General features: G+C 46.9%; 1 protein-coding gene across 13 annotated transcripts; it reads left to right on the plus strand.

Annotated features, from left to right (window-relative positions):
• The first annotated feature begins 14,889 nt into the window (after positions 1-14,889).
• ZBTB21 (zinc finger and BTB domain containing 21) lies at positions 14,890-242,007 on the plus strand. Of its 13 annotated transcripts, none has more exons than XM_069636023.1 (6): positions 14,890-14,972; positions 15,078-15,152; positions 15,281-15,327; positions 118,513-118,565; positions 235,716-235,890; positions 236,576-242,007. In XM_069636023.1, the coding sequence occupies exon 6, from the start codon at positions 236,580-236,582 to the stop codon at positions 239,829-239,831; it is 3,252 nt and encodes a 1,083-aa protein (XP_069492124.1). In that variant the 5' UTR covers positions 14,890-14,972; positions 15,078-15,152; positions 15,281-15,327; positions 118,513-118,565; positions 235,716-235,890; positions 236,576-236,579; the 3' UTR covers positions 239,832-242,007. The 13 variants fall into 13 exon arrangements, 9 of the variants coding, with proteins under 9 accessions (XP_069492124.1, XP_069492125.1, XP_069492121.1 ...); XM_069636024.1 differs by having other exon boundaries at positions 235,719-235,890; XR_011283438.1 differs by lacking the exons at positions 118,513-118,565; positions 235,716-235,890; positions 236,576-242,007 and adding exons at positions 57,311-57,412; positions 57,531-58,023.
• Positions 242,008-288,358: the final 46,351 nt, after the last annotated feature.

Consider the following 288,358-nt stretch of genomic DNA (forward strand, 5'->3'; position numbering starts at 1 on the left):
TCCTGAACCATGGAAGAGGTCCTCATTGCCTTCGGATTTTGGTACATTGCGCGATAGTGGTCTACTCCTCCGCAGGCACCACACGTCTGGCCGATGGCACGATCCGTCGTGAGGAAGGACGTATCCACATCGAAAACTTTGGGCCTCATTACGAGTATGGAGGTAGCCATGCCGCTTTTAGCGGCATGGCTACCCCTATTCCGGTACCGGTCCGGGTTCCTGAAATAGGGAATTACCGGGCTATTCCAACCTTGGAGGGCCCGGTAATTCCCTCTCCTGGAACCCAGACCCAGTACATCCCCATTTCCATTTGAGCCCACATAGGGCTCAATGGGAATGGGGAGGATGCTAACAACGGGCCTGTTAATGACGGGTCCATTGTTAGCATCCTGGTCTGCTAGCGGGTCCAGCTAAGGACGCCTGGTTTTACCAGACGTCCTTAGCGGGACCCGCAAGCAGACATCGTAATGAGGCGGTGGAGGGATAACGGCGCCGGCAGCTCTACCGGCGCCGTTAACCATCTACCGCCTTCCTCGTAATGAGGCCCATTGTCTTTTTTCTTGTCTAACGTGATGAGGCGTTGTCCCTTGTGATGTTATTTTATTGATTGCCTCTTCATTAATGACGGGCGCTGTGATGTGTGTCTTGATTATTGTGGAGCTTTGTAGGTCCAGGGCTGATGACGTTCTCGCCAAAACAAGTATTTCCGCCTTTTTTTAAATATGCGACTCGCAGCCTGTGATCACTTGGATTTTATAGCCTCATCATTGTTGTACAAATGGAATTCGGAATTCCATTTGTACAACAATACGTACTGTCTTACTCAGGCTCTTAATTTGGTGACGTATTTGTCCATGCTCTCCGCTTTTAGTTGTGAGGAATTATGAAAAATGTGTCGTTAATAGGCCACGTTGCGGTGTGTGGCAAAATGTTCTTTTAGTATCTTTTTATGGTTGTCATATTTGCACTCCGCATCTTCAGGTAAATCAAAAATGATGTCACGCACCTCTGGGCCTGCCGTCATGGTGAGTAGGCCAATGATCCGCTTGTCCTCATACTGGCCTACTGCATCCAGGTAAGTGTCAAACTCCTTCATCCACCTTTTGACACGGTAAACACTACCAGCCTGGGTCCACGAAGGACTACTTCGTGGACCCTGGCTGGTAGTGTTTACCATGTCGAAAGGCAGGATTGATGGGACAGGGAATGCACCCCCCACCCTTTTTGTTCCTGTGCGCGAGCAAGCGTGCCTGCATTCTGGTCCTGGTCTGACATCGCACCTTTTTCTTGGCCTGCGTCACTTTGCTAGTGGGCCTATGTAGCAATGGCCCTTCTATGGTGCTGGCAAGCTGATGCACCTTCCAGTGGCAGCTGTGCCTGTAATGCACTGGTGCTCCCTTGCTTAGATGCCCCTCACTGTCACTCTGGGGCAATTGAGGGAGATTCAGCCCTCGTGGGGTTCTCCTGCACTCGCCCATGGGCCTTGCAATCTTGCTGGTCCTTTCCTTCCCTTTCTTGCTTTATACGGCGTTGATTTGGAATTTTGGGGAATACCGCATGTGGACCACTCCTCATATGCGGTCCCGGTTAATTTCCTCGTCGCCAGTATGAGGTCTTATGGAAAGGCAGGGGTGCGCAGGGCTTAGCACGGCAGCAGCGCAGCAATAATCACCCGGACACCAGGCTAGTCTGGAACGTACTCAACTTTATTTGCCCGCACTGCGCGGGTAGCATTTCCTGGTCCATGACCCTTCCTTTACATTGGGCCGTCCGGATGACAGCAGCATCTTGCGATGCTACAGGCACCAGAAAACCTCAGGCTTACCTAATTATTTAGAGCCAAATGGCTCCGAAGTGGGCAACGCAGGGCCTGGATCCTCACTGTAGCAAGGATAGTTACTAGCATACATGCCAACATTCTCGACCACCTAGGAGGGAGATTGCATTGCGTTTTTTAAATTATTTCAGGCGGGAGTAAGAAAATAATTGCCATCTTTTTCATCTAAAATTCGGGACGGTTGGCATGTATGGTTTCTACGGCCAATCATAGGAGGTGGGAGGGATGGGTGGTGGGAGGAAGCGCTGAAGCAGGAAGCGGGCGGGAGGGGAGCGTGGAAAACAGATTCAACACCCACAGGCACTCAATGAAATTCAAACATCAAAATGAAGCAAAAGGAAAGCAATGAGGTCTGGGCACCAGTAAACCTAAGGCTTACCTCAAGATTCAGAGCCATCGTGTCTCAGAAGCTTTTCTCTTTCAATTATCGGAGGCGTGGGCAGACCCACGCAGGCGCTTCCCCATCATAAAGGATGATGTGCACCAGACCCACCAATCATTACTTAGCTTACATAAACTCACAACTCCTCCCACCGCCCCGTCTGCCTCACAAAATCCAACATCACACTGCTCCTCTTCCTGCCTCTCACCCCGTCACCTCCCAGCAAAGTCCTCCCACTCAGCTCAGCCACACCTAGCGCAGTCAACCGAACCCTCATCAATTCTCTCTCTTCAACATGTCTCTCACACCTAAGCAAAAAATGTCCCACAGTCTCAGGCACCCCACACACCGCACAGTCCCTCGACTCACCCTTCCCCACTCGAAACAGACAATCATTCAGCCCCACATGCCCTATCCGCAACCGATTCAGCATCACCTCCTCCCCCCTCCTCCATTCCAGGCTCCCCGCATCCACCTTCACCGACACTTTTCCACGAACACCAAACATCCACCTGCCCTTCACCCCACTCACCCACCTCTCCTGCCACTCATCCATGACCCGTCTCACCATCACAGCCTTCACCTCATCCACGCTCAAAGGCAACCTCACATCAACCGCTCCCCTCCTCATACCCTCACCCGCCGCCAGATCCACCAACTCATTACCCAAAATGCCACTGTGACTGGGGACCCACGCCAACTCCAAATCCATTCCCCCACGCACACACAGATCAATCTTCCTCCTGATGTCCAAAATCACATCCTTCCTATCACCATCCCCTGCCACAATCGCCTGAAACCCACTCAATGAATCCGAGAACACCACCACCTTCTCATACCCCAACTCGCACACCCTATCAATCGCCAATATAATCGCCACCAACTCAGCCGTACAAATAGACACATCATTCGTCAGTCGCCCCACTTTATACTCCCCAGTGTTTTCCAAATAATACTCCATACCCACTCTCCCAGACACAGGATCTTTCGAACCGTCCGTGAACACCTTGCATCCTTCCTTCCCTGCCACATACGCCTGACCCAAAGCCTTGATCTCACCTCGCAAACCTCGCTTCTTCGACACCACACTCGCCAACTCTAAACACACCTTTGGAGACCCCATCATCCACATCGGCCATCTCACCAAATCCATACCCGTCACAGCCAACAACTCGCCTACACCCCACTTCACCCCTTTCTCCCACATATGAAATCCCAAAGTGCCCCCCTTCCTCCTCCACCGGTCCCTATAATAGTCAAACCTCCAATTATACTTCAAACATTCACGCACCGGATGAGCCACACTCTTCGCACTGCACTTCACCCACCACCTCATATTCAACGCATCCCTCCTCAACCCCAACGGCATCTCCCCCACAAGCACCTGCACCGCATTCACTTGTGAGGACCTCATCACACCCGAACACACCCTCAATGCCCTCGCCTGCACCCTATCCAACCGCAACTTCTGACTCGCTGTGAAACCCACTGCCACCTGACATCCAAAATCCATCACACTCAAAATCAACCCCTTATACAACATTCGTAAACACTTCTGCTGCGCACCCCACTCTTTCCCAGACACCGCCCGCAACAAATTCAACCTACGTTTACACTTATCCACCACACCATCCACCTGCAAATTCCAGTTCAACTTCCTATCCAGAATCACCCCCAAGTACCGAAACTCTTCTACGCTCTTCACCCTCACACCTATCAAAACCAATTCTAACTCCTGCTGCACCCTTTTCCTCGAGAAAACCATACTTACACTTTTATCCACAGACACCGAAAAGCCCCATTTCCCACAGCACTCCTCCATACGCACTATAGAAGCGAACAGCGGAGGGTCTGGATCCTTGCTGAAGCAAGGCTCATTACAAGGGCCAATCACAGGAGGTGGGCGGGATAAGAGGCGGGAGGAAGGCCTGAATCAGGAATGCTGTCCTTTAGGAACTCGCACTTTTCATGGTGTCGGGTGAGTCCAAAGTTTTGATTCCTTTCTAGAGTCTTTTTGAGGCAAACCATGTGTTGGGCTTCTGACGTGGCACAGACCAGGATGTCGTTGCTTAGATTTATGACTCCTTCAAGACCAGCTAAAGCCCCCCAGATGACATTTTGAAAGACTTCAGCTGCAGAGGAGACTCTGAAGCTTAGACGTTTGTACTGGTACAACCCTTGGTGGGTCATGAAGGTAGTGATGCAGTGAGAGTCTGGGTGTAGTTCCAGCTGATGGTACATGCACTGCAGGTCCCGTTTTAAAAATACTGTTGCCCCTTGCAGATCTCCCACCACGTCACCCAGAGTAGGTGGGATGTGTTTCTCGCTCTTGATTGCAAGATTGGGAAGCCTCATATCAACACAGATCCGGACAGATCTGGGTTGCTTCGGCTTGATAGCCACAACAATGGGAGACACCCATGGGGTGGGAACCTCCACCCTGTCTATGATGTAAATGTTCACCAGATTTTGTAATTCACTCTCCACCTGTTGTCTGAGATGAAACGGTATTCGATGATGCTTTAGTGCCGTTGGGCTTATAGTCTCATCTATATGCAGTTTGACGGGCTCGCCCTTTAGTTTACAGACACCTTGAAATACTGTTGCGAACCTCTCAAGAACCTCATTTGTATCCTCTGCATATACGGTGAGGGCAAAGTGTACAATGCTGAGGGCCGCTGCTGCTGTGCAGCTCAATAGGGAGTGCTTGCTGATGTCAGTGACAAAGAATTTCGCTTACATTTCTTTTCCCTCATGGGCAACTTTGGTCACAAACGCAAGTAACAGTTGAGTCCCCCCAAACGAAAATAATTTGACTCATGCATTCACTAGTGTTGGGAGCCCTGGTAATGCCTTATAGTGCGGTTTGCCAGCACGCATACTGATGCTCTGGTATCCACAAGTACAGTTGTCATTGTTCCACTTATGGCCACTGTGCACATTGGGCTGCATCCTCTTCTTTTTGAGAGAGACAATATTCAGACAAAGAATATCTCTTCCTCCTCTTTCTCCTCCTCTGCCAGGTACCTATTCGGCATATCTTGCTCTACAATCGCTACTTGTTTCTGCCGCTGCGGTGTGTCACTGGGAGTTCTGCTGGGCCTACTGAGAATGATGATTGGTGTGGGGGCTCTGCACATCCTTGCAAAATGTCCAGCTGCTTCACAGTGCCCGCATACTCTCCCTTTCGCTGGTCATTCCCCTGCGTGTGGAAGGTCGTAGCCCCATTTGGATCTCCTTGGGGGCCATCTTGGCCTTGACGGGCCAGCATTTTGCGGTCGCCCTATCGCACGTGCGTCCTCCACTTTTACTGATCGGATCTCGGCGTCCATTTTGGTGGCTCAGCTGCCTGCCAGTTCATATGACCTCCCCATTTCTAGAATTCGGGCCAGCGACAACCCAGGCTCACATAGAACCTGTCGGTGCAGTTTTCCTGAGCTGCACCCTTGTATTAACTGGTTTCTTACCATACCGTATTCATTCTCCCAATCACATGTACTTGCCAGGTGACGAAGCCTGTCGTAGAACTGGTCAAGGGATTCCTCCTCTCTCTGTTTCCCACTGCACATGACAAACCTCTCAAAGTCCTGGTTTGCTAGTGGCATGAAATGTTCTTTGAGGCTGTCCTTGGCAGCCTGGTAGGAGTTGTTGAAGGAAGCAAGGGACTTCAATATCCTGTGAACCTCCGACCCAGCCGAGTATATGAGGGTTGCAACTTTGGCTTCGTCATCCATTTTGCCAGTTGCTTTAAAATACATGCCTAGCTTCTCGATCTAGAGCAGCCATTTCGGCCCCAGCTTCGTGGGATTGCCTGAGGTGTTGAATTCTGGCATCGGGCCTGTGTACCTTGTTGGTGTGGGGCCTTTCTTGCTTGTGGGGCTTCTGCTAAATATTGGCCGGCATGCTGTGGGTCTCCTGCTTCACTCATGGCGGCAAACTGCACAGGCACCTTCTACGTGATCGAAGGCCGCAGTCCGGTTCCACTGGCGCACTTTGGTGGTAGCAAAACCGCACAGGCACCCTCTTTGTGGTTGAAGGCAGTGGTGTGTACCCATAGGTGCACATCTTGAACCCCCTGCGTGTGTACCGATTGGTACGTCGGCCCTTCCAGACAACCTCACAACGGTGGATGAAGTGTCAGGTGTGGGCACAGTATGCGGTGCGATGGAGCAAGAGAAGAAAATGTTTCCAATGAAAAATAAATTGACTTTTGTATTGAGAGGGCCCCTCTGGCACCGTTGCGGCCCCTGTGGCCCTCCTGATTTGTTTTAGCCCTTGCGTGCTCCAAAGATTGCCCTCACAGCACACAAATACTCAATGTGTGGAGCCGCTACCATTGGGACCCGAAATGGCAGTGGTTGTTTTCCCCGCGAGAGTTAATGCCTCTGGCAGGCGTCAGATCGAGCTACCGAAGCAATCTGTTGCATCAGAGCATCTTCCCCCTGCCCAGCTGCAGGGGGAAGATGCTCTGATGCCAATGTGATGTTTGGATAAGCCCTGTGACCCCTGTGAAAAGTCCTTGCCCCCAATACCTGAAAGGAGGAACACAGACACAGGACTCTCCGTCTCTGGCTCCCGGCACGAACGGCCGTGTCGCGGGACTGCCCCCTTTATTTCAATACATGCACGAAGGCCAAAGGTTGCTGTTACGCCACATGACATTATCACACTATCAGAGCCTGAGTGAGGAGCTAAGGATGCTTTATCAGTTATTGTGGATCAGTCTACTTCTTGCAAAGCCTTGATTGGCTTGTGTATGCAGGTGGACTTCAGATTAGGGGAAAGAAAGGCTGAACGTAGAAGGGGTACGGTGGAGTTTAGGAAAGGTTTTTGGGGAGAGAGGCCAAGAGTAGAATTTGGAACCCGGGATCCCAGAAGTAAAGGTCCAGAGCAGAGTGGGAAGGTCAGGGGCCTGTTGCCATCCACTGCACCTTTAAGGCAAAAGCCCGCCAATTGCAGTGGGTGTAGTTGGTGATGGCAGGCAGATGGAGGGGAGAGAGAGCCCGCCAGTTACTACCTATAATGTTACCAATAAAGAAAGTCCTGTTATACGTTTCTCTGGCTCTGTGTCCATGCTTGTGTGCAAGCGGCTGATCCCGGCCAACATCTGGCGACGAGGATGTCTCCACTCGGGAGCCAGAGTCCTCCTCTGCCGGTGACACCCACTGCGCGTCCTCCAGCGATCTGCAGCCGGTGATCCCACCGGGCCGCCATCCTCCTCCAGACACACTTCACATCCAGATCCCAGCACCCCTGCCAGCCAGCACGACTGCAACGAGGGCCCACCCCGCCTGCGAATCACCTCCGGTGCCCAGCTGCATTCGAGAAGAAGTACCTGACACCGCTCTGACCGGTAAGATTTATCCCCTGGGGCAGATCTGTCACACCATACGAGCAGGCAGCCGCTCGAGGAATGCACAGGCCTGCTTGCCGTAGCTCCGTCACACAGCCCTGAAGCAGCGGGACCGCCAACTTCGCACAAGCCCACCACAACCTCTACACCCCACCGGGGCAGTGCTCGTGACAACGGAGGCCATATTTCCTTGGTCTGGGCACAAGGGGCATGCCGGGAACAGTTACTCCTGCATGTGTGGCTCAGGCCCTTGCCACAATACATATGCCTTGGTAATTTAGCCTTCACACGTCTGGAGCACCACCTCTTCATGTGTGGTTCGAGACCTTTGCCACACACAACGTGGGCTCTAGAACATTAACCCCTTGTGTGGAGGGAACACACACCCGCATCCTGGAACTGTCTACTCTGCTCCTCTGGTGACTCCTGAGACCCAACACTAGCAAGTGGCCCAGACCCCAACTAACCCCATCAGCATACAACACTGCCTACCAGAGTTTGCCTCATCACCAACACATCCACCGGCAACCATGAGCAACCCACCATCCCCACCGCCAGCCCGCAGCATAAAATCTATCCAGCTGCATATGCCCCTCCTGTTCTCCATGACGCCGCAGGCTTACAAGGGACCCCGGTGGACCGAATGGATGGAAGACTTCTAATATTTCATCAGAGGCTCGGGGGTTGGTGACTCGCCCCACCTGGGTGATGTCTTCTTCAATTTAGGTGGGGGGGGGGTGAAAACAATTGCCAAAACCATCCCAACGGCTGACCAACCTGATTCCGCCTCCCTAATCGCTGCACTGGACAGGTTGCTCATCGTGAGCCCAAACGAGACTATGAGAGACACCTTTTCAATCAGTGCACGCAGAAGCCACAGGAGACTGTAGATGAATATATAACCCACCTGAGAGTCAAGGGAGCCCACTGTCAGTTTGATGCTTTCTCCCTGGACGAGGCCATTCGATTACATGTCATTGATGGCTGTCTGTCACCCACGCTCAAGAAGCAATTGCTAAAAAAGCCCCTCACGATCCCAGAAGTAAGTGAACCTGCCAGATTTTTTGAAAGAGTCGGCGCACAGGTAGCTTCGGTGGCAGGCATGCCTACAGCAAAGCAGGACACCAACAAGCTCCTTGCTGCAGTTCAACAACCCACCTCACGACCAACAAGTGCTGAGACAACAGAGACAATGCTACCGATGTGGCATAGCATTTCCGCACTCAGGGCCGTGTCGGAAAGGTGCACCAACTGCGGGAGAGAGGGTCACTTCCAGTCTGTCTGCAGGGAAGGCAAGCCGTGGCCTACCATGAGGCCCCAGATGCCTGCCAGAATTCTTTATCGCCCACCGCAACCTCAACACTTCCACAGAGATTCTACCAGCCCAGCCCACGAAGATATGTCCGGGCTGTTGATGAATACCACTATCAAGACTACCCCCGGGGCTATTCATACCACAAACAAGCACCTCAACTGACCGACGAATACGATGAACCCCCCGAGGGGTACCAGGAAGATGAGACCCTCTATGCTCCCATGCCCACCACAGGCGCTGCTTACTACGACCTGTCAACGCATGACGAATACATCAACCTTATCCAAGACAGCACAGAGGCCAAGGAAGCCCCAATGATACAGGTCAAGATGGGCAACTGCCTTTTCCACTTTCTAGGACACTCGGGCGCCACGGTGGACATCATGGGGTAGCAGGAGTACCTGAAGATTCCAGATAAACCGACACTCGAATGATCCTACTCGAGGATCTTTCAATGGGGTGCAGCCAAGCCCCCTACAGGCCATCTGCCATTTCAGACGCCGCCTCCTCCTCAAAGGGCGGCAGACCGACATGACGATCCACGTCATCCGGTGCCCCACAAAAGGCCGGTGCCTCCTCAGCTACTACACATCCACATGCCTGGGACTCATAGACATCCACATCAGGGCCAACAACGTGATCACATCCGCCGCAGTCGACCAGTGGCACCAAGACGCCATACGGGCCATCAACACTGAGAGCACCCAAGCCATCATCTCCAAACGTGACATCATCGCGAAATTCCCACAACTGTGCACAGGCTTAGGAAGACTGAGAGGCTCCCCCTTCAAGCTGCACATCGACCCCTCGGTGAGACCTGTCCCACAGCATCCCAGAAGAGTCAGATTCCACCTCCAAGAAGCAGTCTCCAGAGACCACGACCAACTGCTCTCCGATGGCATCATCGAGCCAGCATCCGGGCCCATTCCCCGGGTCTCACCCCTAGTCGTTGTGCAGAAAGAAGGGGTGAGGCTGCGGCTGTGCATCGACATGAGGGTGGCCAACACCGCCATCCAGAGGGAGTGACACCCGGGGGCGTGCATCGATGACATGACTGTGCAACTTAACAATGCACGCATGTTCTCCAAGCTTGACCTAGTCCAAGGATACCAGCAACTGGAACTGCACCCCGACTCCAGAGGGATAACGACGTTCGCCACCCATGATGGACTATTCCGATACCGGAGGTTAAACTTTGGTATCTCCTCAGCAGCAGAGATTTTTCAAGAAGCTGTGAGGCAGATCATCCGACCCATCAATGGCGCTCTAAATTACAGCAACGACATCCTCGTCTTGGCGAGTCTAAAGATGCTTACGACACAGTGCTCCTCGCCACCTCCGAGGTAGTTCAGGCCAGGTTCAGTAAATCTAAACTAAAGTTCTTTGGGCACATATTCCCAGGTGAGGGGATGATGCCTGACCCGGAAAAATTGGACACCATCACCAATCTCAAAGAACCCCAGCAGGTAGCAGATGTACGATCCTTCCTGGGAATGGCAGGATACTGCGCCAGATACATCCCGCACTATGCTTCAATCACCAAACCGCTCAGGAAGCTTCTACAGAAAGACGCTGCTTTCAATGGTCCCCCGCATGTCAGCTGGCCTTTGAGTCCATCAAGAAAGCCCTAACGGAAGCTCATCGCCTCGCATATTTCAACTCATCCTGGCACACGGAAATAACGGTGGACGCCAGCCCTGTAGGCCTGGGCACCATTCTTGCACAGACAAAAGTGGCGGACATCAACCCCAGACACATCGTGGCATACGCCAGCAGGGCTCTATCTGCACCAGAGTCTGCCTACTCCCAGGCCGAGAAGGAGAGCTTGGCTGAGGTGTGGGCCTGTGAGCATTTCCACAACATTGTTATCGGACAGAAATTCACACTAATTACCGACCCCCAGGCACTCCTGTCGTTATTCGACAATCCATGGACGAAGATGCCCCCGAGGACTGAGCGATGGGGTATCAGACTGCAGGAGTATGACTATGACATTGTACACCGGCCTGGGGGTGACCTGAACCCGGCAGACTACCTTTCCGCCACCCTGCAGGCCCTACTGTTACACGAGTCAGTGATGTTGCCTACATCGACTACGTGGCTGCCAACTCTCTGCCGCCCGCTCTTTCCTTGGACACGGTTGCAGCTGCGTCTGCCGCTGACCCTACCACCTCCCTCGCCATCAGCCTGACAACCTCCAATAAGTGGAAGGACTACCGCCGGGCAATGCTGGCCGACCCGGGGGTGTGCAAAGAGGAGATAGACTGGCAAGGGTACACTCACACCATACTCCTAAGAGATTGCCGAATTGTTATCCCTTCCGCCCTTCGAGCCGAGGTCGTCCGGACGGTCTACGAGGGACACGTGGAGCTGGAAATACAAAAAGGCAACTACGCTGCCACGTCTGGTTCCCGTTCCTAGATCAAGAGTGGATCAAGAACTGCTTGGCCTGCTAATGCACCATGCCAGCCAAGCCCCTGGTACCCATGTAACCCACACAAATCCCGGAAAGGCCATGTGAGAGAGTGTCTGTTGACTTTTACGGGCCACTGGAGTCAGGGGATTATTTCCTCCTCCTCATTGATGAATACTCCCGATTCCCTATCGTCAAGAGACTTGCCACCACAGCATTTCCCCAAGTAGCAGATACCCTGGACGAGTTGCTCAGCGAATGGGGCATCCCAAGAGTGATTAAGTCCGACAACGGTCCGCCGTTCAACGGTCACGAGTTCGAGGCACTAGCGAAGCACCTGGGGTTCAAACACCTGAAAATAACACCCCGGTGGCCACAGGCGAATGGCATGGCAGAACGTTTCATGTCCTTGATAAAGAAGACGCTACAAAGGGCTCGCATCGAGGCCACAAATCCCCATCAGGCCCTCTGCCGGCTACTGCGAGACTATCGAAACACCCTGCACGAGGCCACCAACAGGACCCCCGCAGAACTGATGGTCTGGTATGATGTACACATACGGATCGTGAGAGAGTCCTCGAACCCTGACGGCGTGGATGCTGAAGTGGCTCAGAAGGATGCAGCGACGAAAGGAAAAGCGAGGCAGGAGTCGGACACAAGGCGCCGAGCGAAGCCCAAAGACTTCCAGATCGGAGATGAAGTCCTCGTACAACAGCCTATGGTGAAGAAGACAGATTCCCGGTTTGACACGAGCCCCATGTGCGTCACAGCCGTCAAAGGGACGATGGTCACAGCCCGGAACAATGCCAAAGCAATCACAAGGAACAGCTCAAGAGAGAGGAGAGAGAGTGAGTCTCCCCCAACGGAACCGGACCCGGTGTCCAGGGAGCCACGGGATGACCTCTGGATCTCGCCGGGAAGGGATGCGGGTCAAGGAGAAGCCTGGTGTGATGTCGGGCGGCTGCGACACAGGCAGCCCGACCGTTAGGATGGGACCTTGATGGGCCACAAGTAGCGCGCAGCGCAGCAGGGTCGCGGGCACAGAATAGACACGACCACTGGGTTGGATGCATAAACCCGGACTGGCATTCTAACGCCAGTTCCGGTGATACCTTTATTTCCGGCGTGTCACGTGATCCGGAACTAACTGGGCACGTGACACCACAACGGGGTCGATCGCCCAGGAGACGGAGAGACCGGCGATCGCCTGGCCAGACCCTGGAGAATAATGAAGAAGCCGTTACTCTGGGTCGAAGAATGTTGACCCGGAAGTTTGAACATTTTGTCCGGGGGTGGTGTTGCTGTCCACTGCACCTTTAAGGCAAAAGCCCGCTAAGTGCAGTGGGCTTAGTTAGTGACGGCGGGCAGAGGGAGGGGAGAGAGAGCCTGTCAGATAGTTCCTGTAACGTTACCAATAAAGAAAGTCCTGTTATACGTTCCTCCGGCTCTGTGTCCATGCTTGTGTGCAAGCAGCCGATCCCGGCCAACAGGTCCCTCACTCTAAAGAGCGGAAGGATAGATTTGGCAATTACTATTTAAACGTTCAACAGATAAAGCACTTTGGATCTCATAGTCCAACCATTGTCCAATGTGAGGACCTGTGATCATTCGGAGTGAACGACTTTTTTAGAGCCGATAAAGAACAAAAAAAGAAAAAAAGTACATCTTTGGTGCCGTGATGGGAAATTCGGCTTCCGTGAGTTGTAAGAGGCCGTGTGAGCTACACAGTGGGGGTGGGGGTCATACAATTTTGGTGGTATCCCATACTTGCCAACCCTACAGATTTAGGCAGTAGGCTACTGCTTTTGAAGCAGCCCTACCGCCTACAGATTTCAGTGACAGATCCTACTGCTTTTTACAGTGTCAAGTAATTTATGTGATTCTAAGGCAGGCTCCAGGACTGAGCATGCAACACATTAATTAGGCTGTCTATACAGTGGACTGGTAGGTGCATAGCTCTCAACCATTTGTGTCGCAAAGGCGGGTGAAATCACCCGATTTTGTTTTTGGCGGGTGAGACACCCATTGGAATGAATGGGCGTGCAGGAGGCTTGGCGGGTGAGTCTGCCCTTTACGAGGGGGGTGACACCCGCCAAAAGCGTGTGAGTTGAGAGCTATGGGTAGGTGATTACTTTGCACTCAGACCAAACCACTGACCTGACAGCTGCGTGACTCTGACCTGCACTCTTGCCGGGACAACCCTTAGGCGAAGCACCAGTGAAAGCAAGTGGCAGAGTGAAACACCATCACATAGCATCTGCCGACAATTTGGTGTTAGCATTTAGAATTATACATGTTTTACATTTCAACATCTTTCCATGTTGTGCTGTTTGAATGTTTTATATTTTCCTGTGACGTCATTGTTATGGGAATTATTATTTTTCAAACTTGAAAAATCCTACATCCTTTTGGTCACAGAAAGTTGGCAAGTATGGTATCCCGCCGGTAAATCCGGTGGGATGCCACCAAAACGGTAAAACTGTTTCCGCCACTTGATATTCCAAGTAGTGGAAATGCCAGTAAATCCCCATTACCCATAGCTCTCAACCTTTCATGGCCCTTTGGGCGGGTGAAAACACCCGATTTTGCATTTGGCTGGTGAAAGACAATTGATTCTTCTGGGCGTGTGAGGGGGGTTGGCTGGTGAGAGAGCTGCCTAAGAGGCGGTTCACACCCGCCAAAAGCGTGTGAGTTGAGAGGTATGCATTACATGGAGGGGATTGCCGAAATTACCAGCAAGGAATTTAGTGGAGGTAAATCACTGTCCCCTCCGGCAAACTTGTGTTTTGCAGGTGCAGTAAAAGTGCCGGAATTACTAGCAGTTTTACCGCACTGGCAAAACTGTAATGAGGCCCACTGTGTCTCATAGTTGCCAGATCCATTCAGTCTGTAGGTGCTTATCCAGTCCTGGATTTTTCTCACCATTCTGTGAGTTGTAGTCTGATTTTTATAATGGTCAGACCTACAAGTCCCAGAATGCAAAGAAAAAACCAAGACTGGATAAGTACCTAAAGATTTGAAGGGATCATGTTGGCAACTATTCTTCAAGGGCATAAAATCATTCATTGTCATAGGAGTCTAACGAAATACTTCAAAGGCGCCTTCAGCTGTCAATAGCCAGGATGAGTGATGTATCTTATTCTGCGGCTGCTCAGCAATTCCTTTTTCTTTATTTTTTTATTTTTTAAATAAACTAAGAAGGGATGGAGAGAATACAAAATATCCCAAGTATGTATGCGAAGTTTGCACACATATTGTGATGCGCCAAAATCTCATTAACAAATGACGCACGGTGTTACATTTAAATGTATCACTCAGTCACCATTTATATATGAGCAACGTTTAAAACAATGGACACGGTAACGTTGTTGCTAAAACACGCAGTGGCGATAGTATTGAGACTACGGTGCGATGTAAGTCTTATCAGCAGGGAACTGTAGGGCAAAATTGTATTCCACTGTTGCTTAGTTACCATGCACATGCATACAACACCGCTAACATTACGACTTCCGTGCGTGAACACGTGACAGAGTACGCTTTTCCATGATGGGCGCAAGCACGAGCCCAATACGTACGAGCACGTGATTTATGTCCACACCTCTGCCGACGGACGCGAGGAGTTGTATCAGGAAGCAGACAGCCTCGTTTGTTTACAGAACCGAGAGGGCAAGGGTGAGTTATCCTTTTCCTCGTGTGGCAAATTTGGATGCCGTTTTGATGTCAATTTGTCAGATACAGGAGGAGTCTATTTACAGTGACATTGGCGTGTTTTTGCAGGCATTGTGTGACCCTACGCCACTACATTGGAACCGATGTTATGTGCAAGGTGACTGGATGCCAGATACACGTTCTGTGAGTGTGTTTTAAACACATTTTGTGTACACGTTGTTGTCATTTTACACGTGCATTAATTTTACTGCAGTGTAAGTGCAATATACCATGAATAGGGTAGTAATTGTATATATCTAATTCTATTGCAGGGAACCTGTATGTTATACAGCGATCTGTTTCTGCATTTACTAAGAAGGTGAGATCACCTCTAATAACATGATGCCATATGAGTGAAACATTGTTATGGATTGGACAGTTCTTAGTAAATTCATGAGTAAGTCTATGTTGTTAAGACCGTCCTGAAGAAGGCAACCTTTAAAAACTATTAGCTGCTGAACCCGATTGCCGTATGGATTGATGGCATGTTATTTTTTTTTTTGCCACACTCCACAAAAGGCCAGACATTTGAGGCAATTCTTTTTCATCCTCGTTTTTGTTCTGGCGGGTCTACATTAAAATGTTCTTTTTGACTCCTGATATTGGCCAATAACGTGTTTATTGCCTAATCTAAGTTACCGCTGGGTACCTACACTTTTTTTTAAAGTGGTTACTTTCTTGATTTTCCAACTGTCAAATATCACCCTTGAAGGGTGATGACATAGGATGTCCACACAGCCAAATATATCTACAAAAACTGCTGAGTTTTTTCTTTTCACTTTTAGATAGGCGGCCCACCACTGTCCGCTAGGAAAAGTAGTGGAGATGCTGGGATAGTTGGTGTTTTTTTCTTCCTGTCCTCTTTTCTGTTTTTAATAAGTTATGGTATGACATGTGGGCAGTTTTTGGGACTCGATGGCATGAACAATATATGACTATTGCACGTAATTTGACAGTGTGGGGAGTCTGCCCATGTGGTGTCAAAAATGCATGGGTCCCACTAGCAAATTTGAGAACCTGGCACCAATGCTAGTAAGTAATTGAGACATTACCCCCCACGCTCCCTTACTCATTTATGAATACCAATTGCAATCCTGGATGAGACCCCAACACCACAAAACGTATTGCCCTACAAAGTAGGGAACAATCGCAGCACCCTCCTCCCGCATGACAGTCCAAAAGGGTTAACTAACTGACAGCAGGTACTAAAACCCAGACTGGTTGGGATGGTGGTGAAATGCTGCAAGCAACCAGACAAGACTGTACTCCTTGCTTTATTTTATTTTTTGCGTTTGTAGAGCGCACTACAACCCAAAGGCATTGAGGCGCTATAGCAAGTGATTCTAAGTAGGCTTGGTTCACAGTTACATTGAGGGCAGCCCAGCATCAAAGTTTCTTAGTTTATTACAGATACATACTTGGGTGCTTAAAATTTGACGTGTAGTACATGTACATGAATGAAACATTGCCGCTAGTGTCAACATCTGACCACATACAGCGGGATGTATGACAGTAGTGAATAGTGACTAAGTCAGACAAATAACATGGTTTTGATTGCTTTGCGTAAGGCAATTTGCGAGTTGATCCTCCTAATGTGAGTGGGAAGAGTGTTCCACTGTGATGTGGCCATAGAGGGGAAGTTAGTACCTCCAGCACGCACTCTCCTGGTTTTAGGAATGAAAATCCTGTTGGTGTAGGCTCGTCTGGTGGGCCTGTCTGAGGTTGGCCTATCTATTCTCTGGACCTAGTAGGAGGGTGCCTGATCATGGACTCATTTATGCGTGAGTGCGAGGGTTTTAAAGATGATCCACTCTTTAACGGGGAGCCAGTGAACCTGTCTCCTGACCTCAGATGTGGTCCTTTTTAGAAATACCAGTGGCGGTCCTAAGGGCATTATTTTGAACCATCTGGAGTTTGGAAATATTTTTGCTCTAAGTCCCTACAAAGAGGGTATTGCAATAGTCCAATCTTGAACCAATTATTGCTCTTGCAATGGTGAGGCAGTTCTGTTGAGATAGGAAGGGTCTGGCTGTATTTAACAGTTTGGAGAGGTATGCTGAGGAGGAGGAAATTGTGCCGACCTGTCTGTTCATAGTCAGGTTAGAGTCCAGGTAGACACCCAATGTTTTAACAGTTTGGGAAACTGTGATGGGTATGTTGTCAATAGTAAAAGAGCTGTATTGTTTATTCAGTTTGCCCAAGGTGGCTGGGGATCCAATTAACGGAAGCTCATTTTTTCCACCGTTTAGGCACAACCAGTTTTCTGCCATCCAGGTTTCGATCGTTGAGTAAAGGGAGTTGAGGGTGTTCCTGTCAGACTTGTAATCGCCCGACAGGGGGATAATTACCTGGGTGTCATCAGCATAGTTTGTGTATGAGATTCCCAGTGAGTCTAATAGATTGAACAGTGGCCTGGTGAATAGGTTGTAAAGGGTAGGCGAAATGCACGAGCCCTGTGGGACTCTGCATTTAATGTGACATGGATGGGCACAGGCTTAGTCAGAAAAGACTTTCATAACCCTTTCCTGAAGAAACAAGGTGATCCAAGCACAAACCTTTGGGAGAAGTTTGCCTCAGAGGAGAGATGGTGACAGAGTATCTTGTGGTCCACCAGGTCAAATGATGCAGATAAATCAAGGACCAGCAGGGGCGCTGGTTTGGCTATGTCTCTTAGGTCATCCAGTTGATTTTAGTTTTAACAATGGAGTATCATGCCGTGACCTGGACGGGAGCCAGAATGCCGGAGTCCTGAAAGACGGTTATCTTCAAGGAATTTTTGGACTTGCAGGAAGGCTGCTTGTCCAGGATTTTAAGTAAAAAAGGTACCGTTGTGATGGGTCTTTAGTTTCCTGGGACCGTTGTGTCAAGGGAGGGTCTCTTAAGGAGCAGGCGTACCCAAACTTCATTAAGGCCAGTCGGGACATGGCCAGACTGGAAGGATGCATTAATGAAGGCTGTGAGAAAAGGGACAAGCGTGGGGGGCACAGTCTTTGATGAGCTGAGCAGGGCATGCATCCCCTTTGCAGTAAGTAGTTTTCATGGATTTGAGGATTCACTCATATCTTTGAAATCAAATTGTGTGGATTCACCAGACTTGGTAATAGTGGACATGTTGCTTTGAAGGTCAGCTATCTGGTGGGAAAGAGCCTGCAGATGAGCTAGGATTTTGGCTTGCAGAGTGTTTAGTTTATCTAGCATAGCGGATTGAATGTTGTTACACCAGTTTTCATCCTTCAAGACTGTTGGAGGCGGGGTGGACGGGTTTTCCAACTCTAAAAAATTGCAAAAATGGCTTTCGTCCCCGATTTTGCATTGGCGATCCTAGTGTTGAAGGAAGCGGCTTTGGCCTTGATTTATACCAGCTTTGTATTCTTTAGCGATGGTCTTAAAGGCTGCCTTAGAGACGTCATTAGGGTTAGCTTTTCAGGTAGCGAGCACAGCTCTCTTTTTGGTGCACAGTTTCAGAGGCTCCTGAGAAAACCAGGCATTGGAATGCTTAGATCGCTTGTCTTTCTTTAGGGTGAGTGGAGCAATGGTCTCGACTGCTTGGGTGATGACCGAGTTGAAGGCATTTGTGAGAGTTTCTGGGTCCCTGGAGAAGTGGGCTGGAGGGCCGGAACCATGAGGTAGGGCGTGAGTTCTTCCTTTGTCATCTGACGAGAGAGAGCTTCTAGTGAGTGCAGCAGGGAGTGGGGGTCGATGGACTATATGGAGAGTAATGGTAAAGTTGGGGGAGAGACTGATTTTAAGAAGGAGGTAGTCACATTTACCACCAAGTTCTCCTTCTATCCTTGGGATTGCAATAGTTTATCTGGCAATGAGAGCTACTCCTCGGAACACTCTTTTCTAAAGATGGTATAGCCTACTGGGATAGTGAGGTGAGGGTTGGACCAGACGCTTCATTCAACCAAGTTTCGCTATCTATTAGTAAGTCGATATTGTCGCTGGTGATCAGGTCGTGAATTTCTACAGCATGGGCTGGGAGGGAGCGGGCATTGACTAGGGCACAATTAAGGGGGGGCAACCAGTGAGGGTCTGTGGGTGGAGGGTGGGGGAGGTAAGGACAACAGTGAGCCCTTGTTCTGTGCCATGGCATTAGTGGGCGGATGCGCCGTAGGGAATAGGCACAGATAGCAGGCGTGCTTTAGCAGTGGCATTTATACATGGGCACACCTCATGTGTAACGGGCACAGATATCAGGGATGCTTTAGCAGTGGCATTCATACATGGGTGCACCTCATGGGCAACAGGCACAGATATCAGCTGTGCTTTAGCAGTGGCATTTATACATGGGCGCACAACATGGGTAACGGGCACAGATGTCAGCTCTGCTTTAGCAGTGGCATTTACACGGTTCATAGATATCATTTCGAATGCAAAATATTCGAAAGTCAAAAAGTCAAAAAAAAAATGTCGAAAAAAAAATGTCGAATTTTTTTTTAATGACGTTTTTTTTTCGAAATGGGGGGGTTCCCTCCCAAGCCCCCTTTTTTTTATTTTTACCTATTTTTTTCACAGAAACTAGAGCCAAAAAAAAAATATGGAAAAAAAAACCAATTCAACATTTTTTTTTCGACATTTTTGATTCGACTTTTTTTACTTTCGAAATTATTTTTTCGAAATTATGACTGGACACCCATTTACACATAGGTGCATATCTCTCCGCCTATTCTCACCAAGCTCAGTGCCCACCCTGTACCTCTAATCTGAAACCGAAACTCAACCAAGACAAAAGTAAGTTTGTCTCAGCCGCCTAGCTCACATACTAATTGATTTTTACCTTTTCACATCCAAACATCTTTCATTCTGTTTTTCAATGCCTCCCATTGCTACATTTGTTTTCTGTTAATTACAGACAGAACTAGTCGACCTAGTTTCCAGATGACTGTCTTCCGCTTAAGAATAACTGCAGACATCTAGATGTTGGCTGGAAGAAATTATGTAAAGAATGACCAAATATTGGCTAGAGAAGGTTTAATTGGCTCTAAACAAGCTATTTTTTCCAGCTAAGGCAGCTTTTTGATACAAGCCTGTATCACTATTAAAAAGAAAAACATGAAAGTGATCTTTATTAACTACACATGGTTTCTTAACTACCTCTTGTGCAAATAGCCCTTGTGGCCTCCAAGGAACAATGACAAGCTTAACTCCTCCTTCCTTCCAACAAGCAGAAACATTCGGAGGAGCTTGTGAGCCAGCTAAAGATGGTCTCCTTAGAGCCCCGGCACATCCTCATGTGGGCAGCCGATGGGTATGGTAAATTAACCATTTTCTGAACCCTGGTAGTTAGAAAATCCAGCGTCGGCAGGTGGCATGAGATAGTAGCCAGAGTGACTTTTGGTGGCAGCCGACTCACAGTTGAGCAGACATCTTAAAGCCACGGCACCTAAACTCAGCACAAAGCCACTGTCGTATCTTCACATGCAGGCAAGCTGACATCAGTACCCTTTGCCAGTGGAACGTTAATGAAGAATACTATGGGGGGGCAAGAAAAAGGTGTTCAGCCGAGATCCAGTGTGCATCATCAAAGCATACGTCCCCTTTGGGCAAATGCGTGCATGCTTGTACTGAACTCTGAAGGCGATGCAGTACGTGGTGGGGAGGCGTAGTAGGTCGCCATTGCATGATCTCGGAACTTGCATGATGTGTAGGTCATCCAGTAGAAAGTGGTTAAATTGCAACCTCCTACGTTTTCACAGGATTCTGACCACTTTTAGGGAGTTGCTTGCCTCCCTATAAGACATAGGACGGCAACATGCACATTACGTGGTGTGCTTAGATGGCCTTGTTCAGGGACCACATCATTCCGTTTGAAGCCAGAAAGAAAACGCCCCGCCGCCACTTGACATTAACAAGTTTGAAGATCTCAAGGGACACAAGCAGGCTTACTGTTCAACTCCCACTGATGAAAATTAATGTGCATTACTCAGGTCCAGGTTAGAAATCAACAAAACATCAAATGATGAAGGTTTGAACATTCTTCTCTCAATGCAGGGTAAATATCGCGGTGGGGTCAAGGCTTGTACATGATTTGCCACTGATCTGAAGAATCTTCAGGGGAGGAAATGGGTAGCCTACATCAAACGGGGGTCGCAGTAACTGAATGATTCAAGCAAAATTACGAGCCAGAAGGTTTTATGGCATTCCCCTAGCCAATCATTTGAGATTAGACTGCATCCGTAAATGACTCTTCTCTGTTCCCAACACCAGGCATATAAAGTATTGGCACAATTTTTTGTAGATCTATCCAACACAGCTTTGGCTTCATCTTTTATTTCCTACCAATTATTGGAATATTCTTAGCTTCCATCTTTAGCAAATCATCTGACCCAGTGCTCTTTCCCTTAACATCAGATATCAAACTTGAGATTTCCTCTAACATTACTTCTCAGCAAAATGGTTTGCACTTAAATGCATTGCATTAGTCTTAACTACGTTTAGGTCTAGCACATTTCGCACAGCAAATTGCATTTGGTGATCTTTGCCAGCCAATTGGTACAGGAAATAGTCAGCATAAGCCACAGTGCCTAACCTTGACGTATAGTTAATTCCATCAGCAAACACTTCCTGTCTATCAGACACATACAAGTTTAACAGTTCCAGTGCTAGTAGGCATTCCTCTTTTACCCCCGTTCTGTTGAGATGTCTCCAGAGGATTCATATTGGGTCTCGCTCCAATCACAGTTGCCGAGTGCAATAATAACTATTATTGTAATGGGCTTTACTCAAATCCCCATTTGTGTAACTTTGCCCAAAACATTTCAGTCAACAGTCAAAGGCAGAGGTAAGATCGACATATGCAGAATACAAAACTATGGCGCGCCTGTACCAGGTTCAAAACCAACCCATTACTATTTGTTCCCATACCTCTGTTGAATTCTTACTGGAACTTAGTCTTCCAGACTCCACTGCTCAATTACCCAAATGACCCAAAAACATTTTAGCCAACCCCCTAATGATATAAAGCGATAACGTGACAGTTATTCAGATTATCCCTTGACCCTTTTTTTTAAAGTATTTTTTATTGGCATTTTACAAATGTAATACAAACATTAACATTGCCCTCCCCCTACCCCATGGCAACAGTATTCTTCCTAGTTCCTCTCACCCTCTTCTCTTCCCCAGTTGTCTTCATGGTATCACACAAAGTCCAATATCCACAAGTTATGCAGGCCCCATTATTACACATAGTTTCTTTTTAAATACTCCATTAACATTTCCCAGTCCCATCGAAATGTCCCCTTGCACCCGATATGTGACCCACTCCATTGCAAGAAGCCCCCAGAGTGGCGGTGAGTGGCAGTCTTGTCTGCTACCCCAATTCCAGTGTTTCCAGTGTTTCTTCAGTGTCTACCTTTGCTGGGAGGAGTGTCTCCAGTCAACCCTTCAAAACCTCATTGACTCCGCAGAGCGGACGCGGAGTGGCGGTGAGTGGCAGTCTTGCAGTCATGCCAGGCAAACTGGCAATGACGGCTAAAATGGTCACTCTACCGGCCGGTCACGTCGACCAGGAAGAAGAAATAGGCCGTTGTCTAAGAAGTTCAAGAAAGAACTCTGCATCAGAAAACACAAACACCTCTTCTGAACACAATCTACTCCCCGGTCTCTTCAATCCTGTGACCACGCCGCACCGACCAACAAAGGGTGCAGCGCTTACTGCTCCACCCTTGCTCGACCGCGAAAAGAGAAAACCCAGACCACCCAGCAACCTTCATCCGCATCATATCCCCCAACTTCCCCATGGAGCTGAATCTCCTACCTTGGACGGTCCCTGCGATGTCCCTCGATTGTTCTCCGCGGCTCCCGTGGTTCCCGCCTGCTCGCATGCTCCTCCAGCCAGAACCGAAGCTCCGCCGCCCCCTGGAGGGGGGAGGGCGTTGAGTCCTCCGGTCGGGCTGCCTGGCGCGTGTGTCGGTGCGCCGGAACTCGGCAGAGCCGCATCCCCGAGGGGGATGGAAGTCGCGCCTGCCCTGTCGGCGAGGGCGGGCCCCAATGAGGAGGAAGTGGGCTGCCAGATCGCCCCAAGGGCCCGGGGGATGCAAGAGGCAGCGCATACACCAGAGACAGTGGAGAGTGAAACCACTCCAGCCGCGCCTATAGCCTCACCCCCTACCGTAACAACGGTAGCTGCACAGATCCATCAAAGTGCTAAACGCAACGTCAGCTCAGTGGACGAGCTACAGTCCCCAACCGACGTTGATTTCTCGACTCAACCACCTAACGTCCTAGAAGTGAATCTTACTTTGACAAACCTGAGAAAAAGATCACGGACTGCAGGAGACTTTCCTAATAAACAAAAAAAAACCCACGTAAAAAAAGACCAAACGAAGACACCAAACCCACTGCCAAAACGAGGAGAAAACGTAAACCAGGGCAAAGCGAACAAGAAAACCTGCGTGGGTTTAAAAAACTCAAAAAGGGCGATAAAGAAACCACAACCGCCTTTGAAGTTACTATCAGACTTCTTCCGCAAACATTCCAAGGAAATTCAAGATAAATGCCAAGAATTAACAGATGCGGAAATGTTGGAAGCTGTAAACGAAAACACCCCCCCTCGAAAATAGCGTAGGCTGGCGCCTCCGCTAAGAAACCTCTCCCCGCCCCCACTAAGAAGGGCGGACCAACTTTCCCATAACATAAACAAGACATTTGGCAATTCGCAGGCAAACCTGCACCATCAATCTCTTCGCGAAAACCTGCCTCACAGCCTAGGGAACAAGCTCCCGTCCAAGATGAAGCCGTCATCACTCTTGCAGCCTCTTTGCCGACAAGGATCACAGCAGTCACGACAGAAGCGCCGGCTTCAGCCCAGGAGAACCCAGAAATCTCGACCGTGAAAGAGCACGAACTGGTGTCGCGGGATCTGACTCAGTCAGACAACGACCTTCAAACGAGGACACCGAGCGCCTCTATGAAAAGCCAAATTTCAGCCTGTATAGGTAGAAGCCCGTTAACTAGACCAAATTCTCCTCAAGAGGCGATACCAATGCACGCTCAAAACATCCTAACAGACGCCTATGTCAGCGAAAAAGATTTAGTGGCAACGCCTCCTTTCGTGGGGTTCGACGAGCCAAAATCAGCAAACAAACACGTCTCAGGAAGCAACCGGAGCAACAAGTTACCCTCAATGCCCAAACCAAACCCACAGCTCGAGAGAACCCTGGATTCCTTTTACTCAAACCTCAATAACTATAACAACCAAAGAAGGCATTCGTTAGATCACCTCTGTAGAACGCCCACCATGGGGCATACCTCAACTCGCCTATCGCCCCCCCCCCACGAAATAGACTTTCTTCTCAAAGCTCAACAACCCCAAAAGACCATCCACCAAAAAAACTAGACATGTGCACCCTGATGTCAGCTTTAACAATCGCCCTCGCTCCATTCACCAAACTCTACGAAACAATCGGTGACACCTTAAAAGACCAGATCTCAATTCAAGCATCCATGTCAACCAAATTGACCTTCCTAGAAGGACACATAATGGCCCTTGATATGAAACAAGAACACACTGAATGTCTTCGGCTTCAGCAACCTGTTCCATCTGACACAACTGCAAACTGTGCAGAGAGTGTGGCTTCCTCGTGGCAAGCAGAGACACCACACAAATCTAAGAGGACCCAAACAACACCATTCATTGATTTAACAACATTGGTGCCTACACGAACAACAACAGAAAAGATCACAAAAGAGCCATTAGAGGCCATCTCAAAACCCAGAACAATCACAACCGTCGCATCAATATTTCAACATCAAGCCGCCCCAAAGGGCAAACTCCCGCCACTTCTAAAAACTCCAGCAACCCATCCTACCCAATTGTCTGCAGCAAAAGAAAAGCAAAGAGTAATATCGGAAGAAAGTGACCCTATTAACCTTTCGCCAAGAGGGGTCGAGGCCTTCCTAAATAACAAGGATTTGATGAACATTTTACAGCATTTAACGGATTCGACAACACCTCAGTCACTGAACGACAAACTCATGCCAGAAACAGCCAAGTCATTAGCTCAACTACAAACAGGATCCAATGTTGAAGATTCAGGGCCTGAGTCTCCATTCCTCACCCTTGAAAATCGTAGCAGGAGAGCCACCAGGAACCATGAGGACTCGCGGAAACCCGAACCTCATCGATCGAACCACAATTCAAAGAAAAGACCAACCCACCAAACACACGGAGTAAGAACGCGAGAAAACCGTTCTTACAATTCGAAAGGGCGCTACGAAGAAATTCAACGCCCCAGATCTGACGTCCGACGATCAAGTGACCGCTTGCAAAGAACTACTAATAGATCCACTGCAAGCCGAAAAACCCTCTTAGACTGCCTCTATAAAAAACCTCAAATTAGATGGACCCTGAAACTAGAACAAATTTCAGGCAACCGGGATAATGTAACTTTAAACAGAGGAACAGTTCTTGACCTGTTTAGTTACATCCCGAAACTGTGCGCGGTGAAGTCCACTGACCTTCAGACAGTTGACCCAAGCCATATCAATCTTAAGGCGATTTCTCACCTCTACATCTCATCCTCAACTACAAACAAAATATTAAGATCAGCTGCAGAAGACTTGTTAACGATGGGCTACAACCTAACTGAATCTTCAAGGAAAATAAAAACACTCAAACCCTCGGACTCAGAAGAGTGCTCTAACCCTTCAAAGGGAATTACGTATCGGATACAAGCCCCTCAAAAATAACACTGCTCCACAAAGAGATCCCGAGTTAATCAAACGCGGAAAGAGCCCGAAAACCCTATTCACAAGAAAGTCCACCTGACGTCATCTATAAAACCATCTGATCAACAGTTATTATCTCGTGATCGCCCCCAAAACATTTCACCCTCTTCACCACCTCAAAGAGATAAGCAGGAACAACGCCAAACGAAAGGCCCACAGAAAATGCAAAGGATGGTTCAAAACGAGACTTAGTCCAACGTGGTAAAATCAGTTTCAGTGTCCACACTTGAGACAATGTGGGCATGGCTGCCAAAGGCTCTGAAGCCTAAACGCCAAAAATAGCCACTCAAGCACAAGACCTACAGCAATGAAGATCAACAAATCTCGAAGCACGACCAAATAAAGATTTGCTCATGGAACACCAGAGGCTTCTGCCACCTAACTTCCTCGGGCTCAATAAATTGGAACAAATACGATATTATTTGTCTCCAAGAGACCTGGCTTCTCCAACCTCCTATCATCGATGGCTACGAGACAAACATAGTCGCAGCCAAAAAAGGCTCAACAGGAAGGCCGACCGCCGGCCTACTCGAAGTGGCCGTGGCTTAACAAACATCAAAAAATTAAGAGACCCACTACATGTTAATGATGAAGCTAAATTGGTCACCTGCTACGGAGACTAACACACTCCAGACAAAGTCAATGATTATCATCACCATATACTGGAACCCGGCCACAATAAATACCCAAAAATTCATCAAGGAAATGGAACGAGAAATTGACTGGATTCATCTAAACCAGCAAGTAGACCACATACTCATATGTGGGGATCTCAACATCAGCTGTCAAAATCTCGCTGACCCTTCTACTTTAAAATCTAAAGGTCCACCAACAGATGAGAGGGTATCCAAATGGTCGAACTTAATGGACTCCAGAGCATTCTCCAACCTTGACCACGTCTTTTACGACCCAAAAAGATGTCCAACCTGGGAGAGATCAAACTCTAAATCAACAATCGACTACATCTTCGTCTCCCAGCCATTACTAAACCTAGTAACATCATTCAAAGTCATAAGAACAGAAGAGCGTGACCACAACCTCTTAGAAACCACCTGGTCTTTGGCCCCACCTAAAAATATCTCGATGCCAACCAATATAGAACCAACAACCCAAGGCACAAGACTGAGAATGAATGAAAGAGCAATAAGCACCTTGACGGCAACTTATAAAGACCTAACTATACGTGAACAGCCTTTGTCGGTCGACTATACTCCATTGCTGACCTCATTTAGACTCCCAAGTGGAAAGAATAGCCACACTCGACCCCAACAGAAGCACACTTTCTATAAACTAATCTCAGAAAAGAAGAGGGAGCTAAGAAGAGCAAAAATACAAGCATGGAAAGTTAATCCCCAATCAGCACAAACCGTCATTGCAACAGCAGTCAAAGCCTACAAAAATTGGCTGATAGGCCATCGCCATAACCTCTATCAACAGGATGCAGAAAACATTCTCACGGCGATAAACGACAACCATGCGAGAGACTTCTGGACTCTCATCCACTCAGTTACACCTGGAGCCCTCCCTTGCCAACTTAACGGAATCGCCGCTGCAGTTTGGGAGACCTACTTTGAAACCCTATTCCAACAACCAGCCACCACTCAGGATCTAGCGAGCGGCTCTGACCCCCCCCCCCCATGGATCAAGTTAGAGGACCCTGAAGACATCCAAATGCAAATAAGAAAACTAAAAACTCTTGCGCCCCTGGACCGGATGGAATAACAAACTTTGATCTACAATCACATCCGGAAGCGTGGTCCTCACTCCTGAGCATTATCTTCAGCCGCAGCTCGGCTTCCAAATCTATTCCATCATCATGGACCTGCGCGAACATTGTCCCGATTTATAAAAAAGGAAACGGGGCTGATCCAGCAAACTTTCGCCCCATAGCCCTTCTGGATTCAATAGGTAAACTTTTTGGTTCCCTTCTCTTGCAACACTTCACCAGGTGGGCAAACAACGCCCCTTGTCAAGACAACCTTCAAACCGGCTTCAAGAAGAACTTGGGCACGAACGCCAACATCTTGATACTGAATACACTGAAAAATAAGATCCTGGAAGGCAAACCCAGCCTATACATCCCGTTCGTCGACCTAACCCAGGCGTTTGACAAAGTGGACCGTGCACGATTATGGCAGAAACTAACTCAATGGGAATGCCCTCCCGAGCTCTTGAACCCAATCAAGGCATTATACTCCAATACGTCAATGAGAGTCCGGTTAAACCAACAAGGGACCCTATCTGGGGTGATAAAAACAGCTAGAGGGGTAAAACAAGGCTGCCCGCTGGCACCCGCCCTATTTTGGACCTACCTAGGTGATTTTCAAGACTCAGAAAAACGAATCGTTCATTTCCACCAAAGTTAGGAGCACAGATCAGTCGCCTGCTGTACGCAAACGATCTGATCCTATTGGATCACACCCCAATAGGTCTCCAACGACAACTGAATAACCTGCAAAGGTACATGGCCGAAAACAACTTGGAAATCAACGAGTCAAAAACAAAAACGATGGTGCTCCAAAAAACATCTAAACCGAAGGAAAAGATTCACCTTCACTAGGGACCGGCCCAAATCGAAATTGTGACTAACTTTAAGTACTTGGGTGTCACGTTAGACAGCTCCTTGAAAGAAAAAGCTATGCAAGAGGTTCTTATCGCGAAAGCTAAGAAGCTATCCATACAGGGGAAGGCTATAGACATCAAATTCGGACGTTACTCGCTAATCCCAGTGAGAGACTTTTATAAGAAAAAGGTAATACCATCGCTAACTTACGGGACGGACGCTATGCCAAACCTTCCACCAGAGCTTTGGCCTAAACTGTGTGATGCTGGAAATGCATCTGAGGGACAGGGCCTCTGAATCCTTGTCCTTTTTCTGTTTTTACCGTGTGTTCTGTTATGTTTTCTGCCCCGGAGTCCATGTGGGACTCCTGGCAGTGCAGCTCTCTCTTTTGGTTTGGTGAACAGACCCATGGGATACCCCTATGGCACCCATGGGTAGGGGTACAACCCTGTGCCCCTAGTGTATGTTTTTGGGCACCTGTGGGTGGCCCCAGAGCAGGGTATGGGCTGGTGGCAGCTCCATGCTGAAATTGACAGGTGCTCTGGGTGTCCTCCATTTTGGGACACCCTGGCCCTGCCATTGGGATCTGTTGATTCCTGATAGGAAACAAGATGGCCCCTGTGGCCTCTTGCTTTCTATGGCCTGTTATCTTGTTTTTCCCAAAGTCCTGGGAAGCCCTGTCTCTGTCCCTTCCCCCTGACTGGCTGTTGGGTGGAAGTTCCATGTATGGTATTGTTGTGAAGGCCCAGCTAGACTGACTGGAGCCTTCCCAGTGACTGTATGTTGTGGGTACCTCCTGTGGGTGGGACCTGGGTGAATGGAGTGTGTGACCAATATACACTTCTTGTTGTGGTTGTCTGGTTTCTGGCATGAGAGACAAAGACTGAGACAGCCCTGCCCGAAACTGGCCTGAATGCAGTGTGTAGTGTTGAATGGCTGGGTACTTGTCCCAATCCACATTCCCTGTTGTGAGTGTCTGGAAGGGAGGAGTGTGGCCTGAATGCACTGTGTGCCTGATTGGCTGACTGACTGCATGAATGCCCTGCAGTATGATTGGCTGCTGAGTGTGTGCCAGCAGCGTGGATGAGAGAGAGGATAGTATATCTGGGGACCTCTCACCACTGGCAAGGTGTTCAGAAGGGACCCTTGGTTGAGAAGCGACCATTGTGCTCCTAAAGCAGCCAGGGAGCTGAGTCTCCACTCTACGAGTAACTGGAACTGCTGATCCTCGACGTCCAGCTGGAAGAAGAAGACTTGCTGTGGCATTTGCTTCGACCGATCCGAAGGCTGTCGAATTCGTCGAGGGCTGACCCGAGAGAGGACCTGGTAAGGCGCCCTCTTCCCGTGCTCCGAGGGACCATCGAGCACCGCTCCATCTTCGCCAAAGCGCCCTGGAAGACAGACCCTCGAAAGGCTGTCGACCCGAGACGGGACCGCCGAGGAGATCGAAGTGAAGCACCCGGACATCGACGCCGTCGAAGTCCATTGCCGTCGACCAGGGTTTGCAGGTTTGTGGAACCGCTGGAGGCCCGTCGAAGTTGTGTTGCCCAGCCGTGGGAACCACTTGACGCCGTGCCGCCGACGACCGGAGCCGTCCGCTCCGTTGCCTAAGAACATTCAATCGAAGGACTCTCTCGACCGCATCGTCGACCGCTTATCCTGCCGGAGAAAGTCGAGGACGACCAATGCGCCGAGGAGAAACCTGCCGGTGGGTTTCCCGCCACCCGACGACCTCAAAGACTCGGACGACTCAACGCCCTTGCTAGGCTCCCGTCTCTACAATCTTTGCGGTCCAGAACTATTGTCATCGAGGTGCCCCGCACACCTGCGCCTTGCAGGACGCCGACGCCCCGACGCCGACGAGCACCGCTCGGACGAAGCTGCCGCCTCTTCGACATCGTTCTACCTCGTTTGTCGACGGACGTTCGACGCCCCGTGCCTCCCGCTTGAAAGGGAAGGCATTCAAGAAGGGCAGTCGATTCCCCGTCGCCGAACAGCGAGTCCCTCGACGTTTGTCGACGCCTTTTCGAGGAACTCGACTCCACCAGGTACATTGGGGGGGTAAAAACATTATAGGAGAGAATAAGACTTGCAGAGCAATATATGGACTGGGCTTGTGCTATATCTTTCTTTACAGGTTGCCCAGGTGGGGGGATCCCCACACAGAACTGTGCCTAGTGGTAGGGGTCAGTATTCTGCTTATTGCTCAACCCTCTTATTTTCTCTCCTCTCTCTATTGCTGGTTTCTCTCTATTGGTCTGTGTGGCATTGTACAGTATTGTTCATGCACTTCAATGAGATCTAGGGTGGTACCACTTTAGGATTGTAAATATTTGCCATTGTAGATTTTGCCGGAGTACAAAGTGAGTTATTATGATAAATGTACATAACCTTAACTATTGATTATATAAAGACTGTGTTCTAACCAATACAGAGTGTGGATATTCCTTTGTGGGGGCTTGGGGATACACTGTACTTAAGAACCAGCCTGCATCACCTCCTGAGAAGCTAGGCCTTGATTGCTCGACCATTGCTACCGAATAGAGAATCTTGGCTGGGGTCTCCTGTGCCTCCCCTCCACCATATAGGGAGCGGAAGTACAGACACCCCCCACCGGTCGTTGAGGCCCGTTCTCTCACAAACTGGAAGCCTCGTTCTGGAGAAGAATTCTTGGCCTCCCAACATCGACCCTGATCGCCTCGATCAGGAGAGAACTTGGCTTATTATCCTTGGGAACCACAGTAGCGCTAAACAGCATCCTATTATATAGGAAATGTATCCTGCCAGGTTCCCCGTACTCCTACCGTCTGATAAACCAAGAACTTGAACTGAAATCATGCAAAACACTCCAGAAGTGGGAATCCAAGATGCTCAACCTTTTATACTCAGTGGATAGCTGCAAGGAAGAACTGATAACCAACCCAGTTAAAACCTCTAAAAAAAATCAAAGAGTGGGATTGGATAAAAACTCTAGAAACAGCAAATAAATACAAACTGACTAGCTACCTTCCACCATTCTTCAACAAACTGGGCACGTTGCAAACATACCTCAAACTTTTCCCAAGTAGATCAGCTCGACTCTACTTTTTGAAAATTTGACTGAACCTCTTGGGGACTAATGAAATCCTGGCTATTAGAGGCTTAACGCCAACAAACGTATGTCGCTGCGGCAAATCCACCACAGAAAGAGAAACCATTCGCCATCTCCTCCTGAACTACCCCGAGACACGCGACATCCGCCTCACTTACTTGAAGAACACCATCTCTGACTTTTCTTCACTAGATGAGGAAAATTGCTGGAATAAGCTGGCGACAAACCAGGCTGGGCCCTGGCGACTGTAAACATCATGAAACATATCATCAACGTGAAGCTTCCACTTTACATTCCGAACATTCTCCCCATCACGACCAACTAACCTAAAAGGGACTCACGAGATATACATAACTTGACCCTTCATGTCCCTGACGGGTTTGTTTGGCTCTTGTTTCCACTCACCTGTCTTCGTTTTGGTTTTGGTTTTGGTTTTGGATTTGAATTGATGCTCTACTTTCTCGCTCTCTTGTACAAGAAGAAGAAAACCTGTTAACCCGTTATCCTTTCTGTTTTGGCTTTCGGACTAGAAGTAAATTCAATCCACTGCTTTGTTAAAAAATCCGAAGTGATTAAATAAACAAAAAAAAAAAAAAAACCCATAATTTTCGCAGCCAGTCCATACCTGTTGGTGGATGGCTGTGTTTCCATTGCTTCGCTAAGACCTCTTTTTAGACAATGGGATGACCCCTATTTTTTGTTGTCGGGGAGCCTCACTCAGACATGGTGCCTATATAGCTCCAAACAGGCGAGTGCCCAGCTAGCCCCTCCTTCTTTTGTGCAGGTGAGTTTGCTTGTCTCTGGAAAAAAATGCAGTTTGTGGAGACGGATACTGTACGTGACCTCCAATTTAGCAGTCCGCTTATTCAGAACACATTTCATTAAAAAAAGATTACTAATACATGTGGCCTTTCCACAAACACAGAATGCACTTTTTAGTTAAAAGGTTGCCACACAGTTCAGATTTCAGACATAAGACATCATGTAACAAATAACAGCATAATCTCTACAAAACTATTTTTCTTACTCCTTTATAGTACAACAATACCATAATTATACATATACAATGCATACAAGTTTTCTAGGGGTTAGTGCAAAGTATATGTGGAATGCAACAACCATATTTGGAAACGTGTTCTATTCTTGTAGGTGGGAACTGAACATGGGGATTAGCCTATTTTATTTGGACCTACGATTTGATGGTACTTTAATTGGTATTCAGTTATTATATTGGCTTCTGCAAGTTCACATTTTCCTGCTGTTTTTTGAATTTTTTTTTTATATTCCGCAATGGGGAAGGAAGGATGTTGTACACAGTATCTGGTCGACAGTTTATACCTGGGCTTTCATCAGGACATATTGAATTGGAAAGCAGTGTACGAATCGTACAGCTACCCCTTCATCTTGTCTTTTGAAACTGTGGGGGTATAAATGTAAACATCGAATTACTCAGTATGGTTAAATCTGGTGCAAAAATTGCCTCTAATTCTTTTTCCAGATTAGGCTACTGACCTGATTTACACACAGGGATGGTGAACATTTACTTTTCTTGGGAAGCTAATTAGATCTGTGTGCGTCACTCACGGTTTCTTAAGCTGGCGGACGTGAGATGCTACTGTCACACCTACAACAGATACATGGTGATCTCATTAGGATCACATATGTAGGTTCATGTTTCATATATTATGTGGAGCAGACTAGTACACCCTCTTTTTATGACATCTTATACTGAAATTATTGCTGAAATGGTCAGCGCAGTGTCTTTGAATATCCGGCTGTTCTGCACCGTGGGCTCATTTGTGTCCCATGTGTATGTGCAACCTAATCACATGTAGCAACAACAAAGGGAAATTGAATTAATGAAATGGACCATGCTTCCACTCAATTATAGCATGAATGAAATGGTTATTACTGAAATTCAGTTTATCATTATGCTGCAAAGTCTTAGAGTTCGTGCTGGGGCATTTTGAATCAGTGTTCCCAAGAGCATAAGTGTATCAACTTGAAAGGCAGGGGGGCTATTGCTACAGCAGACAAAGGCTACCTCGTCTCGCACCCTTATAGCGTGTTTGTATCGGGACCAATACTGTACTTTAGAAAGAATCTTAAGCAGTCACTCAGTCAAGTGGCAGGACCAAGTTCCCATTTTTTTTTTTTTTTTACACGCCACACTCCATCTGCTCTGTGGCAGCATAGATGGAGCAGTGTCGTTCCCGATGCCATACAATCAATGGTAACTCGCTTCTTCTTGAAGCTCGTTCAGACACATTCACTTCACATGGCCCACGCTCAAAACCCATTGGGACGATGGCACTCTGCGTGTGACTCTTGTAAAAAGGTGGATATTACTAGTCCCCTTTTTTTTGATAAAACATTTTTTATTATCATTTGATTACAAAATAAACCAACCTAAACCAAAAAAGGAGGAACAAGAAAGAGAAAAGGCAGTTACATCCACTGGGCTGGGCTGGGCCGGCCCGCCTTACAATAGTAATTTGTCTTGCATCACCATTTTCGTGGAGTACGGTCACAGTTCACCTTATAAGTGTTCAGGGTAATGTCCCGGAGTCCATATACTTCAGGGCCCTCCCTCCTCCCATGCTGCCCATATTTTGGAGGCTTTGTTGGGACAGCCTCTTGCGGTATAGATCCTTCTTTCAATCATAGCACATGTGTCCATGTCCAATGCCCATTGCTCCAGTGTCGGAGAGTCCGGGGCTCCCCATTTCTGTGCAATATTGCGCTTGATTAGGGCGGCTGCCGTATGCAATAGCAATTGTTCCCATTTGTTCAGTTCGTGCTCTCCCGGTGCTCCCAGGATTAGGACCTTTGTGTCCATGTCTATAGTTTTGGAGAGTATCCGGGCCAGTTCCCGACAGCAGGCCCCCCAGAATGCACGGATCCGGGGACAGGACCACAGGATGTGGAAGGTCCCCTCCTCATCCCCGCACCTGAGGCAGTTCGGGTTCGTTGCTTGCTTTCCCCCACCCAAACAGAGCAGTTCTAGAATAATACACTCTATGCAGTATTTTCAGTTGCACCAGTCTAAGTCTCGAGGAAATGGCGGCTTCCCGTGGGTGCATTAGTACCCGGATCCATTTCTCAGGGTCGATCTCCCCTACATCTATTTCCCACTTGGCCTTTAGATTGGTCAACTCAGGAGTTGCGAAGGAAGTGATAGCGTTATAGAGAATGGATATGCATTTGGAGGGTATATATTCGGGTAGAATGTTGCGTTCTAGAGGTCAGCATTCCGGGATATTGTCCTCTGTCGATATATGCACTCTCAAGGCATGAGACATTTGCATGTGATGGTATCTCTCATTGTCTGGGAGCTGGAACCTGCATTGTAGGTCCGCAAACGGGGCAAGATTCCCATCCTTCAAGACATCCCCCCACCCCTAGGATGGTAAGCCTTTGTTCCCTTAGGCCCAGGATCAGAAGCAGAAGACACGATGAGCGTTCTGCTGCAGAGAATGCAGAATAACGCAAAGCAAGATTCATCCATCGGGTGTGGTTTAAATAGCCTTCTGTAGTGCTTAGGTGTCTCCTTCCACAGCCACGCCTAGGTAAGAAAAGAGTTCCTGCTTTCCAGAAGAGTTCCAGTGTTCTGAACCTAGGGAGTGGCTCCTGCCCCACCCAACAGGAAAAGTAGTCCCAAACAGAAGAGGATCAGGGGTTCAACTGGCAGGTAAGTAAGCAGCATGGTCTGCTGCAGGTAAATCCACCCAAGCATTATGAGCCCGGCGCTTCCAGCGCTGGGACTGGGCATCTTTATGAGCCTGGTGCCACTGGCGCCAGGACAGGGTCCAAAAGGTCCCAATTGGGACTGGCTGGCACTCGGAACCGGGGTTATGGGTCTGCTTCCAAGGGAGTCGGGCAAGTCCTGATCTTTTGGAAGCAGAGATCATGACAAGGATCCTCCCCTGTTGCTCTTCTAATTCCTTACTCCTCCAAAGGGCGCCATGTTTCCCCCTCTTAACTTCCCATGTTATGATGATGGCAGCCTTTTGCCAGGCCCTGCTCTGTGAATGCAAGGCCTGTACCTCACAGCACATGGCCCCGGTCCTTTCTCTACTTCAGCGCCTTCTTTCTCGGGCAGTGGCCTGTGTCTTGGGTGACCTGCCACTTCCTCTTTTGGGCTATCCCAGGGCCTCCCCACTAGATATCCTTCCGGGGACCCTGGGTGTCGGATCGCTGTTCCTCTCATTCCTCAGAGCGCACAGGCTCTGCTTCCCGCCTTATCAGGCCTTCCGGGGCACACCCCCTTGCTCCCCGGGCCCGCTCTCAGCTGTGTACCTGTTTTTCATAGTCTGAACTGGTTCGCAGGGAGAGGGGAGCGCCCATCTCCAGTCCGAAGGGACCGCCCACCTCTAGTCTCTTCTCCCGCAGCATCTTGCCGTGAGCCAGCCCCTCTCCTCCGCACCTCTCCTACACATTAACTGCGGGATCGCCCACCAAGAGTGATTCTGTCGCTGGGGTGCAACCTGGCTACTTGGTTGCTCTTCTCCAGCGCTCATCGCGGGTGTTCCACACAGTCTGCCGGCTCCGGCCTCTCGCTGCCTGTGCTCCCAGTGGAGGGGTGAGGGGCCGGGGGCACTCGGCACCCTCTCTGATGCTGGTGTACTGGACCCTGCTATCTTGAGAGACTGTAGTTGTCTGTTCACCATTGGGCACAGTGCTATTTATTTAGGCCCTGGACGGGGCACAGAGCTGCATGTCCTCACACACCGGTGGCAATCTTGGAACTCCCCCTTGACCATTTTTATAGAATAGGATGGTATGTGCTGTTTGTCATGAACTAGGACATGAACTTTCTTATATAATCTCACTTACAAATATATACAACATTTCTTTCCAAGCATCCACATTCCCTTTATCTACCACATTGGCCAACCCCTCAAGCCCCTGAGTTTAGACCAATGTAAAGTTTGAATAATTTCTCATCTCTCGCCTTTATTTATATAAAATCAACCTTTCAAATTTCACAGCACAAACAAACAGCACAATCAAAACAATACAGTGCATTTTTTTACATTTAAATTTCAGAATTGACATTACTTAAGCAACCGGATCATAAAATAAAGAAAAAGACGAAATCGAAATAATAACTTAACACTATGCCATTGCAACAGACACATTCCAACCTCAAGGCTAACTGCATATATGTGATAGGCAAGGAACTGATTCAACAATATGCACCCAAAATTACCACTGGTGTAACACTTCAGACTATGAGAAAGAAAATGAATGGGACTAATCAGGAAATGTCATCCAGAAACTGTGCAATGGCTATCTTAATTGATGGCGAAGTTGACGAAAAGATGCAGTGCCACATATTCTTTTGTATATGCGCATTTTGGTTTTCAAATATTTTTTGAAGTACTTCTTTCCAATGCTGGTCAATTAGGGACAATAAACCAAACAATGTTCCAATTTTTCTTTTTGAACAGAAATCTGATTTTCAACTTTCGGAATTAGGTTTCTGCGAGCCAAGACATCTAAGGTCGGTCAAAGATTCAGACGGAAGCGAAGAAGCTTCTGTCGAAGCTTTGGACAAGGAAATTTGACCAAATAGTCGGCCATAACTCTACAACGTTTATGACCAAACAAATTTCGATCAAAGTCCTTGTAGATTAAGCATTTGTTTTGGGTTACACAACAGTCATGCTGATGGATTTTCAGTTTTGCACGACCTTCATTAGTTAAAAGCTCCAATTCAACAGAAGCGTCAGACAGTGCATTCATAGTAAATTCACACCAGTTCCGAGAGAATGTCTGGTTTTGGTTGAGTAAGTGAGCGGCCACCTTTCCCAAGATGTCTGAACCATCCATTGACCAGAGACATTTACGAAAGAAGGCACAGTATTTCCAGGTAACATATGAGAACATTGATAAGGGTCCCAGTGCAAAGCAAATTAAAGGTAGAGGGGTACTCATTGGTAAATGTAGGACTTGCTTCCAAAATGATGATTCTAATTTGTCCCACCATGCTGCGATTTTGGGAGTTAATGCTTCAGACCCATAAGTCAGGATTGGGAGCACCTTCTGAAGATAGAATGTTAGCAGATGTTTGATTGTGAATTTACCGAATTTGCCCATTAGTACTCTTCCTTGGGCAACTAAGAACCGTAATTTGCCGGTGAGCTCCAAGTTATACCCTGAATGTGCTAAAGTGTCTGCAATTAATATGCCCAAATACTTAGAAACCTTTTCAAGCGTAACATTGTGTAATCTCCACTTGAAAGGTTTAACTTTGCAACCTGAGTGCCATTTGCAGACCATAGTTTGTGTTTTATTGGTATTGATTTTCATCCAAGAGTTTCTGTAACCCAATATGGGTTTTAGAGATGCGAATTAAATCATCTGCATAAAAGAGGTAGGGAATACTGTGTGTGGCCAAAGTAGGAGGGTCGCTCAAAATGTCACTTGGGGTAACTCCCAGATCGTATATAAAGAAGTTGAAAATTGATGAAGCCAGGATACACCCTTGCTTCAACCCTCTATACGAGGAAAATTTCGAAGTCCTGTCGCCACTCAAAGCAAGTCTAACCTGCATGGATGTATTGGAATATAACAGTACTATTAGGGCTACCAGAGGCCGGACAATTGTGTTTGACCAATTTGTGGTAAAGGAGGGTTTGATCAATTGAGTCAAACGCAACCTTAAAATCAACAAAGGCCAAGAACAAAGTCTGTTTGCGTGCAGCGTGGTCAGAAAGAAGCATGTGCAACGTGATATTAGGAATAGTGCACAACCCTGCCACAAAACCCGACTGGAAAGGATCATTAAGCTGGGCCTGCATGGTCCACTTATGGAGATCTCTCAGAATTAAACGGGAGAAGATCTTTCCAGGAGCGTCTAATAACGCTATTGGTCTGTAACTGGACGGCTCTTTCCTGTCCCCCTTTTTAAAAATGGGAACAATGATTGAATGAGTCCAGGTAGATGGAAGTGTTTGTGTCTTCATAATCAGGGTAAAAATGTGAAACAAAATTTGCGCCCAGATTTCAGGGTGGGCTTTTTAACATATTATTGGACAGGCCGTCCGGGCCACAAGCTCCAGACCGACTGGCCTTGTTAATGAAGAAAAGAATGTCATCCAAGTCAAAGTTTATATGAAAGTTCGACGAGAGGCAGATGGAATCTAAGGAGGCTCCACCCTCTGGCACTTTGTAGAGATCAGAGAAATACTCTATCCAAGCGGATTCAGAACCTTCATTAGCTTGTATAACCGCTTGAGGACTGACTGTAGCTTGGCTAAGAAAAGACTAGATTTTAGCAATGTTTTTACTTTGTACAGCAGCCAAAAGCAACTGGCTATCGGTGTGGTATAATTTGGCACGCCTTGCTTTAACCCAATTTATATTTAGTTCTGATGTTTATAAGATATTTATATCGGATGTTGACTGGTAGCTTCAATGCTTCCCTTTTCTGTTGTCTAAACAAACGCTTACGATCTCTGATTTCCATATCGAAAACATGTAATGTGGGGGTGCGATATGCGGATTTTGACAAGGAACCAGACACTGGAGACCAAAAGGATTGGATCATTTCAAAATAGCAGACATTGGAAGAGCTGATGTCCGCATATGAATTTGTGACTTTATAGGTCAAGCGTGCGTGAAAGGAATCCAGAGCCTTTTCCATTCATCAGAGCTTGTTGCCCGCATTGTTAACATTAAACTGGCCTTGAACAATTTTGTCTCTTTCTAAGCTGGGATCAATGTGATACTGCCAATTGGCAGTTAATCGGTTATGCTCACTCAGATCTGAGTTCACAATTTCAAAGTCCATGACATCAGAAAAAAGACTAGCATTCATATACATTTAATCGATAGTGGACGAAGAGGCACCCCTTTGCCATGTCGAACCCGGGGGGGGATATCAGATATGAATGCTACATTAAGCCTAATAAGATTGTGATGTTTCACAAATTGTATCAATTTTTTGGTACGAGTTAAATTATTTTTATTGTTAGTGGAGATACAATCAAGATTGAAGTCGCCTGCAATCAGAAAGTTTATGTACAGAGCCATCCAGAAGGATTATATTCAACATATCACTTGGGGCTTTTAGGAAGCATTCATCTGTGATCCCCACCGGATTCCAATATATGTTTATGATGGCATACGTTGTTATAACCAATTTCAACCGGGTCATTTGAATGAATGCATTAGGGGAGGCCCAGGGGGTAATGCTGATATTGTTATCGGTTTGAATTGCAGTTAGTAAGCCACCAAAAGGTCTTTCACAAGATCCCTTACCAGCTGCAATTGTAAGCACATCATGAACATCCCAAATAGGGTCAGAGGTTAGCCAAGGTTCTTGGAGCAAGATTAACTTATATTTACCTAAAGAACTGAAGTCATTATTCAGTAACTTGGAGTAACCCCTGGTATTCCAGTTTATTACAGGGAATTTGCTTGCTTTCACTACTTGGACTAGTTAATGCTGAGAATGTGTCTCAGATGGAAATCTCGGCCCTTTCTGCCCGTAGGTGAGACTTTCGTAAATGGCATGATGAGATGGAATGGAAGAATTGCTGCTGCTGTGAAATCTGAGCATTATCATTTGTTTCCAGAGAAATCTCAAAACCTAAATCACACAATTGTCTTCTTGCAGACCATACAGCATTCTGGGTGACTCGAGATTGCATCCAAATTCTAACTACATGCATATAATAATTGTCGAAAAAGTCCACCAAGGTTAAATCATGTGAACTAATGTGTTCTAATGCTGGTACATCGGCAAAAATGCTCAGGATGGAATTGCGATTTAATACATATTGAGGACACGGAGGCGGCCTACTTTTAAGCAATAGGCAGAAGTTTGCCGGCCGTTTTTGTGATGGCCGAGAGGCAACGGGCCCTTTACCGGGCACCAAAGGCACAGATAAATTGGAATGTAATGATTTAGACTCTTTTTGGAAAGCTACTTGCAATAGTTCAAATAGTTCAGGAGCGATTTCCGCCAAAAGAGATCGTTTAGATGCATTGGGAGGGGAAGCGGGTGGATAAAGAAAATCAATACTTTGCTTGTTGGGCAATGCAGTTGGACGGGCGGATTCAGCTGTGACGGGGACAACTGCCGGAGACGCCAGTTCAACTATAGGCGGCAAGTCCTTATGTTGGGGTAATTGAGAGGGAGAGAAAGGTTTTTGAGCTCAGACACTGTGACCAGACATATAAGTGTCAACCGCACGGCGGATCTCTTGCCGATGGAACTCTGAAGGCAAGCTCGTGCCCGGATTACTTATAGGGCAAGGACCTGTAAAAGGAACTTTGGATGACACCGGCTGGGCAACGTTAGAAGAATCCACACCAGCTACCGCTTCCACCGAGGCATCAAGCGGAGCATAGGGTGGAATGGTGGGTAAGCCCAGCGGGTTGAGAGCTGGTGTATGCGCTATGGCCACTTGGTGGTATTTTTTCGATACCGCCGATGAGGCAATGAGACCGCTTTTTTTCGGGACATGAATGTGACGAAGGAAACTTTTCGTTTTTGACAAATTGTCCTTCTTAGCGGCTACTTGGTTTTTTAATTTTTTTTGCACAGTTTTTGAGGAGCTTTTGGAGCCTTCACTATTTGCTTTGGAAGTAAAAATTGTGTAGGGGACACTCACCGACGGAGTTGCTCCAACACATGACAGCGGAGTGCGGAAGCAATTGGTGGGGGTAAACCAGAGGGGTCTGTTATTCGTAATAATTCCTTCAGTGAACGGCACTGCCAATGTTTGAGGGGTCTTTGCCAAGGCAGACTGAGCGCTATTGAGGCGTGCAGGTACCTGCATCAAATGAGGTTTGGATGCCTAGTGAGGCTGTTGGGGCCAAAGGGCGATCACTTATAAAAAAAAAATGCACCTGTATCCTGTCCCATTGATGTAACACAAAGGTGGCATTATCTTGGCAAGCCAGAATCTTGTCCAATTTTTGAGAACGATCGCACAAGTTATTAATCACAGAGTCAAAAATTTAAGTTTGCAGCAATACTTGCATAGCAGATAGGGTAAGGTTAACCATATTGTTGTTCTCCACTTCAGTATCTACTTTACCAGACAGCACAGAGGGCCCTGCACCGCGGCGTGGAGTAGGGGCAAGATGCAATTCTTCAATGGCCAAGCAATTGAGTTCAATGTCAGAGAACATGATGGGGGGGATTGTGACAAATTGAGGGGCGAGCCTCTGGGAAGTAGCTGTTGTGAGAACTCTGATTCATTCAAATCCAAGTTAATGACAGCAACATCAGAGGGTACACAAGCAGCTGGGTCAACTTCAGCAAGTACTGGGGCTGACGGCGGCAAATTGTGTAGCATTACGTTGTCCGATACAGAGATATAAGACACTGAGCTACCACGGATAGGGGAGGCGATATGGGCAGTTGCCTTACTGCTGCCATAGCAATCTTTGTAGGTAGAGGGAGGGAAAGGTCTATCTGTAGGATGGAAGCTGGGCATACAATTATGCTGCAAAGGCTTATCCGAGAATTCAGCTTGGGAAGCTGGAATAGCTCTCGAAAAGTCGGACATGGTGGCCTTGGGAGCTTCCTTGTAGAAATGCCGGATATCTGGCAATGGCGGCCCTTTAAAACATACTTTAGTACCATTGCGACTTCGACTCGAGACCGGAGTAGAGCACAAAGTTAGTGCTGGTTTCTTCTGAGCAGTCAATAGGAGAGAGTTTCGAGGAAATTAAGTCCGCACAGGTTGTATGGATAAAGGCATCCCCGTTTTTAACGAGGGCAGTCTCGACTGCATATTGACTCGTGACACACTGAAATAAATATCATACAAAAAAGAAAAACAAAAAAAAAAGTTTTAAAAAAAATACCTGTCACTACGCACGTTAGTATAACTGAGCCCAGCAATGACGCCTCGCTGTTCACTAGACACCAAACACTTGTCCAAAGCACTTTCACAAATGCGCGCGCCTTTAGAAACCTCGCCTTTGCAACTCCTTCGGTTCACAACCTTTTTTTTCTTTTTTTTTAACACTTTGTTTTATTAGTGGTCCAAGAGATATACACAACACACTCATAGTTGCATTTTACAGATAGAGATAGCCTTGACAAAATCGGCATATACAACATACATCCTATCGAGGTGGTAAGTTTACATAGCTTCATCATCATCGGAGATCATATCACACAAAAACATCCTGAAGGGCCCCCAATTATCTTTAGGTCTGCTCGCCGCTGGGCGGGTGAGGACAAACTGTTCTTCAGCCTCATTTACATATGTCAGTTCCCGAAGGAATTGCTTCACAGTAGGTGGCGAAGCATTCTTCCACTGTTGTAGAATGCATTTCTTGGCAACTGCGCATGAAACATTAAACAGTCTTCTGATCTTTTCAGAGCACTTGCCTATATCCCGGAATAAGTATTTCTGCGGGGTTAATGTCTGGGGAATTTGTGTAATTTCTTCAAGGATATCTGCTTCTTCCCCCCCCCCCAGGACCCAGCCACCATCGGACAACTCCAGTACATGTGGAACAAACCGGCCCAATCTGCCTTGCATTTGGGACAGTTACCTGGGCTATCTGGGGCAAACTTGGCTATTTTGTCCGGGGTGTAATGTAATCTGTTTATAATTTTAAACTATTAGCCTTAGTCCAGCGTTGAGGGAAACCCTTTTGGTAAGGGAACAGTACCTTTCCCAGGTCTTGTCATCTATAGGGGTTTGAAGATCCTTTTCCCATTTATCTTTGACCAGGTTAGTCGTAGGTGTGTGTGCTTGTATTGCGGTGTACAGACCAGACTGGACACTCCCAAACGGTCGCCAGCCGTTATCATCTGCACGCAGGGACGGGCAGGGGGTTCATCGGGGAAAGATGCCCAGCATTTCTGGAAGGCTGATCTCATGCGATAATATTGCAGTATTCGAAGTGGGCCATTGCCAAACGTCCGCGTGATCGCTTGAAGGGTCTCAAACTTCCCATCAACAAACATATCTCCCAGTTTCATCTCTCCATTGGGATCCCAGGCCTCACGCAGGCTGGGGTCATGTGTTTGTGGCATGTCAGGGTAATTCCAAAGGGAAACCTCGGGATTATAGGGGGCCAGTATTCCTAGTCTCTTGAATATAGCTTTCCATGCACTTATCGTACAGCTCACCGGGTTGAAGTCGCATGTGTCCCTGTAGTGTGTCGAAGATTACAGACAGTATATTTGTGGGGGAAGTGGAGAGCTCCTCTAGCTCCACATGGGGGGGACCCTCGTCTTGGGAATACCATTATTTCGAAAATTGGGCTTGGGAGACATAGTAATATAGTTCAAAGTTAGGCGCAGCTAAGCCGCCCGAGGAGTATGGTTCAGTCAGTTTTTCCCACCCCATTCTCGGAGTCTTCCCATTCCAAAGAAAATTCGTCGCCATTGACCTGAGTTTATGGAAGAAGGGTCTTCCCGGCCATATTCGGAGAGTCACGAACAGATATAATAGCTTGGGCAGGACTACCATTTTGAGGACTGCTATTCTACCATGTAATGATATTGGCAGACGGTCCCATAACAGCAATTTAGCCTGTAAGGCCTGTAGTGTGGCGTCGTAATTGTCAGTGTATAGCGTATGTTTCCCACCGGAGACCAGTATCCCCAGATAACGGACGGATTCCTCAGACCACTTCAGACCACATAGGGAGTCGGGGCAGCCAGCTGCCGGTGTGAGGGGGAAAACCTCCGACTTGTCCCTGTTTATGGAGTACCCAGAGTGTACAGTGAATTCTTGGATCTCCGCCATAACAGGTGCTAGGTTGTTTTCTGGTTCACGGATATATAAGAGCGTGTCATCCGCATACAAAGAGATTAGCTGAGTAGCCCCTTTAAGGTTGATACCCCTGTTGGAGTGTCGCAGTCGGACCGATATAGCCATCGGCTCTATTGTCAAGGCAAATAGTATGGGCGAGAATGGGCAGCCTTGCCTCGTGCCCCTTCCCAATAGAAACAGATCTGAGATTGAACGGTTGGTCAATACCCGCGCCCCAGGCTCCGTGTAGAGCAGTTCCACGTATCTTATGAAGTTCGAGCCTATACCAAATGCTTCCAGCACTGCTACCAAGTAGGCCCACGACACAGAATTGAAGGCCTTCTCAGCGTCTAATGATATGGCTACCGCGTTTCTACCCGGGTCTATTTGAGCCATAATACCAAAGAGCCTACGAAGATTAAGGGCCGTAGATCTGGTGGGAATAAACCCATTCTGGTCAGGATGAACGAGTGTAGGGACTGCCGGTAGAAGCCTATTGGCCAGTACTTTGGCAAATATTTTAGCATCAGTGTTAATTAGAGATAGTGGCCTATAGGACGACATGTCCTGGGGTGGGCGGCGCGCCTTGGGGAGAACAGTTATCAGGGCTTCTCTCATGGGCGGGGTTAGTATCTTACATTGGAGGGATTCGTCCCAGACCTGCAGTAGCAATGGGACGAGTTCCGCACTGAACTCCTTGTAAAACTCCACACCCAGGCCGTCCAGTCCCGGGGCTTTATTGGATGCCAAGTCCTTGATCGCCTCAGCAAGCTCGTCGGCAGTGAGAGGTTGGTCTAGTGCTAGGCGGGTCTCCTCAGGGAGTTTTGGCATTGTCAGCGCCTCCAGATAAGCCCTGGTTTCCCCAATCGTCTTATTGTGTCTATTGCTATACAGCTGTTGATAAAACTTAGCAAACTCGGCATTGATCTCACTCTCGTTCAGTAAAACATCACCAGCAGAGGTTGCTATGCTAGTAATTCGAATAGGGTGTCTGTCTTGTTTCAGTAGATTAGAAAGTGTCCTTCCCGCTTTGTTGCCCTCACCATATTTACGGGCTTGGATCGGGGCAGCAATGTACTGCACTTCCCTAGCAGATAACCTGTTAAATTCCTGAAGATGTTGTTGTATCCCAGCCAGTATACCTTATCATGTGTACGAGCGTAATCGTCCTCCATTTTTCTCAGTTCATTCTCAGTTTGGGACAGTTCAGCTCTAACTCTCTTTAGGAGACCAACGGATTTGGATAGCAGTGTCCCCCTAACCCATACCTTAAAGGATTCCCATACCGTGGAGAATCTACCCACCAGGCCCATGTTAATTTCAAGGAACTCTGCGATTTCAGTGTGCAGCCCTTCCACCAATCCAGGATCCCTCAGCAACCCCCCGGGCATCCTCCATCTCCTGGGAGATCTAGGGTAGTTGTGGAATGTAACCTCAAGCGTTATCGGGGAGTGGTCAGATAGTGTACGGGGCAGCATCTCACATGACTTCGTTACAGAAGGCACAGTAGGGGAGACAAACCAATAATCGATTCTGGAATCGTGAACGGAAGAATAGTACGTGTAGGCCCTTCCATTTGGGTGCATTACTCGCCAGGCATCTTCGAGGGAGAGCTGAGAAAGGATATGTCGCATTGTAATATCAGCAACCGTGCTGGATCTATCCAGTTTAGGGTCCATAGCAATGTTAAAGTCCCCACCCCAGATTATGGTAGCAATATCAATGGCTGCCAGCAATTGGTACACATTTGTATAAAATACAGGGTCATCAATGTTCGGGCCATATGTGTTGACCAGTAGCACCCGCTGTCCTGCAATCAAGCCCCAAACCAGGGCATATCTACCAAGGGGATCTAATTTGTGGCCATCGAGCTGGAAGCCCAGATTTGGGTGTATGAGTGTGGCCACACCCCTGGACTGAGGAGAGTAGTTCGTACAGAACCTGGATTTGCCCCAACTGGGCAGTATGCCCTCAGTATTAGTATCAACAGTGTGCGTCTCCTGCAACATCACAATTTGAGCACCATGTCTGACAATGTAATTTCCAACATTCTTAGTCTTTAGCCGATTATTCAGTCCCCTTGCATTCCATGACCGTAGTTTAACCATCAATGCGTGGATCAAGTCTTACATAATGATGCTCGAGTAGCACTTCTAACCTCATGGATGTATCTATCAAATATCATGAATCGTGTCAGAATCTCATAGACCACTTGTTTAAACAATAACCCATAACCAATTCCCCCGGTAACTTCATCAGGACAATGTGCCACAAGGTGGGGGGCCTTTCCCATTTCAAACCGTGGGATATCACATAGATAACAACCAAATCCAGTTCCCCTGTCCCGCCCACCACCCTCATCGTCACCCCCAACTCGACGATGGCCGTCCCTCAACTTGTGGAGTATTCCCGGGGTAGTCATGTTGCCTCACATGACCGCCATCCCCAGTTCCCAGCAACCACCAAACACAGAAAATGGCCATCTGTAGTTTCAGTTCACCAAGGACCCCGGAGTAAGGCCCATAACCGCTGCAACCAGGTCAGTAGAGCACGCACATCTTAGTCTGCTGGTCTGGGTCTATTGTTCGGCGCAGGTCGTTCTCCTCTTGGAGGGAGGGGTATAGAGGACTCCATATAAGATAGGGCTTCAGATGGGTTCAAAAAAGTGCACCCTCCCTGCATGTTGGATCCTCATTTTGGCAGGGAACATCAAGGCGTAAGTGATCTGTCGTGCTCTGAAGAGTTTCTTAACCCGTTCATAGGAGCGTCTGCTCGCCTGGACAGAGGCGGAGAAATCTGGGTATATATGTATGCGTTTGCCTCCGTATTGCAATGTGCCGGCCTCTCTCGCCAAGCGAAGGACCGTGTCCTGTCTCTATAATTCAGGAGGCGAGCAATAATTGTACTTGGCAGGGCTCCTGGTTTGGGTATCGGTGCTGGAGTACAATGCGCCCTTTCCACAAGAAAATGCTCCGAGAGCGATTCGGGCCCGAATAAGGAATTGAAAAGTTCTTCTATGTGTTTCTCCATTTGGCCCTTGCCGAAGGATTCCGCCACTCCGACCACGCGGACATTGTTCCTTCTTGACCTGGATTCGAGGTCCTTACATTTACTCTGTAATTTGCTCATCGTGTCTTTGATGTAGGATATATCTCGACCGTGGTGGGTAATAGTGTCTTCATTCACACTTATCCTGCTCTCGGTCTCCGTGACACGTGCACTTTCTTTATCTATTCTGGCTCTCAAGGAGCCGATTCGTCCAGTTTAGTGTTCACTGCCAGGAACCCGCTCTGAACCAGCGCGGCCAATCTATCCTCTCTGTCTGTCCCCTCTTGTCTGCCCTGGGCGCCCTCATCCGAATTCGTGTCCATCGCTACAGCGTGGCTAGCCGCATTGGTAAACGTGTCCATAGGACCCTTCTTGCCACCGGGGGTTTTGGATGCCCTGTTGGACTTGTTTGGCTCCCCCATGTTTACACAGCACTTGTGTGCGTATTGGACTCGTCACAGGAGTTATGTAAGGACTGGGCACCACATCCTAGGCAAGGGCTTGTGGGATCAACAGTCCAAAGTAGCAGGCCACCAACGCGGGGTCAGAAAACTCGAGTGAACTGTATCCTCCCAATTATATAGTATCAAGCACATCCAGGCTCACTAATGTGTCCCGCTGTGCCTCCCGGCCTCTGGTGTGAAAATTCCGGTGGACTGTGCCCTCCCACGTAGTGCTCCAAAGGTAATAAATAGTATGGCCCTGGGGAGCGTCTCAGGATTTGCAGTATACAGAGTAGGAAAAACCATCTGGAAGGGTCTTCCGCCTGCCCCGACTCTGTTTTTAATGTTGTGTCCTGGGCAGTAACCTGCCCCGATTGAGACAAAGAAGGATCATGGTCAAGTGTGTATCCCGGGGAAGCCCTGTACAGGCAGCACCGCACCCGCAGTCTAGGTTGGTGGGGCCACGTTGTGAGTCAGCCGAGGTATCCACCTCTCCCTCTCCCCCCCCCCCCCATCCACATCATGTACCTCTTTCTCCTGGCGTATGTTGGTCGGGTGTGGGCCAAGGATCAAGCTGCACACAGCAGCACAGGACCAGCACAGTCTGCGCCCAAGTGCGCACCAATGTTTGCCGCTTCGGGCCCGAGGTCCACCGGCAGGAGATCGTGGGGTCGCGGGCGTCCGGCCCAGCACGCGACGCCTCCACAGCGGCTCCGGTGCTCACGGGCGTCGTTCAGATCGAGCCTCGTTGACTTGTTGCAGGTCGGGTGGCTTCTCACCAGCCGTCGCAGTTCTCTCGTCACAGGCGAGCAGCGGGACGTGTCTCTGAACCTCCCGGAGACGGCGCACGAAGCGGGATCGGTGCACCGTGCCTCCGAGCGCCGTAAGGGACACGTGGCCTCGGGATCAGCCGCAACACTATGGCACATAAGCCACCTCTCCTCCACGGCAGAGGCACCAGACAGAGCCCCACACCCAGCCCTAGGGCATGTGTTGCGCACGCAGGCCCCGCCTTCTCCCGGCCTTGCGCCAGACCGCAGCCGCGGGCTGAAGTCGAACTCCCACGGAGCCCCTAAGCGAATCGCGTCCCCATCAGGGGCTGGCGAACCTCCAGGTCATCCGAACTTTGGCGTTTTCCAACGCAGCACCGCAGGATTTGCAGGAAACGGGGACAAGTCCTCCGTGCACCCGTGACTCGGTTCTTGTGCCTTGTATTGGCCCAGAAAAGGATTTAAAGGCACAGGATTTTGAGGCGTTGCGGGAGCCCGAGTATTAGGCGGCCATCTTTGCAGTGCGCAACAGCGCCCCCCCACAACCTTTTTTTTTCTTAACTTCTGGATCTGCAGCAGCATAACTATTTGCTTGAGCATACACCTCCCCCTCACTAATTGGACTTGCCTGCAATTTTGGCCAGGAACCCACTCCTCTTTCCAATAATTGCCATTAACATTTTTGAGTCGTGAAGGTTCATCACCATCAACATTTCCTTGCACTTGTCCATCAAATGTCCCATCTCGTGGCATTTTAACCATTTTAAACTTACTTTGATAATATTTGTTATAAGTAGAAATCCCTTTCCAATTTTATAACCCTCCGCTCTTTTCTGAACTATTTTCTTATACCTAATCAAAAGGATCCAACATTGACATACACCCAATGCCAACAAAAAGATATTGTACCTTTGCTTGGCAGCCCACATTTTCCAACCAACATTTCACCTTCATGATGATATTTTGGATATTAAGCCAAGGAATTTTAAAATGATTAAATACATACGCAGCTAATCAAGGATGACCTACAGTCCACATTTTTCCCAGACCATAAAATCCTTTTTTTCCTTGTAATTTATACTGAATGATTAATGTGCTTGAAATATTTTTCTCTTTTCCATTTTATAACCATCAGGGATACTTCAAGAAAAACATTTTTGCTCAGTTACGACTAGATAACTAGCAAATCGTCTGCAGACACAATTATATCGGATATTAAATACTCCATCTATGATGGAGTGACGAGACCCATTAGACCGTGTATCCTAGTATCTCCTTTTTAGTTCCCTTGTCAAAATAAATCCATGATCTACGCCCAACATTGTCCTCCCATGTTTTTCCTAGAGATGAATATTGAATATTGCCTTCGGAATGTCCCTGCCACCAGAATCTATAAGGTTATTCTCCTCCAAGCACTTCACATCAATCTCTGTATAATCTTCTAACCAAGTTTGTGCCATATAGTAACATAACAGAGTTTTCACAGGTGAGAAAAAGAAATTCTGCTGGTGATATAAATTGCTGATTAGCCAGTGAGCTTTTCTTCTACACCATCCCTCCCTACATCAATTGCAAGGATGTTTTGATTTTGAGGATTTCTAAACGCGCTACAGGCAGACTGAACTGCATTCGAGCGCAGATGATTACTAAGTTTGTATCGATCAGAGTGACCAGAACAATCGGGATGTTCAGACTGTTCAGAATGCCGCAGCTGGCGTATAGATTTCTTAGGTTTACTTAAAGAGGAAGGTTTTTAATGCCTTTCTAAAGCTTTCCAGCGATGGGCATGAACGAATGGTAAGTGGTAGATGATTCCATACCTTTGGTCCAAAGGCCGAAAACCTCCTGTCTCCCTTTGAGACCTGCTTAGTCCGAGGTATGGACATTAGCATTTTATCTCCCGATCTAAGGTCTCCTGATGGCTCAAGGTGGTGAATTTTAGCACTAAGATATTTTGGTGCCTTGTCATAGTAGCACTTGTGCATCAGACAGGCTATCTTAAACTTGACCTGATCCTCCACCATCAACCAGTGAAGGGATCTCCGTGAGGACGTCACATGGTCTCTTTTTCCCAAATGGGATATCAGCCTAACTGCTGCGTTCTGTGCCCTTTGCAATCTCATCTGTTTAATCGGAATCTCTGTCAACAGACTGTTTCAGTAATCGAGATGGGAGTTAGTTGAGGCCCCCACGACCACTGCACGGTCTTCCGCTGCCACGTACGGAAGCACATTCCTAAGCATGCGTAGTGAATAATATACATCCTTCACTTTAGCACCTACATGGGCTTCACTGCCCAGGTTTTCCTGCCATATACATCCCAGATTCTCTACTTTCTTAGAGAACTGGATATCTTCACCTAGGACTCGTGGGGTAATCTCTTGTTTTTGCGCCCTCACCTTATTTCCTGCACTAAATAGGATTACCTCTGTTTTGGCCGCATTAAGCTGCAGCTGATTGCATGCCATCCATTTTTTTATTTCCTGCATGTTCTCTGTTTCCACGTAAATCTGGGTGTCGTCGGCATACGAATGAAATCTCAATCCATACTTCCGTAAGATGTCAAATAGTGGCCGGATGTATAGATTGAAGATCAATGGTGACAGTGCTGACCCCTGTGGGACTCCACATTTTAGCCACAACAGTTCTGATAGAAACCCTCCCAGTGTTACCCGCTGGGTCCTGTCCTTCAGAAATGAACTGAACCATTTTACCACTACTTCTGAAGCGCTTCCCACCATCCCAATCCGCTGGAGGATGATTTTGTGATTGATTGTATCGAACGCCGCGGATAGATCCAGCATTAACAAGATTGTCGATCTACCTCTATCCGCGGCTTCCAGTAAATCGTCCTAACCGTCTAGCTCCTATATAAAAAAACCGAATGCTTTTTTTATAGTAGAAAGCAGGCCGGCACTAAGTTGGCCCTTTCAAGGTTTTTTAAAAGAAATGGAATAAAAAAAAAAGTTTACAGAAAAAAGTACATGCAGTCTAAATAGCCATATTTCCTAAAATAAAATGCCAAAAGATGTCAACTTATTCAAAAAACTTTCTGGATCCATGAGAATTCTAAGACAGGACTTTTACAGCACCTTTTCCCAATTCAGAAGCAAGTACCTTTCTTTATTTGGCATGTTTCATGGGGGACAGGATCCTCGGCAATCGTCCTCCTGTTACTATTCCATCCTTTTTTCCAACGCCATTCTACCCTCCCAATTCCCCATGCAATTTCTCTCTGTTTTTCAATACAAAGTGATCCGGCTTCCCACTATTTGTAAATTGAGCGTCTAAAGATGTGTTGTAACTTTCCTACTCTTTGTCCATGGTAGTGCATCATATCCCATAGCTATAAACGACTACTTCTTGCAACAACATATTTCAAATAACCAGAGATTTTTAATTAGTTTTTGCCATCCTAATGTTAATATGATTTGATCATTCGAAGGGTAATTTCCTGTGAAGTAACAACCCAGAGCTAAGGAGGTATATCTTCAGAAATTTGCAGCAGGCACTCCCTATGTAATGTCAGCTGAGGTTTGTCCTCAAAGATGGCGTCCACTCCAATTATTTTATTTTAGAAAACCTTTTAACATTCTGATTAACAAACTCCGGAGCAATCTTCCCATTAATGGCGTTCATTAGCGACCTGGTGCGACCTCGTCATCCGACGGGGCATCAAACCAATGGTTGAAGTCGCCCATCGCTAATGCAGGAGATTGCAGCTTTGTGAGGTTGTTTAGGAGATTTAGAAACTGCTCTTCAAATAAAGGCAAAACCCTTGGGGGTCTGTAAAGGACAATTATCGTAAGTGAGGTGTTTTCAGTCAGCTTGAGTTTGACCACCAGGCTATAACAGTCAGCAGGGGATTCATGGGCCAATATATGAAACTGTAGAGCTATTTTAAAAATGGGGCAACTACCCCCACCCTCCCCCCTGCCGACAACTTGGTCCACTCTGAGAGTAGCACAAAGAGATGGCAAGAAGTGCTTTTGAGGGGGTGGCTTGATCCAGCCAGGATTCAGTCAGAGCGAGAATATCTCTACTGGAGGATTCCAGAAGATCAAGTATCTCAGCGTCATGCTGGCGCAGGGAACGCGTGTTTAAAAGTCCTGCACGCAGGACCGAAAGAACGTTACTAGCATCCACTGGCGACAAAGGCGCACTAGTTAAATGCAGGGACATTTTGACATCAACTGGTATGTTGGGCTCCTGCCTGTGGGAATTGCTAAGTTAGGAAATTTCATTATTATAGGTAGCACGGAGATGGGAACTGCAGCAGGAAGCTGAAGACCATCTAAAGACACCTGGGAGACGCTAATCTCAACACAGGGGTTATGTCACTCCATGGAGGCCGGTGGCCGAGTATTGGGTGCAACAGGGTCCTCCTTGTGGTTAGCCGCCAGCCTCCCCTGTCTGTTTCGTTGTATAGACCTAAGATCTGTGCTTGGCAAAGAGGTTTTAAGAACATCCATATTTAAAAGCAGGCGTAAGGAGGGCTTACCATATGATCAAGCTGCAATAGCCTGTGCACAGCTAAACGCACCGGCAAAAAAACAGAACTAACAGTGCAGTCGCGCTGGTGCACCTGGAGGCAGACTTTCGCTGAGCACAGAAAAGAATCAGCAAGTGTGGTCCCTCAAGCGTGCAGTGTGAAGACGCTGATTCAATTCGCTTTAGGGACTTGTCACTTCAAGATACTATGAACTATGGCAGATACGAGCTGGCAAAGTAGTGAAGGTAATTAAAACGGCGGAATAAATTGCACAAAGTAGTATGAGCTAAAATGAATAAAATGCACAATCAAGCTAGGCACAAGAACAATAAAACATGGCAACACACACAGTAAAAGCAGTAATGTTTCGCAGCCCGTGATGGACAAATAGAGAGGAAGGATTTTGCTAGGAGGTCAACACCACCTCGGATGGCGTGAGTGCGATCTGCCCTGAAGATGGTGTACTCTGAGGTGGGAATGCAAGGGTGAGCTGGGGGTCAGAGGCGCTATGTATACAGGATTCTGTGATGGCAAGCAGGTTGAGGTCGTGGTCTAGAATGAGTTCCTGGATTTCAATAGCAGGAGCTCCCAATGAACTGGCATTGATGAGTGCACACTTGAGTGAGGCAGTCTGCTCAGTAGGTGCATGGGGTAATGTGCTGGATGAGGGAGTATTGGAGGAAGTGGTGGGAGGGGCAGAGGCGATGTGGTGCGAGCGGCCAGTCTGTCTTCTTGAATCGCCTGCAGTCGGGTGGCAGAAGCCTAGCAGTGTAGAGGTAAGTGCTAGTTCTGGAACATAGTTTGTGGATGCTTTGTGCGCCGCTTTGTGGGCGAGAGAGGTATGTTAAGTGATGTAGGTGCGGTTTACCATTAGCGGTGAGGTAGCATCCATAGTTTGAGTATACAGCTGTCTGTTCTGGCAGCTATTCACAATATTACTGTCTGAAGCATGAATATGAACTGTAGGTGGGCCAAACCGAAGGTGCATGGAGCAGCTGGGTTTGGGGTAGCTCAGGCTTGAGAGTGAGTAATGTGGCAGGTTCAGCGTGAGAGTGCTGTGCGTGCAGGTGCTTGTGTGCCATGCTAAAATTAGCTCTGTAGCACTGGGGGCAGGAAGGGAGTGGGTTTAGGTAGATCGCAGGGCAGAGAGCGTAGTGGGGCGGGGCAGAGGGTCATTTTAGCGAGCTGTCTCGCTGGTGCCTGTGTGCTAGCGGAGGAAGGCCTGAAGTTGCCAGAAGGGAGTGCCATATTGAGCCCTAGTGAGAGTGAGGAGGAAGGCAGAAATAAGACGGGAGGAATGCGTGCAGCGTTATCCCTACTAGTGGGGTAACGAGTACTGGTAGTGGGTGATGAAGCAAGGCGGCATAGGGCTCCGGAGGCACGGAAAGGATGTTGATAGCATGGTTCGAAATTGAGGTGAGCTGGGTGCTTGGTTAGCCTGACATCAACAGCAGCCAGGACCCACCTTTGTCTCTCCATCCGAACTGATGCCGAAGAAACGTACCTACGTGGTGACAACTCTTTGTGTTTGGGACAATCTATAAATAACCATTAGGACACATCTATATGGCATACAAAGCATAAGGGGGTCATCAATAATGGACAGAAGGGTAAATTAGCATATTATGTGGAAGTTATGTTTGCAGAACGCTATGTACTAGCCACTGCTTCTCCAGCGGTGGGGCCTGCTCACTGGTTAATGCTGGATACCCAGGATCTGCTTTTTAGCTCCTGTTCGTCCAATCTTAATTTTGATCCCTGCAATAGGTCATGAGTATGCAGGGTGCTGACCAGTGCAGCATTGTATGGTTTACCTTGCACATATGCGTGAGAGAGTTCTTTGGACGCTGGGCACAATGGGCGTCGGATGCCGATGTTCTGCGCTTCTAGGCAGCATGGTGGCCATTGAAGGGGAGAGTGCAAAGAGCAACGATCATGCTCTGTTTTTTTATGTTAGAGGTCACTCTGATTTACAATAATTCCAATCCTTTCAAATCTTATATTACACAATGGCTGAAATACATGGACGTTATTTCGATTATTTGATCAGGATTGATGGCCTCTGCCCAGGAATTTGTAGAATGAATAAACTGCAAAACAAGAGGTGATGGCTGGAAGGCTTGGAATTGATGCTAAGCTCTGGGCAACCCTCCAGACCATCATTATTTGCCTGCCAAGCAATTACAAAAGGGGAAAGACCACCTGCAAATCGAGCGTGGTTCCACCCCAAAAGGGGCAGTCTAGCCCAAACTGCTTGGTCACATCCCTGCTGCACGAGACCACAAGCATCCCCCAAACGCAGGTCGGCATTGTTGGGCCTCATCAGTGAGGTGTAGCTTGGGTCTCTAGACACAGCAGGCACGGGACCCACGATTGGGCATACCTGTCCCACATGGGGTGACTTGCACAAAACAAGAGAGGTGATGGTCTTCCCCCTTCTTTAATAGCTTTGCAGGCGAAGAACCATGGTATGGTCTGGAGGGTGCCCAGAGCAATGCCTGAGGTTAAGATTAATATAAACCTTCCAGCAATCACCTCTTTTGTTTTGAAGGGATAAACCTCCAGAATAGTTTTGTGAAATGTAAACATACTATGAAAACAGAAGAGGTACATTTTCTAGATATTCATATCTACAGTATTGACGACAATTTGCTAGTGAATCCATTCCATAAGGTACCTTTATAAAAAATGCTTTATTGCATCATCAAAGCCATCACGCCAGACCTATATAGACCAACCTTCCTTTTTGGACAATTTTTAAGGCTGAGAAGTAGATGAGAGGTGGTGCAGTAGATGTTCTTTTCAAACGCATATTTATGGGGCAGCATGACCGTGTGGAATGGAACAATATGTATACGCCTGGAGATTGTAAAAGTGTACTTTGTTACAGCTACAGTCTGGGTACATCTTATGTTTCCTGGTTTATCGTGGAAACTGCAACATGATCTAAATTAATGTACACGGCTAAACTGCCATAATTCACACCCCAGGTAAAAACCTGCAGGCCTGATGCAATTGAAACCGAGCTGGCAAATTCAGTTTTAATTGCACAAAGCAATGTTATTGTCTCTTATGAGAAATATCGTTTTTTTTTTTTGTTTTTTTTTAAATGGAAGACCAACCACTATTAGTCAAATATAAAGCTTTTAAAAAATAAAAGAAAATAGGGGTTGAGGGGGTCAGAGAGGGGACAGAAAGCACATGCATATATCAAAGGAATAACGGGGAAGTCAAACGTGTATAAAATATGAAAACACATTTCTTAATACATTTAGATTAGCAACACATTATTTTGGTTGCTGAAATGTAATGCAATCAACTTCTCCGAGCTAGATAACTTCAGCAATTTCTTTGCATTATTCATACTGTGAATGGGCCAGTTCTGTTATGTTCTGTTAAAATTGCATCAGTCCTGCAAGTTTTTACCAGGGTGTGAATTATGGTAGTTTAGATGTCTGTCTACTATCACGTCTTCACACCACAGTAAATAGAACAATTCCTGAGCTCCTCCATTTGTATTTTGTGTATTTAAAATGCACGGGCCATGAGAATGCTAATATATTTTTTTTTTGACTGTTTGAAATGAGTATTGTTGCAGTAGATGCTCTCTCCAAATGAATACTCTTATTTATAATTGCTTGATGGACAGAGATGGCGCTTGACGGGTCGATCTCGTGGGCCGTCAGTACTAATTCCTTATAAGATGGCGGGCTGTTACAACTATTGAACCTATGCTGAGTTTTCTTTTCTCTCGTTTCGGGTCATGTGACTGTGCCGGAATCCACATTAAGTTGTTGTTGCTTGTGCAATTCTTGTCATTAAGAACAGCAGTTATAGCCGCAGCTGGCCTGGAATATATTTATAATTCATGGAGTCTGATCCGCACATGGATAATTGGTTAGTTGTGTACCTTTTGATCACGCGGACTAACTGCATTTACGGTTGCGTCTCTTAGTCATCGGTTGTATGTGTTTGTATATCCTTTGTACAGATAACAGTAGTAAGACTTGCATGCAGAGAAATCTTCTTAAGCAGTAAAATGATGGAGATTGGAGACCATCATTGGGGTTATGCCGAGTGTATATACAGATGAGGTTTGGAGGTGGATATTTTATGTTGGCCCATTTCTGAGTGACTTTGGATCCGATTAGAATTGAGAGAGGGACCCGAGGCTGTGAATCTGGCAAAATGTGTGATGCACATTAGGGTGTGGTGTGGGCACTGTTTGTATATCTTTCATTGCACGCCCTTCTTTATTGATGGCATGACTTACTTAGAATGGCATTTTATGTTCTATGTACGAAACTTGGTCTGATCTTTTCTTGATTGAGAATACTCTTTTCGGTTGTATGTTGATACCCTCAGTATAGTGCTGCTGTAATATAGGCATAATGAGATGTGCATATTTTGGTTGTATTTCACAGCATGTTGATGGTGACCATGGACGTTTTTGTGAATTGGTACATTTTATGTACTTGTGAACTGAGATCGGGAGATACCTGTACCGAAAGGATAGACATCCACAGGTATTTCAAGGAGGTGTTTATTAAGTTGTGTGGCAAGGACTGTTGATTGGACTTAGTTGCGGTATTTGGTTGCATTTTAATATTTTTTTTTTCATTTGTTTGTATTTTGTTTCTTTAGGATTCGTGGTCATTCATTTTAACTTGGGTTTGGATTCTCGTGGTTTTGAAGAAGGTCTTGAATGGAAATAACTTATCGCAACAGCTATCTGGAGGATCATACATTTTCTGTACCTTCTGTTTCGGATTGAATGTGCATGAAGACTTATGCATTTCAAACATGGGTACCCCTGAGGAATGTCCAACATTGATAGGTGTCAGGACAGAAACATGCTGGGTCATGGCATTGAATTAGATTGATGTGCTTATGTAATAATTATTTTTCAAAGTACATACATACTAGATAGCCATTATGCACATGCATGTACTATGCCTAGCAGTGTTATATCAAGTGCTGTTGGCATATTTCCCTGCGTTGTGTTTGGGCACTTCTTCCTTTTTTTGATGTTTAATGTTTAATACATTTTTATGGGATGTCATGTATAATTATGCACTTTTAAATAAGAATGTGTCTAAATAAAAGTTAATGTTTGTAAATAGTTGCAAAAAAACAATTAGTTTTTAGTTGGCCTTTTCCTTTTGAAAGAATCAATACTTGTGTTAACATCCAGGCAAACGAGCAAGTTCAAATGTCATCTGTATAGAAAGACTCAGTTGTACAGGGTTCCAGAAGCCCCATTCTTTATTATTAGTTTTTGTTTGGTTCTTGCAATGTTGCCATTTAAAACCCAACTTCTTGAATTGGGGTATAAAACTACCATGTCCTCAGGTCCAAGTAAATTGTCTTCCAAAACCATGCCTTGCAGCTGGTTGAATTCTGATATCTGAGATAGACCTGCTCAGGCTCCATTACTCACTAGACAGCCACAGAAACATAATATGAATACAATGTCATTTTGAATGTCATTTTGCTTTTCAAATTGTAACCACTGTTAATCTGTGTTCTTTTCAAATTATGTTAATGGCATATGCTTGCAGAGACAGGCCATAATACAGTTTCCCAAACCAGACTTTAATCAATCTTGGGGCAGCAAGCCTGCTTTTGTACGATAAGCTAAAATTACCACACAATGGTGATATAAAGGAACGCTCCCCAACAAGTACTGAACACAATCGCAGAGTGAGGGATATTTTAGTAGGGAATTACAAATATTCAAAGAATAGAAACGGTTGCCTTAAAAAAAGAGAATTTTTAAAAAAGTGAAACTCTCTCAAAAACTGGGTTTGGCATCTTAAAAACACCATGCCAAATAAATCTTCCGCAAATGTCAGCAAACTGTCACATGTGGTGTGGACTACAGGGGATTTGCATGAATCCAGCCATGGGTGAACATTTTCCAGATTGAGGTTCTAAGGTACTCAAAAGGCCTGTTCCCAGACAATGTGATTGCTTCTCTTGGCACCCTTCTCTCACTTTCTACAACAAGGTGACAAACAATAGGAAATACAAAACCAGGAGGGCATGGTAAATGGCCTTAAGCTACTTGTGCAGATCCAACATCCAGAAAAAGGGTGGGTGCACAAACCAGCCTTTAAGGAAGTAGAGCGGCTAGACCCGAGGCCCAGGGAGTGATGGGTAGTAAGGCAGGCCACGTGCCGTGGTGATGGCATGACTTACTTAGAAGACACTGGTTTGTGCTAAACAGGGAATGGCACTGCGCTTAAGAACACAAGCACAAAATAACATATTGTGCAGGGCTTTTAGGTTAGTTGGTAACGTTGGGTAATGGGTAGATAGGGGAGCAGTGTCATAATGTAGCATGAGCTATTAAACATATTGCTATAGGTTGCGACAGCGGCCATGTTTAAGCAGGCCCAAGCCAAACTAGAGAAAGGATGCAGGCTTTATTTAAAGTGCTGTTTATTTCTGCTGCTAAGCAGAAACGCACAAATCACGAAGGCCAAGAGGAAAAGGGGTGCTGAACAAGCCCCAATTATTATTTGCAAAGGAGGACTCTCAGGGGCCATAAGATAAAGTCAAGACGCAGGTGTGTTCCCACCAGAAGATAGTTATGAATACACAATGGTTGCAAAGAACACTGCGCCGGGGTGCGCAGTCCAGAGCAGTGCTAAAATTGAGACCTGGTTTGGAGCAACTGTGCCCCCTGCACCCCACACTTCGACCCCCCCACAACCCGATCACCACAGACCAGCTCGCCTGGTAATAAGTGTTGTATAGCAGGACGATTAATTAGCTGAAATCTTATGTTTAGCTGTAGGGTATTTTGAATGTTTTTTCCAAACCAAATTGGCAGTATAGCATGAGAAGGGAGGTGTGGGCTGAGCAGGTGCAAAGGTGTGAGGGACCACATCTGGGGTTTTATCAAAACATACCATGAGTTGTGCCAACCAATCATGGGGTATGCATTTTTTGTCGGTCAGCAAAATGTCATTGAGAGGGTGGTATGTTGTAAAGCAGCTAATGGGATGTCTTAATGTAAAGTGTTCTTTAGGGTGTTACTGAGGTGTAGCCAATCAACCCGTTTGAATTATCCTAAAATTATTGCAATGGGGAGATTATGTAAATGTGTTTCCCACTTTTAAATATTGTAGCCTGGAAGTGGCAGATGTTTTGCTGCTTGTCTTCCTCCCGGCTGTTGCACCTGTGTACACTTCATTTGTTAGAGTATCTTGGATTTTTGCTGGACCATGTGTGGGAGCGCACCTTTTACACACTCAAACACAAAATGCTTCATTATTTTACTTCATCCAAAGCTTTACGAACAAATCCTCTGAATATAGCTATATCACTGATAATGCATTGATCACCTGCATCACTCGTTACAGGCATCCATGGAAAGAACCTAACTTTATTCAGGATGGACAGACTTTCAATCCTTTACCCTAGACTCTGTACAATGATATATTGGCGTAATTCCCCACTAGGAGTAATATGAGTCATCCTTTGGATATCCTGACGGACTCTTAACACCTGTACCAGTGTTACAAACTAGACATCCCAATACCTTGATCAACCTATCCTAGCAGCCTGCCCTCACTGGCTTAAAGGGGTGACCAATAGAGCTCCATTGACCCCCACCCGTCTTGGACATATGGAGTCAATATAGTAACTTTCACCTTACTTTTGATCTCTTCAATTAACAGAGGGGATTATATCCAGACCAATTTGTGTACTGAATGGAGTTAGTAATTGCCAGCTGATTGTCCTACGTACACTAATAAGACTGGTCTGATGAAGGTCTGAGCATACAAAAAACGAGAACCTAGCGACGAAAGCAAGGTGGTCAAAATTTGACGTACTATTTAAAATTCCATGAAGAGGCTACCACTCGCTATCGAAGGAAAACGTACAACCAAAACATAGTGGCCTCGGCACTCAACTGTCATACTGACGTTTTTAAATTTTCATCCAACCTAATCCACCCCATCATCTAACTTAAAATAATCTAGTGGATAAAATGGCAGGTCTTTAGAGACACCACCAACACGTTCTACCTCCCCTTAAAGTTGCAGTCCCTTACCAAGCAACGTTACAGTTCCAATAATCTTCTGCAGGGGGCATAATTAAAGCAATGAAGGCACCAAACATTCTAGCATCATTGACCAAGTACAGCATCCATACCCCTCTCATAGCAGGAATCTTTAATGTATATTTTACCAACAGTCCAATTTCTTGGACTTTTAAGCAAGATTGAGTAACATACCTAAGGAAGGCAATGGATTTCCCATGGACCATTGAAAAATATCACCCCCATTTCCAACATCCACTTCATTACGAAAAAGCTTAGAAACATGTGTCAATGTGTCAACCTTCAGCCTACAATAAATCCCACGACCTGTTTGATGAAAACTATTGTACCCAAACTGCAATACCTGTTGAGAGGAGATATCTTGACATTGCAGGTTTATACTTCTCTACCTGTGCAACTTACGATACTGTGGATCACACAAACAAAGGGAGGGGTCCTGGAAAGTGTAGATCACTGCGCTTTTCCGCGGTGTTCACTGTTGCGTCCTGCAGCAGGCGAGTAGTTCACACAAAGACTGGCCCCTAACGTCTTAATTTGAGCTCAAATTGGGTTGGGTGGGGGAACTGAACTCTTACCATGTGCTGGAACTTGAGGAGTCTGGGCTTGTATCTTAAATTGGAGTCTTGCGTAGAAGTTAAATTACGTGCTTTTATTAGCCAATTGTGCCGACAGTGTTTCGACCCAACAGGGGTCTTTTTCAAAGCATGTATCAATTTGGCAATGATAATGCGCTCAATAGTGTGAGAAACCAGAAGGTGTCTTACCCAATAGTCTCAGGGGACCTGTCATCCAGGTGGGCAGGACATGGCCATCGCTTTTGGATCCAGTTCCTGGAAAGGACCCATTTGGGAGGATCACCTGGCTTGGTCTTCGGGGAGTGCGAAACTGGATGGTGATACGCGGTATCCCCTTCCCTGGAACACTTTTATCCTATCCTACCATGTAGGATATTTAGGAACTCTATCACCCCCCGCTCCCCTTTTTTACAACACTAACACTTTCTCATGGACAGCCCGCTATGAGAGAAAACAGACTAACTCCCGAGCAGTATACATGACCTGTCCCAATACATTGACTCTCTGGCCAATTTATCACAGTGCACTCCTTTTATTCCTAAAAATTTGATAAAGTATAAATTTAGTAGCGGGGTGCCGGGGAGAAAACCAACCCTGACACTAGGTTGTATAAACTATACTATAGACAACAGATAACCACACACTTGTGGATTTCTCCCGTCCCCTGCACACCCAAATGATATTGTAAATACAACCAATTCGTGAATGATTTCTATATGTTCAATTCTGTAATTCAAAAATAACACTTTGCTTATAACTCTTGTCTTTTAAAAAAATTCTTTACTCAAAGAAATGTATATATACACACTTATGTCACAATACATAGGTCAGGCGAGGTCGGGCAATTACTGACCATCATACACCCCTGGCTTCCATTAAGCTTCCCCACAAAGATAAAAGGCGGAGCACAAGAGCACACGCTGAGTGAGGCAAAGCACACTAGGAAACAGCAGTTTCGAGACGGCAGCTGAACCAGAGAGGAAATACGGCAAAACAGAAGGGGATCGCAAGGATGCAAATTCCCATAACCTTTTTGACAAAGGCCCATTATTTTCCTGAACCCTCGTATAGAAAGCGTAAAACCAGGAGTCCTGCATTGTGTGTCGGAGATACCTGTGGCCCTTGCGCATCAATCAAGGTGGGGAGAATCGCCAGCCGCCCTGGTACCGTCCTTGGCTCCAAGAACAAAGCAGCATCGGTGAAATCAACTGTAAGCGATTTCAAATCGTCCGGCACACACCCAAGTCCACGCCTAGCGTGTAATGCACAATTGAAATCCTTATTAATTTTGTGTCTAAAAGTTCTTTATTCTGAACGATATACCACTCATATCACGCCCCTCTCCTGGAACCCCCCAGGTCACACTGAACCAGGAATCGGGCTGGTTTGCAAAGTTACAATATTTATGTATTCACAATTTAATCACACTCTGTTTTAATTGGTAAACAATAATCACCAATGGGGTGATGTAACACAGAATAATCTCTTTAATACACCAGGAGTAATATTGAGAAAAACAATTCAACACAGAAATGATACTTTTGTGTGTGTGTTCAAATTAGATGGCACTGTGGTTACTAGTTCCCTCTGCACACCCCTTAACCCCCAATAGACAATGCAAAGAGGTAGGAGGAGAGAACAGGTATTCAGGAGTTGCAAAAATTCCAACAGAATATCAATCCCACTCCCCACCCCCCCAGCAAACACAAGAGAGAACGGTATTGACTGGCAAGCTGTCAGAATGGTTTTTTAAAGTTATCTTAGAATGGAATGGGCAAAACACTAAATATGGTCTAAATTGCTGAAATTATTATAAATTCTAATGGGAGCCGCTTTGGATAGTTGCACATAAACACAAGGAATGATTCAATACCAAGAAAACATTTGAAATCTTAAAATTAAGGTCGGGATCAATCAAAAGCTGTTTTACACGTGTCAGAATTTCCCAAAACGGAAATTCGCAGCACACTTTTCACTCTATGGGAGAACTATATGGATTTGGAATGCGAAAAATTGCAGACGTTGAAATTTTGTTTCTAGCACAAAAACTGAGGAAGTTATGAACGTTTTAGTGGAGGTTGTTTTTTCGAGATGGGCACAAAAATGGAAAACAGGAATGCACTTTGAAAAGGCAAATGGAATTTCTTACACTAGATTGACTATAGAAAAAGAGAATGCCACACATGAATCTCCACAGTTCCTGGCCAGGGAACCCTTCACGTGGTGGATACTCCATTTATTTCTGGGATTCCCTTTAGTTACTCACAACATTAATGACTTATGATTTTAGAAAACAAATGAGAGAAATTCAGTGCAAGAAAAGTTCTGACAATGCTATGATTATGAATTGATATTGGGATGACACTTTGCAAAGTACATATGCTATGTGACACTTATATCTATAGATACTCACTAGATATGTTTTTAAACAGTACCGTCAGGATTCTGGTCCGTCAAAATTCTGGTCAGGGAAGGGAATCTGGTTCTGGGACAGACAGCTGGGCACCTCGGACTGGGTCTGCAATCAGCAAGGCGTTCTGGTCACCGCACTGCAGGACTGGACTGGATCTGCAATGCACTCTGGTCACAGCACGGCTGAGGATTGGATTGACCCGCCCTTCTTGGTTCTGAAGATAATTATTTTAGCAGGCAAGCAGTACAGCGCAGCCCGGCAGTATATGATTCTCCCCTTAGGTGGTGGGATTCTGGTTCTGGAATTTAAGGCCTAGATGAAAAGGGGTCTTTCTGCTTTGCCAAGTTTCTGGAGTCTGGAGCAAGGAAGATGGATAGTTCTGCAGCAGGGTGCTCTGCCAGAATTCGGATAGTGGGTGAATCTGTCAGTCTTTTTTTGAGTGCTGAGCTGTCCCTATTTATGCTTATGATAAAGGGGTGTGTGTGCCGGTTTACCCTAAGCTCGCCCCTTTGGCAGGCGATCGGCCAGAGTCTGCTCTCTGCCTTGATAGGAGGAGAAAAACAGTGTGTCACCTGCATGGTGTGGGGTTATGAGGATTGGAGTACACCCCTTGCCCCTTGAACACAAAATCTACTTGTGGCACAATTAATATTTACACAGGTGCAACCTCTATAACGATCACCTATACAGATTACATATTTGGTGTAGCAGCTACTCCTCAAAACCCTGTGGCGGTGAGATCTTGTGTCTGCTTTTCACAGAATTTTGCCCTTTTCATCAGGAACACAATGTTCAATTTATCAGCAAATTTCTACTGGGGTGCGCGTATTACATGGGCATAAGTGTATAAAGTTTCATACTTCTAGCAAAAATGCATTTGGTGTAAAATCACATTTTCTGCCATTTCCTTCCAGAATGTCACACGATTTTGCTTCCTCTTAAAATGTCCAGCCAAAATTTAGATTCACAAATGTTTTTTGTATTTTTAAAAATTTTAAGTGGCAAGTTAGATGTATTTAAACATGTTCTTTGGGAATGTTTAGCCACAGACGGCTGTTGGGGTCCGCCTCTTTCTGTCTCCCTGCAGTTCAAAAGCAGTCTCCTCCCTGTTGTTCCTGGCAGAGGAAATTTACGACCCTTCACACTTAGCATTTCCTTTAGCTGGTAGGATGTCGATTGTTTACTTCCCCACTGCAGCCTAGATTCTTCTCCCACCCTATTATCGCGTGGGTGTGATTTCCTGGTGGAGGGGGAGGCCTTGCCTCTGTGGGGAAAGCTGTTATTCTAGTCTGGTAGCTTTGAGCCAAGCTTGCTTTTAACTCTCATTCAATATTTAAACCATGGGATAAAAACAGTTACAAGATGGGTTACTACTGGGAAAGGGCATTGTAAACATTTGATTTCAGTTTATGCAAGATTAAAGTTTTTAATCAAGCAGGCTTCTGACATCTGTCATTCAGGCGGCCCCGGGTACTGCACCCAGATTTTTGACAGATTCCACAGGCAGGCAATTTTTGCTGTGAACATCTTTTTATGCCTTGATATATGTATGATATGGCATTTATAACGCGCCTATACAGAAGTGTTTCAGCTTTCCAGGACCTGACAAGTTCACAATTATTTTTTTTAACTAAGTGAATTGTAGCACCCAGTAAGAATTTTGGATGTTTGGGGGCGTTTTGTACCGGCATTCTGCAGTTTCAGCAACAAAAAAGATTTAAAGCAAGATTTTGGGTTGTCCTTTAGCAAAGCACTGCTTTTTCCTTCTGTGCTTCATTTTCACTTGTTGTGGAGCCCGGTGATATGTTTCAGGAGTGAGATCTCTGTTCCACCACTGACCACATGCGTGGTAGATTGGGCCACCATCTTTTTGTGCTTTGCAGAGCGTGAATTTCAGAGGTTTTGGCACACATAGGGGTTTTGTGGCCTTTTTACTATTTTTGGCACCATCCACAGTGATGCCGCATGGCAGAACATAAGTGGGTTAAAACATCCCACACAGCTAGTGCATTGGGGAGACCGATACAAGACTGGTCTGTGTTTGAAACCAAGGTTGCAAGCAGCAACATTGTATGGCGAGCGCTGGAACGAACATTGTTAAAACGTATGTGATGAGAGTGAAGTTTAAAACCAAGATACAATACCTTTTACAGTGGCCCGGCACTGTGTGGTGCTCAATTCAAGGTCTCTAAGGTATCCAGCTGAGGGTAGCGAAAGTGAAAGTAAGAAAAAGCCATATCAAGAAGAGAACGAGTAATTGTAAATCGAAGTGGTCCTGCGACCGGTAAAGTCAAAGCCTGCGCACAGTTGACAGTGTTCGATTTTGATGAGGTAGAGACATTTGTTCTGAGCCCGGCGGAGGGAGACCAATTGAAGGTTTTGTGTTAAAGTGGGTCTGAGCCTGGCAGAGGAGGGCCGGTGGTGGGGGGGGCAGTAAATCACCCGAGAAGTTGTATATGTGAAATCCTACGAAGAAAGGAACTTTTCATGTTTTTCGTTTTGCTTCAGGCCCTCTGAAATAAGAGACTTTGACACACAAGGCCGTGATGTTGAAGTTCGGAACTGCATCCTCGTGCTAGAGAAGCCAGAGAGTGTGCTAAGCTGCAGTGTGCCGCCTTGTCCCATGCTGAAAACGTGGGGAGGGGAAGGGAAGCCAACGGCTTGAATATCCTGACATATCATTTCTTGAAACCCTTTTTCTTTTTGCATAACCTTTTCTCACACTATTTGTATTTAGAAGTAAGGATTGGCAATAGGTTTATTAGAAAAGGCCCCTTTATTTTGATATACCTACGACTGCGTTATTATTTAATGGTTGTAGCCTGCTCCCATCTTTAGATTGAGGTTTAGATGGGCGTTTTTCAAACCCAATTGAAGTTCAATAAACACCCTTGACCTGTGATCACTTGTCCCTTACTATTTGATACCATGCCTTCCTTAGAATAGTCGGGACTCAGCAGTTTTACCTTCTAGGCCATGGGGGCCACTGGAGCAAGATGGCCGTTCACTGCGATCTCTTTAACGATCGCAGTCCGCCCATCCTGCTCCACTGGCCCTGTTTATTGAGCTCATTATTACTTTCACTGCCAAATTGACACGCCTTCACAAAGACCTCAGTTGGGACGAAACACGTGTCTCCACAATTGGATAATAAAAGCTTAACTTCTACGCAAGACTCGGCTCTAAGTTGTGATATGAGCCCAGACTCGTCAAGATCCAGTGCATGGCTTGAGTTCAGTGCCCCCGCCCAATCTGAGCTGGGTGAATCATCGACCCTCCGAATCTCGGTTGCCCAAGATTCACACCAAGAGGAATCTCCTGACGCCACACAAAATTATCCACACAGGGTAGAACATTCACGGTTCATGCCAGCAGAAGCTAGAATGATCTCCCAAATCCATTGAGACCGGAAGCGACCTTGGCAAGGTTGAAGTGTCATCCCTCAAAAAAATGTTTCCCGAGCACACCTTGCTAGCCTTTCACAGCCCAACTCTGCTGAATCTTGGTAATACCCCATGACCGGCAAGAGTCCTAAAATCAAAATTCCACCTAGTTGCACATAACAAGCTATCATAATGACAGGTTCTGGGTTCCATAGATGCAGGAGAACGGTGGAGACTGGGACAAAGGGTTGCTGGAAGGTAGTCTCAAAGAGCCCTTTGATATAGAACTAAGTCTTCTATCCTACTTTTATATTTGAAGTACTTTACTTCAGCTGGTAGTATCCTTGATGTGTTATTCATTTGATTAACTAGGAGTTCAGAGCCTTTGGTATACTAGGAGACCCTCCCAGGAGTCCTGTAGCCACCCCTATATGTTCATCTATATGCGCTGGGAACTACTTATTTGTATGCTTGATGAAATATCATTGAGAGCAACACCCAGCCGTGAGACGGCAATCCATGCCCCATTAAATCCAGTTTTATTCAAATGGGTGGTTCTGGCATGCGAAACGACCCATCTGTCATGCAAAATGCATGTTGAGCACTGTCCAAAAGGGGGAAAATGCTGGGCCACCTTAAAATCCTACAGACCGTAAGCAAAATTGGGTGTTAATACGGTTCCTGCTTTGAACATCATATAACACAACATCCATGTAATAGAATTATAAGAATGTAAAAAGAAGGTAGTTTGTCATGACATCGGTTTTGCAAATTTACAATGAGTAATACAGGGGTACAGAAATGAAATAATCAGGCCAACTAAACACTTTGGCTTAGGACACACAACGAGAACAACTATTACCAGGGGTAATATAGATTGGGGTTTAATGTAAAAATTACAATTAAAAAGAACCCCTGACCCCCATTATACCAGGGTATCTGTTTGGAATATTACCTAGAGCAACAGAAAATATTAGCCCATATCTTATTTAAAAATTGAATAATTTCATATAAAAATATAGTAGGAGGGATGTTGAAGATAGCTTGGGCAAAAGATTGGAAGCTTACCATCCGCAGTAACTATAGTTAACCACATTGGAGAAGAAACAATTGAGTAGGTATGAAATTTTATTAAACACCGCAGAAGTATAATTTTGTATGGAATTAAAGAGTGTGAAGAACCTTCAGGCTATAATTCGATTAGGCAACTCGGAACAGTCCAGGGTCCCTGCATAATTTGTTCGGACAGAAATATAGTTGAGTTTTAGATGTGATTTGATTTCATAAAGATACCCAAATTGTTGCATGAAGGCTTCATTACTGCCATTTCTAAAAAGGAAAATCGAGATGCTCCATCAAAACGCAGACACATCCATTTCTCTGATACATTTAGTAAAATTGTTGCCACTTTTATCTTGAGAAAGCTTAAAAGATGGGCAGCTGTTAAAGATGTTCCCTGCCTAAATCGGTTTTATAGGGTTTTTCTGTTTCTAATCTGCTAATACCTCTACTGTGAAAACTTTGCACCAAGGATCTGTTTTTATGGATTCTGATTTACTTTGGCATATAAGGATGTACCGCAACTACCTGTGCAGCAAATTGACTCCACCCTGCTAAATTTAGTCGTGCATCTACATTGTTTCTGTATGTAGCTGTATACATTTCAAGTTAAAAGCTACTATCCAGGCATTAACTAACTTGCCCCCTCCGTCTCCACATAGACACAAGAATACATTTCTTAACTGCCAAAAGCCAATTATCACTCGTCAATTTTCGAGGCCTTCCGTATGGATGAGAAAATTATCTATCTAAATAGATAAGAGCAAAGCCTCAAACAAAGATGTATCTTGACTCCTTTTTATATCTGATTTACAACATGTTATTTCACAAAGTAAGGTTTTCCAACTATGATTATTCTGGGTGGATGGTTTATGCTGATTATGTTCTCATCGAGGGTAATACAAAGATAGGTCTGTTCGGAGTTTACCAGCAGTAGAGGCTTACCCTCCAAATAAATACGTAAAATAAAACAATTATATGAAGTTAAAAAAATTATGAATATCTCTAGAAGAGAAACAAAGCAACATATTTTATTTTGGTTAATTTGGAACACACATACTTGAAATCGAGCACATTCTGTTATTTGGGTATGGAAATTTACTCGCAGTACAGAGAAGATCGAACGAACCTGGAAAAAAAATTACCATTTTACCAGAGTTGACCACAAAATAAAGGGTTCACCTTAAGCCCTACTTACAAACAGAAACTGGACCCATTGATTCACGGATTAGAGGCCAAGAAGCCTTGTCTTTTCATTGTGTCGCCGAACCCCTGCCAGACACCACTTTCCTTAGAGATGCAGGCATCCTTACCCCTTCATCTCTAATGCAAGGGGTGCCTGGCAGGGGGTGCCGGCGACACAATGAAAGGCCAAGGTTTTTTTTTTTTTTTTTTGTAATGCCTGAAGCTCGCGCTTACAGACAAGAGCTTCAGGATTTTAGAAAAAATCCTTGGCTTTTAGCAGCCGGTTGGGGTGGGGCTTAGCAGGTGACTTTAGAGAGCACCGTCCGGGCCCTGTCTCAGACACAACTTTCAGAGCCTGCTTGGGCTCTACCCTGGCCTGCTTAAAGCCCTTCCCACACAGCAGCCACCCTCATGCACTCAAGCTTAGTCCTCAACTGCCACACCCAAAACATTCTCCTGAATGGTAAGTCACGCATGCATGAACATTCTGTCACCACTTATATATTGCCAACTGGACAGGTCGGGTTCACGGTTTACCAATTAATCCGCCACCAGATTGAATATGCAACAAATTTAGAGAGCATCAAAGTGTGTTCTGTTTTTCATGAGCTTCCTTTGCTATTCTAGATTCAGCAAAAGGAACATTTTGATCATTTGTAATGTATTGTGCCACCCAACAGCAGTGCCCAAGGTGAAAATGCCCAGTTCCATGACACAATCCCACAACAATGGTTGCACCAGCTCACGCCGCAACCTTACCTCTTAGCCCCCCCCCCCCCTCCCCCCACAGGTAACCACTGCATACGCACCATCCCCATTTACCTGGTAGATATATAGATGGAGATCTACCTATCTATCTCTCACAACACCCCTCCTCTTCATGACCTATACCCTCATCAACGTACGTTCCCTAACGGCGCATGCTCTAGAAATAAGTTCGACATCCAGTGGTCACCGCAGAGTATTGCATCTTATCTTTCGAGAATCGAAAGGGGACGTCAACATGGGCGTGCCTGTAACACTATCCCTACGTGACGTGTATTGTACCCAAAATCCCTCACGCGTCGAGGTCCCTCAGATTCTTTTTTTCCGCCCAGCATACTGGTCGCCTTAAGCAGAGCTCGTCAGACATTGCCAATTGTCCCTTCGACCTTTGGTCGAATAGTTTATATAAATACTTGAGATCACCCTAACCGTCCTTCATTTCGACGGCTGTTTCAGATCTCCGCCGAAACCTCCAACAGACTTGCGGCAGACAGTGATCAAGTCGGCACTGCCGACCTCGTGGCCGGCCCTTCCAGCTGGCCTACACAGTAGGGAGAGCGGGGTCGGGGTTGACATTTCTATACAATCTGAGAATGCCTTTCCCTTTCCTCCCTCTTTCACCTTTGGTCTTCGTCACTTTACCTATCCTCAGCTATGGAGAGGACTCCATTTAGGTTTTACCCCGTTTGCAAAGGCAAATTTCCTTGGAGAGATTAGCGTCGATGGTGTAACCGTTGCTTGCCCCTCGATCACAGCGAAGACTGTTGTGCGGCTTGCAAGCTCCTCCGTCCTAAAACATTGAAGGAGCACTGCGTCAAGGGTTGGGCGGCCTATGGGATGTCATAGGCCGAGTCATCTCCCACTGCCGCAACCACTGAATGTGACAATGGCAATTGTGACAAACATACCTCCGAACCGGAGGTTGTTGACCTTTCGACGGAGTGCTCCCGCTCCGCATCGTCTGTCCCCGGCTCCGCCAGGCATGGCTCGGGCACTGCTATGGGGAATGTACACCCCGGCAACAATGACGAACATTTGCAAATCACTAAGCACACAACCCCCAGTCAGTCTTGGACGAAGTCGAAGACGACCTCAGCGCCAACAGGTACACCAGTAATTCCGGCCGTACCCGCTGACCGCTGCAATCGGCAGCCCTCACCGCAGCCTCATATGCACCTAGCGCCCAGGCCCTCGAAGAAAAAGGGAGCTACTTCTAATATTTCTGTGGAGGACGTGGCTGAAAGCATAGCGAGAATTGTTTCAGCCGACACTCAAAGGTGGCAGTCACGGGATTCGCTGAGGCCTATGGAAAAGGCCAAGGATCTGTCGAAACCCAAAGATAGCCCAAGGGAAATACTAGAACCCTCCGCCAAGCCAAGGGAGAAGCACAGGGACACGTCACCCGGGAGGAGTTTTTCGGAGGGCGAGGAAGGTATTTCTTCGATGTTGAGAAACAAATCTCGACGTTTGGCAGCAGATAATCTTTTACAGGAGCCCTTTCCACTGCTAGACCACTCTAGGTCTTCTGTTTGGACTAGGGAAAAGTTTGAGAATTGTATGCAGAGGCTTGACCGGTTTGTTGCACGCTCGCAGCAACCCACCCCAAGGAGACAACGGGAAGAGAGCCATCTGAGACCTGTGGCTAAATTTCCAAGACTCTTTGACCCCTCTCGGGAAGAGGATGTGTACACTTATGACTTCACTGAGGAAGAGATTCCTGATCATTTCATCAATCCTGAGGACATGCATGATCCCATAGAGGGGTGGGAGGAAAACCCTGATATGGGTGACCCTCAACCGTGGCAGTCTCCAGATCCTGATGCCCTGTGTTTGGATTCCCCCTAGACCACTCCCACTAGACGGCCCTCGCCAGTGGACAATCAAATGACGTTTGACGCCATGTTACGCAAAGCAGCAGAACATTTCAAAATCGCCACCGATGAAGCTGTCCCTGAAGCTGACTTTGTGGAGGATATTCTTAAAGAGAAGCCACCAGCCAGCCAGGCTATTCCTCTCCTCAATTAAGAAGCGTCTGGCTCCCTCGTTGTTAACACCTGCACTCATGAGCTGTTCATCCGAGGATGGAAAAGCTTTTTCGGTGTCCCCCCCCACTCCCCCCCCCCCCCCTCACCCTCTGATCCCCTTTCATATCAGAGGTCTACTATCGGTCTATTATATCAGATTGTATCTGCTTTATATCCGAGGTCACTCCACCCCAGACTCCCTGGTGGTGATCACAACAAGGAAAAGGGCAGGGGTTCCTCCGTCAACCGGCGAGGCACCCCGTGACAAAGAAGGTTGAAGGCTTTACGACCTTGGAAGGAGGGTCTCCGCCGCAGCCGCTTTTTCTACACTGCTAACAATACCACGCGGACGCTCAGTGAGCCTTGATACAAGAAGGCCTACAGGAGGTTCGCGAACCACTATGGACTAGTCTCCTGGCCACGGTAACCGAATGCAGACAAGTAAACCAGAGTATACTTAAGAACACATTAGATTCCGCTGAAACAGCGGGGTCGATCCTTGGCTCAGGGTACACTACTAAAGAGACCTGCGTGGCTAAGAAACTCTGGGTTCAAGACAGAGACGCAAGCATCACTTATTAATAAACCCTTGGAAGAATCCAACTTGTTTGGAAGAGTGGTCCACGAAGCCCTCAACACCGCAAAAAAGGAGCACGATACCCTGAAAACGTTAGACCAAATTAGAGACCCTCCACAAGACGAGGATCTGGGTCCAGATGCCTTTTTCATAGCCAACACTTCCCTCAACGACAGTACACCTCGGGGAAACAATTGGTCCTCTCCACAGGGAACCAGCGGATACACCACCCCATATCTCCAGAGGGGTCCGCGTGGTGGGAAAGGAAGAGGCTGGAACCCTACCCACCGAGGCTCCCCGGCCTCCGGTCCAAAATGACCCAAAGATTCGGGACCCCTCCCATGCCTCCCCGGTCGGGCCGGTTAACATCATTCCTTCAGGCATGGGAGGGTATAACTACGGACCAGTGGGTGCTAAAAACCGTGGCCCATGGGTACTGTATAGAGTTCAGCTGGTCCCCAACGTTCAGACCTCCACGCGCAAGACGACTGACACCAGACCATCTGCGCAAGACGACTGACACCAGACAATCTGCGTATCCTTCTTCAGTGGGTCGAGACACTACAAGAAAAAGGAGCCATAGAAGTCGTACCTCTGTCACAGGTAAACTAAGGTATTTATTCACTGTATTTCCTTGTACCCCAAAAGGATCTCGCCATGCGCCCTGTATTAGATCTGCGCACAGAAAACAAATTTGTAAAGCCACAAAAGTTCCACATGGTCACTCTGCAGGAAGTGATTCCCCTGCTCTCACAGGGGGATTACAAGGCAACACTGGACATGAAAGATGCAGACTTTCATATTTCAATGTTGCTGGCGCACAGAAAATACCTCAGATTTATGATACAAGACGAGCACTATCAATTCAAGGTACTGCCCTTCGGCATAGCATCTGCACCAAGGGTGTTTACTAAGGTACTAGCGGTGGCAGCAGCACACCTGCACAGGGACTCCATCCTGGTCTATCCTTACCTCGACGACTGGCTCATAACAGGGGACTCTTACGAAACCTGTCTGTCAAATACCCAAAGAACGATGGATCTTTTATTCAGTCTGGTTTTCTCTATCAACGAGAAAAAATCCAGTCTAGACCCCAGTCAGGTTATGCAGTTCCTAGGGGCTCTAATTCGAACAAAGGACGGCCTTGTCTTCCCCTCCAATGAGAGGGTCCAAAACATGCTGTTTCAAATCCCTCAATATGTAGCCAGTCGAGAGGTGATGGTACGCAAAGCTATGCGACTGTTAGGAATGATGGCGTCTTGTATTTACTTGGTCCCTCACGCGCGCTTGCGTCCAATGCAGGAGTGGCTCAACAGCCAGTGGTGTCAGGCCAGCGGACAATGGGACGATCTAGTGGTCGTCTAGCCAGCCCTCGTTCTCTCGCTGTGGTGGTGGTCGAGGGACAACCTCTTCAACGGGAAATCCTTCACCACCTCCGCAGTTGAGGCCACTCTAACTACAGACGCATCTTTCACAGGGTGGGGAGCTCACCTGCTACAATTTTTGGTCATCAGACATAGTTCCAACAGGTTTATGTGGTTGGATGCTATTAGCAGTGTTCAAAGCACTAAAAGCCTTCCAGACACAACTGCAGGGAAAGACGGTACCGATCCTCAGACAGTACCACGGCCATATACTATCTAAGCAAACAAGGAGGCACTCACTCTCCAGGGCTATCCAACTGTCCCAGAACATTTAGAAGTGAGCTCTCAAACACAGCATGTTCCTATTGTCGCAACATGTTCCAGGGGAACTCCATCTACTGGCCGATGTACTCAGCAGAGATTTCCCACTACCAGTGGAGTACTAATGGCGATTACACGAAGACATCGTCTCCAATGTTTTCGCAGAATGGGGCTTCCCAGAGATCAACTTGTTCGCAACTCTGGAGAATGCTCAATCCCAAGATTACGCCTCCAGGTACCACCAGACATGGTTAGGGAAATGTGTTTACACTTTTCCCCCCCAACTCCCCTATTCAACAAGATAGTGCACAAGATGCACCAGGAACCAGTCATGATAATACTGGGGGCCCCAATGTGGGCCTTCCAACCTTAGCTCGCTCATCCGATGGAGATGTCTCTATCTCCTCCAATAAAACTGCCCTTCCCATACTACATGTTGTTGCAAGATAAAGGGGCGACTCTTCACCCATGCCCGCAGACATTGAATTTAGCGGCCTGGCTCCTGAAGTCATAGAGTTTGGGAACCTGCAGCTACCTCAACGATGTATGGACATACTCTGGGAGGCAAGAAAACCTAACACTCGATATTGCTATTCCAGTAAGTGGAGACGGTTTGTCATCTTGTGCAACTCGAAGAGCATCAACCCTATTGACTGCTCTCCCACACACATTATTTTGTACCCGACTCATTTACATGACTAAGGCCTGGTCTTTAACTCTCTAAAGGTTCACTTAGCGGCGCTTTCAGCCTACACTCCTTCACAACAAAAAGTGTTGTGGAAAATACCAGTTATTAAGGCTTTCATGGAGGGAGTGAAAGAATTAACCCCCCCCCCCCTTTCTAACCCAGCTCCCCGATGGGACCTAAACGTGGTGTTGACTAGACTTATGGGGACTCCTTTCGGGCCCATGCATCGAGCAAGTCTTAAAGATCTTGCCTACAAGACTGCCTTTTCAATAGCTATTACTTCCATTAGGAGAGTAAGTGAACTTCAAGCGCTCTGTTTTAGACCCCTTTGTGACAGTTCAGAGTTAAGGTGGTTCTGCGCACTCACCCTAGGTTTGCGCCTAAATTCATTTAAAAGTTCCATGTAAACTAATTGATAGAACTACCAACGTTCTTTCAAAACCCCTCAAGCATGGGAGAAGGAAGCCTGCACACACTTGTTGTACGCAGAGCAGCCATGTTTTACATGGAAAGAACTCGACCACTAAGAAAGACAAATCAGTTTTTCGTTTCAGTGGCAGCAGGCAGAGGAGAAGACCCGGTCTCCAAATCCACTATCTGTAGGTGCATTGTCAAATGCATCACACTGTTACACTCTTGCTAAGAGAGAACTGCCCTTCAAGCCTCGAGCACATTCTACTCGAGGCACTGTGGCTTCCATAGCATTCATTGCAAATGTTCCCCTTGAGTCCATTTGCAAAGCGGCAACCTGGAGTTCTGTACACACCTTTACAAAACACTATTGCCTAGACACTCATTCTAGGTCTGATTTTTCAGGTGGGACAGGCAGTACTAAGACATATTTTCACTACTGTTCCTTCTCGCAACCCACCTCCAACTCCGGGTACTGCTCGCTAGTCTATGCACAGCATGTGATTCTAAGCAGATTAACAAGCATCAGAAGACATGCATTACTTACCGTAATAGCATTTCTGATGATTGTATCTGCCTCGATTCACATGCGCCCACCCTTCCTCCCCGCTCGGATGGAAGGAACATAGACGTCTTACTACTATCTCTCTCTTTTCTGTACTCCCTCACGATAGTCATAAGGCTCCCTCATGGCAGAAAAAATACAATCGGAGGGACGTCGACGCATGAGAGATTTTGGGTACACTACACGTCACGTAGGGATAGTGTTACAGGCACGCCCATGTCGATGTCCCCTTTTCGATTCTCGAAAGACGAGATGCAATACTCTGCGGTGACCACTGGTTGTCGGACTATATGCACAGCATGTGAATCTAAGCAGATACAATCATCAGAAATGCTATTACGGTAAGTGATGCATGTCACCTAATCATCTACCACAACCTCAATGCCTTAGCCATCTCAGAATCCTGGCTCCACGAAGCTTCAGGTCCCGCACTGCCCCAAGCTGTCCGCCCTAGTTACACTAGCCACCACAAGGACTGACTCATCTAATGGTGGAGTTGCGCTGATATCGAGAATCCCTCCCCATTAGACGCATCCAAACATCCCTTACTGACAATGTAGACTTACTCGCCCACAAACTATCCCCTTCACCTACCTGCATCATACACTGGCACTCTTAAAGAGGACTTCACTGAAATTGCCTAAAAATATAAATCTGGCATCATATCTGCCAAAGCCAACTCATTCGGCAAACTCGGACACTAAAGTGAGATTCTCGATATTTAGGGAGTTGGTAACTCACTCCCCCCCACCCCCTCCCCACTCTCACTAAGGATGAAAAGTGATGCACTGTTATCCAACAGGCTATGCTCAACAAAATCGACATGCTGAACAAGAAAATCTTCAGTCACACACAAATAAAGCAGCTAGGAAGCTTGTCCATGAAAAAGGATAGCGGAGACAGATGACAAATAGGAGAGTTGAAAGCACCCACTTAAGGAGCAGGCAGAGGTTTTGTGAACAAGGTAATAAAGTGGAGACCGCATTGGCGAGATGGGTAAGGGTGAGAGCAGAAAGCTTTCATAGACACAGTGGAGGACAAGGATGGCAGGCAAGTGGGAGCAGAGGGAGCTAAAAGCAGAATTTTAAGGGATTTCTATGCTGACCTGTACGGGAGGAAGGCCCAGCAGAAAGGGAAGAGCAGGTGGCATACCTAGCAAGTTGGGAAGGCCCAAGGCTAGCTCCTGAGCAAAAAGATCAGCTGGAAGAGGTGCAAAGGGCAATATCTTGATTAAAGGCGAACAAAGGCCCGGGGGAAGACAGACTAACGGCAGCGTTCTACACAACATTTAGGGACTCATTGTCTAAAACCTTCCCGCAATTATTCAACCACTTCAGAGATACAGGGGAGGTTACTAAATCCATGAACATGGCGCATATCACACTCCCAAAGATGCGGAAGAACCCACCCATGTGCTCCTCATACATGCCTATAGCACTGAACAACTTGGATGCCAAGATATACACACGGGTGCTAGTGGCAATGCTGGAGGGGATTCTGCCGGGGCTGGTGGGACAGGACCAAACTGCTTATACAGTGGCAGAACACGTTTGACAACATAAAGAGAGTACTACATGTCATTGGGCGGGAAGGGGTGGTACTTCCCTACTTGCTTGATGATGCTAGACGTTGATAAGGCATTTGACCGCGTCAACTGGGCCTTCATGGAGAAAACACCACAGAAGGTGGGTCTGTGACCAAAATTTGTGAGCATGATGCAGGCAAACTATCAGCACCCGCAAGCCAAGGTAAGTTAACGGAAGGCTAACAAATCTATTTTCAATAAGGATGCGGACAAACCAGGGATGTCCACTATCACCACTTCTCTTCGCGCTATTTATGGAACCCTTTGCGCACCCGATAAGGGAAAAACTGGGAGTTTAGAGGGGTGAAATGGGCAGGGACACAACATAAAATAGGATTGTTTGCAGACAATGCGATCTTGATGATCACTGAGCCAGAGAGATCGCTACGGCATTAATGGGATAGATAAAAGCGTATTCGGCAGTGTCGGGCTTAAAGTCAATCTTGGGAAGTCAGTTTCTGTACATATCCATAGGGAAAGAAAAGAAGCACCAATTGGATAGAAACCACCCATTTAAGTGGGCGTTGGGACCAGTCAAATACCTTGGCCAAACAAATAGTGGGGACAAACTCGTCCATTTATGAAGCAACTTAAAGCAGACCTAGGAAGATGGAGGGGGCTATCCATATCCTGGTTCAGGAGGGTGGCTGCGATTTAAAATGAATGCATTACCCCGACTACTACACCTGTTACAGGCATTTCCCCTAGCAGTCCCCGGGAATGTAATGAAAGATATCCAGAAGTGCATCATGAGCTTTATCTGGGGAGGGAAAAAGCTTAGGATAGGAAGGAAAACGCCATTTAGGAATAAGTCGCATGGGGGAGTGACCTGCCCCAACACAATGAAATACTACCAGGTGGCACAGCTGAGGGCACTGGCAGAATGGGGAAGGGCAGAGAATCGGAAGCATTGAATAGGCATGGAAGAAGCAGTGGCAAGGGAGCACCTGTGGAAAGTGACAGGATTAAGGAAAGGAGACAGACCAATGGGACTATTTGGGAACCCAATCCTGAGCAATACATTGAGGGTCTGGGACAAGTTGAACGAGAAGCTTAACCTGTCGCCCTGGCCATCGCCGCACACACCCATATTTGGGAACCCCCCCTTCCCACCGGGCAAAGAATATAATGGGTTCAAACGGTGGTCAGAAGGGGGGGAGAAGGGTGATCAGCGACCTCTATGAAGGGATGCAGTTCTGGTCATTTGCAGACTGTAAAAGAGAAATAGGCCTAAAGGAAGAGGACCAATTTGCATACCAACAAATGAGGCACTGAGCTGGAACTTCCACAATGATGGAAGGGGCCTCGAGAGAATGCACAGAATGGGAAAAGCTAATGTAATCCGCAGAGAACAGGGGTCTGATCTCAGCAATATATAAAATCCTAATAAGTGGGGGAGAAAGAGGGAGTGGCTCTGAGGGATAAATGGGAGAAGGTGAAAGGGAAGGAGCTCAATGCCCAAGAATGGGACAAGGTCCAAATGAACTGGTACACTCCATACACCTCGGTACAACACCAAGAGTTATAATGTAAGCTTCTACACCACTGGCACTACACCCCGGAGAGGCTCCACAAAATGTTTCCCACAAGGTCTTCGGAGAGTTGGCAGGGGTGTGGGGAAAGGGAACAATGCAACATATATGGTGGTGATGTCAGCGGCTTAAACGTTTCTGGCAGGAGGTAAAATCCAAGGCGCATGAAATAATGGAGTGGATGAGGAGTTTGAGGGGGCGGAGATACTCCTAGGCACCATATTGGACAAGCAACAAAGGGTAGGGGGATGCGCCGGAAAACTGTGGGCAAACATCATGATGGCCGCAAAGAGATGCATAGCAGAACAGTGAAATCAGAAAGATCCCCTATCCATCATACAATGGTACTATGCAATATGGGACACAGTGGATGTGAATAAGATGACCGGGACAATAAGAGGGACGCTGAGAACATTTGGTAGAGTTTGGTCCCCATTCATAAACCATGCAATTAGAGACGCATTTTAGAGGAGGAGGAAGATTGAGCCGAGGAAGGAGCAACAAGACTGAAGGAGCCAGCCGTAAGGACGGGGGGGGGGAGACCGGTGTTGAGTAGGGTGAGGGTGCCAGGGGGGAGTTTTTGATTACTGATGTTGAGGTTTTAAGAAGCTTATTACAAGGCAGCACACAATGTGACATTAAAAGACGCAAATTATCCATAAATGTAAATCGAGCTGAGAAATAAAGATTTGGTTACCAAAAAAAGACTCGCCCATTCTTGACTCTGACATTAGCGCATCCCGCAACATTCCTGTCCACTCTCCCCCACTTTTCTGCTTCAAAGAGCTAGCTGAACCCGAAACGCTAAGAATCGGCACCCTTAAACCTTCTAAATATAAAGGGGATACATGCCCTGCCACTCGAATCGGACTGCGCCGAAACCCAAACCCCCCATCACCGCCATCATAAATGCCTCCTCCTCGAGCTCCCTTGCCAGCCTCCCTCAAGGAGGAATGGGCCCTCCCCCTCCTAAAAGTGTCACTGGACCCCACCATCCCTACCAACTACAGACCTATCACCACTGTCCTCTACATATTAAAAATCTGTGATCGTGCAGCCTGTTTGCAAGTTCATAATTATCTGGAAACAAACTACATTGTAGGAATGCGCCAATAGGGTTTCTGCCCTTGCCACGGCACAGAGTCAGCACTCCTTGACTTAGTCTCTGATCTCGTCAAGTTGTTTTTCTAAGTCGAGACTGCCCTCATTCTTCTCGTAGATCTCTCGGCTACGTTTGACCAGGTCGGTCATAAAATCCTTTGCCACCACCTCTCTGCCTCAGCCAACTTTTCCACAAAAGCTGCAGCTTGGATTGCCTCCTTAGAGTCATCAAAGTCTGCAAACGCCCCTCAACCCCCATTCACTCTGGAGTACCGCAAGGCTCCTGCATCCTCCCACCCTCTATAACCTCTTCACCAGGCCCCTCTTCGACATCCTAGACACACGTGGCATAGCATACACCAACTATGCTGATGATACCCAAATCATGAACCCTCTCACAGGCAACTACACAGAAGATTCAAACGCCCTCAACAACATTTATGCGCCGAGTCCGGCTTGGATGGCAAATAACCACCTCTGTCTAAACGGCGACAAATCTGAGCCCCCAAAGCCCTAAATAATGCATCCCCACTCTCCCCGGCATTCCTTATTGACAACATCTCTATCCCAATCTCTTCCTCTGTTAAAACTCTAGGTATGCACCTCGATGCAGCCCTAACCATGTCCCGATAGGTAAATGCCATTGCCTCTTCAGCAGCATAATTAACAAAAATCCTTAATGCCGCCAGACCCTTCCTATCCAGAAATAGCTGCTTGACGGTGGCCCCAAAGCTGGACTACTGCAACATACTCTTTGCAGGCACCTCCGCCAGTAACATTAAACTCCAAACCATTCAAAACAACGCTCTATGAGCAGCCTTTAATATACCCAGAAGAGAAAACTTCTCTGCAGACAGAAAGGAAGCCCACTGGCTCATGGGCGTAATGATAGGGGGGTATGAGGGGGAGAGAGGGGGGTTTGTCCTCCCAACTTCTGTGGCATGCCTTTTTGTCCCCCCCCCCCCATATTTTGGAGGGGAGGGCAGGGGAGCTGCAATCCTCAATTATGTAATTGGACAGCGAGAGCCCGGCTGGGGTGCCCAGCAAGGCTTGCGCTCTCATATTACATAATGCTGAGATGCCTTGCAGCCACGCTGCAACCCATTCAGGGCTGGGATGCCCTGCGTAGCTCAGTCCCTCACCCTGGCTGGCCTGACTCAGTCAGCAGCCTGGGTGTTGCAGGGCCTGTGCTGCCACGGTAGCAGCAGCACTTCATGGGCCGCAGCGCAGAGAATCGCTTTCTGGCTTTGTGTTTGTGCAACACACAGACAGGAACTAGGAAGCTCATTCAGCTTGCTGGTTTCTGTCTGGAAGTGCGTGAGTGCGGTGTAACATAAGACGTGGCCCGGGTGGCATTTGAAAGCAGAGCAGAGGTACTTTAAAAAGAAATATGTATTTTTAATTGTGTTTGTGTATGTTTGTAGGGGGCTGCGGGCTGACCCTAGTGAGGGCATGTGTCACATTTGGATAATGTGAGCAAAGCTCACAGTACATATTAAGGCCCCAGGTATGAAGACACACTAACAATAACAAATGGTGCATTCTCTGTGGCAAGCCACAGCTCTGCAACGCCTCTAAAATTAGTCTTGCCACTTTCCAGATGCTACTAAAGCACCACCATCCTAATTTCAAAATGAAGTTGGCGGAAGGTACGCCCTCCCCAAGTAGAGTGGAAAGAGTCAAGCTGAGAAAACATGCAACGCAAAACTGTCATACTCTGCAAATTCTGTGAAATGAAGCAGTTTTTGCACTAGGTGCGCCTAAGGAACAGTTTGGGATTTTTTGTTTAAAAGCACACTTTAGGAGCCCTGTATAACTTTTCCCCTGCTGCCAAAAATAATCTTCACCAAACTGGCAAAAAGTATTTCGAGTTTTGCAGACACTTTTTCAGGATGGTTTGGGGCAAATAAGTAAATGGGTGTCATATTTCAGGTTACAGGCGACCAAAAACTGCTTCACTTACCAAACTAAGCAGGGAAGTATCAAGCATTGTAAGAATGTGGGGGTGCGGGGGAGGGGTGAGCAACGAAATGCAGTGTGTGGAATTCCACATGTTCTCATTGTGCCCCAAACTGCCCACCCCTGCCCCAATCAAATTTTTTGCTAACATTAGTGGAAGATGGCATTTTAATACACAACAAAAAAAATAAAACTGCAGGATCATTCCAGATGCAGGAAACTCATCTATTAGAGCTTTGGCCAAGCCCTCTGAGGCAAGATGCATGCAAACTTCCTAATTATTGTATGGATTGCACCAACAGAAGTCACTTCACAGAAAAGGACATTGCAAGGTGCATAATCAGTCGTTGATACTTGGAGGCACCATGGAAGTGACTTTAGAATACGTTTCCATAAATAAGCCAAGTGACAAATAACTCTGTAGTGCAAAATACGTAAATTGCACTATTTGTTATATGTAGAGCAACTCTATAGCCATTAGGCTTTTCTATTATAATACCATGATATATTAACATAAGCTTTGAAGTGAATCTGCGTCACTTGTAGAGCTGCAGATAAGGCACAATGTGATTCAAATGATTTGCTCAGGATCACACACTTGGTTAAAAACTGGGATGTGGACAATTTAAGCAACTGCGCACATCTTTCGAGGTTTAGTTGATATAGATATTTATTAAGGTTTTGCTTTACATTACATGTGCTTTAAATAATTATTTATAGCAATGCCTTGGAAACAAACCACATTACATAATAAACTAGCCTTTCATAGAAAACTTACCTTACACTATATACATGGTCTTTAGATATGTTGAGCAATGGGAGTATGGCTTTAATTTTATTCTCACCATTCTGCATGCAAAGTCGCAATAGCATCATGTAGATTAATGTGAGCCTAACAAATTAAAGCCATAGAAATTATTTCATAAAGCATGCAACATTATGCACCCTTCTCACTTCTGATCATCAGTGCCTAATGGCTCACATTGTAATGCTCTGTTGCTACAGAGCAATGTGAGGACCCTCTGCTGCCCGGAACCCCTTGGGACATTGTCTTGGCAGCTGGACACCTCTACCATTCGTAACTGGTAAGGAGGCCTGCTCCCAGGACAATGAGCGTGCTGAGCAGTAATTGCTCAGCACACATTGTCCTGCCAGCGGGACACCTTTGTCGTTGGCCTCTCAATTTGAGGTGCGGAACAGGAGAGGTGCCCCAATGACAAATGTCCCGGTCTGGCTCTTAAAGGAACCACAGGGGGCAGCTTGCCAAATACCCCCCCCCCCCGCCCATCCCTCCCCCGCCTCTCCCGCTCGTTACTTGACAGCTTGGAGCCATTTGAACACAGGCAAACATATATTAATTTTAATCAGTCAGAATCTTGTAGAAAAAAATCTATCGGCACGTACACATATATGGTGCTGTGCAGAACCCAAGTTTGGAGATATATGGCATTTAAGAATTGATACCAAGTATACTTGGTTACCCACTGCACTGCATTAACCGATGGCTTCTGCCTTTGAATGAAAGGAAAACATCAAGGGAATTGCTGACATTCCAGTGAATCTGTTCCTTTCGCCCATGACTTTATAGTTCAGCTTTGTCAAGTCAATTTAGCCCAAAACATCAGGGATCAGGGGGTGATAAAGTCTGGTCTGCTCAATGGACGTTGCACCACTGTTTGCATGTGTTATTGTATATGTACATATGCATGTTGTGTGCACACGGTGTATGTCAATGGCGTTGCTCGGTGCATTTGTGTGAGTGAGAGTGTATGCAAGCATGTGTGTTGACTTTTGTGTCTGAATGATAAATAATGCATTGTTTATATGTTCTAGTGAATGTTATGTTGTGTCACTGGCTGCATGGCAGGTCGGCTGACGATGCGTGGGGGCCCAATTGAATTAAAAAAATATGCCACCAGTATTATGAAAGTTATAACAGAGCATCAGGAATGGGCTCTTGTGATGTAGTAGTCTAGTGTTATCCCTCAGGGATTAAGGTTGTTTGACCGAGGTACAAAATCACAGAGGAATTGACCGTAGTCATTTTCGCTGCAAATAGGTTTTTACCTCGGTACAAAAAACCAAACACATGTCCCCCCAAACTGCCAGTACACTAATAAACCCCTCTACCCCCCACTTATCTTTTCTCCATCCACCGCCTCTACTGTACCCTGCAGCATCAGAACCATCAATATAACGTGGGTCGGATCTGACCCTGCAGGGTTCCATTTTCTTTTTTCTTTTTTTTTTTTTTTTTGCTGGGTCACCTGCTGCCAATGCTGAGGGAGCAGTGGACACTCCTGCAACCCCAGCTCTTCATGTTCGGTATCTTTGGCTTCAAACTAATGGTGGTGACCGAATTCGGTCAAATATACCATTCAACCACAATTTATTCGAACAGTTTGGCCGAAATGATCCCTAAGAGCCACCATCCGCCCCCCTCCATGCCTCCTGTGGCCCCTCCACCCCCCCCAAACATTTTCAGCAAAGTTACTCCACTGCACTGGCTTCCCATCCATGCTTGTATTACCTTCAAAACCCTCATCACTCATAAATGTGTCTCCACCACAGCCCCCCGGTATCTCTCCCAGAAACTGATCAGAGTATACTCACTTAAGCCCACCAAAACGCCATACACCGACCCCCTGGTAATACCCAGGATTAAATGAACAACAGCAGGCGGCGCCAGCTTCCCCTACCTAGCAGCTAAACAATGGAACGCACCTGCACTGCATGCAGAAATATCCTACTGGGTGTTCAGAAAAGCACTCCAAACACAGCACAGCTCTTCTCATAACTCACACCGCTCCCTACTTCCTTGGGCCTTCATCCCTCCTAACTACACCTGAAACCTAACTGACAATCTGCATGTATGAACTGTAATAATAATTTTGTATGAACTGCAATAATTTTATACCTGAAACAGCACCACGATGCCTTCGGGCTGCTTTTTGTGTACTTTACAAATTAAATGAATAAATAAAATAAATTGGCCTCAGCCCACCTTTTAGTGTTTACCTTCTACCACTGCACCTGCAGACCCGCCACCTGGCGGGCAATCTCTTATATCCTGATCACTCTTCCAGGCTCCACATTGGTTGATCTGACCCTTTCCATGCGGTAGAATTCGGGGAAGGATGATTACCGGGTACGTAGATTGAGGTGCAATACATGCATTGCGTTTAGTCACCCAAACAATACAGCATACAATTATTCTTTGCATCCTTTTACTCAGCACGGCTTCTGTTTCGCTACAATGTATGCCTCCCCTAGATCGGTACTCCTCTGAGCTCACCGTGAGGGCCCCTCTCCGCGAAAGCAGCCAGGGAAAACAAAAAACGGTCATAACCGTATCTTCCACCCATCTCTTGTCCTCCCTAGCCAATCACAGCTTTGTGCATGTGATGAGGGCTCAGCATGTTCACCTCATCCCTCTGTGCGAGATGAGGTCAAATTCAAGATGGATGGAATCGCAACAGCAACAAGCGCTATTCAATTCTGATGCGAAACGGGGCATAGCACGGTACCCCACCGACCAAGGCAGCGGAGAGATGGTGAGTGAAACGAGTGATGTGTGCTGAGGCGCCAGCCGGGAAGCCCTACCACCCCGCTGGGGAAAGGTGTCCTTTCCTGACTTAGCTCTGACATGATTTCTCCCTTTTTGTTTTCTTTGTTTTTTTTTTTCTTCTCCAGCAGTCGCCATCGCACACGCGCCTGGCTTTTAATGGCTGCTCGATATTATTGCGTAAGATATGTTGCTGTCTAGTGTAAGTCGTTGCGTGAGAATTGGGTTACACAGCGAGTATATACTAAAATATACACACTGGTGCATTTCGGAGTAGAGAAAGGGGAGCTAGCTGTGCGCTTGCGCTTTGAGGTGGTTGCTGAGAAGATGAATTGAGTTAACCTAAGCGGTGCAAAGCGTGGCCTCCAGTGACTGGCTTATAGGGAATTCAGAAGATTTCCCAGTGCGCTTCTGCACGATGAGCCTCCTTTTTTGTGTTTGTACCATGGTTTTCTGCTTCTTACCCTCCCAGTTCCCCAAAACTATATCCTCCATCCTCACCTGTTAAAATAATGTATGCCATAGCATTATGCATTTCCTCCCTCTTAACAAATGTTATATATTAGTTTTGTTATGTGTATTGCTTAATGCCTATATATTCACAATTTTAATCATTGTATTAAAAATTGGTTGATTGGACAACCACCATGCACCGAACACTAATTGGAATGGTTGGGATTGTTCACAGTGTAGGCGCCACGTTTCCAGGGCCACATACGGTTCCCAGTCCACCAATGGCGGTGTCAATGGGCTCCATGGTGCTCATCCCGAGGCTATAGAAACTCCTGGCTTTATTTGGCTTGAACTGCATGATTTCTACTAAAACGCGCTTTAAACGTTTAATTTTTTAATTCATGCATATTAGAAATTAAAAGTTGCATTTATTGGAGTTAGTGACATAAATTGTTACATTTGAAAATCTTAAGCATTTCGCACATCTTTGCTTCATAGAAGTGTGCAATTTTATTTGACTAAAAGAGGTAGGATTTCTCAAGCTGCAAAAATATTACTTGGTATATTGATGACCCCTTATTTTGTTACAGAGACGATGCTCCCAATCCTGGTGGTCTGTTAAGGGCAATTTCAGGCTTGACTTAAACAAATCACCAGAGTATAATGAACCCATGTCTCCTTTTTTCCCACCTTTGCCAACCAGGAAATATTACTACCCTCTTCCTCAACGCAACACTTACTTTTGAGACACCGGCCTGTATGACAGAAACCTTTCCATACCTCTCAACCTTTTGAGTTTCCAGGGTGGATGAAAACAATAATTTTGAGAGCACTTTGAAATCTATGGAACAGTAAAATGCTTCACAGGGTAAGATTACTGATTCCATGGTAGGTGAAACCTGCCAAAAGCATATAAGTTGAGGTGTGCCCTTCGTTCCAGTTGCATTTACCCCTGTCTCTTCCACCTATAATCCATAATTAAAATGTTACATTCAACCTTTCATGGCTGGGCTGTGAGTGGCAATGTTTGTGGCTCATGAGATTACTATACATGGCACCTGGGCAAAGGTACGAGGGATGTGGATGTGAGGGTTTATAGTCATTGCATCGAAAACCAATAATTCAAGAACTGATCAGCCATATTCTGAACTCTTACCCGCATCCATGGAAACTAGCCAGCCTGCTTCAAAGAAACTGTTCTACTCTTGACTGACCGCCTCCCACGCAAGCCTAGTCACCAGTTCCTGTTGCAGAACTGGTTCAAACCATCCCTGCAAGAACACAAGTGGACCGTTATATCACATCACGTGCCTGTACACCAGTGTAGAGCACTTGAGAGCAACTGGAATAAGTCCCTCCTTCCCAACGTAAAAATAAGCTACATGAGCAACCGCAGATGATAAAGAGCATCCGTTTGCTAAACATAAAAGATCTCCTACATCTTTTCAGTGTGCTTGCGGAACAGTCAAAACCATTGGTCTCTGACCTCACCATCGCCCCAACATAATCTGTAATGACCCCCCACACTTCTTCCAGTCCAAGATCTCACCCAAGATATTCATCTGATTATGTCCATTTATGCTGTATGCTCTCTTGTGCAAATTCCCCTGTTTTGAATGCTCACCATCACTCACAACTGAACCGTCAGTCCATCTGGATCCCTATAAATTTGAACCACTATTAACAAAGTACAAGGCCTCAGGATCCCCTCTCAATCCTTACCCTGTGAGATTATGCCAAGTCCTCCAACCTGCATATCTCCCCATTTTCCGCAGACCTTGTCAGCCAATTGCAGACCCAGGAGTTGTCCCACATCACTTGCAAGTAGCAGTGGTTCTCCCTCCTCTAGAAAACCAAACCCTGTTGGCCAACACCAACCCCAGACACGTGTTTCGGCCTAGTCGGGCCTCATCCGTGGGGTGTGGACCTGTGTGTGTCTGAGCACTGTGAGCAAGGGGTCCACATCTTGTTTAACCTGGTAACTTATGGTGAGACCCAGAGGCACAGCTCCACCTCACTGATGAGGTCCAACAAGGCTGAAACATGTGTCTGAGGTTGTTGTTGGTACTCTTGTTCAAAGGAGGTTTTCCTGGCATTTCGGTGCTGGACTGCCCTTTTGGGTGGGACAAAGACTGATGAGCAAATGGATATTCCTCCTTTGTGAAAAGTACAGTGAGCAAAACGTGATGGCTGCAGACTCTCAAAGTGGGTAAAAACCACTGAACAGGTTATCATACCATGTTCTTTCTAGAGAGGGGCGCCTGTGTATGACCCTTGCCCCTGGCCCTCACTGGCAAGTCAACCTTCCAGTTGGAGCCAGGTCAAAGGCCTTAAAACCTCATCCAAGACACTCTTGGAGTCAGTCCTAACGCCTTTGGCCCCAGGCTCATAACCATCATGAAAACCAACATTAGAATGGGACTATTTACTTGGGACTATTTAACTTGGGGGATCGGGGGGTGTTCAGCCAACATGGAGGCTCACACATAGCTCAGTTACAAGGAACTGAGCTATGCGGTCTAGTCTTTTTGGTGTGGCAGGCCTGGGACTACTTTACCTGGACTACTTTACCTGAAACTATTTAAACCACACCCAAACAGCAGAACATGCTTTGCGTTATTCTTCTGTGGGCAGCGTAACTCTCACCGTGTCCAGTTCTTTGATGCCACCTTACCTGAAACCAAGGATCTGCAGAGAGAGAAAGAACACTACAAAACTTACCTGGAACAGTGTCCTGTCTTCAGTCCATCGCTGACTTCAGTTCCACTCACTGAAGGGGCGAACTCAATCATCTGGCACCGCATGTATCCTGGAATACCATAACCTGGAAAGAGGAGAAGGAAAGACAGCATTTGTTTGTTTTATTATTTGTAATGCGCGAGCATACCCAAGGGTAACGGGGCACAGCAGTTATATGAATATGCGAAGCTTAGTTACAACAATAAAAATATGTATATGCACACAATAATAGTAGTAGCAGATTATATACATGTATACACATATACAAATAAACACATGAAGGTATAATAAGAGCAGATGGCAGGAGTATAAGAGTCTTAACACCTAGATGTGTTAGCATTTTTTAACCAGGAAACAACCTTAGAGCGTCAGTTCTGATAAGGCAGATCCATTCTAACAGCTGGTGGTAGGGAATTCCACAGTTTGGCTGCTTTCACTGGGAAGCTGTTGCCCGTGGAGCGTTTGAAGTTGGGGGCAGAAAGCAGTCTTTGTAGAGTGTTCTGGTAGGTCTCGGGGAGGTCTGTCTGTGAAATCTGTCAAGTAAATTGGAGCAGTGTTGTTCAGAGATTTGTGAGTAAGAGATGCAGTTTTTAGGAGACTTTTGTCATTGATGGAAAGCCAGTTATTCTGTTGGCTGTGTGCTGTGATATGGTCTCTTCTGGAGATGCCCAAAGCTGCTCTAAGGGCATTATTTTGAAGAGTTTGTAGTTTTCTGGTGGTAGCTTTAGAAGACCCAAGATAGAGAGCATTGCAGTAGTCCAGGCCGGACAATATGAGGGCTCTGGCAAGGGTCAAGCAACTAGTGTCAGATAGAAAGGGTTTGGCTGCACGGATCAGTTTGCACGTGTATACCATGGAGGAAGCTAGGAAGTTCACCTGTCTATTGAAAGAGAAGTTGGAGTCCAAATAAAAACCTAACGCTTTAACCTCTTGTCCTACTTTGATACTATTGCCATCAATTGTGAAGGAAGAGTAGTCAGGGCCTAATTTCTTTAAGCTGGAGGTGGTGCCCAGGATGATAAGTTCAGTTATATCATCATTCAGGCATAGTCCATGTGTGGCCATCCATTCCTGGATGATGATGATGTAGTACACTCTATACACCAAGGCCAAATCCTTTCCATAATCCCCAGAAAGCGGGAAGAGGATCTGGGTATCATCTGCATAGTTAGTGTAGGTGATACCGAGATGATCCAGATCATCGAAAAGGGGCTTAGTGAATATATTGTACAGTGTGGGCGAGACACAAGAGCCCTGTGGCACACCGCAAGTGATAGGTATGGAGTCTGCTGCAGCTGTAGCTGAAAAGACCCTCATGGTTCTGTCGTTAAGGAATGATCTAATCCATGTGATGGCCTCATCGGAAAAGTGGCCTGATGAGTTGAGGTGGGTGCACGGGACAGAGTGGTCGACCAGGTTGAATGCTGCAGAAAGGTCGAGGAGGAGGAGTAAGGCGGCTTGACCATTGTCTCTGAGCTTATCGATCTGTATTTTGAGGTCAATGAGAGCAGCCTCAGTCCCATGTTGAGGGAGGAAGCCACCTAGTAGGTGATGTTCTTCCAAGTATTTCTGTATTTGCACGTAGGCGACCTTATCCAGAATTTTTAGAAGGAATGGTACGGTCGTTATGGGTCTGTAGTTTGTAGGTGTGGCTGGGTCAAGTGTAGGTTTTTTTTAGTAGTGGAAGTACCCAGGATTGTTTTAGATTGGGAGGGATTGAGCCAGTGGAGAAGGAGGCGTTAATTAACTTTGTGATAAAAGGGGAAAGGTCACGGGCAGCATCCTTAATGAGCGGTGCAGGGCACAGATCTCCCTGACAGTTGGAATGCTTTAGTGACAGAATGATTTTTTCTGCTTCAAGTGTAGCGACTTTAGAGAAGTTGAAGCGGGTGGTTTCCATTACAGTAGGCATGCATGCAGTTTGGAAGGAAGGGGAGTCGTTCAAGGTGGCTTTTTCTACAAGAGATTTTATTTTGTAATGTGGCAATCTTGTTAGCTAGGGCATTTTGGATTTCTGAGCACCAGTTTTTATCTTTGGTGCAGGTGTCAAGGGGTGCTATAGGGGTTTCTACTTCTTTGAGGATGGAGAATAGTTCCTTCATGTTTGATTTGGCGTAGGATATACGGGAGTCGAAGGAGGTTCGTTTAGCAGGGCAAATTTCTTTTTTGTACAAGGCAGAGAGTTTAGTAAATTTAAGTTTATTAGCTGCTGAAGGGTGTTTTTTCCAGGTGGCCTCGCAGTTTCTTTTTTGCTGCCTTAAATTTTTGAGGAAGGGTGTATACCATTTATTCAAATGCCTTTTGGGCTTACTTGGTCTGAGTTGGAGGGGGGCGATTAGGTCCAGCAAGGTGGACATGATTCTATTGTATTCTTCGACCAAAGTCTCAGGATCTAAGTTGTCATGGAGTGAGTTGAGTGTGGGGAGTAGGTTCGGGATCAGTCTCTCCACAGTAATACTTTTTATTTCTCGTGAGTGTGGGTGGAGCCCTACTAATCAGCAGGGGTGGGGGTCGGGTAGTAGAGCGCATGAATGATACCAGATGGTGGTCAGTCCAGGCTAAAGGTGAAATGTCGGTAATGTTAGCTCGACCGTTGTAGTCAGCCACCCAGTCGAGTATTCTGCCTTTAGCATGTGTGGGTTCCATGCTTCTTTGGGTAAATCCTAATTCAGACAGGGTATTAAGCGTAGTGCTGGCAGACTGGTCTTCCGGGTCATTGAGCCCCACATTAAAGTCCCCAAGGGTGAGTATTTGAGGGGAGCTTTTAAGGTTGCTGGATAGGATGTTAAAGTCCTCAGCAAATGTACCTAATGGGCCTGGGGGGTGATAGATCAAGTGGATATTGAGGGTTTGGGTATTAGTGAGTGGAACTTTAACTGAGAGAAGTTCGCATGAGTGGACGTTGATGGGGGTTGCTAGTCTCATAGTGAGACTACATTTGTGGATGATAGCAACACCCTCTCCTCTGGAGTTGGGTCTGTCTTGTCTCAAGATGGAATAATTATCTGGGACGGCAAGCATGAGCATAGGGCCTGCTGCCGGATGTAGCCAAGTCTCCGTGATAGCAAGGATGTCGGTCTTCTTTAAGGAACAGGTCTGCGATTTCTGTTGCATGAGCTACTAGCGATCTGGGGTTGATCAAAGCTCCCTTAATTTGGGGGGGGTCGCGGTGGTTGTAATGGTTTTAGTGGGGGTTTTAGCATTAATAAGCATTTACTCATGTTTCCTCCCGAATGAAGAAAGCCACAATTTTTACCTGGGTAGTCATCTCCTGGTCAGTACCATTGCTGGAACATTACGGCACTTGGCGAGGAACATCGCAACCTGCAAGGAGAGAAAAGACACAGGTTAGCAATATTAAAGGCGAAACAGCGCCGCACATCGTGCATTACTCACCGGACAGCATCGCACACACCGCGCTTTCGCCTACCGGCCCATGCTCATGTTCAAACTGCATGACAATACCAAAATACCTTTCCATACCTAAAAGGAAAGAAGCAAGACATTATTATTATTCGAACTAAGAGGAACATAAGAACTGCATATAAAGCCTGTAAAGCAGCAAACCTACGGAGTCGCAGCAGGCCTGGATTCCCACAAGGGGGCTTGCAGTGAAGTAACTTGGCCGCTGCTCGCCCCCCACATCTACGCACCCCTGCCACGAGGAGCAGGACTGAGAATCCACCTTTTACAATATTAAGGTGAGGAGAAGGCCCAAGGGGAGGAAGGAGTTGAGGCCAAGGGAGGCAGGAAAACGTAGACAATCTGGTATTGAATCCAGCTCTCCTATACTGGAGACCCATCTTTAACCAGAGACCTTACCAAGGGACCGGGAGAGGGTTCGAGAGTGCAAATCATCCAACCAGGGCTGGGTGGCGTCCCGGTGGATACCAGGTGAGTGTAACAGCCTGCTACCTTTTTTGTAAACGCTGTTTATAGATCCAGCTCCAATCTGCTTTACCCAGTAAAATGGCTATAGAAGTTTGTGTATGACCAGCTCTCATTCCTCATTGAGCGTCGGCTTTGTCCTCAACTTCACACGACCACTTCAGAGCCAGTACAGGCACTTTATGATTTAATCTGTCCTCTTTGGAAGCAAAATTAATTTGGATCATGTCAATTCTATACTGCATCTGCTTTACTCAGAATGCTAATTTTACTTGGGTTTGAAAAGAATTTAGTAATTTGGTTGGAATCTGCAGTCATATTGGTCACAAGAACATGCAGCATCCCGCAATGCTCTGCTTTATCACCCCCTAATATCCTTCTTTGGAATGCTTTCTAATATAATTCTCTCCTTTTTGATTGCTCATTAACAAACGTTATTTATCTTTCACCATTCAATACATTTATATTATACAAAAAGAAGATGTATTGACAGATGTCTAAACCACAACACGGGAAAGAAAGAACAGATGGTATATCAAATACCCCAGAAAATTCATACATGCACATTAAAACATATTTTTATTAAACATATAGAAATGAGCACTCATAGAATGATCACATTTCCGTAAAACGTGATATCAAACACAATATATAAAACATATATCTTACAGAACACAAGGAAAACCTTGTGAGTTAGTTCTTCTAGTAATTAAAACGTCTCTCTGTATGAAGCTTCACACTGGAGTAGTTTGTCTTATTTTGAGATGTTATTGGTATATTTTCAAACCCAACTTGTACAAGTTTCTGTCTCTAAAACACAGACCAATGTAGGACATTCATCAGGGGTAAAAAGTTGCTTGTGTATTTATAGTAGTGATAGATCTTCTTTCCTATCACTTTCTTTCTGCCAATTTTTCAAAATGACGAACCCTGTGGGTTAAAGACACACTGTTAGCGAATTGCCTGTTTTGTTTTTACGGTTTTTATCATTAGACCTTAACAGAGCGTCCCCGATTCACCTAGGGGGCTTGATATGCTTCCGTTTTACATATCTCTTAGAATGTGGTAGACGTATCCACAGTCTGAAAAACACTGAAGAATTGGTGGCAGTGGGGGCGATTTCCTTTCTATTAGGGAAGATCACTCCAAACCTCCTCCTAATCTGTAACAAACGGAGACGCAAAAAAAGACTTATCTAGAATTTGTGATGACCTATCAGGATTGTTCTTCTCTATTGTAGGTCATCTTACATGCAGGGATTGCACATAGATTTTATTCACGCTTGAGACATGTCATCATGTGGTAGCCATACGGATTGGTAATGGTATGTGGCACAGTGAAACTCTAAAAGGGAATAGACAAAGAGACAAAAAGGCAAAGCCTTGTTGAGCTTGGGAAATGGTGTACTAGCACATCTAAATACAGGGGTGCTTACTTCTGCATATGGCTGAATCACATTCTTATATAGTTCTTATGATTCTCACTTGCAGGCCTTAGTAAAGGCAGAATGGGAGCAACCTCACTTCTAAGTAGGGTTCCTATAGATAATTTTAAATGGGTTTGCCTAGGGTATTTTTAAGAAAAACAAAATTTAGGGAAAAGGGTAAAGAAGTTAAACAAGTAGGAGCCCTAATTTGAGTTTTTTCAGTAGAGTATTCAAAAGTAGTTGTTTCGCGGTCAATTAGTGGTTGAAAATGGCCACTATAAATATGCGCGTACGCACGTAACGTAATTGCACGTAACAAAATGACATCATAGCATGATGACGTCATCGTGTTCGCATGCGTATTATTGTGATTATCCTATGTCTCCCAATGCCTTAGGGAAATGTAGTTCCCTGCGGTAAACACTGCGATTTCTAGAGCAGCGGTCACTACCCCATATTCTGCCTGTCTGTTTCTTCGACACCAACCTGGAGGTGTTTGTGTGTGCATATGTCCCATGTTGTAATTGTGTGATCGCTGCAGTATACATGAAAAAACGAGAAAAAAAAATATATCCATTCCTAGCATACACACATGCAGGTTTCAAATGCAATTATGTAGGTATCCATGGCTTTGCAATGTCTAAGAAGGGTAACGCACAAAACACATTTCAGAATAGAGGACTCTATACCGGGCGATTATATACCCTAATCCTGTAATGTCAAATCTGTTTGTGCAATACATATGTAGAATCACAATGGCTTCATGTTATGTAGAAACATAATTTGTCATCTTCGGTATCTCCAACCGGAATAATTATCATCATAAAGCTTAGAACTCTTCACATTTACCACCACTTGATGGTTTATATAGGGTACAGTGCCAATCTCCTTGTTTAGGCGTATATGACAATTCAAAGATCGCTAACGGGTTGATTGAGCATGCGAGTATATACCATTATGCCATTCAATATTTTCGTTGAGACCTTGAATATGACTCTTGGTCAAAAAAATGTATTTCTGTTCTAGGCTCAATAGTTTCTTGTGTTTTTCTTCTCACGTGTTTCAGGATAGTCCAATTGCAATCGGTACACTTATCCTTTTCCAAAAAATGTTTGACAAGTGGTGCTTGATCTACCTTATTTTTAATACAACACTTGTGCTCAGTCGTTCTCGTTTTCCACTTGCGCATGGATTTTCCAATATAAATATATTGGCATGGGCATCTATTTACATAAACCACCTTCTCTCTATTGCAATCTGTCTTCTGTGATGTTCCATTCCCTTTCTAAACCCAGATCAACTGTTGTAGTCTTCCTAGTCGGAGGACACACAGTGCAATTCCCACATGGGTGGTGTCCTGATACTGATGGTAAACCCCCAGAGCCCGGTCTGGTGGAATTCTTTCTTTTTGTTCCCAATGTCATTCTTCATCACTAAATTGCATATAGTGGTGCTCTTCTTGAATGCTACCAAAGGTTTGTCACATTCCTTCGTCATGACTTTGTTCCAATTCTTGTTAACACCTTTTGATTTTGTAAGATAAATTACTGAAGGTATTAACAATTACTAATGGAGTCTCCCTAGTGTCCCTATTCCTATGCAGTTGTTGATCTAAGAGGGTCTCAGAAATGTGGGGTAAACTATCCAAGAACAATTCTTCTAACCCAGATTCCCCTTCCTCCTCACCTGTCAGTGATTCCTCGGATGAGTCTTCTGAAGATATCTCCCTCCGGCTTCTCCATGCGCGCTCCAGCTTTTTTGGACAATTCTTAGGAAGAGCCCTGCCGGAGGCCACCCTGCCTACTAGCAGCCGGCCCGGGAGTGGGGACATCCAGGGGGACCGCCCCACGACCAGGGAAACGCAAAGCTGAAAACCCTGGGAGGATGTTAAACCGCGGTTCTTGAATGCAGTCGACTTAGTGAGACAAAAATGGCATATCCAGCCTTTCCAGAAGGTGTTGAAGAGGATACGCAAATGCGTGTTAACAGAAGCGTTGTAAGGACACAAGGTAAGAGTAAGGGAGAATATTCTGAGAAGGCTCGGAGTGGAAGAACGCTCCGAAGGAAAGCAGACCGCAGAGGAGGGGCAGAATGGCGGTCGGTAGAACAGAACGAACCGCTAGGAGAAAGTGAGGAAGGAGGTACAGAGAAGACAAAGCAAGGAAGGCGGGAAGGCAGCGGGAACCACCAGAAAAGTGGACGGAGAACAAGCGTGTATACCCAAAGAAGGAGGGTTGCAACGCATCGTCGCTTAGGCATGACACGTATATGTACGTGAGGTGCCGTAAACAACTAGAGCGCTGCATTAGTTACCACTCAGTAGCCCTTCTTCCATTTCCACCATAGTTTCCAGGGATGGCGGATCGTGACAGAGGGCTTCTCTATTGTTAAATGCCCTCTTTGCTGCATCCTTCACTAAGCGTTTCCATATATCATCAAGGCACTTTGTTGATCAAACCATTTACTAAAGAGACTGATAAAAATGCTCTCCTTCACTTCAATAGCCATCATGCCCAACATGTAAAGAACAATTTGCCCTTTGGACAATTTTTACGCATTAAGAAAAATAGCAGCACTAATGAATCCTATGAGAATGGGGCCAACAACCTAATTGACAAACTACTTGGGGCTCTCCCAAACGCTTAGTGAAGGATGCAGCAAAGAGGGTATTTAACAATAGAGAAGCTCTCTTAGATCAACAACTGCATAGGAATAGGGACACTATGGAGACTGGAACAAAGTCATGACGAAGGAATGTGACAAACCTTTGGTAGCATTCGAGAAGCACACCACTATACGCAATTTAGTGATGAAGAATGACATTGGGAACATCAAAAAGAATTCCACCAGACAAGGCTTTGGGGTTTACCGGCAGTATCAGGACACTACCCATGTGGGAATTGCACTATTTTTTTTATTTATTTCATTGTAACATTAGTTTAATACAAAAAGAAGAAAAAACTAAGTTAGTTAATCAAAACCAGAAGGATGCTCAGGGAGAGAAAAGTAAAAAGAGAAGTAGTAGTGAAAACTGAAGTCATCATCACTTCATCTCCCCCTATGAATTCGTCTTTTGTTCTTCAATTAGTATTCATTATTGTCTAGCATCAAAGCGTCCATGAAGTTTATTATGGCGCAGGTTAACTTAGTATTGAATCCTGCAATCAGATAACTCCACCAAGCATCCATATTTCCTGATAACGGTGCAAAGTCGATTAAGTCGAGAGAACGCTGTTCTGTAATCACCTCACAATCGGTAACTAAGTGTCTCACAGATTCTGTAGTTTGTTTACAAAATCGACACTGTGAGTCTTGAACTAAGGGATCTCGCCTCATCACTTGAGTCTCCTTGTTTTGTAGAGATTAAGACGTAAACGTAGAAACATGTCCTGATGGTAGCGTGATGGACATTTTGCCAGGTATTTTGGGATCACATCAAGTTTGTTCAAAACATTTCCAAAGTCAAGCGCTGTTACAAGATTGTTGTTTTTCTTCATTTGTTATCCAATTTCTATACCGCAATTTCTTTTTTGCTTCTTGAGGGCGATGCAGCAAAGTGTCTAGGGAAACATCAGCATAGTCTAAAATACGCATGAGTTTTTTCACCCACTCATTCAGAAGAAAGGACGACGGATGGTTTGAAACTGCATGTAGTATTTCGTATGGTTTAGCAACCGGCGTTGGGGGCATTTTCCTGAAAGTCGAGATTGCTTTCCACAGTACTGAACCATAGAGAGAATCTATGCATAACTCATAGTTCTTTGGTAGTCTTGGCACCTTCCGGCAGAATTTTCCCTCAAGCTTATCACACAGCTCATGTGGAAAAATCCTGCTGGTTTCACCCCCAAAGGATATTGCGGGAACCACCTTTTGAAGATAAAATAATAGTATTGGCTTTAAGGTAAATTTTCCATAGGGTGTGTGTAATTTCGCACCCTGTAAAGCAAACATTTGCATTCGGCTCACCAGATCTTGAGTCCATTCCCACTCGCGTATTGTGGTATTAAATAGTACACCTAAATATCGTATGCTGTTTGATACTTCAAGACATTCGTCTTTTATCCTCCATACGAAGTTATTGAGTCTCTTTGAGCTACTTTGTCCAATAATAATGATTTTAGACTTTTTTAAAATCATTTTGGGCGCAATAGCCATGTAGCGCATTTAGCAGTTGCTACAAACCAATTGGCGTGGCGTCCATAAGCACAATGTTGTGTGCATAAATGGCCCAGTTTATGTTTTGCCCATTTACTGCAGGTGGAAAAATCCTTAAGTCGGTGAAGGACAACGACAGATCTGAGATAAATAACTTGAAAAGGTGTGCTGCCAGAGAACAGCCCTGTTTTACTCCTCTTTTTGTTATAATTTCATCGGACAGCTCACCTTCCTCATTCAGCCGTACTCGAATAGAGGTATTTGTATGCAAAGCAATCAACGGTGACCGCAAGTCACTAGGACACTTCCAAGCGTTTAATTTTTTCCATAATAAATTTCGATTGATAAACGCTAGGCTCAAGTCAATAAAGTCAATATACAGCTTTCTTTTCCGCTTCATTGTGTTCAATTTCAAGCTATTCAAAAGGTCCAAGTTCAGCTCTACTCCCACTCCTTTCATGAATCCTGTTTGACGTGGATCAACGACTGAATTCTCGCTGCCCAACGTGCAAGTCGTTTTTGTAAAGAAGCGAAGACCTTTCCAATAGTGTCCAAGAGGGCAATCGGGCGATAGTTGTTGGGATCGTCCCGATTGCCCTTCTTGAACACAGGCACAACTACCGCTTTTAACCAAGACTCAGGCAGCACTTTCCCTGACGCAATTCTTCCAAAAAGAGAGGTCATCAGATTTGCCAAAGGCCACAATGAGTTTTTAACATTACATTTGAGATGCCGTCAGGGCCGTCTGCCCTCGAGGAATTAAGCTTCTGAATCGCCCACTTTATGTCATCTTCGGAGTCGGCCACATTCCACCTTTCTACAATTATCAATAAACCTGGGACATCAGTGCAGTCGAGATCATCAAATACCTTTGAAAAGTGTTCAACCCAACATGCTCCGTTTACGCCATTTGACATTGGATATGTGTGTTTTACACTGCTTGTGCTAATGATCCCCAAATACGGCGACTGTCATTTTTTAGAATCAGTTTTAACATTTGTTCCACTTGATCTTGATCCCGAATCAGATTGAACGATTTGATCCAATTTCGGTATTGCTGGCGCCGAGTTTTTATTTGGGCGAGATTTCTGCCTTGAAATTTGTTTTTAATTATTTTTAGCAATCTTACATCATCCCTTAATTTTTTCTTTGCTCTACTTATAGTCAAATTAAAAGGATGTTTCAATTCAATTTCTTTTCCTTTGTGGATGTTTTTCCCCGTTTTGAAATTGTGTAACGATATCGGGTAATTTATCTTCGCCATAGTTGAATTATCATTTAGAAAATTCTTTGTCATCAAGTCCAGCTGAGGAGCCTTCAAGCGTAATCTAGTTGTACCGTTATTTACTGTGATGTTGCCTCTATATTTGTCATTTACTGTCCTTGGTGCCATCTTCCAAGACAGCAACAGAGCATCCTGATCACTCTTTTCTGTCTTTATGACTTAAAGATATGAAACTTTATTTAGGAAATCAAGTGTCTTCTTACCATCTCCTTGCTTCCAAGTGAAATCTGGGGGAATATCCCCACGTGTGCTCCCATTCAACATGACACAATCTCTCCGAGCAATCTCAGATGCCCACTGATCTCCACGATCAAGATGTGAAATTTCACTGTTTTTCCCAGCTATTATATGCTTAGTTACTGGGCTGTTTAGCCATGCATAGTTAAAATCCCCACATATCAAAATTGTTGGATCTTTGAATGCTAGTAAGCAATCGTCCACAGCGGACATTACGGCTGCAATAAAGACAATTTGTGATGTGATATTGCCGGATTCCAGTATAGGTTTATTAACAAAATCGCCTGCTCGCATGGGTTTGGAGAACGACTAGTTTGAATTGTGGTGACTTGTACAAACATGTTGAGATTTTTCGAAGATAGGATCTTCCAGTCATTGGAGTTTTTTACCAATGTAACTAATCCAGAGAAAGGACAGCAAAATAAGTTATTTTTTGCAGGATTCAGGAGGACTGTGTAGCCGTCGCACACCGGACAGTCACGCAGCCATGTTTCTTGCTGCTTTCTTTATCGCCATCCTTAAAGAATTAAAGTGGAGATGTAACCTGACCCAGTCAATGTGGTCCTCTGACATGTATTCCACCACCGCTATATCTACTGATTTTATTGTTCGAAGCGTTGGTATGCACTGTAGAAGTTTTAGTATATTCCGTCGGTTTAAATTTACTTTTTGTTCAGTCAAAATGTTTTTAATTTGAACCTTCCAACTACCATGATCAATTTGTGGAATTTGTTTTTTAATCCTCTCATTTGGATTAGTCTAGAGTTTTTCTACTTGGGCTCTTGTTAGTTTCGGATTCAACTTTTCACACAGGGCATTTGATTGATCAGTTGTACTTCCACCATTTTGGCTCAGAGCTTTTTTGTTAGTCTTTACAAGCGGATTGGACATCGTTGCCACTTTGTTTTTTAGCCGGGCTACCAACTTTGGACGCAGTCACAGTTGACACACCCAGCTGAGGCGTGTTCGTCTTTTCTGTTCCAAAGGCAGTGGATGGACGATCCATCACAAGGGAAGCAGAGTCATCTTCGCCATCGTCAATCGAATACGTTGAGAATTCACATAGTTCAATCGATGTTTCTGAAGTTGCATCATTTCCATATTCAGAATCATCTCTTGCTGTCTTGGAACATTTTTGCTTAGTGAGTTCATGTGCGGATTCGTTTGTGGATTTCTGTTTTTGCTCCTTTGATTTCTCAGTGTGAGTGAATATTGATGTACGAGGAGGAGTAGAAAGGTTCCTTGTACATCTTTTTGCACCAGTAGTACATGCACGTTTTGCTACTGGCTTTTGAATTGAACGTTTCTGCTGTTTTTTTACTTCTCCGCTTTTTGTTGATTTAGACGGTAATTCCCAGACTCAGCGATCACTGCTTTTTTGAAGATCGCAAAGGACAATTTCTGTGTTAAATTGCCTAGCTCCAGACCAATGCTCCCTTGCACCGGCTGCCTAGCATCATTTATTTGCGCCAAATCAGGTATTGCAAGTAGAGTAATGCCATTGTTAATTGGGTCCTTTGCAGCTTGTTGTGTTTTAGCTTTACTTTGTTCAAGGTGCGTCTGACTTTTGCTGACATTACTAGTCACCAGATCTTTCTTTTTGGAAGCTTTTTCAGAGTCCATTATTTTACCTTCACTTTGCTCGTAAATGGCTCGACTGTCAGATACACCATCGGTCCCTTGCTGATTTTTAGAGCCTTTTCGAGACACAGCTGAATTTCCATCAGAAGCCGGAATATAGCTGTGATAAATATCAGATGTTACATTACCGAACTGCTGTTTTGTTGCTATATTGTGACGCATCCACTTTGTGTAGTCGATTACAGCATTGGTTAAAAAAGCTTTGTCACCATTCTCCTGTTGCACCAGGTCACATAATAGATGTTGCCATTTTGAAGATGTTTCTGCTTTGTTATCAAGTCTTTGAGCAATGATTTGTGAAAAAAATTTGGTCGCGAACAGCCTCATGTAGCGATTCATAAAGTAGTTTCATGAAAGGCAATAGAGCAATCGATGTTGCAGCAAGCACATTGTTATGAATTTGTATGCCCACCGCTGTTGATAATGTACTTTTTAAAGATTGATCGCTTGTTGTTTCCTTCGTTGCACCATGTTCCTGATTTGCTGTGGAAAATTGATCATTTGGCCCTCCGGTCACTCATCACGGCTGTCTTTTCTACTTCCTTTGTGACTAGTGGCTCCAAACATCTACTAGACATTCATGAGGGTAAATTTTTAGTCGCCAAGGAAATCCCTGATTCTGATGATTTCCTTGAAGTTTTCACTGCAGAGCTATTTTTTTCAGGTTCCATCCTTTTTTTTGGTGTCTGTTAATTTTGCAGGAAACTGTATTTTACCGTTCATATGTAGCCAAACAATCTGCTTTTAGTCTTGCTGTCAACCGAGCTTCACAAGCTGAGATTTCAGTGGCGGCAACTTCAGCGTGCAGCTTTCTTTTTGGTGTATCCCTAATCTTTTCGGTGATGTTAGTATTGATGCAAGGCTGCTCGATCTGGTCGATCGAATTTTGCACATTCGGTTTGGCCGAGTCATTTCCCAGGCAGCCACAACATGCACCTTTTCACCTTGTGCCGTGTCCTGGGCTGCGTCAATTTCTGATGTATTCACAGTAGGGAGGAGTTCAATTAACGATCTTCCACTAGAGCTCTTTTCTTAAGGGTTCATTTCTATTTCCGCCCTCTTTGCTCTATTCAGCATCAGCGGCGATTGGACCGCCGCCAAAACACTTTTTTGGGCAAATATTTGTTTTGGAACAAGAGGCGCATGAAATGCTCCAATGTCACATATACAATTTTGCGATGTAGACTGAGTCATCACAGGCACCTCCTCCTGACTCAAAATATTTGGTAAATTAATTGCCATCAAATCAGAATCAGTTAATTCAAAAGGGGACACTTGGGTGACTTCACAGGCGTCAGCATACAAAGATGGAGAGAGTAACGCCGTCAAATCGACCTCATATGCATCTGAAGGGATTAGTGCTGCAGCAATGTTATGGACTGGGTTTTCCTTTGCCAGCCTAGGAGAAAATCCCTATACTGCTAAGACTAGATGTCAGGGAGGCGAGCGAAGGTACCTGGCTTTCCACAGAGCATAAGTTATTTTCAATTCAGTTTCAGTGTCTATACGGGCAACTTGGCTTTCAAGGTTCTCTACGGTAACTTCCTGCGACATAACAAGGATTTATGCTGAGTCTGCGTCCCGCTTTGTGGACTGGTGGTCGCCATACCGCGATGTTTATGAATCACCCAATCCACTCAAACACCGCTACTCCTTAAGCAATATAGGCCGGCTCACAACAACACTGGCAGGGCAGGCAGCGGACACGCAGCGGACTGCGGTAGACTGAACTCGTCACTGAACTCCGCTCTGCGCTCTCTCAAAGCTTTAAAAGGCGGGGCCAAATATTAAAGGGACAGTAGTTCCCACAACGAGAAATCCATCGCAGCAGCTCCTCTCAGGGGGTTCAGGCAGTACGAGTATATGTGGTAGACTGAACTCGTCACCGAACTCCGCGCCACTATGTGTGCTCAGACTACGAAGACTATAACAGTTATTCTGGGTTTAGAAAGGGAATGGAACATCACGGAACACACAAATTGCAATACAGAGAAGGTGGTTTATGTAATTAGATGCCCATGCCAATATATTTATATTGGAAAAACCATCCGCAAGTGGAAAATGACAATGATTAAAAATAAGGTAGATCAAGCACCACTTGTCAAACATTTTTTGGAAAAGCATCATAAGTGTGCCGATTTCAATTGGACTATCCTGAAACACGTGAGAAGAAAAACACAAGAACTAATTAACAAGAAACTATTGAGCCTAGAACAGAAATGCATTTTTTATGACCAAGAGTCATATTCAAGGGCTCAACGAAAATATTGAATGGCATAATGCATAGATGGTACATATTGCGTGCTCAATCAACCAGTTAGCGACCTTTGAATTGTCATATACGCCTAAACAAGGAGATTGGCACTGCACCCTATATAAACCATCAAGTGGTGGTAAATGTGAAGAGTTCTAAGCTTTATGATGATGATGATGATGATGATGATGATGATGATTATTCCAGCTGGAGATGCCGACGATGACAACTTATGTTTCTACATAACATGACGCCATTGTGATTCTACATATGTATTGCATGAACAGATTTGACATTACAGGATTAGGGTATATAATCGCCCGTATAGACAATTTGAGTCCTCTATTCTGAAATGTATTTTGTGCATTACCATTCTTAGACATTGCAAAGCCATGGATACCTAATTGCATTTGAAACCTGCATGTGTGTATGCTAGGAATGGATTTTCTTCTTTTTTTCATGTATACTACAGAGATCACACAATTACAACATCGGACATATGCACACACAAACACCTCCAGGTTGGTGTTGAAGAAACAGACAGGCAGACTATGGGGTAGTGACCACTGCTCTAGAAATCGCTGTGGTTACCGCAGGGAACTACATTTCCCTAAGGCATTAGGAGACAGATAGGATAATCACCATGATATGCGCGCGAACACGATGACGTCATTGTTAAGCGCAATGATGTCATTACATTACGTGCGCACGCGCATATTTATAGCGGCCATTTTGAACCACTAATGGACCGTGAAACAACTACTTTGAAATCCTCTACTGAATAAACTCAAATTAGGGGTGAGTTTCTGGCCCTTGGGCTCCTACTTATTTAACTTCTTTACCCTTTTTCCTAAATTTTGTTTTTCTTAAAACTACCCTAGGCAAACCCATTTAAAATTATCTATAGGAACCCTACTTAGAAGTGAGGTTGCTTCCATTCTGCCTTTACTAAGGTCTGCAAGTGAGAATCATAAGAACTATATAAGAATGTGATTCAGCTATATGCAGAAGTAAGCACCCTTGTATCTAGATGTGCTAGTACACCATTTTCCAAGCTCAACAAGGCTTTGTTGCTTTTTTGTGTCTTTCTATTCCCTTTTAGAGTTTCTCCGTGCCACACACCATTACCAATCCGTATGGCTACCGCATGATGACATGTCTCAAGCGTGAATAAAATCTATGTGCAATCCCTGCAGGTAAGATGACCTACAACAGAGATGAGAACAATCCTGATAGGTCATTACAATTTCTAGATAGTCTTTTTTTGTGTCTGTTTGTTACAGATTAGAGGAGGTTTGGAGTGATCTTCACTAATGCAAAGGAAATCGCCCCCACTGCCACCAATTTTTTGGTGTTTTTCAGACTGTGGATATGTCTACCATATTCTAAGAGGTATGTAAGACAGAAGCATATCAAGCCCCCTAGGTGGATCGGGGACGCTCTGTTAAGGTCTAATGATAAAACTGTAAAATAAACGGGAAATTCGCTAAGTGACTTTAACCCACAGGGTTTGTCATTTTGAAAAATTGGCAGAAAGAAAGTGAGAGGAAAGAAGATTTACCAGTACTATAAATACACAAGCAACTTTTTACCCCTGATGAATGTCCTACATTTGTCTGTGTTTTAGGGACAGAAACTTGTACAAGTTGGGTTTGAAAATATACCAATAACATCTCAAAATAAGACCAACTACTCCAGTGTGAAGCTGCATACGCAGAGGTGTTTCAATTATTAGAAGAACTAACACACAGTATGTTTTCCTTGTGTTCTGTAAGATATGTTTTATATGTTTTATACATTGTGTTATCGAGTTTTACGTAAATGTGGTGATTTTATGAGTGCTAATTTCTATGTTTAATAAAAATACGTTTTAATGAGCATGTATGAATTTTTTGGGTATTTGATATACCATCTGTTCTTTCTTTCCCGTGTTGTGGTTTAGACATCTGTCAATAAATCTTCTTTTTGTATAATATAGATCTTATCCATGCAGAAACTGCTTTTTTAGAAATCTTACTGGGGCCATACCAGCAAGTGCTGCTAGTAGAGTAGTACAGCCGTCCAGTCGAATTGCACACATTGGGAGGACAGCCAAAATCACCCTTAGATACCTTTGTGAAATCCCACTCCTCAGTGCCGCCGCACTTCTGCTCCACAAAGCACAAAAGTATTGTTGCCTTAACACACATCAAAACATTTACAATTAAAACAGAGCTCCATATCTAAATGGCTTTATAATGGGACACTTCTTCGACCGGCCAGCCCACCACGTGCCTCTTGAACTTGGAACCTTTCCTACCCAAAGAGACCACTTTTTTTTGTTTTCTCCAGATTAAACTCTAATTTGTTTTTTTTCAAAAGAATCATCAGTCTGTTTTGTACAAGACCACAGATTCTTCAACCAAGGTCTTCATTTCAAGACCCATTTGAGCACTGCAGAATCGTGCCATTCCTCACCTTTATAGATTGTGTGTCCTACCCTTATCCTGTTATGATTACAGCAACATGCCCTTTCTGGGCCTTAATCTGGTATAAATTCAGCACTGTGTCCAGAATGTTGTAGCAAGACTAGTACTATATTTTGAATACAGGGATCCTGTAGCTTCAGCTCTGGCGCGCGCTTCGTCATTCAACCTTCTCTCCATGAAGAAGGCCCCTAATTTCTATCACCAAGCTCACTTACTATTCACCATCTGGAAATCTCCACTCTTCATGTTTGGTGAAGGGAGTGAAACCAGTTCCAACGGGAGAGCGAATACAGAGGATAATGAATGCCGTGGAAATACCACTGCCCTTTGTATGATCCGGTAACTTGATCCTCGACATCTCGCATAAGGGGATGGACCGAAAAGGGTGTGAAAGTATGACACCCAGAGAAGTCACACAAGCAGTAGTTGAATGGAGGTCAGCTAGAGAGACGCCAGAATACTCCATCCTGGAGGGACATTTAGGAGAGGAACCGAGAACCCGTCACAGGTAGTGCCAGTGAAGGAAAGTGACATTGTAGCTTACTGCACAGGTTTCGGGTGCCAAATAATGAAGGCTGAGAGTGGGAGAACTCTCGGGTGTCATATATTCTGGACACACTTAGTCCTAGGGGAGGCTCAGTCAAGACAGACATTTCTTGTGCTGCAGCGCTGGCGAAGGAAAGAATTTGTCGTGAACGTTTGCTGCAAAATTGAGAAGCTACAGTGAGACAATGGAGCCATATGAGCCTTGTGAGTGTGAGACAACTAATCGAGACAGAATGGCAGTGTGTAGAGAGCTGAGATGAGGGGGTCTGGTAACCAAACCAAGAAATGATTGTTGAAATTAGTCAACATGCCGAGACTTGGAATCAAATTCACAAAGCATTGAGCAACTACTGAAGGAGTTCTAATACTTTTATCACAGTGCAAAATTTGCACTTGCCACTGCCCATTGTTTAGGGAAGTTGGGCTCCTGCGAGCAAGAAATGGTACTGTGCCTATGTATCGAATTGAGATGGTAAGTCGCTTTTTGATGGCTGGCTAGTAGCTCGCAACTTGAATGTTTTCCCCCTTCTTTTATCATTTAAGAGAATTAGAGTGCTATCAAGACATTCTAGTCTTCAGATGATCTCCTAACGGGAAAATGTGGATAACGGATCAGATGAAGCCATTCAAAAATTGGATGACCACTAAAAAGCAATTTGAATCGCAAAGTGAACTCCTTTCAGGAATTCTTTACTGATGCTAAAAATGGTGGGTTACGACTCGCTCCAGATCTGTGCTTTGTTATGAAGCATTTATGATGCGCCAAATAACCACTGTAGTGTTCTCAGAACCCCTAGGCTTATCGACAGGTTGGTGTATTTTACAATGGCGTGGGAGTATTTAGACATTCGTCTGCAGAGGAAAAAGCAGGGAAAGATGAGGGTGCAGTTGCCTCATACTAGGGTAAGGGATGATGCAGATGGAAAGTCATGTTTTATGATGGGTTGGGTGCATGATCCAGTTGCGGAGGAGCATAGTTGATGATTTCGGAAGCTAGGTAAATTCTAATGTTTGGAATCAAGTGTGCCATTGAAGTTTCCAAAAGCAATGGGTGATAAAAAGCGAGCATGCTTTGCCTTAGTGATAGCCTTGAGAGGACCTCGAAGTGTGGTTGCTTTTTACCTGGATTAACATTATATTTTCCCACTGACCAAACACCACATTCATATTTCTTGGATGGGCTGCCAGGCCTAGGAGCCAGAGTGCAACCTAGTTGTGAATAGCCTGTGTTTAAAAAAAAAAAAAAAAAAATGGAGGTTTAAGAACAATTAGAGGGGAAAAGCAGGTATGTACCGACTGACCAATTCCATCTTTTTTTTTTAACTGCATAAAAATAGATGGTCAGTTGCTGTCGTATAGAAAAGGGTAGGGGCCAATTATTAGAATTTTTTTTGGGCTGTAAAAAATGCAGGTAGTCTGAATTCGACCAAACACACAGATTAATTGAAAGCCTTGCACCCTAGCTATCGATCAGATTGAGCCTGAATTGGAACTCTCCCAATACCAATTAGGTCATATTAATTGGCATAATCTAACCATTGTTTGCCAGAATGTGTTATCTGTACTTGCCATTGAAGAATTAATCAAGAACTGGAGGTCAAAGCACTCCATTAATACTGATTGCTTAAGTATGACTCCTAGTTTGTGGAGCTCAGTATGGTAAACGTGAACTGATTTTGCAAGTTTTGCAATTCTGTATTGTTCAAGATGAAACCTTGCAAAGGTTTAAAGTGAGGTTAAAAAATGGTTTGACCACCCACTTTCAGATGCTTCCATTAAAACATAGATGGACCCTCAATAGCCCTATGAAGGGGATCACTTGCATCTTGGACCTTGTTTCAATAGAGATCCTGCATGATTGAAGAAATACTAATATATCACAAAGTGCCCATCCAAAGCATGTAGATATGAGTGATCAGAAAAGGGACAAGGCAACCAACACAGCCTCCAAGTTGATCCATGGTAGGTCATTATCGAGCTTAGAGCCTGACGGCCACATCAGAATGTGATTTTGTGTTAAAGCACTAAGCAAACACCAAGGTCTTGGAAATTAGGCCCTTCATTCCTCTTGTGAGCCGTAGCCTGCTCTTAATGTTCTTATGCTTACCCGTGCTCCACAGCAAGTCAAAGAGCAGTAGGTGGATGGATTTAAAGAATTAAGTCTGGCCAATGTGTTTTAAGCATTCAAAGGGGATTAAGAACAAAATGGGTCACCGTTATTTTAATAGAATCCATCCCTCCCCAAAAGTACAGATACAAGGGAGACTATTTGTCAACTTTCACTTTTTTTCCAGGTGCAGTCTATCGTCCAGTGAAGTTGTTGAAGTACCCTCCTGGTCAAAAGCCTTCCTGTCAAAGATAATAGCAGCCAATAGAAGCAAGGCCGTTTGGGCAAGCTCTGAGATCCGCAAACAGCCGTGTGTTCATTGTACACAACCCTGACTGTTCCCGGCAATTGAGCCCTGGAAGCACCATATCTAGCCTCCTATTGAGAGCCTTGTTGCAGATCATACAACCAGAGTTCATCAGTGACCTTGATCAGTATTTCATGGGTTGAAGAGGATTATGACATGGCTTAGGAAGGATAGTAAGCTTTTTCTCAAAGGTTCCTCAAGGAACCTTCTGCAACAAAGGAGTTAGTTTGTCTCGGGAGGATAGCTCAGGGGCAATGTGCTTGCCTTGGAAGCAAGACGACACAGAGCAACAAAGGTTTGTTCCCCGGTTCCGCGCTTAGAAACCTATCATACTTTTTTTTGTTTTGTTTTTTTTAAACATTTTATTGAACATTTAAAACAACAATACAAACCAAACTTGCAGCATATAAAAAAAACTGTTCAATTGTACATTTTCCAAGTCGCGCTCACTGCACCCCTTATCCCACCCCTCGTTACGAGCCTACTTCTACTAACGTTCAGTTTCTGCCTCTGGTGATGGGGTATCGCTACCCGCGGGATCCGATGGGCCTTGTATTGACCCAAACAATTCTGCTATAAGGAGCCTCCAAGCTATCAGGGTTTCAGTCTCTTCTTCCCCCCCAGCGCTGCTAGTTACTTGCCACACTACAGTTTCCGCCTCCGCCCAGTTCTGCAAATCCATCCACCATACTTCTAATCGTGGTTTATGGCATGTCTTCCACCCCATAGCAATCCTCCTCTTCGCAAGTGCATAAGCCAGGTCCTTCAGTTTGCTGACATGTCTAAGTTTCTGTGGTCTAGGGAACCCCCCCAACAGGCATGCCCACACGGTATCCACGTTGATCTTAATGCCTTTTTCTGCCGATTTGTGTGCGACCTCGCCCCAGAAGCGCTCTATTACCGGGCATGACCAAAACATGTGCACCATACCTGCATTTTCCTCGTCACATTTAGGGCATGCCTGCCTTCCCACATTTTTTAAACTTGGATATTCTTTGAGGCATCAGATACACCCTATGTGTAACATACAATTGCAATTGCTTAAGTCTTGCATTTCTTGACACTTTGTGATACCCTTGGACTAATTCCCACATCCCGTCCTCCATTGGAGCTCCTACTTCCTCTTCCCACTCCAGTCTCAATTGCACTATCTCCTTCCCCACTATGGCCATCATCATTTCATATATTCCGGATATCTCGTGCCCCCCTTCCGCTATATCATATATTGTATCTATAGCTGCATCTGGTTCTTCATCAAGCACAGGTTCAGGCCACTTTCTCTTAATCACCTGCACCAGTCTATGGTGCGTGATATACTGGCCACTGTTTAGCCCAGTTTCCGCCCCCAACTCCTCAAAGGATTGTATGGTTCCTTCTTGCCAAATGTCCCCCACCGGCTCCCAATGGTTCCTGATTATCATTCTTAACTGCACCTCCCCACCCGCCAGTACCACCAGTGGCACCTGAGGGGAGCACGGGCTTGGGTTCCCCATCAATTGACAGGCCCTGCGCCACATCTTCCATCCCAATACCATCATCTTTGGACGCCCATCTATCTCCGTTGGGGACAACCACATTATCTCCTTCAGGTAGAATGGGGCACAGTCTCGTTTGAACAATCTGGTTTCAGTGGTTTCCTCCTCCAAAAGCCATTTCGCCACATATTGAAGTTGACTGGCGACATAATAGACCTCATAATTGGGAAGCTTTATACCTCTTTTCTCGTTAAAGTTCTGTAGCTTCCAGAGGGCCACCCTATTTCGTGTACCATTCCATAGGAAGTCTCTACACATACTTGCCAATCTGCTAAAGAACTTCTTTGGTATCATATACGGGATACTCCCGAAATAGTGCAGGAGCCTAGGCAGGACCACCATCTTTAGCATTGCGCTACGACCCATCATTGCCAGAGGCAGCTCTACCCAGAACCGCATGCAATTCTCAATTTTCTTGATGGCTACTTCCGTAATATGCGTATGCTCTTCCGCCACTGCGTGGTATATGTCTATTCCTAAGTAGTGAAATGTACTAGCCGCCCATGGTACCTGCAACCTCGGTAGCTGATTCAGTGGGGTCCCTTTATATCCGCCCAATGGAAACATGTTAGACTTCTGAGGATTCACTGCTATGCCAGATAATCCTGCATATCTCTCCATCACCTCCAAGACATATTGGAGGTTTTCTTCTGGGTATCGGAAGTACAATAATATGTCATCTGCATATAATGATATCAAGTGACGTTCACCACCCACAGAGATGCCTATCGTGGCATATTGCTGCCTTAGATAAATCGCTAAGGGTTCCAGGGCTAATATGTATAGGATGGGGGACCACGTACATCCCTGCCTAGTACCCCTGCCCAGCTTCCACCTCTCTGATATCACTGTTCCTGTTTTCATCCTGGCCAATGGTTCGCTATAAAGCATCTTAGCCCACCGTAAATATCCTGGACCCATCCCATAGCCAGCCAGGGACGCCAACAGCCATGGCCATTTGACTGAGTCAAAGGCCTTGATTGCATCCAGTGACACAACCGCCAGTTCATCCTCGCTTTCATTCCCATGTTCAATGATCCTGTGGAGCCTCCTGAGATTATGGGATATGTTCCTATCAGGGACATAACCCGTTTGGTCCGGGTGTATCAATTTACCTATAACCTTCCGTAGTCTATTTGCTAGAACGGCGGTCAGATATTTACTATCTTGATTCAACATCGACAGGGGTCTATAGGAACTACAGTTATGGCCTGGCTTATTAGGTTTGGGAAGTGGTATAATATTCGCTTCTCTGAGTGACTCTGGCAGCCTGCCTAGCTCATACGCCTCATTCAGCATGTCTAATAACGGCGGGAGCACCTCCTCTCCAAATATCTTATAAAATTCACTTGGGAGTCCAACAGCTCCCGGGGTATTACTCGTTGGCAGCCGTCTCACCACCTCCCCTAACTCCTCTAAGTTAATCGGTGCGTCCAGCTCCTCCTTTTCCTCCGCACTGATCTGCGGTAATCCTATGTCCTCTAGTGTTTCCTCTATCGTCACATGGTTCTCCTCCCCATCCTCCCCATATAGTTGCCCATAATAATATGCAAACTCAAGATTGACTCCTTCTTGAGTGTCCACCACATTCCCATCTTCTCTTATTAATGATCTAATCGGGGATCTAGGGGTCACATTCTTATATAACCAGGCTAAGATCCTCCCCGGTTTATCTCCTCCCGCATGCTGTCTCTCTATGTACTTTCTATAGTTAAGGTTACATAGCCTCTCCCAGTGACCAGCGCACTTTTGCTGCAGTCTTAGTATCAAATCAGTATCCAGGTTGGTACTATGTTCACCCCCAAGAGCCCTCTCCAGTTCTTACTCCGTTTCTTGCAGATCCGCCAGGATCCCACCCTGCAGCTCTTTCGATTTTGCAATAGCTACTCCTCTAATCACTACTTTGAAGGCCTCCCACAACGTGCCCGCCGAGTCCACACTGCCCGTGTTCATCTCGAAGTAACTAATAATCTCATCTCTCATGTCCTCCCTAAAGAGGGGATCTCTGAGCGCTTCCACCCTGAGGCGCCATGTCGGGATTCTCGCTCTCAGGGGTGGTGGGGGGGGACCTGGGGTTGGGGGAAGCAACACTGCCACCCGAAGATCGGGGGCGAGTGGTCCAAGAGGACTCTCGATATATATTCAACATGCGTGACTTCTGTCAGTATCTCTGGAGTGGCAAAGACATAGTCCAGCCTTGTGTGTAGTTGCTGCGGGGCAGAATAATGCGAATATTGTCTCTCATGGGGGTGACTTGCTCTCCACACATCTTCAAACCCAATGTCATTCAGCAGCGTCTAACGCTTTAGCCGCCGTGGTAGGCTTATCGAATTTTCCATCTGACCTGTCCACCTTGGGATCTAATACGCAATTGAAGTCCCCTCCCCATATCAACGCACTAACCGCACAGTTGCTAAGGTTATTACACAGCGTTTTGAAATATGCAGCAGTATTTTGATTTGGGGCATATGTGTTTACAATACTTATTTCCCTATTTTCTACCAATCCCCTCACCATCACCATCCTTCCATCCGTCTCCGCCAGTGTGTGTAACAGCTGGAACGGAACATGTGGTGCCACCCAAACGATCACTCCCCTGGAATAGGCCGAATATGAAGAACCCACCATAGTTCCTTTCCATTTCTTCCCAATCATCTCCATCTTGTCACGCATCAGGTGTGTCTCTTGCAACAGTGCAATATCTATCTTTTGCCTCCTCAGGTATAGCATAACCTTGTTTCTCTTCAGGTAACTATTAAGCCCCCTGACATTCCAAGTGGCTACTTTAAGTTCCCCCACAGCGTGTCGGGTTCCTACCACCTCCCCCATCCCCGCAGTCCCATTTCCGCAGCTTAACTCGTCTATGTAGGCTCATGCCCCAACTTGCACTCCCACTAACTATAAACACCACAAATCCCTCCACCCCCCCTCCCACCTTCTCTCTCCCCGTCCCCAAATAACACCCTCCCCAACTGTTGCCCAGCTCCATCCCTGGTTCTCAGGCACCCCTGCATCTAGCCTCGTCCGGCAAAAGCCTACGCCCGCGGCTCAGCAGGGTAAAGGCGCCCTAGCGACGGCCTTACTACTAACTCTTGGGGGTAAGAGAAGAAGGGTCTCCATCCTATCGCTCCTGTTCGTCTTGAATTTGCTGCGCTTAGCACTACCCAGTTCGCTTATGCAATCAATGCACTATATTCCAGTCCAAACGATTAACGGAGTCCGAGAGCCACATCATTTCAAGCCAGTGTTTCAGAGTTTCATACTAGGACTCCCCTCCCGCTTATCCCCACATTGTTCCTGATACATTCCCATCACTTATCGTGCTTCTGGCAATCTTCCTCCTCATCCTGCTCCGGGCATCCCTGCAAGTCCAGCCAAGACGTCACTTCCTCCGGGGTGTCAAAAAAGAGGGCCCTGCTTTTATGCAAGACCTTCAGCCTTGCAGGGTACAAAAGCATGTATTTGATACCAGCTGCACGTAGTCTTCTCTTAATTGCCACATAACTGTACCGCTGTCTTTGCACCAGCATAGTATAGTCAGGGTATGCAGTGATGTTGGAGGATGCCCTTTCTATTGTACCGCCCTTGCGAAAATATTCCAAAATCTTCTCTCTGTCTTTGTAGTTTAGGATTTTCGCTATTATCGGCCGCGGTGGGGCCCCGGGCCGTTTTTTCCTCATCAGAGCCCGATGCGCACGTTCGACCGCAAATCCTTGCGAAAGCTTGTCCGCCCCTATCTCTTGCAGAATCATGTTCTCCACATAATTCATAGGGTCCTGTCCCTCTTCTCCCTCCAGCAGGCCGACCACTCGAATGTTGTTCCGTCTTGCCCGTCCTTCCGCCTCTTCCACTCGGTTTTCAAGGTTAGCCACCTGCTGTTTAAGGACATGAACCTCCTTTGCATTATTTGTGCTGACATCCGTGTTAATCTTAACAGCGCTCTCCTGGCCACTTGTCCTTTCCGCCAGCATTCTGACGTCTTGTCGCAGCAGGGCGACTTCAATTCCTACTGCGTCAATTTTGTTCTCAAGGGCCATACGCAGGTCTGCCATTGCTGTGCCCCACTTAGTACTCAGTTCTGTTATGGCTGCTAGGACCTGATGATGGCCTCCCTCTGGGGCACTATCCGCCGAATGCGCCGTTGCACCTTGTGTTGGGGTCGAAGGGGCCCGCTGCGATTGCGTCTTTGCAAAGGTCTCCATTGTCGGTTGCTTGCTTTTGGTCCTCAGACCCTTTACTGACATTGTGTGATCTTCCTGTCGTGCCTGGCTTCAGGTCTGCAATGTTATTTCACGTCTCCAATTCAGTCAAGTGTTGGGGTATCTACCCCCGTCGGTTGCAGTGTGCGGTGGCCCAAAAAATCGCGGTTCAAGTGGGCCGTGTTCTCCCCCGTTTATCAAATTCTGGCTGGTGTATGTATAGCCACGGATTCTGATGTGTATAACCGACTTCCTTTAGTGGCTTTGCCTCTCTCCTGAACACTTGCCTCCCTGGGGGCCTTCTTCAATACCCTCCCGGCCACTGTCCTGTTTGAGCCACACACCCTTTAGTGCATAAGCTTCCAGCAGCCCGTTCCGCTCCTCGCAGTTTCTTCTCAACTCTGCAAAACTACTACTGTGGTTGCATTCACTGCCCGGCGCAGTCACCAATGATCAGCGACGGCGTTGTGGCAGACAGGCACCTTGATTGTCAGCTGTGAATGTGCGCGATCGCTCGCTGCTTACTTCTGCCCTTCCTTGTCCGCTGCAGTTACCAGGCCGCCCTTTGTTCCTCAGCGCCGGCCATTTTGTTTGACTCTCTGCCCCACTGGTTGCAAACTTGCCAGTTACTTGCCACTATGTATCAGTTTTCTTCAGAGTCCCAACTTTCTCCAATGCATGCTCTGCCACTTCCCCCATCTGGCATTCAATTTCTGTGCACTTAGTCCATCTTATGGGTTCGTTATTGTCTCTGGGGCACTGTACTGCAAAATATCTTATGCAGGCTTTTGCTCCTGTGGCTCAGGGCGACTTTCCAGCACAGTCCAGTTACCTTAGGGCAGTAGCTCCTTGATGTGCAGGGTCCCCCCATCTTACATCATTGATATTGCACAATCTGAAATTAGGTGGCACATGATCCATCAGTGCAAGACCCACCAGCACGTTGCACTTGGGGGCATCTTAATGATATTCAATGCCATCTGCCTTTTGATGTGGATCAGGTGCTTGTTTTATATGCCATACGTTCGCAATGGGTAGCAGGCCCCTTTCGTTTCGCCCAGCGGGCCTTATCTCCAGCTGCCGCACACGCTCCGTGCGTGCTCGCGCTGCCGGCTCCGCTGCCGGATAAGACCCGGCAGCTCTCTGCTACCACAGGGGGTCGGGTCCGCGACTTCGAACGGCAGCCGGCCGCAGCACACTTCTCTGCCAGCGCCGCCCCGTGTTATACGGCTTGCGCTCTCGTCAGGGTGCGCTTACCATGTCCTCCTGTACCCGCTGTCAGCCCGGTGCTACCAGGCGTCTGCATGTCCACTTCGCGAGACAAACACTCGCTGCTCCGGTGGTCAGCCTCACGTTCACGCCCGGCACTTCTTCTGGTCCCTTTGTTCTTCCTTTAGGCGGCCGCCATCTTAGCATCAGCCAGCCGCGTTCGCTCCCGACACAATGTAGCACATCTCCCGTTCTGCTGGGACAGCTCGCTCGCGGGTAGACGCGTTCTGTAGCAATCACCTTCATGCATCCATAATGTCAGTTTCACGTAACAGTTTATCAACTGGTAGCACACGCTACAACGGATCTGTCCTCGGATCTCGGAGCCTGATGGAGTCACAGCCTACTCCATGCCTGCCATGCCACGCCCCCCCTAACCTATCATACTTAATAAGATACAACAGATTGCGGAGGTTGAAGGGTGGACCTTGCTCTTTTTCAGGAAGCCCATGTGTTGAAACCGGATATACAAATGTAGTTAAATTTGAAATTCCCTCAGGTTTTTGCTATCGGCTATATTTCTAAATTTAGAGGAGTCCGTATTTTTCTGCAAAGAGCGTTGACTGTTTGTATGGAAAAGGTGCGGAATGATCCAGAGGGTAGATTTATGCTGGCTTTTCTTGTTTTGGATGGAGTGAAGGTGGTTGTTGGGTCAGTGCATGGTCCATGCTATGGTGGTGCTTTTTACAAGGATTTCGCTGTGCAACTGGGGAGCATAGAAGGTCATTTAATTGTTATACGGGAGACTTTAATTGTGTTATGGACAGTAAAGTAGACTGGTCAGCTGATTGTAGATACTCGGGTAATAATTCAACAAGAGAGCTTAAGTATGATTGAGAGCTTTGATTTGGTGGATGTATGGAGGGCTAAGTTTCCAGACGCAAGGGAGTATACCTTTTACTCACCAGCGCATAACTCTTATACAAAGCTGGATTATTTTGTTCTCTCTGCTATACTACTAGATGGGGTGATTGCTGTTGACATACAGGAAAGGAATATATCTGACCATGCTAGTGTGCGTTTGAAGATTGTACTCAATCGGATTAATCAGGGTTATAAGAGGGGGAGAATTTGCTCATATATCCTGAAGGATGAGTCTGTTCATTGCGGGCTGAGTATTTTTATTGAACAATTTTATAACAATAAATGAATATGGCTGGGATTGCATTAGTTTGGGTTTCTTCAAGGCACAATAAGAGGGGAACTCATTAGTCGGACTGCCTATCTCAGAAAACTGAGGGTGGCAGAGATCAGATCCCTGGAAGATGCATTAGGAAAAATTCAGAAAACAATAGGAATTTCTTAATAATAAGTTTGACTTGCAAACAGAGAGGGGTTTAGTATTGACTAGGCAAGTGTTTTGGCAGAGAGGGGAAGTAGGTGGTAAGCTATTAGCAAATAAGCTTAAGGGTTACTTGCATCGGTCTGTTAAGAATATAGTATGTGAAGATGGTACTTCAGGCTCGACTAATGCTGAAATATGTAAACGTTTTCAATGGTATTATGAGTTTCTCTATTCTGAGAATTTGGCACCTACATGTAGGGATCTGGAATCCTTTTTTGAGAAAATAAATCTAAGTCTATAAATATCTAGGTTTTGGGCTTGAGAATGTTACTGGGGCTCAGATTCTTTTGACTATTAATCAACTGCAAATTAAGAAGTCTCCATGTTTAGATGGCCTACCCATGGAATTGTATAATTTATTCTCTGGCTTGCTCACTCCGATTTTATGCACTCTACATAACTCTCTACTAGCGAAAAGGGAATTGTGTTTGACTATGAAAGAAGCATTTATTATTTACTTCCAAAACCTGTCAAGGACCATTCTAAATGTGAGAATTCTCGTCCAATATCATTACGTAATGTTGATATGAAGATTTTAGCAAAGTTCTATGCGAACAGGTTAAGTGAGTTCTAAATTTGATCTTGGTTCGAAGGTGGCATTCATTTTTTTTTTTTTTTCTTTTTAGATGCGGAAAAGCCTTTGACAGAATTAACTGGACGTTTTTGGAATGCACGCTAGGTAAGATGGGGTTTGGTTAATATGGTGAACTGTCCACATAATGGAGCATCGGCAAGTATTTGGGTCAATGGTACTATGTCGGAGTCCTTTCAACTGTATAGGGGCACGCAGCAAGGTTGCCCCTTATCGCCCTTTTTGTTTAATATTCTATTGAAACATTTAATTACATATATTTGTCAGAATGTGGAGATTCAGGGATTGCTATTTGGACCTGTAGACCTCAAAGTGTTGGCGTATGCTGCTGATTTAGTGGTTGCACTATCTGACCCTTGTCTGTTGTCCGGTATTGAGGGGTGTTTTTAATAAAATTAGTTTGCTGTCTGGTCATAAGATTAACTGGGCTAAGATGACATTTTTCTGTTGACTTGGGAGGTGTTGTCTAGGTGATTTTTGAAGATTGGGATTGTAAATGGTCAAATGAGTGTTATATTTAGGGATTACCCCAGTGCGAGACCTGAAAAAAAAATTGTTTAACGTTGAGAAAGTGGTTTTAAATATTCAGAAGGATGTTGACAAATGGATGAATATTAGATTCAATATATTGGGCAGAATTAATATATCGGGTAGAATTAATATAATCAAAATGGCCTTACTTTTGCAGATCCAAAAAAAGTACTTGTGCTTGTTAAAGTGTTAAAGGATTTTTGTATGGGGGGGAATAAAAAAAATTAAAAGGATCCCTCATTACATTCGTACGTGAGATTGTGATAAGAGGGTGGGGGGTGGGTTTTGGTTATCTGGTTTTAGAAAATTATTGTAGTAGTTTTATCCTTAAACAGCTTTGTACTTTCCTCCATAATATGCCAATTTGGCTAAGCATGGAAATGTGGGCTGCATCTCCTTTTCGTCTTGAATATTTATACAATGTCTGAATTGCTGCAATCAAATAAACTATTACCCACAGTACATATAGCTCATAGGGCTTTACTTCAATGGTTTAAGAGAATGGTGAAGTTATTTGGCTACTTAAAGAGGCTTACCTGTTGAATAATGCAGTTTTTCAGAGCAATAATAAAATGCTTTTTTGGAATAGTTGGGTATTAAAAGTTGTGTTTGGGTGGCTTGTTGGAAGGGGATCTGATTTTAGGATTTGAAGAACTACAGCGTAAATTTGGCACAGCAAGGAGCAAGAAGTGCAGATATTTGAGTTATGCGAGTTATAACTCATAGGATTGGTATGCTGAGTGCACCACTAAAGGATTTGCCTGAGCTTTTCAAGGTTTTTGAGAACCTGCCGCGAATGGCGTGCACCTTTCTTTGACTTATGCCGGTTGAGGCAAAGGTTTCTGTTGGATGGGATTGTTTGCATTCTAAGTGGTCTGCAGAATTGGGATGCGTTTTGTCAGATATTGAGTGGGAAGGAGCAATATTGGACTTCGGATAAGATGTACTCTTTAGGTCTTCTTGGGGAGGATGATAATTGTTGGGGTTGAGGCAGACCGGGTGAAACTGGTGTGGAATTGTTCTAGGGTGGAGGTGTTTTGAAAAGAGGTTTTGGATTGCATGGAGTTGGTTATAGGTGTGTTTCAAGATGCCCGAAACATGCAATATTAAGTTTGAGTGGTTGTTGTAAGGGTGCTGCTTATTGTTTACAAATGTGGCTGGTCCGAGCACTGGTGGTTGCCAAAAACACATTTTAAAGCTGTGGGAAATGAGGAAAAAGCCTCAGTGGATGCTTGGATGAATGACTTGGTGGTGTTGTCTACGTTTTTAGAAAGGGTTATACAAAGATAAAGACTGCACTTATATGTAGAAAGAGGTGTGGTCAACCTTTAATGATCTTTATTGGTGATTTCTTAATTTGCCTGCTTCTAAGCTCTGGTTTGGATGTGATTGAGCATAATTGGTCTGTGGGTGTCTTATTTTTTTCTATCTTTTCGGCTCATAGTATTATTTTTTAACTTGTCTTACTGTAGCTTCCTATTGTTCAATAGTGTTTTATTCAATTACATGGAATCCGCATTGTAGAAAAAGAAAAAAAGTAGTAGTCTATGTCTGGGGGCAATAAGTGAGATGGAAGAGAACATGCCAAGAGGGAGTCATTTGGGACCCATAGCTTTCCCATCCTTAAGGGACACTTGTGTAAGTCTGCCTTAGTGTTGGCAATTTTTTAGTCCTATGGTAGGGCTCTGCCCCTTCCGAATGACTAGCTTTCCACTAGTGTTGTATACATTTCGGGTAGTTTGCCAACACTTTACCCTGGCCAATTTCCCCCCCAAAGAGTATGGCTTTAATTTTTAACAGATTACGTTGGTGCTCAGACACATAGGAAGTGCGCCAGTAGCTCTTAATCAAATGCAATATGTTTATTTAATGCATCTTGTTGGCCCTTGTTTAATTTTTAACAGTGTGCCCGCTTGGATTTTTGATGTACAATGTCTATTATATTTAATCTTTGTCTGAATCAAGCAGTGGAAATCTACGTTTCTCGTGTTTTTGGATTTCCTAGCTTTCTTCCTTTTGTGCTGTCTTTGCTGTGCTGTTGCTCGTGAGGTACATGAGCTACATGAGCAAAACGCCCACTCGGGCCATGATTTGTGGATGGGGATGAAAAATAAGAAATTCCAAACCTTGGGGGTTGAGGAAGTGGTTTGGGGTTGCTGCTGAGTAGTTGACCAGATGACTGCAAGTAAGTCCGCTTTCCAAATATTCTGAATGATTGATTAATGTTGCTGGACTTGGCAAGAAGGTGAACCTCCCTGGTAGAAGTATCGCAGCCTGCAAGGGCTTGTTCTAGGGAAGAACCATGGATGACTCTGGGCCAGGGGTCCATGTGGCGTCAGAGCCGGTCCCTGTGTAGGGTGCAGAAGTAAGAGGTGGACACTACTTGACAGGATGATTGCTTTTATTATCAACGTAAAGTGAAAAAAACCCTACCTCTCCCTAATGCTAAGGGGGGTTTCCTGTCTCAAATAATAAATTAAGGCGTGTCAGAATGTCCAAAATAAAGAAAGTCCACCATCTTGACAAACAGTACTTCTGTCCCTAAAACTTAAAGACCACCAAGGAAAAGGTTTTTACTAAATTCAGAAGGATGGTTTTCTCCTTCTGGACAGGGAGTTTCAAAAGTGTTCCTTGGAAACTTATCTGCAGGGGTATCTCCTGAAGGCACGCCCCTGCACGCTCACACCAGAAGAAATGCAGCCCGCTAGTGAAAAAGGCCCAAGACATGCTCGCAAGGATAGAAATGCATCAGCAAAGAACTCTGCAGCCGCTTCTGAGCTCTGTATGCATGTGCGGCACATTATAAACATAAACAACATCACTGATTACTTATTGATATATAGTACAATTCTACAATACGTATTGGAGGAGGCCTATACATGCAGGGCCTGCTCCATATGGGTTGGCAGGCCATTGGTCCATCTGTCCATCTTCGTCCATGTGGGTGCTGCTGGGCTCATCTGTGGTAAAGCTGACCTAACAATGAATTGGCTACTCTGACAAACCATGTTATTCTATCATCGTAACAATGCACCTGGCAGATACAGGGATGGGCTTGGGAGGAGAGCTGAAGTCCCACTAACTTGCATGCTTCACTCGCTCCCAGACAGATCAGCAACTCCCAAGGTGCTCCACCTGGGCTATAGGCTATAATTCTGATGCTATCATGCACCTCGCTGCACAAATCACGTGACCCATTTCTGAAGGTGCGATAGCCTTGCCTTCTGATCTTGGTGATCGATCGAGGGGTGTAAAGGTTTTCTGGCCGGTGGTCTGGGTTTCAATGGTGATGTGGCATTCAGGGGGTTCATGGGATGAAAGCATGGCAAAGCTGAATTTCTCATGTGGGATCATTTGGGGCAGGAGGACCTTGCTATCTGTTACGTGGAATGGTACTGCCATGAGGCGCTCTGCTCCCTTCTCATCGACCCTGCAGGGCACATTCTTCCCAGGGCACACTGGAGGGTGGGGTGGTGGTGTTCGCGCTCATGCAAGGGGTTTAATGCTAACACACAAAATGCTGTTTTCCGCACTTGGGCCGAAAATCTAAGATTGCTGCTGCTTGCCAAAATGGCATTCACGCATGCATCTACCATATGGCTTGCAATGCATGCACTAAGGTGATTGTACACCCTCCTCTATGTGCACCCCCCTGCTCTCTGGATGTGCTCTTAGCATTTAATTCTCATTCTGTATCAACACTCCCTTCCCCTGGTTTTCTTCCAGTGTCCAGCAATAACTTGAGGGATTCCTCTTGTCTCCCTTAGCTTGGTCCTTTTGGTTTCTTGATACATGTTGGTACCAGAGGGGATGAATCACTCCCCCCTGGCTTCTTGCTTCCCCGAAATATGTCCCCCTGACACTTGTCGGATGTGGTTATCTTACTTTCCAGGTACTGTGACTATGATGGATGGTCAAGGGGTTTTGATTGCCTTTATGGGTGCGAGTGGCAGACTCGCACTTCTCCCTTCTGCTTTCAATTCACCCGTTATACTCTCCTGCCAGGTACTGTGACTATGATGAGAGATTGAGAGGCCTTCCCATTTGCTCAAAGTTCCCTTCTCATGGTCCAAGACCTTGGTTCTTGCTTTCTTCTTTTCTCCTGGTTTCTGTACCACTGCCTTGGAGCCCCCGAGCCTCTACTTCCACCAGTGTACCTTTATCCTCGATGCATGGTGGTCTCGGGGCCTTCAGGATGCTTCTCGGCTGCCGTGGAGCTGCTTTGCGGTTCTGCGTCTTCCAGGAAGATGCAGCAACCCCAAGAGGGGAACCTGCACCGCTCTGCGGATTTTCTTCTCTCCACTCGGCTGGTTTTCTGCTCTCCACTCAGCATGTGCTGTGGACGCCAGGTGCTTCCTTTGCCTCGTCCCCTCAGACTGGAACCTCTTTGCAACGGCCTGCTCTGGTCTCTGCGTCTCGTCTTCCGTCTCATCTGCTCCGCCCAACCTCGCAAGGTCCATCTTGACTAGACTGCTCTAGTTCCTGTGCAATGCTCTTCATGACTCTGCCCGTCTTCTTTGCAGTTTTGCAGTGAGATTTACATGGGCAGTCCTTATTTGTCTTAGGTTAGGAGGTAGTGAGTTGCAATATTCTTCTTGACAAACATACTTGAGTCCTGTGAGACTATACTACCCTTTCCAGGGTGAGAGAAGAAATACAAAGGAGGTGAGCTGGCAGAAAACCCAAATCGTGTTGGAGGTAGCACTGGCACACACGCACATACACGCACGCACATGCACACGCACATATGCGCACACGCATGCGCACACACACCCTCCAGACACCCCCACACCCCCCCCCACACACACACCCCCACACACCCCCCCCACACACACCCCCACACACACACCCCCCCACACACCCCCCCACACACCCCACACACACACCCCCCCACACACACACCCCCCCACACACACACACACCCCCCCACACACACACACACACACACACACGCACACACACACACACACCCCCCCCCCCCCCCCCCCACTTCCACTCAGGCTCCCTGGTGAGTACCCTGCATCATTGTAGGCAGTCGCTGGGTAGCTGTGAAACACACTCCACTGCGTGCCTAAGAGCCTATTTTCCTCTTTAACATCACTTATTGGGCCATCCACCATTTTGAGAGACCGATTCAACCCAATAGAGCCTGCATCATTAATCACTTAGTGGGCCTTTGGACCCTGGAATCTTTAAGTCCACAGCTCGTCTTCACAAATTTATTGGCACTGAGGTTGTGTGTACAGTGGTCTTCACTTGTGTCTTGGAGCTAGATCTATAGCTCTAGGTGGAATATCACTTAGGCGGTTAGTATATGGAAGGAATTGGTAGTATTCTGTGCACTACACAACAGCTAGAAATGTTTCCATCCCGACTTCAGGGACTACACCTACCATTCACTTGTTACATTTGGATTTCTCCCGCAAATATTATAACACAACACTGCAAACTATTGTCATTATCACCCTTGCACGCACACACCTTCCAAGATCGTTGTTAGACCACCTTGGTCTTACTGCAGGCACTTATCCCTTCACCTGCCAAACAAATATGGATCCTGGTGATTTAATAGTCAATCCCTAACTGACCCTCCTTTTTTTCAGTAAGTGGGTGATGAGATTACACTATTCTTCGGTACCAATGGATGCCAGTATGCTGTGGGTAACTTACAAGATAAGTTTGAGGTATATCCTTATTCAAATAATGGGATCCTGAAAGTGACAAGTCAGTCCCTTACATGAACAAAAAAACTAGAACAATGTTACATACAAGATGGATCACCCCAGACATTGGAGAGAATTAGGGTAGAGGCCGAAGGGTAGGTGAAATATCTAGATCCTGCCGAAGCGGCCAGATGGTCGACAGGGAAAGGGCTGACGATGACATTGCGGGATTGAAGATGAGGCGGTTTCCTTAGGTATGATAAGAATATTAGTCGGGTGTTTAAGAAATATTACAAATCTCTAAATAGTTCTAAATTTAATACAACATGGGAAGATCTTACTCCCATTTCCTGATCAGGTGGCGCTGTGATGGCTTGAGCGGGAATAGGGGGTAGCTTTAAATCCTCTGATAGACGTGAATTACATTAAACAAGTAATGAAAACCTCCCTAATGGCAAGGCCTTCAGGATAGATTGTCTGAGAGCCAAATGATGTAAAGAATAGGCTTAGAAAATCACCTCTCACTTGCTAACCACGTATGAAACTTCTAATCGCAATCCTACTTAAACCTAACAAGCCATCCCACAATGCTCTTCCAATACGCCCCTTTTGTTGATGTAATGACAAAATCCTAGCTAAACTGAATGTATTGTTCCTGCTTCCCCTAATGCCCTTCTTGTTAATGTAGGACAAGGCAGGGTGTGTCCTGGTTATCTCTTGCAGAAGAATGTTTTCAGGCTATTGTAATTGATTCATAATACCAAGTTGGAGTTGCTTACTGGGATTGTCATTCTTGAGAGAGTGGGAGAAGGATTTCACCTCTGTCGAATGTCCTTTTCTGTTCAAAGTAATTCTCAGATCTGGCCTTGGGCACAATTCACAGCCTGAAAAAGGCTACTATTTATCTGCCTTAGAGCAATATTTTTAACTAGCATAACCCAATTCATGACATTTATCCTTAAGTGTGACAAAATTAATTCTGCCCTGCAGGAGCACAAATATGGAATAGTGGCTAAACGCCTACTCAGCCCTCGCACTCTACAAAAGAAGAGTGATACCAATCATAGTGGTGAAACGGGAACATCAAGAAATATACCTCCTTTGCCCTTTGTGTTAACATGGGCAGATGGCTGGAGGTGGAGGTGAGGGGAGGGGCAAGAATGTGAAACAGTAGCAAACCAAACGGCAAAGTACAACGGTCCAAAATAAATGATGTCAACCATAGTTCTGTAAAATAAGTATACTTAAACACACCACATGCAAAAATGACTAAATGAACTACAAAAACTCACTTCTGTGGAAAGAGCACATAATATGCAATAAATTGAAAGATGCAGCGCTCTGGCTAATGCAATAGGAGTGGTAGGCAATAAGTGACCACAATGTTTGTAAAAGGCTATGTTCCTGTGAGAGAAAAGAGATTATGGGTGACCTAACCAGTTTCTAGGGCCCAAAGACGGATCAGGGGTCATTTGGCAGTCAATAATACCTCCTTCTGTACTCTCAAACAGGCGTCTTGGCGATGTACGAGCAGTTCGAACCAGATTAATATTCGGCGAGTCGCAGTGATCCAGACTGCGAGGAGGCATCAAGTCTGGTTCAAAGTTGAACAGTGTCCGTTCAAATTCTTCCCAGGCACTGATGCACTCATCTGGTGTGGTGCGGTGGCGGACTGGTTCGAGGATGCTGCAACAGCGGTCCGAAGAGTTTGAAGAAGTGTGAAAGGCAGCATCACATATTCATTGATTTGCAGTAGACCAGTTGCTTGGCTTTTCCAGCTGCTGCGAGCCCCAATTCAGGGGCTCAGAGAAAAAAGAGGTTCTTGTTCTCCCAAACAAAGGGAAGGCTGGCAAACACCTGCGGGTGGTGTTCACCTCCAGTGAAGTTCTGCGTACCAGTGTAGCTAGCAGAGAGTCAACTCTTGCTCCTGCAGCAGTTCACCCCTAATGTGCCCTGGGGATGTTTGGGGAACAGAGCTTGCCTCTTCCTTTTGATCGCATGCCTTCATCTCACAACTTGAGGTAAGAACTGCTCTCCCAGCAGGGTTCTACAAATTCTTCTTGAAGGGTTGAAGTCAAGAAATTAATCGGCGAAGGATTGGGAGACTCTAAAAGCGCACAGGTGATTGGACAAAAGCAAGCTTGTTTTAAGGGGTTGAATCTTTGCCCTTAAGACAAGTGGTCTTTGCCTTCTGACACCATACCCAAAGTGCTTTCTTCGAAAGGAAGTGAAGTAGATAGGGTAAGGTGGAGATAAACAAGATGGTTGAATCTTCATCCAACTATGCTGTGCTCCCTCTGTCTGCACCAAGTCATCCCCTTCCGGTGGCCATAGCATCAAAGGCCCTTTGGGTATGCAGAAACCTGGTGTAAAGCTAATACTTTTGGAATGAGTGTGCCCTTTGATTCCGGTTTCCCAGGATGGCTCTGCTTGGGAGACTGTCCTGCTAGAGAGTGGTGTTACCAGCACTCAAAAATGATCCAATCGGTCATTCAGTCTCCTGCCCTGCTGGTTGTGTCATGCTGTCAGACCAGAATTCACACAATCTAGTGTTTGAGATTAGGATTCGATGAGCAGGAGCTAAAAACTAGTTCCTGGATATTGTGCATCTCCCAGTAGGCAGAGTCTACTGGCTAGGGAATTGGGAGTGAGCAGACTGTGCACTGCAAATCTAACTTCCACGAGATGCATACGCTAACATTCATTCTGTATGCTCCATTTTATTTTTAAATGTTTCCCAAGTCTTCTTTATTTGCATTCTAAACCATTCAAAGTTAAGGACCTATATGCATGTTTGTATGACACCTGTTGGTATGGGGAGCCAAAGGTACCTCCTGTTAGTTTGTTTTATGCTAACCAGGCTCTCCTAGACTAGAAGCAGGAGCGAAATAGCTCCCAGCAAATTTAAACCCTGCAATCCTTCCGCAGTTGGTCTGGGCGTACAGTACTGACACATGTAGTATATCAATCCGATGTGGCTTCATATAGGTATGTAAATTACTATCCACTATGCCCTAAACTCTGGTATGGCTTTTATGTTTAAAGATTTGACCTGCCAGCAGAATAGTAATTCCTCATGACTATGTGGTTATGGAACAGAGGTGCAGACTTTAAATGCAGCCTCTGCGCCGAAGTGATTTGGCTGTCTCAGTAGCTATCAAATGGGTATCTGTGACCTCTTGACCTGCTAGAGAGGTCTTGTAGATCAGGATACTGATTCAGCAGGGCAAAGCTGTACACTGTTTTGACTTGGAGCTTATTAATGGGGTATCTGATTAGAAAATCACCCTGTCTATTGTGTTCTTTTTATTATGTTTGTCTTGTGTTGTGTGGTTGTGTGTTTGTTTTTATTTATTATTTATTATTTTTTCTCTCTTGTTTTCCTCTAATTTTTTGCTAGTTATCATTTCAAATTAGGTTTGTTGCGATTAGTAGAGATAATTGATAGGTTTTTCTTATTTATTCTGTACTATTTGTATCAACTTGTATAATGTTTTTTTTGTGTTATTTGTCGTTTTCTTGTTATCATAATTGTTGTTTTGGAATGATTTGTATTTCTTTTGATAAATCTTTAAATAAAGTTGTCAAAAAAAAAAAAACACCCTGTCTGAGATTAAATTACCCACATCATTGTATTAATAACAATCAAAAAGGCTAAGGCTTCTACATAGGTGATACCTATTCTTCACAAACTGGTACCAGACCGGGCCGTTCCTTCTCCCCTATCATCTTTGCCGTGGAAATGGAACCGAGTACAGGGGCATTCACATAGATTCTTCTGCATCTTTGGTAATTCTATACACCAGCATAGTCTTCCGTATGTTAAGTATCCTCTTGTTCTGCTTGTGACTGCTAAGTTAGGAGGAGATTTGCGCTTCAAATGGCAGGCATTGCCATATTCACTGACAAAAGTGATTTTTCCAGGAAAACTGTCAAGATCCTAGACATTTTTGAAACAAAGATGGAATTGCCCTATTAATAATCACTGGTATCCCTGGCAAAAATTGTTATCCTCAAACTTATATTTTCATAAACACTACAATCATCCTTTCGGACAGACCGCCTTAAACTAGCGTCAAAACTCATATTGGTGTTCATTGAACTATGGGTTCCCTATGATGTTCTCCACCGCCATAGGACCAAGGGGAGTTAACCGTGCCATATCTGGAATTCAACTTCATAATTGCACTACCTGATCTAGTGATATCTTTACTATGAAGGCCTCATTCAAAAATACAAATGGTTCACACCACTTGGAGTGTGTATGGAGAAGACTAGCATGTTAACTTGGGCAATCTATGCTAATTTCCTACTGGTTCACATTGCAGGTGTCAGAGAGTTGAGGTTGTCAAAACAAGCGAGTGACTGTATTGAAGGTAGTCTGGGGATAACAACACTGGGCAATCTAGGTGAGGTTGATTGCACATGTATAGGAGCAGCTCTCTTAACAATATCCATTCTCCATGCCCATCATGTTTCCCCCAACACGGCTCCTCCATCTTGTCCTAACCCCATTGACTTAGCTGAGTATAAGACACATTGCTATAGTGTGGGTAACAAAAGTAAGAGAAGCAAATCAATGAAACGCTGCATTCTGGGAGACCAACCCCAAAGAGCAGCAAAAGAAATAGAAGGAAAACAAATAAGGCGCAATCCTAGTGAAACTGTGCAATCTTGGGGAAAGTAATTAATGTAACTCTTAGAAAACACTTACAGGCCGATTCATGGAATAATTAGCGCGGCGCAAGTGGGCAAAAACGTGCGAATCGCAGTGGAATAGCGAAAATCGCAGTGCAAGTGCGAAAATCGCACGAAAAGCAGCGCACGTCGATTCATGGAAGTCCGTGCGAGAGAAAACCAGCGGATGTGCGATTAAAAAGTGCGCCGCGCACGTTGGCGCACAGGCCATCTAACAGCGTGCGCCAGGTCACAGCGAAAATCGCACAGGCCACAGCGAAATTCGCACATAGCGCGGCGCACGCAACAAAAGTAGGCGGAACACGGGCGTAACACTCGGAATGGGGAACAACTTGCAAAAACGTGGGCGTCACGGGGGAAGTACAGGGCACAAGTGCGCGGAACGCCCACACGCTCGCCTACAACACGTATTCATGGAATAGAATAGGGCAAAAAAGCGCACGCTCAAACCAGCGCACAGGCACAAACACGACCGCCACAAGAAAGCAGGCGGTAGCGTCTCTGCGGCTGTAAGAAATGTGCGCCAAAAGGTGCGCCAACAAATAGCACCCATATACTGCCATGATGAATGTCCTATACTGTGGCCCTCCTGGACAAATGACGTGCAAAGGGGTACCCACAAACACGGACACGCTGACAAAAAATACGTGTGCGTGTATACCGGGGTGCGCGGGAAGTCTCACGCGATTTGGCCGGGTACGTGGATTCAGGGGTGCGCGGGAAGTTCCACACGCGATTCCATCAGGGTAGGTGTATTTCAGGGGTGCGCGGGAAGTTCCACACGCGATTCCATCAGGGTACGTGTATTTCAGGGGTGCGCGGGAAGTCCCACACGCGATTACAGAAGGGTAAGTGTATTTCAGGGGTGCGCGGGAGGTTCCACACGCGAATAGCCTGGGCGCGTGTATTTCAGGGGTGCGCGGGAAGTTCCACACGCGAATAGCCTGGGCGCGTGTATTTCAGGGGTGCGCGGGAAGTTCCACACGCGAATAGCCTGGGCGCGTGTATTTCAGGGGTGCGCGGGAAGTCCCACACGCGATTACAGCAGGGTACGTGTATTTCAGGGGTGCGCGGGAATTTCCACACGCGAATAGCCTGGGCGCGTGTATTTCAGGGGTGCGCGGGAAGTCCCACACGCGATTACAGCAGGGTACGTGTATTTCAGGGGTGCGCGGGAATTTCCACACGCGAATAGCCTGGGCGCGTGTATTTCAGGGGTGCGCTGGAATTGTCACACGCGATTTGGCTTGGTACGTGTATTACAGGGGTGCGTGGGAAGTTACACACGCGATTAGGCTGGGTGGGTCCTCACAGGTGTTCCCTGTACACCCTCCACGGCCCCTGCAGGCAGCCCACAAAACAGGGGACTACCCTGCACACCTGCTCATGTCTCCCACTACCCCCACCCACCAGGGGCAGCCTCCACCAGGCCCCCACTCATGTCTCCCACCACCCCCACCCACCCAGCAGTGCAGGGGCAGCCTCCACCAGGCCCCCACCCATGTCTCCCACCACCCCCACCCCCCAGCAGTGCAGGGGCAGCCCCCACTCATGTCCCCTATCATCCCCACCCCCCCAGTCACCAGGGGCACCCTCCACCAGGCCCCCACTCATGTCTCCCACCACCCCCACCCCCCAGCAGTGCAGGGGCAGCCTCCACCAGGCACCCACTCATGTCCCCTATCACCCCCACCCCCCCGCCACCAGGGGCAGTCTCCACCAGGCCCCCACCCATGTCCAACCCATGTCTCCCACCACCCCCACCCCCCAGCACTGTGGGGCACCTGCCAGCAGGCCCCCACCCATGTCTCCCACCCCCCCACCCCCAGCAACCAGGGGCAGCCTCCACCAGGCCCCCACCCATGTCCCCCCCTGCCCCCAGGTCCTGACGATACACAATCATGGCAGTAATGGGCAGCATACCCAGCACAAACACCCAGGCAAGGATTGCATCCACCCACATAGTGAATGCAATTACATGACACAACCCCAATGGCAAGCATGTAAATGAACACATGTCCGTCACACACACATACACAATGGCTGCAAGTGAATGTCAAAACCCATATCATGACATGTATGAAACCAAAGACAAAATAACACAAGTGGAAGTAAAAAAAAAAAATGTATTAAAGATTAAAAATAAGTAAACAAATCAAACATACAACTATGTGGATAACAAAATAAATGGTCCATGTCGGAGAACAAAAGTAAAAATCAAAAAAAGAAAAAGGAATACAAAAACAAATGTTGACCAAAGCAATATCAAGTAGAAGGAAAAGAATGAAAAACCATTTCCACATGGTGAACACAATAATGAAAAAAAGAAAATGTTCCTTCAAAAAACAAACTAAATACAGGAATGTACCAGGGTCCATGAGCCCAACACCATAAAGGAAACCTACTACTACCTAATGAAAAAAATATATACAAAAAAGTGGCCATTGTCCGAGCGGTCCAAAATAATAAAAACAAATAAAGGAAACCTAACACTAACTAACTATATAACTATATACAAAGGCAGCGGGCAAGTCCTGCGGCTCACTTGTTGATGTTGCTGGCCAGGGCATCATCGAACTCCATGTCGATGTCCTGGAGGCGGGACTCTGTCCTGGCCCCGAGGTCTCGCAGGGATAACCCCATGTTCAGCTCAAACTCCCTGCGAGCTTCCTCGAGGCACTCCGCCCGCGTCAACGCCCGACGCATGGAGAACTCCGCCCTGACCATGGCGAGCCGCTCCTCTTCCGCCCGCTGCCGCTCCGCACCTATCCGCTGGACCAACTGCTCCCACACGGAAGACACCACCATCCCAGGGTTGCCCTGCCCTCCGGCCGATGCCTGCCCCTCTGATCTTGATGGCCCCGAGCCATGATGCCTCCCACGTCGAACCCGCTGCTGCCTCCGACGCCACTGCCTCTGCCAGCACGACGGCAAACCACCGACGCCGTCGTGCACGTGCCCTGCCTGATGATGCTGTCACATCTTCCATCTGCTGGGGTCCAGTTGCTGTGTTGTCCACCCCTGCTGGACCTCCGACTCCCAACTGTGGCAGGGATGGGATCCCCACCGAGCTGGCTGCATTGGTCGGGGCAGGTCCACAGGGGGCCCTGGTGGCATCTGGTCTGGAAGACGGCAAGGAGAACGACTGGTGGATAGCCTGCACAGAGGAGGAGAGGGCCGCCACATTGGCCAACACATGCAGGAAACCCCCGAACATGGCCGATCCCAATTGGGCCACGTCGGCACGGTGCACTTCGTGATGACGTGCGTGCTCCTCCCGGGAAGCACGCACGGCATCACGAATCACAGCCGTGCGCATCGCGACCCCAATCAGGACCTTCTCCACACGGCCAGGGGTTCCCACGTCCGCAGGTGGAGGGGAGTCAGGTGACATGGACATCCCCTCTACCTGCGGACGGGCCTTGGACGGGGCATCCCTGCTGGTGCATGGTGGTGCACTCACAGGGTCAGGGACAGCGACATGCACAGGCCCCTCCACGGTGACCTGTGCTGCCTCCGGCCCCTGGCCCTGGACTGCACCACTTGCACCAGCAGGGATGCCCCCACCAGGCCCCATGTGTGCCCCAGTGGCGGCCTCCTCCTCTGTGCAAACCACCAACCTGGATGGCTCCTCACCGTCTCCCACCGTAGCAGGCCCCTGTGGGGGCTCACCCACCCCTTCCGCTGCAGCCGTGGGGGCATCCCCGCCGCCTTGCTCCACAGCGCCGTCTCCGCCCTCTTCTTCACTAGCCGCTGCGTAGAGGGAGACAAAGAACACAAGCATCAGGGTACTGTACAATGGTCCCCTAGACAGGAAGCAATAGCAGATGACCACCACTGTCAAAGTACACTTCCATCATGTCCCTCCACAACACATGGGTCAGTCCACGCAAAACACACACAGTAACAGGCATGCTGCATGCCATGGACATTTCCATGCATGTCCAATGGACTCTTGAAACATTCAATGATATGGAACTCTCATGCATCATGGCTCATGCCTTTCACAAGCACACACTTCACCTCAGTCACATCCATCTGGCCCCAAACACAACAAACACAGCGGATACAAGGGCAATTTGGCTGCTTCACTGAATCTGTGCATTTTCACACACATGTGTCATGCATCCATGGCATGCACAAGTCACAGACACGCAGGTCAGCCACACAGACATGGCTACCACATATGTACCTGGCATCAGCACCCATCCCTCACCCCCACCCATGTCCCGGTACAGAGACTGGCATGCTCTCATGTTCAAAATCTGCATAGGGGTCCCCATGCGGCATTTGAACACATGCAACAACCATTTGGGTCACACATCACTGGTTGCACATGCATTACCATGATGTCCATGCACACATACATGCATACATGGCTTATGGCACACATACAGGCAAGTATCATAGACCCAGCACACAGCAACATGCCCTGTGTCACACAGTAATGCTTGGACACTTACCGCTCAACTCCAGGATCTGGGCGTGGAGCGCTGGGCGTACGCGTTCCAGGACCCTCATCTGGATGGAACTCATGCGGCCCCGGCCCCCCTCCACGAGGCGCCGGGCCTTCACAAGGGTCCTGGACCTCAAGTCCTCCCAGCGCTTCTTGATCTGCTGGACGTTGCGGGTTGCCACCCCCTCCGCGTTGATGGCAACCACACAGTCGGCCCAGATCCTCTCCCGTCCATCCTTGCTGGCGCGGGACGATCCAAAGAGGGCATCATACTGCCCCAGGACATGCTCCACCAGGACACCAACTTCGGTGGCAGTGAAGCTGGTGCCCCTCTGCCCCTCTGGCCTGGGGTTGCCACTGGTGCCAGATGTGGAAGTGCCCGACATGGCAACCCCAGAGGCAGGTGTGGGTGGGCAACTGGGTCCTGGGGCTGGGCTGTGGAGCGATGTAATCCCAGTCGGGAGTCTTCAGTTCCAGCAGGGGTGGACACAGCAACTGGACCCCTGCAGATGGCTGATGTGCAGGCACCAAATGGCAGGGCATGGTGGCAGCAGGCAGGCAGGCAGGCAGCAGCAGATGGCACGTGGGAGGCTGCTCGGGGCACGGGGGGCAGTAACTCGGCCTTCTGGGCAGGAGCGTGGTCTTCCGTGTGTTTTCGCGTGGCCAGCTTGATACGGAGTGATTTGGCACGTGAAAAATGGGCACGTCAGCGTGACATCCGAGGAAAGGCCCTTAGCGCGTAAGCGCATAAGCACGCATACGCGATCTTAATGGTCCAGAGTCCCTCAGCGCGTAAGCGCGTACGTGACGTGACCCGCACGGGTGTTTCCCACCCAGCACGTGATGACGGAGCACACGTGTAAATACTGCACGTCAGAGTGTCATCGCGTGTAATTGGACAAAAGTGCACGTACACGCGTTTGGCCTATGTACGTGTATTTCAGGGGTGCGCGGGCACTTACACACGCAAGTACGTCAGCGCACCTGTATCCCGTTGTGCGTGTGAATTTCCACACGCTATTGGACTGGGAACTGGATTCCAGGGGTGCGCGGGTCACACGCTCGCCTAGAACATGCGCAAAGCATGAATTTGCGCACTTTAACAATAACAAGCCAGACGCCAGGATGAACATACCGTTCCTAGCAGCAGTGGCAGTGGGCTACCAAAGGAGGAGGAGGAGGAGGAGGAGGAGGAGGAGGAGGAGGAGGAGGAGGAGGATAGTCAGGGCCAGAATATTCACACCCAGAACCAGCCTTTTCGGGATGCCTGATGACCAGGTGTATGGAAGGTACAGGTTTCCACCACACATAATACTGGACCTGGTGAGTGAGTGGGAGGATGACCTCACATCACCCACCCTGTGCTCCCAAGCACTCAGCCCCCTGGAGAAGGTCCTCAATGTACTGCACTTCTTAGCCACTGGATCATTTCAGCGGACAAGTGCCATAGTGGGTGGGGTGTCACAGGCCACCCAGTCACGCTGCCTACACCAGGTCTTGAACATCATCACTGCACGCCCATCAGTCCGCAGGCACATATACCTGCCCAGAACACCTGCAGAAAGGCATGCTGCCGCCCTGGATTTTTACGGTGTGGCACGATTCCCCAAAGTGCTAGGTGCCATCGACTGCACCCATGTGGCTCTACGTCCCCCCAGGGCATCTGAGCACATCTATAGGAACCGCAAGCACTGGCATTCCATCAACGTGCAGGTAGTATGTAATGCCAAGGGAATCATCACCTCAGTATATGCCAACTATCCCAGCTCCACCCACGACAGCTTCATTTACCGAATGTCCACCCTATGCCGGGACCTAGATGCTGGGCGGCATGGCGATACATGGCTGCTTGGTGAATATGTATGCCACTGCACATGCATGCATGTTGGATACTGAGCAAGGTCACAACCCCACCAATGATACCAATCACCACCTCCACAGGGGACAGTGCCTTCCCTCTCAGCCCCCACATGATGACGCCAATTCGGAACCCCATCACGCCACCCGAGGTAAGATATAACACAGCCCACATTACAACCCGGGGCATAGTGGAGCGCACATTCGGAGTGCTAAAGTCACGCTTTCGCTCCCTTGACCGTTCTGGCGGGCAGCTGTTATACGCTCCTCCAGTAGTGTGCAGGATCATAGTGGCAGCATGTGTCCTGCACAACGTTGCAACACGCCGGGGCCTGGCCGTGGACATGGTGGTGGCCCCACATCCCCAACCACATGCACAGCCGCTGCGCATGGGAGGGGAAAGGGCACGGGGGGAGGCAGCCCGTACACAGCTAGTGGCTAATTACTTCACATAGTAATCACACCCCTGTGGACTGCACACTGGCCTGGCACATTCCATCTGACAGTCAATGATGACTTAACCTGACACTGATCCTGAATGTCTGGAGAGTCAACCGTGAAAAGCATATCAGCCTGAGATTGTTCACCTGGAAGTGTTACAATGTGTGCATCCCTACCCACACACACACCACCAATGCAGTGTTGTGAAGAAACACATTCAAGCAGCTAAAATGAATACCCACTTGCTAAATGCAACAAGAGGACAGTGCCATGTCACCCAACCCATCCCCAGCACCGCCACACAACACAACGTGCCATGTCATGTTATGTGCAGGTAAACAAAGTAATCTCCACAACATGACAAGTGTTGCGATGTACAGTGTCCCCAATTGAAACTTGCTACACCTGAAATACTCACTGTAATGCAGGACCAACAACAAACTTGAGCAGGTACTACCATTGACATGACTTCACTAATGTGATAAATCAGTAGTCTCACCACCTGGAAATGCCTGCACTCCCACCACTTCCAACTGAACAGTGTTGGCGCCATGTAGAGTTGTAGGTGCACTGCTGCCAACAAGGATCCCATCTCCAGACTAGAGGGCCTTGTGTAGACATGAGGTAGGGACCTGCAAATTGGGAGGCAGACACAGATGATGAGTTACACATCAATGCAACATGCAGTGTACAACACAACAGCAATATGCACTAGGAATGTATACACAGTATTGACTAGACTACCCACACATGTAGTGGGAGTCCAATGTCACCATGTACTTCAATGTCACTTGGGTACACCCTTTGGAAGCCCATGGAAACGGGAAGCAGGAGGGGTGTGTGTGACTCAAACCCAGGCATCTGAACCTAATACATGACAAGCCTGCATGTGCCCAGCCACAATGCAGCGTATGCCCACAGGAACCACGGAAGCCGACAAATTGTCCCAAAAAAATTGGGAAAAATATAAAATTAAAATTAAAAATAAAAATAAAAAAAAATAAAAAATGGCCATTAAAGGGCCCGGGGGGGTTGGGGAGGCCACCCAGGAGGTCCGAGGTCAGGGTGCACACCAAAACCCACCTGTGTGGATCCTGGGAAAAAAAACACCTCCATGGGCTTATGGCCCACCCGGCTACCCTATTGTGGGAGTATCACTGCTGTCGCTATTATCACCCTGTGCAGCTGCATCCGGAGGTGGTTGCACTATGGGAGGCAGCCCACGCAAGGCCCTACTCTGTTCCTCCATGGCTGCAAGCATGCGGGTGTGGTAGGTCTCGTTCTGGAGGATGAGGGTGCGGAGGTCCCCATGCAACAACTCACGGGATGCCCAGACCTCCGCCCTCGTTGCTTGCATCTCAGCTGAGAGCGTACGGGTGAGACGCTCCAGCTGCTGTTCTGTCCTTTGGTGTGTTGAAGCCTCAAGCTCAACAAGAGTCGTCCTGAGTTGATGTAGCTCCTGCCTCAGGGCTTCCCTGTGGCCCTGGGACTCTATGGAGATGGCCTCCTGCAGAGTCGCCAGTGCCGCCCGCCTGTCCCTGTTGGACGCCAACATGTCCTCCCTGTGTGACTGGCAGATGGAGTTGGTTGCCTGCTCTAGTCGCTCCATCAGCCTTTCAGGGGGGACAATGGAAGTGGCCACCCTATCCATGGCCTGAGCCATCATCTCGGATGATGCTGCCTGTTGGGTAGCCATACCGTAAATGGATTGCTCCCATGCGGTATTGCCAGGTGGCGTACGGCCACCACGTCGGCGGGCACCACACCTGTCTGGGGCAAGGCGGACTGCGCCTTGCTGTGCCGGCACTGCCTGAGGTTGCAGGACTGCATTCCCCCTCTGATCTGCTGGCCCAGGAACAGGATCAGATGTCGCGGAGTGTGACCCTGCATCCGTAACCACCAAAGGCCTACCTGCCAACACTGACATCCCCATTGAGGGTTCTGACCCTGGTGCAGGTGGGTGGGACAGAACAGAATCCCTCCCTGGAACACTCACCTGCGACGGCACGTAGGTCTCATCATCCGAGTCAACAGCTGAGTACAGCTCGGGGGAGGTGCAGCCAGAGACACCCCTTGAGAGCACGACCTGCAGCACTTGTGGGTTCTCACCCACCAGCACACCACGTCCCTCACTGGTGGTTGGTCGGCCCTCGGACCCCTCCTGGCTCTGCACCATCTCCACAACCCCAGCAGTATCAGGTGCGTCTTCCCCTGCAATGACATAATGACAAAGAAATGGAAACACGCATTAGCACCATGGCACACAATGAGGGCTGAGAAGCAAGAGAACCAGTACTTGATTGACACATGTCCCACATGACTAAGACCCTCCCATGCATGCACCCTCACTGCGTATGAAGGGCAGGCAAATGGCACACACTCATGACACAAAGATGGAAGATGAACACATTTTCTGCATGCTGCCTGGCAGTGGCATCACACATTGGCCTGTGATTGCCAGGTGACACACACATGCCATCACACAGCTGGCATGTACCATTGCTATTGAGTGTAGATGGAGAGGGGGGCAGCACTTATTCATTCAGTCCAGTTCCCGCATGCAATAGCTTTTCTAATTCAAACAGGTCTGATTTTTCACCTGGAGCTGCCAGTCCAATATGGTCCAATTGCACAGGGACATGTGTGAACATATGATATCCAGGTAACAAAGTCACTCCACTTTACCATAGCCATGCCAGACATGTGACCAGAGGACTGAGGAATGCCTAGTATAAGTGGTGGAATGCAAACAATCTGTCTGATTGAACATAGAAAAATAAGCAACAATGTTGTGGCAAGGTGACACTACAAGGGCAACTGGGGTGCTGTTGGGCTAGATGTCTACTGTTGGCAGAAGGGATACTGCAATGGCCAAATGCAGCTGCGCAGGATGTATTGCATGAAGCACATGGCTGACCCATACGACTCAGGCGCACACACTCTCACCTGGCACACAAACAGATGCCCTCACACACACAACATGCACATGGATGACACACACATGCATGTGCACTCACCGGACAATGCCTCGTAATCAGGCAGATCTCCCACGCCTTGGATCTGTTCCTCCTGACGTAGGTCCCAGCGACTGACTCATGTGGAGTGAGTTCCATGTCTAATACTGGAGACCCACCTCCAGTCACTAGAGTTGCGGCATGACTTGAGGCCAGCTTCTTCTTTGCCCTGCGCTTTAGGTCATTCCAGCGCTTATAGCAATCATTGGCTGTGCGCCTCACGATTCCAAGGGCACTTGATGTCCGCAACGGTCTGCCAGTGTGCCTGGCGTTGTGCAGGTGTGGTCTTGGATCCTGCAACAATGACCATCTCGTTATCATGTCCGGACACATACTCGACAAGTGCATTCAGTTCGTCATCCGTGAAGCTGGGCTTCCTGGACGGGCCGGACTGTGTAGCCGTGTCTGGGGCATCAGCCTGTGCCGGACGAGCACTCTTCCTCTTCCGCTTGGAAGGTGGTGGTGATCCTGAGTGTCCTGCGCCGCTCTGGACACTAGGGGCAGGAGCCCTGGTGGGCTCTGTATCAGGTGTGTGGGATTGCACACTCAGCATGGGAGTTGGTGCAGGCATTGGCTCTAGTGTAATGGTGTCAGGGGGAATGTCAGCAGGATGGACTAGGACCGACACTGTCCTGGCTGGGTGTGTGAGAGCTGGGCTGGATGGAGCCGCAGCTGCCCCTGCAGCCTCTCCGCCCTGCCTACTTGGGGCAGTAGATGACCTTGCTGCCCCAGATCCGCGTGGCATGATGGCATCAACGTGCACCAGCGCACGTGTCGTAGCCCTGCTGACCTGGAAGTCAGCCATGGAGTCAGCCAGGTCTGGTGCCACAATGGGCTGGTCCAACAAGGGCTGAGCATGGATGGTGTCAGCCACATCAGCCTCAACGGGAGGGGGGGAGGGGGGGATTATGGGTGCCCTTGACTGGTCCTCCACACATGGGGGGACAGGCTCACCCTGCAAGTTACGACCACGTCCCCTACCGGATCCACCACGGCCACCACTTGTGGCTCTTCCACCTTTGCCACCCTTACGGAATCCTCGCCTCCCAGCCATGGCACTGATATTAATGTGCGTATGGGAGTGGATGTAGACTATTGTCCTGGGCAATTGGGGGTCAAAGGGGTTGGGTACCAGATGGTAATTGTACCCTAGTGCTCTAGCAAGGCTGAATGTAACCCCTGGGGAAAGATGACGGGTCACGCAACGCACAGGAGGCCCAAAAAAGGGAGATGACGTGCACGCAACCCCTCCTAGACCACGTGTGCAGAAAGAAAAACCTGCACTACGCTGTGGCACCCAGTAACACAAGAATGAACGTATGCGTGTCACACGCAGCCTAGAATGACCTCTGAAGGGGTAGGCTACACACGGGGCAAGCACAGAAGTTAGATACGTGCGTGACTCACCGTCTGCCAGGTAAAAGAGCGTGAAAAATGAGCGCGTTTGGTTGGCAACACCCCCGCCAAAAGAAGATTTGTACGCTGTCTGAGGAGACAGGACAACAGTAGAAGGGGACACTGTTTGAGGGAACCGGCCCAGGTAAACCAGTGCAAGAGAAAAAAGAGACAAAGCTGTCAGAGGTAACAGGGAGTACGAACTGGAAACGCTGTGAAGTAAATCGCGTGTGAAACGACAAGAAGTACAGAATTCACCCACTCGCTCTCCACGAAAAGCACGTACAAGGAAATGGTGTTCTACACGTACCTTAAATACAGGCCCACACGTACAGCGTCACTTAGCGGCGTGTACGTGCTAGGGCCATTGCCACCAATCACACGCTTTGTCACTTCTGCGTGTAGGTCCTTTTTCACCAATCACACGCTTTGTCACTTCTGCGTGTAGGTCCTTTTTCACCAATCACACGCTTTGTCACTTCTGCGTGTAGGTCCATTTTCAACTATTACACGCTTTGACACTGGGACGTGTCACGCAACATTTTCCTACGCGTGCACGTCGATTTACACGCAGACGTGTTTGATTTTCGCATGCAAAATCACTCGTATCAAGCTGGCCACGCGTTCACACACGGAAGACCACGCTCCTGCCCAGGGGGCCAAATTACTGCCCCCCCAGAGCCCTGAGCACGCTCCCACCTGCCATCTGCTGCTGCCTGACTGCCTGCTGGCCACGTGCCCTGCCATTTGCTGCCTGCACATCAGCCAGGGGTGCTGTTGCTGTGACCACCCCTGCTGGAACCAAAGGCTCCCGACTGCTTTTCCGTCGCCCGACAGCCCTGCCCCAGGACCCAGTTGCCCACCCACTCCTGCCTCTGGGGTTGCCATGTCGGCCACTACAACAGGTGGCACCAGTGCCAACCCCCGGCCAAGGAGGCAGAGGGGCACCAGCTTCAGTGCCAGGGAAGTTCGTGTCGTGGTGGAGGCTGCCCCTGCACTGCTGGGGGGTGGGGGTGCAAGGGGACATGAGTGGGGGCCTGGTGGAGGCTGCCCCTGCACTGCTGGGGGTGGGGGGGGTGGGAGACATGGGTGGGGGCCTGGTGGAGGCTGCCCCTGGTGGGTGGGGGTGGTGGGAGACATGGGTGGGGGCCTGGTGGAGGCTGCCCCTGCACTGCTGGGGGGTGGGGGTGGTGGGAGACATGGGTGGGGGCCTGGTGGAGGCTGCCCCTGCACTGCTGGGGGGTGGGGGTGGTGGGAGACATGGGTGGGGGCCTGGTGGAGGGTGCCCCTGGTGGCTGGGGGGTGGGGGTGGTGGGAGACATGGGTTGGACATGGGTGGGGGCCTGATGGAGGCTGCCCCTGCACTGCTGGGGGGTGGGGGTGCAGGGGACATGAGTGGGGGCCTGCTGGAGGCTGCCCCTGCACTGCTGGGGGTCGGGGGGGTGGGAGACATGGATGGGGGCCTGGTGGAGGCTGCCCCTGGTTGCTGGGGGGTGGGGGTGGTGGGAGACATGGGTGGGGGCCTGGTGGAGGCTGCCCCTGCACTGCTGGGGGGTGGGGGTGGTGGGAGACATGGGTGGGGGCCTGGTGGAGGCTGCCCCTGCACTGCTGGGGGGTGGGGGTGGTGGGAGACATGGGTGGGGGCCTGGTGGAGGGTGCCCCTGGTGGCTGGGGGGTGGTGGGAGACATGGGTTGGACATGGGTGGGGGCCTGGTGGAGGCTGCCCCTGCACTGCTGGGGGGTGGGGGTGGTGGGAGACATGGGTGGGGGCCTGGTGGAGGCTGCCCCTGGTTGCTGGGGGGTGGGGGTGCAAGGGGACATGAGTGGGGGCCTGGTGGAGGCTGCCCCTGCACTGCTGGGGGGGTGGGGGTGGTGGGAGACATGGGTGGGGGCCTGGTGGAGGCTGCCCCTGCACTGCTGGGGGGTGGGGGTGGTGGGAGACATGGGTGGGGGCCTGGTGGAGGCTGCCCCTGCACTGCTGGGGGGTGGGGGTGGTGGGAGACATGAGTGGGGGCCTGGTGGAGGCTGCCCCTGCACTGCTGGGGGGTGGGGGTGGTGGGAGACATGGGTGGGGGCCTGGTGGAGGCTGCCCCTGCACTGCTGGGGGGTGGGGGTGGTGGGAGACATGGGTGGGGGCCTGGTGGAGGCTGCCCCTGGTTGCTGGGGCGTGGGGGTGCAAGGGGACATGAGTGGGGGCCTGGTGGAGGCTGCCCCTGCACTGCTGGGGGGTGGGGGTGGTGGGAGACATGGGTGGGGGCCTGGCGGAGGCTGCCCCTGCACTGCTGGGGGGTGGGGGTGGTGGGAGACATGGGTGGGGGCCTGGTGGAGGCTGCCCCTGGTTGCTGGGGGGTGGGGGTGCAAGGGGACATGAGTGGGGGCCTGGTGGAGGCTGCCCCTGCACTGCTGGGGGGTGGGGGTGGTGGGAGACATGGGTGGGTGCCTGGTGGAGGCTGCCCCTGCACTGTTGGGGGGTGGGGGTGGTGGGAGACATGGGTGGGGGCCTGGTGGAGGCTGCCCCTGGTTGCTGGGGGTGGGGGTGCAAGGGGACATGAGTGGGGGCCTGGTGGAGGCTGCCCCTGCACTGCTGGGGGGTGGGGGTGGTGGGAGACATGGGTGGGGGCCTGGTGGAGGCTGCCCCTGCACTGCTGGGGGGTGGGGGTGGTGGGAGACATGGGTGGGGGCCTGGTGGAGGCTGCCCCTGGTTGCTGGGGGGTGGGGGTGCAAGGGGACATGAGTGGGGGCCTGGTGGAGGCTGCCCCTGCACTGCTGGGGGTGGTGGGAGACATGGGTGGGGGCCTGGTGGAGGCTGCCCCTGGTTGCTGGGGGGTGGGGGTGCAAGGGGACATGAGTGGGGGCCTGGTGGAGGCTGCCCCTGCACTGCTGTGGGGTGGGGGTGGTGGGAGACATGGGTGGGGGCCTGGTGGAGGCTGCCCCTGCACTGCTGGGGGGTGGGGGTGGTGGGAGACATGGGTGGGGGCCTGGTGGAGGCTGCCCCTGGTTGCTGGGGGTGCAAGGGGACATGAGTGGGGGCCTGGTGGAGGGTGCCCCTGCCCTGCTGGGGGTGGGGGGGGTGGGAGACATGGGTGGGGGCCTGGTGGAGGCTGCCCCTGGTGGCTGGGGGGTGGGGGTGGTGGGAGACATGGGTGGGGGCCTGGTGGAGGCTGCCCCTGCACTGCTGGGGGGTGGGGGTGGTGGGAGACATGGGTGGGGGCCTGGTGGAGGCTGCCCCTGCACTGCTGGGGGTGAGGGGGTGGGAGACATGGGTGGGGGCCTGGTGGAGGCTGCCCCTGGTGGCTGGGGGATGGGGGTGGTGGGAGACATGGGTGGGGGCCTGGTGGAGGCTGCCCCTGCACTGCTGGGGGGTGGGGGTGGTGGGGGCCTGGTGGAGGCTGCCCCTGCACTGCTGGGGGGTGGAGGTGCAAGGGGACATGAGCAGGTGTGGAGGGTAGTCCCCTGTTTTGTGGGCTGCCTGCAGGGGCCGTGGAGGGTGTACAGGGAACACCTGTGAGGACCCACCCAGCCTAATCGCGTGTGTAACTTCCCACGCACCCCTGTAATACACGTACCCAGCCAAATCGCGTGTGATAATTCCCGCGCACCCCTGTAATACACGTACCTGGCCAAATCGCGTGTGATAATTCCCGCGCACCCCTGTTATACACGTACCCAGACAAATCGCGTGTAGAACTTCCTGTGTACCCCTGTAATACACGTACCCAGCCAAATCGCGTTTGATAATTCCCGCGTACCCCTGTAATACACGTGCCCTGGCTAATCGTGTGTGAGACTTCACGCGTACCCCTGTAATACACGTACCCTGGGCAATCGCGTGTAAAACTGCCCGCGTACCCCTGATATGAACGTTACCCGCTTTGCGTTCCTTGTTTGGCAGCCCTGTAAACTGGTCCAGGGTTAGCGCAGCCCTTTGCGATGATTTAGCGATTTTGATGGCTTTTCCTTGCGCAAGGGCGTTCTTGGGGGCGTTACTGGCGCTGCTGCAGGGTCGCTGCGATACTCTGCGCCACGGCTGGTTTGGGAGCCTAAAATCCATGAATACGCTGTACGCGGAAATCTGTTTTAGCGCACGTGCCTGGCGCAGACAATCGCACGCGGACACTCTGCGCCAGCCGCTTGCGACACTTTTCTGCGAAATTCTATGAATTACCCTGTTAATGGTGGGAGACCCTTGGAGTCCCAAAGCATGACTAGTTGGAGATCTGAACTAAGTGAGAGCATGTGGATGGAGGGTTGGGGGAAGTGAGAGCTGGAATAAGCATTTTAGAGACTCAAACCCAATGGCAACACATTTTTTTTCTTTTAAACCTTGATATTTAATTTTATTTCCAGTGAGTTATTTTCATTTTCTTGGTCATTTATATTGGCCTCTACCAGTGTGCAAAATTTGCACTCGCCACTAGCTGGTCATATTTGACTTGTGGCGAGTAAGAAATGCTGTGCTGTGTGTAGCTTGCAACTTGGATTGTTGCCCTCTGCCTCTACGCTTGATTCCTCCACAGGTGAGGAGTTTAGCTGGCAAATAGGTTGGTGTTCTACCTGATACTGCTTTGAATGTAATGCATGCAGTTTTGACTATGATTCTGGCCGGGCAGGGGCGAGCCGATGAAGCTTGTCAATTGTATGAGGGCTACAGTTAAATTTGCAGGTGCCTTTAATGGGCTGCTTTTTGGGGGTCCGTGTGTGCAGCTGGAAAACCAGTAAGGCAGGCATTTTCCCACATCTGTGTGCGAACACAAGGGCTTGGATCACCATCTGGAAGTAATGCGGGGGGATGAAGGGTTTTGCACCTTTTTGACTATTTGCTTTTGGAAGAAAAGGCTACTGTGGGAAATGAAGCCCATGGATTTGTCAGTGAAGGAATCTTTCCAGGTGCATATCATCCAGCCATTATTGCATGAGTTGTTGTTTGGGGGGACTGATGTGGACGCGTTTGGTCTTGCTGAGGTTCAAGTTGAGCCAGGCATTTGACATTCATGTTTGTATGGTACCCAGGCATTTGGAGAGGTGAGTAATGCCCCCCGACCTAAAGGTACTTCTAAGTTTCCTTAGTGTACAGATGGATGGGTATGTTGGTGATATTTCAAAGAGTTTGCAAGGGTTCCATCTATAGATTGAATTTGGTAGAGGATGGAACCTTGGGTGACCCCATGGTACTGGGAGTCTGTTGGATTGGATGAGCACATCTCTGTCCTGATAAGTTGGATGCAAACACATCCTAACGGCCGAAGAAGATCTGCGAAAGACAGCTGAGGGGGGGTCTGAGAACACTAGGAGGCATAAGTACCCATTGTTGATCATTTGTAGTGCACCACCCACCGCTTGCATGGTTGCAGTCTCGCTGCTGCACTTGCTGGACTGATAATTGTGGAGGAGACCAAGCTGTGTTCTTTTTTTTTTATTTTCTTTTTCTTGGTTTTTCGGGGGTAAGTAGTTGTTGCAACTACTTTCTCAATAAGGTGGCTTAGCAGGTCCTCTGGTTAAAGCAAGATTTTTTGGAAAGTGGCCGTACGGGAACCTATCTTCAACCCATCTCAGAATGCGTTGTCTGAGTTATGCGTTGACAACTCAGAGGAGTGTGTTGAGCACTAGGCCGGTGAATTGTTTAATGAGGGGGGCAGGGAGGAAGTTGTCCATTTAAGATGTAGGTGGTTAAAGGGAAGCAGATTTGTTCGAGATATCATTAGGAGAGAGAAGAGGTAGAAGTTGGTCCATAAGGTCAGTGCCGGGGAGAGGGCGGGGGTTGCGGTTCTGCCTGGTTTTAATGCATCAATAAGATTTTATACATTTTGTTGATGGTAGGTATTGATTCTGTTGAATTTCTCTTGCGAAGTTGACACCTGAGACAGCTGTGGGCTTGAGGTCTGTGCTTGAATACTTTGAATGGCTTTGCTCCTCTTAAAGACAGCCTCTGTGATTGAGGTATGCAATTTAATTTGGCGCTTGTAATCCTGCATCTGAGTTTGGAGCCCAGGGACTGGAGGGATGAGCGATTCTCTGGGCTGTGAAACTTGTGCCACATCTAATCGAGCATTTGTTGATCGTGAGCTTGGGTGGCTACCAGGCTGCAGCCTGACTTTGGCGTGACTAGTCTTTAAGGGCATATGGTGTGGTAGATCAGGAGGCGGGCCAAATGGTGGCATTCTTCCAAATCTTTTTATTCAAACCATGAGAAAAGGCCCACCTGTCCCCATCATAAATGTTTACCCTACCTAAAACAAATCGAACTATGAGCCTGGTGGTCAGTCAGGCAGTCCAAAGTAATGATTCGTCCAAAAGCTATTCTAGTCTAATCCTACCACTAAGCCAAATAGCAAAAGAAAAAGGGATCCAGGAGACCGACTTCTGTCAGCCTTAAGTTTATTTTCAAATAGTTGTTGGTAAACATCTGAGTCGAGTCCTTTTAAAAAAGAAAAATGTGTTGTTTTTGGGTAATACACACCTTTACACATTTTATTAGTACAACTTTAAAAAAAGAAAAATTCTTAAGATTTCTGAAACAAGCCTCGAAGTATTTTTTTTATTATTTGTTTGGCTGAATACTTCAACCTTTCAAATTTTCTAACAATTCCAAAATTATTCAATAGTTATAATAAAATACATTAAATTTCATAAAATACATTCAATTTCCATAAAGTGCTAGTTTGGTTTTGGGAAGACCACAGACAAATATTGAACCAAAGCAATGTGTATTGATGTTATACAGCTGGTCAATAATCTACTCCAAATTTCCTCTTCTGAATAATAACAGAAGAGTTGTAACAAGTTCTTAAAATATTTTTGCCAGAAAGTAGTTGGCGCAGGACAGCCAACTACTAAATGAGCTAAGGATTCTTTCTGCATGTTGTTATTACAATAGCGACACCAGCTTTGATTTTTGACGCAATCCCCCGTCTAGCAAGAATTTCATTAGTAGGATACAAATTCAGACGTACTCTCAGCAGTTGGGTTCTAACAATGCTCGATGGGCACCTTTTGAAGATACTTTTCCATGTACTCCAAGAGTTTATGGCCAAATAATAAGACAGAATAATCTACATACTTTTTACATTGGTTTTGAGTGTTAATCCAATCCTGACGGTAGAGAGCTAGCTTCGCTTTTATAGGATTTAGGATCAGAAGTTCAAATGTTACATTCGCTTCATCTAATGAAGCTAAGACGCACTTATACCAAGTATTGGGAAATTTGTCTGACGAAGTTAGAAGATAGTGAGCTATAGAGTTCAATATGTTTTTAGCTGACGCTCCCATCAAACATTTTCTAAAGAAGAAACACGTCTTCCAGATTACTTGGCAGTATATTGAGATTGAGATATTCATATCGTAGAAGTGGAATTGGGTTACATCCCGGAAGTTTAAAGACTGTTTTCCAAAATCTTCCTTCATATTGATCCCAATAATTTCTTGGTTTAGGCACTAGTGTCTCAGAACCATATGTGATTATTGGACTGACTTTTTGTAGATAAAAAGTCATTATATTAGTGGTAAGCTTGAGAGGCTAGAGTTCTAATTTTAGCATCAAGAATCAGAGAATGGATCTTTTTTGCCATATCACAACTTGTGTTTTTTCTGTGTTAATTATCAAGTTGTTTTTAATGCTATAGATATGCAAACGATCAAGCAAATTTTGCAAGCCTTGGGGAGTTTGAGAAAGAAGCACCAAATCATCGGCATCTAATATCCAACTAATTTTTTGGACACCTAGCTTGGGGGCATCAGTCAAGATGTCATCAAAGGCGGCTCCCAAATCCAAAATAAATAACTTGAATAAGATTGAGGCCAGGATGCACCCCTGCTTCACGTCTTTCTGTTTTTAATTCGAGACGAAAGAAGCCCTTCCAGAGAGAGAGCCTTATTTGGATAGTGGTGTCCGAGTGTATATTTGTGATTGTCAAAAGAGGGTGGACAGCTGTACAGCTTCAGTTTGTAGAAAAGCAGCTGACGATCGATCGAATCAAAAGCGCAACAAAAGTCCACAAAAGCCATATATAAGGCTTGATTGCAATTTAATATATTTGGGCTTCAGAGTTATCCTATTTGGCGCAGTCCCAAGACCGGCTACAAATCCTGTCTGGAAGGGATCTCTTAAGCTGTTTATGTTCATCCACACATTTAGTTCTTGCTACACAATACAGGAATACATTTCCCCGGAGCATCTAACCGAGCACTTCATGTTCTAGTTAACTTCTTGTCTCCGCACAGTTACAAGCACAAACAGGCTTTATCCGACCCAACATATCCTGGCCACTATTATTTAGGGACCATGACAGTTTTTTTTGTCCACCTCTTTATGGATGGTAACCTCATCCGGAATTTCCAAAGGACTAGATAGGAGGACAAAGCCCATATCAAACAACTTCCCTTTTGTTTGCCATATGAGATTTCTCACAACTCTTGAGTGGAACCATAATCTAACCACACCGCGAATTTGTCTAGTTTCTCTCAATTTGTGTATTTGATTCTTATTGAGCTTGCCACCTGCCTATGCCTCCTTATCTTGACCTTTCAGAGACCGGATATTCTGTTAAGTTTCAGTTATATGTAGCTACTGTTTGTTCCTTCTATTGGTATGACATTGGCTCTCCTGGCACGAGTTGCATCTGTCGAGTTTCGATTCGGCTGTCTCTCCTCGTGTTGCTAGAAAATGAATCTTCTTGCGTTTGGCCTTTTAGTAACCTGGGTTGGTTCTGCTTTTGTGCAAAGTGGAATATACCTGTACTAAAGTACTTTGTTTGAGGTAGATTTATGTATAATGGCGCTTGCCGCACTATTCTTCGATTTAGCATAGCAAGCCGCGCTGTTTTCTTAGCTTTCTTGCAGTTCCAAGCATATTTACAGGTGTAAACTGGTTGAATATCTTCATCTTGCTTACAGCTTGAACTTCTTTGCATTTCAACATCGTTCTTCCACTTTAGGTTCACAATATCTTTATTCATGGCGCTTTGTCTCTTTGTGTCATTCTCGGGTCGTCATTTCTTCTATCTGTGAGTCTGTCCGGGTCCCCGTGACGTCACCATTCGTCTTCCATTAACACTTTTTTGGTTTATTCCGGGACAGTACTTGGGCAATCTTCACTTCATCTCATTTGCTGGTAGGGTTTTCTTAATGGATACCTTTACTGTCCATGGTTGTCTGGGTATCTGTACTTCAATAGGCGTTGCTCTTATAATAGGCACTGGGCAGAGCCCTACTGCGGCTCTCTGCTGGTATATCTGCTCATCATACGTCACATATTTTAGTGTGAACCTTCCTGGTACTTCAAAATGGGCGACTGGAGTGCAGTCTACACTCCCACCCCATCCCCCCCGGGCAATTCATCGACCACTTTCACTTCAGTCTTTGGATTCCTCTTACTCGGTTCTTCTGTATTTATCTTCACTCCGTCGCCTGGGTTCATTCCTTCTTCATCTTCTGGGTCTATACATGATGGTTTGAAGAAGTGTGTTTTCGGAGTCCATATTTGTATTACTCCTTTCAGGCTTCCTGCTGTTCTTACAAGTTCGTCTTTATTCCAAGTCGTCAATTAGCATTGTCCATTTGGGCTGCAATAAACCCATCTTCCCACATAATTTCTGTGCTTTCTGGGGTAGAGAAACTTTGTTCCTTCTGGTGCGTGATTGCTGGTCTTCACAAAATCTCTTATTTCTTCACCAGGCAGGTCTTTGGGCTTCCATCCTGGCTTCACATCAATCATGATCTTCATCCCTATGGCTTTTTATTTTATTTTTTTTATTTTTAATGGTTTGTTCAACCTTTAAAAGAAAAAAAAAAGAATATATACAAGCCAACACATGTTTCGAAGGGATTGTGTCCTCCGACGTATTCCTTATCTTAGATAGAAATCCTTCAGCTTTGCTGGCCTCGGAAAATTTTTTTCGCCAGAGGGCGCTGCGCGTCGATGATCGCCGAGTCGATGACCCTCGACGGCCTCCGTGCCGACGTCGACGTCATCCTGCCTATAAAGGCCGCGCGCAGCGTCCGTTGCTTAGTTCCGTTTTTCCGCGCTTCGTTGTGCCTCGGAACACCGTTGCTCAGTTCTCGTCAAGATAACGTATATAATAACTACTATTTACCTCGATATCGATGGCATCCTCCTCCGACCCGACGACCCCTCGGTCCGGTTTCAAAAAGTGCCGAGACTGCGGGAAGAAAATGTCGTTGACGGACCCTCACAGGGTCTGTTTGTGGTGTCTGGGAATCACGCACCAGAGTTCGGAGTGTGAGGAATGCCTTTCCATGACGGCGAAAGCCTTGAAGGAGCGTAGGGGGAAGCTCGAGAGAGGTAGGTCAACTTTAACTTCCTCGAAAGCTTCTTCGGTAGAGTCGAGACGTTCGTCTCCTCACCATAAAAAACACTCTCGATCTAGATCACGAAGTGGCTCCCACCACTCGTCGACATCGAGACACTCGAAGAAGAGACGTAGGAGATCCCCTTCGTCATCTTCGTCGAGTTCTCCTGAGAGAGTTCATTGCCCCACAAAACGCAGCTCGCAAGCTGAGTGGGAGGAATTCAGGAAAAAGATGCTAAGCGTCTTCGAGAAAGCGGCCTCGTCCCCCTCGAAGACAGCTGAGGGTGATACCCCGGGTAAAAAACCCAAAAAATCTAAACGCCGCGAGTCGCAGTACCCGGCGGAAAAGTCAACCCGAAAGCGCCTCGAGCCATCGGGAGATAAAGCATCATCGACGCCATCGTCGAAAACTCCTTCGAAACAGAGGTCGGCGCCATCGACGCCGTTGTCGAAGGATTCATCGGCGCATCAGTCGATCGAGTCGACGCCGACGTCGACGCCGATATCGACGCCGGTGAAGGAAAGAACCACGGCTACTCCACAGCCAACGGTTAGACAAAAGACCTCCGACTCGACGCCGAGAACGTCGACGTCGTTCTCGAGCAGGACTCCGATCCTTTCGAGTTCTTCGAGGCCTAGTACACATTTCTCGACGCTTTTCACGGCGCCTTCGAGTACTTTCACGTCGGTGTCGACGACATCGACGTTTTCAAGGCCTGTGATGATGGCTCCTTCTGCATTGGAAATGGGGTTTATACCATTCCAAAAACCAATGTATCCCCCTTTAACCTCGATTTTTGAGGAAAGGGAGGATTCAGACCAAGATATTGATTTACAGAGGACCACATCACCAGAGCCAGAGACTTTCGCCTCTGAGGAAGGAAGATTAAAAAATCTTCAGGATGCACTTCAGGAAGCTAGTGGCTTGGACACTTCTCCTGAAGCAGAATTTATCAAACCAGACCCAGGAGAACATGCGGAGACTCCATATAGAGCTCTGATGTCTAGAATCATAGAATTTATGGGTTGGTCTGCACCTTCTCCTGCCTTTCAGCAGGATGACCTCACTGACATACTGGACAAGGGCCCACAGGAGGATCCTGTGGTTCCATTTCACTCTGCTCTACAGAGAAGGATTTTGACAAACTGGGAAACGCCAGAAATTATCCCGGCAGTAAATAAAAAACTGTCAACAAAATACAGGGTGGCTAGTTCTGACCCTGAATATTTGTCAAAACACCCTACTCCTGAGAGCTTGGTTGTACAGGCTGCAACCTCATCAGGCAGCACATCTGCATACCCCACTGCTCCGCAGGATAGGGATGACAAAAAGTATGATGCCATGGCTAAGAAGGTTTTTTCTGCCTGTAGCATGGCGTTAAAGTCTATTAACGCGACCTGTACGCTCGCTAGGTTCAGCCACACCCTTTGGGAGTGCGCTTCATCAGCGGCTGACTGCCTCCAAGAAGGAGAGGAAAGGGACGCATTTTTAAACATCATCAGGGATGGTAAAGATGCGATGTGCGAGACCCTACAAACTGGCCTAGATTTCTGCTGACAGTATCAGCAGGGCCATGGCGGCAAGTACCACAATCCGCAGGCATGCGTGGTTGAGGAAGTCTGGTTTTGCCTCTGACGTGCAGACCAGGCTTTTGAATATGCCCTTTGACGGTTCTACCCTCTTTGGAAAGAAGGCGGATGACAGTTTGGAGAAACTGCAAACGTCCAAGGCAGCAGCCAAGTCATTGGGAGCTGCTATCCGTCAGAATACCTTTCGTCCTTCGGGATCATCGTGGAGAGGACGGTCCTTTCGTTACTATTCCTCATATGGAAGGGGCAGGGGACGACCGGCTCAAAGAGGCCAAGGAAGATTTACCCGTGGTGGACGGGGTAGGGGAAAGAAAGCCGCACCCGCAGGAGCAGGAGCCACTTTACCTTCGGCAACTGCATCAGCCGCTTCAAAACCACTCTGAGGTCTCCCCTCACAGAACACCAGTAGGGGGCAGGTTAACTCACCATCTGACGGAATGGCAGGCTATTACGTCAGATGCTTGGGCTCTGGAGACAGTGGCCCAAGGTTACTGCCTGCCCTTCCTACATATCCCTCAGAGTCATCCACCGGGGAACAACCCTTTGAAGCTTCCAGATCCGCTCCTCTTGCAGGAGGTTTTAGACCTGCTAGAGAAAGGTGCCATAGAACTGGTACCTGTAGCGGAAAGGAACAAGGGTTGGTACTCCCCCTACTTCATAATACCGAAGAAGGACGGAGGACTGAGACCCATCTTAGACTTACGAGAATTGAACAAATTCCTCCGAAAGGACAAGTTCAAGATGGTGACTCTCTCTCAGATCCTTCAGGCCCTCCAGCTTCAGGACTGGTTGGTATCTCTAGACCTCCAGGACGCTTATTTCCATGTGCCGATCCATCCCAGGCACAGGAGATACCTGAGGTTCGCAATTGGCAGCTCTCATTATCAATTTCGAGTTCTGCCATTTGGGCTAACCTCCGCCCCGAGGGTCTTTACCAAGCTAATGTCGGTTGTGGCTGCAAGTCTAAGGAGGGAAGGGATTCATGTCTACCCTTACCTAGACGATTGGTTGATCAGAGCTGTATCTTCGGAACAGGCTCAGAGACAACTAGATTATGTTTGCCACTTCCTTCACAAGCTGGGCTTCTCCCTCAATTTAAAGAAGTCACAGATGATACCATCACAGAGACTCCAATTCATTGGAGCAGTCCTGGACACTTCCCTGGGAAAAGCCTTGCCACCAGAGGTGAGGGCTCGAGATATTCTGCAGATGGTCATCAGATTTCAGAATGCCCAATATCTCCCAGCCTACGACTTTCTGAGGTTGCTAGGCCTCATGGCATCCTGCATATTCCTCGTGCCGGAGGCTCGCCTGAGAATGAGATCCCTCCAGTGGGCACTGAGAACTCAGTGGTCACAGTTCTCAGGAAGGATGACAGATCTCCTTCGGATCCCGGTCAAAGTAGCCCGAGACCTTCAGTGGTGGGCCTGTCGGGAGAACATCCTGAAAGGAGAAATGTTTTGGCAACCATGGCCGGAGATAACAGTAGTCACGGATGCCTCACTCACGGGGTGGGGAGCTCACGCCAACGACTTGACCATCAGCGGTCGTTGGTCTCCATCGGAGTCCAGACTACATATCAACCTGTTGGAGCTGAGAGCCATCAGACTAGCGCTGAAGGCTTTTCTGCCGTCTGTACGGGGAAGAAACGTCCTAATAATGACGGACAATACAGTGGCCATGCACTACCTCAACAAAAGAGGAGGCGTAGGCTCACTACCACTGTGCAGAGAGGCGATGCAGCTCTGGTTTTGGGCAATTCAGGAAGGAATCTCTCTATCGGCAATTCACCTAGCCGGAGAGAAGAACTTGACAGCGGACGCTCTGAGCAGGCAGAGCACAGTCTCTCACGAGTGGGAGATAGCTCAGGAAGTCCTTCAAGAGATCTTCGCCCTTTGGGGAACCCCTCAAGTGGATCTGTTCGCCACCAGTATCAACAGGAAGTGCGACAGATTTTGCTCAAGGGAATTTCCCCCGAGAGGAGCTCTAGGAGATGCGTTCGTAGTGGACTGGGAGTTCCCACTTCTGTACGCGTTCCCTCCGGTCCCTGTCATTCCTCAAATGATCAGGAGGTTGAGAAGGTTTCGGAAGACCATGATCCTAATTGCCCCGGATTGGGCCAGGAGAACGTGGTACCCGGACCTTCTAGACATGTCCATCTGCCCTCCAATTCGACTGCCATACAGAGAGGATCTTCTCTCGCAGAAGGAAGGTCAGGTTCTCCATCCAGCCATCAAGACCCTCAACCTTCACGCTTGGTGTCTGAAAGGTTGAGGTACAAGGATTGGGACCTTCCGGATGATGTTATGGAGGTGTTGCTTTCGGCCAGAAGGCCGGCAACTAAAACTCTATACCGCTGCCGTTGGAACAAATTTTGCAGCTGGTGCAGAGAAAAGAATATTGAACCCTTTTCTTGTGGTACACCTATGGTGTTGTCATTCTTACTTTACCTGGCTAATTCAGGCCTACAGGTTGGCACAATTAAGGGCTATCTCGCAGCGCTATCAATCTTTAAGCGCACTGCAGAGGAGCCTTCATACTTCAAAATTCTATTGGTAATACAATACCTAAAAGGATTAACTAATGTTTATCCCCCGAAACCTTTTCAAGTTCCCTTATGGGATTTAAACCTAATTTTAAACTTCCTAAAGGGTGCCCCTTTTGAACCACTACACTCTTGTTCATTGAAGCTTCTCACCCTCAAAACTGTTTTGCTAATAGCATTGACATCTGCTAGAAGGGTTAGCGAGTTGCAAGCCTTATCGTGTAAACCTCCACATACAATCTTTTACAAGGACAAAGTTGTTCTTCAGGTGAAGCCTAACTTCCTCCCGAAGGTAGTCTCGGAGTTTCACATCACTCAGAAGATTATATTACCTTCTTTCTACCCTCCTCCTCATCCGGGGAAGGAGGAAGAGAGACTGCACAGGCTGGACCCTAAGCGAGCCTTGAGCTTCTATATCAGCAGATTGGCTAAGATCAGACAAGCAGACCAACTCTTTGTAGGTTATGCAGGACATAAGTTGGGCCTTCCAATAACAAAACAAACCATCTCCAGATGGATTATTTTAGCCATTCTGGAGTGCTACAAATTGGCAGGAAAGGAGCCTCCTCAAAATCTAAGGGCTCATTCTACCAGGGGTATCGCAACATCCTCAGCCCTTCAAAGAGGGGTGCCAATTCGAGATATATGTGCGGCTGCCACATGGTCGTCCGCACATACATTTACCAAATTCTATAGCCTGGATTCCTCCTCTAGTCAAGAAACTAGATTCGGCAAGGCTGTGTTACACTCTGTCCATTCTGGAAGGGTAACATAACTTTTATTACTCCCGCCTCCAGTCACAATACCACTGCTATGGGAGTCTATCTAAGATAAGGAATACGTCGGAGGACACAATCCCTTCGAAGAACTAGTTACTCTTACCTTGTAACGTTCTTTCGATGGGATGTTCCTCCGACGTATTCCTTATCGACCCTCCCATCCATCCCCGCAGTATGACTTCCTGTGGGTTTGCAGCCTATGCTCCTTCAAGGTGATTAGTCTAATCCAAAAACATTACTGGGGACTACAAAACGGAACTGAGCAACGGACGCTGCGCGCGGCCTTTATAGGCAGGATGACGTCGACGTCGGCACGGAGGCCGTCGAGGGTCATCGACTCGGCGATCATCGACGCGCAGCGCCCTCTGGCGAAAAAAATTTTCCGAGGCCAGCAAAGCTGAAGGATTTCTATCTAAGATAAGGAATACGTCGGAGGAACATCCCATCGAAAGAACGTTACAAGGTAAGAGTAACTAGTTCGTCTCTCTCGTGTAGATCCTTCTCATGTAAGATCTCCTCTCCTCCATTCCACACTCCTCAATGGTAAATGATGTCAGAGAAAGTCAGCCAGGCTTCCTTGCGTCTCATGCCATACTTGGCTTTAACTCTAATTCTAGCCAAGTTTTTAGAAGTTGTAAAAAGTTAATAATGGCAAATAGAGCTGCTCTGTTAAGTCCTTCACAGAGAACATGCCACCACTCTTCAGTGCTCCTTGTGCGATAGAGGTTAATCACTGGGGCAAAGCAACGACCCCTTTGCTGCTCCAGAGTCTTGCAAGACATAGTCAGATGTTTCAAGGTTTCCTTGGCTTCATTACAGAATCGACAGTTGAAATTAAAGGTAGCTTGTTTTGACCTCGTTCCAATACGATCTCGTGTCGGGAACACATTTAATCTGAAGCGCATATACAGCGCTCTTGCATGCTGATTCGGGAGGCGCATTAGATAGTTTGCATGATGGGTCATATGCTTTGGCCTCGCCTGGTACTTCAACCATTGATGAAGAACGCGCTCTTTGATCACAAGTTTGGATCCAATCCAGTTTCCACAGCTTTTTTTTTAGCAGCCTCTGGATTGTCCAATAACAGAGCACAAGTGATGTTGTATTCTTCAAGTAAATCTAGCGACAGCCGGTTCCATTTTGCAAGAATGGTATCTGCTTTTTCCAAGACCGGCCTGTGCAGGATGCCAAATTGGGGAGCCGGCTCTGTCATTATTGTTTTACGATATGGACTTAGGAGATTCCATGCAACCCTGGCGTGCATCGAAATCAACCCTAGGTCATAGCGTATACAAATAGTTGAGGTACCCTTTGGCAATTTCAGCACACGTGACCAGAAGATGTTTTCTAATGTGTTGCAGAGTTCATAAGAAGACCCAAAGGCATTTTCCCCTCCATATATCAGGATGGGCACCACTTTCTGCTTATAAAACAGGATAATTGGTTTTAGTGAGAATTTTCTGTATTTGTTGTTGATCAAGGAAGCTTGGGATGCCAACTGACGACACTTATTTTTAGCTACTTCAGCCCAAGGAGCATCGTTTCGGCTTGCGCTAATTCGCATACCCAAATATGTCGAATATTTAACGAGCTGGATCTTGTTGTTAGCAATAAACCAGGATGGTTTCTTACCCCTGCCGCACGAACCTTGTAGACTTCCCAGGATCAAAATTTCGCTTTTTTGGGTGTTAGACAATCCATTTGATGTTATATAGGCGTCTAATAGTCATTTTACGTTGCAACCCAACTGGGGTCTGATCTATCAGTACAAGGTCATCAGCATATACCAAATAATCAATAGGTGCACCATGTATTTTTGGGGGAAACGTATTTGCGCCAAAGAATATCTCTTGGATGTCTGATATGAACAAGTTAAAGATGGTGGCAGCCAAAGGACACCCCTGCTTTACAGCTTTGTGTATGTTTATTTTAGCAGACAGTGTACCAGACCTGTCAAGCCGAATCCTGATGGAAGTTTGCGTGTGCAGTTCACGGATTGCACTAACGAGACTCGATGGGCAGTTCCATTTGGCTAGTTTTTCCCACAGCAACTCTCTATTTATGCTGTCAAATGCTTGCGAGAGATCTATCATCGCTAGGTACAGCTTGGTGTTGAGTCTGAGGGTCTCCATCTGCAAGATGTTCAATATAAATAGATTTAAACCGCAGCCCACCCCCTTTACAAAGCCTGCTTGCGTGGGGTCTATGTGGTTAGAGTCTTTGGCCCATTTCAAAAGTTTTCGTTGGAGCAGTGTAGCATATACTTTCCCCAGAACATCGAGAAGCGCTATGGGTCTGTAGTTTTTCGGGTTTGTGCGGTCCCCTTTCTTGAATATTGGAACCACAACTGCACTCTTCCAAGAACTAGGGGTTGCACGAGCCAAGACAATCCGCTTGAATAAAGTGATGCAGAAGTCTGCCCATAGCTCCGGATTGCGCTTAAGCGTATAGTTTGTTAAGCCGTCAGGCCCCGTGGCTCTGGATTCATGTACACTTTTGATTGTCAAGCGGATGTCTGTTCTCTCGAACTCCAGGTCCCACTCTGTTGTAATTGGCGGGGCACAATTTGCCAGTGGAACTCCTTTGGTAAACAAGGCTGAGTAATGCTCTACCCATGCATCTTCAGTCACTGCAATGGCCTGGATAGCATTTTGAGGCGCTAGATTACTATTGATCAATTTCCAAAATTGAGCCGATTTCTTTCCCTCCATTTTGAGTAACATATTCTCTGCGTCATTTTGCAACATTATTGCTGCATGAGACTTGAGCCAATTCTTATAATTTTGTTTGTTTCCTTATTTTTTGTTTTGTGTTTTCGTTCATGGGCCCCTTAAGCTTCCTTATTTCTTGTCTCATGAGTCTTTTCCGTTGCAAAACATAGACATCGAATGTATATTTTGGTCTTAGTTCGCAGTGGCGTAAGTTGTATTTATGTTCTGCGAAGTTTGACAACAGATGTTGATATTCAAGACCTTTTGTGTCTCTCATCCACTTCAGTATCCAGGAGATTTAAGCGGATCCTACTAGACCCAGTGCCAAAGGCATGAGGCCAGCAAACACTTGCATGTTTGTTCGGGTTTTCAAGAGTAAGCTGTACCATTTCGTGGTCACTATGTGACATTTCAAGTATATCTAGGTGAAGAACTCTCCTATGAATGTTTTTGCTGACAAATATATAGTCTAAAATTGAGGTTTGCTTTAACCTTCTCCAAGTGGGCTTAGCTGGAATGTCTCCCACCGTGTTTCCATTCAGCGTGTGCATTAATCAAGCTTTCATTTCTATGCACCATTGTGATGCTTTCGACGCTAGATGTCTTTTCTCGTTTAGACATATGAGATTTAAGTCACCACATAGGATCAAGTCGGGCGACTGAGACTTTTTAAGTAGTCCGTCAATCGTTGTTGGTACTATATCTGCAAACTCATTAGCTTCTTTTGCTTGATGGTGCCAGTAGACGTTAATAATGCATAATTTATCAGTCTTGAAATTCACTCGTTGAGGTCCACATAGTGTGGTTAGCTGAATATAAGGCGACACATTGTCTGATTCAATTATCCTAAACCCCGAGGCCTTTCTGACAGCCGTTAATAAACCAGCCATAGGTCTTCCCTTAGGTTGGCATATCGCTTGGTTGAAGGCGATTTCAAATCCTTCAAGTAACAGTGTTTCGCTTGGCCATGTCTCTTGTAGCCAAATAAGATCCAAGTTTTTTGCCCAAGGGGTATTGAACAGGTGGCCGAACCCTCGAGTGTTCCATGATGCCAATGTCCTGATGCTTCTTGGCTCCACATCCTGGCGTTAGATGTTTGATACTTTATTTAAGGTGGCTGCAAGCCAGGACCAGTCGGACACACTGTGTGTGGGATTAACAGGCGAGCCATTGGTCATTGGTAGGCTCTGGGTTCCCCTAATTGTAATCCTTATTGGTTTATCCTCATGAGGCAACGCCACACAATCCTCAGTCAAGGGAAGATCCATTATTGGAGCCTTTTTTATTGGGGCTGTTGGCCTCGATTCTTGTTTTTGCTGTCGTTCGCAATTTGTCTCTGGCTCAATTATAGAGTTGTTCTCTCCTTTTGTGGTCGGCAGCCACGCACTAGGGTCAACCCTTAATATGTCGAACCATAATGACATCAGCACAGGACCAGCGTCTAGTAGAGCATCGGCAATCAGTTTTGACTGCAAAAGTAAAATTAAAGCATCTTTTTTTTTTCATTAAAAAATTCGTCAATTGTAAGGTCCTCGGAGGCGATTGCTCTCAGACTTGATATCAAGTGACATAGCCAAATTACATTATGCCGATTTAAGATTAGGTTGTCCGAGGATACAATACGTTCCAATAGGAGGCGATGTAAACCTTGCTGGGGATGGATTGCTCCTTGAAGATCCCATCTTTTTCTCTCCAGATCGAACATTTCTTTTGGCAGGGCCTTTACGGGACCAGGCAGGCACATGCCTTTCAGGGTTATTAACCCTAGAAGGGCTTTCTAGAGAAGGCATCGCTGGGACACTCGGCTCAGCCAGTAAAACCTTGGTGCCCTGTTTGGATACTAGTTTACTGGGACCTTGTGCATCACGGGAGATGTTAAATTTTACTTCCAACAATTTACGTTTATCTGCCAAGGTTAAGAATTTAGGGCAGTGGTCCACGTTTCCAATAGTACGGGCACACATGAGGTTCGATCAATTGGCAAACTCTCATCAGACTTTTTTTGTCATTAACTTGCTTGGGTCCTACCGAAGTTTGACACTGCAGGGGTGATGGGTTTCATGACAAAGTCCGGGACCGAGGTGACAGCCGGTTGTTGGTTATTCAGTGGCGTGATCGGTGGCGAGACTTGACTCAGCATTGTTTCTGCAGGTGTGTCAGGCACCGCTACAGCTAACACTGTAGGCAAAGGCAACTTACCGGAAGGGGCCGTCTTCGCTGTATCGGAACAGACCATCTTCGCTGTGTTAGATTCAGAGGGATTCACAGGGGAAACCTCAGCAGCCACTGACGCCAATGCCACTGAACCAGGCACGTGGATGCGTCAGTGACGTTACAGGGCATCTCCACATCCTCGTAGGTCGATACATTCAGCAGCTAGTCCGAGACGTCGCTAATGCACGTGTGGGAGTCTTCTAAGTCCATCGGTAACTCTTTGGAGACTTTCGCCGACTGCTTACTTTCAGTTGGTTTACTTTTTGATAGCAAGCCGGTTACTGTGACATTCACAGTTTTCAGGTTGCGTAGAAATTTTCGGGAGTTTGTGGCAGCTCTCTTCGCTTTCCATGCTGGTAAATTTTTCGTTTTCTTACTAGGGCCACTTGCAGCGTGTTCAATACTTTTGTTAGTACTTCAGACGGGTTCTTAAAGATGTCATATATCACAGCCAGAGGCTCGGCGGCATCCAACATCACTCTAGGTGGAACTGCGGGCCCCATCTCCTGGCAAGACATGCTTGTAGATGTTGACAGTATTTGATGGTTTAGTAAAGCTGGATTCGACGCATCTTGAGCCTCCATTACAGATTTCGCAAAACCACTTTTTGCTTTGTAGTCATGGTCCATTTCCGGGATAGTAACAATCAGACTGGACTCAACGCTGCCGATTGGAACAACCGACCCAGTCTGGATCAGTTGAGCTGCTGCTGGAAGCTGTGGACCAAGTGTGCATTCCCTGGGATCCAATTTTTTTTTTTGCTAATGGCAACGGTCCCACAAGTTGCGAGATGTTGGAAGAATTGTTGTGATCTGAACTGGAACTCGGCCGAAGAGTGTCTGAAGCTGAGGCCGGGCTACACTTCTGACACTTAGAGGCAGTTGATGGGCCATTCGGAGTGGTGTCTTTTTGAAATATGTTCAGAGCTTCTTTGGCAACCTCAGCCGGCAGTTTTTTATCAATGTTGGCGTTCTTTACATTGTCCAACAAAGCTGTAAAGGTGTCATCAGTCTTCTTATTTAGCTCTTGCAGTACCGCCTTACAGCAAAGAGACTCTTGATCAATTTTACACATATTTGTTGTCAATATGTGTATAGCCGAAGCCATTTCTTTCAAGTTATCATTAAGGTGCTCGTACATTTTAAGGAACGGTGCAATGGACATACACATGGATGACATAATTAGCGCCTGTAAGTCTTGAAAAGATTGAGCAGTTCTTGGTGCAGCATGCTCAGACTCACCACAGCGTGCACGTCTTTTTTTTGAGAGAAACCCCTCTTCTGATCTTAGGAAAAGGTCGTTCCATGAGAGAGGAATCGGAGGACACCTGCTGTAACTCTTCCTCGTTTGCTGACACAGATATTTCACTCTCGCTTTGTTCACATTGCAGCGCTTCTATTGAGTTAGTTGCATTTAGTTGATCATTCTGGTGCAGATTTTTTGCTTTTTTGTTTTGGGAGCATCTAAGACTAGGTGAAATGCTTTCATCCATTCTTCGGCGTTTGACAAGACAGCGGGCACTGTACAGTTTCTGTGGTACAATAGTAGGCGAAGATGCCTTTTCAACGGGAAAACTCTGGGCAGTGGATCTACAATCAGTAGACTGTCCATCGTTGATCCTATATCGCCTTTCCGTGTTCTTTGTTTGTTAATGCGAGTGAGGTCGGCCAGCAGTTTGTTCACATCCTCAAGTGAGTTTCTGCGGGCCATATCAACTACACCAACGTTAACCCGGGGGGGGTTCGAGAACCCTTGGCAGTGGCGTCCAGGGGGCGACCGCTAGGTTTGTTTGCTGATCTAGCTCAAGGTCGTCATTACATTTAAAGACTACATCATCATCTTCACAGATGGAGCCGCAAGCGGAGACGCAGTGAGAGTCTGTGAGTGTGGCTTCACCTACAGATCCCATTGTAGACATTGCACTGAAGAATCGCCCATGAGGGAAGTCTCCGCCGGGAGATGATCTTAAGTCAGTATTTTTAGACGTGCAGGTAACGCTATTACAACCAGTCGCTGAGAGAGAAGAGCCCGGGTGACAGGGCACGATACACGTTTGGCTCGTACTAGTCAGTATAGCAGAGAATGTTTCAGCGACGGATACAGTACATTCCGTGGCACCTTGCCTCTAATCTGTCAGTGACGTTCCGTTACTGAGAAAGGCCACAACGTCGCTCGCAGGATTCCCACTCCCCCCTGAAAAGGCCAATCCAGTCAGTGCACTGCCCATGAGCACGACCTTACTTACGCCCGAAGTGGACAGGGGGAGACAAACCGGTGTGAGGTGATTTGGAGAGGCGTTTCCAGCACTATTGCCATCATTGTTGCCAGGAGGACCCCCCATACCAGCCTTCCTACAACTAGATGCAACTCTTGGTATTAGGTCACAAACGTTCATGTCACTTATTTGAGACTCATCCGAGAGTTCAGCGATGTCTAGAGGAGGTGCCAGCTCAATAGTAAGAACACAGTCCGGGCCGTTGGAGAAATCGTGGACAGGAGGGGATACACACACCGTAGTCTGGAGGCTGGTGTCAATGGCGCCCCAGCCTCCAGACGCCGTTGGGCACGAGTTTTGGTGGCATGAACGACTTTCATTACCGCATGGACGTGAGCGTCCTCCTTAAACTTCCTTGGACTCCTTCGACTCCGCGGGGGAATCGAGTCTTTCAGTGCACGCAGGTACGCCCACAGAATAGAGACAGTGTAGACAGACTGCAGGGCTCCACACCAGTAACTCCTTCGACTCAACACCGACTCTGGCTTTTTTCACAGTCTTCTGGCATTGAGATTATTATCTTGATAACACAAAATCCTAGCAATATCATCACTAACAGGGCTCCCAAAAACTTGAATGCATCTGTCATCCATTGTGGAACCCACAAGAATAGTGATCCAAACCAGCTGTCATCAACTTCATCAGTTTCATTGATCATTTAGTTCTGCAGATTTGATAGCATGCCTATGGCCTCTGTTAAAAGTTCCATTCTCCTCATCGTGAGAAGGTATAAATGTGCAACACGATTCTCCAATTTTTGCACAAACTCCTCCAGCCATAGCTGTGATCATGTCAAGAACATATCTGTTCTGGAGAGTAATCAGTCGGATGGCTCTTAACTCTTCCTTGATTGCATTGAATCCTTTTATGGTCGTGTTGATGGTCTGCAGTAACCCCCATCTGGTTATCTGCAACCATTTAGTATTTACTCCAACTTGGATCCTCGGCATGAAGATCGTCATGAACACTGATGAGGTGAGGCTGATCAGCCCGTGTTCATATGGGATTGCATGAAATGCTTCTTCTGATTTAGCAGAGAAGTAATTCTCTCTTCATTTGAGTTATCAGTTAAACAGATCTCTTCTTCCTCAGGTGAGCATCTGCTTTTGGGAAGCTATTATATTAAGGTCACTTTTCGGGATCACCAATGCTGGGATGTGGACATTCACTATTGTGCATATGCCTCCCCAGTCTCTTGGCAGCCTGATGTATGCTTTGTATCTGCATGCCCAATAATGATCCATGATTACTGCAGTTGCATGCACCATTCCTGGGGCGTCAAACTCGTCCACAGTTCTTATTTTCTCCCATCTTTCTAGTGCCATTATTCTTGGAGCAGAATTTTGCACTTTCTAGTGGCACTATATCTGTAAAGGTCCTCCTCTGTCTTTGACCCATGTCAATAGTTTTGCAATTTTTGGCCACAATGTCAACCATGATGTCAACAGTTTGAGTCCAGTGATCACCCAGGCTCTGCAAATCAGCACTCATTTCTCCCATCCCTATGGTGAATGCACTGTTCCCCAAATCTGCATTTGGGCTCTATTCTTCCACTTTCAAGCTTCCTCTTGAGTTTTTCCTTGGGCATTTTAGTCTCGGGTTCACGTCCCATCTTATTCCTGCTCCTTTAACTCCAGGCTTCCCGATCACATGATTGCTAGTATGAGCTCTGTTTCTTGTCTTGAACATAATCATCTTCGTAGGGATAGGCTGTTTCAGTTGCCCATATTAGGGAAGCGTCACTTCCCATAAGTGTGCTGTTTGGACATCAATTTCTACAGCTACGAAGATCTTGGATTTCCCCATGCTGTATGGTAGGAGGGCACAAACAAAGCATTCTCCTTCTGAACTTCGTCTTCCAACTTCCTTCATGTGCTGGTACCAAATTGTTTCGCAGATGTGCTGTTCTATGCAGGTAGTCGTTGAGTTCGTCATATCCATGCATGTTTCTCTTGAGTCTTAGTGTTTCCCTGTAGTTGGCTATGACTACATCCCTAAATGCATTTGTATGGCTTTTTCTTGCTGGAGGATTCTCGGGTATCTCGGTCCATGGTGCAGGCTTCCTCATCTGCGCCATTTGAGTGGACAGGAGTCTGGCAGCTCTTTCCCTCTCCTCATACATCTTTCTTCAGCTGGTTACAAATGCCCATACCAACCAACCTGACGCTGGTCCGGTGTATGGTTGTATCGTGTTGGAACATACATGTTTGGCAATACAGTCTCTGCAGTTTTATTCTTCAGTTCCTCTTGCATTTTCCTTGCTTTGGCTATGAACAGCCATACCGAGTCTACTATCGGTTGTGTGCGTGCAGAGAGCTTCTCCTAGTTGGCTCTTGTTTTCTTAAGAGTTTCGGACGTGGCTGCTTCTGTTGGCCTTCTTCCCAACTCTCCTTGTCTTTCCATACCCTCTGCTGTGTAATTTCTTATGGCAAGCAGTCTCTTCTCTACTGTTTTGGCTTGTGGCTCTGCAGTCATTGACACTAGGCCTGCTTCGTGTGCATTCAGTGTTTGCATGCGTGTGTTTGTCAGTAATCTTTCTTCGCCGACCCTGGCTCCGGCTTTTCTGTTTGGTTGTTACCACAAGTGTGTGTCATTGCTAATCACATCCATTTCAAGTTAATTAATGCCCCCATCAGATCTTCTAGGGACTGGAATGACTATGTAAGTTCTGGGTGCTTTTGTGGGTTTCATGCGTGCATCATTAGGTGGGTGCACTAGAATTGGAACGCTTTGTGCACCAATATAAAATGCAGTTCTGATCGTTGGTCACAGCAAAACAATGATGAATATGATAGACAAATAAATTATGCCCCTGTATGTCAGGCGGCAGCATTTACTTCCAGGGAAGCGTGGATGTCTCTCCTCCTTCGGGAGGACCAGGTTGTTGCTCTGGACCCCCAGCTCGATCATCCGCCAAATGTAAATTTTTATTGTACTCCTTTAAACAATAGTGTCTTTCGGGTTCGGTGTATACGAGTGTTGGGTGCCCCACAAGTGTCCCCCCTCTTGCTGGTGATGAATTGTCTCTTATTTCAGGATACAGTTCCTTTGCTAACTATGGGAACAAATCAAATCACACTTTGGCACGTCCTTTAACTGTGCATGTTCAAAGTAGGTCAACTCCCAGTCCACTCCTCAGATTTGCTTCAGTCCTGAGGACATATTGTATGTTGGTCAATAAGAAGAGTAAGGACAAAATAACAACGAATGCAATAAGTGAAGTCCTTGACACTGCTTCCTCGATCTGTCCTTCGGCGGAAGTCTTTTAGAATCTCCTCAGATAGTTCTGCTGCTGGTTCGAGAGTTCTGTTTGTAGTACGATTCCATGCAAGAGCATGCCCATCTGTGCAGCATTAGCTGGATCTCTGATGAATGTAAGGACGTCAACATCGATCGATCTCACCACTAGCTCTGGAAAGTCAGTGACTAGACGAAAGAGGACATTGTGAGCTAACCTGCTGTCTTCTAATGACGGGGACTTTAGTCCTGTCTTGCTGAGTCTTTCAGGATTGTATGCTTTCTCTTCAATGTAAACAATGTCTGTACTGTCCGTTCGTGTGGAGTGCAACTAAGATCACAATTTTATTTAGGAGTTGGCTTAGATGCTCTGTATTTGCTGGATCTCAAAGAAATGTGAGTGTCTGTTCTTCCGACAAGATTTGGACAGTCTTCGATTATACGAAAGAACAATGTGTTGATAAGCTCATTTATTTCTGTCTGTGTTTGAGACATTTGGTTCTTTCTCACTGTACTCGGTAAGTAAGAGAAATTGTTCGGCAATAACCGTAAGCAATCTCTTTATTATCTTTTCGTTTTCAGGATCTTGAAGAAAGTCAGTGACACTGGTGAGCCTTCGTACCAATGAAGGGTATGATCTTAGCACTAGATTAAAATAAGTTATCACGTCCTTTGTGATGTCACTACTGTGGGATACCATAAGTAATTCTGAATAGGGTCTCGGTGTAGAATGAGTCGGGATACTGTATTTGCTTCCACTGTAGGTGTCCTCGGTCAAAATTTGGCATATTCTTTTCTCATCAAGGCTTAGGTATGCCTTAGTCCAAAATTCAAAGTCAACAGACTATGTTGTCACTTATACCTGCAATTATCTTCTTCACCGTGCAACTAGGATGCAGAGAGTATACGTTTTTGTGTCCTTATCCCCTTTTTTGCTTAGAGGAAGTGTCCAATTTAAGCCACAATTTGCAAAAAGTTCTTTGTCTTTGTTTGGCTGGTCATGCGTTCTTCCTCATCGTGGATCTCGTCTGCACGTGCTGTGGTTCTTCCCTGTTGCTCGTCGATTCCTCTCGTTGGGGTGCAGGCATGGGGCCTTCTCCGATGTAGGGTTTGATATCACCCAGAAATATCCAAGCTCTCCTACCTTGTAGTTTCACTGCGGATGGAGTGCAGTCCTCCACTGTGAAGGGACCGTTAAATCTTGGCTCATCCCACTTTTTCCTTGTATGGTTCCTTACAAGGACGGTGTCTCCAGGGAAGATGGATGGTATACAAAGTCCTTGAGCTGCATCTGCAGTAGTACTCCTTCTGTGTTCCGTGCTGCCCTGCACCCCTTTCGTCGTCGGTGCAGCTGGTCTGAAATTACAGTAAGGCAAGATGTCATGCAGTTAAGGTAGTTTTGTATTTCAGACCCTAAAATTTCTCCTGTTGATTGGGCATCCTATCTAGCACTATCTCGGGGTGTCAACGGAGTTCTCATTCTTCTTCCTGTGACTCTCGTGTGCCATAAGATGATCGTCAGAACCGGCTTGGTTCTTAAGTGCATACAGTGCCAAAGGAAGGCAGTGCAACCATCCCTTAGAGTCAGCTTCAACTTGGCTATCCTTTCTTTTAACAAGCCATTCAGCTTCTCACAGAATCTGTTACCTTGCGGATGATACGCCGACGAGAACTTGTGCTTTATACCAAGCAGCAAGCTAATCTGTTTGAATGTCTCATTTACAAAGCAAGCTCATCTGATCTCATGACTTTACACACCCCCCCCCCACCTGGGGAACACCTCTCTCACTAAAAATGCCGCCGCACAGGTAGTCTGGGTGTGTACATTAACCTGCCTCAATCCATCTAGAGAATGGACACAACACAACAATTAAGTATCTGTACCCGTTACATACTTGAATCATGTCGATGTAATCGACATTCAAGTGCTGAAAACGCCCATCTGGCCTTGGGATGACTCCTCTCATTACTTTTAATGTGTGCCCAGCTGTGAATTGTTGGTATATTATACAATTGACTATAAAAAATGCGAGGTGCGCGGCTGAATTCAGTATGAACCAGTCTTCGGCAAGTGTTGCTGCTAGATTTTCTTTTGTCATGTACGTCCGATAATGTAACTGCTCCAGCGCTATTTTTAATAGGGCTATAGTCATTACAAGCTGTCGGGGGCAGGGGGGTGGGTCTAAAGAACACCCTCGATGTTTCCAAAGCTTCTTTTTTTCCTGTAGTGCCTCCCCTTGGAGTTCCAATAGCTGTGTTTGCCCCAAATTACTGTAACTTTCAGGTGCAATCCGTGCAACCATCATTAGCTCATTGTCATGGATAACTTCCACGTCCATGATCATTTTGCTTTTGGATGCCATACGCTTGGCTTCAGTGTCTGCTGCGTGATTTCCGCGTGAGATTAAATCTGTCCCCATTCGTGTGGGCGGCTCATTTTACGACCGCTATGCCCACTGGGAGCTTTAGTGCCTTGATCAGCCTGTCCAATAGGGCTGCGTGCTGCACTGGCGTGCTGTCTGCTCGGAGGTTGCCCCTCCTTTTCCAGCGCGCTAAGCCTGTGTGCACTGTCGACGTCACATGGGTGGAGTCACTGAACACTGTTACCTCCTGGTCTGCGTGATTTTCAATGGCGAGTATCAACGCCAATAATTCTGCAGCCTTTGCTGAATAGTGAGATGGTATTCGTGCACCAAGAAGCACTCGAAATTCTCCATTTGCTGGGCGCTTCATCAGAGCAATGTCTGCATATCTTTGTCCGTCACTTTGATCAATCCTCGAACCGTCAATAAAGACGATCTCTCCTTCTGCAAGGCATTTTCTTTCACCCTGGGAATTTCATCATAGAATTCTTTGTAGTTCGCACAGTCATGTATTGGCTCTCCTTCAGTGACTGGCTCTGCTATACACGTAGCTGGGTTCACCATCTTACCTCGGACTACCGTAACAGATGGATTTGATATGATCACTTCATAAGCAGAAGCTCTCTAAGATGTCAATGTGCCCTTTGGTTTCTCTAGATTGGCAAATAGCGAGTGCTTGATGTACAATGTCATGGAGCATCCCATCATCACAATGGTTGTAGCTTTCTCTATGGCGAACACTGTGGCAGCTAAACTTCAACGTCCAAATTTCCACTGTAGTAAGCCAGGGGCTTGTACCGCAATGTGGTCCTCTGCGTGAGTACTGCCGTCATAATGCTGCCATTAGTGTGTGAAAACAGGTAAAATTCCTCTGCATAATTGGGAATCCCTAGAACTTGTGCTGTGCAAATGGCTTTTTTGAGTTCAGCAAATCCTTTCTCCATGGTCTCAGACCATTCGATCTTTTCTTTCGTTACTTGGGCCTTCTTTAGGGCTTGAAGTAAAGGCTTGGTGCAAGAGCTATAGTCGAAGACCCATGCTCTGACATAGTTGCATAGTCCTAAAAAGCTTTGGATCTGTTTTATCATGTGTGGCCTAGCCGTGTTCAGTATGGCTTCAGCCCTTTCTGGGGTCACTCTCTTTCCCTTATGTGAGATCAGCTGGCCTATGTACAGCACTTCTTGTTGACAATATTGTAACTTCTCCTTGTCAACCTTTTATCCTTTCTCAGCCAGTATAGTCAATAGCTGAACAGAATCGTGGCTGCATTGCTCTTCTGTTGTATTGCAAATTAAGATGTCATCCACATATTGCAGGACACTTTTTAGTGCAATATTGCTCAAGTCCATCTGCAGGACACTGTTAAAAATAGATGGAGACTCGCAATACCCTTGGGGTAGCCTCATGCTTTTCAGATGCATCTGTCTGAATGTAAATGTCAGATCTTGTGAGTCATGGTGCAACCGGATTGAGAGAAATGTATTATTCAAGTCAAACACCATGAAATATTTTGCCTCAACAGGTATATTGCATAGAATTGTAGCCGGGTTAGGCACTAGAGGGAACTCTGCCTCAACAATATCATTTATTGGCCTCAAATCTTGGATTAAACGCCAAACGCCAAGACCCTCCCTTAGATTTTTTTTGATCGGATAAACTGTAGTATTGTATGACGACTCTGACGTCACTAAAATGCCTTGCTCCATCATTGCAGAAATTGTCTTAAAAATCCCCTCATCTGCCTCTCTAGACATGGGATATTGTCAGGCTTTTGGTAGAATTGCTCCTGGTTTGTTTAATTTTCACATCTCCAACCCCTTTCAAGAGGCCTACGTCATAGGGTCCTGTAGTCCATACTGAGACGAGCAACTGGGCCATGTCGTCATCAAAGTATTCATGACGGTTTCGTGCCAACATCATTCTCTGAGGCACTTCTCTTTTGATCATTTTTACCCAAAAGGTGAGACTCGCTTCTACCATTGACTCTCCCATATCTGCTTGCTCTTCAAACAGATCGTCATCGGTGATGTCAGTCAATCGATATCCTTCTTCATTGGCGATTACTGCGCACCATTGTCGGCCCTCGTCATCATAACCATCAATCAAGGCCATTTTCCCTCGTACTGCAGCTGTGTGTATCAAGGGAAATACTTGTCCCTTTTCCTCGTGCTTCGGTATTCTTGGTCTGAATAGGAATTCATCAGGGGTTCTTATGATTCTGTCTGCAAGGCCTGGTAATCCTGCCATAAGCACACGCATACCATATGCAAATATTTCTTGTTCTAATGGTATAGCCCTCTTGGCTGTGTGTCCCGCGTATGCTCCGATTATTTGGCATACGTTTGAATAGTGCATTCCTTGAGTTGAGCATACTATGTCCTTTCCGTGAACGAGATTGTCATGTTTAACTGTGTCATTAAATTTAAAAATATTTACTGGGGTCTGACGTGAATATAGTAAAGGCACGTTCATTTCACATTCTCCTATGGAGACTGGAAGTACATTTGTGAAGGGAACGCGACTTGTAGCTCCTGTGAAACACCGGGTATTTATGGCCTCGCCAGACAAGGAAAACTTGCCTTCACGTATGCACGAGGGTGTTGCACCTGTGTCAACTAGGAAGAAAAATTCTTTATCCCCTATAACGACATCCACCATAGGTTCCCTGTGAGGGTCTGTTGTCACTGATAGGATAGAACACATCAGGGTACCCAGTGAGCTGTCCTAGTCCATATACAAATTTGGCCCACTGTGTGCTGGTGGATTTCCCCCATTCCTCTTGTTACTTCCCATTCCAGGGTTCATGGTCTGCCCTGTGCCAATCGTCTGCGATAGTTGCATCGGTGACTGTTGGGATTGTCCTTGTGGAAAATTCCCCATATTCTGAGGCTGCACGCCTTGTTGTGCTCCTGGCGCTTGTTGTTGCACCGTGTGATTTTGTGCAACACCCTGCTGTAAAACTACAGGTGGATTTGCCATGCCTGCTCCTGTCCCTTGGCTGTTCTGCATCATGCCTTGGTTTCTGCATGTGCGCTCTAAGTGCCCTGTCATCCCACATAACCAACATACTGGCGGTGGTCGGATCATTTGCCCATTTGCCATATCTTGATTGCCATTTTGCATATTCTGGAAACCTCCCTGATTGCTCTGCCATCCTCTGCCCCGTGGGTAAAACCCAGTACTTCCCTGATTATTCTGCTGTGGATTAGTCACCTTGTGCATGCTCGATTCAGCTGAGCTAGTTAGCATGGCTCTCTCAAGAACATATTTTGACAATTTCTTCTGCACCAATTTCGCTTCCTCACCCTTTCGTGCAGCTTCCTTTTTGCAATTCTTTTCTTGCAGTAGTGTGCGATGGTCCGCTGTATTTCTGCCCAAGGTTTAGCCTCAATTCCTATCAATTTCTTGAGCTGTTTCTGTACCGGCTCTGGCAGCCCTTGGCACAATATATGGTAGAACACAGGTATAGATTTCGTCCAAGATTCATGAATCTCAAGCACCCATGCGTCTTGAAAATTCTGTATGTAAATTAACGGATCCTCAGACTCCTTCACTTTTCGTGTCATTATAGCTCCCATATCGGAAGTGTCTGGGTGAAGCACTCATAGCGCTTTCCATACTGCGGCTATACAATTGTTAAATGGAGCTCCGTCATGCGCGTATTAATTGTGGTTACACCAGTGTAGCCTGCCCATGTCCACACATCATCTGCTTTCTCACCAAGTATGGCGATTAGCAGACCCTTAATATCACCTATAGCGAACGTGTTCCCTCCTGTCATTTTTCTCTAACTCGTGTATCCACTTTCCGGCTCCCGATGTCCGCATTCGAAACTTGTTCTTCAAATTTTCTCGATCCATGTGTGGCCATGGAATATATTGTGGTCTTACTCCCCCTTTCTCGAGTAACGGAAATTGGGATGCCTAGTTCTCTCTCTTTCCTCACGGTTCTTCCATCTATGGCAGGGGTAATATTTCGGTATCGTCACTTGCCTGGTAGGGACCGAAGTCAGTCCACATAGGGCAGCGAAGACACCCCCCCAACCGTGAAATACTTCTTCATGTCGGTCAGACTGTGTGACTCTGATGCCCTCGGTGCGGACTCGCTAGTGTCTGACCATCTTATTCCTTTTTCCCTTCGGAGTCTTCTTTCGCTTCGTCTCTCTTCCTCATTTTCCTCACGCTCCTCCCTTTCTGAGTCGGACATTGTCTGTCCCCAATTCGTGCAACTTCTTGTGTCTTCTTTGTTCCTACTTATTTTTAATCTATCCAGGGGTAGTTCCCTATTTCCACTACTTCGGGAGACCTCCTCAGTGTCGTACAGCTGGGTGCTCTCCAGGCGCTCATCTTCCCCCTCCCTTTGGGGTATTTGTTCTACACTATTTCATCATATATTCTATCGATTTGTTTCTCTGATGCTTCTGGTGTCGAAGTCATCTTCAATATTCGCCCTAGACGTGCCTGGTACTGAATCATACGCAGGAAAGAATTCTTCTAGATCTTCCCAATCCACTACAGGATCAGGTTTTTTAACCTCTCTCCCCAGATATTCAAGATCGCGTGCTCTGTCTTCGCTTATGTTTGTCATCGAATTCTTTGCGCTTCCTCGCCTCTTCTCTAACCCTATCTTCTTACTTTTTCTTTTCATTCCAACGTTCATCTGCCCTTCAGATTTCCTCATCTCTTCGTCTCTATTATTTTCTCTTGTATTCTTTGCTCTTCTTCTGACCTTTGCTCTTCCTGTCTGTCTTGATCATTGGATGCTCTTGGCTTGCGATCGAGCTGTCTCTCTTGCTCTTCGCAATATAGCTGTTCTCGCATTTGTCTGGCTTTCTTTCTTATTCTTTCATCTCTTAACTCCTTCTTTCCCCTTTCTCTGTATATCATCTAACCTCTCATTTTGTTTCGCGTCATCAATGCCTTTGCCATCAAGTTTCAATAAAATGTGCCCTCCCATCCATTTGTCTTTTGCGAATGCTATATCATCAGTTCTATCTTCGTTTCCCTGCCATCTTCCCCTTCTCTCTTTGTCGAGAGTTGCGCTTGTCTGTGCTTGATCCCTTCTTTCGTCATTGTGTCTCCCCTGGTGATATCCTTATCTTTCTGATGATCGTCACTACTTTGCGTAGGTGACTCATATGCAGGGTTGCTATACCCTGTGGCTGATTTAATTTCTCTCAGCTGGTATAATCCCTCGTCTTTACTTCAACTTTCGTTTCGAATGGGGCGGGTGGTGCGGTATGCGTGTCACCCCCCCCCCTGTGCATAGGTTAAGTATCCAGTCTATTGGCGGGTCCTCTCCCTTCTCTTGTTCATACATTTTCCAAAGTTCTAAAATAGCTAGGCGTTTGTCTAACTTTTTGCCCGTGTAGGTGGAATGCAAATATATCGTCATGTGTTGCAAGACCGCTTTAGATGAGGACCCACCTTGTGGTCATGGCATAAACATTTTGTGGGCGGTTCCCTTAACCCACTCTGTACTATATTTCTTCAGTTTGGGTGCGTGTTTCGGCAACTGTTTGCATAAGTGTGTCAATGGAGTTATGTCTTCCATGCTTAAATCTGTTCTCTTTCCTCTTATATTACACCTGTCAACACTTTACTGTGACTTAAACAGTTCCAACAATATGAGCGAGTGGGAGCGTGGCTTGATGGCTACGTGAGAGGATGTTCCTTGGAGGAGCTCCCGATGATCCGATCTTGATCCTGGGAAGAAGTGATGGTTTTCGGCGGACTTTCGAGCCCACGGTGCAGCCAAGGGTGCATGAAAGTGGGGGGCACATGGTGAGTGCCCTCCCCACCAGCGAGACTGCATATCCACAGAACTAGACTGCGAAGAAGGTGGCGGTCGCGCAGTGGAAGGGCAGCACGCAAGATGGCCGCCTGTGGACAAAGGGCCATAAATGGTCCGTGGAACTGAGGAATACCAAGCTGGCCGGAGCGTGGGCGAGCCCAACCAGATAGACGCGTCGCATGCGCCTCTGGCTGGAGGCAAGAACATAAGTGCGAGCCCCCACTGAGGAGGCCCTGGATCGTGGCGGGCCGGCAGAGTGAACCAGAGTTAAGCGGAACCTTGCTGTGAAGGGGCCAGCGAGCGAACCCCGCAAGGCGCTCCGCAGCGCCGAAGATACAGCTGGGCGCGTGGGCCCAACTGACGCAGCAGGATGTCCTCCAAGGTGGTGCGACCCCGGATCAAACAGCCCACGATGGAGGCCTACGCTAGGTCGCCCTTGGGCGCGGAAGGGGGCAAGAGCAAAGAAGCCCCCGCAGCGGCGACGGACCCATCGGGTACTATCCAGGAGGTGCTGGCAGCAATTGCCGACTTGAAAGTGGCTTGGGAGACGAAGTTGGGCCTGGCCATGAAAGAGCTGCAGGAGGGCCTAGACCTTAAGATCGGAGCGGTCCGAGAAGAGGTGAACCTGTTGCGCCAGGACTTGCGAACGATCGCGGAGAGCACTGGGGAACTGGAGAAGGAGTTGGCCCCAACCATGGAGGCGTGCAACGCACACGCTAAGGAGCTTCATGCCCGCGTGCAACGAGTAGGCAATTTGGAGGACAGACCAGAGCGGGCAGAGGGGCGCGCCAGGCACAACAACATTCGCATAGTGGGTGTTCCGGAGGGAATGCAAGGATCCAACCCCACAGATTAAGTTGAAACCATGCTCTTGCAGAAGATTACTGGTGGGAAGCTGACCCAGGGGTTCGCGGTCGAAAGGGCACATAGGGCCCTGACCAGGAGACCGGCCCCAGGAGCCCCCCCCCCGTGGCCGTTGATCGCGAAGATCTTGAACTATCGTGACCGCAAAAAGATTCTCAAATTTTTCCGGAAAGGAGGTACGATAGAAAGGGGGTCAGCGAAAATAATGGCGTATCCAGATTATACGCTGCTCGTACAGCGGAGCCGAATGAACTTTGGAACGGTGAAAAGGAGGCTTAGAGAAGCCGGCCACCGCTACATGTTGCTCTTCCCTGCCAGGTTAAAGGTGTTTTATAAGAACAGATCCCTCTTCTTTGAGATGCCGACCGAAGCGATGGAGTGGTTGGATATGCAAGGTCGACCTCAGGAATCGGATGCCCAGACAGAAGCGGCTGGAGATAAGTAGCACGTTGCAGAGGCACCCGTGGGGCCATAGTCATGACATTGGGACTGGAATATAGTACGATATTGTGCTTTTGGGGAGGAAGTCATGGTATCTGCCGGCGGGTCCCGTTGAATGCACTTCTCCTAAATAGACGACTGGGAGCTCCTAGGGAGCACCCTCTGCACCCAATAGTAGTAAACTTAGTTAGGTCACTGTTAGATTGGTGACACCCCGCGGGGTCCTCGGACACAAGACGGGTCCAGACGTGGGTAGGCCTGAGATCCAGGGATGGAGCTGGGCTATTGTTGGGGGTTCGAGGGGAGGGGGGGAGTTGTGTGCAGTGGTGTGAAGTTGGGGAAGGGGGGAGGAGGGTATTGTTTGTGAATAGAAGGGAGAGAGCCAGGGAACAACCCAACATGGGGAGCATTATGGGAAGGGATGGGATGGAGATAGTCCGACCGGATGGCATCGGGTAATCTCAGAATTGTGACCTGGAATGTACGGGGCTTTAACAGCTACCTGAAACGTAACAAAGTGATGTTGTACTTAAAGAGGATGCGCGTAGACATAGCCCTGCTGCAAGAGACCCACCTCACTAAGGAAAGGCTGGAGGTGGTCAGGAGGAAATGGAAGGGCAATGTTGTGGGGGCGGCATACTCGGCGTATGCTAGAAGGGTCATTACTTGGGTGGCGCCTCATGTGCCGTTTCGGATGCTTTATTCCACGGTGGACCCGGAGGGTAGAATGGTGGTGATAACGGATCTCCTGGAAAACAGAAGTGCACATCATACATTTGTACGCCCCCAATAACGACACAGCGGCTTTTAGGACCCTCTGTTAAACTTGGCCCCCTGGCAGGGGGTACGGTAGTGTGTGTGGGGAGGGGGACTTTAAGTGGACCGTGGATCCCAGAATGGACAGGTCCAAGGACAGGGCAGGGAAAACGGCACCGGCGGCTAAAGCACTGGGTGCCTTACTGAAAGACCTAAGCCTAGAGGATGCGTGGAGAAGGCTGCATCCCACGGATAGGCAGTATTCACACTACGCAGCGCCACATGATTTGCACACAAGGTTAGATTACATGTTTGTAACAGCCAAGATAGTGAGAGACATAGAAGGAGCGGAATACAAGGCCCGAGTACTATCTGACCACTCGCCCTTGGTGGTAGACTGGAGACACCAGCCCCCAAGACCGCGGATCCCTACATGGAGACTCAGGACCGAGGCTCTGCAGGACGAGGGGTTTCGAGAGGGCCTGAGGGATGCCATCGAAGAATACTTTGATATAAACAGGGGAAGCGTAAGCTCTGTGGGCACACTGTGGGAAGCGTTTAAGGTGGTGGTGCGCGGGGTAGCCATTTCCCAAGCTAAGGGGCTACAGGGGGGTGTCGAAAGGGAACTCCAGGAGGTGGAAAGGGAGCTAGAGGATCTCACGCGTTGCGAGAGGACCGCTCATGATAACAGAACCAAAGTAAAGGAGCTACAGTTGCCCTGCAGCGCACTCTGGGATAGACTATGCAGACTCAATTACAGGAAATATACGGAGAGGATATACGCAGGGGGCGACAAGCCGGGCAGACTGCTGGCCTGGCTTTATAAGAGTGAGACCCCCCGCTCGGTGATTAGTGAGATTAAGGATGAGAGTGGTTGCATATGCAACACCCAGAAAGAGGTAAATGAGGAATTCCTTAAGTTTTACAGACACTTGTATGAGGACACGGGGGAGGATATATGTCAAGACATATTAGAGGACATAGAGCTGCCCACCTTGGATGATCTAGAACGCACCGAGTTAGACGCACCCGTCACCTCGGATGAGCTGGAGGTAGTGATTCGGAACTTGCCCACTTGCAAGGCGCCTGGTTCGGATGGGCTGCCCAGCGAGTTCTACAAAACCTACAAGCAAGAGTTGCTTCAGCCACTGCTTGCCACTTTCAACGAGGCCTATGAGCAGGGAGAACTTCCATTGTCCCTCCGCAAGGCTGTAATCATCCCACTCTTGAAACCAGGCAAGTCGGCCGTGGAGTGCGGGTCTCACAGACCGTTGTCCATGCTTAACCAGGACAGCAAAATACTCACGGCGGTGCTGGCTAATAGACTGAAGAAGGTGATTAAGAAACTGATACACCCAGATCAGACGGGATACGTTCCAGGCAGGAACATCACCGATAACCACAGGAGGCTACCCCATGTCATAGACCAAACTGAGGAAGACACGGGCGAGTTGGCTATAGTGTCGTTAGACGCGGTCAAGGCCTTCGACTCGGTACGATGGCCCTGGCTAAAAGCGGTCCTGAGGGGGTACGGAATGTGACCTGGATACCTCAGATGGGTCCAGTTGTTTTATAGCACCCCGATAGCGAGAGTCAAAACAGGGTCCACAGTCTCGGATTCTTGGCAGCTTTGCAGGGGGACCAGACAGGGATGCCCCTGGTCACCCATGCTATATATACTGGCATTAGAGCCGCTGGCAATATGCCTGTGACAACAATATGGGGAGGTCGGCATAAGCACTGTCAGTGGAGAGCACCTGATATCATTATATGCGGATGATATGCTCCTTAATTTGCGTTATCCAGAAGAAAACCTGCAGTACGTGCTAGAGGTAATAGAACGGTACACCATCCTCTCAGGCATATCGGTGAACCCTGGAAAGTCTAGTCTGTTCCCTTTGGGCAGATATAGGAATGTCCCGGTACAGTGGCTGCCAGTCCTGCCAATACCATGGCAGCCTGTGACATTTAGGTATTTGGGAATAAATATTTACCTCAAGGCCGAGGCAGAACACAAGCATAACCCGGAAAAGGCGATAGAGAGGATCAAGAACAGCATGGTATTCTGGTTTAGATTGCCCCTGACCATGATGGGGAGGGCGGCCTTGCTCAAGATGGTGGTCCTGCCTAGACTCTTGCACTTTTTTGTAAACGTCCCGTTTTTGATACCTAGGAGCCTATTCGCGAAACCTCATAGCGTTTGTAGGGGTTTCGGCTCTAGGAATAGGGTTGCTCTGTGGAAGCTCCAGAACTCATGCGACAGGGGGGGGAATATGCCTGCCTAATTTTGAACTCTATTACCTGGCGGGGCAGCTGCAGTACGTGGCCAGGTGGCTTTCAGCTGAAGACTCGGCGGAAGCTAGGCTTCTGCGTGGAGATACAGCCCCATACTTTCTGATGGAAGTGGTGTGGTTGTGCAGAGACAAACTGGTGGGCAAGGGGCGGCTACTGAGGCTGGGCTGGGAGATCTGGCACAGGACATGGAAGATTGGGGGGGACTCGGAGCCGTACTCTCAGCAGGCCCCATTGGCGGTGCTGTGCGGGAGCGACTCTCAACTACTTGAATCGGTCCGTAGATACTGGGAACAGGTAGGCCTGGCGACCCTCAGGGACATATGGCAGGAAGGGGAGGCAGTGGACTTTCAGAGGTTGCAGGAAGAGACGGGGGTACATGGTGGCCAATATATAACCTACACTAGGCTTGTGAAAAAGACTAGAGAAAGATGGCCTGAGACAGTGCTAGCGGAAGACCCTTACGCCTCCCTGGAAACCATGTATGATGTATCGGAGGGCGGGCACGAAATATCGAGGATATACGAGCTCCTGCGAGTAAGGGCAGGGAAGGAGCTGCTTCAATTGAGACAAGATTGGGAGGAGGAGGTGGGAGGACCCATGACGGACGGGCAATGGGAACGGGCCCAGAGGTACCACAAAAAGGTGTCCCGAAATGCGAGATTCCAACAGCTTCAATTGTATATTACCCACAGGGCTTATTTAACCCCCGGGAAGATTGCAAAGTTTGGGGGACCAGCTACACAGCAATGCCCCAGGTGTGGGGAGGTGAATGCGGGACTGCTACACATGTTTTGGGCTTGCCCGGAAGTGCACAGATTTTGGGACAAGGTCAAGACGAAACTGGCTGGTGGGGGGGTGGCTCTGGATGTGGAATCGGCCTGGTCATGCATGCTTGGGCTCTTCCCTAGACCCAGGCATTCAAAACACATAAGCAAGATGAAGGACCTGGCTTGTGTATTGGCCAAACGTAGGATTGCCATGGGCTGGAAGGCCCCCCACAGACCTAGGGTGGAGCTATGGTGGACGGACCTCTTGAGGTGGGCGGAAGCTGAATCTGTAGTCTGGTTTGAAGCGGTCACCAGGGGGGGCGAGGAGAAAGTAGGGCCCTTGCTGGCCTGGCGGCAATTGGTGGCCTCTATGGCAAACCCTCACCAGGGTAACAACGGAACAGAGGACCCGGATGATGACTGCCTAAGTACTGTGCTACCCAATGATGCTCCCGTAAATGACATGTGAGAACTGGCTCTAGTTTAGGGGGGTTGGGGGAGAGTTGGGGAGTTCTAAGTTCTAATGAAAATGTGCTGGTCTATGATGCTTTCTATGTTTTGAAACAGTTGTACTGTGTTTGTTTGATTTCAAAATAAAATAAAAATATTCAAAAAAAAAAAAAAAAAAACAATGAGCGAGCACCAACACCGCAAGCTCCAATCTCGATTTTTCACAAAATTGTATACTTTCTATTTTACTCAAAAAACATAAATTCATATGCGATATTATCTCAGCTGTTCAATCGCATAAAATTTAAATCGGTTTTCTCAAGGAAATCTTTTTGATGTATGACGTCCCAACAAAAACATGCAAGACAGACGCTTAACAGACTAGACAAACACCAGCTGGTCACAGTTATCTCTGCCTCTAATCATTATCCCTTCATGGAGTTTAAACATACCCCTTTCACAGCGTATTTAATCGTTGTGGTAGTCCATTTGTTCCCCCTTTCTTTGGGACTATGGGTACACGGTTCTTCTAGCTGCTTGTATTAAAAGCATAGGAATAAGGCGAATCCTCTCACTTCTCGGGTGTCCTCCCCGGTAACCTTTATTTACTTAATTATCCTTGAGTCATATCTTCTCTACTTCGAACTATATTTTGTTTTCCCACCTCCCTCCGTTACCTTTTCCCTTTAGTTGTTCTAAAGCATGCACTTTTGCCAAAACACTCTCTGGACCCTCGGGATCACTGGCTTCGTTACCGCCTTCTTCGGCTTTTCACCCGCTCAGCTCCCCGTAGGAATGGGAAGGGATAATGTGGGGAACACGGGTCCCTTCTTACACTACCACTGTCTATGGGGAGCTTCACGGTTTACTCGGCCAAATGGCAAAGGACTTGTGATATTGCTGAAGACCTAGAGTTATTTTATGTTGACTGTCAATGGGTGTCTTATTTTAATCGATAACCATCAATCTCTGTTACCAAGTGTACTCCAGAGACCCCCGACTGGCCCATAGAGCCGAGGTTTGCTCCGAAGTACTTTAAGACGAGATAGCAGCACCCTTGAGATGAATGGGGGTGTAGATTTATTACACCAACACCAATCATTAAGGACAACTCAATGGTTTGGCAAACGGAGTCAGTTTAATGACGAGTACAAAAAACGGGGAGTCATGGAAATCAGCAGTGATGCGATCGTCCTTCTCACTTCAACTCCACGAACTTCATACAAGTTGTAACATTTATACTCAAAACTCGTCATAATTGATGTGTAACGCTCAAAAGTTAACATGCAATTCTATTGGTTAGGAAAAGGTAACTTTAATATAGGTGTACTATATCTGTATGTGCTAACGGAGTGAGGGGATTGGGTAAACTCTGTCAGGTGGTCATCTAAGCCCTACCTTCAAAAATGACTACTGAAAACTTCTGTCTGGAAAAGTTCTGATATCTCTGCCTGGGCGGATGCCAAGCGTAGGTGTGAACATGTGCTTCCTCTCACTCAGCTGGGCATGTGCTTCCCACTTCGTGAATTTATCTAGTTTCTGTCAATTTGTATATTTGATTCTTATTTAGCTTGCCACCTGCCTACGCCTCCTTATCTTGACCTTTCAGAGACAGAAGAAGATATTGTGTTCTTAATTTTCAATTATATGTAGCTACTGTTCGTTCCTTCTATTGGCATGACCTTGGCTCTCCTGGCACGAGTTGCATCTGCATAGTTTCGATTCAGCCGTCTCTCCTCGTGTTGCTTGAATATGAATCTTCTTGCGTTTGACCTTTAGTAGCCTGGGTTGGTTCTACCTTTGTGCAAAGTAGAATATACTTATATTAAAGTACTTCGTTTGAGGTAGATATATGAATAATGGGGCTTGCTGCACTATTCTTCTTAGCCTAGCAAGCTGCACTGTTTTCTTAGCTTTCTTGCGGTTCCAAGCATATTTACAAGTGTAAACTGGTTGAATATCTTCATCTTGCTTACAGCTTCTTTGCATTTCAATATCGTTCTTCCACTTTATGTTCACGATATCTTTATTCATGACGCTTTGTCTGTCATTCTCGGGTCGTTGATTCTTCTATCTGCGAGTCTGTCCGGTTCCCCGTGACGTCACCATTCGTCTTCCATTAAGACTTTTTTGGTTTCTTCCGGGACAGTACTTGGGCGATCTTCATTTCGTCTCATTTGCTGGTATGGTTTTCTTAATGGATACCTTACTGTCCATGGATGTCTGTGTATCAGTACTTCAATAGGCATTGCTCTTCTAATAGGTACTGGGCAGAGCCCTACTGCGTCTCTCTGCTTGTTTATCTGCTCATCATACGTCACATATTTTGGTGTGAACGTCCCTGGTACTTCAAAATGGGCGACTGGAGTGCAGGCTCTATTTGGGACCTCCTCTACAGGTGGCTAGCTTAATTGTCAAAAAAAGTTACATCTCTGACTCTTCCAAAGAGTTCTAATAGAGGGAAGGGCCAATAGAGCTTCTACTCAAATAGGGCACACAGGGTGCAGACTGACTTTGGCACAACTAGTCTTTAAGGGCATATGGTGTGGTAGATCAGAAGCAGGCGGATGAAATGGTGGCATTCTTCCAACTCTTTTTATTCAAACAATGCGAAAAGGCATATCTGTCCCTAATCATAAAGGTATGCCCTACATAACGCACATAACTATGGGCCTGGTCATCAGTCAGGCAGGCCAAACTAATTATCTGTCCAAAAACTATTCTATCCCTACCACTAATCCAAATAGCTAAAGAAAAGAAAGAGGTCCAGGAGAACTGACTCCCTTCTCCTGGACAGGCTTCTTCCAGCCTTAATAGTTAATTTTCAAATAGTTGTTGGTAACCATCTGAGTCAAGTCCTTCAATTCTTGTAGGGGATTTTTCCACATTTTCTGCTTTTCCTTTGATTCTTCCAATACAGTTCCTTTGTTTTTCAGAATTGGGCCTCTTGCTGTGTCTCTGGGTGGCTTTGCCTTTGGATCACCCTTCAACAGTGTGTGTGCGTGCTTAATTAACTGTCCTTCACCTTGCTTAAGTTATTCCCAACCCCTAAGACGACTATGATGAGTTCTTTTGCACTCTACACTCCCTTGAAGGCAGTGGTTGTTATAAATAGTGTATCCCCTTTGACAGTTCAGCCAGCCCAGTAGTGCTCCCTCAGCTACAAAAATCAGCAGAGGGATCGCTCAGTGTTTCACTGAGCTGGCTCCTCCATAATGGGTGAGGGGGCCACTGGGTTGATGCCCCCTTACCCATTATAGACAGGCTGCCCCTGTCCAGGGCTCCCCTCTGACCAGCTCCTCCCTACATAGTCCGTTGGCTCCCCACTAACCCACACCCTGCAGAGTCCCAGGCCTCGCTGCCCTCCAAAATCCAGCCCGGGGCTCCCCCACCCATTCCATAAACCATCCCAGTTACCCCACCTTCTCCACAAACTACTCCAGGACTCGCCACCTGCTCTTCAAACCACCCCAGGGCCTCCCTCCCTACCTCGTATAATCCCGATCCCGTTGAGTTCCTGCGACTGGATTGAAACACCTTGAAAGCGCGCTATCTGAAAGGGGATGGCGAGAGTGCTTCCAGGACCTTAAGCCTGGCCCGGCACACTGAGCATGTGTGGTGGGGGCCATAGTAGGATGGGATACTCGCATACCTGCATGTCCCATTCTACGCCAGCTTTTTCTTTCCTCCCTTTTTTTCATTTCAGGCTGGGGTCCTGCACCCCCATGAGAATAAGGCAACTCTAAACCCCCCTTATGGGGGGGCCCTCACAGTTTGAATACTACTATTTAAGGTATTCACAACCACTGGGATGTATTATTTACTTTCTTTAATGTATTATGACGAGTCGCTGGGTGGTGTCAATTCTCCCCATGAAGAATCGTCCTGTGAGGCTAGGGTGGTAAAACCACTACCAGACATTCCCCGAGGGTGGAGTTATGTGGGACGACTTCGTGGGGAGGGACTCCCTTCTTGGGGATAGGGATGAACATCTAGGTAAAGGTCGGCCTAATATCCCAACTAGAACACCCCCTGAACCTCGGTATGCTTTAAAGTACAACACTGTACTGAATGGAGCTATTCTGTACTCCGTAGAGCTATGTACTGGTATAAAACTATCAATCTGATGCCTACTGAGACCAAGAAGATTGTCGACTACCCAAGGTGGACAGATAGGTCAAGTACTGATACCAGCAGGAGGCACAGAGAATGAGGAATGCTCTATGAAACTGGAGAACATTCTAGTCATCCGTGTTAGGCTAGGAACGCTATAAAGACGAAAAACAATGAGGGACTCGCATGTCAAGAGACCAGCCGGGAGAAGCCACAGCAAGGGACCTAGCGTGGGAGTTTCAAAGGCTGAAGAGCTACCAGAGGGACGATGCCGACAACTTTCTGGGGGAATTCCCTCAGTGATGTTCCCAGGAGCAGGACCGGATGAGGACCCAGAGAAGCCAACAAGGCTGTCGACCAAGCTGACGAGGTACCTTACATCAGAGGCGAATGCCGTACCCAACCCTTGGAGCCACGCGGACACCTTGCACTCTCTGGAAGCCCTGGTAAGGTAAACGTCTCCCACAGTAGATAACTGGATCTACGACCCTTCCGGAGGGGACAGAAAGGAAAGCGAGCAAACGCAACTAGCAACCAGAGAGGGGTCAGGGACCCTGCAAAACAAACGCAAAGCAGCAGAGGAAGTCTCCTTTATCACAGTGGTCACGTGGAAGCTGCTTACCCTCGGAGAAACCAGGGTCTGGGATCCAAACTAAGAAGAGTGAGGAGTCCTTTTCCTCGTGGGAGTACTCAGCAGGGTAGTGTAAGGAACTCTCGGTGGCAACAGTAAAAGATGGTCACAAGTGATAGTTCAAGGGTGTTCATCAAACTGTACAGATATGTTGAATGTAAACCTAAATCTAAGATGGAAGCAAGCTACGACCATCAAATAAAAATAAGGCATTCCTAGTGGCGTCTTGTCAAAATAAAAGGGCCTATACTAAGAAAAACCTATTGCCAATCCTTACAACTAATACCAAAAAGAGTGTGGGATAGTGTCCACAAGAAAGAAAGAAGGGTTCACAAATGTTAAAGTCCGGATATGGTAGCCAGGAGTCTCCCTTTCCCACTTTTTGAGCACGGGACAAGGTGGGACTTGCACAGCACACGCTCAAGCTTTCCCAGCACAAGACTACAGTTCCGCTCTTGGGTATCAGGACTTTCAGTGGTTAAGTCTCTTTTCTACAAAAAGTCTCTCGCTGCCGAGGACCTGATGTTCAAAATAACAAACCAACAAGTTCCTTTCCGTATGAACATTGGGTGATGACTTTTCTACCCTGGATCCCCCTCTTCCAGGCTCAGATCCTTCTCGATATTTGGCTTCCCTCTGTTGGGTTCACTATAGTCTTTTCTTGTATGATTTCACCTGTTGCATTCACAAGTCGTAATGTCCACTGTGGAAATCCCTCTGTCGGGTTCCCTCTTAGTCAACACAATGTTCATTGGGGCATCATGATTCGCCCTATTCGGCAAGTATCCCTCCGTTGGGTTAACGTTTGCCAGCCTCACAGTTCCATCTACTTCTTTCTCACTACGTTGGGATTCCCCTTTTCCCTTCGTCTTTCAATGGTTGGTGAGTAAAAGAATCAACTGTACGGGGTATTTTGCTAGACCCCTGTATGACCACTTTGATAGTTTCCTGCCGGCTCTCCTAAGGCCTTATGGTATCTGTAGTTCAACAAAAAGAGGAATAAACCAGTCCCTCTCGAGTAAGCACCCATTTGGTGCCGGACCCCTCCACAGCTGGTCTTCCCATAAAATGTTAACAGTTCTTTGACCTTTCCTTATTTTATCATTTGCCACTTTCGTTCAACACAGTTCAATTTCTAATTGGTTTCTCCCCTCGACTCACAACCGCTTGGAATTTTCTTGCTTCTGGAGTTAAGGACTGTACCAGGGTAGCAAGCGTCTCTCGCTGTCCTGCTGTCCTGCTGATCAGTGTAGGGGGGCTTTGTGTAACTTTACATCTGCTGCAAGACACGCTGGCTATTGTTCGTGGTCTTATGTTTCCTTCCACTGAGGCTTTGCAGGTCTGGGTCGGAAAGGGCAAGGTCGCTTCTCTCCTTGTCCATTCCGTTCTCACCAGCTTTCTCCTCCTCTTGAACTGCTGTGCTTGGATAGCTCTCTTGTTGTGCGGTCTGCCTTGCTTGTATTGTTCTCTCATGCTCTACCTTTTTCTCTGTGGGGAAGGGAAAGGGCTGTCGGGTGAATTCTGGTCAATTGCCTGACCCGTGTATTGGGACATGTCAGGTAAACGGCTCTGGTGTTGGTCTGTAGTCTTTTTTCGTGTTCAAATGTTTGTGTCGGAAAGGGGGCGAGGGGAGAGTTTGAGTTCCCTACGTGGGAGGATGGGGAAAAGGTGTTCTAAGAAGGGGATACCGCGTCTCAGCTGTCAGTGTCCCACTTCCACAGGACCTCCCTTCCCCCCCCCCCCCAAAAGGTGATCCTCACACACCGGTCCACCCCCATGATCTGGATCCAATAGCTATGGCAGTGCCCTGGCCACCTGGATGGCAGATCCCCAGGGACTAGTCGGGGAGACGCCTTCGGGTTTCTCACAGTAGTGAACCCAGTGGGCCAAGACAAAGAAGAGAAACCAGTCTGGGACCCAAAGCAGGAAGGTAATGAGTCATTTGGCAGGGAAGTGTACCAAGTGGGCCAATTCAAAGAAGAGCAGCCAGGGTCTGCGTCCCAAAGTAAGAAAGTGACACTAGTGATCTTCCTTGTGGCAGTACGTGGCAAAGCACTAAGCCTAGGCAACTGAATTAAAGAATAAACGCCAGTCATGGACCCTCCTAACATTCAGAATTGGGTGTTATAAAAAGAACCAGACGAAGAATCATTCGCCCCTGGTTATAAAGAACTGATACCAGGATACCCGGAGAAGGGAGTCATTCACCTGGTAACTGGGGCCAGAAGTAAGATCCAGAATCCTGGGGAGGGGAGTCATTCAGATAGGCTGTGTGAAACCAAATGCCAGGAGAAGAGGGGCATTCTCCTGGCCCAGCCAGAAGGAGAACAAGAGTATTGTTTTAACTTTGTCGGGAGGAATGGCTTCCTTCCCCCGATGGTAAAGTGTGAGACCTGTAACTACACAAACCAGGAAACCTAACCCAGGAGAAGGGAGTCAGTCTGCTGGGATAATTACAATATTGCCTTATTCTTTAGTTTCGAGTACGAGAGACAGTAGTAAGGTTTTCTTGACACAGGATGGTGGACACTTTTGATTTGACAAACATCCTGACAGTCACTGAATTTCTTTATTGGAGACGGGGAAATCTCTCTTGTTAAAAAAAATTAAGTATTTAGCCCCAATCTTCTCACCTTTTTATGTGTCTCCTCCTTCTGCACCCTTACAGTCTTCACATTCAGAACCACTGGGGCGAGTAGGAGTAATCCCCTGAGGCCCTTCCTGCCATGTTCCAGTATCACCCGCTGCTCCTGTTAACTGCTCTGATGAATTGGCATCACCTGTTCTTTCTGAGGGGGTTGGGGGTCATGCTGCCGCTCGTATCTTCTGCGCATCTCACATGCCTTCTCGTCTGGCTCCAGTGCGTGGCTATGCAGAGCCTTTCCAGTTGCTGTCTCGCCATTGTTTGAGAACCATCCAGTCTTCAGGGTCACACCATTCTCGTTCTTGGGCACGCACAGTTTGGCTCTCTCATCTCTCGCTCGCCCCAGCTTTGAACCTCCTGGGTTCCACCAACAATATACATTGGTCCTTCCTCTGTTTTTAAGGGGAAGTGTACTGGTCCCTCTCCAGCATAGAACCAGTCCTTTTGTCTCTTTCTCGTGAGCGCTCTTCCTTACTCGCCCAGTCTTCTTAGTCCCAGTATGGTTGGCTGCCAACCACTGGGTAATGTTTGTTTCTGGCATCCTCTTCTACGTCTATCAAAGTTGGTGTAACATTACAGTGACAATGACTTGTGGAGGATTTTAGGATTATTATCCTGAAGCCTTGATCGTTTCATTGGTTCTAAATAGAGAGACATAGGGAGTTACTTGATGGAATGGGAGTCCTTGCCCCCAAGAGGGGACTCTCCTTGTGACGTCCCGCACATCACCACCCCCTAGGGGGAATGTTGCATAGCATACTCACCTCCCTAGCCTGCCAGGGAAGGGCTCCCTTCTGGGGAGAAATTATGAGATCCTGTGAATCGTCACACAGTGGGTATTCACCTTTTCTTTGGCAAAGTGGTTGAATGTATTCCAAAGGGCTGAGGTATTACCTCTGGTAGGAAAGGTTGCGAAGGTTGCCTCTAGTGTGTCTAGCAGGACATTCTTGGAGTGGTGCTCAATCACATGTCGTTTAGTCTGGTATTTATGGGGCAGCTTTGTGGAATGCTCCATTTAGTCGATGTCCAGGGGGTTCAAGCACAAGCGGAGCGGGAAGTAGGCAAAGACGATGTGGAGCATATGGTATTTGAGATGCTAGGGGGACTGCGGGGCGGGGGGGGTCAGGTCCATAGTTTTAGTCAGGGAGAATGAAGAGTCAAGTAGCTGTTTAGCTGGTTGGGACTCGAGGATGTTTAAGTCTCTGAGGAAGATATTATTAGAGTAGAAGGCTGTTGCCGAGAAGAGAAGATTGGAGAGATCATTGAATTTACCATTCGAGGGGATTGGGTCCTCCGACGTATTCCATATCTATGACAGTAATCACCACAGCTGTGCTGCTTCGGAAACTTTTTCGGCGTCTGCGTCCTGCGTCGATGACGTCGATGCGCCGCCGTCGAGGACCTCCTCCGACGTCATCCGATGTGATAAGTAGGACGCACGACACCAGTAGCCTCAGTTCCGTTTTTTCCGCTAACGTGTTGCTTCGTGTTTCTCGGTTCTAGCCTCGACTCTTTGGAGTTCTGTTCTTTCTGGTTCTTCGAACCTGTTCGTTTGTGTATATTCCTTCGCAGCGATGTCTTCCACTTCGTCTTCAACCCCGCGTCCGGGCTTCAAGAAGTGCGGGGAGTGTGGGTCCAAGATGTCGGTGACTGACTCGCACGACGCCTGCCTCTGGTGCCTCGGGGAGGCCCATGACACGGATGACTGTGTCGACTGCCTGTCGCTCACGTCCAAGGCCTTACGCGAACGTAAGAAGAAATTGTCGGTAGGTCGGGTGTCCAAGCCCCGGAAGTCGAAGTCGGCGGGGCTTTCGACGGATGATTCGAGGGGTGACTCTCCGCGTCATCGTCGGAAGTCTCGTCGGTCTTCTTCTAGGAGTCGGTCTCGCCACTCCTCAGCCTCTTCGAGGCATTCTCGGAAGCGCCGTCACCGGTCGCCTTCCAGGTCCTCTTCCGAGGCCTCTGCCCGGCACGTCGGTTATCCCACCAGCCGTGCGACGCCGGAGGAATGGGCTTCCTTCGGGAAGAAAATGTTGGCGATTCTTGAGTCGCAGGGTACTCAGCCGTCCGCGCCCCCGAGTGGGGTCGGCCGTGTGAGGTCGAGAGACACCGCTCGCAAGAGTGGTCGGCACGAGTCACGGGAGAGGTCCCGTTCGGACAAGGAGGCTCGTTCTCGCCGTACCCGTTCCAGGTCCCGGTCCTCGACGCGATCGAGACCGTGTGCACCTGTGATGTCTTCGAGGAAGACATCGACGTCTGAGGCGTCGAGGGCGTCGACAGGCTTTCTCGAGGCTCCGGCTCCGAGGAAGTCGTCGAAGCCGTCGACGTTCAGGTCGTCGAGGGACACGCTCGGGGCTCCGGCTTCGAGGGCTGTGTCGACGCCGCCGATATTGGAGGCGCTGCATCTGACGTCGACGCCGATTTCCTCGACGTCGACGCCGATCCTCTCGGCGCCGTTGCCGGTTTTCTCGACGGCGGCGCCGATTCGCTCGACGCCATCGACGCCTTTCGTGTCGGAGGTGCCCCGTGTCTCGGGTGTACCCCCTAGGAAGGCTCTGGCTAAGAGCAGGCACTCTCAGGTGCCTTTCCACCACTTGGATTATATTTCAGAGGCGGATGAGGATTCGGTTGGCCTGGTTCCTGGTCAGGTGCCGGATGACATTGTCTCGGGCCATAGTCAATTTGACGATTTGAGGCAGTCGCTGCATGATGCTAGTGGTCTGGACACCTCTCCGGAGGTGGAATTTGGTCGGCCTGAGCCTGGCTCCCATGCCGATTCCTCATACCGGCGCCTTATGGCTAGGGTGTCTGAGTATCTGGGATGGTCTGCTCCCCCAGGGGAGTTTGTGCAGGATGATCTGACGGACATCCTTGATGTTGGTCCCCCAACTGACCCGGTACTGCCGTTCCATATGGCTTTACAGCGTAGGGTGGCGGCGGCTTGGACTGCTCCGGAGTGTCTCCCGGCAGTGGGCAGATCCTTGTCGCGTAAATACCGTCCAGCCAGTGGCGACCCCTGCTACTTGACCAGGCACCCCACTCCGGAAAGTTTGGTGGTGCAGGCGGCCACGGCCCCGGCAAAGCAGGCGTCGTACCCTACCATCCCTCCTGATGGGGACGACAAACGTTTTGATGGCTGGGCGAAGAAGGTGTTTTCTTCTGGTGGTATGGCGCTTCAGGCGGCCAACTCCATTTGTGCCTTGTCACGTTTCACGCACACTCTGTGGAACTGTGTTGCGTTAGCGGCTGAACATATTCCCGAAGGGGACGAACGGGATGGTTTCCTTGCTTTGGTCCAGGATGGTAAGGATGCCATGTGTGAGTCCGTTCAGTCGGGTTTGGACTTAGCTGAATGCGTCAGTAGGTCCATGGCGGCGAGCACCGTGATACGCAGGTTTGCGTGGTTGCGGAAGTCGGGGTTTGCTCCTGATGTGCAGTCCCGGCTCCTCAACATGCCCTTTGATGGTGTACATCTTTTTGGCAGCAAGGCTGACGAGAGCCTTGAGAGGTTGCAGACCTCAAAAGCTGCAGCGAAGTCGTTGGGCGCTGCAGTTCGCCAACCTCCGCCTTTTCGTCCTAGGGGACAGCAGTGGAGGGGTGGCTCCTTTCGCTATTACTCGTCCTTTGGTAAAGCGAGAGGAGCTGGCAGTCAAAGGGGCCTACGCAGGGGTACCAGAGGTGGACGACAAGGTACCCGTGGTGCCAAGGCCGCTCGGGCAGTTGCCTCTTTGCCCTCAGGTAACGCCGCAGCCGCTCCTACTCAGTCATGAGGCCATGTCCCATGGTTCGCCGGTTGGGGGAAGGCTGGCGCAGCATCTTGTAGAGTGGCGTGCCATTACTTCAGATGTGTGGGTTCTGGAGATCATAACCCACGGCTACTGTCTTCCCTTTCGGCACAGGCCTCGCGACAATCCACCGGGGAATCTCTCTTTGAAGTGTCCGGATCCGCTCCTTGCGCAGGAAATTCAAGCCCTGCTGGAGAAAGGCGCCATAGAACTGGTGCCTGTAGCGGAGAGGAACGAGGGTTGGTATTCCCCTTATTTTTTGATTTCCAAGAAAGACGGGGGATTGATACCCATCATGGACTTGCGCGGTTTGAACAAACTCCTCAGGAAGGACAAGTTCAAGATGGTTACTCTCTCTCAAGTCCTCCAGGCCCTTCAGCTTCAGGACTGGTTGGTGTCACTCGACCTCAAGGATGCTTACTTCCATGTGCCGATCCATCCCAGGCACAAGAAGTACCTGAGGTTCGCGGTTGGCGACTCGCACTTTCAGTTTCGGGTCCTGCCGTTCGGTTTGACCTCCGCCCCGAGGGTTTTCACCAAGCTCATGGTGGTGGTGGCAGCGCATCTCCGGCAAGGGGGGATTCACGCCTACCCCTACCTGGACGATTGGTTGATCAGGGGGAGCTCTCCCGAGCAGGTCCTGGATCATCTGTCCGTCGCCTGCCACTCCCTTCACAGCCTGGGCTTCTCCCTCAATTTAAAGAAGTCCCATTTGACGCCAACGCAGAGGCTCCAGTACATCGGAGCAGTGCTCGACACTTCCCTGGGGCAGTGTTTTCCTCCCCAGGTGAGGGCTCTTCACATTCAGCAGATGGTGCGCAAGTTTCAGCAGGCCCAGACGCTCCCAGCGTTCGAGTTCTTGAGGTTGCTCGGCCTCATGGCATCCTGCATTCTTCTGGTGCCAGAGGCTCGCCTGCGAATGAGATCTTTGCAGTGGGCACTCAAGATGCAATGGTCACAGTCCTCCGGCAGGATGTCGGACCCGATTCAGGTGCCGCCCTCGGTCGCCCGGGACCTTCTGTGGTGGGCCGTCGATGGCAACTTGATGAAGGGGGCTCCGTTTTGGCTTTCCTGGCCGGAGGTGACGATCGTGTCGGATGCATCCCTCACGGGATGGGGAGCTCATGCCAACGGGCTGACAGTCAGCGGTCGTTGGTCTCCGTCGGAGTCCAGACTCCATATCAATCTGTTGGAGCTGAGGGCCGTCAGGCTAGCCCTGAGGGCTTTTCTGCCGACTGTGCGAGGAAAGAATGTCCTGATCCTGACGGACAACACAGTGGCCATGCACTACCTCAACAAAAAGGGGGGGGCAGGGTCACTTCCTCTGTGCAGGGAGGCGATGCAGCTCGAGTTCTGGGCCATCCAGCAGGAAGTTTCGATCTCGGCAGTTCATCTGGCCGGAGTCGAAAACGTGACGGCGGACGCTCTGAGCAGGCAGAGCACGATCTCTCACGAGTGGGAGTTGGCTCAGGAGATTCTCCTGGAGATCTTCGCCCTTTGGGGGACCCCTCAAGTGGATCTCTTTGCCTCCAGTGTCAACCGGAAGTGCGAAAGATTTTGCTCGCGGGAATTTCCTCCAAAAGGAGCCTTAGGGGACGCGTTCGTGGTGGAGTGGTCGTTCCCGCTGCTGTACGCGTTTCCTCCAGTCCCCGTCATCCCGCAAGTGCTGCGGAGGTTACGGAAGTTCGGTTCCCGGATGATCCTCATTGCTCCGGCGTGGGCTCGGAGGACGTGGTACCCGGACCTTCTCGACTTGTCCATCTGCCCTCCACGTCGTCTTCCCTACCGAGACGATCTGCTCTCACGGGAGGGGGGTCAGGTTCTCCATCCAGAGGTCGGATCCCTCAACCTTCACGCTTGGCTTCTGAAAGGTTGAGGTATAAGGATTGGGACCTCCCTGAAGACGTGATGGAGGTGTTGCTTTCGGCCCGAAGGCCCGCAACTAAGTCTCTGTACCGTTGCCGTTGGCGTAAGTTCTGCGACTGGTGCAGAGTTCAGAATCTGGATCCTTTTGCATGTGACATCCCCATGGTTCTGTCCTTTTTGCTTTCTTTGGCCCACAGGGGCTTGCAAGTGGGTACCATTAAAGGTTACCTGGCGGCGCTGTCTATCTTTAAGCGCTCATCTGAAGAATGTTCTTACTTTAAAATCCCTTTAATTTCACAGTTTCTGAAAGGGCTCACTAATGTGTTCCCTCCGTCGCCTTTCCTGGTGCCCGGTTGGGATTTGAACCTTGTTCTTAGGTTTCTTATGGGTGCTCCGTTTGAGCCTTTACATTCTTGCCCTTTGAGGCTGTTGACTTTGAAAACTGTGTTTTTAGTTGCGGTTACTTCCGCTCGCAGAGTGAGTGAGTTACAGGCACTTTCTGTTAAGCCACCCTTCACTGTATTTCACAAGGACAGGGTTGTCCTTCGAGTTCGTCCTTCTTTTCTTCCAAAGGTAGTGACGGAATTTCATTTGGCCCAGAAGATTGTTCTTCCGGCATTCTATCCTCCTCCGCATCCTGGTAAGGAAGAGGAGAGGCTCCATAGGCTTGATCCTAGGAGAGCTTTGAGCTTTTATGTTTCTCGTATGTCCCGGGTCAGAGTGGACGATCAACTCTTTCTTGGTTACGCTGGTAAGCGCTTGGGGCAAGCTGTGACGAAACAGACTTTGTCCCGCTGGATTATTTTGGCCATCTCGGAGTGTTACCGCTTGGCGGGCAAGGACCCACCGGCTGGCTTGCGGGCCCATTCTACCAGGGGCTTGGCTGCATCTACTGCCCTGCAGAGGGGTGTTCCTATTCGCAACATCTGTGATGCTGCCACCTGGGCTTCTGTACATACATTTGTGCGGCATTATTCCCTCGATTCCATCAGAGGGCAGGATCTGGCCTTTGGCAAGGCGGTCCTTTGCTCTGCTATTTGATTGGCTATTCTAAATTTTGTTTCTAAATTCTTTCCCTCCTCCTTGATTTGGTACTGCTTTGGGAGTCTGTCATAGATATGGAATACGTCGGAGGACCCAATCCCCTCGAAGAACAAGTTACTTTCTTACCTGGTAACGTTCTTTCGATGGGATGGTCCGACGACGTATTCCATATCGCTCCCGCCCTGCCTTCCCCGCTGCAGAATTTCTGTTGCGATTGCAGCTTACGTTCCGCAAGGCTTTGTGTCGGACTGGCAGTTGACTAATGTCACACGTTCTGGGGGAAAAAACTACAACTGAGGCTACTGGCGTCGTGCGTCCTACTTATCACATCGGATGACGTCGGACGTCGGAGGAGGTCCTCGACGGCGGCGCATCGACGTCATCGACGCAGGACGCAGACGCCGAAAAAGTTTCCGAAGCAGCACAGCTGTGGTGATTACTGTCATAGATATGGAATACGTCGTCGGACCATCCCATCGAAAGAACGTTACCAGGTAAGAAAGTAACTTGTTCTTCTCCAGCATGGGGTCTGGCATGGATTCACATGCTTATGAATAAATATTCCCCGTCGTCAGGCTGGGAATCCTCGGTAAAGAAAAAATCAGTATCAGTATCAGTTTCGTTTCTGATCTGTCTTTCTTAGTAGTAACCAATCACTGATCTCTGGGTCATACTGCCCCCAGCCAATGACTGCTCTCTCCCTAAGCCCTGCCTCTGGCAGCCATTCTCAGATTTGGTAGCACGTAAAGTGGCAGAATGACCAAGTGAAGAGACGCAGAGGGGTATTGCGCGTATATATGCGCTTTGCGCGTTTATATGCGCTATCTCTTTAAAGGACACGATCAACAAAGGCTCCGCCCCTTACTTCGCCTGTCCTCCTACGTAATCCACGCGCCTGTGCACGCGTCCCCCGGAAGTGCTGGAGCAAGTGCCTTTTGAGCCTGCTTGGCTCTGGGCGGCTCAGCGGCTTACATCTTTTCTTCTTCTCTGTTAATGTCCTACTGCTGTGATCCAAAAATCGGAGTCTATCCCTTCTTGCTTATAACGTTAATTTCAAACCTTGTCAGCACGCATCTTTGCCTTTGTAACAAGACAGAATACTTATTTTCGCCATATTGAACATCTCTGGATGTAAGCGGAGAGGTAACATATGAACAAAACTGCATTTGACTTGACTTTTTTTACTTTTCTTCCCTGACGCACCATACCATTTAGCATACTGCTCAGTGGCGATGTATTTTCAAGCACCTATTTCTCATATAATTGTGTCCATCATTTATTACGAGTGCAATCGGATTAATGTGTTACCTGTCCGCATAATGCATTCATATCGATAATATAAATACCTGCTGTTGCATAAAACTATTTTGTATTTTCTCTTACGTGGTATCTTAGTACTTAACATTTTTTTCTCATAGTATTTACTGTTTGGAAGTACAACGGGTCGGCATCATTACGTGCCTCTTAACCTTCGACAAAAATGAAAAACAAAAAATTGTAGTTGGTAGCCTCTAATAATGTGCAAGTGTAGCGGTTTTTCCTGAACATGTTAAGAGGGCTGCTTAGCAGCAAACGCATAGCAGTGCTACGTGGCACTGAGGTGGTATGAGTTGTGGCAACTCGTATAAACACAAATTCCCACAACACCGCAAACGGCTCCACCTGTAGACAATCCAGACAGTCTTGTGCTGCACAATATACATGCCTCGCCCGAGCTTGGAAGTCCCCAGCCCCGATAGCTCCACTACTCTCTGCTGCCTCTAGCTCTTGGGCCAACTCTTCTTGATCTGACGCAGTCAGGTAACCTTAACTTGGAGATAGGTTCTTGCCCGGCCTATGGCAATCACAAAATGCAACCTGTCGATAACAAGATGCAAACACACTCTGGATCCAGCGTAATGCTCGGCGCCCAATCAATGGTACCACACTCTTCGCAGGAGAAATTTGATACCGAATGAACAGATATCTCACTTTTGGCACCTGCCGTAAAGGCCGAGTGGGGAAAGCATATTCGACTCTCCCTCGGACCTTCTACTCCACCAGCCTTTTTACCTCGACATATTGACGAGGTTTGCCTTACCAATTTCTCTCACAGCACTGCCTCTCAACAGCAAGTATCATCAGCGCCTGTCAACGATAGGCCAGTTACCAGTTCTTCCCACCACAAAAAAACCTAATAGCTGATGGTCTGAGTGGAGTGCCCATTTTTGTGGATGACTCTCAAAATTAAATCTCGATTGACGTTCACCAATTAAGTGCTGAAATCAATCTTCGCACATACACAACACTAGTCAACAGTCTGTTAATACTGATGAACCAGACAATTTCTCCTTGCCTGCATTGACTAGAATTCTAAATCTTCTTGACAAAGGCCATGATCTCACCCATTTGCAAATTCGTGATAATAAAGTAGCTGTCGCAGAGATCATTAGTAAATTCCACAGGGATTTGTATATGCCCACAGTATCCTCCTCGAAAATGCTAAATTAGAACAAAATCTAATTAATAAATTAAAATAATGAAAGCTAATTTCCTAACAATCCGAATAAAAAATCTCAGCTCTATAGCGACGCAAACTATGGCAACATCTTTCGTGGACGTTGGCCTTAATAGATCATATGCTGAGGTAATTCAAGAGGGGATATTAATTCAAAAACCTCACTCGGGTAACAAATAATATATTACTATCTGCTGTTGCCAACAACTCAAAGAGAATTGCAGAATTTATGGCATATTTTACCAACAGGCAGGGCGAGGTGACTCATTTTAACAAATAACAGATCCTGTCTGCCCTCTGACGATTTCTACAATACTTCAGTGGACGATGCGCCCAACAGCCCCTCTCCCCTTATTGAGATTGTTGATCTGACGAAGGAAGAAGAGAGGGTACTACCTGAGACCAATGCCTGTTCAAATTCCAGCAAACACTATGCTTCTAGACGGCTTTTTTCACGGATAATGAAGCATGCTGCGGCGCGTGCCGTAAAACACAAAAAAAGCAAAAAACATACCTATGCATAGCTCTCAACCATTTGTGTCGCAAAGGCGGGTGAAAACACCCGATTTTTTTTTTGGCGGGTGAGAGGCCCATTGAAACGAATGGGCGTGCAGGAGGCTTGGTGGGTGATACAGCTGTTTACAAGGCAGGTGACACCCGCCAAAAGCGTGAGAGTTGAGAGCTATGCCTACGCCCAAAATCCTCAGGCACAACTCAAATATAAAAAACATCTGCAACCTCTCTCCTACATCAGTTAAACGATGACTCTAAAATATTGCTTCTAATAATAAGGCAGGTTTTCAGTGATTACTGGGAAGAGGGAACTCTTGGGACAATTTATGATTGTTGGTTAATACTCTGCCCCTGCTGTCCCAGATTGGGTACCCACCGGCTCCAGACCCTATATGGATTACCCTTCTTTTTAATTGTGCCCCTCATTCTCATTGGAGAAACGGTATAGTGTTTGAACTCAGCAATCTTCAATTCCAAGCAGATCTTTCAGTTAGACTTAATCCATGATTGCAGGGTGCAAAGGGATCTTCAAAGCGCTCTCTATGATAGTGATCCTTACGCCTTCCCCTTCTTTGGCTTTGGGCTGTGGTGTGGTGAGCAGGTTCCATAAAGTGTGGTGTGAAGGTGACATGCACATCCAACCTAAACACGAAATCTAGCAAATCCAATGAGAAGTCGGCTGCCTTGATCAAGGACCTGGAGCGGGAGTTATGGAACCGCCTTCTGCATCGGATCACGATTCGTAGCCAGCTACCAAGGGCGATATTGTGCGGCTCCTCCAGTTCATTCAAAGGGAGATGGCATCCACTCTGCAAGAACTGAAGGGCTCATATCGGGAGCTGCCCCATAATGTCCAACAGGCGGAGCATCGACTTAGTGATCTTGAGACAGCCTTTTGTAATTTAGCTAACTCTACTAGAGCAGCGGGTGGCAGCGCTGGAGAGGTATAGAGCAGTTGCAGATGAGCAAGATGCAGATGACAAAGATGCAGAGAATCGTTAACGAAGAAATAATCTGCAGATTCGGGGGATCCTGCTGGAAATCCTGGATCTGGAGATATACGTGAGGGATCTCTTCCGTTATATTCTAGGGAAAGAAGAGCAAGCTGACTTGATTTTGGATCGCACTCATAGTTTATTCGAACTTCCAACTCCGCCAGAACATCCTTGCAGATGTATTGTCTTGGATCAATTTTTTGCGCTCCAAGCAGCTTATCTTTCAAAAGGCTAGTGCACAACGTAGCATTACTTTCAGGGGTGCCAAACTGCAAATATTTCAAGATGTGGTTCAAGGAACGATCCAGATGTGCCGTCAAATGAAGCTGCTTACTCCATGGTTGTTACAGAAAGGAGGCGTCCAATACAGGTGGCGATACCCCTTTGGTATTCTGTTTAGCCGTGTAGGGATCAAGCACCAATTCGCTTCACTGGCCGCTGCTTAAGAGGTACTAAAGATTCCCTGTGCGAAGCTGCAAATCCCACAGGGGGCCGGGCATATTGTCCCCCGCACCAAGTAATCCAAGTCACGTCTAGAAAGAGCAGACGCATGATCGCAGAAGGCCCGCTATGGACAGAGTCGAAAGGAGTGGGGACTCCTGAGGGCCCGTCATGATTGCATGTGATAAATTGCATTACTGCTATACTAACCTTCCCTCTGCCTTTTGGGGTTACTAGTTTGAGGCTCTTTTACTGTTACATCCTTGTTGGTTTCACTTGAGGTTGTTCATGCAACTGCCTAATGTTTTTGCATTGTAGTCCCCCCTTCTTGGGTTCTATAGTGTCACGATGTATGTACCATACAGGAAATAGTTTTTTAGGTTTTGGTGGGTTTTATTTTTTGATCACAGTAGCACTGGGATTTATTCTCTGTGGCCTAATTTTGGTTTAGTGGTCTGAGTTACACAGGGGTTGTTGATGGGTGCTAAGGGCATCCTCTGGGTTTGGAGCGAAGTTGAAAAGCAGAAGGGAGTGCCAAATTGCAGAATTACCTGCCAAATGGATGATCTAAAAGTCATTTCATTAAATGTGCAGGGACTTATCTCCCCTAGAAAGAGGAAACGTGCTGGCCAAACTTGTTTAATTGAAAGCCGATGTAGTCCCCTTACAGGAAACTAATTTACTGAGGGCAGACTGGCCTAGGCTCTGTTCTTAAGTGGTTCCCTCTCCAGTAGACGTCCCTGACCAAGCGAGCAGGTGTTGCTATTTTATTTGCTCATTCCCTGAATTGCACAGTGGGAAGTGACTTAAAGATCTGCAAGGGCCACATTTGGGATTGCATATTTGAGTTGGGGATGCAGATTTTACTTTTAGTGAATGGACCTAATCAATCACAGGATGTATTTTTTTGCTCAAACATTTTAATGTGATATTTGACAGCAGGCTAGGTCTGGGGTGGCGGGAGGGACAGATGCCCCCAGAACTGAATCGCTTAGACGGCTTGATTTTCTGTAGGTGTACTTCTGGAGGTTGCAACACCCCCCAGAGAGGGATTATACAAATTTTTCCCACGTCCTTCGTAGCTATTCTCGACTTGACTTTTTCCTGGTGTCCCTCACTCTGACCCGAAGGTGGTGGATACTTCCATTGGCCTGGCGGTGTTCTCAGACCATGCTCCAGGAACTCTCTGACTGTATTTCCTAGCGCTGGGGTCCAGAAGGTAGTTTTTCATGGCAGGTGAATGACTCGCTGCTAGCTGATGTGGCCTATTGCGCAGCCATCTCTGAGCAGATAGAGTTGTACTTCCAGGAAAACCCTACTGATGAGTTACCAATTACAACTGTTTGGGATGCACTGAAGCCCACGTTACCTGGGGAACTTATTTGTTTGGCTGCTGCTAGAAAACTGCCCCTGGTGTCTACACGGGAGGAAATGGAGACGCGTGTTGGAGCTGGAAACACTGTATGAAAGGGATGGGGCTCGGAGAGTCTACAGACGGTTTGAAGTAGCTAGGTCGGAGCTTAAAGCTCTATGGGCATCAGATATTTCTCACAAATTGCTCCACGCCAAACAGTTTTATTTTAGCACCTCTACTAAGGCTCCTGTCTCCTGGCATACAAATGAAAAGCCCAGAAAGCTAGCAATGCCGTCGAAGGATGATGAGGATTCTAAAATGCGCATCCTTGTGGAGTATTATATCTCTTTTTAGTGCTGATAGAGGGGATGAGGGGGCCCAAGAACTGTTAATTGGGGAGGCACGGTTCCCCTCCATCTCCGCCATGGACCGTCAGGCATTGGAGAACCCGATCACGTTGGATGAGGTGACCCGGGTATTAAGATCCCTTCCTAATAAATAAGGCTCCAGGGCCGTGATGGATATTCTGCTCTATTTCACAAGACGTTTGCTGACCATCTCGCCCCCCAGTTAGTTCAGCTTTTCAATAGCGTTGATGATACAGCTGCATCCACGTCCACTATGGGCAAATCTTTGATTTTGCTTATAAGTAAACCAGATAAGAATCGCACCTAGCACATCCGATCGCCTTATCACTGATCTAAATTTTGATAAATCTATTCCAGGGTTCTTGAATTCCGCTTAACTGTGGTCCTCCCAGGTATAGTTCAGATGGACCAAACATGGCTTTGACTAGAGGGACTCGGCAGGGGTGTCTATTGTCCCCATATTCGCACCATCAATGGAGCCCTTGGCAAGTAAGGTTAGGGAGTCGGACAACATCTGCGGTATCACAATAGGTGATCATCAACACAGGGTTGCCCTTTACGCTGATTACCTTCTTTTCTATGTGCATCATCTCCAACTACTTTACCTCATAGGTTCTCTGCTGGAATCGTTTCACCGGGTCTCTAGTTTGAAGAAGAATTACCCTAAATGTACTATCCTAAATGTCTCGGTTAGTCCATACCTTCAGAGGCGGTATAATTTCCAGTGGACTGAAACATCCCTTAAGTATTTGGGAGTCCAGATCACACCTTTTATATGCACAGAATATTACCGGTCTCTTCCATGCCAAGGCCGACCTTCTCCTATGGGCGCAGACTGATATCTCGTTGCCGCCCTTAAGATGATGCTGTTGCCACGCCTTCTATGTGTTTCAGGCTCTCCCGGTTTGGGTTCCCAAGCAGGTCCTTAAAGATGTGCAAGCTTCCATTTTTAGATTTCTTTGGGCTAAGAAATCTGAGGGTCTCTCGTCGTACTCTGATGACTGCGAAGGCGAAAGTGGGGTTGGGGGTTCCAGATATCGAAAGTTACATTTACGCGGCGCAGTTAGCTCCCTTGTTAGTGTGAGCGCAAACTGAAACCCTAAATATTGACTGGCTATAGAGCAATCTAGGCTGCAAATTCCCCTACATGATTGGTGCTGGAGGTCTCCCTTGGTGCGTAAGGAGGAGGCTGGCCTCCTCCAGGCAACCCAGCTTTTAATGGAATACTAGGACAAGGCGGCTCGTAAGTATCAAGGGATGATGTTCTCAACCCCTCCAACCCCTTCCCCTTACTCGCATATGGAACATAGCAGAGTTTCCACCAGGTTGCCAGCAGGGGAGGTTCACTAGATGAGTCGAAGGGCGTCTGGAGCGGTTGGGCCAGCTTTTTGAGTCCGAGCGTCCTTTGACCTTTTGATAAATGTAAGCAGGCCTTTATGGTCCGGGACATGGATAAATATTCCTAATTACAACTCTGCCACTGTGTATCTAGCACAAAAGTCTCAGCAGGCAAAGAGGGATACCACAGCATTCAAGGATTTTTTTTGTTGGGAATCCCCCTTCTCGCAGGGTTTCTTCACTGTACCAGGTTCTTCACGCCTGCTGATTTAAGTCCCCCCACCCCGCATGCCTATGTTGCGATGAAAGGAAGAGTTGGAATAGGGCTGCTAAATCATCTTGGTGTGTACTGCTGAAGGAAAACAGTTATAAACTGCTGTTTCGCTGATAGCTCACCCCCTCGTGGCTTCAAAAGATGGACCCAGCTATACAAGATTGCTGTTGGAGATGTTTGCAGGCCCCGGGAACTCTTTATCATATTTGGTGGATTTATACTTTGATTCAGCCTTATTGGAAGGTGGTCTTGGCTCAAATTAAGGAGATCAGTGGGGTAGACTTCACTATGGCACCTTTGACACTGTATGAGAGGGTTTAACCTAAAGATATGAAACTCTTTACTTGCCTTAAGGCCCTAAGCATTTCCCTAGAATAGCTCATGGTGCTTCCAGAAATCATCTTTCAGCCCAAAGGGTAACCGCTTACCAAACAAATATTCAGCCACAATCAAAATAGGCAGTGTTGCAACACTCAAACTAGCAATCCGTCGAGCTAGGGAAAGGCAACCAGCGTTTACTGCAGAACGCCAGAAACTGACTAAAACAGATGAAGCACTGACGCAAGTCAGTTAAAGCATGCGGCCCCTTAATAAGGACGTCCTCAGAGTGTGCAATGCAAAGCCAAATGGGAGATGAAGTCACAAGCCCTACTATCTGGGTTGTTTCAGAGAGGAACATGATAAAAAGCTCAGTTTAGGTTCTAACTTCTCAAAACTTCAAATAACACAAGTAAGGTCTAATAAAAGTATGAAAAAACTGCTAAACATTAAAAATAGTTCAAACTGATTTGAGAAGCGCATTATAAAACCTGTTACAATGACAATGTTTAAAAATGCAAATGTAGCACTGACGGCGTTCTGCAGCAACACGTTCGCTACGCTCTTCAAATAAATGCCTACTAGTTATTCCATCAGCCTGATATGTTTCATGGGGAAACAGGGGTTTCTGTCTATGATGCCAGGTGGTGTAATTTACTGCCTGCTGATAGTCCGAGTATTACGTTGCTTCCACGCTTTAGGAAGTGCTTAAACATACTTGTTTAAATTGCAGATCTTTTATGGCTCCATCTTCACTGTGCTGTGTCCTGGTGTGCGCTGAGTCCATGTACCTAGATGCAGTTCAGTCTGTTACTGGTGGGATACAAATGATTGAAAATATAAATGAAACTGCAAAAGGTGGCTCTCACTGCATCCAAGATTATCCCTGGTTCGCTGCATCCCAACCTATCCCCGGCAAGATCCCTACTCATACATTATATTCAAATAAATGTTCTATGTCTTCTGATGAATCGCGAAGCTGTAATCCACACAAGATCCTTACCCAGGACTGCCTGGTGGCGGTAGTGACTCTACCCGCTGGAGCGGGATGTCAACGCTAGTGGCGCAACTCACAATGCATGGATGAACGGTTGGGCCTCCACCCCTTGGTGTGCCAGTGCTAGAACACCGGGAGAAGGGATGATGCCGTGCTCCGCTCTGAAGGATGGAAGTCGATGAGGGAAGACAGTGGAGAGACACTACAGGACCTCAGAGGAAAGGCCCTAGTCTTTTCCTTCGACAGCACCAGGAAAAGTCCTGCATGTTTGGAACTCCATAGAGCCCTTTGGAAGACTTGGGGTTCACATCCCCATAGAAAAACCTGGGGAAATGCAAGAGTTGCTTAAATTAATAAAACAAAAACCTGAACCCCAAAAATCAGACAAATAATATTCAAAAGGAGCCTTGGATAAAACAACGCAAAAAGCAAATAAAGTGAATTTACAATTTAAGTAATAGAATACCAACTTGCCAAGAGAAGGAGAACCAAAGTGGAAACACCCTGCCAGTCAATTCTGTAAGCGGTGCTTTCCACCAATCGGCAGCCCAACAGTCTGAGGAGTCTGGCTATAAAAGCAGAGGCCGCTCTATTTGAACTTGTCTCAGCCAAGGACAGGTAACCTGTACTTCTCTCCAGACGCTGCTGTATGAAGAGGAACTGTAACCCACACGAGGAGTTGTTGCCTGGTTGTAGAAATCTGGACTAACCTGGAGCACTCCTGCCTGGAATCTGTCTGGAGGAAACTGATTGACCCCCAGGGGGTAGGAGAGTACCCCTGCAGGCCACCTAAGCCAAAAGGCTAGACGAGCTGACCTGCTTCAGAAGCCAGAGTAGAGGCTGAGGAAACGGGTGGTGGATTTTTTTTAAATGGACCAGTCTGGACAAGCGGGGTTTGGAATGTCAAGCTAAGGTTGTCTCGCTCGTCTTGCACCTCTTCCCTAACCCAGGTGTCCCTAACCCACGTTAATCTCTCATGCTCGGTAACCCGTACTGTCTCAAGGTCTTCCTTCAGCAATGTGGACGATCTAAAGGCAAACGCCCTGTCGATCTAATCTCCCCTCGTGGGAACGACTAAACTGGCCCTGTACCATCAGGATGTTGCTGCTATTGCATGATGATGTTGCTGCTATTGGGTGGTGTATGGATGCGTCGTCCGATCCTGAAGTCAACCTCTTCTCCTTACTACTCTCCTCTGTCCCACCCATCTTCTAATGTCGTTTCTGCCACTCTCCCCGTCTCCGCATTGCTCCTACTCTCTCCTCTCTACTTCTACTCTCTACACTACTACAGGGTCCGAAATGGATGTGCACTAATTTGCTCCTGGTTGACATGACGGAGTGCCTGATAACATTCCCCTTAATTGTTTCCAGTAGCCGACATCAGCGCCTGCTGTATATTCAATGTGTTGACCATTTTACATTATCACCACTAGGTGGTGACAGATCGCTTTTCCTGAGTGTTTGTTCAAATGTCATTCCAGAGTTTTGGAGGCCTGCAGATTGCGCACTCTTTCTGGTGCACCCAGCCTTGCGGATGACGTGCTTCTAACTTTGCTCCCAGATGGACACAGTCCTCTGCAACAGGATAACACCCGGGCCCCCCCGGATGGGAGGCCCGGGGCCCGTAAGGTGGGAGGTTTGTGCTAGGTCCGGTGGGGCAGCACCTTTTCAGGTGCTGCCCCACTTTGACAACAGGTAGTCCCTGCCCTCTGTCACCTCGCTTCAACTTCAAAGGTCCCCCCTCTTCCATCCTGGTGGATGTGGAGCGGGGACCTTTGAAGTTCAGAGGGGCCGTCTTGCCCCCAGGCAGTATTTTGCCTTTATCTGGCGGGGGCAAGGTAGCCCCTCTCATTATTTTCCTCCGCCATCACGGTGACAGCAGAAAGACGGCTACAACAATAAAAAAATACCTCCCTCCCACCCTGCAAATAGCTGTAAAGAACCCCAGTAGCAGGGGCCAGGTAGACTATGGAACGTACACAAACACAAGGGGAGGCTAAAATGCCTCACTTCAAAAATAAAAATCAAATTAAACTCCAAGAAGGGCTTTAAAAGACACCAGGTTTTTTTTTTTCTTTTTTTTTGGATTATTTACCTTTTCTATAAAAAATACTGTTGTGTAAGACCCAGGCTCAGAATCCACCAACAAAAACGGTTCACGAGACAAAAGGATCCTCATCAAGTCTCCAGGAACCCATTTCAGATAAAATCAATGCAGGTTAGAGCTCTAGGGGTCTTACAAAATAGAAAAAATGGAAGGACCTTGAGCAGAAACATGTACTAGTAAGCCTCAAGTATCCACCTCCATGCATGCATAGGGGGATCTCACCGCAAGTGGATCAGGAGCAGGTTAAGTTCCTAGTAAGGCTCTGGAACCCACCCCCCTTGCTTTTAATATCCAAGATAAGCGCACTGGGGCACACAAACACAAGTGGATCATGGGCAGGGGAAGTCCCCAGTAAAGCCCTTAGAACCCATCCCAGTGGCGAAATAGTACAACACAAGCGCTGAGGGGGGTCTCATAACACAAGTGGATCGGGAGCAGGGGAAAGTCCTAGTAAGGCTCTTGAACCCACTCCTGCTGGAAAATAAGCAACAAAAAGCGCTGAGGGGGTCTCCTAGCACAAGTGGATCAGGAGCAGGGAGAACCCTAGTAAGGCTCCTAGAACCCACCCCTGAAGAAATAACAATCCCACAACAGAGTCTGGGGGGCTTCAAGTGGATCATGTAAGTAGAAAAAAGCCAAATTCATCTCCAAAGGTTACACCAAAAGGCTAAAACGCCTCCATCCAGGGAAGACTACAAAACGTGTGATCTAAAACTCAATGGCTCCCACCCCGAGGAGTATCAAGTAAAAGGTTTCACAACAGGGGGGTTGTTTTGTCAAGAAAAGCAGATCAAGAGCCATAACTTCAGTGATAATAACCATGTGGGCAATAGGGATGTAACGGTATAAAGGTATACCGTTAAAGATACCGTGAACCACTTAATTGAACAATAATAACTGTCACATTGTTCATACCGGTATACCGTTTATACCGTTAAGTGTGCTTTTCAATCTGATTTGTAAAGGCTGCAATAAGCAATTGCTGCGCAGTCTTGGTTTTGCACTGTTGGATGTGCCGTCTGCCAAGTCGTTTCAGTTGGAGCAGTTTTTAATGCCATTCCATAAACCACACGTGCCTGACAAAAAATCAATGTTAGCAGTAGGAAGAATAAATACAGTGCCAAGAAGGATAAGGGTTTACTTTGGGCTGGCAGCTTTGGGGTTTTTATATTTATAATGGATAATGTTAGCTAATCATATGACAATGGGGGATTTCCCTGGCTCTATCATTGAATTTACATATAAGTCACAATGTGAAATTCACTCATCTCTGTGGGTATTCCCTGCTGCCATACCAAAGGGTAACATGTCCATGATTACTGAACACCTTTTGGAGAGAGAGAGAGACAGAGAGACAGAGAGACCGACCAGTAGGGGAGCTAAATGACCACTTAAGAAAAGCTATTCAGTTTGCTTTGCCAGTCGCAGCAGGTCTCCCCACACCACTCTTCCTCCTCCTCCCCACACATGCGTTTGTGTTTGGTGGAAAAAAAGGGGTGGCATTTCAGTGGAAAGTATGTTGAAAAGCCCAATTCTGGCCCTGCTGCCTGGTTTTGTTTGTGTTGATAAATCTGACAATTTATGACCTTTTGGAAAATATTTGTTAAGATTAGTTAACTCCACCTGCTATACCGCGATAACCATGATATACCGTCATTTGGCAAGAAGGTTATTGTACCGTCATAAAACTAATACCGTGGCACCCCTAGTGGGCAAGCGAGGGGCGCAAGTGCTAAACCTGGTCAGGTTGGACATCAATGAAAGGCACATAAGCGCACACCTCCCCACCTCACATGGAAAAGATAAGAAAAAGCAGGGGGAACCTGCTCCAAAAGACAAGCATGTTATGAACAAGTCACAGCTCACACGCTGTGTCCAAACAAAATGTCACAAGCTTTTATATGAAGGGCGGCGGGGGATCAGCTTCGAGCGGGCCCTAATTGGGAGTAGGGCCCCCCGGTCACCTGATCCCCAAAATATTATATTGTTATCCTTCTTATGTGATGTTATGGTTGGTTTTTCTTTTGCACCATGGCTGGTACTAAAATAAAGCTTGTGGCCAAAGTTTTTCCACCTCACATCCTGGTTTGTCTCCTCATTTCCTGTAACTGTCATTACTGTTCTATTCTCTGTCATGTCATACTTGTCATCCATGAAACCTGTCACCCGCACGCCACTCCCCGCACAAAACACTTCCAGGCTTATAATCTCATGCCACAATAGGGAGAACCTGCCGAAAGTTAATATCGATGCTAGCAGCATTTGTGAGTAGGTGTGCGCTACAGATTGGTTGTATGCTCTCTGGTAGAACTCTCAAGCCAGTCCATCCATGGAAATATTCTCCAATTCACACTGGGGAATTTCATCATAAGTCCCCAAGTTGGCATTCAGCACCACACATTAGGCAATCGCATTTAGCAGGGACTGCACACGGGGTTGATAAGGTGGATCATTTTGTAATATGCATCCTTAAAGCTTGGGTAACTTTAATTTGGTGTTGCGACCCTCTTTCTTTTATGACAAATGGAAGAGTTTTATGGGGTTTATGGTGTTGGCCGAATGAGCGTTTAAAGTCTGCTCTTGAGAGCGGAACTCTTTTAACTCGGCAGACCTTTTCACACACCCTTAAATATTCACATTTTGACATCTATTTCAAGTTCTTGAAGGAGCCCGGTAAAGGTCACAAGTGACTGAAAATCAGAGGGCACGGACTTTGTTCCCGTCTCATCACCCTTTGTAAACATGATGGCCATAGCATTGTTTCAAACAAGTTCTCATTTTTGCTTGACGTAAAATTATAAAGGCACAGCAGGACCTTGTGTGGGTGGGTAAGGGAAAATGAGAGGTCAAGTGAAAGGGGTGCAAAGTGCTGAGGTTTTAACCCTTTGAACAGAGCCTACATTTATGGTAAACATGCCAGAAACTTGAGTGTAAATGTGCTGTAAAGATTTGTTCCTACGTTGTTGATATTGGTGCTAGTGGGACTAGCTCTGAAAAGACCACTCTGGCTCAATATGAACCCTGTAAGTCAAATATTTTTCTTTTATAATGCATGCATGCATGGATGGATGTGCGGATTGATTTTTGTATGGGGAAATGAAAGGAAGTTGTTCCATGTGCCAGTGAAGTATTACATCAGTGCAATGCTCCTGGGCTGCCAAAAACCTATGATTAGTAGGGGCTGTTTGCATCTCTGCAAAGTGCTTGAGCCACATGGTAACCAGACTGACATTTCAGTCTGTGCAATACACTGGGCATGTGGAAGCCTTATACAAACAAATGCCCTATGGCACCCACTGCAGTTTTCATGGGCACATTGCAACGATACCATTGGCCAACAGTACTTGCTGCAATCTGCTAGACCAGTTGAACCTGAAACGAGTACTGAATCATTTGTCAATCCGTGGAGTGTGCTTGAACATATGCAAACTGCAATTAAATCTAAGCACAATTTTTACTTTGGTAATGGTATGGGGAGTTGGGGCAGTTGTGCCTTTTACAATGTGCACAAGCATTAAAAAAGTTAAGTAAGCACTGTGACATTTGTGAATCATAAATGTGTTACGAGGGAAGTGCAATGAATGTGGTTTGGGGCATTCCTTCTTCTGTGCAATGTGTTGAGGCTTGTACCAACAAACACAATGCACCATAGTGTGGTTCAAAAAGCGCCACTTCACTCATTGAGGCAAAACATTCTTTGAGATGATTACGTAGTCACTGCCATTCTATTCACAGGTTGCCAATGGAATGCTGGTGGCATATCAACAGGCTGGATTTGTATGTGATCAGGTTTGCCCTGATGGTCTTTGCACCCTGCCTCAAGGGGAAACTTGTCCTCATTCTGACAGACAACACAATAGCTATGCGCTACTTCAACAAACTGGCGTGGTGTTCAGGCTCTGCCCCTGTGCAGGTAGGCACTGCAGCTATGGTTCTAGTTGCTGGAGAACCGGATCTCTGCTTCAGCTGCCAATCTAGCAGGCGCAGAGAATGGGCTGCCGGACACTCTGAGCAGGCAAAGCACAGTCTTGCACGAGTGGAAAGTGTGGCAAGAAGTTCCCAAAGAGATCTTAGCTCAGTGGGGTACCCCGACAGTGTATCCGTTTACCACGAGGACCAAAAGACTAGTTTTGCTCTAGGGAATTCCCAGCAAAGGTTGCATTAGGTGGTGCGTTCTTAGTGGAGTGCGTCTTCAAACTCCACAATGCATTCCCTCCAATACCTGTCATACTGTGGGTTCTCAGGAGGTTGAGGTTTCGAGCCACCTAGATCCTGATTGCCCCAGGTTGGGCAAGAAGAACATGGTATTCAGAACTTCTATACTTGACGATCAGCCCACTTCTCTGGTTGCCTTGACGAGCAGACCTCCTATCTGAGTCAGAAGGTTGGATGCTTCATGAGATATGACTGGGATCCTCTCAGAAGAGGTATTTAAGGTGCCATTGGCTGTATGCAAACCTTCTACGAGATCTTTGTACATGTGCAGGTGTACATGTGCAGGTGGAGGGAATTTGAGGCGTGATATATGTACTGAGTTCCTTCTGTCACTGGCCTCTGCAGGCCTTCAGATGGGCACAGTCAAGGGCTATTTGGTGGCTTTATCTGTGTTCAAGTGGTCACCGGATGAAGGTTCTTTCAGAACTTACTAGGGCAGGCCCCCCTTCCTCCAGTCTTCCGCTTACTAGCACTTGCCCTCTGGTACCCTTCCCCCGACAAGCCTACTGAGTCTGGTCCACCTCCCCTCCCTCGCAACAATTGATACATTCCCTTTCCTGAGCACTTTCCCAGCCCCTTCCCCACCCTTGCACTTCTCCCTTCCCCCTTGCACTTCTCCCTTCCCCCTTGCACTTCTCCCTTCCCCCTTCTCCCTTCCCCCTTGCACTTCTCCCTTCCCCCTTGCACTTCTCCCTTCCCCCCTTGCTCTTCTCCCTTCCCCCCTTGCTCTTCTCCCTCCCCCCCTTGCTCTTCTCCCTCCCCCCCTTGCTCTTCTCCCTCCCCCCCTTGCTCTTCTCCCTCCCCCCCTTGCTCTTCTCCCTCCCCCCCTTGCTCTTCTCCCTCCCCCCCTTGCTCTTCTCCCTCCCCCCCTTGCTCTTCTCCCTCCCCCCCTTGCTCTTCTCCCTCCCCCCCTTGCTCTTCTCCCTCCCCCCCTTGCTCTTCTCCCTCCCCCCCTTGCTCTTCTCCCTCCCCCCTTGCTCTTCTCGCTCCCCCCTTGCTCTTCTCGCTCCCCCCTTGCTCTTCTCGCTCCCCCCTTGCTCTTCTCGCTCCCCCCTTGCTCTTCTCGCTCCCCCCCTTGCTCTTCTCGCTCCCCCCCTTGCTCTTCTCGCTCCCCCCCTTGCTCTTCTCGCTCCCCCCCTTGCTCTTCTCGCTCCCCCCCTTGCTCTTCTCGCTCCCCCCCTTGCTCTTCTCGCTCCCCCCCCTTGCTCTTCTCGCTCTCCCCTCTTACCCCCATTGCTCTTCCCCCTTCCCCCCCTTGCTCTTCCCCCTTCCCCCCCTTGCTCTTCCCCCTTTACACTTCTCCCCTCCCCCTCTTTCGCCTGCATGATCCAAATATCACAAGGCCTCGTAGGACCATTACTTGTGTCTGCCCTGTACCTCACCTTGTTTTGTGGCGCCTGGAAACATTTTAATGTATAGGCGCCATACAAATGCCTAATAAATAAACAATCCCGGTAATGACCCAATTCTTTAAAGACCTTATAAATATGTTTGTCTATTCTGTGTTTGGTTTCCGGAATGGGACCTAAACTTGGCTTTGACATTTTTGATGGTGTCTCTTTTTGAGCCCATGCGTGCATGCCCTATCAGGCTGCTTACCCTGAAAACTGCTTTCCTGGTGACAATCTCATCAGCAAGACTTGTACTTGAGCTTCAGGCTCTATTTTACAAGCCACATATCCTATGATTTTTCAAAGAGAATGCTTTGTTCAAGGTGTGTCCTAAATGTCTGTCAAAAGTGGTTTCTGAATTCCATGTATCCCAGAGCATTGATTCGCTGATTGTTTTTTTTGATCCTCTGCTTCCCTCTAAGGATGAGGAAAGCCTGTACAGGCCAGACCCTAAGAGGGCACTTGGCTTTTACGTAGCTAAGACCACAGAATTTAGGCATGCTGGCCAAATCTGTGACCTTCTCTCTGTCCAATAAGCTTCTGGCTGTGTCCAAACAGACAATCTCTCGCTGGAGGATTCTCTGCATTGCATAGTGTGATCAGAGAGCAGGTAAAGATCTGCCACTGTCTGGTGCCTATCAGAGCACATTCCGCCAGGGGTGTTACGGCATCATTCTGCATTGCAGGGGGTGTGCAGGTGAAGGAAATGTCTAGCAGCAATATGGTTGTCGCGCCACACATTCACGAAACAGTACTGCTTAGATGTGGGAAGTGGTTTGGATGCCTGATTGGCGGAGCATTGTTGCAGAGCTTCCTTGTCTGAGGGCTTTCATCCCACCGCTGCACTCTGTACTGCTTTGGGATTCTATCTGATGAGGCATCTGCAGGAGAATGCAGTCCATTGAAGAGGAAATTACTTACTGGTAATGTTCTTTCTGTAGATCCTTGTCAAGCAGATTCTGCATCACCTATGAAAGTGGTCTGCTGCCTAAATCTGGTTGTTCTCTTCTAATGGGATGAGGTTTGGTAATTGGGTGTTGGGCACAATTTGAAGCCTCATTTTATAAGTATTGTCAGCCAGTTGGTTCCTCACCAAAAATACACCCCCCCCAAATTGGTTTTTTGGCTGCCTTCAAGCCCAATCCTATGGATTATTTCCTCTGTGGCTACTGAGCTCAGAGTGGGATTGGAGAACGGGGGGCAGACAAGGGGGGGAACTGAAGTATGGTGGTATAGTGATGTAATATATATAGCTGATGTCACGTCTGGAGTTGACGAGTGGTACAGTTGAGTCGAGAGATGTTGAGTCGTACTACACCCCCTGTCAAATGTTCCCAAGAAGCTGATGCTGGAAGGATAAGTATTTGAGGAATCTGCGGGAGAAGAATCCACAGAAAGAACATTACCGGGAAGTAATTTCTCAACCTCTGGAGATGGTGGTAGTGCCTAGCGAGTTGCAAATCGAACTTCAACATGAGGTCAACTGTAAACATTTGTCCATCTGTGTATGACCCATTTTTCTTTAAATGCCTTTTAGTCACAGAGGCCTGTTATGGCAGCAGGTGGCATGGGGTGTCAAGCTAACCAGGCTCTTCTAGTCTACAAGCAAGAGCTAAATGGTTCCCAGCTCCTGACAATTTTTCACCCTTAGTCTTTTTCGGCATGTGATTTAAGTTCTTGCGTGATGTCTGCTGCCTTGTTGCAGGCATTCAAGTAGTCCATGGTTAACCATATAGCAGACATCTGATGACGTGTTGACAGGGTGCACTGTACATCTTGAGTGAAAGTGTTTGCTGACTGCCTTTCATTCGTTTTCTGTTGTCCACTAGCAGACCACAATGGTGCACACTCCACAAAAGCGCCAGTAGTCAAGGCGGATAGCTGTGATGCGTCAGTTTAAGAATGAGGTATTTATGCCAGCATCTGTAGACTGCTCTAAACAGTGCAATATTCTAGTGATTCTGAGCTCAGATAAACGTATACTGTCGCAGATGGCTTCAATACTCCACAAAAAAAGAGTACATTTATGGTGCTTTATCTGAACTGTAGACACATGGTATTGGAAGGCTGGGATGCTTGAAACTAAGGGTGTTCCCTAAAACTCTTGACCGCCACATGAACTCCCATAACCCTAGCGCAGGCATTCCTTAACCCCTAAGATGTCCCCAATGTATTCTAAAGCACAGTAACCCTACTGTTTAGGTTCCCCTGTCAATATTACAAAATACCTAAATGCCATGGCCTTTTCTATCTAGCTCCCTCCAGTCCTTTCAAAAGGATACTTTTGGTTTGTTTATGCTGCCCAATGTCACCAGGGTTTATCTACGAGTCGCTCATTGACATTTTCTTTCTCTTATTCGCCATCTCCTTGCTTATCCTTCTCTTCTTGTCTCACTCTACCCCTTCGTTCTCACTTCGCTTACCCTCTCTTCCACCACCCTCACATTAGCTGTCCTGCTCACCTCTCTCCCTTCATTCCCACTACATGCCCCCTATCAACCTCAATGGGCCCATATCTGCTCCAGTCTCCTGATCTTAAACACTCTACATGTCTCTTCTCACTACCTTCGTACTTCTCTCTACCCTCCCCTTCTCCTACCACCTTTCCCACTCTCCTGGTGCCATTGTTACTCACTATCGCACCCTTTCTAAATCCACCCTGCACTTCTCGTTCTCATTCTTTCTCGCTCGTTCTCATTCGCTCGTTCTTTGTCATGTTTGTTTCTCTTCATTCTTTCTACCTCTCCCCTTACCTTCCCCCTCCTCTCTCCCTCTTTCTCTCTTTCTCTTTCTCTCTTTCTCTCTCCCTCTTTCTCTCTCCCTCTCTCAAGAATCTATGGAAATGACTGAAAATGGTGCTTTTCGAATGACTATCCGAACCTGGTTACTGAACGGACTCTTCCGCCTTTTTCACCCTGATGCCCGCTGGCTCTGACGCATTACAAGTAAACAAATAAAATAGTTCTTTCTCACTCTCTTCACCACATCACAATACACTCAATTGATACCCCCCCTCTCTCGCACAATGTCTTACTGTAACTCTCAACACTGCCATAGCCTCCTCAGCACTCCAGTCTTTCCTTTTGCTCCACCAATGTTCCACTTCGCCTCCCCCAAATATCTTTCAATCTCCTTTATGCTGGTTGGGATACTCCCTTACATCATTCCTCCAGCTCCCATTGGTCTTCCTGGTCACATACTCCCCTTGGCCAATCTCTAGCTCAGCTATCCCCCTGAGGTTCAGGACCTCCCCTGGAAGGCTTTAAGAAGGCTTTTAGCTCCACCCCTTTTCAGTCTCATTTTTGGGAGGACAGCCATTGCACTCAGGCTGCTCATTTTCCTTGTGGTTTTCTTCATGTGCTAGTACGGTTTGTTTCCAATTGGGTCTAGGGAGATTTTGGGTCTCCCCTGCTCTCCTTCAGTCCTTTCTCCCCCCGTCATCCAACTGGGATCCATCTGGGGGTTTGTGGTTTTGGTGGGTGCAGAGATAACCTCCCTTATGGGCAGGCAAGATCATGTCAGTTTTCGATTCCTCTGGTTCCAATTCAGGTTTTCCTGGTTGTGCCCAGGTGTATTCTGCGGGTTGCATTTGGAGAAGAGGGTGAGGTGCTCCCTGATGGACCGGCCTGTGGATGCTTTGTAGTTCTAAAACGGCCCATATTGCTGGTATGATGTTTAGAGGACTCGGGTGGCAAATGCCTGATACTGTGTGCTCGATTTAAGTTTCCAGTAAGGGACTGTATCTCTAGTTTCATCTAGGTGAGCATATCTAAGGGTTCTATCTGAGAAGCAGCATACACAGTGAAAGATCTGGCGGAAAAGGCCGGCTGTTGGAGCCGCATGCTGTTAGAGCCGCCCAGGAGCTGTCCCATGAACTGAGAGTTGCCTTTTAGCACTGCCAAGCACCTTACCATTTGGTATTGCCCACTCGCACTGCTGATCGCGAAACGAGTAAGCGGCCAAGCAAGCGAGTGGGTAGGGCGTGCAGCTGGAGATCTGCCTCCAGGCTTGGCTTTCAAACTGGAGATAAAAACAGTTGATAGCCCAAGCATATAGTGCTGCAAGTTAAGTCCCCGTTGTACTCTGCTCTTTCAGATAGTGAAGTAATTTGAGGTATTGTAATCTCCCTGATTACAAGCAAGAGGAACCTAGCCTGAGGAAAAACCCTGCACTCAAAAACCGAAGAGACCAAAAATGTGACAAATATTACTGTTCATTGAAAGCTTTCGTAACGTGGGTCAAGTTATGGACGACACAGCATTCTCCAATACTTTCTCGTTGATTACAGGCTTGTCATCGCGTTTTAAGGTGGTGTGACATCACAAAATGATACATTGCCAAAAACCTAAGGTGGGTTGGGATTGGTTAGTGAGGATAGGCTACATATAGAACATGTATGGGATTACTACACTTATTGGTTAAACCATATCAGGTTACTCCTCCTGTGACCACCTCCTAAATGTTGCAACTACAGGTATGTCAGGTTAGTGCGCTGCCATTGGGCTGTGCCACAAATTGTGCTGGGCTCGTTCTCTTCCATCTTGGAATGCAGGTCTAATAATTGCATGTTTGCTTTTGTCAGGGTTCCATTCTCTCCATCGAGGGAGGACATGTAACAAGATGCCCGTGTCTTTGTCCACACGCCTCCTTCCATGGCTGTGAGGAGATCAGAGCATATCTGTTCTGTAGGTAATTAGTCGGACAGCTCTCAGTTCTTCTTTGAAAGCATTGAACCCTCTTTACTGTCGAATGTATTGTCTGCAACAGTTCCCATCATGTAATCTGGAGCCACTTGGTATTCGAGCTGGCCTGAATTCCTGGAATAACTGACGTGAAAAACATTTCAGTTCTACTAAAGTCTGTGCTCTGGTGGTATCTCATCGAGCGCGTCCATCTTTGTTGAAATGTAGTTTCCTCGCTTTACTCTTATCAACTCCACTGATCTCGTCTTTCTCTGGTGTGCTTCCATTTTGTACTTGTATGTCCTTTTGGGGCACCACTAATGCTGGTGTGTTCAGATGTACTACAGAACATATCCCTCCCCAGTTCGGTGGTAGTTGCATGTATGCCTTGGAACCACAGACCCAATAGTGGTCCATTATCACTGCAGTACCAACCATCATACCCAATATCTTCGATGTTGGTTAGCATCCTTTGTTCACCCCGACCTTCACTGTACCATCATTCTGGAAACGCAGGGAAGCATTCTCGAGTGGTATGATTGACATAGGACCTGCTTAATTCTCCACCCATGTGAACAGCTTGGCACTTGTCACCTATTCTTTGCGACCGTCCTCATTTTCCTTCTCAGCCACTTACACTGGAACCATTTGGAGAGTGTGTGCTTTGCACCCCACCATCTTTTCCATCCATCCTTCTTCTGTGAACACTTGCCCATACACCAACAGTTAAAGTCTCTCCCAACATCCTGGCAGTCTCGTTGTCTCTTTTCTCCCTGTTTCCGGACATTACAACTCCTTTTTGTGTTATTATCCTGGCTTCCCATTTGTTTGTGCCATCCAAAATATACTGTATTGTCTGAACGCCAATAATCTGCCATCATTGCTTGAGTCTTGCTATAGCTGTCTTCATAAGGGAACGTGTTTTGTGACGTCCATCGCAGTGTGGCCCATCTTCCTTAAAATTGGCACTGTGCTCTAGCTGCTGGAATTTCTGTGGCTATGAATAGTCTGGAAGCACTCGTGACATAGGGGGTGAGAGAGCACACGTAGCAGTTCTCCTTTATGGTTTCTCTCCCTACCTTGGTCATGTGCTGTTAACGCAAGTTATTAGCAACATGGGCCGAATCGGCTAAATACGCATTTACGTGTTCAAAATCAGTATTTTCGCTGCGTCTGTCTTTTTACTTCTTGGGCAGCCCTGGTGATCAGATCAGGTATAGCTTTAGTGACACCGGGAATAGGGGTTTTGTTAGCATATATTTCGGTGGGTGCGTAATACAATGCAGATTTCTGCAGCGCAAAGAGGGTACAGAGATGGAGACAGCAGAATTGCAAACATTTCAACACAATGGCTGCAGCTTCCATGTCTTGCATAGGTGTATGCTCGTGGCATTATCCATGAATTCGACAGACGTTTGCCAAAATTCATAACTTCTGATATTACCATTGTTGAAACAGTTTTGGTCCTCTGTGATGATACTCTGCTCCTGCAGCAATAAAGAGTCGTTCAAAAATAAATTGGGTTTTAGGATTACTAAGCAAAGCAATAATGGGCACATTACTTGTCAGAATTGGTTAACTGCGATGTAAAGAAGAAAAACAAACATTCACTCGGGCCTCCAGATAAGGTTTGTATGAGGCCTTTTTACGCATGAAAATCTTGTAAATACGACAGCTTTATTATTTTCCTGCGTACATTTGCGCACCCGTTTAGAGCAGAGGGCAGTGCAAAGGTGCGGTCACTTGACAGAAACCAGAATGCTTATTTAGATTTTTATCTACATGGATGTAATTGCAAGCCATGGAGAGAAGCCTCTGAAACAGAATGTACTTCTCTGAAACCTTTCAAACAAAGAAACTGCACACTGTGATAAAAGGAATGGTTTCTTTACATCCAGCTGTGTTGTGTAGATTCTCCTGGAGCAAACAGAAGCGCTATGCATATTTATTGTTCTAGCATTTTAGGATTGTATAATTAATAAGATGGAAAACTAAGTTGTAATTGAGAATAAATCTTTTGTAACAAATTATGCTTTTTTTCCAGTTAAAGCAAACCAGTATTGCACAATTGTATTGTTCAGAGTTCTGTGCTATGTGCATAAACATGCAGAGGCAGATCATTTATACACTTATAATTCAATTTACACTCTAATTATAAAAAGTGTGTAAAATTATGAGTGTGCACGGTCTAGTTTACATCCATTCAACCTTGCCGTCAATGGGGTACATTACTATAAATGGTCCATGGCAGCAGTCAGCTCAAGGTTGAGTGATTTGTAATTAGACCAATCACAGGCGTTGTAGCCTTTCAAATCTTCAAGACTACAATTAAAACATCCAAAACCTGCACCTCCAGGAAGTGCAAGCACTGTTCAAAAACAAAGAAAGGAAAGTTACATTTGTAATTGAAACAGTGCCTCTGCAAAACGTGTCTCTGTGATAATCTAGATGGGCATTTAACTTTATGTAGCGCTTCATACATGCTTTGTCCAACATCTAGGCACTGTGATTATTGTTACTCTGTCAATATTCAGTTTACCGACCTCTGAAGGATGTTAGCCAATAGGGTAGCTCAGCCGGTTGAGCTCTCGTTGCTGCGATCTGTGTGTGATCTGTAGGTTGCAGATTCAAATCCAGGCAAGGCCAACCCGCCTTTCAACCTTTTGAGGTCGAAAAAGAAGTACCAACTTTGGTTTGGTGATAATTGTGATAAATAAGTTCTCTTACAGCGCTCTGCCAAAAGCACTATATAAATAACAATTTCACCATGAGATTAGGTATAGATTTAACATGGTGTCCTTGCCTCTCTGCACTGTTGTAGCATAACATTGGCATACCATTAGGTAGTGATAACTTTAGGAAATGGACTTTCATTAACAATTCATGTTTGCTTTTATGTCATTGACTAGATTTTTGTGTTTTTAACATTTAAATATGTACAGGAGATCTCAAATGGCCAGACCTTAGCGAAATAATGAAAGGTGTATTCTGTCACAGTGCAGAAAGCTGCCGCATGGTAATGATTTCCATACAGTGTTTGTGCATGTCGGCTGTATGTCGCATACATTTTACTCTCTTGCAAAGGAGAAAAGTCATTTTTACTCTTATCTGGAGCTCTGCTTTTACTGGTATCATTTACTTGTAAACTAGGAGTTCAGAAAGTGCTTTTCTGTGATCATGCAAGTGTAAAATTACTTGTCAAATCAGTTCTCATATGTGCGATGATTACATACTGTAAAGAATAGACAGTGTGCCTAATCTAGCTTTCCATATGCTTCTGTCTAGCTTTGGTCTTTGATCGTGTTTGAATCTGTCACTTTTCTTCTTACTCTTCTTGCGTTGTATCGTCTACTGGTTGGGCCAGGGGAGGGCTGGGGTCTCACCTCTGCAAGGCTTGCCATCTCCTAGGTAATTACAAGCTTTCTACCTTACCATTTTAACAGCCTCATCTGTTGCTTGCTCTACGGTAATGGCACCCTCAAAGCACAGCTTGTGCCACGCCCTAGTAAAGTTCCCTAGCAACACCTGGTCCCCAGGGTAAATGGGTGCTTTAAGCAGTTTGTGTGGCTCTGTTGGTGTCATTTTCATTCTTCTTTGACCTCTCCACCCTCGACGTCAGCTGTTGAGATATAAATGAAGCACTAGCCACCATTAAAGCAAAATATGCGTACATTTCATTACCAAGAACAGTAGCAACATTATGGGTGTCAGTCAGCGCTCTAGTGGGAGGAGCAAGTGGGAGGCACAAGCGCTGTCCTGTCACCAACTCATGAGGAGTTAAATGGTGGTCAGATACAGGCGGATTGCGCAATGCGAATACTGCTATGGGCATGCAATGAATCCATCCCTTTCTCAGTAATTTTTATTTTTGTAATTTATTTCGGATCTTCGGCCCTCACACACAATCCCCCGCCCTGCCCCCAGGGGCTACTTGTAATAATGTAAGGGGAATAACCAGCTTTCCGGTGCTCGCCTATTGCCACATCGCATCTGTGGGAGATATTGAACACCCCCTCCTTATCCATAGCTCCTTCTCCTCTGTTGGTGCTGTGAGAAACCAGAAGGTGTCTCACCCTCTAGTCCCTGGGTATCTCTCGTCGCTAGGGCACGGCCATCGCCTTTGGATCCAGACCCTGGGGGTGGACGAGTCATGGAGGATCACCTCAGTGAGAGGTCTTTGGGGAGTGGGACACATGATGCTGAGACGCGGTATCCCCCTCCCTGTAACATCTTTACCCCATCTTACCCGATGGGATATTTAGAAACTCAACCACACCCTCTTCCCTTCATGAACACTTTCTCATGGACAGTCCACTCTGGGAGAAAACAGACTTGCACCTGTGGATTGTACCTGAGATGTCCCATTACTATGGTCAGGCAATTTAAGGGTAATAATTCACACATGACTTCCATTAAACTTCCCCACACGTATAAAAGGGAGAGTTATAAACAAGAGCACACTCTGAGCAAGGCAAAGCACACAAAGGAACAGCAGTTTTGAGAAGGCAGCTGCACGGGTGTTAATGTTAAAGGACATTTGTACCACACACTACCACCACCGGAGTGGTCCCCTGGCACTCTGGTGGCTCTGAAAGAGAAGGGGAGGGTGAGTTAGTGGGATGAAGCAGGAAAAGTGCAAGAGAGCAGTGATGTGCTGTTGGCGGCCTCAGCCCGGTGGGTCCGTTGGCTGGGCTTGGGGTGTTTTCGGCTGGTAGTCGTTGTGTACTGTTGTGCAAGCTTATGTGCATTTTGTTTTGTTGCAGTGTAGTGAAGTTTGTGCAGTTTGTTGTGCTGTAGGTTTTTGGTTGATTGGTTTGGAGTTTGAGAGGTGTATGCAGAGGGGGAAATTGTTAGTGGAATTGGTTAGTTGGCATCTCTATCCTGAATTGAGGCGCTAGGCTTGCATAGTCTCCCCTGATGCGACTCTGTCCTGATCTGGGCCCGTCTGGCATTAAAGGTCCCTTTCTCATCTATCCCCCACCTCAATCAGCCTCCCTCGTAGCCCCACCTGTCCTCCCTTCATACTCCTGTGGCCACTGATGGCATACCAAGAAGGGTTTTGCAAGGAGGGAAATATCCTTAACCTTTTCAACAAGAAACCATTACTTTCAAGGACCCTGCAGATCAGAAAGCCTAAGGCTAGAAACCCAGGCTACCGAATCCTGCATTGTGTATCGGAGATACCGGAAGCCCTCCCAGGTAGCTGACCAAGTTGGGGAGGAGCAACAGCCGTTGTGGTACCGTCCTTGGCGCCAAGAACAAAGTAGTGCCAGAGAGATCAATACAGCCAGTGAGTTGGGGAGACCAATGAAAGACCGGTCAGGGTTGCGAGCAGCAACTTTGTAGAACATGCGCAGGAACAATCATTGTTAAAGGCGTGTGATGAAAGACGCGAGCAGCGCTAAATTGCTGATGAGTGTTTGAACTTTGAGACGGAAAGGTACGATATCCAGCCAAGAAGTGGCAGAAACGAAAGTAAGAACATTGTGTGAAGTGAATCTAAGTGGTCCTGAAACGGTTTAGCAAAACCCATCGCACAATCGAAAGTATTTGATTTTTGATATCAAGAGGAAATCTTAGAAAGTGAGTTTGCATAGTCCGAGCCCGAATGAGGAAGATCAGTTGTGAACATTTTGGTAAAAATGGGTCCACGCCTGAAGGAAGGAGACCCATGATTATTGGAATCAAGAATTTGTACTTGTGAAAACCCTGAGAAGAAAGGAACTTTGGTGCTTATTTGTCACAACAGGCCCTCTGCAGAAAGAGACTGTTATTGGAAAGGAGGCTTTGGCAAAATTTCCGATAACTATGCTTTAAACGGTATCCTCGTGGCAGAGAAGCCAGAGTGTGTGCGAAGCTTGAACGTGCTGCCTTGCCCCGTGCTGAAAACGTGGGGGAAGGATAGCCAACTGCTCAACTATCCTGACATATTATTTCTTTAACACTTTTTTTTTTTTCTTTTTGCATACATCATTGTCCCACACCATTTTGGATTTAGAAGTAAGGATTGGTAGCTTGCTCCCATCTGTCTTCACTGTTTGATACCATGCCTTCCTTACAGATCCCGCCCATGCCGTTCTATTATTTGGGTAATGGGAAATTAACTATAACCTTCTTACAATATCGTGCTGAGCTCTCGTGTTTTAGGTGGAGTGTCAAACTTTAATTCTAAGCAATAGGCTGCTCGCTTTGCTTTGCATCGCATCTGTGGCTTTGTTGCCGTGAGAAACTACGTCCTTCCCCTTCGTGTGGGCTTGGCATTTCACTACCGCAGTGGCTGATGGGAGCTGTGGTACCTCTATGAGCCTATCCAATATGGTGCATGCTGTACTGGCGTACCATCGGAAGCCCCTCCTTTTCCAACGTGACTGCTCCACGACGTCAACAGTACATGCAGGACTGTGATCTCCTCGTCCTTGTGTGCCTCTAGTTCTATTATGAGTGCTACTATTTCTGCTGCTTGTGCTGAAAAAATTAGAGTAATCTCGTCCTCGCCACTACTTCAATGTCCCACTCTTGTTTTAACTTTACGACTGCTGTCCTAGTATGTAGTTCGCCTGTCTGGTAAATTGTTAGGGACCCGTAAAAGAGTACCTCCTCTCCCCCGAGGGCATACTCCCATGCTGCTCTACGGATGTCCTAATATTCTGTGTATGTGGTAGTCATGTATATAGTCTCCCTCTATTGGCTCTGCTATAAATGTCACCTAGTATACAACTCCACACATCACTACTTTTATCACCAGAGTCAAGATAATCTCCCAACGTTCGTATGTTGTGTGTGGTCAACGTACTTTTAGGCTTTTCAAGAATGGTAAAAAGGGCATGCTCCACGTACAGTGCTACTACAGCCCATCTTAGCATTTGCTGATTTTCTCTACTGCAAAGCCAGCAGCAGCCACTTTCTGGCAATACTGTAGTTTTGCCCTGACCACCTTTATAACTCTTGTCTGCCAAAACTGTTAACAGCTATAACGAGTCCTTTCGACACTGCTCTTCTGTCCTGTTGCATATTAAGATTTCGTCCACATATCGAATGACCATACTGTCTAAAGATACCAGATACACAGCCGTGTTACATTGAGATTCTGAAGGCACTAAAATTCCCTGCTACACTAGCATGGAGATTGTCTCGCAAATGCCTTGGTTTGCCTCCCTGGATAAAGGATATTGCTCTGCCCATGGCAAAATCGTCCGTGGCTTGAGCTTGATTTTGACAGTACCTACCCATTTCAACAGACCAACATCATATAGGCTGTTGGTCCATTGTATGCTCAGTACTTATGCTACGTCTTCAAGAAATGGCGATGGTGCCATTTTCATTAAGGCCATCCTCTGTTGGACTTCCCTGTAATGGATTTTCAACCAGTAAGTAATGCTCATAAAGAACACAGACTCAATATTTGAATAGTTGTCCCGAAACAATTCTTTGCCAGGTCAGTCAGTCTCTGTCCTTCACTTACTGCTCTCCAAGCTCTTCCTGTATCATCACTTGCGTGTATAACTACTCTCTCTTCTCCAATACTAGTGGGAATACCTGTCCTTCCTCTAACTCTAAGGGAATTTCTGGTCTGAACAAAACCATGTTTAGCAAGCTAAGTAGCTTGCCTTGTATTCCCGGAAGCCATGCTAGCAGCACTTTCACCCATACTGAAATAGCTTGGGGTCTAAGGGCACCCCCTCTGTCAAGTATCACTGCAGAATACATGAATAAATTCCTGCACATTCATATAGTGGATCCCTTGGTCAGAGAATGAAATGGTCATGTTAAGATTACTAATCCTATCCCTTCCCATTATGTTCACTGGTGTCTGGCAGGAATAGAACAGTGGCACAGTAATCTAATGGAGGTTGGCAGTTCTTCAGTGAAAGGAACTTAATCTGTAGCCCCAGAGAAACTTTGAGAATTCATGGCAATGCCTGACATTATAATACAGGATCTAGTCTCTCCCTCCCCCCCCATATCCACGAGAAGAACGTTTTGTCACCTCTGGTTACCCCTACACCTGGTTCCTCATTTGGGTCGGGTGTAACAGATAGGATTGAACACATCAAGTCAGTCTGTGGGCTGACCTATTGTGGTTATAAAGTAATCCCTGTCCTCGTAAAAGGATTCTCTCCCACTACAGTCGCAGCTGTAGTGTCCATGTGTCTCGTGACTAGAGTGGTCTGCGCCAGTGCTTGGCACGCTGTTTGCAGTGGTTGTGTATACACCCGTGCTTGTGGTACATGCATCATGGGCTGTTGTACCTGGACAGGTGCGTGTTGTGCGGCGCCATCTGTGGCGCATATGTCTGCATATGCATGTGACCTTGGGCATAATAGTCAGGTTGCTCTTTGTTGTATGTTCTATTCTAATTTATTTTTATATAGCGCCAACTAACCCGCAGGCCTCAGAGCGCTAGTTGGCAGTTGTCACCCCTCCCATTCTGTGGCATTTCCCCTCTGCTTCTACATACTAGTGATATGTGGCAGACCTTTCTGTATAAACAACATTGTGGTGGAACTCCCATGGGTCTGGGCTGTCCCCTGTTAAACCTGTCTCCACCCTGCTGCGCTGGGTACCCTGCTCCTCTCCCATCTGGGCACACCTCCTCTTGCCTGAGGCCAATAGTTAGTGCCTCCCTTTCCTGCTGAGTTTCCCCCTGCTGGTTGCTGTCGATACTGTGTGTTCTTGGTAACCACTCCCCCTCCACTTGTCCACATCGCCCCTTACATTGTATATTTTGACATTTATTTTCTCCACTAACTTTGCTTATTCCTGTTTTTTCTTTCCTCTCACTTCTTTCTTGTATTCTCCTGCATTAGTCGACAATGTACTATGGTCAACTGAATTTCTGACCACGACTTCGCTTGTATCCCTAGTAATTGGTTTAATTGCCTCTGCACTTGCTCTGGCAATCCCTGGTTTAATATGTCATAAGCTAAGCCCACAGTTTTGTCCCACAGTTAACGTGTCTCAAGATGCCAGCGTTCTTGTATCTCCTGAATATATTGAAGTGGGTCTTGTTCTCACGTGTTTTGCATGCCATAATTGTGCTTGTCAGATGTGTCTGGATACTGCACCCTCGGATCTTGCCATACGGCTGCCCTGCAGTTATTAAACAGCACTCCATTGTGCGCTTTGTTCTGTGATGTCACTCCGGGTTATCCTGACCATTTCCAAACATCGTCTGCTACCTTCCCAAGAATGGTGAAGAGTAAGCTCTTCATGTCACCCACTACTAGTGTCGTCCCTGCTGTCAATCTCTCCAGTTCATAAATCCACTTCCCCGCTCCTGCAGTCAATAAAGGCAATTTATACCTTTAAATTATCCTTATCCTTCTGTTGCCACGGTATATATTGTGGTCGCCTGCCACCCTTTTTGAACAGTGGAAACTGCAATATCCCCACACATTTGTCCTATTTCCTTATGTCTTTCGTAATGGTAAATGCTTTCGTCATGCAAGTTCTTTCGTCCTGGTAATGCTCTCAGCCTCTGCGCGTATGAAGTAACTTTGTCCGCGCTATGCGATCTGCCTTCTGTGAAAAACCTGAAGGTGTCTCACCCGCTAGTACCCAGGGATCTGTCATCCAGGTGGCCAGGACACAGCCCTCGCTATTGGATCCATTTTCTGGGGTGGACCAGTGCGGGATGATCACATGGATGGGTGGTGCGGTGAAGGGGGGGGTAGGGAGGGGTTTCTTCGGATAGTAGATGTGGGACACTGACTGGTGAGAGGCCTTCCTTATAACACCTTTTCTACCATCCTACCCTGTAGGATATGTAAAAGCCCCACCCCTCATTTTCCTACACGAACACTTTCTCTCACCACGAAAGACAACGGACTAACACAAGAGCCGTTTACATGACATGTCCCAACACTAGGGAAAGGCAGAGTCCGGCAATTGCCGATAACTACGCTCACCTGACGGCCCTTTCCTTCCCCACAGGGATAAAGGGCGGAGCACGAGAGCCCACTTTGAGCAAGGCCGAAAGCACTAGGAAGCACCTATTCCAGGACTGCAGTTTTTATTTTTTTTTTTTTTTATTTTTATTGTTGTATGATTAGTTTACATAAAACCTTATACAACATAAAATACATTCCAAACAAGTAAAAAAATACATTTCATTTTATGAGCAGAACATTTTTAACACTTTTATCAACTTTTAAAATCGTTCCCAGACATAAAATCAAATTCCATATGTATTATATACAGTTTACATTTCATATACCGTATATCATTTCATATACCATAGGGTCAATCTAGTCTCTACTCATTGAATTCCTTATTTTTTGCTTCCAGTTCCTCCTGAATATTAAGTAGGAGTGAATTCAATGCGAGGATTAGGGAGATATTTACACCCCACATGCAGCGACTCCAGAACAGATTCTTCGACATTTCCCACTCCCCCTCAAATCTATCTGTAAAGTAGAGAGATCTTTGATTCCCAAAATGGGTGCATGTCAGGAGAAGGTGCCTAAGTGTTTCTGTCATGTCAGGCGCTCCACAAAATCGACATGCGAGATTTTTAGAATTATCCTGCGACCCTTTTTCTGTATGGGTCCAATGGTAAATTCTTTCTAGAGTGGGCATCTGATTTAGTCTGAAACGCATAAATGTAGTTCTCGCCTTCTGGCAAGGAAATCTTTGAATATATAAAGGAATCGATTCCCTTGCATGCAAAAATTTAGCATACTCCTTGTAGGTAACATGGGACTCAATATCATTTACTGTGTCTACCCAGTCTGACCTAAATAAAGATTTTTTGACTAGTCCCGGTCGTTGAATCAGATCATCTAAACAAAGTCCTAGCGATTCCAACAAAAAGAACATTCTATCACTAAAACTCTTAATAGACAGTACCGTCCCCGTTTTGACTACCTTATTCAACAACTCATATAAAGTGTTTATCGGAGGATCATATATTTTTCTAAAAGAGGAGAGTTGCCTCCACAAGTATCTGGCTTTAAGTGATATGAGACATAGCTCGTGCCGAATAATGGAATTGGGGATTGCCCTAGAAAGGCCCATTGCTTCCTTCCACAGTTTCCCCTGGATCACATTTAGGTATGAACTCAAGTCCTTTGTACAAATGTCCAAACCGTACAAAAGAACCGGTTCACATTTCGCAAGGTAGAATCGTCTAATAGGCAGAAGCGGAAATTTACAGACCTTTCCCCTCAGGAACTTCATCTGATTCTTTAGTTTAGCTGTTTTATCCCCCAGATTCCAGGACTGCAGTTCAAACGAAGGAGAAAGGCGGAGGAAACCGAAAGGACAAGGAGGGAATGCAGTTGGCCTTTTCAACCCAGACCTGCGAAGCCTTCGATAAAGGAATGGTAAGAACAAGAATTGCAGCTGACTATTGGTGTGGCAGATGTCCACGCTAAACGGGGCCTTTCTGCACTGATAGCCAGGGAAAGGAAAAGAGCTTGTCGCTGTGGTACCATCCTTGACTCCAGCGGAAGAAAAGCCAACGAGTTCAACACAGCTGGTGAGTCGGAGGAAACTGATAGTAAACCAGACTGTGTTAAGCTCATGGTTGCAGTAGCAACATTTGCGTAAAGAAGAGTATAATAGACCAAAGTCTTTTGTGAACAACCGGGATATCAAGGTTAGAGTGGTCCGGCGCCACTTGGGCGCTCATTCAAAAGGCTCGAACGCATGCCCCGTTCCTGAACAAGGAGTATGTTTGAACTAAGAAAACTACAAGAACCAAGAGGCCCAGGGAGGCTAGTGAAAGATGTCAAAGTGGTAATAGAAGGGTCGAGTCAAACCCCTTGTACAGTCGAAAGTCTTTGGCAAGTTGTGAATTGAAAAACTAAAGTGAACTGCATTGTGGTAACAAATGTGAACCCGACTGAGGGACATCCACAGTGCGACGTTGGTCTGAGCCCGATTTGATGGAGGCTGACATTGTGAAAAGGATCGGAGCCTGGCTGAGAGGGATCCTCGGGTGAAGAGTAGCCCGACCTAAAGATCTATAGAAGGAACTGTTTGTTGTTTCATACATCAGGCCCTCTGAAGCAAGAGACTTTGCATAAAGAAACTTGGGCACAGAAGGTCCTGATATTGGAATAGGTACTGTAAACATGGGCCGGAGAAGCCCCGGAAGTGTGCTGTGCTTGAGTCCCACCTTGTCCCGTGCTTCAAATGTGGGGGAGGGAGACCCAGACTACAACATCCTGACTTATCCTTTTGAGAACACTTCTTTCATTGTGAACATTATCCCACGCTATTTTGTATTTAGAGGGAGGGACTGACAATAGGTCTTTCTTAGTATAGGCCTTTTTTATTTGACTAGACTCCACTAGGACTGTATTATTATTTGATGGTCGTAACTTGCTCCCATCTTAGTTTTAGGTTCGATTAGGCGTTTATCTCTCCCCTTTTTGCAGTTTAATAAAAACCCTTGAACTTTGATCACGTGTCTGTCTTGCTTTGAGTCATGCCTTCCTTACGCTTTGGAGCGCTTAAGGCACCCCTCAGGTTCTAGCTTTCCCCTTTATAGATTTACCTCTTCGTCCCACAGTGTCTCCTGCTCTGGATTTATCCCCTTGGAGGGGTGTTGCAGCCTCCCTCCCTCTTCGTCGTCGCTCTCCCCTAGTTCTTCATCTGACCACATTGTCCCTAAGCAGTTATCACCCCCCTCTGGTGCCACGTTTTGTCTGGGTGCCCCCCACCCCCTCTGGTGCCACATTTTGTCTGGGTGCCCCCAACCCCCTCTGGTGCCACATTTTGTCTGGGTGCCCCCAACCCCCTCTGGTGCCACGTTTTGTCTGGGTGCCCCCAAACTCCCTAGAGCCCTGGTTTGTCCCTGGATGGCCCCCACCCACCCCCCTTTTGGCGCCCTGGTTTGTCCCTGGATGCCCCCCACGACCCCTCTGGTGCCCACATTTGTCTCTGCGTACCACCCACAACCCATCTGGTGCCCCGTTTTGTCTGGGTGCCCCGGTTTGTCTCTGGGTGCCACCCACGCCCCCTCTGGTGCCCCGTTGTGTGTCTGTGCCCCCACCCCCCCTGGTTCCTCCCTTTTTGCCCCCTTTGATGTCCTTCCTCCCCCTCTGCTTTCCCTGATCTCTTCTCCCACCGCCCCCTCCCCTTTATCCTTTTCCGTTCCCATTCGTTGCAGGAGTTGTCTTGATTCACTAAGGTTCACCATCAATGACTTTTGCCAACGCTTGGATTGACTTTTGGACACTTTGACTCTTGGTGCTTCACCCTTTCAACTCTCCTGCTGGACCTCCCCTGGATCTCTTCCTCAGGTTGGCCCTGAATCCTGCTGTGTCCATCGTCCCCGTGAATCCTTGCCTACATTTTCTGTTCCCTTACAACATGTTTTACTGATCTCTGCAACTTTATTTGCTCTCCCCTCTGCTTCTCTGCTCTTTTTCACTGTTTTTATTCTCTGTTCTCTTCTCCTCTCCCTTTCTCCCCCCCCTTACTTTTTTCTATGCACGTACTCTATCAGAATTTCCCTGGACCTAGTATGATAGTAACAAATGTGTCTCCTCCCCCTCCAGCACTATCTGAAATGTCGTCAGGCCTAGTACGATAGTCGCCTGTCTGTCCCCATTTCCTTCCTATCTGTTTTTTAGCACTTGCACTATCTGAAATCTCGCCTGGCCGAGTATGCTAGTTAATCTCACATTCTTGTTGTTCATGGCATGTAAGAAGGTTTTTGGTTTTTCCCTTGTTCCCTCCCTTGTCGTGAAGCGCTTTGAAACACATTGTGTGTAGGCTCTATATAAATAAACTATCATATCACTGCCTTCATCCCGCTCGTCCTCAAAGTTGCGTTGCTGCAACATATTTTTCCCCCGTTGTCTCCCCACTGCTCTGTCCGGTGATTCACCTGTCCTCAGTGGGTACCCCGCTATGCTCTTGCTTGCCTTGGGGGGGCAGAAGGATTATCCCTCCTGCTCATATAGAGTATCCCGATTCTCCTACGTATTCCTGCTTCTTCGTCATCTAAACATCTGAGTCCATCATTATATCCTCTACCTCCTTAAGGCATCTCTGTGCGTCTCTTTCTCTCTCTTTCTCTCTCTCTTTCTCTCTCTCTTTCTCTCTCTTTCTCTCTCTCTTTTCTCTCTTTTCTCTCTTTCTCTCTTTCTCTCTTTCTCTCTTTCTCTCTTTCTCTCTTTTTCTCTCCCTTTCTCTCCCTTTCTCTCCCTTTCTCTCCCTTTCTCTCCCTTTCTCTCCCTTTCTCTCCCTTTCTCTCCCTTTCTCTCCCTTTCTCTCCCTTTCTCTCCTTTTCTCTCTTTCCTCCCCTAATGTGTCCCTGTTTTCTTATTCGCCAGTTTAGCGCCACTACGTACCCTGCCGCTGCGCTTTACTCCTTCAAAGGGCTCCTTCAAGAGGTAAAATCCTTCAACCCCTGTTCAAGGGTATGTGGTTTGAGGAGGAGGAGCCGTGGGTGCTTCATCCTCCCTCCCCGCCCCCCACCACTACCCCTGCCTCATGCTGATTGAGTATCCATTCCTTCTTGGGTGGTTCCTCATCCTCATCCGTGTCCTCAAACATCTTCCATAGCTCCGGTATTGTGAATCTGCTGCTTAGTTTCTTTCCCTTATACGCAGCATGTAAATGTGTTGGAGCACAGATTTCGACATTTTGCCTTCAGTATCGCAAGTCCATGCTGCACTATACTAGCAGATTTTGTCCTGATATCGTGGAAGGGGCTTGTACAAATGTTGAAAGGGATGTATCCACCATGATGGCACGTCACTCTCTGACTGCCGATACTTACTTGACCTAAAGTTGGGATTTTTTATACACTTCAAACAATGCCAATTTAACCAACTTCTCCAAAACAACCTTTTTCGCCGTTCCACCAGCCTCTCCGACTCACCATTACCAATTAACAATTAGGATGTGTTCCACAGACCGCCGTGGCTCCAGCCTTCACCCTCAAAGGACAAGCCTAAACTTGCCATAACTTTCCAGGTACTCTTCGAGCCTCACCCAAATGGTACAACAACCTTTTAGTTTTCTGAAGCTTCACCATCACCTTGCTTCACTACGGAACGCCTTTTTTCATTTTCCTTCACCAACAACTCTGCGCCCCAATGTGGGCCATCACTTTTACATCAATGCGCTATGTCCTATTAATCTTTTTTTGTGACGTCACCAATCACTAGGTGTGTAAAACAATTTGAGTGCACTCTTAAACCCCTACAACACCATACACCACAAATACGGCAGTCTTGCTGCTTTTCCATTCACAGGGGAATCCGTTTTAAGCGCCCATTCAAGGGCATGTGATCCTTCCACACCGCAGCATAGGATAACCTTAACATTCCCCAAAATCATCTGGTAACAGTAATCCTCCCAAACTATCCACCTGGAACGGGTCCCCAACAGTGTCAGGGGTTGAGCAAAGTACTGTATCTCATCCATTGCTAAAAGAAATCATTTGCTTAAACGGCCCAAGTATTCCCACCTCAAATAGGTTTGTCCCTTTGAGCAACCTTGATTTGGGAGGAATGTGGCAAGCACATCAGATAAAGCAGAATTAGTTAGGAGGCCTGAAGGCTAGCTCAGGGGCAACGCATTTGTCTTGGAATTAAGACAGCGTATAGCAACACAGGTTCGAATCCCGGGCTCGTTTTTAGAAACTGGCTCCGGTATTAAGCGTGTTATAAAAGAACAATTATAATTATTATAAAACTTTTGAGGGCAGAGATATGTAACCTTTCGAGCACAGTGTAAACACTGGTAGAAAAGGTAGACCGACTGTTTGAGCATAGGGCTGAGACTAAAACTGCGAAGCCGTTTACATCAGAGGGGAGGATTGGTATTCCAAGTAAGATCCACGGGAATGGTGGGGTTTCAGGGCTGGTACCAACGCAAGGAAACAAGTGGTTGCTAAGGAGCAGAGAGGCCCTCAGTTGGGGTATAGGGGCTTGCACGTACTGCCATTTAGATCCAAACAAACCCCATGTGCAAAAAGCATTAGGTGGGGGGGGACAATGACATGACGGCGATGTGCATACATGTGCGATGGGATAAGGCAACTGAGGTGCATATAACGATCTCTGGAAGGGGACCACAAATAAGATCGGGGTCGGTTGTGCTGTATAGCGCGCCATCCCCTCTCGCCTGGTGCATTTGAGGACTAGGATTCTCTGGTCAACAAATGCATCCATTGGATTAGGACAGTCAAAGGCTGTACTTTGATAATTAGGGAGGACTTAGTAAGGTGCACACGAAAAATAATGCATGAACGAAACAAAGATTGCATCCAGATAGACCCTTCATCTAAACACCTGGAAAATGGGCTGTACGACATAGACGTACGAACCAAAGCACATTTGCAATCTGGTATTTCCCTGGGTGGACCCACCAAACAACCAGCCTTGCCAAACATGTCCATAGTAAAATAACTGGTGAAAAGGGGCCTAGGCACCGGCGTGCAGCACAACCCATATTGAGAGCTGAGACCTCACTATTGCATCCATTGTATGTGGCATATCCCACAGGCGATGGTCTGGAAGGCGTGGACTGATGCTGTCCAGAGACCAGGGTTGTCATCTAGCTCGAAAGTTCAAACTGGTCGCTTGGAATTTTGCTGGACTAGCTAGGCACGTGGAATACTCAAATTGGTGTTCCTTCATTCGTGATTTTGACTTTGTGTTTTTCTGCCTTCCAGTGATATCAATCCTTTGCCACCAATGCTCTTAAGGGGTTCCTTGGTTGTCCAGGTTGGGGGGAGGGGCACTAAGGGTGCTGGGGGGGGGGGCAGATGACATGGTTGAATATAAAGATGAACTGGTGGGTAGTGGTATGCCAGACAGGACATCCAATTTACAGTGTTAAACGCCCCTGATGGTCATGCTTACCTTTTTGTTTAAAATTTTTAATTTAGATAAAGTACTGTTGACCCAGGTCAAAGCTACCTTTTGTTATGATTTATAGGAGTGTGGGAGCACCTCTACCTAGAACGAACATGGTTCAAATAACCTTTTCTATGGGATGTATCCGTCTCGGGAGAGTTTACGACCACGTTTTAGCTCACTGGACCCGTCACAGAGAAAGATATCGGTTTGCATATCAGCCTGCTCCCATCCACAAGGACTGTCCAACACCAAAATCCTCCTCTGACCAGAGTATCGGCAGCAACCACACGCACATATTGTAGCCTTGTTGGGCCTCCGCAGTGGTGCTGCAAAAAGATGGGCATACATGACTACAGGTTTTAAACTACACAGTTACACAAAGGCATTCAGTAATCTTGGCTATGTATAACTATGGTTCTGTATTATTGAAGTCCCCTTGGTACACCCATAAAAGTAGACATTGTTGCTATATTTCATAGAGAACCTATTGCTGTTCCACATAGTTACTGATAAAGGAAGACTAGTGTATAGAACAGGCCGTATAACAATTGCCCGGTTTCTGTTCAGATGAAATTGGCCGGACAGGCATGGTGACATCATGCCGCCATTGGTGATATGGCATCTCTGCTCAAACTCACCAGGCCGTTGATCTCTGAAATGTGGTGCTCTGCCCCACTTTCTTCTTTATATAAAGTAATATTGACCTATTGGAAGCAGATTCAGAAGCCTGCTCAAAATAGGCTTCTGTAGGCGACCATCGCAGATCCTCATGGATTCATGACCATCTTGGCAGACCGTTTCGCCACATACCTGCACTTTCCATTTTTACATAGCTTCCTTAAGCATATGAGGGCCTGAGAAATGACAGAAATTGTGATATGGGTGAAACGATTGAGAGGTGAGTTTTTGTAGTTTATAAAAAAAACGTATTTATTGGACATTTGTATGGCGCATATACAGGTTTGTTTCGAAGCACCACAAGGCAAGATGTGGGGTAGGGGGGCATGGGAATCAAAAAGTAGAACAGACAAAAAAACTGTTATATTGGCCATGTGACAATCCTAACTTGCAAGTGCATGAAAAAGATGTTAAGTGCAAGGGGGTGGGGGAGGGGATGATGGAGAAGTGCAGGAGTGGGGTGCCTCCAAGGGTAGAGGGGCGGGCAAGTGCTGGGAGGGCCGAGGCGACAAGTGCCAGGGAAGAGGGGGAATGAGGAGGATGAAAAGTGATCAGAGGACCAAGTTGGGCTAGTCTGGGAAAGGAGGCCCGAGGGCAAGTGCTGAGAAAGGATGCTGGAGGGACTTGTAGGGGGTGGTCTGGGCCAAGTTGCAGCAGCAGATGGGGAGTTAACACTGGTGGGAGTGAGGGAAGGAAGAGGAGAAAAGGAAAGTCTTCTTAAGTTTCTGGAATTTAAGAAGATACGGCTCAAGTCTGAGGGGAGAGGGAGGCCGTTCCAGAGGGAGGAGCCAGTCGAGGATATGTAATCTATCTCTGACTCTCGTTTTGGAGAATCATTTGATCTGCGGAGAGTTGGAACCAGAAGACCGAAGGGAGGAATGGGAGAAAGTGGGCCAGGTAGATGTTGAAGAGCCATGGCGATAGGATGGAGCTCTGAGGTCTGTCACAGGTAGAGAGTGAGGTGTAGGAGAGAAAGGGACCCTTTTGCACTTGGATAAATCTGTTTGAGGGGAAGGTCGGCCACGGCAGTGCCCTTTCCGTGATGCCTAGGGTATCATGGAGACGGTTTATTAGGATGTAGTGGTTTACTGTGTCAAAAGCAGAAGAAAGATCGAGGAGCATCAGGACAGATAGAGTATTAGAATCCAGGTTAGAGAGTGAAGTCTTCACGGGTGTTCAGGAGAGCAGTTTCCATGCCTCTGGATGCCCTGAAACTGGACTGGTGGTCATGGAGGCAACCGGCCATTTCGGTGTGGAGGGTCAGTTGGGGGATGATCAGCTTCTTAATGGGTTTGCCCAAAAAAGGGGTGATGGAGATCAAGCGATAGCCGGGCAAGAAGGGTCAGCAGACGGCTTTTTTAGGAGAGTGCACAAGGGGTTGAGGGAAGGAGCCAGTGGCAAATGAGTGGTTGCAGAGGTCAGCCAAGGCTGGAGTGAGGGGTGATGTTGTCCTTGATGGTTCTGGAGGAGCACCTTTTTAGTGGAGACTTTCATAGAGCAGACCACTCTAGAGATCTCATCAGGCGCAATGGGAGAGAAAGAGGAGGGTGGGCAAGGGAGGCAAGAGAAAGTGGGGTTGCGGTTTTGGGAGGAAGCAGAAGTCCGAGAGGACAGAATGTTTAGAGTTTTGGAGAGGGGAGGAGACTGCTGTAGGATTGGCAAGTTCCTTGAAGATTTTAAAGAGTTCAGCTGTGTTATTTGTGCCTCCAGAGATGGGGGCTTAGACATGAGCCATCCTTTTGGAGAAGATGGAGAGACGGTATTGCCTTTGGAGTAGGTGACGGGCAGTTTGTCCGAAGATTAGCTAGATGCCTGCCACTTTCGTTCTGTAGCTTCGCACTGGTGTTTCAAAGCGGGCAAGTAGAGTCATACGAAGAATTGCATCTGGAGGCATGCTTCATGCGGATCCTCATGACTGGAGCAAGGATGTCAGGGTGTTGGCGATAGAGATGGAGGTTAGCAAGAACAGAGACAGGAGAGTCTAATGAAGAGGGAAGAGGAGGGATGAAAAAGAAGAGGCAAAAGCAGCGACTGACGCACGCTTCATAAGTCGAATGACGGAGAAGGAGACTGGCAGTGTGGGAGGAGGGGATAGGGCAAGTCAAGGTGGGAAGAGAGGTGAGGGTTGGTAAGGAGGTTTGAGAGAGGGATATCTGTTGAGATGAGGACATCCTGTTGTGAGACATAACTGGTGACCTTGTCGATGTGTGTGAGTGAGATGCACATGCTGGGGTGATATGGCTCTTTGGTAGGCCAACACCGAACCCAGCAGGAGTCTCCCATTCTTTTGTAGTCCTTTTCTTAGGATGACCGTGGTTGGGGGGAGGTTACTTTGCCTTTATAGTAGGGAAAAGGAATGGAATGTGATTGGCAGCAATCTTGTTGCCTGGTCCTTCAGAAACCGTTTGCAGCCTGTTAAACAATGCCACAAACGTAGAGTTTAATTTGTCGGATATTGCAGACTACTTTGGTAGAACTGATGGCATTAATTATTGGCGAAATGAGGCAGTCAAACACTTCTATGCATTAACCATTTGAGCCTTTGGCCGCATGCACCTTTAGACTGAAAAGCAGGAGTTCTGATAGCTCTTATTGCAGTCAAGAAAGGTGATTAAATTCACACACTTTCAGCTATTGTACATCTTGCAATTTCACATGTGTATGTAGTACCTAGGATTGTACCTTTCTTTATCTCCAGTTATTGATTTTTCATTTACAGCAGGAGACTCTTCTCACGGTTTGTCAGCCAAGCCTGGTAGGTCTTTAGCTGAGGAAGTACAATTTGAATACGCCTAGAGCCCCAGAGCTTACTTGGAATGAAATGCTTCAGATGGGCTGATCATGTATTAATCATACCTGAACTGTCAGGAGTCTTCAAAGGCCCCTATTATCAGGTGGGTAGTTTCTTGTATTTGCAGTTCATACAAAGCTTGTGAAATGCCTGTCAACATTGCACTGCATGCTCATTCTACTATCAATGCCAACCTCTGGTAACTTCTCAAAAGCATTTACTTTTTTCTAAATCCTTCGAGGCAGCTGCCTTTCGCTCTTTAACACATTATTCAATGGTCTCATTGTTCAGCCATTTTGGAATATAGATTTTGCATAATTTATATGCTTCAACCACAGTCATTGATATGTTACGCTCTCTGTTAGAACTTTCCTTTTTTAAAACCTGCGTCTTATTCCATGCTTTAGCTCCATCACAACACACATTCAGCTTACCTTCTGGACAATGATTGTGGTTTGCTCTTAAATCCTTGACACCAAACAATTGGATTTTGGTACCGTATGTAATGGGGTTGCGAAGTTCTGCCACAGGGAGGTCCTTAGAACTGTACATGTCTTTAAATCCAAGAAGGTGTTCTATCCTAACTAGCTTAAAAAAAATTGATCTCCAAGGGTTGACAGAGGGAGAAAGCCAGGAGTTTGAACATTCGAATCATGACTGCCATTTTATATTATTTACTTCTTTTTAAGGACTGTTTTATCAATTTGGATTTAACTGAATTATTTGTTATAACACATGTTAATATGTTTGTTAGTAGAAATGTAAGAATGTCTGTTTTTTTCTTGCAGATATATGCAAATCATGGAGGGACTGTTGCATTACATAAACCCAGCACATGCTATTTCTCTGTTAAGTGCTCTCAATGAGGAACGTCTGAAGGGGCACCTCTGTGATGTACATCTTATTGTCGGAGACCAGAAATTCCGAGCTCATAAGAATGTTTTGGCTGCCAGCAGTGAATACTTTCATACCTTATTCACAAACAAGGACAACGACTCTCAAACCGTGTTTCAGCTTGACTTCTGTGAACCAGATGCATTTGACAATGTCTTGAATTACATTTATTCTTCATCTTTGTTTGTAGAGAAAGGCAGTCTTGCAGCTGTGCAAGAGTTAGGCTACAGCCTTGGAATCTCATTTCTTACTAATATACTGTCTAAAACCCCACAAGGCCCTTTTTCGACTTGTTCAAATAAAAGCAGCTTTTTTCAAGATGATGATGATGAAAGCAATTCTAAGCAAAGAAGTGTAATTGTTCGTCAAAGCCGAAATGAAATGCAGGAGAACGTTGTAGGTAATGCGGACTATGACTTCAGCCAATCCTCGAAGTCTTCCTCTTTTACATTGAAGACTTCTACAAATGGACAACATGGAATAAGATCAGTTGACCCTTTATATAGTTCATCATCCAGTGAAAATCGAGATATAAAAGAGAGCTCTGCAAGCTACACCAAACTGCTTGATCCCCCTAGATCAGTAGATGAGGAAAATCGAAGTGGCTGGATGAGAAGAGGTGACACATTGCTGCCAAAATCTCAAAAAGATAAAGAACTAGCAGATGGTGTGGGCAGTCAACATTTACACAGTAAGACTATGGAGGTTCCCTTAAAAAGGCCAGATCTGGCTTCTGGCGCATCTGTATGTGGTTCTATCGATACCTCATTTATATTTGGACATTCTGGAAAAGAGATGAGCGTGGATCGAAAAGAGGATAGGAACATGCTATACTTCCCTAAATTGGGACTTGTTGTTCCATCCGATGAGTCTGTATCTGAAAATCAGAGTATTGATAGAAGTGGTCCTCTTGTAAAAAGTCTGCTTCGACGGTCATTGTCGATGGATAGTCAAGTTCCAGCCTATTTGTCTTCTATTGAGTCACATCCTTTATGTGATTCATTTACCAATAGTAGCTCAGGAGAGACACCTAGTGATGCAAATCGAAAGCAGCCTCCCAATGATTCTGTAGAGAAATCAAGTACAACTGACAAGACACAAGGTATTCATCCACATCGCCTCAGGTCCTTTAGTGCTTCTCAGTCAACCAATCAGGAAGTTGCCTCACCTGTTACAGAGGTACAAATAAAAACTGAACCAAGCAGCCCAATATCTGAGCCTTCCGATCCTGCAGAAATATTAAGAGTTACAGTGGGAGATTCTTCAACATCTAACAGTAAAGATTTATATTTAAAAACTGAAGAAATTCATACACACATGAGTAAAATCCCAGTTAAGCGAAGGTTCCAAGCAGATGTCAGGCGGCAACCATCTAAAAGATTGAAAATGAAAGGGAACAGTCTTCCAAAGCCACAGGAACATTTTATGGAAAGTTCAAGTCCTTCACATGCTGATGATTTTCCAGATTCTGAGGATGATAAAGAAGAATACAGTGAGTTGGAAGAAATTAGGCCAAATAAAAAATTTAAATGCAAACATTGCCTTAAGATTTTTAGATCAACTGCAGGCCTTCACCGGCATGTTAACATGTACCATAATCCAGAGAAACCATATGCGTGTGACATTTGCCACAAGAGATTTCACACAAATTTTAAAGTGTGGACTCATTGCCAGACACAGCATGGCATTGTGAAGAACCCATCACCCGCCTCAAGCTCTCATGCTGTCTTGGATGAAAAGTTCCAAAGGAAATTGATTGACATAGTAAGGGAGCGAGAAATAAAGAAAGCAAGAGATCGGGAAATAAAAAAAGCACTAATAGGTAAACTACGGCGTGGAAAACAAGGCTTCCAGGGACAGTCAAGTTGCCAAGCACAATTGATGAAAAGGAACCTAAGATCAAGAGGTAAAGGAGCTTACATTTGCTCATATTGTGGCAAAGTGTATCGTTTTCTTTCACAGTTTAAGCAACACATCAAAATGCACCCAGGGGAAAAGCCTAGTGGAAACAAACATATTAAACCAAAAGAGCGTATGCATATTGAGAGTCCTGTTGAAAACAAGGAAGCATACCACTGTCGTCATTGCAATGCTAAGCTTTACTCACTGATAGAACTTGGGAATCATGAACGACTTTGTAGAAATATCACCGTTTGTCCCTATTGCAGTCTTAGATTTTCCTCTTCAGCTATGAAACATGACCATGAAAACCGTTGCGAGTACAAGAAGCTCACATGTCTAGAGTGCATGCGTACATTTAAATCGTCCTTCAGTATCTGGCGTCACCAAGTTGAAGTTCATAATCAGAACACAATGGCTCCAACTGAGAATTTTTCCCTACCCCTTCTTGATCACAATGGTGAAATAGGCTGTGCAATGCCATCAAATGTTCCAAGAATACAGTCTGTATCAGACCCTAATAAAACAAATAATTTTGTTTCTACAAAAGACGATAGCACATTCAGTGATTCTTCAGAGCAATCAAATTTTGATTCAGAAGATTCGTCATACGTTCCTGAAGATCTTACTGTTTCCACACATTTCAACATTAAAATTAAAGAAGAACCACCTGATGATCTAGAAGATGAGATATGTGAAGTTAATTTGGAGCCAAAGGAGGAGATCTCTGACAAACAAAGTGGTATATGGTCTTGTGAAAAGTGTGGCAAAATGTTTACTGTGCACAAGCAGCTTGAACGTCACCAGGAGCTTTTGTGTTCTGTAAAACCTTTCATTTGTCATGTATGCAACAAGGCCTTCCGCACCAACTTCCGTCTGTGGAGCCACTTCCAGTCCCACATGCCTCATGCTGGGGAAGAACCACCATGTAAAGACCCTGAACCATGTCAGCCAGCAAAATCCCCATCACCCTCACCACCTCCTCCGCCACCACCACCTCCTCCGCTGCCACCACCACCACAAACATTGCTGCAGAAAATACAATCTATCAAGCCTGATAGTCCTACAGACTTTACTGACCATCCAAATACTTCAGAGAAATTATTTGCTCCTCAAGAATCTGATACTCTCTTTTACCATGCACCTCCACTTTCAGCAATTACCTTTAAAAGACAGTATATGTGCAAACTTTGTCACAGGACATTTAAAACTGCGTTCAGTTTGTGGAGTCATGAACAAACTCATAATTAGAAACATTGACCATTGGTGACTTTTAGAACATGGTTTCAACATATGGTAATTTGCAGACGATTCACAATAAATGTACGTTTATATAAACATCATGTTATACAACTTCTGAAGCTACTCATGCCCCAAGAACTAAACACAAACATTTTGAAATGGATCAGTTGATGTTACTTTGATTTGAATATTAATATAAGTTCACTGTTGTCACCAGGTGGTACTGTAAAGACTTGAACAATTTGGAGTTGCATGTTCTGGGACTTTATAGTAATTTCATTAATGTTTAAATCTAATCACATCTTAAATATACGCATGGCTATCCATCCCTAAGTGTTGGTAAAAGTATGAATTTATTACTTTGAATTAGTGAAATAATGTAATCAACGTTTTGTTGAGGGTAACCAGTGAGCACTATCTAAGTGTTATATTTTGAGTCAACTGAACAGTGAAGAAGTGTAGGGTGTGCTGTTATTTTCTACGTTTTAGTAATCTTTAGCAATAACCAATGACCATGAACCTCAACTTAGTATTAACCTGATACATGATGGTGAAATGCGTGGTGCTTGGTAAAAAGAAAAGCGGTGGGTTATTTTATTCTTATGTGTGTGCTGAAACTGAAAGCAACAACCTTTGTACTTTTTATATATGGCATACAGAAATGAGACATTATTTGTTTCTCATGAGGATGCTAGAAATTAAAACAAATATTTGCTTTATTTATGGGCCTCTGTCTAATTTACTGCACTTGTAAAGAGCAATTTTGAATTATGGAATAAGAAACAACAAACCGTAAATCCTTTTATTAGACATTTATGTTGAAGGAGGTTTTTCCTTGCATCTTGTGACATTTCTGCCGTGTAATTAGTTGCATTTAAGTACATTTACAAAAATGTATATTTGTAATACAACTCCCGTTACAGAAATCCCCAACACAAGGTTGTACTCCATTTGACTGTAAAAACACAAGCAACCTTTGAACAAACATTGAATGTAATTATTGTTTATCAAAAGTTATCTTTATTTTGAAATTAATGTATAGAGTTTTACGTGTTGAGTTGTGAGAGCACCACATCTATTTTGTATTTGCTTTAAATGAATACATATGATGTTCTTACGCAATGTTATGGCCAAATCATTACTTTTAAATGTAATGCTTGTTAGTATTGATGAAATCATAAAACTTATACTTGTAATTTTCAAACTACTTTTCAAATGATAGCTGTATTGTCATGTTTGCAGTAAACTTCAGTCTCTAAATATTGGTTAAAAATGTTAATGTTTTTTTTTTCAGCAACCTTTTTTGTATTTTTTCACAGGACGTGGCAGATGCAAAGTAAAGCTGGCTTTCTTTACTATGCATTGCAAGATAATTACTACAGAGTTATAATTTACAATATTTTAGTGAGTACTTTGGTACGGTTGCAATTTCAATATTTTCTTGGTTTCATTGGGAATCTGCAAAAACAAGACAATGACTATAATTCCACTGGTAAGCATGTTCAGCTGGTTCTAAACTGAAACTTACCTTATCCCATGATGTTCTTTACAATGCCTCAAATCAGTTACAATTTGAACGTGTTCATTTCCAAGCATTGTCTGACCTTATGTATCATTTGTGAAATTGCATTTAACTAGTTCTTTCTAGCTACAACCTATACAATATATTTTAAAAGCATGTTTATTTTAAATGACCTTCGTTCATAGAAAAACAGTACGCACAAACCTTACTGACAAACAATAGAATTTCTTATTTTTCTCCTTAAATACACTGCTCCTTAAGTTGTAATGAATATGTTTAAAGGAGTCTGGTTTTAGAGTGTACCTAATACACGCTAAAAAAATAAATAATAATAAGGCAACTCTGCATAAAAAAAAAATGTTTTGGGTTACTGATTGTAAATGTAATTGCTTTAAGCTATGACATTATTTGAACTAGTATGCACATAAATCCACATGGCGCTCTTTGCTATTGCAATTAGTGTGTACCTTTTCATCCAAAACCAGTTGAATATTTTCAGTTAGAATAAGTGTTGCAAATTGCTTCTTAGAATGTTTTTAACTTCCTGGCAATCTAGCACATAGTATTTTTTTTTCCATACCTATGATGTATATTTGTCTTTTGGCACCCTTTGTAAGATTTGACCTGGTTTCTTCAAATATAGTGCATTTTATGAGACTGAAAGGAGGTATGTTTTCCTTTCATTGTAAATTTTAAATATGTTGTCATTTATGTCATGTTTTCAATTAGAACCTGTTCATCAATTTAAACTCTTTCACTAGCTAATTTAGTGGTTATCATAGCAGTTTGTGTTGCGTTATATGCAATAAACACTGTGGGCCAGATTCACAAAGAGGCTTGGTCATGCAAAAAGTGGCAAGTGCAGATTCCACTGGTGGCCACACACGAATTGTGAATGCCTGGTGTTTCACAAAGAACTCCATTTAGGCCAGCCAAACGTTTCCTATGGAAATGGGGCTGATTCAGAATAAAATAAGTTTACATTTGAAAATTGAAGTTAAAGAAAACACTGTTCAACTATTTTCCTTAAAGTAGTGGTTAACATGGTGTGAAGTGAACCACATTACGGAACTTATTTTGTTTTTAAAAATGTATTGCTGCTCATGTACTCGCAATCCAAATGGGATTTGCACTTGGTTGAAACGGGGACAAAATACTACAAGATCAAGTGCTTTTTCACTGTCCGGATGCTCCATCTACATTTGTATGTGGGAAGTTTGTGCAAAGTTAAGAAGTGTGTGTATATATGTATGTGTATGTATATATATATATTTCTGAGGCTTGTGGAATCTGCTTAGATCACATGCTGTGCATAGGCCGACATCTAGTGGAAGCTGCGGAGTATTACAGTTTGTTTTTCGAAAGTCGAAAATGGGCGTCGACACAGGCGTGCCAGTAATACTATCCCTAGTGTGACGTCCACTGTACCCAAGATCCCTCACGCGTGTAGGATCCTCAGATTGTTTTTTTCCGCCATACTGGTCGGAAGCATCTTGCGGAGTTCCCTGGCCTTAGCCATACTTTTGCTGTTATTATAATTTTAATTCTTATTCATTCCCTTCCCCACCCCAACGTCGACCCTCAACCTCGACGACGGCTGGAGAAGTCATCGACCGTCGACTGCTGCACGACGGATCTGGGCCTCGGTAGGCCGCTGGCCTCGGCCCGGGCCTAGTAGGCCGCTGGCCTCGGCCCTTACAAGTAGGGAGAGTGGGGGGTGGTACATACTCTTCACTCTTGATATATAGTTACATTTATATATATTCCTACACTTAGCAGCCCGCTGCCTTAAGGTGCGTATGGAGGGTACCCCTTTTCAATTCTGCCCCAAGTGCAATCGCAAATACCCTTGGGTCGACAGGCACGCCACGTGCAATCTCTGCTTGCCGAGGGATCACCCCGAAGCGAACTGCAGAGCGTGTAGTAGGTTTAAACCTAAGACACTTAAGGACCGTTCGACAAAGCGTTGGGCCCACCACGCCAGGCAGGAGGCCATGGCAGCGGAGGGCGCCTTCAGCGATGGCAGCGACGCCGTACTTTCGGACGGCGAGGGCATTACGGCGTCGAAAGACAGCCGACGAGCGCAGGTCCCCGACCTCGGAAGGTCGTCCGGCAAGGCGGCTATGGGGAAGACCCCCGGCGACGCAAGCGCTACACACCTAACACACACTAAACACACTAAGACCAACCGGACCTCGACGACGTCGACTTCCCGGAAAGAGGCACAAAAAGAACGGTCCGACTCGGTGTCCTCTGGGCGCTCTCGATCGAGATCGCCTCACGACGCAAGGCAATCATCCACTCTTGCCAAGAGTGCCTCGCTACACACACTAACGGAAGTTCGATCGTCGGGAGACGAAGACGACTTCCACCCCCAGGCCGCGCTCCAAGATACCGAGACCGCGGTTAACATCAGTGAGGCCCCACGCCCGAAGCACACAGATACCTCTCCAGACCCTCGACGCCAGGCGTCGAAAGTCTCTGGGGCCCCCAAGGGACAGGGAAAACATTTTTCCACGCACGGAGAAGGGGGGAAACAGCGGAAAGCACAGCCTTCCACCCCTGTAAAGCCTAAGCAGACAAGCAAACACAAGTCTACCCTTGAAAATAAATCACCTGCTAAAGTAATACCCTGTTCCAGGGTATGGTCCAGTGAAGACATAGACAGGGTTATGTCTAGGATGTCTTCCTTGGCTGATTTTTATGATAAGAACCCAGAACACTTTCTTTCATATAACCCTCAAGGGGCCACACCCTCAGGCTCCTCCGATCCTATCCCGCTAAGTAAAGAGCCCCGGGTCGAAAGACCTGAACCCTTCAAGGTTCAGCCTTACTCCACTCCATATTCTACTCCACTCCCCAGTTATCAGGGACAAGTTTTCCCTGAAGAGGACCAGGAGTTTGCATTTATGGAAGAACAAACCGGGACAGATTACTATGCAGAGGATGAGGACCTGGAGGAGGGAGAAGATGAGCAGGAAATTTACAGAGTAGATTCCCCAGTACAAAGCGAAGCCCCAGTTACTGACTCTCCAGTTGATAACCAGCCCCTCCTTAACGAGGTTCTCGCTCGAGCAGCGGAACACTTCCACATAGACACCCACGGTGTACAGGAGGAAAGGGACTTCGCGGAGGAGTTTGTAGGAGAGAGAAGACCGGTCGCTCAGACCATCCCTATCCTCAAATCCATCCAACGAAGAATAGATCCTTCCCTGGTGAATCCTAACCTCACCAGAGCTGTCAACCCCAGAATTGAAAAGATTTTCCGGGCAGCCCAGTCTGACCCTCTGTATATAAAGGGACATCTTAAACCAGATTCCCTAGTGGTGACCAACACTAGAAAGAGGGCTGGCACGCCCTTATCTTCATCAGAAGCTCCTCCCGACAAGGAGAGCAAAAAACTTTACGGGTTTGGCAGAAAGGTAGCCTCAACGTCCGCCTACCAAGCAAGGATTGCGAATTCCACCACCCTGTTGGCTAGTTACAATTGCCATCAATGGGAAGAAGTCGCGGCGCTCATTGCCTCTGCTCCAGAACCGTTAAAGGGCCAGCTGGCTCGGATCTCGGCAGAGGGGAGAGCCGTGTCTGGTTGCATTTTAAAAGCAACTTTCGACGCCGCTGACAACGCAGGGAGATTGATAGCAGAAGGTACTGTTATCAAGAGACATGCGTGGTTACGGCAGTCGGGATTCAAGACAGAAACCCAGGCTTCTTTAATAGACAAGCCAGTGGAACCCGACCTATTGTTTGGGAAAGCGGTCGAAGACGCACTTAAAAATGCCAAAGATGAATATGAGACTCTCAAATCCCTTGGCCAGCTTACCAACAAACCCCCTAACCAGAGGGGGAACAATAATTTTCGTCGCCCACGCGGCCAAAATTCACAAAGAGGCAACTATGCCCAGGGACAAGGTACACAATGGAATAACAACCAGCAGTCTACCCAGAGTTACGGCAGGGGTAACAAGAGAGGTCGTGGAAGAGGCAGAGGCAGCCCCAACAAGGGCGGGGGCACGCCTCCACCAAAACAGTGACGCTCAGTTCAGGGTCCCTTGCCACGCAACCCCAGTAGGGGGACGCATTTCCACCTTCACCCAGGCTTGGGAAGGGATCACCTCAGACAGATGGGTGCTGTCAACAGTATCCGCAGGATATTGTATAGAACTACTGCAGCGTCCCCGGAATCATCCTCCACGACAAAGAGTGCACTCCCTAGAGCATCAAAGGATCCTTCTCGAGGAGATCGCCATTCTGCTAGAAAAGGACGCGATAGAACTCGTCCCAGGACACCAGGTAAACAAGGGTATCTATTCAACTTACTTCCTTGTGCCAAAGAAAGATTTGACAATGCGCCCAGTATTGGACTTACGGCCTGCCAACAAATATGTCAAGCCCCAAAAATTCCGTATGACCACGCTACAAGAGGTAATCCCCCTCCTAAAAAAGGGGGATTACATGGCAACCTTGGATATGAAAGATGCTTATTTTCATATTTCCATGCTCCCAGCGCACAAAAAGTACTTGCGCTTCAAGGTGGACAGTCGCCACTACCAATTCAAGGTACTGCCCTTCGGGATAGCTTCAGCACCAAGGGTATTCACCAAGGTACTGGCGGTGGCGGCTGCACACCTACGCAGGGAAGCAATCCCGGTGTACCCTTATCTGGACGACTGGCTCATAACGGGGGAAACCCCAGGAATTTGCAGGTCAAACATTCAGAGGACTATCGACCTCCTCCACGAATTAGGCTTCCCCATCAACGAGAAAAAGTCAAGTCTGGTGCCAAGCACCTCAAAACAGTTTCTAGGAGCTATCCTAGATACTCAGAAAGGATTGACCTTCCCTTCGGAAGAGAGAATTCGGAATATACTTCTGCAAATTCCGCATTATCAGTCAGGTCAACAGATAACAGTACGCAAAGCTATGCGGTTACTGGGCATGATGGCGTCATGCATTTACCTGGTCCCCCACGCGCGTCTGCGCATGCGTCCCATGCAGGAATGGTTGGCGAAACAGTGGTCTCAGGCAAGTGGTCATTGGGACGATCTAGTGGTCGTTTCGCCAACACTCGTACAGAGCCTACACTGGTGGACAAGAGAGAATCTCGCAAAGGGGAAACCCTTTTACGATCCCGAAGTACAAGCCGTGGTGACTACAGATGCATGCCTGACTGGGTCGGGAGCTCACCATCTCCACCACACAGCTCAGGGTCTCTGGTCTCACTCAGTAGCCAAGAACCACATCAATCTGCTAGAGCTTCTGGCAGTATTCCGAGCGCTAAGGGCGTTCGAGCCCCATCTACTGAACTTGTCGGTGCAGATCAGGACGGACAGCACGACAGCCATGTTCTATCTGAACAAGCAAGGGGGGACTCGTTCGCCAAATCTGTCCAAGCTTGCCCAGAAAATATGGATATGGGCACTCAGACGGAACATCTTCCTGTCATCGCAACATGTTCCAGGGGAGCTCAATTCCCTAGCGGATGCTCTAAGCAGAAACTCCCTCCCAGAAGAACACGAATGGGTCCTTCACAGAGACGTAGTAGAAGATCTCTTCTCTCAGTGGGGTTTCCCCACTATAGACCTATTCGCCACAAGCGAAAACAAACAATGCCCAGGATTTGCATCCAGGTTCCCCCAGCCGGACTCCCAAGGGAATGCCCTGTGGATGAACTGGTCAGGGATGTTTGCGTACGCTTTTCCACCAACTCCTCTCATCAGGAAGGTGGTGTACAAGATGAACAAGGAATCTATGACGCTCATCCTAGTTGCTCCCATGTGGGCGAGACAACCATGGTTTCCACACCTACGCAGGATGGCGGTGTGCGAACCCATCAGACTCCCAGCCTGGTACAACCTACTGTCCCAGCAACAGGGTCAAACAGTGCATCAGGAACCCAACTCTATGAACCTAGCAGCATGGCTCCTGAAGTCATAGAGTTTGGACATCTCAAATTACCACAGAGGTGTATGGACATTCTAAAGGAGTCCAGGAAACCAAATACAAGGCACTGTTACTTTGATAAGTGGAAAAGATTCGTTATCTGGTGCCAGAATAAACAAATCAACCCGGTTGATTGCACTCCTTCCAACGTTGTGACATACATGCTCCACCTGCTGGATGCAGGGTTGGTTTTTAACTCGCTGAAAGTACACCTGGCAGCCCTCTCGGCTTACACCACATCCCATAACAAGGTCTCGTGGTGGAAAGTACCAGTGGTTAAAGCCTTCATGGAAGGAGTAAAGAGACTTCACCCTCCTATTTCGAACCCACCGCCAGGATGGGACCTCAACGTGGTGCTAGCTAAGCTCATGGGACCCCCATTCGAACCCATGCATAAAAGTAGTCTCAAACACCTGACTTATAAAACGGCCTTCTTAGTAGCCATTACCTCCATAAGAAGGGTCAGTGAAATTCAGGCTCTGTCAGTGCAGGATCCTTTCTTTACTATCCACAAGGACAAACTGGTTTTACGCACACACCCTAGGTTCTCACCTAAATTCATATCCAAGTTCCATGTAAACCAGTCCATCGAGCTTCCGGCTTTCTTCCAGAACCCGCAAAGCTCGGCTGAGGTGAAACTACACACCCTAGATGTGCGTAGGGCGGTCCTATACTATGTAAATAAAACCAGACCGCTAAGGAAAACAGATCAACTGTTTGTCTCCGTAGCTACAGGCAGAGAGGGGGATCGCGTCTCTAAGGGCGCTATCTCGAAGTGGATTATCAACTGTATACAGCTGTGTTACTCTCTTTCTGACAAGACTCTGCCTTTTACGCCAAGGGCCCACTCTACTAGAGGCATTGGTGCCACTCTGGCTTTCATTGCAAATGTTCCCCTCGACACCATTTGCAAAGCGGCTACTTGGAGCTCTATTCACACTTTTACTCAGCATTACTGCATTGACACTCATTCCAAGACAGATACACAAGTGGGACAAGCGGTTCTAAGACACCTGTTTGCTCATGACCCTTCTCACATCCCACCTCCTTCTTCTGGTACTGCTCGCTAATCTATGCACAGCATGTGATCTAAGCAGATTCCACAAGCCTCAGAAGGGATACATTACTCACCGTAATCGTATTTCTGATGCTTGTATCTGCTTAGATTCACATGCGACCCACCCTTCCTCCCCTCCGAGAGAAGGCGCATGATTGCTTGTAGTCTTACCTTTTCTGTCTATCTGCTTGGATTATCTGTACTCACGCTACTCCTCATGCTTCCTCATGTCAGAAAAAATACAATCTGAGGATCCTACACGCGTGAGGGATCTTGGGTACAGTGGACGTCACACTAGGGATAGTATTACTGGCACGCCTGTGTCGACGCCCATTTTCGACTTTCGAAAAACAAACTGTAATACTCCGCAGCTTCCACTAGATGTCGGCCTATGCACAGCATGTGAATCTAAGCAGATACAAGCATCAGAAATACGATTACGGTGAGTAATGTATCCCATATGTATGTGTGTATATATATATATATATATATATATATATATATATGTATGTGTGTGTATATATATATATATATTCCTGATTTTCATTGCACCTCCACCAGTCAGTAATTGCGCACACGTAAAGTGGACCTTAATAGAGATACAGCTTTTGTACTCCACACCTTCCCTGCCTTATTTGACTGTACAATTATTTGCCTAAAGACTAAATATATATTTGTAACACCTTATAGTGACACTGACTAACATGTGAATGCTAAATAACTAAATGCTTAATCAATAAAACAAAATATATTTCTTTTAAAAGGAGATGCAGAACCCTCCCACCCATTCAGTCAGAGATAGTTTTCCACTGCAACTAGTCACAATATCCCATTGCACTGTTTTGGGAATCTGATGCAAGTTCGTGCTTTTTTCCATCCGCAAATTAATTTAAAAACCTTTTATGAATTGACCCTTTATTTTCGGACAGTTTGGAGCTATTTTGATTGGTTTATTTGGCTTTATTACTTAATCGTCACTTTCAACATCTCTCTCTTCATCCCGTGGCCAGTTCTGGCAGTCCACCCATAACATGACCCTGTTTTTATATTGTTTAGAAGATGCCTTTTTGTGTAATGCCACCACTTGGTGAGGGGGAGGTTGGGAAGAGAAGTAGTAATTGGAAGAAAGCATTTGTATTGTGTTAAGTTCCACTAGAACCGAGATAAAAAACATTTTTACAAAGTAATACAAATACGCAAAACATAAGGTATTCAAAATGTATAGCAAAGAAAATGTGTGGATTGTGTTGTATTGCTCTTTAAATATGCAGCTTGAAAGGTATACAATGTTAGATTCAAATAACACCATTTTTGGATTTTAAAAGAAATCCTCTTTATAATTTAATTAGCAGCCTTCGAATATTGATGAAAAACCAAATGACGCTCAATGGGAAATTATTCCTTTCCGAAACTGGAGTATATTGTACAGAAAATAATGTTCATGGTTCACTTTTTTTTTTTTTTATGGCCCTAAACCTTGTTGTACAAGGTGACGCTCCATTTCGATTTTTGTATTATAAAAAAAAAGAAAATTATACTGAATGTTTAAATATTGCAAACCTTTTCTGTATGGTGTTTTAGAAATAAAATGTTTAGACAGTTATATTGTGCATCCACAGTACATTTAATGTATCTATAATTAACTGCAATATATTGGTGATTTTTGCACAAATATTAGTCTACACTCGTAAAGTTGAAAAATTCTTGTGCAAAATCTGACTTCATAACAAAATAATAGTGAGGCATTTGCAAAATGTTGGCCATACCATTTATGTTGACTGCAAACATGTTGATTGTGATGAAATTCCACATGTTCACATCCAAATGAATCTAAATGAATAGCCACAGGCTAAGGTAAATATTTCTTTGGAATGACTTGTGTCAGTTTCTGCAAAATTTTATGAGTGTAAACTGCCAGGTTTGGAAATGTGAAACTCCTTCACGTTTCTCATTTACTGTCACTCCACCAGTTCTAACACTGATACCACCTTAACAAAAATAAATGCAGATTCAGTAGAACCCATCTACTCATTGTGTTCTGAAGGTGTTTTGCCTTGGCGATCAGACCCAGCTTTACAGTAGAAATAGTGGGGACACGTTTCTACTGATTATTCTTTTGAGAATGCCTTTTCCTTGCCCCCTCTTTCTCCCTTCGTCTGGCTGCTTTTTCCCTCCCCTATGGAGGGAATTCCATTTAAATATTTCCCCGTTGTGTAATGGCAAATTCCCTTGGAAGGACACTAGTGTGCAAATCTGTGCCTCCCTCATGACCACGGCGATGTAACGCCTGTAAGCTCTTTTGCCCTAAGAACCTCTGCCTATGGATGACTGCCCCATGCCCTGGATGACTGCCCCATGCCCTCCAAGGCATCACTCTCCTGGTGATCAATTTTCCTCTGCACCCAGACGTCTCCCTGATACCCTTATGAACATCTTCCAGAATGTCCAAAATGACTCCGATGACCTCTATTGTGTCACAAACCCAGATCAGACTTCACAAGATCCAGATGCCTGGACCCCTCTTCCTGGATGCTCCTCCCATCTCTCAACCGAGGGACGCTTCGCCTATTGACTATCGGATGTTGTTCAACACCCTCCTCAGGAAGGCTGCTGACCACTTCATAATTGGCAGCAGATGTCAAAGGAGCGTTTGACAGCTGAGCGAGAGTTGAGATTGGCAATATGGAGAAGATTGTCACCCTTGAAGGACTTCTGTGGAGGGCTACAAATCCAAGGTACGCCCTGTGGAGGTGTAGAAGGAGCCTGAGGGGGTGCAGGAGGAGAGGAAGGAGGAGAGGGCAAGTTAGCCAAGGAGGAGGCAGAGGGGGCAGGCAAGGAAGCTGAAGAAGGGAGACACTGGACAGCAGGAGAAGAAAGGAAATTGAGGCGTGAGAAGCATCTATCGAAGAGAAGGTTGGCCTGAGGGCCATGGACCATGACAGTGCCATTAAAGTAGGCCTTAATGATTACCATAGAGGAGTGGAACTGGTCCAGAAGTGCCTCCCACTGGGTGCCACCATTAATGGATGAGAAAGAGAAGGGCGAGAGCACAGAGGCCTTATGAGTCCAAAGGTCTGGCGAAGGAACGACAAGTGAGGGTCTGTCTGGAGGAAGCGTTGGGGTAGTTGTCGGTGATGGGGGCTAGAGGCCAAGATATCCTTTTTGGACTTCCTCCTGCCAGACATAGTGATAAGAGGACAGTGCCATAGGTGTTGTGGAGGAGGGGGAAGAAGGAGAGAGTAGTGGATGGGGATGAGGTAGATAGGATGAGGGGGAAAGGCAGGATGGGGTAGCAAAGGGTATTGATTGGGCACAGCGAAAGTCAAAAAGGAAGCAGCAAATGGTACGAACTACTAACTTTAAAATATCAACAATGGGGGATAGTGCAAGATAGCCTACAAAATGTCCCGGAGCCTGCTCGATCTCAGCTTCTGGTTGCAGTGAATGAATGTCGTCGTAGACAGCAGGTTTGGTATTAGCGGAAGGGACCCTCTTAAAACCCCATGCATGGTTCAAGAACTCTGGCTTTGATCCCAAAGCACAGGCTTCTCTTATTAATAAACCTGTGGAAAACGCTGCACTCTTCAGGAAAGCTGTTGACCAAACCCTCGAAACCGCTAAAAAAGAAAAACACAAGTCACTGAAATAGCTGGATCAAATCTTTGCAAAACCATTTGCCCATCGGGGAGTCTTCAACACGCTGCTCCTTTTGCAGGCATCCTTTTCCCCGCTCCTCTCGGGGCCTGCGGAACAGGAGGTTCTCCTTGGTATTCAAGCAAGGCACTTCCAGCAGTTTTCAAGCCCCTGAACAGTGAGGATTTCGGTGAGCAAGTGTAGAGGGTGAAACTCAGCGGCCAGAGGGTACCCGGCCCCTGCAAGCAAATGACTCTGTAGTGCAGGTCCCTTCCCATGTTTCCCTGGTAGGGGAACGATTACCTTCTTTTACACACACAAGGGAGGGTATCGCCTTGGATCAGTGCATCCTATTGCATATAATTCCCGCAACCACCCTGATGCCACACGCCGAAAAGCAGACTGCCGCTGGGACAACTACACATCCTGATGGATGAAATCAAGATCCTGCTGCAGAAGGGAGCGATCAAGGTCATCCCAAATCTTCAGCTAACCAAGATATTTATTCAATATACTTTGTTGTACCCAAAAAGGATCTAACCATGCTCCTTGTTTTAGATCTGTGTCCTGCAAACAGGTAGGTAAAACCTCAAAAGTTCAGGATTACAACTCTGCAGGAGGTAATCCCACTACTACGACAGGGGGATTACATGGTCATTTTGGATATGAAAGATGCATACTTCATGTTTCAATTTTTGCCAGCGCACAAAGCACCTCAGGTTCGAGATAGAAGACCCTATCAGTTCAAGGTACTCCCCTTCGGAATTGCCTCAGCTCCAACAGTGTTTACCAAGGTGCTAGCAGTGGCGGCAGCTCCCCTGCACAGGCAGTCCATTCCGGTGTACCCATATCTCGATGGCTTGCTCATAACTAGCGACTCATGCCAGACTTGTCTGGAGAACACCCACCCAAAAGACAGTAGATCTTCTTTTCAATCGGGTTTCTCAAGCAACAAGAAAAAGTCCAGTATGGTCCCCAGTCAAGTCAAACAGTTTCTAGGAGCACTAATTCAGACAGAAGACTGGCTCGTCTTCCCCTCCAACGCGGGGGTCCATGACATTTTGTTTTAGATCCCTCGGTATGTAGCCAGTCATTGGGTAACCATAGGGAAAACCATGCGGATATTTGGGATGATGGCATCCTGCATCTTCTTACTTCCACATGCCCGTCTGGGCATGCGTCCTATGCAGGAGTGACTCTTAAGCCAATTGTGGCAGGCAAGCCGTCAGTGGGATGATCTAGTGTTTGTCTCGACAGCCCTCGTTCAACCTCTGCAGTGGTGATCTAAGGAGAACCTTCTGAAGGAAAAATCCTTCACCACCCCTGCAATGGAAGCCACTCTCACCAAAGATGCATCTGTCAGGATGTAGAGCATTCTTCCTAGAACAGACAGCGCGTAGCATGTGGTCCCTATTGGTAGCAACCAGACACCTCAATCTTTTGGAACTACTTGATGTGTTCAAAGCCCTAAACACCTTTCAAACACAATTGCAGGGAAGACTGTTCTGTTCCTTACAGACGGCACCGCAGCCATTTATTACCTGAACAAATGGGGGTGGGGCACTCGCCCTCTATGGCTGTCCAAACTGTTGCTGAACATTTGGAAATGGGCGCTGTAACACAACCTGTTCCTACTGTCACATGTTCCAGGGCAACACAATCTTCTGGCGGCCGTCCTCAACAGAGACTTGCAGCTACCCGTAGAGCACGAGTGGCACTTGCAAGAACACATTCTACACAACGTCTTTGCAGAATGGGTTTTTCCAGACATTGACTTGTAAACAAGTCTGGAGAACGCACAATACCCAGATTACGCCTCCAGGTACCCACAGAGAAAATCCAAAGGGAATGGTCTGTATAACATGGTCAGGGAGATTTGCCAATGCTTCCACCCCCGCACCAGGAACAAGTATCACTGATCCTGGTGGCACCAGTGGGGGCTCAACAGCCATGGTGTTCTCATCTCATGCGACGGGCGGTGTCTCCTCCCAGGAAGCTACTTTGCCCATACAACATGCTGTCCCAAGACCAAGGGAAAACACTACACCCGTGCCCCCAAATGCTCAATTTAGCAGCTTGGCTCCTGAAGTCATAGTTTGGGCACCTCCAACTACCACAAAGATGTATGGACATTCTGAGGGAAGCATGGAAACCTAACACCAGACATTGTTACTCCAATAAATGTAAACTATCTGCCATCTGGTGTAAATATTAAACACATCAACGCTATTGATCCCCTAAAGATATTGTCATTTTTCCAACGCACTTATGAGATTCACTGAAAGTCCACCTTGATGCCCTCTCTGCATTATCTTTGAGCAAGGTTTCCTGGTGGAAAATCACGGTGATTAAAGAGTTCCTGGAAGGGGTAGAAAGAATTCACCCTCCTATATCTAACCCAACTCCCGAATGGGACTTGTTCTTACGGCTAGTGGGACCTCCTTTTGAGCCCATGTGTAAGGCTAGTCTTACGGCTCTCGCCTATAAGACTGCCATCCTGGTGGCTATTGCCTCTATCGGGAGGGCTGCTGAACTGCAGGCTCTCAGTTCAAGACCCATTTGTTACCATTCATAAAGACAAAGTGGCACTGCGCAAACACCCACAATGTGCGCCTGAATTCATTTCAAAGTTCCTTGTGAACAATCCATCGAACTTCCCACTTTCTTTCAGAACCCCACTAATGCAGCTGAAAGAAGCCTCCATGCACTATATGTTAGGAAACCAAATCAACAAGAAAGGAAACAATTCTTTGTCTCTGTTGCAGCTGGTAGAGAAGGGGACCTGGTTTCTAAGGCGGCCATATCTGAATGGATTGTTAAATGCATCACACTGTGCTACTCTTGCCAAAAGAGCTTTACCCTTTACGCCTAGCGCACATTCTATTTGAGGCACAGGAGCTACTATAGCCTTCATTGCAAATGTTCCTCTTGATTCTATTTGCAAAACCGCTACCCGAGTTCCTGTTCACACGTTCATTCAACATTACTGATTAGGCACAAAGTCTGATTCTCAGGTGGGACAAGCAGTGCTAAGACATCTCTTTGCTACTGTTCCTTCACACATCCCACCACCATCTCTTGTTACTGCTCGCTAGTCTCTGCACAGCATGTGATTCCAAGCAGATTCACAAGCATCAGAAGGCATACATTTTCATTTATTGGGTTTTTATAATGAGTTTACAAAATGTGTTTCACGGAGCACCGTAATTGTATTTTTGGTGCTTGTATCTGCTTAGATTCACATTCTCCCACCCTTCCTCGCGTCTTGGAGTAGAAGGAACATAAACATCTTGCACCTTTTCTTCTGTACTCTCACGCATTCTATAAGACTCTCCCATGGCAGACTAAAAACAACCGGTGTGAGCTCGACGTGTGAAGGATTTTGGGTACACTACATGTCACGTTGGGGATGGTGTTGGTCATGCCCATCTCAATGTTCCTTTTCGATCTACGAAAGATTCAATACTCTGCGGTTACCACTATATGCACAGCATGTGAATCTAAGCAGATACAAGCACCAGAAATATGATTACGATAGGCAATGGATGTCATAAATATTTAGCACATGTGGGAAGTCATGACCAGCTTAACTCTGCACGCATATGTATGTGGTCATGGGCTTTGCAATGGGAATGCACAGATTTAAACTGATCATGACTGCCCACACCCGCTGAATTTCAAGGGTTTTGTTGCGTTCAATCTGGGCAACTTAACTGCACCTTAAGGTTTTTTTTCAGTGAATTTCAATGGTTGTATTATACCATTACTTTTCTTTTTTTTTTTTTTAGGGGCCACTAGCCATGGCCCTTCCACTATGGCCAGCGGCTGTGTCCACTGTACATGTCCAAACCCCCTTCCCCCCCAATATGTACAGTGGCACCTAGTGGGTCCAAAAGAAACATGTCTTTCCGTCCCACAAGCCATGGCCTTCGGGTGTTCCCACTGTGCATGTCTTTCGAGCTACTAGCCAGGGCCTTTGGCCCTGACCAGTGAGCACAGCCTTCGGCTATGCCTCCTGTATTTTTTAAAACTCTACAGGGCCAGTGGCCACGGCTTTTGCCCGTGTCCACTGTAAATGTTTTCCCCCAATATATTTCGTCTTTCAGGCCCACTAGCCATGGCCTTAGTCTGTGTCCACTGTACATGTACATGTGGCCACAACGTGAGCACAGCCTTTGTGCTCACTGGCCAGAGCGATATTGCACCCCTTGACATGTTACCCCAATAGGTTACTCGACACCTCACTGTAGCTGTAAAATAATACAATTTTGTTTGCAATATTTCAGCCAAATACATCATGCGAGTAAAAAGCTATTAGCAACTCAATTTTCGGGTTTCTTATGGAAATTGAAACTCCACAATAGTGCAGCGATCGGTGCACTATATAGTATATATAATTCTTTTTTTTTTTTTTTTATCATAACAAAAAGGTTTTGTTGTGGGCAAGGGATTAATACTCACCGTCACACCCTGGAAGGAAAGGGCTGAAGTGTCCTCCATATGGCAAGCATTGAGGGAATTGGAGGAGCAGATTTTGGAGCAGCCTGAGGCTGTTGAATATGCATGTCACTGGTCTAATGTGAATGCATGACCTGATTCCATAGCCAGCACTTGGATTTAAATGGCTCAATGTCGAGGGCAACACCCTGAAAAAAGGGCAGTGGGACCAATGCTAGGGCAACATGCATGTGCTAGCCATGGGGGGACACCATGTCAACATGACTCTCCAAAATAGAAACGTTATCAGTGTGTGTATATGTGTGTGTATATATATAATTTCTGAGGGTTGTGGAATCTGCTTAGATCACATGCTGGTCATAGGCCGACATCTAGTGGAAGCTGCAGAGTATTAGTTTGTTTTTCGAAACTCGAAAATGGGCGTCGACACAGGGCGTGCCTGTAATACTATCCCTAGTGTAACGTCCACTGTACCCTTGATCCCTCAGGCGTGTTGGACCCTCTGATTGTTTTTTTCCGTGTTTTTTTCCGCCATGTTCCCTGGCTTTCAGCCATATTTTGCTTAAAATCAATAATTATTCCCCGTTTCTTGTACTCCCACGTCGAATCATCGAGGTTCGAAGTTCGACGCCGGCACGCAGAAGAAAAACCGTCGAGAGCTGCACGACGGACTTTGGGCCTAGGAAGGCCGCTGGCCTTGGAAGGCCTCTGGCCTTGGCCCTGCAAGTAGGGAGAGTGGGGGGGGGATGGTAACATACTCTACACTCGTATATATTTTCCTACACACACTAGCCCGCTGCCACAGGGTGCGTATGGAGGGTACCCTTTTCAAATTCTGCCCCAAGTGCAACTGCAAGTATCCTTGTGTTGACAAACAGGCCACCTGTAACCTCTGCTTGCCGAGGGACCACCCCGAGGTGAACTGCAGAGCGTGTAGCCGGTTCAAGGCTAAGACACTTAACCAAACGTTGGGCCCACCACGCCAGGCAACGCAAGGTCATGGAAGCGGAGGGCACCTTCAGTGATGGCAGCGACACCGTACTTTCGGATGGCGAGGGCAACGAGGTGTTGAAAGACGACCAAGCGCAAGTCCCCGACCTCGGAAGGCTGTCCGGCAGGGCAGTTATGGGGAACAAACCCGGCGATGCGAGCGCTACCCACACCACTTCTACACCTAAACACTCAAAGTCAAACCAAGACTCGACACGCGTGTTGAGTTCTCGGAAAGAGGCACGCAAAGAGCGGTCCACCGATTTGGTGTGTCCTGGGCGTTCTCGGTCAAGATTGCCGCACGACACCAGGCAACCATCCGCAGTTGCCAAAGGTGCCTCACTCGCCAAAGTCATGGAGGTACGCTCGTCAGAAGACTAATCCGACCTCCACCCCCAGCCCGCACACCAGAAGTCGGCTCCGGCAGCTCATACGGCGTCTGCCTCAGAGTCCCGACGTGCACACTCTAAAGAAATAGACAGTAACCCTGAATCTCGACACCAGGCGTCAGATAGCTCAAAGAAGGTGAAAACACCAGGGAAATGCTCTTCTACACATGGGGAAGGGGGTAAATGGCAGAAGAAGCCATCTCTCTTCTTCTGCGCCACAGACACTTAAGGACAGCCAAAAGTCTTCAGATAAGCAAAAATCCAAGACCTCTGTCTCTGCCCGTAAGTCCAAACTGGTTCCTCCTCCTCCTCACGATATGGTAATAGAAGGGGAACCCTCTCATGGAATTGTCATTCCCAGCTCCAGAAAATGGAGCAGTGAAGATATAGGCAGGGTAATGACGAGAATGTCTTCCCTGGCTGACTTCTACTCCAAGAACCCAGAACACTTCCTCACCTATACCCCTGAAGGTGCTACTCCCTCAGGATCTAGGGACCCACAGCCCCCTGTTAGAAACCTCGGTTTGAGACTCCACGCAAGGTCTGTCTTCAGGCCCCTTTTTACATCCAGCCTTACACCCTGTATAGTGAGTATCCACTACAGGATGAGGATCCAGACATGGTAACGTTGGACCACCAAACTGGGGGTGACTATTATGGGGACGACGAGGACCAAGATGAGGAGGAAGATGACCCAGAAGTCTACAGAATGTACTCCCCTGTAAGCAAAGAACCTCAAGTTACCGACTCTCCAGTCGACAACCAGCCCCTCCGAAATGAGGTCTTGACTAGAGCGGCAGAGCACTTCCGCGTAGACACTGAGGGGGCACAGGAGGAGAGGGACTTTGCTGAGGAACTAGTGGGAGAAAAAAGAAACCCATTGCACAAGCCATTCCAATTCTCAGGTCCGTCCAACAGAGAACTGACCCTTCCCTTCTCACTCCTAACCTCACCAGGGCAGTAAACCCCAGAGTCGAGAAATTGTTCAGGGCAGCCCAATCAGACCCGCTTTACATAAGGGGGCATCTGAAGCCGGACTCCCTGGTAGTTACTAATACCCGGAAGAAGGCAAGAACGCCTCTATCATCATCTGAGGCTCCCCCTGACAAGGAGAGTAAGAAAATCTACGGGTTGGGAAGGAAGGTGGCCTCCACTTCCGCTTACCAGGCAAGGATTGCCAACTCTGCTGCTTGTTACAACTGCCACCAGTGGGAGCAAGTAACTGCCCTCATCGACTCCGCACCGGAACTCTTAAAGGGGCAGTTGGCCCAGGTTGCGTCGGAGGGGGGAGCCGTGTCCGGTTGCACCCTTAAGGCAACCTTTGATGCTGCAGATAACGCTGGCAGGCTAATGGCAGCGAGCACTGTCATTAAGAGGCATGCTTGGTTAAGACGGTCAGGGTTTAAACCCGAGACACAAGGATTCCCTAATCGACATGCTGGTGGAGTTAAATCTACTGTTTGGCAAAGCGGTAGAGGACGCATTACAGAATGCCAAAGATGAGTATGAGGCTCTGAAATCCCTGGGACGGTTGACCAACAAGCCCCCTAATCAAAGAGGCAATAGTAATTTTCGTCGCCCACGCGGACAAAATTCACAAAAGAGGCTCCAACTATTCACAGGAGCAGGGTACTTCATGGGGTAACAACCAGCAGTCTACCCAGAGTTACAGCAGAGGAAACAAGAGGGGCTGTGGTAAGGGTAGAAGCAGCCCCAGCAGAGGCGGCACGCCTTCCGCAAAACAGTGACGCTGCGTTCAGGGTCCCTTCTCGCGCATCCCCAGCAGGGGGACGCATTACCAACTTCACCCAAGCTTGGGAAGGGATCACATCAGACAGATGGGTGCTGTCCACAGTGTCCGCAGGATACTGCATAGAATTACTCGAGCGTCTCCGAAACCACCCTCCACGTCAAAAAATACATTCCTCCGACCACCAGAAGCTCCTCCTCGAGGAGATCGTCAATCTTCTAGCAAAGGACGTGATAGAACTCGTCCCAGGCAACCAGGTAAACAAGGGTATTTATTCAATTTACTTCCTTGTGCCAAAAAAAGATCTGCCAATGCGCCCAGTATTAGACCTAGCCATGCAAACCAGTATGTCAAGCCCCAAAAGTTTTGCATGACTACTCTTCAAGAGGTAATCCCCCCTCCTAAAAAAGGGGGATTACATGGCAACATTGGACATGAAAGATGCCTATTTTCCTATTTCCATGTTCCCAGCGCACAGAAGATTCTTGCGCTTCAAGGTGGGCAGTCAGCACTACCAGTTCAAGGTGCTGCCCTTCGGTATAGCCTTGGCTCCAAGGCTCATCACAGGGAGACACCAGTAATTTGCAGATCCAACATTCAAAGAACAATCGACCTCCTCTTCGAATTAGGTTTCTCCATAAACGAGAAAAAAAATCAAGCCTGGTGCCAAGCACCTCCAAACAGTTCCTAGGAGCTGTCCTAAACACTCAAGAGGGGTTGGCCTTTCCATCAGAGGAAAGAATTCGGAATCTACTACTGCAAATCCCTCTATATCAGCCCAGTTGCCAGATAAGGGTGCGCAAAGCGATGAGTTTGCTAGGCATGATGGCGTCATGTATTTACCTGGTCCCCCACGCGCGCCTGCGACCATGCAAGAATGGTTGGCGAAACAGTGATCTCGGGCAAGTGGTCAGTGGGACGATCTAGTGGTCGTTTCGCCAACACTGGTACAGAGTCTTCACTGGTGGATAAGAAACAGCCTGTCAAAGGGCAAACCCTTTTACGATCCAGAGGTACAGGCTGTAGTGGCTTCGGACGCATCCCTGTCAGGGTGGGGAGCACACCTCCTTCACCACACAGCTCAGGGTCTCTGGTCTCACAAAGTGGCCAAAAATCATATCAATCTGCTAGAGCTTCTGGCAGTATTCAGAGCGCTTCAAGCGTTCGAGCCCCACCTGTTGAACCTGTCGGTGCAGATCCTGACAGACAGCACAACAGCAATGTTTTACCTAAACAAACAGGGAGGGACTTGTTCTCCAAATCTGTCCAAGCTTGCCCAGAAAATCTGGAAATGGACACTCAGACGGAACATTTACCTGTCATCTCAACATGTTCCAGGGGATATCAATTCGCTAGTGGATGCTTTGAGCAGAGATCCACTCCCAAGAGAACACGAATGGTGTCTACTCAGAGAAGTCGTAGAAGACATCTTCTCAAAGTGGGGTTTCCCCACTACAGACCTATTCGCCACAAACGAAAACGGGCAATGCCCAGGATTCGCATCCAGGTTCCCCCAGCCAGACTCCAAGGGGAACACCCTGTGGATGAACTGGTCAGGGATGTTTGCCTACGCTTTTCCACCAACCCCTCTCATGAGGAAGGTGGTCAACAAGATGCACAAGTAATCTATGACGGTCATCCTAGTTGCTCCCATGTGGGCGAGGCAACCGTGGTTCCCACACCTATGCAGACTAGCAGTGTGCGAACCCATCAGACTCCCGTGCTGGTACAACCTACTGTTCCAGCACCAAGGTCAAACCGTGCATCCTCAACCCAGCTCAATGAACCTGGCAGCATGGCTCCTGAAGTCATAGAGTTTGGACATCTCAACTTACCACAGAGATGTATGGACATCCTAAAGGAATCTAGGAAACCTAACACGAGGAACTGTTACTTTGATAAATGGAAAACAAATGTGTTATCTGGTGCCAGAATAAGCAAATCAACCCAGTTGATTGCACTCCTTCCAATATTGTCACTTGCATGCTCCATCTGCTGGACGCAGGCCTGTTATTTAGCTCACTAAAGGTACATCTGGCAGCGCTTTCAGCCTACACCACTTCCCACAACAAGGTTTTGTGGTGGAAAATACCAGTGGTTAAAGCCTTCATGGAAGGGGTAAAGAGACTCCACCCTCCAATTTCAAACCCACCACCTGGTTGGGACCTTAATGTGGTGCTTGCTAAGTTCATGGGCCCACCATTTGAACCCCTGCATAAAGCCAGTCTCAAACACCTGACCTATAAAACTGCCTTCTTAGTAGCCATTACATCCATAAGAAGGGTCAGTGAAATTCAGGCTCTGTCCGTGCAGGATCCTTTCTTTACTGTTCATAAGGATAAACTGGTTCTACGAACACACCTTAGGTTCTCACCTAAGTTTATTTCAGAATTCCACGTTAACCAGTCCATCGAGCTTCCGGCCTTCTTCCAAGAACCCAAGAGCTCTGGTGAGGTGAAACTAACACTCTAGATGTGCGAAGAGCGGTCCTCTACTATGTAGACAATACCAGACCGCTAAGGAAAACAGACCAACTATTTGTCTCCGTAGCTACAGGCAGAGAAGGAGATCGTGTCTCTAAAGGTGCCTTCTCCAAATAGATAGTCAATTGTATCCAATTATGTTACTCCCTTTCTGAAAAGACTCTGCCTTTTGCGCCAAGAGCCCACTCTACAAGAGGCATTGGGGCCACTCTGGCTTTCATTGCAAATGTACCCCTTGACACCATTTGCAAAGCAGCTACTTGGAGCTCTATTCACACTTTTACTCGGCATTACTGCATTGACACTCATTCCAAGACAGATACTCAGGTGGGACAAGCGGTTCTAAGACATCTGTTTGCTCAGGACCCTTCTCACATCCCACCTCCTTCTTATAACACTGCTCGCTAATCTATGCACATGTGATCTAAGCAGATTCCACAAGTCCACAAGCCTCAGAAGGGATACATTACTCACCGTAATAGTATTTCTGATGCTTGTATCTGCTTAGATTCACATGCGACCGCCCTTCCTCCCCTCTGAGAGAAGGCGCATGGATGCTTGTAGTCTTATCTGCTTGGATAATCTGTACTCCTGCTACTCCTCATGCTACCTCATGTCAGAAAAAATACAATCTGAGGGTCCTACACGCGTGGGGGATCATGGGTACAGTGAACGTCACACTAGGGATAATATTACTTGCACGTCCTGTGTCGACGCCCATTTTCGAGTTTCGAAAAACAAACTGTAATACTCTGCAGCTTCCACTAGATGTCGGCCTATGCACAGCATGTGAATCTAAGCAGATGCAAGCATCAGAAATAAGATTACAGTGAGTAATGTATCATATATATATTTCTGAGGCTTGTGGAATCTGCTTAGATCACATGCTGTGCATAGGCCGACATCTAGTGGAAGCTGCAGAGTATTAGTTTGTTTTTCGAAACTCGAAAATGGGCGTCGACACAGGGCATGCCAGTAATACTATCCCTAGTGTGACGTCCACTGTACCCAAGATCCCTCACGCGTCTAGGATCCTCAGATTGTTTTTTTCCGCCATACTGGTCGGAAGCATTTTGCGGAGTCCCCTGGCCTTAGCCATACTTTTGCTAAAATATTAAATTATTTACATCCTTCCCCATCCCAACGTCGAACTTCGACACTCGACGCCGGCTGGAGAAGAAATCGACCGTCGGCTGCTGCATGACGGATTTGGGCCTCGGAAGGTCTCTGGCCTCGGCCCGGGCCTTGGAAGGCCTCTGGCCTCGGCCCTGCAAGTAGGGAGAATGGGGGGTTGAACATACTCTACACTCTTGGTACATAGGTACACCTTATACATTTCCTACACTTAACAGCCCGCTGCCTCAAGGTGTGTATGGAGGGTACACCTTTTCAATTCTGCCCCAAGTGCAATCGCAAATACCCTTGGGTCGACAGGCACGCCACGTGCAATATCTGCTTGCCGAGGGACCACCCCGAAGCGAACTGCAGAACGTGTAGTAGGTTTAAACCTAAGACACTTAAGGACAGTTCAACGAAGTGTTGGGCCCACCACGCCAGGCAGGCGGCCATGGCAGCGGAGGGTGCCTTCAGCGACGCCGTACTTTCGGACGGTGAGGGCATTACGGTGTCGAAAGACAGCCGAGCGCAGGTCCCCGACCTCGGAAGGTCGTCCGGCAGGGCGGCTATGGGGAAGACCCCCGGCGACACAAGCGCTTCACACACCACACACACTTAACACACGAAGTCCAACCGAGACTCGACGACGTCGAGTTCTCGGAAAGAGGCACAAACAGAACGGTCCGATTCGGTGTCCTCTGGGTGTTCTCGATCGAGATCGCCGCATGACTCCAGGCAATCATCCACTCTTGCCAAGAGTGCCTCGCTCCCTAGGCTAACAGAAGTTCGATCGTCGGAGGACGAAGACGACTTCCACCCCCAGGCCGCACTCCAGGAGTCGGAGCCCGCAGACAAGATCAGTGCGTCCCCACGCTCGAAGGACAGGGATTCTACCCCCGATCCTCGACGCCAGGCGTCGAAAACCTCCGGAGCCACAAAAGGACAGGGAAAATACTTTTCCACTCACGGGGCGGGGGGATAACAGCAGAAGAAGCAGCCTTTGCACTCTTCCACACCTGTAAAACACGCCACTCCCCCTAAACAGACAGACAAGACCAGGTCTGCTGATATGTCTAAAACCAGCAAATCTACTCAAGCTAAATCTCCGAGACTTGCTGAGAGTCATTCCCAGTTCCAAAAAGTGGTCGAGTGAAGACATAGATAGGGTCATGTCAAGGATGGCTTCTTTGGCTGACTTTCACGATAAAAATCCAGACCATTTCCTTTCGTATGATCCACAAGGGGCGACACCCTCAGGCTATCCCCCGAGTAAGAAGCCCCGGTTTGAGACACTGATGAGTTCTACAGACCCCTTCGAGGTACAGCCATACTCAAGACCATACTCACTGTATCAAGGAGAGGCTTCCTTTGGTGAGGACCAAGAATTTGGCATGGTAGAAGAGCAAACCGGGACGGGCTACTATGGGGATGATGAGGACCAAGAAGAGGAAGAGGAAGACCCTGAAATCAACAGAGTAGATTCCCCGGTAGAAAACGAAGCCCCGGTTACCGACTCCCCTGTCGATAACCAACCCCTCCTAAACGAGGTTCTCGCACGTGCAGCAGAATATTTCCATATTGACACCCACGGTGTCCAGGAGGAGAGGGACTTCGCCGAGGAGTTAGTGGGAGAAAGGAGGCCTGTTGCCCAGACCATCCTTATCCTTGAGTCCATTTAGCGAAGAATAGACCCGTCCCTGGTGAACCCGAACCTCACCAGAGCAGTCAATCCCAGGGTTGAAAAACTTTTCAGGGCAGCCCAGTCTGACCCTCTCTATATAAGAGGACATCTGAAGCCAGACTCCCTAGTTGTCACTAAGACTCGTAAGAGGGCTGGAACTCCCTTGTCATCGTCCGAAGCTCCTCCAGACAAGGAGTGCAATTTACTATATGGTTTCGGCAGGAAAGTAGCCTCAGCGTCCGCCTATCGGGCAAGGATTGCAAACTCCACCACCCTGTTGGCCAGCTACAACTGCCATCAGTGGGAAGAAGTCGCGGCACTCATAGCCTCTACTCCGGAACCTTTAAAGGGCCAGTTAGCTCGGATTTCCGCTGAGGGTAGAGCCGTGTCTGGTTGCATTTTGAAAGCAACCTTTGATGCCGCGGACAACGCAGGCAGATTGATAGCAGAAGGCACTGTTATCAAGAGACGTGCGTGGTTATGGCAGTCTGGTTTTAAGGCAGAAACCCAGGCATCATTGTTGGACAAACCGGTGGAAGCCGATCTGTTTGGTAAGGCGGTCGAGGACGCACTGAAGAATGCCAAGGACGAATACGAGACACTCAAGTCCCTTGGCCAGTTAACCAATAAACCCCCTAACCAGAGAGGGAATAGTAATTTTCATCGCCCACGCAGCCAAAATTCCCAGAGAGGATCTAACTATTCCCAGGGGCAGGGTACACAGTGGAACAACAGCCAACAGTCTACCCAGGGTTACGGCAGGGGTAATGGGAGAGGTCGTGGTAAAGGTAGAGGCAGCCCCAGCAAAGGAGGCAGCACGCCTCCACCAAAGCAGTGACGCTCAGTTCAGGGTCCCTTCTCACGCAACCCCAGTAGGGGGACGCATTTCCAACTTCACCCAGGCTTGGGAAGGGATCACATCAGACAGATGGGTGCTGTCAACAGTATCCACAGGGTACTGTATAGAACTACTGCAGCGTCCCCGGAACCATCCTCCACGACAGAGTACACTCTTTAGAACATCAGAAGATTCTCCTCGAGGAGATCCCCATTCTGCTAGAAAAGGATGCGATAGAACTCGTCCCGGGACACCAGGTAAACAAGGGTATTTATTCAACTTACTTCCTTGTGCCAAAGAAAGATTTGACAATGCGCCCAGTATTGGACTTACGGCCTGCCAACAAGTATGTCAAGCCCCAAAAGTTTTGTGTGACTACGCTACAAGAGGTAATCCCCCTCCCAAAAAATGGGGATTACATGGCAACCTTGGATATGAAAGATGCCTATTTTCATATTTCCATGTTCCCAGCGCACAGAAGGTACTTGCGCTTCAAGGTGGACAGTCGGCACTACCAATTCAAGGTACTGCCCTTCGGGATAGCTTCGGCACCAAGGGTATTCACCAAGGTACTGGCGGTGGCCGCTGCACCCCTATGCAGGGAGGCAATCCCGGTGTACCCTTATCTGGATGACTGGCTCATAATGGGGGAAACCCCAGTAATTTGCAGGACAAACATTCAAAGGACTATCGACCTCCTCCACGAATTAGGCTTCTCAATCAACAAGAAAAAGTCAAGCCTGGTGCCAAGCACCTCCAAACAGTTCCTAGGAGCAATCCTAGATACTCAAAAGGGGTTGACATTTCCTTCAGAGGAAAGAATTCGGAATATACTACTGCAAATTCCGCAATATCAGTCTGGTCACCAAATAACGGTACGCAAAGCAATGCGTTTACTGGGCATGATGGTGCATGCGTCCTATGCAGGAATGGTTGGCGAAACAGTGGTCTCAGGCAAATGATCAGTGGGACGATCTAGTGGTCGTTTCGCCAACACTAGTACGAAGCCTTCACTGGTGGACAAGAGAGAATCTTGCACAGGGAAAACCCTTTTACGATCCCGAAGTACAGGCAGTAGTCACTACCGATGCATGTCTGACGGGGTGGGGAGCTCACCATCTCCACCACACAGCTCAGGGTCTCTGGTCTCCCTCAGTGGCCAAGAACCACATCAACTTGCTAGAGCTTCTGGCAGTATTCAGAGCGCTTCAAGCGTTCGAGCCCCACCTACTAAACCTGTCAGTGCAGATCCGGACGGACAGCACAACAGCCATGTTCTACCTGAACAAGCAAGGAGGGACTTGTTCGCCAAATCTGTCCAAGCTTGCCCAGAAAATCTGGATTTGGGCACTCAGACGGAACATCTTCCTGTCATCACAACATGTTCCAGGGGTGCTCAATTCCCTAGCGGATGCTCTGAGCAGAGACTCCCTCCCAGAGGAACATGAGTGGGTTCTACACAGAGAGGTCGTAGAAAATATCTTCTCTCAGTGGGGTTTCCCCACTATAGACTTATTCGCCACAAGCGAAAACAAACAATGCCCAGGATTTGCATCCAGGTTCCCCCAACCAGACTCCCAAGGGAACGCCCTGTGGATGAACTGGTCAGGGATGTTTGCGTATGCTTTTCCACCAACTCCTCTCCAGGAAGGTGGTGAACAAGATGAACAGAGTCGATGACGCTCGTCCTAGTTGCTCCCATGTGGGCAAGACAACCCTGGTTCCCACACCTACGCAGGATGGCGGTGTGCGAGCCCATCAAACTTCCAGCCTGGTACAACCTACTGTCCCAGCACCAAGGTCAAACAGTGCATCAGCAACCCAACTCAATGAACCTGGCAGCATGGCTCCTGAGGTCATAGAGTTTGGACATCTCAATTTACCACAGAGGTGTATGGACATCTTAAAGGAATCTAGGAAACCAAACACAAGGCACTGTTACTTTGACAAGTGGAAGAGATTCGTTATCTGGTGCCAGAGTAGACAAATCAACCCAGTTGATTGCACTCCTTCCACTATTGTTACATACATGCTCCACCTGCTAGACACAGGATTGGTTTTTAACTCACTGAAAGTACCCCTGGCAGCCCTGTCGGCATACACCCCTTCCCATAACAAGGTCTCGTGGTGGAAAGTACCAGTAGTTAAAGCCTTCATGGAAGGAGTAAAAAGACTTCACCCTCCTATTTCAAACCCACCACCAGGGTGGGACCTTAATGTGGTGCTATCTAAGCTCATGGGACCCCCTTTCGAGCCCATGCATAAAAGCATTCTCAAACACATGACTTATAAAACGGCCACCTTAGTAGCTATTACTTCTATAAGAAGGGTAAGTGAAATTCAGGCTCTGTCAGTGCAGGATCCCTTCTTTACTGTCCATAAAGACAAACTGGTTTTACGCACACCCTAGGTTCTCACCTACGTTTATATCTAAATTCCACGTAAACCAGTCCATCGAGCTTCCGGCTTTCTTCCAGGACCCTCAAAGCTCGGCTGAGGTGAAACTACACACCCTAGATGTGCGCAGGGCGGTCCTCTACTATGTAAATAAGACCAGACCGCTAAGAAAAACAGATCAACTGTTTGTCTCCATAGCTACAGGCAGAGAGGGGGATCGCGTCACTAAAGGTGCCATCTCGAAGTGGATTATTAACTGTATCCAGCTGTGTTACTCACTCTCTGAAAGAACTCTGCCTTTCACGCCAAGAGCCCACTCTACTAGAGGCATTGGGGCAACTCTGGCTTTCATTGCAAATGTACCCCTTGACACCATTTGCAAAGCAGCTACTTGGAGCTCTATTCACACTTTTACTCAGCATTACTGCATTGACACCCATTCCAAGGCAGATGCACAAGTGGAACAAGCGGTTCTAAGACACTTATTTGCTCATGACCCTTCTCACGTCACACCTCCTTCAGGTACTGCTCGCTAATCTATGCACAGCATGTGATCTAAGCAGATTCCACAAGCCTCAGAAGGGATACATTACTCACCGTAATCGTATTTCTGATGCTTGTATCTGCTTAGATTCACATGCGACCCACCCTTCCTCCCCTCTGAGAGAAGGCGCATGGTTGCTTGTAGTCTTACCTTTCTATCTATCTGCTTGGATTATCTGTACTCGTGCTACTCCTCATGCTACCTCATGTCAGAAAAAATACAATCTGAGGATCCTAGACGCGTGAGGGATCTTGGGTACAGTGGACGTCACACTAGGGATAGTATTACTGGCACGCCCTGTGTCGACGCCCATTTTCGAGTTTCGAAAAACAAACTGTAATACTCCGCAGCTTCCACTAGATGTCGGCCTATGCACAGCATGTGAATCTAAGCAGATACAAGCATCAGAAATACGATTACGGTGAGTAATGTATCCCTTATTTGACCTCATGCATTCTGGAGATGCACTTATCAAGGTAGCCCATGACTGTACACTTCCTGTAATTCCTTCTGCCCACATTCATCCTTGAAACACCCAAATACCAACTGACCCACATTGAAAAACATGTGCCAATAGCTGGGGCCTGACCACATGTAAATGTCATTTGAGTAAGGCATCTGCCAGTGAGGGCCAGGACATATGGTGAGGGCAAGTCCTCATGTGCCCCTGCCCGAGTCCAACCTTGTAAGTGTGCCGGAACGGACAAAATACCCTGTCCATGGTGGCACAGTCCCATTCTGACTCCACAGGGCAATCCCCAAGGTGGATCTTATAGTCCACTCTCATCCAGCAAGATGAAGCAGGACCCAGTACATTAGGGTAAACTGGGCATGACTGGGAGAACCTATGCCTGCAACCTGTAGTCCCGGCACCCAGAGGAAGACCCCTGCCAAAACACTAACTGATGCCAGTGGTGCACACCAGCCGCACCAACTTCATCCAATCAGTTGTCAGTGACAACACCACTGACCTTGCAGCAGATGCTGCGCTGCTGCTACTGCCATCACTGACACCCCATGCTCCCTCCATGTGTGTCATCATCCACCTTTGGAGGGTGTGGGGGGGCGGCTATGTGGCTAGACTGGGCAGAGGGGCAGGTCTAATGCACATGTTGTGCAGCATTGCACAGCCAATGAAAATGTTGGCCACATTTTCAATGGATTGCTTTCTCCTGCAGATTCCTCATCAGATATCCATTCCAGCATCGGCTTCTCCGTAAACATTTCGACAGGGGGCGTAGTGCATCTTGACTGTACGTGGTGCTAGTTGGTTCCAAACGGACATTGGTTGTCGTACATATACTATGTCACTACACCCATGTACCTCACTTCTTTTTTTCCGCATGTTCTACACGCTGCTCGTTGGAACAACTCTCGTCATGAGAATTTCACTGAACATTTTTGTCAAAAAACTCTTAACTTTGTTGTGATGTCCGCTCCTAAGGTGTTAAATTTAAAAGATGTAAGGACTGAAATTCGAAAAGGTCCCTTAACCACCCACATGTCGTATGTGTGGGGTGCATCAGTGGCGACCTTGTCACTGAGGATTGCGGCTTTTGTCAGAAAATGAATCCGAAGTCGCTGAGGGAGCAGGCAGCCAAGCTGGTGCTGGGACATCCTCAATTGAAATCTCTGCCTAGATCGGGCTGATTTGATGGGCTTGGCAGAAGGGCCACAAGACGCTAGTGATCTAGACACATCACAAGCTCACCCTTATGGGCAGACTAATGCTCAATACGGCATGACAGTCGACAGGGTGGTCGATGCCCTAGGCCTGAGCGCCACAGCTAAGCCCATGTCAGTTTATTACCTAACTGACATTTTGAAATAAGCTGAAAGATGTATATCCAACAATTAAAAATTAATAATAAATTTGGAAATATATTTGCAATACATGCAAGAAACACAAATCAATAATACAGATAATGGACATAAATTGCTTGTTAATCCTCAAGTGTACTTCACGAGATGTCTTTCCTACATATAGCTTGTGGCAGGGACTATAAATGGCATACACCACGTTTTTACTTTTACAAGTAGTGAACGTATGCAAAGGCCATGTTCTTCCCACATTTTCAAAGGACAATTTTGATAGGTGATTGAGAAGCTACACAGTAGGTGCAAGGATAATGGCCCACTACAGGTTTATAGTACACACTGAAAGTTTTAGATGCAGGCGGACGTATCTTTCTACTAGTCCTCATACGACTTTGTTTGAATGCTTGTGCGTTGATTTTTTTGCATCTAAGAGTGTTTGGTGCTTGTACATCTTGGACAAGCGACATAAAATGAGAATTGCACATTGATCAGACAGTATGGATCCCATAATGAAACCATATATTCTCACCTGTCATATTCAAACTTTTGTGTGTAACCAACAAGAATATCATAAAGCCTTGCGAAACAGTTGTGCTATTTCTGAAAGTTAAGTTGCATTCTACCAACAAACTAAGAAGCCCCCTGTACCCCCCTGCCATTTTATCTCTCCCACCCCCCCCTCCTCAAAACCGAAGTGGCACAGAATATGATTGCTGCTCCGTAATCCGGGCTTGTGGCACTGGTATGTTGACTGTGCAAGAAGGCATTGTAAAAAATGGAATTTCTCCTGACGCTTCAGGGATCTCTCAGGAACTTCCAAAATGTGATCTCTCGCGGACCGTAGTGGCGCGGAGTTGTGCAGGTAGGTCAGTGCCTCGAGTTCACTATGTCTTTAATGCTTTAGTCACCCTGTGTCCTGTGTCTGGACACCTCCTGATCTCTCACTCCTATAATAGTCCATGAAGGCGAGCCACTCAGTGTCAATGTGTGTGTGTGTGTTTCCGGCTAGGGTTACCGTAAGACTCAATTTTGTGAATGTCAAATGCTTTGTTAAGCCAGTATAATTTGGGGCGGTTGTTTCTTTTCCATTGTTGAGCTAAGCACGCTCTGGTGGCCATAAAGAGGTTCAGAGACATTTGGGGTAGCAAAGAATAGCCATCGTCTCTTCTTTCAACCCCAAACAGCAGTAACAGAGGAGCAAAGTCTCTATCTTTTCAATCGTGCAAACCCAACCCAGCACCTCCTTCCAGTAAATCGGCGTCTTTGCACAACTCCTCCATTGTTGCCAATAATCTGAAGCTCCTCCTAGCAAATCGGGCTGACTCCTGCATGCATTTCTGTGAGCCTGAGCGGGGTATACTGCATCGCAACGGTTGATGACCACACCGCCCTGTACAACGTGGGCCAGATTTTCCCCTCCCCATGCAGCCCTCAGGCTTTCTCCTCGCTAGTCTGTGTTTGCGGGGTGGGTAGATGACCTCTAGTTAGCCGTGCTGTGTACATTTGCGATCTCAACCCTTTCGTAGATAGGTTAGGGGGCGGGGGATATTTTATCAGCAGTGCTTGTTCTAGTTCAGTTTTAGATTTGAACACGCCTTTGCTCCACATTTGACCCTCTGATCAATCCTGCTTCGTACATTTCCTGGAAACATTCAAAGTCTACCATAAGGTCTCTTATTGGGGGTGCCCATATGCAGCTCGGTGACGAAGGCCATGAGATGGGACCCTTCGTGTCTGCTCCTGGTCGCCATACTGGCCAGAAGACCGCTAATACTGGATGGGTTTTGATTTTTTGGGGTGAGCCTGCTCTGGGTGAACCACAACCATTCCCCCAATGTGACTTGAGCAGAAAGTGTGTTCTGGAGCGACCCATTGTTTCTTTGTTTTCCCTCAAGTGATCTATTATTATTCCAAGTTAGGCCACTTTATAGTACTCACTTATCTCTGGGTAGCTCATCCCGCCCTCCTCCTTTGGGAAAACCAGGGTGTTGTATGCAATCTGTGGCCTTTGACCCGCCCAGAGCTTGCAACATGAGCATCAATCTAGGGAGTATATTCATTGTGGTTGTTGTAAAACGTGCAGCCCAGTTTAAAGTCATTTTTTACCATCGTTTGAGGTCACAGGTAATGGCTGATCATAATGGCGGGTAGTTGACTTCGTACAGGTCGCCAAGCTGCACTGTAAGGGTTACTCCTAGATATCTGATACCAGATCAACTAATTTGCAACCTTTGAAGTGGCATTGGGTGCTGTGCTTGGGTGTAATGGGGTGTCCATGGCAGCACAGTGGTCTTAAGGATATTGATTTGAAATCCTGAGTGCAGACCATAGTTATCGATTGATTGTTTGCAACAATGCCGGAATTGTAACTTTTGGGGTGGTGATATACGCAAGCATGTGATCCGCAAACATGGCTAATTTATATTCAGTACCGCCCCTTGTAAAGCCACTTACATTGGTGTTGTGGCAGCTATCCTGCGCTAACGGTTCAATCACAAGGGCGTATAGTAATGGGGTTAAGGTGCATCCCTGCCACGTGCCCCTGCTTAGTTGGAAGCTTCCTTATGCAACTCCGTTTACTACCACTTGTGCTGTTGTGTTTCTGTATAGTGCCAATGCCCCTTTGATCCCCAGGCCCGCTTTTTTGAGGGCTGTGCTCTGGAATGACCATTCCACCCTATTGAATGCTTTTTCGTCGTCGATTGAGATGAGACATGGGTCTGTATCCTCTTTGCTCAAACCCTCTATAAGGTCTAAAGTTTATGGATATTATCCAAGCCTTGCCTACCCTGGACATATCCTGTCTGATCGTTATGTGCGAGCTTCGGCAGAATACTGCTTAGGTGGTTTTCTAGGATACTCACATAGATCTTTGCCTCCACATTGATCAGAGAAATTTGGCGGTATGAAGCACATTCCGCTTTCTTCTTTTGGTATGACTATTATTCTGGCCTGAGAGAAGGATGTTGGTGCCTCTCCTGTTGCCAGTATGTTATGTAGTTTAACTAAAAATGGATCTAGGGATTGACCATACATTTTGTAAAAGGCTGGAGTATAGCCATCTTGGCCAGGTGCTGACCCAGCTTTGTATTTTGTTGATTGGCGCATTCAGGGCTTCAGTCTCTAACACTGCTTTGTCCGCTCTTTGCTCGCTCAGTTCACCTGCCAGCATAGCGTGCGCTATGTCTCCTTTTTTATATTATTTTTGCTTCAGATAGTGAAGCTGGGTTAAGACTTTCCCTCTCCCTATTTCGCCTAGTTCTTTCCTGTGCTGTTCTATTTCTTTGACCTTTTCCTCTGCCGGGTCCACATGTTTATGCAGCGAGGCCTCTCTACTCCCAATTTCGTGTTTTAGTTTAGATACTTGTAACATGCAGATGCTTTTTTTTGGCTGTCCCTTCTGCTATGAGCACACCTCTCCAGGTTACCTTTGCTGCTTCCCAAACTATGTTGTTCACATAAAATGTACCTATTTACTCCTGCAGCTGTACACGGAAGGGTGGATCTCTGCTGAGGGTGTCATTACAAATCCATATGTGGGATAGTGGCTCGGTGGGGCAGAGGGCCAAGGGGAACACTACCATGTCATGCTCCAACCATCCCACAATCGCTGTGTCTGAGGAGGTGACTTTGTATACATGTATAGCTTTGATAAGAATATAATCTATGTAGGAACACATCTTGTTTGGTGACGAATACAATGTGTATGCTTTGACAGAAGGGTGGCAATGTTGCCATGCGTCAAATAGGTGTACTTCTTCCAACAGGTACTTTAGAGCACCTTTATGGGGGACGTGAGGCGGCTTGGCATCCGGGCGCTGTGACCACCAGTCTATTGAGTCTATCATGTTGAAATCTCCCCTGCATATTAGTAGCCGTTCACCCCATTCCCCCAGTTTAAGACCAATCTGCAAAAGGAGAGTTGTTGATTAGGTACGTATACTGAAACAACGGTGACCCTAGTGCGGCCAGTTGAACCCTTGACTGCTACATATCTACCTTGTGCCTAAAAATGTTTGTGATGAAGAGACCCAGGGATGCTTTGTACAAGATGCCTACCTGCCCCTTTTTTACTGAATAAGAAGCCCAGACAGCTCACCCGCCCCCAGGTATTTTCCTTTGAACAGTCATTCGTCCCCCTGTTTAAATTTGGTATCATGTACGAATAAGACATCGAGCTTTGCGAGTTTAAAATTTCTCATTAACATTGAACGTTGTTGAGTTGAGTACTTTAACGTTCAATGTGCCACGTTTAACTAGATTACTAACCAACATTGCTTTTTAAGGATACACCTTTGACTAGAACTGTCCCTGGGGTCCTATGACCCAATTCATCTTCTGGAATGTAGCCACTGCCTAGCATGAAACGTGTTACATTATTGATACCTGCTTCCCCGAGAGTATGCCTTTTTGGATGTTTGCTTCTACCATTTCTTACATTTCTAAAACTGCCCACAACCCTCCCTGCCCCATTCAACCCTCCAACACTCCCCCCAAAAAACTTAACCGGAACATTGTTATGAACAAGAAAAGCAGAGAACCGCCCTAAAAAATCCAGGGCCGCTATCCTTGTCCCTCCGGGTGCTACAATGCCATGTTCTTGCATCGGCAGGTGCGGTACATCTTTTGGGCATTGATCCTGTGTGATTAGGTGGTGCTTGCTTGGGGGTTTTCACTCTGTGTCGTCCTCCGGTGCCTGGCCATGGTTTATTCAGCAAGAAAGACTGGTAAGTGCATCACCTCTGTTTGGGTGGCCTACGGCTGCAAATATGTTAAATTGCTTTCACTCTGTATGGTCAGGTTATGTTCATCGTGGGGTATTAAATATTTATTTCCTCTCCCCCTGCCTTCCCTCTTTTTGGTAGATGAGCGGCTTGCAGGCCTCTTTGGTCTGTAGTTCTTCTGTCCTCACCTTGTAGTCTCTGAAGGACCCCTGCTGCCTCCTCGCCACTCATGACTCTGTAGTCATCTCACCTATGTTAAAAGTTCAGCGAGAAGGGGGATATCTGACGGGATTCACTGGTCCCAGAACCATGTTGTTAGCTGAGCACAGTCCCTTCTTTTTTTGGAGTGTAGTTAACGACAAGTCCTGATGAATGCGTACACTTGAGCCTTCAAATCGATCTCAACTTGGCTTCTCGCTTTGTCGGTGTCCCTAGTGCGGCCAGTTGAACCCTTGACTGCTACATATCTACCTTGTGCCTAAAAATGTTTGTGATGAAGAGACCCAGGGATGCTTTGTACAAGATGCCTACCTGCCCCTTTTTTACTGAATAAGAAGCCCAGACAGCTCACCCGCCCCCAGGTATTTTCCTTTGAACAGTCATTCGTCCCCCTGTTTAAATTTGGTATCATGTACGAATAAGACATCGAGCTTTGCGAGTTTAAAATTTCTCATTAACATTGAACGTTGTTGAGTTGAGTACTTTAACGTTCAATGTGCCACGTTTAACTAGATTACTAACCAACATTGCTTTTTAAGGATACACCTTTGACTAGAACTGTCCCTGGGGTCCTATGACCCAATTCATCTTCTGGAATGTAGCCACTGCCTAGCATGAAACGTGTTACATTTTTGATACCTGCTTCCCCGAGAGTATGCCTTTTTGGATGTTTGCTTCTACCATTTCTTACATTTCTAAAACTGCCCACAACCCTCCCTGCCCCATTCAACCCTCCAACACTCCCCCCAAAAAACTTAACCGGAACATTGTTATGAACAAGAAAAGCAGAGAACCGCCCTAAAAAATCCAGGGCCGCTATCCTTGTCCCTCCGGGTGCTACAATGCCATGTTCTTGCATCGGCAGGTGCGGTACATCTTTGGGGCATTGATCCTGTGTGATTAGGTGGTGCTTGCTTGGGGGTTTTCACTCTGTGTCGTCCTCCGGTGCCTGGCCATGGTTTATTCAGCAAGAAAGACTGGTAAGTACATCACCTCTGTTTGGGTGGCCTACGGCTGCAAATATGTTAAATTGCTTTCACTCTGTATGGTCAGGTTATGTTCATCGTGGGGTATTAAATATTTATTTCCTCTCCCCCTGCCTTCCCTCTTTTTGGTAGATGAGCGGCTTGCAGGCCTCTTTGGTCTGTAGTTCTTCTGTCCTCACCTTGTAGTCTCTGAAGGACCCCTGCTGCCTCCTCGCCACTCATGACTCTGTAGTCATCTCACCTATGTTAAAAGTTCAGCGAGAAGGGGGATATCTGACGAGATTCACTGGTCCCAGAACCATGTTGTTAGCTGAGCACAGTCCCTTCTTTTTTTGGAGTGTAGTTAACGACAAGTCCTGATGAATGCGTACACTTGAGCCTTCAAATCGATCTCAACTTGGCTTCTCGCTTTGTCGGTGTCGGCTTTCTGCCTGTAATGGTGGCATTTTGCAATCACTGGCCTTTGGGGGAGGCACCTCTCTGTACACACTGTCCAACACAATGGCTGGTGTTTGAGGGGCTTGAAAGAGGTACTCAACGAGGGCTTTGATTTTTCTTTCCAAGGCTTGAGGAGTTTTCCCCGTGGGATTCCTTTAATCGGAGTATCCCGATGTTTGTGCGTTGCTCTCTATTTTCTAGGTCGTCAACTTTTGCAGCTATGTCTGCCTCTCACTGATCCAGGTTTAGGAAGTAGCTTTCGATCTTCATATCTGCTACTGCAGCCGACTGTTTGTCATTTTCGACCGCCTCGACTCTGTCCTCTAACTTGGTAACTCTAGTCTGTACGGCTGTTATGGATGCCGCTACACTTGCCTTCATTGACCTAATCTCTTCCAGCAGAAGTCTAACGTCCGCCTTCGTTGAGTCCTCGTGGTCTTCGCCCAGTACTGCGGCCCAGACTGCTGTAGTGGGCTCTCCCATTGTGGTGGGGCTGCCGTAGAGCAGTTGTAGTGCAGTTTTCATGGTGGAATCCAGCTCGCTCTGAGTCGCGAAGTTGGACGCTAAAAGCTCTCTCCCCCTTCCTCCACTGATGTAGTGCTGAGCAGACATAGAACTGGCCATGTCTCTTTGGGTCAGGCTTTTGTAGTTGGTCTGCTGCTGTATGAAGCAGTCACGTGTCGCTTGGCTTTGTGTGGGACAGTGTTCTTGCTCCGTGTCGGCGCATTATTTTGAGGACCTACTGTTCTGGCATTTATTTGATGTGTGTTGGCCCATCAACTTCAATGGGGAGGGTTCTTGCTTTACTGTACCTCCTGTGCAGCATACAGCGTGTCCATAATGTGCCCCTTCCAGTTGGCCCTCCTGTATGCAGTGTTGCCTTGCAGCTCTTTCCTTCTCCAATCTGCAAACTCCTTGATGTGGTAAAATTGGACACAGACCCTGTTAATTTAATGTGTGGGATGTTTGTTTGCTTTATTCCTATGGAGATGCACTGTTCCTTTCATGCTTTACTGTTTCCCTTTGTGAACGTGCGGCTTGTATAGTTTCCCCCTTGCAACTTCCTCTGCCTGGCGGATGTTTGTGGATCCTGATGTGGAGCAATGGGGGGGGGGGGGCTGCGGGAGGGCTAAATACCTTTGTTTCAATGTTGTTTGGAGCTCAGGATCAGGGCTGAGGCTCTGCTACGCCACCTGCAGAGGCCACTTTTCCACCCGTTCACTTGGTTCACACTGAGGCTTCCTGCGGCGGGCCCACCCGCCAGCCCAGCGCTCTGCTTTCACACCGAGCTGAGTGCGGCTGTCTCCGGCTGGGATCCTCTGCCTCCTCCTCCTGGTGGCGCTGGGCTGACTGGCCGCTTTGGTGCTGCTGTGCATGTTGTCTTTGGTGCTTGACGCCACGTCGCCCTGTGCACCCCCGTTGCTCTCCTTTGTACCATGTGTGCCTTGGACCTTCCCACACTCTCTGGTGCTCATTGGCCATTCATGCTGCTGCCTGCTGTCATTATATCACGGACGGCCAAGAAGGGATATATATTTGGCAGCCATCTTGCCTGCGCCACCTAGCGGTCTCCCCTTTTGCCTTTTTTAAAGGCAAAAAGCGGTTTCTCCAACCTAATATCCATGGCGGAGAAGCTCCTTCAATTGTTTGAGGATTGTACCAGTCAGGTTTCCCAATGAATTTTGTTTTCCTGATAATTTATAGGCCCCATTGAATTGTGCCGCTGTGATTGATGTATGTTTTCAGTTATTTTTGAGTCCAGCAACTGACTTATTTTTGTGTTACATTCCTAATGTATTCTTTTAGGATTCCTTATTTCCCTGATGAAGAAGTTTATAATTAATCTATTAAGTTGAAAACAGTTAGTGCTTTGGAAGTAGCGGGAAGATGTGCTTAAGAATTTCTCAACAATATTCTCTCATTGGCCCCATGTGTTTATATTGGTGAGTTAATCTTATGTTTTGGGATTTGTGTTGAACCTTTTTATACAGTTTCTTTTATTAATAGTGTTTTTATTGAGCGCGGACCTGGCTTCGAAGAAGCAACGCAGCACTTTACAGAGGTATACAACAGTACAGATGCATAACATAGCGCTTTTCAGAGGTAACAGAGCAGATATAAAGCGGGGGTGGGATACAGAGGAAGAGTATAGCTGTACTGGGTGGTGGGGAGGAGAGGGGCAGCAGTTTTTAGCAAGTCAGGTGGCATTGGGCCATGTGATGGTCTAGGTGTTGAGGCTGAGAGATTCCTTGAAGGGTCTTGGGTTCTTTTCTGAATTGTAGTATCAGGCGTGTCTCTTGTTTGTATTCGAGAGTTTATATGTACAGTATGTTGGTGAGTGGTTTCTGCTGATGTGGTATGTCAAGATATGATATGTGCGAGGTAGAATGATTTCCTCCTGAATTTCATCTTTCTTTCCTTTGTTACTGATTTGTGTTTCTTACATTTATTGCAAATACATTTCCCATTTTTATTAAGTGTTTCATTGTTAGACTTAATTCATTGTCCAGATTTATGTTTAAGCTTATTTTGATTTTTGGTCCCTAAATCTGGAAGACGGGGACCTCTGCCTTTCTGTTTACCTGGTTAGACGGCCCTTGGCTGTGCACATTTTGCATTATTTCTTTTGTTTTTGTCTAATTTAATATTTCTGATGGGTAATTAGGGGGTCACTTCGGAAGTGCATTCACCTTGCTTTCTCTGGATCCTTCCTTGTTTTTTACATAGGAATGGCAGATGTGGACACCTTTACAGATGCACAAATAGCTGAATTAACTGTTGGTCCATCTTTTTTTGACAATTTAGAACATCCCAAAACTGATAGTTCCATTTCAAGTGAAGGACTGTTGCGACGCAAAAATAAACCATTCCGCATGGAATTACATGAACATGCTCTTAAAGAATATCTTAAATCGGACATAATTCTTGTGGGACTACAGCTTAAAATGATTCCCTGTTTTTGCACAATGCAGATCATAAAATCGCATTTAGTTGAGTGGCGACTAAATGCAGTCGTTATCTGCTCGTCTTGACGTTTATGATGGCAGAAGGAGTGAGCAAGAAAATTGCGGATGCCTGAACATCAGGAGCAAATGTTTTCGAATAACACTGATTGCTGAAGCAAAGAACAAACTGAGGTCTGAACAAACAACTTGTGTGTTTAAGATAGCGACGATAACTAATGAGACCAATAAATTGAAAAAAGCATTGCAAACTTTAGAAAGCAAAGTATGTACCCCTATTTGTGGGATGTGGTTTTCCAATCGAATTGGAAATTCAATCCAAGGTCAAACTTACCCCGCTGGAAAGAAAAACGTGTTACCCTTTCAGAAACCTCTTCCAGCAATTCAGAAGAGGAATTAGCCAATCGACAGGGTCCCAGCCGCAACCATTGAGAACAATTTTTTTCGAGGCGGCTGACGTGGCTGCAGGTCTTTCCAACAGGCACCAGTTCCTCAAGGGTCTTTTCATCCAGGGTTTATCTATGTATGGGACTCCCCGTTTCAAACCAGCAGGAGAGCATACTGCCGGTAGATGATGCCCTGCCCAGTTTCAATGCATCTTCACGCAACTTGACTGAAATGTCTGTACTCGGACGAGGACCGTAATTCTTGCACGCTCAGACTCCCAGTGCAATGTTGCTTACTACAGAGGTTAAACAATTTCTTCGTAAGATCCACTTAAGAACATATTTTTCTGGCCGAGAAATGGACTGTGAACATACTACTGGACCGGCTGCTCAATCCGCCATTTACCCGCAATAATGTGGCTATGCCAGCAGAGATCTTAACTTTTCAGTAGTTGGTTCTCTCGGAATTGCATAAAATTGTTAACCAACAACCCCATAATGCTCGACCGAATATAAAGCTTGACAGATTTCAGGCTCTTGATTCTTTATCCAAGGACACCTCGATCTTGTTATTTAAGAGGCAAATAAGGGAGTTTGGATTGTGATCATTGATGCTGATAGATATGGTCAGGAAGTATACAGGCTTCTCGACACACTAGGTCAATAAGATTCAATATAAACCTTCTGATGAGGTTAAATCGAAGTTAATTGAGTTTGGTGATTTTGGGTTACATGAAGGCTACTTGTCCGAAAAGGAATAGGTATATCAATTCATCTAAGGGTATAATTACTTTATTTTATAGTCATCCCAACATTCACAAAAATGCCCCCAATCACCCTGGACTCCCAGTGGTGTACATGTGCAGTTCGATCTCTGAACATCTATTAAAAGTATATTTATTTTTTTTTTTTTAACCATGCCATTAGCTGTCTCCATATCAACCTTTCTGTTGGACACTCGGACAGTGATCAATCTTGTGGAAAAGACTCAATTTTGCCCCATGATACAGTTATTGGCCATCATGGACATCTCTCAGGATAAAGCTAGTCGGTGTGCAAAAATAGTCCTGAGAAAGTGTATTTTTTATTTTTTTGTTTTGTATTTGTTTATACTGAAACTATTTTTACAAAAGGTTTGGCAGTATTGGGAGAACCTTCAATCCTTCGTTTCCTGATTAAAAGAAGTGTTTTCCCTTGGAATTAATACTTAATAAAATTGTTCTCAACTGAGGTGAATAAAATCTGTTTTGGCAGTTTTCACAGTTTTACAATTGCTCTTTTCCAGATGGAACACTTTGGTCTCGATTTGCACCATTGCCAGTTTGCGTGCCTGTTTCCTGTTCTAAGCCCATCGCTTGTAAGATCTTTGCTACTGCAATGACGAGTGACGTTCTATCTCCATTCATCAAGGTGGCCCACCAGGCGTCCTCCCCGTGTAAGCACCTGTATTGTGTGTGGTGTCTCGGGTAGTATACTTCTTAAAGGGAGAGTCCCGGGGCATGACGGCAGCAGATGTTTAATTGATTCTGTAATGTCCTTGTTTTTACAGAATCTGCAACTGTCTGATGAAGAGTGGCCCCTGAGGTTTAGTATTTAGTTCATTTTTAGAACATTCAATCTGGCTTTCAAGTAGGTGGCAAGCAGGATCCTATCTGGGAATTTTTCAAAGTAATTCCTTACTTGACCTTTTGCGTGTTGGTTGGCAGGTGCCTTAACAGTTTGTACTTTGAGGCGGTTTCAAGAGCTTGGATCCAATCCCAGCGAATGAATTTAGAGTTCACCTTGGATGGATCCCGTTCAAGCTCCTCTGCTGAGCTCCCTATATCGTCTAGGAGCTTTAAGTTCCATTTAGCCCAATCAGAGAAGATCGTGTTGCTGCCTCTGTCTATTTCCTTTGTGATTAAGTTCAATATTTTAGGTCCGGGGGTTTGTTAGATCTTCCTGTAGAACTGGAGCGTATTTTTGTCTATATGACCCTTTAATGAAACTAGACTTGGTTCTTTTCTTAGGCTGGCTATCCGCGTCGAGTTAGGCATTTTCAAAACTCTCTGCCAAAAAAGGCCTTATAGTTTGTTCCAGAGATAGCCGGGGATAGCAGGTATCGCTTCAGCTCCATATATTATGGCTGGCACGACCTTTGCCTTGTAAACATTTAGTACAAAGAGTAGGGAAAACTGACCACATTTTTTATCAATCGTCAGCGCTTGTGAAGTGAGGGTCTTCATTTTAGCATATAGGGTTGCTTGCAACGGAATTTCGACCGCACTCCGTCGGGACTGACTCTAGGTGCACACCATTTAATTTCCAATTATGTTTTTCCACTAGCCCAATTCCTTTTCCCATGGGCAAGATCTTTGTTTTCTCTGCATTGATTTCAAGATCATTTTGTTTCAGGTACTCTGAGATTGTTCAACTGTCTCTACAGACTGATTTCTGTTTGGTCCAACAGAATGATGTCATACGCGTACAGGAGGCGTGGGATTTTTTCGTCTCCTATAGTCGGCGGGAAATATCTAATTGAAACTTCACTTTCAGCCATATCTCTGATGTAAGCATTGTAAAGGGCCGGTGCCAGCAGGCATCCCTGCTTGACACCCCTGGTGGTTATAATGCGCTTGGAGAGTAGGCCTGCACCACTTAACCTTACGCTCATGGAAGTTTCTTAATACAGACATTTGATGGGCTCGGTTATTGAAACCGGGCAGTTCCATTTTGCCAGTTTGGACCATAGTTTTTCTCGGTTCACCCAGTCAAAAAGCCTGAGGTCTATGAATGCCAGATGTACTTTTGTCCGCCCCAGCTAAATCTTTGCATTCAGTGCGCTTATTAGCATTATATTCGCATTTGTACCAATGCCCTTGATGAAGCCCGATTGGAAGAGGTCTGTACAGCCTTTCTCTTTGCACCAGCTTTGGAATTTATCCAACAATAATGATGCAAATAACTTGCCGATTGTGTCCAATAGGCCGGTCATTTTTTGGATTGGTCTTATCTCCTTTCTTGAAGATTGGCACTATAGCTGCCATTTTCCACAGCGTCAGTATTCTTTTCATTGCAACACATCTTTGAATGATTTTTTGAGATTGGGTCACTCCATTCTTCTCGATGTAGTTTGTGATACATTTGTTATCCCGTCTGGGGCCCTTGAGTTTTTTTAGGGTCATCGTGTTCCTCAGAGTGTTTGTCATAGTAGATGTTCATTCTTTTTTCTTTTTTTTTCTTTTTTTTTTTTAAGCTTTGGTGGCCTTGATGTCATCAGCTTTTGCTGGAGTCGGGGCAAAAAGATCCAAAAAATGAGTCGGCCATTTGGATTCGCTCACACAGTTCTGTAGGTTGTTTTTATTGGAATGACCTGTGGATTTTATTATTGACCAGAAGTCTTGTGAGCTTATTCTATGGACTACCCTCAGTATGGCTTCGGAGTCTAGTTGGTAGAGATTCTTACGTTGGTCCACGAGCCATGATTTGTAGGCATTGCTTAACTGTGAAGCTTGTACTTGGTTTGCCGTCCGTCAGATGTTTGGTTGCTTGTCTTTTGGCGTGTCTCATGTCTCTTCTTTTCTCCTTTTAGTTCTGCATTGTACAAGTGTAAATGCTGTTTATTAGAATTTCTCAATTTTTTTGCTTTGCTGATATGGAGTTGGCAGCGGCTGGTAATCCAGGATTGATGGATATGGAGGGCTTGGCTCGTTTATCATTTTGGCCACGTATTGCTTGGTTATTTCTTTGATTGCTTCCTTTGTCAATCTTAATCTTGTTCCATGGTTGCCTAATTCTATTGGGAGTTTCATGATTTGGTTCAATGTTGCCATGTCTGGCCAAGTAGTTATGAGTATGTTATGGTCGCTGTGGATGGTTTTCCTCGCATATAAAGTTTCTATCATAACAAATAGGTCCCTCGAGGCAGATATGCGGTCGATTAGAGACTCCAGACCATTTCTCTCCCACGTCAGTGTTCTAGATTTAAATGCATCTGACAGGAGGTGGAGGTTGTGCATGTCTCTTTGGTCCATACATTTCAACCAGTAGAAACCTCGTTGCTTGGATTCTCGGCTATTCCAATTTCTCAGATTTCTTTGGTTAGTAAGGTTTTTGTTTTGATCATCGCCAACCTCCGTGCAGATTGAGTTGAGGTCTCTGCAAATGATGATATGATGGCTATCCTGTGTTCCGTTGGCCTCATCCAGTGCATGAGTTATACGCTTGATAAGTCTTAGTCGATTGTACCTTCGGATTCCAGTAGACATTTGCAACCAGGATCAGTTCTTCTTCACTGGTTGCTGAGGTTTCTGCTGACCGATTCCAAGCCACCAGTATTTGTGTAAATGATGAGGAGACCAACTCTTTGAGAAGGATTAATGAGCTTCCCATCTTATTGCAATCAGGAGCCCTGAGGTAGGACGTCCTTTCGGGCCCTTAATAGCATGTGCAGTTGATATTTTGTAGCCATCTAGGCTCAGAGTTGCCACGAGCCAAGTTTCTTGAAGGCATATTAAATCAAACTCTCTTAAATTTACGTCTCCCAGCATTGTTAGATGGCCGTAACCTCTGGTATTCCAGGATCCTAAGGTGAGTTATTTCTTTGGTTGTTTCTCGCTTGATTTTGGGCCAACTGATGTTGGGTTGATAAATAAGGATGATGGCTATTGGCGGGTCTTCGTTGCAAGGACCTCCGGGATCCAGGCCCATCTTGTCCGTTGTTTTTCTTGTAAATTTCTTGAGTGGGTATCTGCTGAAGATGGTTTTTCATCTTCTAATGTGACACAGCCAACGACACTTTAAGTTTATTGTAATGCCCTGCAAGTTTTCGCTCTGGATCACAAATGTCTTCCAAGCTGTGATCTGGGCTTAAGGACCTTGTCTGGGCCTCCCTTTTTTCTTTCATATTGATTTTTGAAGCTCTGTGGAATTGGTGATCTTCTTGAATCTCTGACTGTCTTATGGTTCCTAGGTTGAGAATTCGAGGACTCTGGGTTCCGTTTTCTTTCGTGTTCCTTCAGGTGTTCTATTGTGTGTACAATCTCTTATATTTCACCTGGGCCTCCAAGCCCTTCTCCAGTGAGTTTGCTGCTCTTAAGTCATAGCCTAGTCTTCGTAGGCTAGGCGCGGTTCTCAAGTGTTCCCTTTACTCTAAAGGAAGTGAGGTGTAGATATACAGAATCAGACTGTCCTCTCTGACCTAATTCGATGATTTTTAGATCTGTTGTCAGATATTTTAGCAGTGATATATGTTGAAATAATTGCGGTATCTTTTTCCTATTGAGGATTCCTTTATCTCCTGTGTCTAGAACCCTTTCCAGTTTTAGAAGGGCAGACTCTTCTGTTTGAATAGCATGGTTTCTCTAGTCACTGACTTATTTATTTTTGACTTGCGGTTGTCATGTTGCAAATGTCTACCATTCTCATCGCGGCCTATCATTATTTCTCTATTGTTTCAATTCTGATACATTACTGTATCTTCGTTTTAACTTGTTTCGTTCACGAAGGTCACTTGTTTCTACTGCGATCCTGTTGTCGTTATAAGATCTTCCGGACAATTTGTCTCCCTTGCGTTTTAGGGACTCTGATGATCTATGTCTGTTAGCCTGTGACTGTCTCAGCTCCTTTGTGAGGCGCTGGCACTTCTCATCCATTGTCAGAAAAATTGTGGAGTCCAGCTCGATCCGGGCCATTTGTTTTCTTTGGTTTGCTCGAAGAAATCCTAGTCGCAGTACTCATGTTTGAATTTTGGTTCAATAATTCTGCTAGTTCTGATTCAGAATCTTCAATAGAGTACTGGCTGATAGCCATGAGATATGCTGATGTATTTATTTCATCTTGTTCCATTGAATCATTTGCCTTCTCTGATGAGTTGGGTGGTTGATCGCTTGTTAAACTTAGCTGTCGTGAGGCATGTGTGAACGTTCTTTGTTCGAAAATAGGTGCTAATTGGAGTGTTTGATTTGAATCATGGTTTTTTTTTTGGGGGGGGGTTTGTGCTTTTTTCAGTTTTCTTTGTTGACAATTTTAAAGTTGCTTTTCTTTCTGATTGTCTCGATGAGTAGTTATCTTTAGGTGGAAACATCATGAGCACTGGTTGAGTTTTGCTTTTGTTTGTAATTTCACTTTAGGTTGGGGTGAGTCTATTAGATGTACTACACAGGCCGATGATCTCCATTTTGTCTGACTAGTGTTTGCCTTGTTGGTGGTCGGTAAATCCAGAATTAATTGCTTTTGGATTTGGTCTCCCTTTCTGGGGCTCAGCTTTCTCTTTTGTGGTTTTATAGGTTTCTCTTTCTGTGGGGCGTGTTTGGGTTTGCTCGAGTCCTGTCCTTTAGTGTCCCGAAGATTTTGTCACCTTTCTGTTTCTACTAATGTATTTGATGTCATTTCCGAGTGTACCTGTTCACTGAACGAGGTTTCGGTCAAGCGGTCTTCTTTTCCTGTGATGGCTGTCATGCTTCCCTGGTCTCTGCGTTTGCTTTCCAGGCCTCTGGCCATTACGTACCCCTCCATGTGGGTAAGTTGTGTATGCATTAATGCTGTCATGTTGGTGTGGTCCTTCAAAGTCTCATTTAGGGACTCGTATAGCTTGGTAAATAGTGCAAGAGCTATTGTGACAGCTGACATGATGGCGAATATGTCTGGTTTCTTGCTGGGCGTCTGTCAGTCGTGTGAGAAAGTTCACTTGAAGATCGTTTGTTTAAGGATGTGGTAGTCGCTAGCTGTTTTCCTCGCGGCGGTGTATTTGTTTTTTTTTTTTTTTTTTATTGTCGAATTTTGTAGGTCTCTCTGCCTGGACACTACAGGTGATTGGGAACGTGTCTTGAGGAGATCTTGATCCATACTAGTCGTCTTTTTCTTTTCACCCGTCATGCATTGAACAGATTTATGCATTAGGATCATGTTTGTCTCTGGATATTTTTTTCTTGATTGGGTTGTTTGCAAAACCGTGGACTCTGCCATGCTTTCGGGGGGGGGTCTTATGCCTTTTGTCTTGGTACGCGGTAGCAGTTGGCGCCCATTGATGGATAGCGGCTTGTCAGTAAAGCTAGTTAGTTGGAGACCAGCGGCACTGTTGCCAGGATTTCTTGTGGCAGAGGAAATGCTATATTGGAGCTCGTTGGTGAATAAGTTCTTGGCCAAGGTGCCTGTTTTTGGGGTTGAATTTCTTATGTCGTCTCCACAGGTTTGTTCTTCTGCCACCTCAAGATTTCAGCATCAGATAATTCTCATTTTTGCCCCGGGAGAGCTTTCTCTAGTTTGCAGAAAAATATTTCCAATGCAGTTGTTTTCGTCTGGTGCCCGGGAGTGGATTTCCCGAGGTTCCGAATGGGTTTCCGTTGGTTCAGGATTTTGTCATTTACTTTATTCTGACTGCGTTTAGTCAGAATTCCCTTTTTAGCAAAAGGTGTTGAGGTTTTTTGGTGATTCGTCTTTCCGATAGTTCCCACTTAAAGGGTCTGGTTTTGTGTCTGTGATTTGGCAACACTGAGCTTCAATATCACCTGGACTTGTTATCGGATGGACCTACACGGGTCAAATCTCTCCAAACAGCAGTTTTTGGTAGGGCTCTTAACTTGATCCCCGTCCATTTTTTTTTTAAACATATTTTTATTTTCATAGATAATACAGAAGTAAACAATCCCCAACCTTCCCATCCCACCCACTCCGTTCGGAAGAGAAGTTCATATTCAAATGTCATCGGGATCAAGTAAGCAGTGAAAAGGTCCGTAATTTTTATGGAGTGCGGGCACCACTGTGCCATATAGTCTGATTGATTGGAGATATTCTAGTACTCCTCCCCATTCTTTTGTGAAGGAGCCTTGTGTTCCTTGGAGATTGTATCTTTTCCATGGCCATTTGGGACCATACCTTATATAACCATGTGTATAGCAATGGTGGATCTTTCTTCTTCTTCCATCCCTGTGCAATCGTGGCCCAGGCCGCTATGACTAGGCCCATGACACTCCTCCATTGCGCCTTAGTGAGTGTTTTGGCATGATACCCTTTAATTTCGCAAAGCCAGATTTTCTCTGTAAATCGTTCCGCTTCTGGATATATCTTTTTTTAGTTCGGATATTACTTCTGTCCAGAAGCATTTGACTTTCGGTCAGTCCCACCAGATGTCTCCACGTGCCTGCGTCACTGCAGCCCCTCCAGCACCAGTTTGATGTGTGTGGGAACATGCTAGTTAGCCTCTCTGGGGTGTAGTGCCATTG

Source organism: Ambystoma mexicanum, chromosome 7p (genome assembly GCF_040938575.1).
Source record: "Ambystoma mexicanum isolate Mex_15411 chromosome 7p, UKY_AmexF1_1, whole genome shotgun sequence".
NCBI lineage: Eukaryota > Metazoa > Chordata > Amphibia > Caudata > Ambystomatidae > Ambystoma > Ambystoma mexicanum.